Source organism: Bos mutus, chromosome 13, assembly GCF_027580195.1.
Source record: "Bos mutus isolate GX-2022 chromosome 13, NWIPB_WYAK_1.1, whole genome shotgun sequence".
NCBI lineage: Eukaryota > Metazoa > Chordata > Mammalia > Artiodactyla > Bovidae > Bos > Bos mutus.
Genome location: NC_091629.1, coordinates 11,226,754 through 11,472,056, shown reverse-complemented (window position 1 = coordinate 11,472,056; position 245,303 = coordinate 11,226,754). Strand labels below are relative to the sequence as shown.

Here is a 245,303-nt window from a genome sequence, read left to right as displayed (position 1 = left end):
GTGTAGAACAGAAAAAGGGAAACCACTTTAGCAATCAGTTCCCCAGGGGGAAGCTACCAGTGTTTCAAAGAGCCGTGTCCAAAGAGCACCGCGGCCCGGTCCCCCGCCGGAAGTGGGGTGAGCAGGCAGCTCCTCCCCCTCACTGGGTGCCCCGCCACTCTGACACCCCGGCCCCAGCCTCGGCAGGGACCCTCGAGCCCCGCTCCCTTCCTCATGTTTCCCATGTCCTCCCACTCCAGAAAGGAAAAGACACCAAATTCTTCTGCAGGGAAAGTTGACTGCTCATCTCTTGCCTGCTCATCTCTTGCCGTCACCACCTGTCAGAAGCCAGAAGCTCACTGTCCCCTGGATTACTTCAGGAGTTTAACTCGATTAAGCCCATCTTTGATTAGTACAGTTTAAAAAGAAATCCTGCTTTTACAGATGAAATGGACAAAGATATGAGAGGGTTATCTTTTTAAATGAAGTATAGCGAATTTACAATGTTGTGTTACTTTCTGGTGGCACAGCAAACTGATTCAGTTATATATATATATATATATAAACCTTTTCATATTCTTTTCCATTATGGTTTATTGCAGGATAGTGAACATAGTTCTCTGCACTACACAGTAGGATCTTGTTTATTTTATATATAGTCATTTGAATCTCAAACTCCTAATTGATCCCTCCCCATGCCCTTCCCTTTTGGTAACCAGAAGCTTATTTTCCATGTCTGAGGGAGTCATCTTTTTATTTTGTCTGTCCTAAGTTACAAAGGAAAACGAACAATCATGTTTTCTGTTACTCAAAAAGAAATGTTTTGTAGAATTTAAGATAAAATATCAAATTATTTATCCCAAATTATCTTGGTTCCAATCTGTCTTACAAAGGAGGATGTTCCTGCAGTGACAGATAGATGCCTCCAGACTACCTGACCCCAGCTGGTCTCCTGTTTTAAAAGGCTTGGCATAGGAAACCCCGATGGAATTCTCCTCTTTGGCTGCACTGAGATCTATCCGATTATGTTAACACTGGAGTAGAAGCACTGGAAGTGGACTCTTGCCTGAGGCTGTCTTTCCGTACAGGAGAGAGGAGGGTTCTGGCCTGGGGTGGGACAGGATCTCTGTGCCAATGAACCCAAACATGCTTTAATCCTGGGACCAGTCAGCTCCAAACCACCACCCCACCTCCCCGCTCAGCACCAGTGCCTGGAGCAGAGAAATCCGCTGTCTGCAGTGGGCTGAGCAGCACGGGTTGGGGAGAGAGGACTGACAGGGCCGCTTCCTCCAGGAGCAGAGCCTGGGGCGAGGAGGGGCCGCCCAACACCTCCTTCCTGGTCTCAGCTTGGACACTGACAACAAACCAGAACCAGAGGTGCAGAGATGGAGGACCGTTCTGAGGGAGGAGTTAAACACGGGTCATAGATCAGAAGAAAGAACTTCCAAGAACTCGAGAAGCACAAAGCTGAGAGTGCTGCAGGCGGGAGGGCCAGTGTTTATGAGGTCACGGACCTGGCCGTGGAGCTGCTCTCAGTCCCCAATAAAACCCAAGACCGAGTACCGAGGCCTGCAATCAAAGTGTCAAAGGTTCACACTGCGGTGAACAAGGCCACCTGATCTGCAGCTCGGAGGCCAGTTCTTGGAACAGCAGCAAGGCCCATGGCGGGGACCAGGTCTTCGCCAGTCTGGGCAGCTGCACGGCTTTCCCCAGAGCCAGTAAAGGAGGAGAACTCGGCGGGGCGGGGTGGGGGGAGGGGTGCGGGTGGTGGCGGCAGAGGGCCCAGAGAGGGCGGGAGGGGAAGCGGCCGGAGGGCGCATCAGGTTGTTCCTGGGGCTCCTGGAGCACCCAGGGCCAAGCCCCACTCCACCTTCACGGGCGGCCACACCCCACCAAAAGTTTGCAAAGACACTGTGCACCTTAGTTTTTCACAGACCAACACACACACGTGTATACACACACACACGTTCAGCTGCGGAAACACCTGTCCGTACTTGCTTCGGGAGAACTAGCAAGATCACTGCGGCAGAGCAGTGGTGGTGCCAAAAATGTAAAATCTCCTAATTAATCCGTCTGCTTGTTCAGTGAGCCAAGTGAGAAACAGCAGATGCATCAATCACAATTTGAGGAAAACCAAATTAACTCCATCAGCAAAAAAGTGAATGTCTTGCTGTAAACTTCAGAAGGACTGGCACAGCCGGAACGCGTTCACAGCCGCCAACCGCAAGGTGCCTTCTTGCGTCTCGGGCCTCTGCTGCCTGGCCGCATGACCCATCCTGTCAGCTGCCCCTCACGCCACCCAAACTTCTTCCAGTCACGTCACCACACACCTTTGGTAACTACTGGATCCAGGAGGCGTTTTCACCAAGAGCTGATTTCAAGTTGGATCTTCAGTCCTGATGACCAGCAGTGTCACCTTTCAATTTTCTGCAGCTTCAAGTTTTTACAGAATGAAATGGGTGTAAATTCAAGAAAACAGGGAGCCTTCCAGGCTCCTCCTCAGATCCTGTGCAGGGGCTTCATCTCCCACCTGCCTTATTGAATCTCGCGGACCCCAAAGGCCTGCCTCCAGCGCTCCCTCCTCGCAGCTGTCACCCACACCGTCTGCATTGGCCCGATGGGGACAGCCTTCCTGTGCCCCGAGTCCCGGAGCACCGTCCTCTCCGCCCCTCTGGGTTCCCTCCCTGGAAACCAGAGGTTATAAGACCTCCAACAGAACTGAGACAGGCATCTTCAGTCCGGAACCGGGATGGAGTCTGTTCATTCCTTGCCCCTAAAAGCCTCTGCTTGGTGGAAACACCCTGCTCTTTCTTGCCCATTCTATTCAGGGGGTCACCCCCCAAGGGACCCAAACATGCCTTTCTTCCCCACCCTCCACATGATTTCAAAGGAACCTTCAAAACAGTTTCCAGTCCCAGGGAGACAGGCCTGGGACCCTTTGCTGCAATGTTTCCACCTGGACACACCTCTCCTCCAGCAACAAAATATAAAGAAAGTGTATGGGACTAAAAATGAGTGTGTGCATGAGCAGTTAGGACAAATTCTGGACCCCAAAGATACAAAGAGACCAAAAAACCCAACTGCCACTTTTGAAGAACCAGGAACAAAAACAGGGTGCCTGAAGCAAAAGAAGAGTATTATGCATGTCCCCTGCACACACCACCATTTAAGGGGTTGGCAAACCATGTAAATCACCCCTCTAGCCTGACCCCTGGACATACCCCTAGTCTCACCCCATGTGAGAAACAAGCTCACGCCACCTCAGTGAGGGAGCAAGGGAACCTGTTGTTTGTCCCTCCCCCACCCTCCTACAGAGGGGCCCCAGTAAAGCCTCACCTGTATTTCCTGTCTGGCCTCTGATCAATTTCTAATGATTAAGGAAGCCAAGAACTCTGGTCCGTAACATCAGGACAGTTTTTTGGTGCCGTCGGGCTGCTAAGGAGAGAGTGACAAATTCCAAGGCCCTGCGCTCAGAGGTCTCGGGGTGGGGGGGGGGGGGCGTCCTCGCCGGCGCCCACTGGGGAAGGGCGAGTGGGAGATGTCCCAGCTGCTGCCTGGGAATTAATGCAAAGCCAAGTCTTGCAATTGTTTGAAAAGCGGTCATGATAACTTGTCACTTAAAAAATGTATTAACCCTAACACCTAACAGTGTTACTTACCAGCACCTGGAGGTGGATGTACACGCTAGGGAACACTGGCAGTTTGTCTCTTCCCCAGTTCTGCGTCCTTGCGGGGCGCCAGGCCCAGAGCAGCCAGGGGTCTGGGGTCAGAGAGGGGCCACAGCCTCAAGGCTGTCCTGGCACCAGAGGCTCTGCCTCCAAGCACAAACTTGCCAAGCCTGAACTGTAACCAAAGACAGCTCACAAATCACAGAAGTCCTTATTGAACTTACAGGATTGTCAACATTCACTTATCAGTAAGAAGGAGACATTTCCTTTGATGCCAATAATAAGGTGAGGGATGGGACTGTAAGTGGAGTACAGTTGGCATGAATTCCTAACAAGGTAAAATTACTTGAAAAATCTAATGGCTTCCCAATGTTTGCTAAAGTTCACAACTATTTCATTTGGAAAAGCCTACTTTAATGTATAGCAAAACTTGGCATCATCAATGTATATTTCATTTTCACTGAGTAAATTTATGGTTAATGGTATTTGTCTCATTGAAGAGTTTTCACATTCGAAACACAAGTCCATCCCCTACTTTTAAAAGCAGAGTTCCATTTAGTTGTAAGGCACTTCTGCCTACAATGCCAAGGGCTCTGCACTGCCTTGGGGAGCATCCTGAGTCAGTGGTTATCTCGTCTTCTGACTGGCTGACAGAGAGCTTAAGAAAACAGCATGGAGACTTGTTTTCTGGGCACTCATGCCCAATGCCTGCTCTTGACCCCATGAGCGAGCACACCTGCACAGAAGTCTCGATGGGAACCAGCCCACAGAACCCCGTGTCCAAGCAGAGCACCCTTTCCCAAGGGTCTGTGATGGGCAATAAGCAGCAGGTGCTCAGAAACTTCCCAGAATGAAACTCAACAACAGGGAAGCAGGGAGCAGCAGCCAGGTGCATGCCATTGGCGGGGGTGGAATTAGGCTCCCAGAACCTCAGGTAAGTTAGAAAAGTGACTAAAGCAAGGAGAATCACACCAAGACAAAAAACTACACGTATATATAAGTATATAAATGAAAGTGTAAGTATATAAATGAAGTATATATTTCATTTCTTATACAAAAAAAAAAAAAGGTGCGTGGCCAGTGATGTTTCGTTTAGAGTCAATGACTCAGAGTGAAAACCAAGGAGGTTGCCAATGAGCTCCTGTCTTCAGTCTTGGGAGAGACAAGACTTTCCAGAATCTGATAATTATTTTCCAATTGTGTACCAGAAACCTAAAATGTGCTCCTTAATAAAGTGAAAAGTCTAACCGGTTTTCCTTGGTCATTCAACACTTAACAACCAGGACCCAATTACACAGACCAGCATACTCTACACAGATCAGTATACTGTGGTTCTGTAAGTCTGGGATAAAGGCTGACCATCCGCAAGGACCACAGGTGATTCTGATGCTCACTGAGAGCTCGCAACCATGACTTTCTCTTTAACTTAAATGCCTCTGGTTAAAGCTAACTGTGTTTAAAAAAAAAAAAACTCACTTTTTACCAAGTACGAATACAGCTTTACTGATGTGCCTTCCTGTCTTCTCCACTGTGGTCATTGCCTCCTCTCTGCACCGGTGGTTTGAGGGGCGCTCTGTCTCACCTAACAGCAGGCTGCAGGCTGGTTTGCTCTCCACGCTGCATGGAGTCTACTCCTGAGTTTCAACAACCCCAAGATGCAACCGCACCGACAACAGAGCACGAAGCACCCAGAGGCTCCTGGAACCAACCGACACCAAGGGCACCAGGGCGTCAGGAGCTCTATCTTCTCCAAAGAAGACGGACGTCAACAAGCAGGTGACACAAGGCCTTCTGACCTCACTGGCCTCACAAAAGGACGCCCCTAAAAAACCCTAGACCTGGCGGGAAGGGGTTGAGGCTGAAGCTCCGTCCACACTACTGGCCTTAATTAGTAAATTGAGTAACAAAGTGCAGCCCCTGCCTCAGGGCCAGCACAGCGCCACCCAGAGGCACCCTGAGCCTCCGAGGGTCCCTAGGTGGATATCCAGCACCATGGGATGCTTCACAGGAACGCCTACTCCAGCTCCACCTCCTCAGCAGCAGGGGAATCTGAGGGCCTCAATGCCTCGTCCGCTGTGGCGGAGACGGCACCGGGGCTAACAGCCTCGGCAAAACTGAAGTCCTACCTGCAGACTCCAGGGAGCAGTCGCTCTCGGCGGCGAATCTCACCAGTGATGAAGGGCAGGGAGCCTGACGCCGGCACTGGAGTGAGTTTCCCGCCGCTCAGGCCGGAGCTCACTCAGAGCCCGCCCACCAGAGAGGATGCCGGGAAGCCAGCAGACCTTCATTCACGCCCCGCCCACTGCTGAGAGAGGCTCCCCGGCCCACCTGCCCAAAGAGCGTGAAAAGAACGCAGGGAAGCTGGCACAGCCCAGCAACCCTGGAACCTAGTTGGGCAAGCCGAGCTCTGCTGAACACATCCAGTGACCCTGTTCAGCCAGGGAACTTGAGACACGGGTGGGCTTAAGTCAAGAACACAAGAGCCCTACCGTCTTGGAGCTAGTTCTCCCACTCTGCCTGGGCAGGGAACCAATTTGTACCCCCACCCACTGCTAAATGCAAGCGCTCACCCAGGGAGCCTAACAGGAGCACATCGGGCAGCCCATCCCAGAGCCATGCTTACAGTGGCATTTAGTGCACGGCCCGTGCTTCTCTGTCTTACCAGCGAGTTCAGTGCCGTCTGGCTTAATTAGGAGGCCTAAACAACGGTGCCCGCCAGGGAGGGAAGCAAACTCGGAGTTCTGCTTACTACTGTGTATAGTACCCAGTCTCAAAAGCCGGATAAGCCTGACCAGAGGCCCTAGGCAACAGCAAAGCCCATCCTACAGCCTTACTAGGGCAGGGAAACAAGCCAGAATTCCTATCCAAGACCTCTCAGCAGCAACACCACTCCTGCCCTCCCACCTTTCAGGGCTCTGGGCAGGGGCCTTGCCCCAAAACAGACCCTAATATAGCAGACCCCACCTGCCCACAAGCATTACCAGTAGACACATCCAGAAACCTCAACAGAGCTGACTGGTGAAAAGCTGTCTCTCCCAAGACAAACCTGTAAAACCTGGAAGAGAAGCCCATTTACTCACAAAAATACACATAAACATGACATCACCAAAGTAAACTAATAACTGACACTAAAGTAATGGAGATCTATGAACTGTCAAAGAATTCAGAATAATCCTCTTAAGGGAACTACAAGAACACAAAACTATAAACAAAATTAGGAAAATAATTCGTGAACAAAATGAGAAGTTCAACAAATAGAAACCATTAAAAACAAAAATCCTAGAGCTGAAAAATACGATCGAAGGATTCAACAGCTTTAAAAAGATGAAGATGCAGGAGAAAGAATCATCCCGACCTAGAAGACAGGACATTTGAAATTACCTAGAGGAACACAAGGGAAAAAGTGAAAAACCGAAGAAAGCCTTATGGGACACAATCAAAGAACCCACATCTGCATTATGGAAATTTCAGGAGAAAGTGAAAGGGACAGGAAGCATATTCAAAGCAATAATGCTAAAAACTCCCAAACCTGGGGAGAGGTATGAACAGATCCATGAGGTCCAAAAGACCCCAAATAGGTTGAACCTAAATAGGGCTACACCGAGACACATTATAAATATCAAAAGTCAAAGACAAATAATTTTTGTCAAAGAGAGAAGTTACATACAAGGGAAACCTCATTTTTAATACTATCAGCAGATTTCCCAAAAGAAACTTCAGGCCAGGAAAGATGGGAGATACATTCCAAATACTGAAAGTAAAAAACCGTCAACCAAGAAGTCTGTATGGGGCCAAAGTGTCCTTTAGAAATGAAGGAAGGATAAAGATTTTCCTGAACAAGCAGAAGCTGAGGGAGCCCATCACCAGGAGACATGCTTTACAAGAAAAGCTAAAGGGAGTTGAGTGGAAGTAAAAGGATGCTAACTAACATCATAAAAACAAAGGAAGGTAGCATGAAATTCACTGGTAATTATAAACACACATTCAAAAGTAGATTTTGTAATACAGTATGGTGGCACATAATTCTCTTACAACTCAAAGTTAAAAAACAAACAGTAAAAAGAACCATAACTATAAAAATCTGTTACTGGGTACACAATATGAAAACTACGTAAACTGTAACATCAGTAAAATGTGAAGGGAGAAGTAAAAGTGTGACGCTCAGGACTTAAGCTGTGTAAGTTTAGTTATTAGCTTAAAATAGGGTGTGTTATAATTTTCACGTAACCACATGAGAAAAATCTGTAGTAATTACACCAAAAAGAAAATGATGGAGAAGTCAAAGCATACTGATCCCCAAAAACCTCAAAACACAGAATAAGACAGCAGGAAAAAGAAAAAGGAACAAAGGGTCTACAAAACAGCCAGAAAACAGTCAACAAAGTGGCCATAGTCTAAGCCCGTATCTACCAATAACGACTGTAAACAAAAATAGATTAAATTCCCCAATAAAAATAAAAGAATGGCTGAATGGATTTTTTAAAAAATGATACAACAATATGCTGCTGCCTACAAGAGACCTGCTTTAGTCTTTGAGACAATTAACTGAGAGTGAAGGGATGGAAAAAGACATTTCAAGCAGAAGTAACCAAAAAGCAGGAAGAGGTTGCTATTCTTATATATCAGAACAGATTTTAAACTAAAGAGAGACAAAGAAGGTCATTATATAATGAAAAAGGGGTCAATCCATCAAGAAGCTATAACAACAAACTGAAAAGACAACCTACAGAATGGGGAAAAGTATCTGTAAATCATGTATCTGATAAGGGATTAATGTAGCCAAAATATACAAAGAACTCATACAACTCCATAGGGAAAAAAAAAATCCAATTTTAAAATGGGCAAAGAACAGACATTTTTCCAAAGAAGACCTACAAATGGCCAACAGATATATAGAAGTCATTTGAAAAGTTCTTCAACATCACTAAATCATTAGGAATATGCAAATCAAAACCACAATGAGTTATCACCTCATGCCTGTTAGATGGCTATTATCAAGCTACCATCTGATCCAGCAATCTCACTTCTGGGAACACATCCAAGGGAAACAAAAACACTTATGTTGAAGAGATATCTATACCCTTATATGTTCATAGCAGCATTATTCATATTAGCCAAGACATGGAAATAATCTAAATGCCCATTAATGGATGAAGTTGCTGTGTTATGTACATGTGCGTGTGCATGTGTGATGGAGTATTATTCAGCCATAAAAAGGAAGTAAACCCTGCTATCGTGACAACATGGATGGACCTTGAAGACATTTTGCTAAGTGAATTTAGTCAAACAAAGACAAAATACTGTACAATCTCATATGTGGAATCTTATTTAAAGAACAAAATCTAACTCACAGAAAAGAGGTGGGGTGAGGGAGAGGGAATTGGACAAAAGTGGTCAAAAAGTTCAAATTTCCAGTTACAAGATAAATAAATATTAGGGCTGTAATGTACAACATGATGACTATAGTTAACATGATATATAGAGAAGTAGTTAAAGAGAGTGAATTCTAAGAGTTTTCATCACAAGGAAAAAAACTTTTTGCTGTTCTCTTTTTTTGGTATCTGTATGAGATGGATGTTTAACTACACTTACCATGGTAATTATTTCACAATATATGTAAGTCAAATTTTTATGCTGTAAACTTGTACCATGCTGATGTCAATTATATCTTAATAAAACTGGGGAAAATGGCAGTTATAAACATTAAATTTTATTAACAAAAACTTTGTACATTTTCTTTAATACATGTGGAATTTTACATCTAAGTAAAATAACAACACATTCAAAATTTACCATTTATACAAATTGTTACAGAATAACAACCAGTGGGTTAAATAAGTAAAATAAACCACACCGATTTTTTTTTAATTATCTACAAAAGATTTGACTTTCTTTAAAATTCCCCTGAACATATAAAAATAAATTAATTTTACTTTTCAATTAAATCTACCAATTAGAAATATTACAAATCAAAATATCAATGTTATCTTATGAATTTTTCACAATACAAAACAGATTCACAAAACCTTATTTACAGAAATGAGGTAAGAACTGTGCAATGTTTAACCAAGAGACATATTGCAGAATTAACATGTTCTTCCAGCTAAGTACACAGTGGAGGTCTAATTATATCTGGGTCTTTTTTCCACTAATAATTCACACATTCAAGAACAGTTCAGTGATTACATCCCCAATTGTTTAATTTATATACTCTGCTACACTGTTACCCCAGGAATGGGGCTACCCAACGTGGAAGGGGTGTAACATAGATTTCACTTGTTTCAGGAACTGCTGTGGTGGTGTTTGTTTGTTTTTTTTTTTTTTTTTGGTCTTGTTTTGTCTGTTTGAAATCATTGTTAACAACGAGAAGTTGTCTAAAGAAAAAAAGAAAATTCTTACCAAATCCACACATTTTTCTTGTGACTCATTAGTGGATAAATACCCAGGTAATAGCTTCGCCTGAGCTATCTACAGTGGCATAGAAAGTTCTCAATAAAGGCAGAACCATGGGGAAGGCTGCTGTTGCTACTCAGCTGACCAGAGCCACTTCAGCACAAGGCAGGTACTAACAGGCACTTGATTCAGGCCAAACCCTACCAGCAGTTTCCAGAGTGGCCCCTCTTTCATTTTGAATTGAGCTGGTTTCCCCAGCAGCCTTAGAGCTCACTTAACTCGAGGTTTCTTCAAAATATGAGTAGGTCTTAACACTAAAGAAAAAGCATTTAGCAAAAGAAAATTACCTTTAGCAGAAGCAGACATTTACCATCCTAACTTGATTACCAAAATTGGCCAAATCCCATTAGAAAGGAAATTTTTATAACAAAGATTGCCAAGTCCCAGTGGATGACCTATTTATTTGTAATATTTAACCAATAAAACTCTAGAAGAAGAAATTAAACAGTTCCTTGAAATTTGTTCTAAGGTTTGACTCACAGAGCAAATGTACTGTAACCCAAACAAAAGATCATATTTCATGTTCCAACTGGTACAATAAAATCAAATGGTTTATAAATGGAACAAGTCTTTAGTTTTCCTAGTCATCTCTGCAATTTATAATCAAAATTAGTTGTGTACCAACTATATTAAATTTCTCTTAGGTTGATAAACTCATTGCCATGTAAATTATTTCACTGACCAAAGTTAGCCATTAAATTTTCTTTCAAAGTTCAAAAAAATCTGGGAGAGGGGTAGGGGATATGGGAATTTCATTTCAGTGCAACAAAGCAACATCAACCAAAGCCTTACAAGAATGCTCTTGTGGCAATTAATCCTTTGTCGTGCAGCTGGTTTCTTGTTGCATTTCTTCATAGGTGTAGTAAAAGGACTGCAACAGCAGCCAGATGAAGTGCCAGGACAGCAGGATAGGCCATTTCTAGATGTTTTTTTCTCAAGTGTCAACTTTTCTCTTGAGCAACAGGCCCACTTTTATCACTAAGTCTCTGAGGTTAAAACAAACAAAATCAAGTGTATTAGCTAAAGAAATTTTTGGCCCACACTTGAAACAATCTCCTCTTAACTGAAATTGTAACTGAGATAAAAGGTAGTATATATGGTTATTCCTTTTTTCTACAAGTCAGCATGGCTACTTTTCAGCATAATGTAAGGACATGAAAATACTGGTAAACATTTAGTTGCTTTATATTAAATTCAGCAGTACACAAAGACAGAAGTACTCCTCTGAGGCAGGACTAATAAGGAATGAAAAGTAGAAATCATCCCTCCAAAACGGACTTTTCCACGGTAGTAGTAACACAGTCGTGTGGAAAATGAACAAATAAGGAAGTCATGGGTTCTGATCCCACATACATGCTATCTGTCCTTTGAACTTTAACCTCTTTGAATCTCCCTATTTTAAAAAACAGGTTTTTTAATAGTTTAAAGACTGGAACCATATATACTACTGTCTCTAATAAAGACACCTGTCACACAGCAGGATACTCATATTACTTCCCAGCCTTGTAAAATACATTTCATATTGTATAACCTTTTTGATTTTAACACAAGAAAAAACTTTAGAGCAAAAAATGGTTAAAAAAAAAAATCTAAATCAGTACAGAATCAATGAAATTTCCATGTCTGCAAAACTAGGTTTGTGATAATGATAATGACAGTATTCACAATCAAGAAGTCAGAGGAACAGTAGGGTAAACAAAAAGCATTGAAGAGGTAATGAAAACCAGTATACTTTATTTTGAACTAATTCTTGTTACTGAATACAAACTAAAGCTTCTGAAAACTAAAAGCACAGTAAAGAGCAAGGTTTCAAAGTAATGGGAAAGAGCAAACATTGTGACTTTGAACACCGTTTTTGCCAAGTCTCCCACCTCATTCTTTCCCTTCTTCCTTTTCCTGGTGTCCAGTCTCCATTCTATATCCCAATATCCTTCCTCTAACAGGGTTCTGCCCTCAACTGGAATTTAGGGGAAACATTTATACTCCAGTAAAGTAGACCTGATTGAAGGGGAGAATTAATAGAAAGAAACAGCCTTAAAATGTGTGCACTGTACACATAAGGATACTGTTCCTGCACCCATTGTTCTGCTATCATTTACATAAGATTAAAAATTTAAATTTCATTACAATTGTGATTATGATTTACTTTCTATTCAGTAGAATAACTAGATTGCCCTAAAGTTTATATATTAATTTTACTGTAAGTATAATTCAGTTTTAGCACATCTGAGCAAAACAATAAAAATAATCCTAAATTATCTAGAGTATTTCTATAGTTAAACAAATCACTTAAACAAAGATTCTCAAAATACCAACTACTTATCTTTTGATTGGACTGTCCCATATCACTTACTATACCAAAACATTTTCATTTTGAAAAACTGCTGAATTACAAAACAGCCTTCCAACCTTATGTGCAAATTCAAACTGATATACTTAGGGGATATATAAATTGGCTTAGGTCCTTTGTGTTTACAATATCCAGCTGCTGAAACAACTGGTTTTAAGAAGAAATTATCTGGGGGATAATATATTTTAAAAGAGAGAGAAGGAAAGAGGGAGGAAGGGAAGAAGGGGAGGGCCGGACAGTCATCTCTAATCACTAAAATTGGCTCTGTGATTTCACTAGCTGTAACAAAACACAGATACTTACTGTTACCTTCTGACTTGCATTATCACCATGGATGGTGAGGAACGGGTTGGTGGTGGCTGGGTGAAGTGGAGGCGCCTGCGTGCCTGCAAGCAGGTTGTTGATGGGTATCTGCGTGGGTCCCGGGATCTGCAGCTGCTGGAGATCAGGCTGGTGGTGCTGCTGCTGCTGCTGGTGGTGCTGTTGCACCAGCTGGTATAGAAGTGCCTGGTGCTGCTCCTTAAGCAAGAACACGTGGGAGGGGTGAGTTCCCAGCCCAGACAAGCCAGCAGGACAGCCTGCCTTGTCTCTTTTCTTCTTTACTCTGATACTAGGTACTGAAGTGATGTCAAAGTCATACTACTAAGAAACACAACAAGAGTCTCATCTGGAAAAACACACTGCACTAGAAAATAACCATCTACTGTAAATGTCAGTATCAGCGAATGGTTTTATTTTCAAAGTGGAACAAGCAAAAGAACCCCTATTCAAATGAGGTTGTACATGAGAATCAAGGAAAATGGCAACTTAGAGAAGCCACGGTGATCTGTGTTTGGTTTTAGAAATCCCTCCTGTAATTCTGGGAACTTAAAGAGTTATTATGCTCTTATTCTGAGAACTTTAAAAGTTATTTTAAAAGGTGGGTGCAAACGTAATTGCAGTTTCAGATCACGTATTTTAAATAATTATAACTAGGCTCAAATACATCTTTATTAATCAAAATAGGAACCATTACAATTAACACGTTTTTGTCAACGAGAAATAAACGTGCTTATTCCTGTAGCATAAAAATCCACGCTTTGGGATTCGATGAACTCTTGGAAAGCATTCTCTGCCTCCTGCTGGTCGTGGAAGCATTTTCCTTGCAAGAAGTCGTCAAGATGCTTAAAGAAGGTCAGGTGAATACAGTGGATGAGGCAAAACTTCGTAGCCCAATTTGTTCAACTTCTGAAGCACTGGTTGTGTGAATGTGCAGTCGGGCGTTGTTGTGAAGAACTGGGCCCCTTCTGTTGACCACTGCCGGCTGCAGGTGTTACAGTTTTCGGTGCATCTCATCGATTTGCTGAGCATACTTCTCAGATGTAATGATTTCACTGGGATTCAGAAAGCTGTAATGGATCAGACCAGCAGCAGACCACCAAACAGTGACCATGACCTTTTTTTGGTGCAAGTTTGGCTTTGGGAAGTGCTTTGGAGCTTCTTCTTTGTCTAACCTCTGAGCTGGTCATTGCTGATTGTCGTATACAATCCACTTTTCATTGCACATCAAAATCAGATCAAGAAATGGTTTGTTGTTGCTGCGTAGAATAAGAGAAGATGACACTTCAAAACGACGATTTTTTAGATTTTCAGTCAGCTCATGAGGCACCCACTTATGGAGTTTTTTCACCTTTCCAATTTGCTTCAAATGCTGAACAACCATAGAATGGTTGACACCGAGTTCTTCGGCAAATTCTCGTTTAGTTTTAAGAGGATCAGCCTCGATGTTGGCTCTCAATTGGTTGTTGTCAACTTCTGATGGCTGACTGCTATGTTCCTCATCTTCAAGGCTCTCATCTCCTTTGAAAAACTTTTTGAACCACCACTGCACTGTACATTTGTTAGCAGTTCCTGGGCCAAATGTGTTGTTGACATTGCGAGTTGTTTCCACTGCTTTACGACCCATTCTGAACTCGAATAAGAAAACTGCTTGAATTTGCTTTTTGTCTAACATCATTTCCATAGTCTAAAATAAATATAAAATAAATAGCAAGTAATAAGTCATTAGCAAAAAAAAAAAACCATAAAGCGAGAAATACTCATTAAAATGATGTATATATAACATAACCACACTTAAGAATGTATTCCAATATCAAACAGTAAAGTTCAACAAAACCGCAATTACTGTTGCACCAACTTCTTAACTTTTAAAGTTCTCATTCATGCTGACAGAAAGAGTGCTCTCCTGATGTGGTTATCATACCATGCCTTCCAGCATTCCTGAATGCTTACTGTGATTTGTCAGGCACTGTTCTGGGGAGAAGTGTTAGGATGTGATTCCTGCCAAGGGTCAAGCTAAACAGTAGTGTGAGAGAGACTATTGGGGGGGGGGCGGTTTCAGGGGGCCCTCACTTGGTAACAGATGCAAGGAGATGAGGGAATTCTCTATGTGGACTGCGTAGGGTGAGGAGGAGGGCAAATGGTTCTAGGCACAGAGAATGCTAGCCAGTGCTGAGGGGCCCTGTGGGTGTAGCCAGCATGACCCAGGACAAGTGAGGAGACTGGAGTTGGGAGTGGAGTGAGCAAGACAGAGGCTGGAGAAGGAGGAGGGCAAATGTTTCTAGGCACAGAGAATGCTAGCCAGTGCTGAGGGGCCCTGTGGGTGTAGCCAGCATGACCCAGGACAAGTGAGGAGACTGGAGCTGGGAGTGGAGTGAGCAAGACAGAGGCTGGAGAAGGACGAGGGCCTGCAGTGTGGCCGAGAACACTGGCTCTTCTCAGAGTACTGTCGGAAGGCAGAAGAAGCAGAGGAGTGTCACAACCTGACCGGGCATTTCTTGATGGATTCAACGTGAGGTGTCAAAAGAGAGGGGTGAAGTAAAAACGGCAGGGATTTTTGGCTGAAGCAGCTGGAAGGACGGAGGTGCATCAGCTGCGGTGGGGGCACCGTGTGGCAGGCCAGCAGTTCAGTGTGGCCACGGTATGCCTGCACCATCTGTTAAGAGAGCCAAGAGGCAGCACCAAGGAAGCAGTGGATATGAGAGCTTCCAATTCCAAAGAGAGGCCTGGTCTGGAGAAGTTGGTGTTGGCACAGACAGTCTTTAGAGCCACTTGGCTGGAGGAGATCCCGAATTCTAGGACCCTCTGAAGTGAGAGGGACTAAGAGAAAGAGGAGCACCCAGGAAAGGAAGGTAAAAAGGAAGAACCAATTAGGTAGGAAGAAAACCAAGATCCTGGAAGCAAGGGGAAGAGAGAGTTTTCGGGGACAGACGCCATTACCAGGGGAGATGCCAGGTGGGAATGGACCGGGCTGAGCGTGGGCAGTACATGGAGGAGGGTCCAGCAAGAGTTTGTTCTTAAAGTGGGAGAAGGGAGGTGCCACAGAGGACCACTTCTGCCTACAAGAAGTTCAATGCTTATCAATGAACAAACCTCATCCCACAGCCTTGGCTGGCAAAAGAAAATATCAAGTCTAATCCACTCAGTCTTCATGGACTCTGGGCAACGATTTGTGCTAAAAATTTCTTAATCAACCACATTCCAGAAACAAGACACTTACATGTGACTATTAGAGTAAAATCTTAATTAACAGGAAGAACCCCAAATAAATTGAAATTTCAGTACTTCATAATAAGATGTGGCAAGAGATAAGGAAACAAGACCACATTTTAGTGTAAGCATTTAAGAATTTATATGTAATCTATCCTCATACCACTTTAAGAACAGTGACAATGATCCAGAATTGTAAAATAGACATTTTCAATATATTTTTGACTAACGGAAGAAAGTTGGTGGGTGTATTTTAGAAAGAAATTACAAAGGCTGAAATCTTGAGTTAATTAAAGGAGTGTGCTCCTAGTCTAGCTCAGTGAGGTGTGCAAGACACAGCCAGTACATAAGGCACCTTAGTTCTCTCACCCCTCCTCCAAGATATCTGCTCCACACCTTTTCTCTCCTCTGACCACAATTTCCCTATCTCCATCAGCTGATGACTTTACTTATAATCCCCATTTGAAAACTAAAAACATCAGAAGTGGGCTTCATCAACTTCCTATCATAAAACCCACTTACAGCTTCTGCACCTCCCTCTTACCAGGTGAAGCTGCTCCCTCCTGAAGTGCTCTGCTGCCCTGGCCTTACCCCTCCTCTCTCTGCACCAGAATATTACCCATCAACATACATAGAGGGCTTCACTGGCCGTCCAGTGATAAGAATTGGCCTGCCAGCGTAGGAGACATGAGTTCCAGCTCTGGTCCAGGAAGATATCACATGCCACGGGGCAACTAAGCCCATGCACCACAAGTACTGAAGCCTCTGCACCTAGAGCCTGTGCTCTACAACAAGAGAGGCCACCGCACTGAGAAGCTTCCATACCACAACTAGAGGATCCCTTGTTCGAGGCAACTAGAGTCCACACAGGCCAACGAAGACCCAGTGCTGCCAAAGATTAATTAATTAAAAAAAACATACACATGTTGTCATTTTCAAAATGAATAGAAAGATGCCCTTAGACGTCTTCCTAATGCTAACTACTCTTTCACTTCTCTGCTCTTCACAGTAAAATATCTCAAGTGGCCTGTACCCCATTTGTGTTTCCTGTTTTCTTTTGAATCACTCAATGAAGCTTTTCACTTCTCACCAAAATCACATTCTCAAAGAGTTCTAGACACCTAGTTTCAACGGGCAGTTCTTACTTGTCTCACCAGAGTATTTTACTCAGCTGAGTCCTCCCTATCTTGAAAAGTTTCTTTGCATGGACTCTAGGCCATCACTCTGTTCTAACTCTCCCCTCATTCTCTCCTCAAGACCCTTGACTGGATTACTCTCCTCTTTCAGGATGCCCAGAGCCCAGTCCTCAGACATCAGTCTTCCTTCCCTACTGCCCTCAGCAAGTCATGTGAATCTCAACATCACATATGCAGCAATGACTCCAAGCTCCTATTTCCAACCTCATACTTTCCTTGGACTCCAGACTCATCTAACTGCTTAATCTGTGTCACCTGAACATCTAAACAGACATCTCACATCAGCAGGTCCATAACAGAACTCCTGTTCTCTTGCCAAAACATGGTGTTCCTCCTAATCTTCCAAATCTCAGTAAGAGTCACCATCCAAGTTAATGTCCAACAAACCAGTCTTATTGACTCTATCTTCAAAATACACAATTCTAGACAGTTTCACCATGTTTATCTTGCTCTCATAAATCAGCAGCACCTGGACCACCCCCAGAGCCCTGCTCCCCCCAACACACACACACTATTCTCCATTCAGCAGCTAAACTAATGTTTTAAAATGTAAATTATTGTCATGTCACTATTGTGTTCAAAACCCTACACTTAATTCTTTAAAATCCTGAAAGGAAAAATGAGGATATATGAAAAAAGACTTTTAAATGGGGATAATTATAAAAGCTAGGCAATTGGTATACCATACTTTCTACCACTGGTACACCTGAATGTTTATTTCCACAAAAAAAAGGTTTTTTGTTTTTTTAAATCACCAATGGCTTTCCATCACACTTAGGATAAATCTAAACCCCATACCATGGACAGCCAAACAAAGCAGCCCATGACCTTGCAGCCCACACCTGCCTGCTCTCCTCCACGCTAGCCCAGTCATGCAGCACAGGTGCCCTAGTCCCTCGACCCTGAATGCACATTCTCTTCTACCTCTGTGTCAGAAAGTCATGCTCCTTCACCTTTTATTCAGATCTTTGCTCAAAAGTCATCTGCTCAGTGGCTGGACCATCCTATCTACCATGGCTCTCCCCCGACTGTCCTCTATTCCCTTATCCTGCTTCATTTTTCTTTCCAGTACTCATCACTACCAAAAAATATGTATCTAATGTCCATCTCCCCTATCAGAATAAAGCTACATGAAAAGACAAGTCTTGTTCACCAGAGTCTACCAGAGCAGCGCAATAATGTTCTAATACCTGTCGATGAATCCATACAATTAACATCACTGCAGGTATCATAGACTAGACCATGTCACTTCACAAAGTGGGTAATCTATACCTACACACTGAATACTTATTATAACTTTGATCACTTGCTCCTAATAAAGATCAAATATTATCAAAAGGAAGAACTTACTGGTGTGAGCTGTTGCGAATTTAACAACTGCTGGAATTGCTGTTGATGAAGAAATATTTGTCTTTGCTGGTCAGAAAGTAATCCTAGTCCTGAGGCACTGAAAAATGATGAAAATTCTTACTTTCTACTGTAAACCTCTTTTTTTTAAATGTAAAATGAAAGAACTTCTCAATTTGATGTTTAATAAGTTAACAAGTCAAGTTTTTAACCATAACACTTTTTGAAAAACAACGATGTAAAAATTTCTTCTCTCTCTCTGCACATATACAGGTAACCAAGAATTCACATTGTCAATAAATGTTTTGGTTCCCTTTTTATTGTAAACCAAGCAGGTACTAAATTGTTCAATGGAATAAAAATTTATATGCACATGTAATACTTTATTTTCAATCATTCAGGGATAATTTAACCCACATAGTAAAACAAAGAAAGAATCCAAACATACTACTAACTGATTTTACTTAAACTTTTTTTATGGTCCCAACTGTCAGTAAAATTAAGCACCAACGAAAAGACAGCCAGAAGAAACAGTTTACTACTATCCACTACAAATCCATTTAAAATGATTTATTCCTCAAAAGTATGTGCAATAACAACATGGCTTTGCCATTCAAATGAAATTCCAGCACAATGAAACAGCAAGTCTCACTCCCTGGAAATTCAAGATAAATATTTGACCTTCATCTTATATCAAAATCTTTGATTACAAAGCTAACAAAATTACATAGCTGAATTTTAAGAAACCAACATTCATATGTGATCTTCATTACAATATTACTTTGCTCCAGAATTTTTGATACATGAGGTTAAGAAAAATAGCATTTAAAACAGACATTACAGATCAAGACTGAAATTTTCAGTACAGAATATATTTAATGCTTATGCTTTGCTTCTCAAAGTGATTTAACTTTGTATTTAATCTGAATTACTAAAGTGTCAAAAATAAATGGCTCCTGGTATAATATATTTAGCTTGTGGATTTTACTTTCTTAGAGCACATCTACAAGGGACACATCAAAACATCCCTAACTAAAGCATGGATAGCTTGGTACCATGTTGCTCTAAAAACTGCCAAAGATACTTAAGTAAGTTTCTTACCTGTTAGTCAGTGTAGCTGGCATTGGATGTGTTGCATTAGGTGGTACAGTTGTGTGGGTGAGGGGGGTAGGGTTCTGGGATATTGTGACAGGGGTCTGAATAACCCCATTTAAAGCTCCTACAATGCCATTAATTGCCAGTTGGTTACCTGGCAAAGCTCCAATTATTCCACCCACTCCAGGCACGGCAGGAATGGTGGATGTTACAGTCGGCATTCCACTAGCCAGTGCCCCCACTGTCACACCATTGACCTGCTGAACTCCGCTAACGCCTGAGCCCTGCTGAGCTGGACTCTGCCCGGCAGGAGGTGGAGTAGAAAGAGCCGATGAGCTGCTGGTGCTTTGTCCGCTGGAGGTTAAGTCCTAACATAAGAAAGAATAGGAACCAAGTTGTAAACAACACAGCAAAAAAACAGTTTAAAATTATTTTAAACCATTTAACGTAATATACTGTTGTTTGTAAGTAAAACACACAAATGAAATTAACCATACCGAAATTACCTGATTTAATACAGGAAGAGAATTATCAGGTAAAAAGCTGTTTCCTAGATGAGGGCTCTTACTGCTGTTCAAGGAATCAGTAGTAGGAGCTAGAAAAGAAAAAAGACAAAAAGAAGCTTATTTACCTGTTGAATTACATTACATGTAAGATTAAAGGTTTGTCTAAAAGCTTAGTCTGAAGCCCACATTAGAAACACTTAAATTTTAAGCCTTGCTATTCTTAAGACCAATCTGAATGAAAAAAATCTGTATCTCTATTGAATACCATGGCTTTAAATCAATAGATATCATCATATACTTAAATTTTATCATTAAATTCTGTACTAAAGATGTTAGAGCAAATTCAAGTTGAACATTGAACAGGATTCTTTATGCTCCTCTAAAATAACCTGTTATTCCTTTTCTACATCTTCATATAACTGGTGACCACTTATTATTCACTTATTATGAAAAAGGTAATGAAAAGTTCATCCTACTTTCCTTAGATCCACAATAAATTTACACTTACCATTCTGTGCTGGAAATGCATGCATTTGATGAGATGGGCTGGGGTTTGCTGTTATTGTTGGAAAAGGCACTGAGAGCTGTGCATTCAATAATTGAAGGCGTTCCTTTTTGGCAGTCAAGTTTTTAATCTGTTCCTCTAATCTTCGATTTTCTACTTGAAGTTGATGTAATGACTTCAGCATCCCTAAAACTAGCAGAGATTTGAATAAAGACAATTTCACACACAGGACCAGGTACTTTATGGACTTGTGTCAGTAACTTTAGAAATAAAACAGAAAAGTAGAAATTCTGTAAAGCATTTCTAAGTGACTAGGTTCTATTTCTAAATTTATGCAGATACAAATATATAATAATATATTTCTACCTATATAAGCATAAAGGGATATTGTTCCAAGATGTACTGTGTAGAAACTTTGTTGCCACTAACAAAAAACCCAAACCTAGTTCAGGTAACTTCCATTCTCAAATAAAAATCACAGGAACATTTGATTTTCATCAAAATAAAAGCCTAATTAAAAATTCAAAGTGCCCGCCATGATTTTTCATTAAAATCATTTTTTAAAGGTCAAAGAATCACACACAACAATGTCCTTCGACACAAATAAAGAGCACAAGCATTTTTTGTTGTTTGGTTAAACTAAGCAAGTCACCGGAGGACACTGGATGAGGAAGCCCAGCGGCTCAGCCTGCGGATCCACACACGCCCAGCAGGGAGCAGTGTACGCGCACCAAAGCCCTACTCCTGGCTCCCAGGAAAGGCATGTCCTCTGCACACAGGCTGTCCTGTTTCACCATCTCAAATACTTTTTCCATCCCTGCCACAGCTCGGACCTCTCAACGGACAGCAGAGATGCCATGATGATGGACACTTTAAAGTTCTATGTATTAAAAAGTTGTATTTGTTTAACATGCCCTCAGGGCCTTCAAAAGACACAATTCTACTGGTACAGACACATACGGTCATTTCCCAAGGATTTAACTTTTATCCCTCCTCTTCAAGATCCCACACAGATCCCTTAGTGTACCCAAATGAGATGCAATAAGACTAAGCTAAACCTGTCCTCCAGCTATCATGTTTAAAGGATTATCCTGGCATGAATTTCCTCACAATTAGCATTTCTTGTCAAGAGCGCCATTCATAAAAATACCACATTTACAGCACCTGTCTAATGATAAGCAAAATATTTTGTTTTGTTTTAAAAAATAAAGAAGTAAAAGCTTATACCCCCTCAAATTATTAGAAAAAAAAAATAAAACACTATATTTAAGATAGACACTTAAAATTGTAAAGATACTAAATACGTATATATAATAGACACTACATAATTTAGCAAGTAAATAATATAATATATAGTATATGTATAATGTATATGTAACTTAGTACTTATTCTTTCTCATCCAAATTATAAAATCAAGAGAGTTGGCCTTGACTATACACATTTAAAAAAAATAAATTCTGCAGTGGTGAGCAAGTTTTATTCAAACAATTCAGCTAAAAGAAGCTACAGCTCATATTTTTAGTGAAATTTAACTGATTAGAACAAAGTAGAATGTAGAAACAAAGTACTAATATTTTCATATTAATAATTATAAAAAGTAATAAGAACCAGTGAATTCTACAAGCCAGCAATGTTCATTTTATCTTTTAAGTCATCTAACCCTCAAAACAATACTGTGATATAGGTACATTATGATTCTCATCCTATAAATGGAAAACTACAGCATATTGACATTAACACACTTGCCCAAGATCACACTGTTTTAATAACAGGTAAAAACAGAATTCGAGTCCAAGGGGTAAACTGTAGCCTCTGTTCTATTAAGCCACTACATTACACTTTCTCACCATATTATACATCATAATTTCAATGCTATTCTTGACAAAGTGTGACTTCTACATCTGTCCACCTGAATGTTCATCTATCCATCCATCCATCTACTGCTCTTCCTTTAAGGACAAGAAGAGAATACTTACTGTCACTAGGAGTGCCCTGTTCTAATAAAAACTGCTGTCCTTCACTCCACTGCCTCTCCAGAAGCTGCTCTATGCTGGCTGCTACTGGGGGCAGGTTTTCCAAACTGCTGTTGCCTGGTTGGTCATAGCGGATCTGTAAGTTGCTTACAGGGGACCTGTTGGAAACATTAATCCTCAGGTTAAACAGGAGGAGGACCCTCTAAGGGAAGTATATTCACATTTCTCACCTTATGCTGACTCTTCTCCTGTAAAAGTTTTCTAACACCAGGTTATCTAGGCTAAAATGATAAAACCATAATCTACCCTAAAATTAGTAATTACCATCCTTCCTCCCCAAATGGTAAAAACCAAGGGGGAATAGCTGGCATACAGGATAAGTAAAAAACACTAGAAAATATAAATACACTACTAATAATTTCTGAAATTGGCAATAAAAGAACTTGATGCAACTTTATAAAACAAAAGGGAGAAAGACAGGATTAGAAAGATTCACACTGTACAGTTAAAATGAATTTTTGCTAATATCTCTCAGATCTATACTTCAAATGATAAGAACTTAAATATTCCAAAACAAAAGTCACTTATATTAACATGAACATGTAATGTTCTCTCATTCAGTTTTTGTTTTAAATACGTAAATGTGCCCATTTCTGGTCTCCGGCCTATTCTATAATTAGATAATGAATTAGGGCTATAGAGTTTCCAAAGTATTTCCATATAATTATCTTCACACCAACCTAGTGAGAAGTCAAAACCTGCCTTACTGGCTCTATTTCTATTTGAGGAAACAAGATGGGGCTTTAGTGACTTGTCCAAAGACACACTGCTAGTGAGTGACAGAACTGGGCAACAGCTCAGGGCCTCTCACAGCCTGCTAGTATTCTGCTGCAGCCCTAACACGCGTCTCCACAAAAATCCCTTCAAATAAGAAGTTAAACAAATGAGTCCTTTTATTCCTTCCACATGTAACCATTGAGTGCTATACATACAGCTGCCTGTCCCTTCCCAAATAGTACATTATTGCCAGGATACTTTAGGCTATTTTATTCCAGGCTGATTTTTAAAGAATAATATACACTCAGAAATATGTGCTAAAAGTAATATAGTGCCCTTTTTTGGTGTTAAATCCTATTTAGCTAACGAAACACAAAATACTATACACAATGCAAGATAGCACTAAGGAATCTTAACTAATTTCTAGGGTTGCCTGTATGATATTTTAAATTTAAAAGGAGAACACAGACATGCTTCTTCCACTAAACATACAAGCAAAAAAATCCATTAACTTTCTCCTTTGGGGAAAAAAAGAATAAAACACAGTACAGAAGTAGCACAGCATAAATTACAGATTGGTCTGATGATGTTTTAACTGTGTACTTCAGATTCCTAGTTTCAAAAGAATAATATTTAATTTCTGAAGAGTTCAACTGGGAAAAACAATACAACCTTTATTTCAACCAAGGATCATACAGGAAAAAAGGAACTACTGATGCACCTCTAGAAAATAGCTACATTAGAGGTTATTGGATGAATCTCTCTAAGATTAAAAATGCTCCTTAGCAGACATTCCCCCAAATAATATAAGCAACACTGCTTATATATATTCATGGTAGTCACTACATAAAATTTTTAAATAGAATTTGTAAACTTCCACAGTTGAAAAGATATTCTTTAAGTGGGTTTCTTCTTCCACCTGCTCCATTTTCACCCAATCTAATACCACACTTCAGGTGGAGTTTACAAAATTAGAGAACAGAGAGAACACAACTAGAAAACAGTATAGAAGCTGAGAGTGGAATAAAATTAATAAAAATACAGCCTATTAAATAATAAAAACATGTCCTGTTAGCAAGAATAATCTAACATATATATTAATATTATAAATGATATCTGAACTCTCATATAATATCCAAGGTAATTTCACAGAATAAGTATAATATATTTGCTGTACTTTGTTTCAAACAATTTTGAACAATTTTAGAGGGATTTTAGAGACAAGTCATAAGAACTTCATTTACTGAATTAGGAACTGGAGACTAAAGGGTTAAGTACATAGCCCACAACAGCGCTAAAACTGGAGCCAAAGTTGAAAGCCTGGAGTCTGCAGCTTTAAGACATCTTAAGACTATTTTATAACCCAAAAAGAATTATCCAAGTTAAACACATTAATAGTACCTGCAGCTAAATATACAAGAGAGCTCAAACTGATTAGAGATCCAAGAAAAGCGTATGTCTTTTATAAAGCTTAGAAATCTAACCACATGTTTAATATTCAAATTAATTTAGAATCACTCTTCTTAACTGTCCAGACATGCCTCTTATCTACAGAATGATTTTATAGCCTCACAAATGTAAGCTCTGCTGATATGAGATAAAGAAGTTTCCAAATCTCAAAATGTTTCCTTTGCTGATACTTTGCAGTGCAAATAATGCTTACCTTGGTGAGAGACTTCCTCTGGGTGAGCTTCCTCTGCCAGCAAGGCTACGGCTATTGTCTCCAAGATCTTGATCTGCAGTGTAAATATTTCACAGCTGATAAAGTGACTCTCACTAGATGAGAGGTTTTAAGCCCTGGCCCTGATTTTTCCTAAAACATACATAAAACCTTTACCACTATCTTTGCAGTTACTACAAAAGTAGAAGATCTAGTATGTTGCTAGTTTAGAATTGCTGAACTGTGGCATGTAAGGCGTTGTCCCTACACGTTTTTTTTTGTGGGTGGAGAAGGCCATGGATTATGTTCATTCTTTCATTCCTTTCAATTTTACAGCACAGAAGCGTGGTTTCCATTTGCAGTACCCTCCCCTCAGCCACTTTTAATTTCTACGGTTAAAGTAATGAATCACAGCTGTGGACAGCTAATCTGTATGCTTATCACAGCAAATCCTTATGCTTTGTATATTTTAACACTTCACATTCCAAGACAAGTCATAAAAAACGTATGTATTACATAGAGCCATGCACCAAAACTAAAGTTATATATATATGTTAGTTACATGGATCATTACACATAACACTAAATAACCAAATGGACAAAGACAAGTAGGAATACAGAATTCTGTATGCAAAAAGAAATTAATTTTTAAAGATATTCCTGAGGTGACATCCAATATCTCGGCTTGAAAAATAATTTGTATTTCCCCTACAGTGAGTTCCTTATAAAATCACCCTATCTGGCCTCTTCCAAGGTCATCCTCCCCTTATTCTGAGTCAGGTAACCTTTGACCCTTGAAGGGTAAAGACATGACTGATCCATTCTTGGTGAACTGCTAAACCCATTCCCTTCCCCCAAACAGGCATGACTACTTGGACATGTCAACAAATCCTTAAGGGTGGAAAGAAACAAAACAAATCCAGTGGCTCATTAAAACAGTACAAGAGGCAAATGCTACAAAATGTCAACTGGTAAAAATTCACAGGATTACTAAACACTGTAGAGATTCTCTAACAGGATTTTTTTTAACCAAGTTTGTGTAATGCAATTTCATGAATTATGCAAATAAAGATTGAGGCTATTCACAGAAAGCCCAGTGTTATACTACTTTCATTGCACAGAACTGAGCACTGAACACATCAATCACAAAAGTCACAGGAGACACTAGCATTCCTGCCTGCTGATGGCTCTGCTTAAACATTTACATTTCAGACAGTTAAAAAAAAAAAAAAAAGGCACAGATTTTGCAGCACAGCATACTATTTACTTCCAAATGTAATTCTTTTCATTTAAAAGGGGAAGGGTACACACACACACAATCCTCCCCTTTAGATTTTATTTATTAACCACATCTTTAGATTTTTCAAATGAAATTAGCCTGATGGGGGATGAAAATCAGTTTGGTGGAGGGGAACAGAATTTTAGAGATTAAAAATTCTTGAGACCTTACCTGTTTGATTGTTTTCAGACTGAGCTATAAGAGCTGCCATTGATGAAGTTGAATTTAATCTATTGCCATACATATGAGATGATGCCTGATTAAGAGACGATCCAGATAGGGTATTTGCCTAAATGAAAAGAATTACAAAGACAAATTAATTACTGTATAAAATATCTGAATACTTTTCTTCCTAATAGACCTAGCAACAACTATTTTCTCCAACGTAAGAATGTAAGTAGAACTTCCTGACTTTCTAAAGTGCAAATTTCATTCTTGTTTTACCATTTCAACATTCCAGTTTCTGAAAAGTTACATTAACTCAAAAGAGAGAGGGAGCACTGAGACTGGCACAAAGTTAACTATTTATGATTTAATTTCAAAGTATCTATTTGATACCAAAACCAGTGGCCTGGTAACCATGTGAACATATGACAAGTTATTTAATCTTATTAAAGCGTTTAGAAAATAAGGGCAGGGAGACAACAGATGTCTAACAAATGCTTCAGTCTCTTACCTCACAGGCTGCCTAAGGAGGTCAAAAGGTTCAGCTTCTACCTTTAGTATTTTAACTACACAGAGCCATATCTCCATTGCTTAACTCTGTCATTAGTAAAACCCGCACACTATTTTGTTACTTCCTATTTTGATAGACTTGGAAGCCTGCTGCTTTTTCTGTTTTGTTTTGTTTTTATTTTAAAAGAAAGCAAACAGGCATCACAAGTATGTTTTCTATACAATGCAGGGCTCAACGAATCACAGCTTTGCCCTGACCCCATATAAGGCACTGTCTTTTTGGCAGTAAGCCAGCTCTGCGAACTGAAGAGCTGGTCCACAGTTTGTAATTCATTCATGTTGCTAACCACAATTCTGAAGGCCTCTACTGGGACTTGTGCCAAACAAGCGAAAATGAACCCTTAAACAGATGAAGCTAAGGAGGCTGGCCAAAGTCTTGCGTAATCCAATGTAATAAAAATGCCTTCTTTGATGTGAATACTTTCTCCCACTTTCCAAGAATATTATAACCTCAAAAATGTGGCATTTTGGAAGCAAATCTCTTGTACACAAAACATTGCTAACTCACAGAAGGCTATCACTAGTCTGAAATACTTTTCAGATTTAACAGAACCACACATTTCAAAGTAGATTTTTCTTTTTTCATGAAGTGAAATCAAAACTTTTGTAAAATGAAATAATTGTGTAGTTATTGCAGAACAAAATTCTGGAAAATAATTTCAAAGAATTGAGGTGTTTTTAATATAAATAAGCTGAATAACAGTAGAACAAAAGATGTAGAACATTTTGACATGTTTAACTGCACAAAAAGAGACCAAAACGACAAAGCAATGACAACAAGCAAAATATTACAGAGAATAAACCATGCTTCTGGAAAGACTCAGACCCTGACATTAATATTTGGCCTCTAGCCAACTTCCTAAACATAAAAACTGGACTTTACAAGTCACAGGAATAGTCCCCGTGACATAGAATCCTGTCCTTGCTTTCCATTGTCTCAAAGGGTACATTTCATATAATGTCTAAGTTCAATTGGTCAATTTCTGGGTTTCATTTTTCTTCTCATTAAAGCTATGTATACAAAGTCAGTAGTTTGGATTATACAGTCCTGTTTCACAATCAATCACCCCTCAGCAAAAGCTGCTGCTGCTGCTAAGTCGCTTCAGTCGTGTCTGACTCTATGCGACCCCATAGATGGCAGTCCACCAGGCTCCCCCATCCCTGGGATTCTCAAGGCAAGAACACTGGAGTGGGTTGCCATTTCCCTCTCCAATGCATGAAAGTGAAAAGTGAAAGTGAAGTTGCTTAGTCGTGTCTGACTCATAGCGACCCCGTGGACTGCAGCCCACCAGGCTCCTCCATCCATGGGATTTTTCCAGGCAAGAGTACTAGTGGGGTGCCATTGCCTTCTCCGCAGCAAAAGCTAAGTCATCACTTTAATCTGAAGATCACACTAGACACTTACCATGCATAGAATATATAAAATGTGTCAGAAACGGAAAGATAGGAAAACTTTTTTTTTTAAACCTCTTCAGAAGTTAATAAGCTTGGGAATCAGCTACTCATAAAGTAACTTAGAACGAGAAAAATCCAGAGACAAACAGAAAGACCAGATGTTACTAGAAACCCAGTTTAAAATCTTGGGCACCTCACACTTAAAAATGCCCTTTGCAGAGCCAATTTACTCTTACTCTAGACATAATTCTAAAAAGATCAACTAAGCATATAACAGATTAGAAGTGGAAAATTAATTAGAAAGAGGAAGAAAAAGTAATATCTTGAGACATTTTGTTGGCAGCAAGAAGTAACAGCTGACAGCAAGAGGAGAGAAAAATACGAGCAAGAAAGAGCACACTCCCGAGTGCTGGCCGGGCCTGGCTCTGAGAGCATGGGCAGGAAGGGTCGCCACACCTGCACCCCAGCCTTTTGACTCTCGTGCTAGTGCACTCATCCACTGGCTGAATCACAACTATTACACCAGTTGAACTGCTTTTCTAGTTCCAATTATCAGTTTTATAAGCTTCCTTAGTCTCTTGATAAGAATCAAAGATGCTATTCTCTTTCAGGAAGGGTTCCTTCTGTCAAGGGCTTTATATTTATCCCTGTTAGCTTCAAATTTCTTGATGTAGTCTCCAAATCATCATACTTTTTCAATCACACACTCCACCCACTACACTAAAGGCTCAAAATGCAAAGCAACACAGCATAACTCATTTCCGTAATGACTACCATCAGGAAGAGGATAAATCATCGTTAGCACAATTTCAAAGCAAGAAAGTATGGATTTTATAAAGATGGTAGGCAAAGGTAAAATTAATAATAAAAACAATTAGAAATACATTCATTATCCTGAATGACAAATTTCCCTCAATTTTCTGATTGTTTAAAAATTACCAGGTAGTTTTTAAAATTATTGTATTTATCTAAATAAGGAATTTCCAAGAGAGATTGAAAATTACCAATTTTTACCATCTAGGGTTTTGTGGTATATGAGAGCACCTAAACCACTCTACATTAAATTCAAGTCATTACCGTCATTTTTGCAGGTAGCATGAGCTAGCAAAGACTCTACAAATCTCTGACATTGGCCAACATTTCTGAAATGATATTTACAAAGGTTACTGCTGGAAACTGTTGATAACTCTGCAGGAAACTTGGAGCAAAGAAACTCCCAACATTTTAGCCAAAAGATTCTACAACTTTTAGTAGCAATAAAGAAGGAAAAGCGAAAGAGACAACCTACACTGATGGGGGAATATAAATTGGTACAGCCACGTGGAAGAAAGTACAGATCTTTAAAAACCAAAAACAGAGCTGTCATATGATTCAGCAATACCACTCCTGGGCATACATCTGGAGAAAACCATAATCTGAAAAGATACATGCACCCCAATGTTCATAGTGGCCCTATTTACAACAGCCAGGAAATGGAAGCAATGTAAATGTCTGTCAACAGATGAATGGACTACTACTTAGTCATAAAAAAGAATTAAATAACGCCATTTGCAGAAACATGGATGCATCTGGAGATTACCATACTAGGTGAAATAAAGCTAGATAGAGAAAGACAAATATTCTATGATATTGCTTATGTGTTAGTCTGCTCAATCATGTTCAACTTTATGGGATCCCATGGACTATAGCCCACCAGGTTCATATGTCCATGGAATTCTCCAGGCAAGTATACTGGAGTGGATACCACTGCCTTCTCCAGGGGATCTTTCGGACCCAGGGATCAAACCTGGGTCCCCTGTATTATAGACAGATTCTTTACTGTCTGAGCCACAAGGGAACTGGATATCACTTATATGTGGAATCAAAAAAAAAAAGATACAAATGAATTTACATATAAAACAGAGATATACCCATATAGAAATAAATTTATGGTTACCAGAGGAGAAAGGGGGAGGGGAGAGGGATAAACTAGAGTTAACATATACTAGATATAAAATAGATTACCAACAAGGACATACTGCGTGGCACAGGGGGCTTCACTCAGTATTTTGAAATAACCTGTAAGAGGAAAGAATCTGAAAAAGTTTATATACACACACACCACAACTGAATCATTCTGCTGTATACCTGAAATTAACTCAACACTGTAAATCAACTATACTTCAATTACCCAAAAAAAAGAAAGTGCTATTTGTTTTTGGAAGTAAGTACACACCTTATGGTATTTCAATTCTATCTTGGCCTGGAAAGCAGAATGTCTACTGTGGGCAAGTATGTTCTTGAGCCTGTTGGCACTATAAAGAATATAAGCTGTTAAAACACTGGGGAGGCTGAGTGAAAGTATCCATAATACACATGAACTCTGCACTGTTCCTGCAACTTTTCCATACACCTAAAATTATTTCAAAATAAAAAGCTAAAACAAAAAAGAATATGATTGCAAAAAACCTGTTACTTGGCTTTATAGTATTTTGATGAAATGAAGTAATCTACTCAAAATGTAAAAAGAGGTGTTAGTCCAGATTCACTTCCAAATATATGATCTTGGGTTTTTTCCCTCCCCAAGATTAATAACTGAAGGAACCACTTACACACAAGATGTTATACTATACCTATTCCAAGATCCTAGTAACAATCTTAGTAAGTGTAATAATTATTTTACAAAATGGACCCAAAGCAAAGTAAAGTAAATCTAATAATTACTGAGCTAAATCTAAGTCACACTAAAGCAAAATATGCTTAGGTATCCAAGGAGACCTGGGTTCAACCCTTAAGTCGTGAAGATTCCCTGGAGAAGGGAATGGTTGCAAAAGGGCAGACACGACTAAGTGACTTTCACTTTTTCACCTGAGAAAGAGAAAAACCTTACCAAATTTAGACTACTATGATAAGCATCTAGAAAGATATGCAAGCCACTATCCAAGGTAGTATTTAAACTCAAAATCAAAGAAATTTAGTGTTTCCTAAGTAGACTGACATACCCTATTAAAATATTAACAAGATTAAAATTACATTTCAGCTTGAAATTTCCTATTAATAGTTCACCTCTTATATTCCAAATGTCTGCTTATGACCACAGAGAAGTTTTTAAAAGGGTTGTAGTTTTAGAGTGAAGTGAATCTATCAAATTCCTAGGCACCTGGCTCATTCTAAAGGAGTTAGTTGTGGAGGGGGAAAAAAAATCAGGCTAAATCTATTCAATTAACTGAATATCAGACTTAAAAGTGGGTATTGATAGTTTTTCCCCCCTCCCCACTGTTGGTAAAGGCAGAATGATAAAGTATAAAGAAGTAAAATTAGGTTTGAAAGAGTAGTACCTATCAAAATTTCACCTTTGAAAAGTATAGCAATACATCATCTAGGGGTGAATATGAAACTTCATGCTTCAATCATATAGGAAGAGGTCACAGCAAGCATATTTTAAAAATGCACAATTAACCTGTCAATAAACATTAAAGTCAAATGATGCAAACAAGCTCTAAAACACAGTAGCTTCCTCCTCAAACTTTCCAACTCTGATTCCTGATTTAAAATTGCATTCTTTCAAAATATCATCAGCTCACTAAGCAGTATTATTTTAAAATCTCCTACTTCATGTACACTCTTACAGGGAAAAACTTTTCATTATCACTGTATCTGCCATAAGCCAACCTATGGCACCTTGCTTGGGTGGGGCACTAAAGCTCTGTCTTTAAGCTCCATCTGTAAAAATGGAGATATGAAATAGTAACTACCTTCTAAGAATATTATGAGAAATTAAGTTGATGTATAGAAGGGCTGAGAAGAATGCACGACACACAGCAAGCACTCAAATTTTACTGTGCTTTTTTAAAATTATTTTCCTAAGCTATTATGGCTTCCATCTTTTCCATTAACTTCATTAGAGAATATAAATTGCCAATTATATTCTGATATGAACATGGTTATATTTCAAAGAACAAAACATTTCCCTGAGAAAAATTAAATAGTATTAATATCTCATTATGCAATGACATTTTAATCTATATATTTTATAATAACATAGCAATAACACAGCAATACTGCAAATATACTGTAAGAATTCAAATATTTTAATGAAAATTTACACACAATTTGACTACAAAGGTTTCTATGAAAAATTAGAGAACAATGGAAAGTTTCGTATGTTCTCTAACTTAATTCTAACTTTGTACTATAAAATGTACCCTGATAACAGACCCAATTCTGTGTCAGCTACCACCAACCATTGGGCTTTAATGCTCTGCGTGTGATGAGAGAAGAAACCAAGTGTGAACAACTTTCAGGTCCCATGAGTAGGCTGACTGTTAAAGCTGTCAGGTTCAATTGCATCATTCCACTTTATTCAATGCCCCAAACTGCTCCCTAATTGTTAGGAGCTTAACGTATTCAAAACCATTGTTTAGGCTAATGCTGAAATGCCCCACAATTGAGTTTCTACAAAGTCGTGGGAGGATTAAATTGTAGTTAAACCATCAATGAACACTTATGATTGGACAACAGGACTGTACAGAATAACCACCAACTATAAGCAGGTTTCTAATTGGTTAATATGTAATCAACATATCACTTATCTTTTGGAGGGAAAATTATTAAGTCCCTAAATAGGCTGTTGAAATAATTTAAGAAAGGAAAAGATCTCATTCAACAGCTGTATGTAAAATGACTAAAATTCATCTATCTGTAGTAATATGAAATTGTAAGTTTTAACAGAAAAGTTTAACACCATTTTTAGTAAAGGAAGTGCTTCTGTACAATTTTCTCACTGGCAATCAGGCTGTTTCTATAAGAGCTGAAATTCAAATGTCCTATAACAACTGTAACATCACTGTAGTGACTATGAATTCCAAAGTACTTATGGTCTGCAAAGTACTTTTCTCATTTGAACTTCAAAATACACCTGTATTGCAGGTAGAGTAGGTATTTAAAATATTCCATTTCATATATAAAAAAATTAAAACCCACAAATGTAAAAGATCTACCCACCACCACACTAGTAGTAGTAATGTCCCAGGAACCTAGGATTTCTGACCCAATTTCTGCTATTTTGCATTGTGTCACACAAACAGACACAGTAAAATTCCAGACATCTTTTTTCGACAGAGACTCATCATCTATGTCCCTTAACCTCTTTATCATCCAATAGTAAGAAATGTTAGAAAGCACTTTTAAAACCTTTTCTGCTCAGAAAGATAACTCCTGTAAAATTTTAAGTCATGTTGCAATTGTTTAAGACAGATGAAACTTTAATCTGACCAATCAAGTCAGAGCTCCTTCAAAGACAGGTGAATCTGCCTGGGAAACTGAAGCATTTTCCAAACAAAATCAAAGTGTCCTACCAAACATATCCGAAAGGAAACCAGAATTAGATCTACAGTAACTCCCCAACACACACAACCACACCACACATACACACCAAACTTACAGTCCTTGAAGCAAAAGTCTAAAAGAAATCTGCAAAACAGTATTTGCTAAGTTATACCTTTAAAATACTTCAATTTATCTGCATTTACTAAATATCACATAAATAAACCTTAAAAGTTGCTTCATTTAAATTACTTTTAAACTGTATCATTTGTATAATAGCAACATAGAGGAAACAAGAAACCGTAATTATCTACCCAAAGACTGTATCCAAAAGCAAAACTCAGAATGCAAGATGTTAGAATACAATTATTTTCATTACATTCTGCCTTTAATTCTACTAAAGTAATCCTTCAAACCAAAGCACCTGCATTCCTCCCAAAGACAAAACAGAATGAACGTAGAACTGGGAAATAGTGGAATTTGAAAGGCAAAATGAAAAATTAATGGCACACCTACAGAAACTAATTTATATCTCCACCGATGATACAACAAGAGCAGAGCACCCACCATTAAAAACATCACAGACAGCAGTTCTATCTTCCAACAATGTTAAGAAACTATAAAATAGTAACTATAATGTAATACACTGCTGATATCTGTGAAGGAATAATCACCCTAAAAACAAGTTTATCAAATAAAAGGATTTAACATCAAACAATATGAAAACAAGGTTATCAAACATTTTTAAAAGTTTTTTTTTTTCCCTTCAAATTAGGGTTGCTAAGCATTAGACTTTTTCTTCCAAAATTTTAACAAGTGTCTCCTTTTTGCCCCATTAAAGGCACAAATCTAGTCTCAGTTTTTAATTTCTATTAGTTCTTTCTGATTATATATCCCCGACCACTTGCTTGGGAACAATCCTTAAGACATCAAACAAACCAAATAAGAGGCCTGCTTGTCTTAAAACCAAGGCCAGAAAGATCAAGAATGATCTCCTTATTTTTATCCTGCTGGCACCAAGACCATCACTAAAAATGACTACTTTCATAAAGTTTTTGGGAGGGAAAGGAAGAGAGTCAAAACACTGTTCAAATTTAACACCTCTATTCTCTGATTTTTATTTCTTTAAAATATTTGCTGGCTGCTGTGATGGTTTTCTCAGTAACTGTGTAACAAGTCTTCTACAATTATATTTTACATATTAATAGTTTTAATTTACACACTTTAAGTGTGTAAGCACTACTCTTCACTTTTCAATAAACTACCTATAAAGAAACTCTAAATAAAAGGCTAAAATGGGGTTAAACACACTGAATTTTATGATTTAAAAACATGCAAGGCCTATACATAAACAGATATAAACGTATTGTTTTGAAAATAAGATTAAATTACCAAGTGCATCACAATTTTAGGAGTTCTATCTAAATATTCAATTTATTCTAAATATTTCTGAATCCTTTCCTTTGCACACTGTCTAGAAAATTCACACTTTGTACATTCAAAACCAATACTATTGTCTCAGGCAGCTAAACTGAAGTAGTTTTGCACTCAATTCAACTCAGAGGTCAACCTGCCTCAGTTGCCTGGAGACTGATGGTTGCCAGAGCAGCACTAGCTAAGCCAGGCTAAATACACTCCGGCGTGAAGGCGGAAAGCGTTTACTGCTGGAGAGAAACATAGATGCAGCTGTCTCAGCATGTAGCATGTGAGTCTCACTGGATGATCATATTTATAAGCTACCCATCTTACTGCAACAGGGAAAGAGGATAAACAGTGAAGATTTTAATTGGACTGAATCCTGGATTACTTGCAACTATGATTTCTTTGTTCTTCAGTTGAGTCATATGTGAAGTGGAATTTTTCCTCTAGCTATAAATTTCTCTTCACTACCACTTCCCCCACCCATCTCCCTAATGCCAACCCTCAAAACCACAAACATAATGAATGGGAAGAAATGAGATTTTTGCTTAATTCAGCCTGGAATTAACCAGAGAGTAATTAAAACAGACTTTTATAAAGAAAGGAAAGAAAAACGCACATTGAAAATGTTCATGTGAGACTCTTTCCAAGGATATAAAGCTATCAACAGCATATGGTTACACTTAATTAAAAGAGATAAAGCTATTTATAAGGGCCATTCTCTCATTTACCCTTTCACCCTCTCTAACCCCAAATCCCTGTGATTATGTCTACCTCACCAAGGCTAGTGACAGCAGCTAGAGAAAAACTCTCCTAAACTAGTCAAACTCCCCTTGCTCAGGTTAAGTTCACCAAATTGTCAAAGACAATACCACTAATCGTGCCATTGTTTTTCTATGCTGAACTACTGTTTATTCCAATTCTTGACCTAATTAAAAGGTGACTGTTTGCACTTCACGGTTACATACTTTAAAGATAACAATGCTATGCTTTGATGTACAGATTACAGGATATGCTGGAAAAGCCTAGGTATACTCTAAAGGCCCACACAATGTAAATTACGCACACGCACATAAAGCATGAGTTTACAGCAACTTACAAACAACTACTTAACTAGTTGCTTATAATTAGACATTTGTCTTTGTTAGAATTTTCTCAAAACATTGAGACTTTTAGAGGCTTTGGGTAAAGTGAAAATAAAAATAAAATTATAAGAGAATGTCAATAAATAAAACAAATAGGAAGTTTAAATTATCACCTTTGAAGAAATCTGAGGGTTGAGGATGGGGAATGAGGGGTGGACTCTGTGTGTGTGTGCACGTGTGCAAGCATATACCCATGAGAAACTTTGCCCATTTACTGTCCTATATATGTAATTCAAGACTATGATTTCTCTGCTTTGACTCTAGGTCTTAGAGCATTCCTGTAGACTAGGGCACCTATCAAGTTCTAGATAGAAAATGAAGAAAAAGGTTAAACAGATGCAAAATCACCAACATAGTCACCACTGCTTATAATTTTATAAATATTCTTTCTTATCCACTAGGAAGAAATCATGTAAGTATATAAGGACTTAAAGGAATCATTCATTCTCAATCCTATATTCTTCTGCACTGTTTTTTTAAAAAAATTAGACTGTAGATATTCATATATTACTTCTGTGATTTTAAAATTATAAAAGAAATTTTTTAAACCACCTAAGTCCAAAATTGGTTCATACTTTGTAAGTCCTTAACCCTCTTATCCTTTCTTATCCTTATCCATCAGAGGGCACACAAAACAAAACCACAATCACAGAAAACTAACCAAACTGATCACATGGACCACACAGCCTTGTCTAACTCAATGAAACTATGAGCCATGCCATGTAGGGCCACCCAAAACAGACGGGTCATAGTGGAGACTTCTGACAAAACGTGGTCCACTGGAGAAGGGAATGGCAAAGCACTTCAGCATTCTTGCCTTAGGAACCCCATGAACAGTATGAGAAGGCAAAAATAGGACACTGAAAGAAGAATCCCCAGGTTGGTAGGTGACCAATGTGCTACTACTGGAGAAGAGTGGAGAAATAACTCCAGAAAGAATGAAGAGATGGAGCCAAAGCAAAAACAACGCCCAGTTGTGGATGTGACTGGTGATGGACGTCAAGTCCAATGCCATAAAGAACAATATTGGATAGGAACCTGGGATGTTAGGTCCATGAATCAAGGCAAATTGGAAGCAGTCAAGCAGGAGATGGCAAGAGTCAACATTGACATTTTAGAAATCAGTGAACTAAAATGGACTGGAATGGGCAAATTTAACTCAGATGATCATTATATCTACTACTGTGGGCAAAAATCCCTTACAAGAAATGGAATAGCCCTCATAATCAACAAAAAAGTCCAAAATACAGTACTTGTGTGCCGTCTCAAATATGACAGAATGATCTGTTTCATTCCAAGGCAAACCATTCAGTATCACAGTAATCCAAGTCTATGCCCCAACCATTAATGCTGAAGAAGCTGAAGTTGAACGCTTCAATGAAGACCTCAAGACCTTCTAGAACTAACACCCAAAAAACATGTCCTTTTCATCACAGGGGACTGGAATGCAAAACTAGGAAGTTGAGAGATACCTGCAGTAACAGGCAGTTGGGAGTACAAAGTGAAGCAGGGCAGAGGCTAACACAATTTTGCCAAGAGAACGCACTAGTCATAGCAAACACCCTCTTTCAACAACACAAAAGACAACTCTACACATGGATATCACCAGATGGTCAATACCGAAATCATACTGATTATGTTCTTTGCAGCCAAAGATGGAGAAGCTCTATACAGTCAGCAAAAACAAGGCCAGGAGCTGACTGTGGCTCAGATCATGAACTCCTTATTGCCAAATTCAGACTTAAATTGAAGAGAGTAGGGAAAACCACTAGACCATTTAGCTATAACCTAAACCAAATCCTTTATGATTACACAGTGGAAGTGACAAATAGATTCAAGGGATTAGATCTGTTAAGAGTGCCTGAAGAACTATGGATGGACATTCGTAACACTGTATGGGAAGCAGTGATCAAGACTCATCCCCAAGAAGAAGAAATGCAAAAAGGCAAAATTTTGTCTGAGGAGGCCTTACAAATAGCTGAGAAAAGAAGAAAAGCTAAAGGCAAAGGAGAAAAGGAAAGATCTACACATCTGAATACAGAGTTCCAAAGAATAGCCAAGAGAGATAAGAAAGCCTTCCTCAGTGATCAATGCAAAGAAATAGAGGAAAACAATAAAATGAGAAAGACTAGAGATTTCTTCAGGAAAATTAGAGACACCAAGGGAACATTTCATGCAACGACAGGCACAATAAAGGACAGAAACAATATGGACCTAACAGAAGCAGAAGATATTAAGAAGAGGTGGTAAGAAAAAACAGAAGAAACCTACGCAAAAAAGATCTTTATGACCCAGACAACCATGATAGTGTGATCACTCACCTAGAGTCAGACATCCTGGAATGTGAAGTCAAGTGGGCCTTAGGAAGGACCACTATGAACAAAGCTAGTGGAGGTGATTGAATTTCAGTTGAGCTATTTCAAATCCTAAATGATGATGTTGTCAAAGTGCTACACTCAATATGCCAGCAAATCTGGAAAATGCAGCAGGGGCCACAGGACTGGAAAAGGTCAGTTTTCATTCCAATCCCAAAGAAAGGCAATGCCAAAGAGTGCTTAAACTACCGCACAACTGTACTCATCTCACACGCTAGCAAAATAATGCTAGCATTACTTTCAAAATTCTCCAAGCCAGGCTTCAACAGTACATGAACAGTGAACTTCCAGATGTTCAAGCTGGATTTAGAAAAGGGAGAGGAACCAGAGATAAAATTGCCAACATCCATTGGATCATCAAAAAAGCGAGAGTTCCAGAAAAACATCTACTTCTGCTTTACTGAGTACACCAAAGCCTTTGACTGTGTGCATCATAACAAACTGTGGAAAATTCTTAAAGAGATGGGAATACCAGACCACTTGTCTCCTGAGAAATCTGTATGCAGGTCAAGAACCAACAGTTAGAGCCAGACATGGAACAATGGACTGGTTTGAAATTGGGAAAGAAGTATGTCAAGGCTGTATACTGTCACCCTGCTTATTTAATATATATTCAGAGTACATCATGTGAAATGCTGGGCTGGATGAAGCACAGCTGGAATCAAGATGGCAGGGAAAAATATCAATAACCTCACATATGCAGATGACACCACCCTTATGGCAGAAAGCGAAGAACTAAAGAGCCTCTTGATGAAAGTGAAAGAGGAGAGTGAAAAAGCTTGCTTGAAACTCAACATTAAAAAAGGAAGAACATGGCATCTGGGCCCATCCCTTCATGGTAAATACATGGGCAAACAATGGAAACAGTGACAGACTTATTTTCTCAGCTCCAATATCACTGCAGATGGTGACTGAAGCCATGAAATTAAAAGATGCTTGCTCCTTGGAAGAAAACCTATGACCAACCTAGAGAGCATGTTAAAAAAAAGAGACAATTACTTTGTAGACAAAGGTCCATCTAGTCAAGGGTATGGTTTTTCCAGTAGTCATGTACGGATGTGAGAGTTGGACTATAAAGAAAGCTGAGTGCCGAAAAACTGATGCTTTTGAACTGTGGTGTTGGAGAAGACTCTTGAAAGTCTCTTGGACTGCAAGGAGATCCAACCAGTCCATCCTAAAGGAAATCAGTCCTGAATATTCACTGCAAGGACTGATGCTGAAGCTGAAACTCCAATACTTTGGCAACCTGATGGGAAGAACTGATTCACTGGAAAAGACCCTAATACTGGGAAAGACTGAAGGTAGGAGGAGAAGGAGCGACAGAGGAGGAGATGGCTGGATAATACCACTTGATGGGCACAAGTTTGAGCAAGCCCTGGGAGTTGGTGATGGACAGGAAAGCCTGGTGTGCTGAAGTCCACTGGGTGGCAAAGAGTCAAACATGACTGAGCAACTGAACTGTACTTGTAAGTCCTAGTTTTAAAATAAAGAATAAAAGCTGCCCCCAAATTACTATTTCACATTATTAGGACAAAATCAGAAATGCAGAAATCTAAAAGAATTAGTTGGTGCCAACATCAGTTTGTGCTCTCAGGAATATCAAGTAAAAATGAGTATTATTTCCACTCATGTCAATACAGGTTGAGACATTTTATAACTTCCTACAGGAAGTCCTATTCATTTCTCTCTTAAAATAAAACAGTTTAAAAATGACAAAACGATCCACATTACTTTGTAACATTGTAATAATTTACCTGAGTTGCAGCAACAGCAGAGGGTGCAGATGACCCAGCTGACGGGGAGAGAGCGCCCACTTGCTGTAAATGCCCAGAAGGTTGCTGAGGTAAATGAGAACTGGAGACAGGAGTACTCGATCCTGAGCCAGATACTACATTTGGAAATGATACTGCTACATCATTGCTGTTATAAATACCTATAAGGGAAAAAAAGGTCTTATTAAAATATTTTATAACTTAGCAGTCAAATCTGTCACAGACACGCAATATTAATCAATACGTTAGAGTACCCATCTTTGCTCCTGATCCTTCCCACAATGATAATTTTATTGGTTTAAAAAAAAAAGAATAAAAACTGACTTTTCATAAAGCAGGTGTTTTAAAGAACCTAAGTCATTTTTTACACATCAATGATGGTTTGTTAAGAGACAGAAATCACCTCAGGAGGTGCTTTGTAAGAATAATAATAAGGATTTTAGGAATTCCTAAAAGAAATGACATGTTTGTTAAACCGCAAAATGAAGACATTAGAAACTGTATAAAAATCACTTGGTAAACCTTTCAAAAATGCAGAGAGTTAGGAGCCAGAGGTCATGAACTGAGAAGGTCTGAAATGGTAGGAGACTCTGTCTTCGGAAGAACATCCAGATTACAATGCAGAAAATAAAGGGAACAAGACTAGACATGCCAAGAACAACAAAAAGCTTGATGCCACTGGTGGACACCCCCTCCGTGAGAATAAAGAGTACCGGTGGGTTCTGTAGACATTCGAGAGGTAAAATAAACAGGACTTTATGACTGACTGGATGGGATATCTAAGTACGAGTCAGGGTGGCCAGGGACATGGAATATGAGGTGTTGGATGCATTCACTTCAGAGAACACAGAAAAGGACTATAAAGACTTGAAAGCATTTTCAGTGGCACCACAGGGGTAAAAGCCAGAAAGAAAGAACAGAAGCAATCCTGTCTAGAAAAGTGGATGGGAAGAGAACAGAGAGAGAACATGAACAAAAGTTAAGAGGAAACAAAGAGTTACTTAAAAAGTGCTCTGTGGGTTTCTTTTAAAAAGACTGGAGCTCGTGTTCTTATACTGATGCCTAGGAGTCCAAGGAGAGGCTCTTTAAGGATAAAGGTTAAGAGACAGGAATCCCTATAAACCACTGGGCTCTCAATCAGGGGTGATTTTGCTCCACAAGAGACTTGACAGTGTCTGGAGACATTTTTGGTTGTCAAAACTAGGAGGGGCTACTGGCATCTGGTAGGTCAATGGTGTGTGCAGGCTCAGTCATTCAGTCCTGTCACGACTCTTTGTGACTACATGGACTGTAGCACACCAGGCTCCTCTGTCCATGGAGTTTTCTAGACAAGTGTACTGGAGAAGGTAGGCATTTCCTCCTCTAGGGGTAATTGCCAGGGGATGTTGCTAAACATCTCACAATGAACTGGACAGCTCCTCAGAACTAAGAATTATCTGGCCCTTGGAGTCAACAGCAAAAGAAACTGAGAAATCTTGTAATAAACCAGGGCTCCTGGGAGGCTGGGAGGTAATAAGATCCTAACACAGAGGAGAAAGCAGGGGAAAAAAGAATCTAAGAGGGCTGTATTAAAAACAAAAAACAAAAACAGTGAGAAAATACAGCCCTCGAAGGCAATAACTAGTTATCTATAATGATAGTACAATTTACTTTGTGTCTAAAAAATACAAATACTATTAATTCATAATATATATATAAAAGTACCTATAATCTTCAAACAAGGGGAATTAAAAAAAAATTGGGACATTTTTAAAGGTCTTACAGCTATAACTAAGGCTCCTAAGACCCTTTTTATATCTACCATTTCTCCAGGAAAAAAAAAAAAGATAACTACTTATTCACTCAACAAATGCATTCATTTCCACAAACATCTGAGAGCTCACTGTTTACCAGACATTATTCTAAGCTCTAGAAATACAAAGCCATTCAAGACATGTGGTCTCTGCCTTCAAGAAGCTTAGCGGAAAAAAGAGACAATTACAAAAGACTGTGAAGAGCACTGTGACAGAGACATCCTCGGGAGGCTGGGAGTGCATAAAGAGGGGCATCTGACCCAGACCTGGAGGGAGAGACTGTGGGTGAGAAGCGTACCTTTAGAGCCCATTCCTAAAGAAGCTGCAGGACAGAGGAGAAGGGCATTCTGAGGAAGAAACATGCCACAAAGAGCCAAGTAGATTCCAAGAGCTTATATGTACCACCCATGCAGCCTAAGCAGAAATGAGGCTAAAAAATAAGCAGGAATCAAGAATAGTAAAAATTAATGTGTTAGAAATTTAGAGACAATAGGAAACCACTAAAGGACTGTAAGCAGAAGTTTGGTGTGACCAGATTTTGTGTTTCAGCAAACATAAACCGCGGGCACAATGCTGAGAACAGCCTGGGAAAGAGGTTTAAAAAGAGATTGAGAAAGCTGTTAAGGGCTGCTACAGTAATATTGATGAGCAAAAATATTATTTTTTAAAAACTTAAAGCAACAGCAATAAAGAGACATTACAAAAATTACATTCACAGGACTGGAAACTAATTATATTTGAAGAATAAAAGAAAACGGTCAAGAATGACTCTTAAGCACCAGTAAGTGGATCACAATAAACTGGAAAATTCTGAAAGAGATGGGCATACCTGACCTGCCTCTTAAGAAACCTGTATGCAGGTCAGGAAGCAACAGTTAGAACTGGACATGGAACAACAGATTGGTTCCAAATAGGAAAAGGAGTACGTCAAGGCTGTATATTGTCACCCTGCTTATTTAACATATGCAGAGTACATCATGAGAAACGCTGGGCTGGAGGAAGCACAAGCTGGAATCAAGATTGCTGGGAGAAATATCAATAACCTCAGATATGGAGATGATACCACCCTATGGCAGAAAGTGAAGAACTAAAGAGCCTCTTGATGAAAGTGAAAGAGGAGAGTGAAAAAGTTGGCTTAAAGCTCAACATTCAGAAAACTAAGATCACAGCACCCAGTCCCATCATGGGAAATAGATGGGGAAACAGTGTAAACAGTGGTTGACTTTATTTTTCTGGGCTCCAAAATTACTGCAGATGATGATTGCAGCCATGAAATTAAAAGACGCTTACTCCTTAGGAGGAAAGTTATGACCAACCTACACAGCATATTCAAAAGCAGAGACACTACTTTGCCAACAAAGGTCCATCTAGTCAAGGTTATGGTTTTTCCAGAGGTCATGTATAGATGTGAGAGTTGGACTACGAAGAAAGCTGAGCGCTGAAGAATTGATGCTTTTGAACTGTGGTGTTGGAGAAGACAGTCCCATGGACTGCAAGGAGATACAACCAGTCCATCTCCAGTCACCCAAGAGATCAGTCCTGGGTGTTCATTGGAAGGACTGATGTTGAAGCTGAAAGTCCAATACTTTGGCCACCTGTTGCGGAGAGCTGACTTACTGGAAAAGACCCTGATGCTGGAAAAGACCCTGACGCTGGGAAAGACTGAGGGCAGGAGGAGAAGGGGATGACAGAGGATGAGAGATGGTTGGATGGCATCACCGACTCAATGGACATGGGTTTGGGTGGACTCCGGGAGTTGGTGATGGACAGGGAGGCTTGGCGTGCTGCGGTTCACGGTGTCGCAAAGAGTCGGACATGACTGAGTGACTGAACTGAACTCAAGTGGGTGTGAGAGTGGTAAACAGCATTCACTGAAGCAGGAACAGCAACTGAGAGCGCCCAGCACTTGTTACTACGTGTAGGTCACTGTGCTAGCACAACAGACCAATGAAGTACTATTACTCCCATTTTACATATGAGCAAACAAGTTTAAGGAACTGAACTAACCTGTTTAGTGACCTAGTAGATGGTGGAACCAAGAGTCAAATTCATACAGCCATTGGACTTTACAACTGAAACCACTTCCTAAATACATGTTTGAGGTTCAGGTTGAACATCACAGTCTTTGAGATGCCTACGGGACACAGAAGGCCTAGATGGTCTAGAAGAGAATGTAGGGAGTCTGAAGCTTAGCAGAAAAATCAGGTCTAGAGATACAAGGATGTCAGAAGATGTCAGGTCTAGAGATACAGGAGTCAGAAGGATGACAAAGATAGAATAAACATGAAAACTCAAAAAGGCTTTCTGCTGGCCTGCTAACTATAGTTCATATTAAGACACACAGAAACTTCACATTAAAAAGCCTAGATTTCTATTTTCTTCTAAAAAACCTGAAGTTCTGTTCACACTGATAATGTATCCTCATTCATTTATGTCACCTACTTGGCTTCGTTAAGTAACTGATTATAACAACTGTGATATGGACACTGGTCAAAGGCAAGGAATGGAAAAATGAGATCACCCAAAGAAGTTCTCAGTGTGATCAAGAGAAGAAGATTAAAGACAGGACCTAGGGAACATTACCATTTAAAGGGTAGTTTTAACATTCAACAAATATTGAGGTACTAATTATTTGAAAAGGCATTGAAGACAGCAAAGAGCACAAAGGAATTCTTCCTTGCAAGAACCCAGTCTCACAGCAGAGCTAGTAAGTACTCATAAGCCACTAGATACAGGAGGGAAACACTAAGTACCAGAAGGTCATAGGAGATGAAAAAGTACAGAGGAACAGAGTGGGGTAGAAGAGTTCCAGAGAGAAGTACTTGAACTCAAAATTTAAGTTTTAGGGTAAAAATACCTTAAAAGGTAGAGTGCTTTTTTAAATTATCATAAAGCATAATATACATGGAATCTCCAGTTACCAAATCTAAAAGACAAAAGTGAGCTGGAGGCAGAAGGCTGAAATCACAAGAGCACAAGTTTTCACCTGAGACAAAAGTACAGGCTCTCCCAAGCATGTGATCTCAACTTTCTGAGCCTCTATAATGTTCTTTGCTATAAAACCAAGATAATAGCTACCTTAAAGGTTTTTATTTTAGAATATCCATGTAAAGTCTCTAACAATGCCTAAAGCACAGTTAAGTCAGGAAAGTACTGTATTTTAATTGTCAGGTCCTCTAAAGTCCCTGTTGTTGTTGCTTAGTTGCTAAATTGTATCTGACTCTTAGAACTCCTTGGATTGTAGCCCACCAAGCTCCTCCATGGGCTTTCCCAAGCAAGAATCCTGGAGTGGGTTGCCATTTCCTTCTCCAGGGGATCTTCCTATCCCAGGGATTAAAACCATGCCTCTTGCATTGGCAGGCAGATTCTTTACCACTGAGCCACCATGGAAGCCCCAAATGTCCCCACTACACTTTGAAAACTACAAATACCATTATCACTGCAATGGTATATCATGAAAGTATAATACCAAAAAGCAAAACTGTGGTGTTTGAGGATCTTCAATCTCTAAACTTAAGTCTATTTTCATACTGCATTAGCATGTACTTAAATGGGAAACTGCACAGCTAAATAGGCAGCAATCACACTTTGAAACTAGTGTTCAGGTTATTGCAATAAAATGGAACAAATCAAAATTTTCCTTTCTTATCAAATCAGGAAAGCATGGAATTCTGAGTGTTTTTTGAAAATGAAGCTCACTTGCTTACCTCAACTCTCTCATACATCAGGTATTATGGTTCAGCATTATCACTAAGACCTCTAAATCTTTTTTTCCGAAAGCAAATGATCCTCTTTAGATTGTTCTGTACTTGTTTTCTGTTTAACTTCACTCTATTTCCATCTTTTACAAGCTATATGCTATTTTAATCCAAATCAAGGTGACATTCATCAAACTAAATAGACCTGAATCCTGCAATGCACAAACTCTAGGAAAATACCCTGAAATTCACCTGTTCAAGACAGAATAAGAAACAAAGATGCAGAATGACAAAGAGAGTGGCAGTAACATACTGATTCGTTTATCCATCCAAGAAATATTTATTTCATATGTGCTAAAATATAGCCACTATGCTAGGAGCAGGGAATAAAGTAGGGAACACGACAGAAAAGATCTCTGCTCTCCAGGAATATACAAACTAACCAGGGAGGCAGACATTAAAACAAACACATGACTATAAGCTGTGCCAAGTGCTCTGATGGAAGAGAAAAGGGTGCCATCAAAGTGAAAAATTAAGAAGCAGAAAAAATGATACACCAAGACCTAAAGGTTAGGTACATAGTTAACTGAACAAAGAGTGAAGGAGAAAAGCTTGTTCAAAAGACAACACATACTTATTGTTAATAATTTTAAATAAATGTGAAAGCAGGAAAAGAAACTTTTAAATATATTTTTAAAAAACATTAATTTATATATTTAATATAATTATATATAATTAATGCATATAATACAATACACTATAATATATAACATATTATAATGAAATATAAACAATCTCCTCCTCCTCCTCCTCCTAAGTTGCTTCAGTCATGTCCAACTCTGTGCGACCCCATAGATGGCAGCCCACCAGGCTCCCCTGTCCCTGGGATTCTCCAGGCAAGAACACTGGAGTGGGTTCCATTTCCTTCTCCAATGCATGAAAGTGGAAAGTGAAAGTGAAGTCACTCAGTAGTGTCCGACTCTTAGCGACCCCATGGACTGCAGCCTACCAGGCTCCTCCATCCATGGGATTTTCCAGGCAAGAGTACTGGAGTGGGGTGCCATTGCCTTCTCCGATAAACAATATATTTAACATTAAAATATTAATTTATATATTTAATATAATTATGTACTTTCTATATTTAATATAATATTAATTTATATATTTAAATATTATTATATATTTTCAAACTTTTCAGTACATAGCTTACAGTTGTGCTGTATACAGCTGCCTATATACTGGATAGAGAATTTTAATCCTTTTATTAACTTACCATACACATTTTTGGGTTTCATTATATTTCAAAATGTTTTATATCATTTTGATATCAATTGAATATTGCAGAATTGACCTGATTTTACAATATTCCACAAATATTTATGTGCCTTATATGATCAGATGCAATATGTGCTGCTAAACACACTACAAAAAAAGAAAACAGATACTATCCTTGCACTCATGGAGCTTACAGTGACAGATCCACACATTAAATAATCACACAACTATTAGTGCTATGATGAAAAAGTAGAATGTGCTACGACAGAATATGAAGGGTAACTTAATTAAGATTCACAGTACAAAAAAAAAAAAAAAAAAGGATCAGCAGTAAAGAGCAGAAATCCTTAGGGGTGGTCTCTATTTTTACTTGCCAAGAATTCATTCCCATTTCTTTTTCAAACAGCACCCTATTTTCCATTAGGGATATACTCCTGGCCAGGGATGAATATGTGATCTAACCTGATGTGGAGCGTTTCTGCGGGGAACTTACACCTTTAACACATGCCCACCACGGCAGAGAATGGTCAGACCTAAGTTAGTCTAATACTACTAGTAGTCTATTAGGTTCTTGTTCACCTGGCCCTGGAAACTACTGTTTCTCTCCTCCCAAAGGTTTTGGATGAGGTTTTTCTACTAATTCTCTGTGCGGTATAATAAGCAAAGAAACAAGATACTCAAAAATGAAGCTAGAATCCAGCCCAAGAACAAGTTCAGGTAGAACTCTGCAGGCAATAAACGACTTGCCAAAATCACAGTAATGGAAAACTATTAAAGCATTTTAACCTAGAGAGTAACAAGATCAGAATAGTATTTTTTAAAGATCACTTTGAATATAATGCGAATGCCTTAAAAGACAATAGAAGGGGACTTGCCCAGTGGCACAGTGGATAAAAATCCACTTGCCAATGCAGGGCACATCGGTTCAAAGCCTGGTCCAAGAATTCCAAGTGCTGTGGACAAACTAAGTCCGTGTACACAATCACTGAGCCCACATGCTGCAACCACGGAAGCCTGTGTGCCTAGAGCTCGGGCTCCGAAGCAAGAAAGGCACTGCAATGAACAGCCTGCACACCACAACAAATAGCAGCCCCCATTCACTGCAACGAGAGAAAGCCCACACAAAGCAACAAAGACTCGACAGAGTCAAAAATGATTTTTTTTAAAACAGACAACAGAAGAGTGGAATCAGGGAGCTAACTTTAATCACTGCAATACTTGAGGCCAAAGATTTTATTTATCTTAAATCTGGTGAGAATTATGCAATGAGCGAACCAGAGGCTCAGGACTGAGTCTCAAGGAATTTCAACACCAAATCAGGATGAAAGGGAAGCCACAAGAAAACTAAAAACAAATGGTCAAAACAGTAGGACAACCAAGCTAAGGCAAGAAGAGAAGGGGAAGTGATGTAAGATGATCATGAAAAAAGAAAAGTGAAAATACCCATCTGAACTTGGCAATGTGAAAGCTATTTCCGACCTAAGTGTAGTAGTAGTTGCAGAAAGAAGCCAGTATGAAGTGGGTTAAAAAAACAAAAATCAATCAATCAATGGGGGAATTTGTTTCTGTCAATGAGGGAGATCAGGCAATGTAAAAATCTTTCTGATTAAAATTACCTAAAAATGAATAGTTGAGCCTAAAGAAAGAAAAAAACCTTAGGGGCCAAAATGAAGAGGAAAAGCTTTAATAGCTGCCCTAGAGCAGCCTCTGTCCGAAACCTAGGAGCTTGGCTTTAATGCTCACAAGGAAAGAGATAAACCTTGAGTCTCCAATGGAGGAAAAGCTGAAATTGATAAGACCTTGTTTATATAGTTTAGACTTTACAACGGCTAGACTTTGAGGGGAAAGTTAAGCTATTCTTTCCCAACTCCACCCCCAAAAGACTCTCACAAAACACAAAACCCCAAAATCACAGCATACACAGGGAGAAAAAAGTTTATCCAATTTGATCTCAGCTTTGAATAAAGGATGGAAAATCAGCCTTGAGATTCAAATAGGTTGACAGCCTTGTCTTCAAATAGGTTTGGGGGTTTGAATTCACACCATGTTCCTGGTCTGGTAAATCCCAAACATTAAATTAACATAAGAAGGGGTTAGGCAGTCTTGTCACTCTCTGAAGGGATACATCCTCAACTCAGAATAGAAAATGAGCTTGCAAAACAAAATTAGAAAACAAGGGAAGAACAATCCTCTTTCTCACAAGTTAGCATATATAAACATTAAAATTTGACTGTCTTCTAAGAACCTTAGAAAATAGAACCAGCAAATAAGGATTAGGACACAAAGATTCCAAATGATTAAAAACCTAAGAAAAGGAATAAAAAATGAGAGAAAGAACAACATTCTATAAGAACCTGGGATTATCCTGCTGTGATAAGCAGAATTTGAAAGATGTTTCCCAAGTTCCCCCTCTCCTGGTTATTCAACCAAACACTAATCTAGCAACTGTTCTGAAGACACCTGGCAGATTGAATTAAGGTACTGATCAGCTGAACTTAAAATAGGTACATTATCTGGATATGAGGATGAGCCCAGTGTAATCAAATGAGCCCTTAAAAACCAAGGAAGGGCAGGATAGCCAGTGGGAGATGTAGAAGAGAAAGCAAGAGAAATGCAGCAGAAGGGAAAGTCAAAAGAGATTCTAAGTATGAAAAGGACTCAAACCATCACCTAGGGGCACATATGCAAGGATGAGCAAGAAGCCTCTAGGAGCTAAGGGAGGCCCTCAACTGACCAGTATCAGGTAGTGAGGAAGTATTAAAAGAACAGTGGAGACCTATAAGAAGGACATGGAGCCATCTTAAAGGGCTCCCAATGGCTAACTGTGAACAATTTGAGCACCACAACAAAGGGATTATAATCCATACAAATCTGTAAGTCCACAGTGAAATAGACTGAAATGATGAAATTCCTCAACATTCTGATGAGGAATGACTTTAATTTACAGTCTTTCATTTCAAACTCATGCCCATCGAGTTGGTGAAGCCATCGAACCATATCATCCTTTGTTGTCCCGTTCTCTTCCCGCCTTCAATCATTCCCAGCATCAGGGTCTTTTCCAAGGAGTCAGTTCTTCACATCAGGTGGCCAAAGTATTGGAGTTTCAGCCTCAGCATCAGTCCTTCCAAAGAACACCCAGGGCTGATCTCCTTTAGGATGGACTGGTTGGATCTCCTTGCAGTCCAAGGGACTCTCAAGAGTCTTCTCCAACACCACAGTTCAAAAGCATCAATTCTTTGGCACTCAGCTTTCTTCACAGTCCAACTCTCACATCCATACATGACCACTGGAAAAACCATAGCCTTGACTAGACGGACCTTTGTTGGCAAGGTAATCTCTCTGCTTTTCAATATACTATCTAGGTTGGTCATAACTTTCCTTCCAAGGAGTAAGCGTCTTTTAATTTCAAAATCACTACAGATGGCAATCACCATCTGTAGTGATTTTGGAGCTCAAAAAAATAAAGTCTGACACTGTTTCCAACGTTTCCCCATCTATTTCCTATGAAGTAATGGGACCAGATGCCATGATCTTCGTTTTCTGAATGCTGAGCTTTAAGCCAACTTTTTCACTCTCCTCTTTCACTTTCATCAAGAGGCTTTTTAGTTCCTCTTCATTTTCTGCCATAAGGGTGGTGTCATCTGCATATTTGAGGTTATTGATATTTCTCCCAGCAATCTTGATTCCAGCTTGTGCTTCTTCCAGCCCAGCTTTTCTCATGAGGTACTCTGCATATAAGTTAAATAAGCAGGGTGACAATATACAGCCTTGATGTACTCCTTTTCCTATTTGGAACCAGTCTGTTGTTCCATGTACAGGTCCAACTGTTGCTTCCTTACCTACATATAGGTTTTTCAAGAGGCAGGTCAGGCGGTCTGGTATGCCCATCTCTTTCAGAATTTTCCACAGTTTATTGTGATCCACACAGTCAATGGCTTTGGCATAGTCAATAAAGCAGAAATAGATGTTTTTCTGGAATTCTCTTGCTTTTTCGATGATCCAGCGATGTTGGCAATTCTCTGGTTCCTCTGCCTTTTCTAAAACCAACCTGAACACCTGGAAGTTCATGGTTCGCGTATTGCTGAAGCCTGGCTTGGAGAATTTTGAGCATTACTTTACTAGTGTGTGAGATGAGTGCAACTGTGCAGTAGTTTGAGCATTCTTTGGCTTTGCCTTTCTTTGGGATGGGAATGAAAACTGACCTTTTCCAGAGCTAAATTCTTAAAAACAAGAAAGAAAAAACCAGACCAGGTCCATTAAAAAAGAAAAACCCACAAAGAATTCCTAAAATTTAAAAACACATTCACTAAACAGAAACAATAATAGAGTAAAGAAATTATGAGTGAACAAAAAGTGCTAAAGAAATTAAATAGATATAGCACACAGAGATTAACAAGTGGAGATTATAAAAGAGAGGGTAAGGAATATGAAAGGTGAAAATCTTAAAAAAGTCCTCAAGAACAGAAAGAATAGGAAGAGTAATAATTTGAGATATAATGGTTACAACTGGGTCCAGAACTGACAATAGACACGAATTCTCTCAATGAAGAAGCACAGAAGATCTTAAACAGGGGTATGCATGGAAAACGGTCTGAAGCTTAGGCACACAAATAGGAAAGGGATTAAAAGAGAGTCTGGGTGTTTTTTCAAGAGGAAAGACTAGAGCATGTTTAGATGTAGATGGTCAAAGATAAGTGATAGTGAAAGAGAGGGTAAAGAAACTAAAATGATAAGGTCTCACTGTCATAAAATGACGGCATAAAAAGGATAGATGAGATCCAGATCACAAGTAAGGATTAGCCTTTGACTGCAAGAAGGACTGGAGAGAAAGAAAAGAAGATGGATACAAATCAAGCACAGTTGCAGAACTGGGTGTTGAGAGATCAAGGTTTTCCTGGGAATAAAAGACAAAGACATCTACTACAGTGGGGACAGGGAAAGGGGAGGAAGAACTAAAATACCATGGCAAAAATTGAGAGGTTCCCAGTGATGTGTACTAGTGTTGCCAAGTAATGTAAATGTTACTCAAGGCTAATATCAGGAACCTAAACACTTAGCTCAGATGAAGTATAAAAATACAGGTAGTCAGGTTAATGAAGGAAAGTACTAAACTAAGAAGAGATAAGACACACCGAAACTGGTATCAATCATAAGCCTAGATGAGAAACATCATGAAGTTCATCACACAGTGATTTATTTTTTAATTTCTTTACCTTAATAAAAAAGAAGGTATAGTAGGAAACAAAAATTGTCCAGTAAAATGAAGATCATAATCTTATTAGATGTGGCAGCTGTTAAAACAATTATTCATTCTTCATGAAAGATTTTTTGTTATTTAAATAAAAACATAAAAATAACAACATTCAATTTTAGAAAGTGAAGACAAGGAAAAAACTACTCTCAAATCTTTAACATAGTTACTATAATTATGTCTAATATTTTATTCTCTATATTTCTGACTCTTCCAACTAGAATCTGAGCACCAAGAAAACAAGAATCATAAGAAATTGACAGTCTTTTACCATAGAGTCATTATTTATGCGTAATAATACACAACTTGTTGTTCTGGGTTTGATGTCTGGGAAAATATATCCTGGATATATCCAGAAAATATATCCAGGATATATTTTCAAGTTATTAGATAAACTTCCTAAATAAAACTCAATGATCAAATCTAGGTGATACTGTAAGAAATAAGGTATAATTTTCACATTCCCAATACTTTCACTTTTCCTCTATGATAAATATCCCTGTAACTCTAGTCTTTTCATATGTTGTACCATTTCCTTAGAAAAGTAATCACTTCTATTTAGTCCTTTGCGATGTCCTTAAGAAGCACTTCATAGTTAAGAGTCCATGTTTTAGAATTCTTTCCTTTCTTGATATTTCTACATTTTCCCTATAATGTGTCCAGATGAGAATTTTTTCTTCACTCTTTTTTCTTTGGCACTCCAAGGGCTGTTTCAATCTAAGACCTCATTTTTTTTTTTTTTTTTAAGAAAGTTTATCTCCATTATTTCTTCACATTATTTCCTCTTCTACATTCTTTCTCTGCCTTTCTGGGGCTCCTGTTATCTAGATTCTACTTCTATCCTCCTTGTTGTTCAGTCACTCAGTCGAGTTCGAATCTTTGTGACCCCATGGGCTGTGTGTAGCACGCCAGGCTTCCCTGTTCTTTTTTAATTTTTTTATACAGATCCTTTCCATCTTTCTACAGATTTCCTTAATCTGACCTACCTATTAATTATTCTCTTCCTTGGCTTTATGCGTTGCTATTTATTCCATATATGGTGTTCTTTATTTTAACCATTATAATCTTCCATACCTAAAATTTCTATCTCTTTTTATAATGTTTTCTTAGTTTAAAATTATTTCCTCTCACATGTTTTATATGTTTATTACACTGCTTTGGTCTCTCTCCATAGTTCCGTTAAGGACTGATCTGGGGAAGGTCAGATTCTTAGGTCTCCTAAATCTTCACACACCTAGAAACAACTTTCAATATGAGCTTTCTAATTTGGAATAAAAATATTAGTTGCTTCTAATACTTTTGGAGCATGATGCATGCTCCACAAGCATCATGAAGAAAAATCTGAGAAGCATAATTCCAAATATTTAGCTGTTATTACATGAATATACTATTCTATCAGGAACAGGTATATACATCAATCCACTCCAAGTAGCTACACTTTAAGCATCAGGTAAAATGTTCCATTCTCTGGATATCTCGTTCCCTCAGATGAAAGTAATTTCCTCTGACCTTGAACTCTTATTATACTATAGATCATTTAAGAAGTTATAACTATTATCTGGAAATTATTTATATACACAGTTCTTTTCCTTAGATTTTATGTTCCCAAAACAAAGGTCCATATAGTCAAATTTTCCAGTATTCACGTATGGATATGAGTTGGACCATAAAGAAAGCAGAGCACCAAAGAACTGATGCCTTCAAATCGTGGTGCTGGAGAAGAGAGTCCCCCGGACTGTGAGGAGATCAAATCAGTCAATTCTAAAGGAAATTATGAATATGCACTGGAAGGACTGATGCTGAAGTTTCAATACTTTGACACCTCATGTGAAGAGTCAACTCACTGGAAATGACCCTGATGATGGGAAAGATTGAAGGCAAAAGCAGAAGGGGGAGGCAGAGCATGGAATAGTTAGATAGCATCATCGACTCAATGGATATGAATGTGAGCAAACTCTGGGAGACAGTGAAAGACAGGGAAGCCTGGCACGCTGCAGTTCATGGGGTCACAAACAGTAGGACACAACTTAGCGACTGACAACAATAACAAAGGCAGGACCCACTTGCAGTATATACTTATTTCCCCAAAGCAACTAACCAGGATCTTAGATATAGAAACAATATATACCTGCCAAATGAAAAACAACCAAGACACTCCTGAGAAGGAATGTTTAATACTGCAGATACTCACAGCCTGCAAGATTTGTTTTATTAATATGTACAACTGATGTTTTCAGGAGAGAGAAAAGGATAGAGTAGATGCATACGTTAATTGGTTTAGAGTAGTAGATTCAGAATATACATGCTTATTCTCAACCATTCCAGAAGTAACACATAGATACATTATAGAATCAGAGAATTGTTACAAATCAGAGAATATGGTCTCAGATTCTTCTTTCTCTCAGTGAGAGAGAAGTGTCACAGATGTAGAAAATAGCCTTTAAAAAAATCAAAGACTTAGGTAGGCTTCTAAATCTTGACAGGTAAATAGTTTAAGGGATCTTAGAACCCAACATACCATGTCTTAACAAATTCAAACAAATACAATAAGAACACGATCAGTTCTTCATCCCATCAACCATCCACATTTATGGAGAATTCCTTTCAGTTATCATTTCTGTGACTACAGGTCTCTAATGCTGCTTTATATGGGAAGGCTCCCAAGCTACATTAGGATTATTAATTTAACACTATTATCTATTTTAGAACCATGCTTGAGTTTGGTACATACCTATGAATTTAAGTTCCTGCTCTGTTAGTATAAAACTGTCAACATTGTCTAAAGAAAGGACACACTTTAATTTTGAATTTTTAATAAACCAATTCCTAAAAACTACCATGACAGACAAGTTGAAAAACTTAAGACTTATGAGAAGGAAAAATCAGTACAGTTAAAGTCAAAACAGGAAGAGGTTAGTAATTATATATTTATTTTTCACTAAAATAAAAAGGTAGCACTCTAAATAAAGGTATTATCAAATAGCAGCATCATTTAAAATAAATTCTTATAAATTCATGTCCATTTATACTAATTCCTTCAATGAGAACTTTTCAGATTCTTTTTCTCTTGTAGTTTCAATGAAATGCTTATACATTTCACTTTGTAAATAAGATGCATACTGCAAATGACTTTTAGCCCCAGTGGCTGATTCACCACTCATATATTAATATCCTTATGTGTTTATCACTTAAAAGTCTTGAACAGCCATCTTTCAGGTACTTACAGAGATCCGCAAAGTAGCCTGGATGGCTACTTTGAGTAGCCTAGCTTTGAGATGGAAAAAGTCTTACTGTTTTATCTGTAATATATATCTTATATTACTTAGCAAGGCTATATAGTAATTAGTTAAATTCCCTCCTCCTTAGGAACAAATACCGAAATCAACAGCAGTATTTGTTGTATCTTGGGGTGTAACAATTTACTGTATAAAAATAACATACCAACTAATTCGGTAAGAAGGAAAAACAAGTCTATTGTGATGAAAAAGAAATTAGATCTAGAATGATCTAGATCCACTATTCTCAGTCTCCACACTATTCACACCAACAGCTTCTCCCATCAGCGATGCCTCATTACACATAGTTAATCTCAGATGATTCACAGAGGGACTGGGGAACGGTTCTGTCTGGGAACTACTCATCCCTGTTCTCAGATCTCTACCTCAATCCTGCCTTGAAAGAAGAAGGGGACATTTATGAAGAGAAAAAAAATCTAGTTTCCTACAAATCATTCTGAATAAACCTGAGAAGGCAATGGCACCCCACTCCAGTACTCTTCCCTGGAAAATCCTATGGACGGAGGAGCCTGGTAGGCTGCAGTCCATGGGGTTGCTACAAGTAGGACACGACTGAGCGACTTCCCTTTCACCTTTCACTTTCATGCACTGGAGAAGGAAATGGCAACCCACTCCAGTGTTCTTGCCTGGAGAATCCCAGGGACGGGGGAGCCTGGTGGGCTGCCATCTATGGGGTCACACAGAGTCGGACACAACTGAAGTGACTTAGCAGCAGCAGGATCCTGTTCTTGAGAGAGAATATTCCCCCCAAATCAATTAGCATTCATATTATTCTCAATCCTATAGCAGATATCTATGAATAACTGGTTGACGTTACTTTGTCTCCTCCATCAAATGAGATTTGTTTAATAAGCATGGTTGTGACAAACTATAAGCACCATAATTAAGGGAATTTAAAACCTTAGTAAATGGGGCACTGAAATCAATTACCAATATTACTGTGGTGAAAACAGATCTAAGCTCTTTAGCTACTTTAATCTACTATTTCAAAATTATATTAAAAGTGAGATTTGAAGCTAAACAAATGAAGCAACTCTACTTTTGCAGCAAAGAACCAAGTTACTACCCTGACAGAAACAAGATGGCCTAATGCAAAAGCTTAATTTCTCAAGAAAATAAACACATTACAGAAATATATAAAACCTATTCAAGGACTATGTAGCAACTGACAATAATTTATTCATTCAACATTCATGGAGAGTCTACTAGATGATAAGTTAAATACCAGTGAAATAAAGAGTAAAATCCACTGCCTATGCTACATGGCTTTACAGTCTAGTAAGGCAGAAAAACTATAAACAAACAAATAATTAAACCACCTAGAAAGCACTAGAGCAAAATCACGCTTTAAATAGGATGATGAAAATCAGGCTGATGATGTGCTAGGTTTTAACTGGACTATGAAACTAAACTGCAATCCTGTATACACAGTACTTGTTTCATCATTATTTTAAGTATACTTGCCAGATGAAATCTAGAGGTTAAACTTAGACTTCAGTAATATCATAAAATCTAAATTCTATCACTCAAGCTAGCTAGTTCCAAGGTACCACCATGAAACAAAATGTTATGAAATACAAGGCACTTAACTTCACAGACACCTATTTAAAATTTACCCCCCACCTAGCCCCATTGTTTTTTGAGCAAACTCCAGGAGATAGTGAAGGCCAGGGAAGCCTGGCGTGCTACGGTCCATGTGTTGCAGAGTCAGATATGACTTACTGACTGAACAACAATACTGTTGCTCAAAGCCGTCAAATGACTATTTTTTTTGCCTTTCCAAACTGCCTTAAAAGTTTCCAAAATTTACTAAAAGGCTTTTACATTCTGTCTTTCTCCTATCTATTCAATTCTCTTTTTCTGTTAGGACAATAATTTTAATATTATTTCAACTCAACTTTCCTAAATTTCTCTCATCAAACAGAATTCATCCTACTTGAGGCTATTTTTAAAATATATATTTTGGCAAAGTGCTTTCCTAAAAGTAATTTTCTTTGTATTGATGATATTCTTACTTCCTTATCGAAAAACACCAATTTCAAAAGTTTATGGAATATTTTACACATTTTCAAAAACTCACCATGATTATTAAGTCCTAAGATCTTCTATGAGAAACAGCAAATCAAGAAATACGCTTAAAATTCAAAATGACTATTCAACATACAATATGTCCTTGGTGCTTATACTTTCATTAGTTTTTCAAAGCAAGTCTTACAGAAATAGCAAATTTTAATTTTATAAAGTTCTGTATAACAAGACATTTTGAGATGTATCAATGCTAGAGGGTGAATAAAGTAATCCAGTTTAATGCTTCAGAATCTCAGCATTCTAACAGAAGAGTTTATGGGTTTTTTTTTATCCCCCTCCACAAATGTGAGACAAGTATGACTAAGATACAGATTACAGAAACAAAAACAATTGTCTGGAACAGCAGTAGAAACAGAATGAAGAAAGCATTAGACCACCAGGTACACCAGAAGTGCAAGGTGTTTTGGTTTTAGTTAATGTCAACAGACGGGGAAAAAAATTTCAGGAGATAAATCTACGCTGAGTTTTAAATTCTACTTTCTTTAGATAAAAATAGATGGAAGGTCATACCAGCAGATACAACCAAAGTTTAAATCACTGATTTTGCAGAGAGCAGTCTATCAGGAAACTGACTAGGATATACTCATGCCACAAGAAGTAGGAGAGAAAGGTGAGCCTGGAGAGGCAGGTGAGTCCAGGAAAAACTTCTTATGCCTTGTTAAGGACTATGAATTTATCCCATCAACACCAGGATTTAAGTAACACAGTGACATGGTCAAATCTGCATCTTTAAAAAAAGATCTGAGATCAATAATCTAACTTTCTATCTTAAGAAATTAGAAAAAGAGCAAATGAAATTCAAAGTAAGCAGAAGGGGAAAAAAAAGCAGAAATATAATAAAGAACAGGAAAACTATAAAGGAAATTAATGAAACCACAAGTTGGTTTAAAAATACACAAAACTGCTAAATCTCCGGCTAGACTGACAAAGGAAAAGACTCATATTACTATAATTAGGAATAAAAGGGACTTTACTACACATCTTATGAAAAAAATTTTTTAAAGGATTATAAAGATAATATTATGAATAACTATATGCCAACAAATTTAAAAATCCAGATGAAATGGGCAAATTCTTAGAAACATCCAAAATACAAAAACTGACCCAAGAAGATATAATTTTTCTAAAAAAAAAAAAAAACAAACACACACACACACAAAACAAATGCCCAATAAAAACATAAAAAGATGCTAATTCATGCGTCGTAAGGGAAATGTAAATCAAAACCAAAATAAGGTACCATTTTACATCTACTTGGATGGCTATGGAAAAAAAAAAAAAAGGAAGAAGTAGTCTTGGTGAGGAGGTGGTAAAATTGGAACCCTCGTGTACTGCTAATGGAAATGTAAAATGGTACAGCTGCTGTGGGAAAGAGTTTGGTAGTTCCTCAAAAAGTCACCATAATGAACCAGCAATTCTACCCTACAAACACACACAAGACAAATAAAATTAAACCAATATGTTCACACAAATACTTGTGTGAAAGTTGAGAGCAGTATCAGTCATACTATTCAAGAAGTGGAAACAACCAAATGTCCATCAACTGATGACTGGATAAACCAAATATGGTATATATCCATATAATGTGTATCATCCAACCATTAGAAAACAAACAAAAAAGAATGAAGTGTTGATATGTGCTATAATGTAGATAAACCTTTTGTTTAAACATAAAAAACATTAAATCAAGTAAAAGGAACCAAACACAAATTCCCTCTATGTGTAATGCCAAAAATAGGCAAATCTATAGAGACAGAACCCAAACTGAGGGACAGATTTCTCTGGTGGCTCAGTGGTGAAGAATCCGCCTGCCAAGGGGGCTTGATCCCTGGGTTGGGAAGATACCCTGGAGAAGGCAATGGCAATCCATGCCAGTATTCTTGCCTGGAGAATCCCATAGACAGAGGAGTGAGCAGGCTACAGTCCATGGGGTTGCAAAGAGTCGGAGACATTTACAGAGACAGAAAATAGATTATTGATTGCCAGGATACAGAGGGGGAAGACAATATACTGGGATTAAGAGATTTATTCTGGTACTGATCACATTGTGAATATGGTTGACCCTCAAACAATATGAATTTGAACTGCATGGGTCCACCTACATGTGAATTTTTTTCAGTAGCAAATACTGCAGTACTACACGATCCTTGGCTGAATTCATGGATGTGAAAATAACTATAGGAAAGAAATCTGTATATGCAGGGCCAACTATAAATTATATGCAAAAATTTTACATGTGAGGAGTGTTAGGGCCCCTAACTCTTGAGATATTCAAGGGCCAACTGTATACCAAAAACATATACTATATACTATAAATGGTTAAAATTGTAACTTTCATATTAAATAAATTTTATCTCACTAAAGATGCTGGGGGAAAAAATAAGATACTGAAGAAGTAGACCAAAAGTCATTTACTCCAAAAAAGGATCAAAGTAGGAAAAAGAAATAAGGGAGTATAATTTTACACATACATGCAAAACAACTAAGCAAAGGAATTATAAACAAAATGCAACGTAGTTGTTAACCATGGGGAATGCAATGGTGAAGAGTATTCAACCGTGCTGGTAACATGCTATCTCTTAAATTGGCAGTAAACTCCTGAGTGCTCAAGTTGAAAAAGGATCTATGAAAATAAGGCAAAATATTAACAGGTGTTGTATCTGTAATAAATTCATAATGTCTGTACTTTTCTATAAATGTGAAATATTTTATAAATTTATTAAAAAGATAAAGGAGAATGATATAATGGAATACAAACAGCTTCAAAACAGAGTGACCAACAATATCTCTGCAATGAAATCAAGTAAGATAAAAACCCGACTCTCTCATGGAATTGGCAATCAGAACAGGTTACCAGTAATTTGAGAGAGAAAAGTTAACAAAAAAGGTACAAAGCCAAAATTATTCAACAAATACATGTACTAGCAAAGTCTAACCTCGGAAATGACTTAAGCAACACCTTCTTAAAGTACACTAGAATAATTGTAAGCAAATATGGTATGCAGAATACTACCCTCCCCCCACAAAAGTACCCATGCCTTAATGTCCACAACCTATGAATGTGTTACCTTAAATGGCACGAGACTACACAAATGTATGTAACTTAAGGACCCAGAGAAGCAGAACTGTCTGGGTCGACCCCACATAACCAGAGTCCTCACAAAGTGTATCTGAGAACCAGACAGACTGAAACATGAGAGACTCCCCCCAAAATTGATGGCTCTGAAGACAGAGATCTCAGGGTAAGGCGAGCAGGCACTCCTCCAAAGCTGGAAAACATAAGGAAACAGATCTTCCTATACAGATTTGAAAAAGGAACAAAGCCTGCCCACACCTTAACAGACCCAGTAAGGTTCATGTCAGACTTCTACAGAACTATAATAAATGTGCATTTTTTTCAGTTTCTGACAATTTTTTAGAACAACCACAGAAAACAAATATAAGAAGAATAAAATGGAATGTAAATTCTTTTTCTTTCCTCCTCTGGTGACAAGTCTCAAGCTTTTTATTGCTTGATGTTCAATATAATGAAGAAGAAAAAATTTTAAAGCTAACATTTGACACCTCATATCCATTAGGAGGGTTACTATTTAAAAAAAGCAAGAAAACAAGTGTTGGCAAGGATATTAAGAAATTGGAACCCTGAACGCTTTTGGTGGGAATGTAAAGTGTGCAGCAACTATGGAAAACGGTATAATAGCTTCTCAAAAATTAAAAATATAACTATGTAAAAAATAAATAAGCCACAAAGATCTATTATACAGCACAGGAAGTATAGCCAATAATGTATTAATAACTTTAATGGGGTGTAACCTATAAACATTCTGAATCACTGTTGTATACCTAAAACTAACAAAATGTTGTAAATTTAAACAAGTATTGCAAATACTTAAATTTTTTAAAATTAAAAACATATAACTATCATAAGCTCCAGCAAGTGCACTTCTGGGTAAAATGAGATACCAAGACTTTTGAACAGCCACATTCAAAGCAGCTTATTCACAATAGCCAAAAGGTGGATGCAACCCAAATATACCTTAACAGATAAATGGATAAGAAGTGGTATGTTCATATGATGCAGTATTAATATTATTCAGCCTCAAAAAGGAAGGAAATTCCAATACATGCTATAACATGGATAAATCTTGAGGATATGAGCCTGAGTGAAATAAGTCAGTCACAAAAAAGATAAATATTATATGATTCTATTCACATAAGGTATCTAGAGTAGTCAAATTCATACACAGTAAAATGGTGGTTGTCAGGGTCTGAGGAGGCAGGGAATGGGGAGCTACGGTTTTATCACTATAGTTTCAGTTTTTGTAACACTGAAAAATTCTGGAGATTGCTTGTACAATACTGTGAATGTATTTAACACTAACTGTACAATTGAAAAAGGTTAAAATGGAAAATTTTGTATTATGTGTATTTTACTACACTTTAAAAAAAGAGACTTGAAAAAAAAACACAAACATATGGATATTTCCAACTAAATCCAAACAACTCTCCTTCAATCCTCCATAGGCTAAATATCAATTCACTAGGTGCCAATTCTACACTTATCTTTACAACTGAAAATATAAGTCCAGAGTGATTCCATAAGGAAAAAAACGACATCAATTTGGAAGGGAAAAAATAAAACTATCGCTATTTGCAGATGGTATGCTGCTATACACTACATTAAGTCCCCTACTATGAACTTTCAAGTTGCAAACTTTGAAAAATGCAAATATGCATTCATATTTGCATGCATGTAAGTTAGTTCACATGTCTGGCATGAACTACTGTACTTTCCAAGGTAAAGTACTCTAAGATTAAAAATTTTTTATTTTTGTGTTTGCTTGTTATTTGTGTGAATTATAAACCTATTACAGCACAGTACTATGTAGCAGACTGTGGTAGTTGGGTACCTAGGCTCACTTTCTTGGGACTTATAAACACACTTAAACTTATAAATGTACTCAGAGAATGGAACTTGTTTAGATGTAGGGGACTTACTGTATAGAAAGCTCTAGATACTTCACCACAAAAATGTTAAAATGAATAAACAAGTTCAATAATGCTGCAGGATATAAAATTAACATACAAAATCAGTCACATTTCTATACACTGATAACAAACTAAACAATAAAACAACCCCACTAACAACTGCATCATAAAGAATAAAATACCCAGGAACAAATTAAATCAAGGAGGTGAAAGATCTCTACACTGAAAAATAAAAGGCATTAATGAAAGAAATCGAAGGCACAAATAATGGAAAGATATTCCATATTTATGAACTGGAAGAATTAATGTTAAAATGTCCATACTACCCAAAGCAAGCTACAGACTCCATGTAATCCATATCAAGATTCCAATGGTATTTTTCACAGAAATAGAAGAAAAAAAAAAATTAAATTTGTGTGGAACCACAAAAGGCCCCAAACAGCAAAAGCAATGAGAAAGAACAAACCTGGAAGCATCATGTACCCTGATTTCAACTATATTACAAAACTATAGTAATCAAAGCAGTACGGTATTGGCATAAAAACAGATATACAGATCAGTGCAACAGAACAGGGAGCCCAGAAATAAACCCAAGCATATATGGTCAAGCTGTGACAAAAGAACCAAGAACATAAAATGGGGAAAGACAGTCTTTGCAATGAATGGCGCTGGGACAACTGGACATACATATGCAAAAAGATGAACCTGGATTTTATAGTCTACACAAAACCCAACTAAAAATGGATTAAAGACTTGAATGTAAGACTTGAAACCATAAAAGTCCTAGAAGAAAACACAGGTGATAAGCTCCTTGATACTGGTCTTGACTATGATTTTTGGATTTGATAACCAGGATCAGCACTCCTAACCCCAGTTGTTTCAGTTGTTCGAGGGTCACCTATATCTGATAAAGGGATAATATCCAAAATACGTAAACAACTCCTACCACTCAAAAGACAAAAAATATCCGACTAAAAAATGGGCAGAGGATCTGAAAACATGTTTTTTCAAGGACAAACAGATGGCCAAGAGACACATGAAAAGATGCTCAACACTGCTAATCAACAGGGAAATGCAAATCAAAACCACAATGAGATATCACATCACATCTGTTAGAATGGCCATTATCAAAAATATAAGAATTAAGTATTAGTGAAAATGTGGAGAAATGGGAACCTGTGTTGTAAGAATATAAACTGGTGAAGCTACTATGGAAAACTGTTTGGAGGTTCTTTTTAAAAAAACAAAACAAAGGCCTAACATGGATCCATTTCTGGGCATTTATTCAAAGAAGACAAAAACACTTAATCCAGAAAAGTATGTGTACCCCCCCATGTCCACTGCAGCATTACTTACAAAACCCAAGACATGGAAACAACCTAAATGTGCATCAGTAGATGGGGTGGAATGGGTAATGGGGGTCAAAAGGTACAAACTTCCAGTTATAAAATAACCCAAGATTTTAAAGAAAATCTGTGTTTACTGTATTACTCCATGACATTAACTTCATGCACCATGCAGAGAAACATGACAATTGCCCCATTAAATTAATATAACCAGTATTTTGTCAGTTACTAATGGCAAAGGATTTCTGTGGCACCTGACACTATTTACTTTTTTAAACCCCGTGTAGTCAAAGCTATGGTTTTTCCAGTAGTCATGTATGAACGTGAGAGTTGCACTATAAAGAAAGCTGAGCACCAAAGAATTGATGCTTTTGAACTGTGGTGTTGGAGAAGACTCTTGAAAGTCCCTTGGACCGCAAGGAGTGAGTGAGTGAGTGAGTGAGTGAAGTCGCTCAGTCGTGTCCGACTCTTTGCAACCCCATGGACTGTAGCCTACCAGGCTCCTCTGTCCATGGGATTCTCCAGGCAAGAATACTGGAGTGGGTTGCCATTTCCTTCTCCAGGGGATCTTCCAGACCCAGGGATCGAACCCAGGTTTCCCGCATTGCAGGCAGACACTTTAACCTCTGAGCCACCAGGGAAGCCCCTGGACTGCAAGGGAGATTCAACCAGTTCATCCTAAAGGAAATCAGTCCTGAATATTCATTGCAAGGACTGATGCTAAAGCTGAAACTCCAATACTATGGCCACCTGACGTGAAGAACTGACTCATTAGAAAAGACCCTGATACTGGGAAAGATTGAAGGCAGGAGGAGAAGGTGACGACAGAGGATGAGATGGTTGGGTGGCATCACTGGCTTGATGGACATGAGTTTGAGTAAACTCCGGGAGTTGGTATGGACAGGAACTCTGGCGTGCTGCAGTCCATGGGGTTGCAAAGAGTCAGACACGACTGAGCGAGTGAACTGAACTGATACTCTTCAAATTTTCACAATACTTCTAGAATAAATTAATAATATTAATTATTAATTATATTAATTACTAATATTCCAGAATTTAAAAAACAAGTCTAAATTTATGTATGCAAACTGAAAATGATGTTTTTATACTTTCCTATCAAAGAACGTTAACGTATTTACTTTACTCTAAAGAATGCTGCTAATCCCCTTTCCTCTGGATACAAATGTTCAAGAGTTCCTTTTTATCTGGAGTATTTATTCTAAGAGCTCACAATTCCAAGTTACACAAGAAAGCAGGAGTTATCTTTTAAATGCACCCATCAATATAATGCTCATTATGGGTTCCCCATCCCAACCACTTCCACCCTCAAATCAACAGTGTCTTTCTTTATTCACCATGTAAGTCTCTTGCTGGCTATACATTTGTAAACATCTTACAATTTAATCCAAATACAATGCAAATCAATGGCAAATTCAACTACATTAGCAAAACTTTATCTTCATGAAGTTAATGAAAATGTGCTGGGAAAACTGCCTGGAATCATACAAACAGTACTGAACAAATAAGTTTGTCAGTTAATGACTAAAAATGAAAATCAACAAAAGGTGACAGTAGATTCAAGAGGTTTATTTTTTTGAACATCAAAAAATTAAGGTTCTTGGAACTGAAGAAACTCAACCATTTTTGCAAAATTTTATCTTAAAAGTAAAAAAAACCTAATGATAGCATTTGCCTTAATATTCTGATTTCAGAATCTAATCCTATAAAAGATTCAAGTCTCCTATAAAAATACTGGTCCCAAATTGGGTATAATCTAAAAGACTTTTTTTTTTTAAGTTGCTTAGTTGTGTCCGACTCTTTGTGACCCCATGGACTATACAGTCCATGGAATTCTCCAGGCCAGGATACTGGAGTGGGTTGTTCCCTCTCCAGGGTATCTTCCCAACCCAGGTCTCCAGGGGATCGGCAGCGGATCATTCGCAATCCAGGTCTCCCATATTGCAGGCAGATTCTTTACCAGTTGAGCCATGAGGGAAGCCCAAGAATAGTGGACAGGGTAGCTTATCCCTTTTCCAGGGATAGTCCCAACCCAGGAATTGAACCGGGGTCTCCTGTACTGCAGGTGGATTCTTTACCAGCTGAGGTACCAGGGAAGCCCACTTATCCTTTGTTTAATCACTCAATGAAACAAGAGAAGTATAATAACAAAAGTATTACGTTTTTAACCCTAAAATAAAATTCACATTCACAGTTGCAAAACAGCAGTTAATTCCTAAAGAAGAAACCAATAATCAACTGCACTGGTAAGAGTTCAAAAGAACCGGGGGCGGGGGTGGGGGGAGTGGGAGAAACATTTGCAAAACTAGAAAAAAGACTTTAATAAAGGAAGAACAACACTATCACCATTTTGCCTTACAAAGAGACAGTAAAAGCCAAACTGATGAACGAAGCTGACCTATTATCTTCCTATAGGCAATCTACAAAAAGTTTCACTATGGTGCTGAACAATTGATTCAGAGCTAGGTTTCATTTCATCAATAGAACATGCAAGCTTTCAATTGGGATTCTCGACAAAAGGCAACCTTTGTAATAAATGAACCACCAGAGAAGATTCTAATAAAACTTACCATTGTGTATTGCATTCAGCAACTCTGAGAAAGCTTTTAAGTAAGGAAAAAAGGACTTCAGGTTAAGATCATTCTCAAACACACAAAAGAAATACACAGGTATAGACTGAATCAGTATAATAAAATCTCAATAAGTCTATCATGTATCATTACTTAAATCATTACAAGTTTGGCTCAGTTTTCACACAGCATGAATTTCTAGATATTGCATTTCATTTGCCAATATATTATCTACTAATTTGTATGCCAGATATAGTCATAATGATGATAAATTTCCTTAGTAATAAATATATGTAAAGCTACTTTTAAAAAGACATTTAGTAGTCTAATGTCTTTCTTGCTGAATGTCAGTTAACAATAAGATACAATTCTATATAGGTAAATCCACCTTTGGTCACACTGAACAATATTTATCATTAAAAAAAAAAACAACCTCATTTTAACATCTAACCTAATCAAACATTCTCATTTCCTAGACTTTAGAACAACAGTCTCAACATATGAAGTGGTCTAAGCAAAAAACGCTATCTAATGCCAATATACATATATGAACATTAAGATTAGTGAAAACCAAAATATTGAAAATATTACTTCACTGGGGAACAAAAGTCACAATTTCGCAACAGAAGCACCATATTAAAAGGCCAGTAATCAACAAAATTTGGTCTCAGTTTCACTGTAATATGGATTCTGAACACAGGACAGACAAAACAGCAAGTTAATCTATCACTGTAGGAGAAACCTACATAATTAAGAACCAACTGCATTTTAGAAAATTAAAACTTAAGGGTTCAGAGGTGGTGTAATATACTAGAAAAAGCACTAGAGTAGAAGTCAAAAAGCCTGGGTTACCAACCCAGTTCGACAACTTACTAGTTGTTGGACAAGCTCCATCATGCCGATACTGCATGGAAATTTCTGTTGGGAGGGAGGAGAAAGGAAATCAGCAAAGAAGTTGCCAGTGACTTAAGGGTAGAAAAGAAAGGGGCCAGAAAAACAGGAAAACATTCATCCCAAGTCTAACTGAGAAAGGCAAATAGAACTGTGTGAACAGAAATTATAAGCCAGTAATTGGGATGTCAGGGGTACAAGGACCAAACAGAATGTAATTCTCACAATCTTAACAAGACAGTGTAGAAATATGTGTGCATGTGTATGTGGGCAAAGAATGAGGAAAAGACATAAGGGCTTACAAATGAATCTGTATAACAAATGTTTTAAGAATAAACAGATACACTACTATGAGGAAGTATAGTTAGGCAATGTGATGAATTTTGTATAATTAGATAATTTTATATAATTAGATGAGAACAATGTATCAAAAATATCTGAATGCTGTATTCAATTAGAAACTGTAATTTAAGTATGAAAATTTAGTTTATATCTGAGCAGAAATCCATTATGACTGTTATGTAAGTTTTATATAACTTACAGTTACGTAAAACTCATTAAACCACACTCAGCTTATTCTCTTGTACCTTTCATTTTTGATGATTATAATGAACAAGCAATTACTTTTATTCCTTTACTCCTCCCTTATGAAGAGAACTAGCAGAGGGTGACATGAGGCAATAAAGCACTGCTAAAAGGAAAATCTGCTCAGAAATCAGGAGTAAATTTCCGTATGATATTCCACATGAAAAAATAATTGATAAAGCCAGGACTAAGGGAAAGCTGTGACTCAAAAGACCTGGTCTACTAATCTGGAAACAACTGTTATTCACATGTGGCCACCACCTCTGGCCAGTTATTTTTAAAGAAGGGATATCTGGGAATTCTCTGGATATTATGTTAACCAAAAACATGACCTGTAGGAACCATGTGTACCAGAGAGCCTTCCAGGCAACCATCATTCACGCATCTACCTCAAAAGTCAAGTCTAATCATGAGCCCACTCTGAATAATTTGAAATTAAAAAGTAAGACAAAGCAATCACTGTAATGTTAAAGAAACTGATATGAGATACAGTTTAAAGATTAATCACTTAGGCCAGTTTAGTTTAAGTCCTTTCCAAATAACCCAAAAAGATGAGCCATTGTGGGAGAATTTGCCGCCTTAATGCTTCATTAACAAATGCAATACAAGTGAGATTTTAAAAGGCAACTGAAGAGATAGACATGCTATGTTCTAGAGAAATGGTATTTGCTTGGAATGGTGCTAAAAATAATCAAAGGACCTTGTGCAGAAAGATTTTGTCAATGGGAAATAAACTGGAATATGGCTACTCTGGCTTTTGATCTAATATTTTTATAGAAAGATAGCCGTAACATAGGGCCAGAAATTTTCATGTCATCAAAGACCCAAAAATATCAGGATTTTCTAAGAAAACAGATTCCAAGGTATTCACTAGTCTTAGCCGTATCCAATATCTTCTTCATTTATAATCCAATATAATCAATGTATACAAAATCATTAACCTAAGTCATTAAGATAGATGTGAATTATGTTCACTAACTGTATCTACTCCTTGGTTTACAGTACTGCATTACTAACTCTACTCTTATGAGTCTATTATAATAATACTTTATATCTTTATGATTCCCTTATTTGCTTACAGAACCAGTCTATTTTTTAATTAAAATATTTTATCAGAAAAAGACTTCTAAGTTTTACTTTACCAATATAAGTAGGTATGACATAAATAGGATCCCTTTCAAAGTTACATGGGCTCAAGTCAAACTTTCATAAACTTCATATTTCAGTAGAAACCAGAAGAAACTTCTAGAGGTGATCTATTCATATTAATAACTTATCTTTGTGATATCTTTTAAGAGCTTAAGAATAAGTATATAGCATCACAACAAAATGACTGCCTTTCCAGAATCTCTTTTTACAGCATTTATTACCACTAAAGAATTACATCACTGAAAGATTTCAGGTATCTTAACTAAAAAAGGTATGACAGCACTCTATTAAAGAACGAGCGACTAAGATTGAAACAAACAAACAAATAGGGAAGAATATACTCTGAAAGGGCAGAGAATGCGCAAAGAAATTAATGCTAACCTATTGACTCTTTATCAGTTAAAGAATACCAACTTTTTCTCAGAAAAAATAACATGTTGATTTCTGTGAAGAAAAAAATGCTAACTTTCATTTTAGTAAATCCTAAATTCTCCTACTGTGATTGAGACAAACAGGAAAAGAGTAAAGGACAAATATAGCATGTCAATTCATCCAAAACTTTCAATGTTTTCAACATCCTAACTTTCAACATTTCAAAAGACCAGGTGCCTGTTAATACCTCAAAAGAATATATGTAGGAAAGAATTCAATCAAAAGTTTCATATATTCTATAAGCCAAAACTTACAACCTTGAGTAAATTTTGTGCAAGTCATTATAAAACAGTATGCTCTATTGTAATTTGAACATGTCATGAGAGAACTTTGACTACTCTTAAAATGCTATTTCTAACTAACAATTTTAAGAGAATCACATCATAAGGACTTGATTGTACATCTGCTTTATATCCTAGTGGTGGTAAACGAGGAAAAACCACCACCACAACAAAGGCAGCTGTCCTGTCTATTTCACAAGGTTGTTCTAAGGATCAAATGAGATGGTCATTAAAGAGTTCTTTAGAAACTCTTAGGTGCTCCAAGATATATACGATATCATTACTAGAAGTTCGGACTTACTCTCCATAAACCCATCCTGCCCTGTTGAATCAACATTACTTCTATCCCACAAACACAAGCTTCTTGTTTTTATAAAGTTTACCCTTCAAATATACCTGAGCTTTCTTTTCTGATAATAATGCTGGTCTTCTTTATCTGCCTACTCCAAAGTACAATACAAATTTCATCTTGTCCATTGTCTTTTCCAGCTAATTATATATCCTAAAACTAGCCTGTAATACTACATGAAAAGCTTTTAAAAAAATAATTTCACTTGCAACCTGGTAAAAATTCTTGAAAGACAAGTACAAAACTACACAGGATACTACTAAACACATGGTACATTCTCAGAGATCACTAATTACTAACAGTGTTCACTCGTTTTCCTTTTTAATGTTTACCACTTAATATGTTCAAAGCACTATGCTAGCAGTGGAGACAGTAGTAAACATGGCAAACACAGGCCCTAGCCTGCTGGAGCTAGGGTTCCAGTGCGTGGTACAGCTCACCTTATAGCTAACAGGTGTACACAAGGTTGCCTGCATTGTTACTTGCACATGAATCTTTTAAAGAGAGCATCATGAAAAACTCTTGGTAACACACTACACAGTACATATTCCTCCTATGACTTATTTTATACAGGAGAAAGTTTTCTGCTTGTACAATTACTAAGTGACTTCTCAATCTAAAATTAGTGCAAAAGTAAAATTAACACTTTCATACTAGTAGGAGGTAGTACTACTACAAGTTAAAATTATTGGCTCAAATTTTCTTGTTGATCCCATTGCTTAAAGTATGACCAACAGTGTACTACCATGGTTTTGGACCCTCATCAACACCCCTTAAATTTTATAACCGTTACTGGAGTCAAGGAAAATGCACAGTCCCACCACTGACAGATCTGAGAATTGTTTATTTCTTCTTCTATATAATGGGTAATAATACTCTATGCAAGCCAGTGTGCAGCACAAGCTAAGTTTAAACAGCAGTTAGCAATCTTAACTTATGGTAAGAAGACTTAATTCCTAAATATTCATGGCATTCAGCTAGCTTTTCGTAGGTAAGAATAGACTTTTTAGAACTAAGCTTATCAATGAGAGAAAGCTCTGATCTAATCATAAAACTTTTATTAAAATCTGTAAGATTAAATAATATATTACCTCAAATAGTTTTAAACAATCTTACTCCACAATAATAGCTTTAACAAGATCTATACAATCTTCAAAGTGATTTTAAAATACAGATTTAAGGGGGAAAAAAATCCTGACAAGTCTAAACTTCGTGAAATAATATTTATAGGAGTTTCTCCCTGAATTTCTGTTTTACCTACTGGTGAGGTAAAAGGGATACAAATTCATATTTTTCTGCCACAAACACTGCTCTCTCAACGTAATCACTATGTAAAGAATATGACTTCCACACCTAAAATCTCCCTAAATCAGTAACAGATACCAAAATCTTTTCAAGAGTGTAAACTGGTATTTTAAGTCCATTAATTTGAGGATGTGTATTTCAACTGGCATCCAAATACAATTTCTGAGATTCAGTTAACTCTCAGACTGTGCCCCTATGGCTAGGACACTGGTGAGGATCTCTTCCTAAGAGCAAATTTACACCTAATTTTCTCAGTATGTTACTCACCTGATTCCTGTGGCTCTTTGCTAAAGATAAACATGAACTAAAAAATTTTTTTCCAAGGAAATCTGTGTAAATTTCTTTTTTGTGACCAGGGGCTATGGCTATCTGCTAAGCTCTTCTGGTCTCAAAGCAAATATACTATATAAATAAAACATATATTGAAGGGTGCAAAATATTAAAATCTTTTCAATGAACTTATTTCTTGATGCAATTTATTATTTTCCTCCTCTAAAACAGTGGTTCTCGACCAAGGGCAATTTTGCCCCTTTCAGAACCCAAATGTTTTTTGATTGTCACTATGGGTAGTGGTAGGGTTTGGGAATCCTGATAAACATCCTTCAAGGCACAGGACAGTGATGCACAGCAGAGAATTAGCCCAACCAGAATCTCAATAGTGCCAAGACTAAGGAATCTTGCTCTAAACTATCTTTAACGGTACTTAATCCTTCCATAGTTTCCACTCATTTCTCAAAAAAACCTGTCTAACAGGTCCACCACAGGCAAAGAAGCTAGCTATCAGAAATAAAAAGAGAAAGAAATCCCTGACCGTGTCATCTTGGACAATTTATTTTACCTAAGTCTCAGTTTTATCAGCTGTAAAATAGAGGCATTCATAGCCCCTATGTCATAAAACTGTTCTAAAGATTAAACAAGATAAAAAAGAATATAACAGATGGCAGTTAATAAGTTGCTACTTTTCATATCTGACCTTCACACATGCTCTTTTCTCCCTTATAATGGTCTTTCTTACATTTACTTACTGAATTGTCTGTAAAACTATAGAAACTCCACAAAATTCTATATTTGTAAAATAAACATGAATACTCGTCACTTAAATTCTATTTATTATTTTTCCATATCATTTTCCACCTATCTTCTCCATCTAACAGAACAGGCAAAATCCACAGTTTATCTTAGCCAAAATTTCATTATTTCTACAATCAGAAATCTAAAAGTGAAACATGGGTAAAATTTACAATCAACACATCTAAAGTCATTTATCTCATATTGAAGATGTAATATAAAAGATAAATGCCGACATTTAGCTAAGTTTCTGTCTTAAAAACACACATCTTGAAATTTTTAAAAACTGAAAATAACATTTACATTACAAAGTATAAGTTAAAGGAGCATGCCAATGTGGTAAATAACAGCATTTATAAATCCATTCATACCATGGTAAAAATGATGGTAAAAACTGGTAAACACAACTGAAAACAAAAATGATACATAACATTTAAGATATCTCCTGAAATGGGATTTTTAAAGTCCATAAATTTAAATCACCTATCACTAACTGAAAAATATTCCAGATGGTGTTAATTCAACTAGAATTTGTGTCAGGAATTACTGAGAAAATAAAGACTAACTGAGGTTTAGGGAAAGGAAGCCCCAAAACAAATACCAATCAAAAACAGTGCAAACTCTCACACCGTAAATGTGAATTCTGAGTTGATTTCTAAAATTCTATGCAAGTGAAGCAAAAATAAAAATTGGGAAATCAATTCTAGGTGTTTCATAAGAAATGAATGACCAATGAACTGAACTATTTAGTCTATATTTAGTTAAGAAAAATTGGATTAGTGCCAAATGTCTTTTCCAAAGACTGAACTGTCCTACTAAGATAACATTTTTCATTAAGATAATTAAATGTCACTTAGCAACTCACAGTATTTTCATAATGATAGTTTAAAACGATTTGCTTGTGAAGGTGAAAGGAGGATGGTGGTGGTGGGAGGGAGGGGTGGAGGGTGAAACAAAGGGCTAGGCCTACCTGAACCAAGTGGAGAGGAGCCCACACTGAGGCTCTGCACACTCCCATTCCTGAGTGGCGTGGGGGATTTCTGAAGACTAGAGCTGGTTACACTTCCTGCAGCTGATGCTACAGACGACGTTGGTGAAGCAGAAGAAACTGAGAGATGAGAAACATTCTCTTGATTTTTGTTTCCTTTGGGTCTACCAGGCCCATGCTTACTTTGCTTATTTCCTTTTCTTTTCTTTTCCTTTACAGTTTCTTCTTCTATGCCAGAAGTTTGAGCCCGCTTATATCCTGCTGTAGGGAGGCTGGAATTACCCAAATCTCCAGGTGAATTTTCAAAGCTTTTAGGCTGTGAAATAACAGCTGAGGCTGAAGGGAGACCAATTATGGAACTAAAACTATTTACCCCCCCTTCCTGGCTTCCAGACTCTCCTTTATGTACATCTTTGGTTGATGATGACTGCTGGGAGTGAGTATAACTGTCATTACGCAGATCTGAGTCTGTAAAGCTCAAGAAATCCTGGGGAGACTGTACTGAACTTCCCGAAGATGATTTTACACTGCCTGGAGTTCCTGAAAAACTGCCTGTAGTGGGGGAAAAAAAAAAATGGGGTAGGAAAAGAAAAAGTTGGATGCAAAAGTTCCCATGAGCAGTAGAAATGACACAATCAGCAAAAAGAGAGGACGAAAAAAACTATAAAACCAAGGACATCAGTATATAACTCAGCTAGATTTTTTTTTAAAGATTACTAAAATCAAGTTTATCTATAAAATTATACTTGTCATTTTGTACAATTACCAAGATATGAGATGTGGTTTTGAACCTACCTTCCACTTTTACATGGCGGCATTCCTCAGCTCTCCCCACATGCCTTACATATGCTGAGGAAGGACTGAAGAACAGCTAAGTCTCAAGAAGACTTTCAAAAGACTGTGATCAAACTCTGAATGGCATGGGGAATTTCCTCTTTTGCAATTATGAAGATACCAGGATAAATGTTCCCAACATATAGTAAGAACCAAAAGATGTTGCTTAAGTAGTTAAGTTCTGAGTTTTAACTTCAAGATAATATTGGTGAATTTTATTACTCAGTTACATCTACCCCACCAAAACATGAATTTGATAAAATAACAATGATCACATGGAATAATCCACGTAACTCACATTTCTCCCAGTCTACCTCTCATGAAGCTGCATAAAGAAAAGACACCAGCCACTTACATTTTGCTACTGCTTTTATGAAAGTAAAATCATAGGAGAGGCACCTCTCATAAAACTTCCAAAACTGCTTATTTCCCCCACTCTTTAGTTAAAGAATACTAGTAGCCCATCATGTCATTATGAGATATAAGAACCTCAAGGTTCTTATTTACCAGGTGAAAACTAATGGCTCTGATGAATAAGTTCAGTCCACCATTTCACTTTATCAAACCCTCTCGTCACACTTACCAAATGAAGTAACACACGTTTAGACTCAGTTTCGACCACATAACTATTGTTTCATAAAACTAAACTATATCAGGTTTTAACTATTATACTTAGAAACAAAAGCTCAAAATGAAGTGTTCTATTGGCAGTGGAAATTCCAAGCTAAATACAAATTTTATTGCAGAGCACATTCATAGGTAATCACACATAAATTGACTTAAATATTCAGAAAGATATTTTTCCTTACACAAAGAAATAATTTATTTTTAACTAAAGTCTCATGGTTTTGGTTTTTAAATTTTAAGTTCTGCTGAAATGGCTCATTTAGAAAACAATAATAGTTCTAAAATTTAACTTTTTCAAGAGAATATCTGCCTTATTCATTTATGAAATTACGTGTACGTCTGTGACCATTTTCCGGCCGTTTCTGTATAGAAAAATATACATATTAAGAAGCCATTTACATTACATCAATCATTTAAGTACAACTGCAATTTGCCACTTAATTAGCAGCTATAAAGAAGTTCTTTATTATCCATTCTGATCTGTCACCATCTGTCTTTTTCCTTCACGTTTTTGTTTTTACAGCTGGTAGTAAAAGCTCACAACAACAAGGTAAATACTTTAAAACATTTAGTATATGCAATACTTTAAATGTATATTTTCTAAAATTCACATACAATCCTGAAATTAAAAAAGAAAAAATACAATTACTTTCAATGCTCTACTATAAATTTCAACTTTTAAAACTTTTAAGAATGTTACCTCAGATATGAAAACATAACACATCTCTATCATATCTTAACAGAAGCAGGGAAAGACTCCAATGTTATTAAGTTTAAGAAAATGAGAGATTTCTTTTCTAAATGGATTAGTACTTCAAAGATACGATTAAAAGCTCAAAAATGCAATTTTAGCAGTACAAAATAAGGTCTTCGTTACAAAGAAGAAATAACTGAATTCTGCCAATCACATTCAAAATGTGAATGAAGTTACATTAAAAATTACAATTTTATGAGAATTCCTTGGCAGTTCAGTGGTTAGCACTCAGCAGTTTCACTGCCACGGCTTGGGTTCAACCCTTGATTGGGAAACTAAGATCCTGCAATTCGTGCGGCATGGCCAAAAAAAAAAAACTTACAGTTTTACTATTTATTTTCCAAAGTATCATAAAAATAATATACAGTAAATTTATTACACACAAAATAGCAAATTTAGCATTTTCTTTTCTATCTAACTTTGTTACATGAGGAAAAAGAAAAAAAAATTTAGGACCTGAAAATCTTGAAATCCAAAAATAACTTAAAATACATGAATATACTTTTTAATGAAGAGTTCAGTGACTAAGCAATCTTTCTACATATTCAAATTATGTCCTGGCAGATTATGGGTATAATTTTTATCATCATTAAAAGTTTGAATAGGGTAAAGGAAAGGACAGCTTTTCCCCCTTGTTTACTCCTAGAAATATAAGGGCAGGATGGGAAGTGGGGGAGAGAAGGAGGCCTTTATTTTATACTTTATTAAATATATTTGTTTGGAACAGTTTTGAACATTTATATTTCTCAAAATATTTACATCCATGATAAAAATTATACAAAGTAAAAACCTAGAATATATGGCTAACTGATTATAAAGTTTAGGTGAGTTATTTTGTTCTCCAGAAAACAGTATTGCCATATATTAAAAAAAACACACCATGCCTTGTTAATTCTGAGTATCAGTTAAATAGCTAATTATTTTTTCAGTATAAGTATGTCCCAAAAGTGGAGAAGGCAATGGCACCCCACTCCAGTACTCTTGCTTGGAAAATCCCATGGACGGAGGAGCCTGTTAGGCTGCAATCCATGGGGTCGCTAAGAGTCAGACACGGCTGAAGGACTTCACTTTCACTTTTCACTTTCATGCATTGGAGAAGGAAATGGCAGCCCACTCCAGTGTTCTTGCCTGGAGAATCCCAGGGACGGGGGAGCCTGGTGGGCTGCCGTCTATGGAGTCGCACAGAGTCGGACACGACTGAAGTGACTTAGCATAGCATAGCATGTCCCAAAAGAATGCATAAAACATATTTACACTGAAAAAAAAAAAAGTTGTTTAACTAAAACTCAAAATTGGGTATTCATAATTACCAAAAGATATGGGGCTTCCCTTGTAGCTCAGTCAGTAAATAACCTGCCTGCAGTGCAGGAAACCCAGGTTTGATCCCTGGGTTGGGAAAATCCCTTGGAGAAGGAAATGGCAACCCACTCCAGTATCCTTGTCTGGAAAATCTCATGGACAGAGGAGCATGGTGGGCTGCAGTCCATGGGATCGCAGAGAGTCGGGCGTGACTGAGCGACTAACACTTAACTTATGTAAGCTGAGTAATCGTCTACTTTAAATGTCAAGCTTCATAATAAATGCATTAAAATCAGTAATTATTATTTACTGAAAACTATTGAGCTCCCCCCAAAATTACTCAGTACTTGTTAACTTACTAAAAATGTGTATTTTAACAGTTCTAGTGTTCAACTGGGAAAGATAAATAAAAGCAATTTATAAAACAGAATGACTTTTCTATTGAGCATAAAGGAAAGGAAAACTCCGGCTTTTATTGTTTTTCTCCCCAAACTTTTAACTTTATTCCACAACTATTTTAACATTTAAAAAAATTACAGTTCAACTTTAGAAGCACAGGTCATAACACAAAAGGAAAGTGAAGGTCCCAGAAACATTTTAAGAAAGAATATTAGTCTTTGAAGTAATCTTAGTTTAACAACTAATCATAAAATAACCTCTAATTATCCAACAGTTATAAGCAAAAAGTAAATTCTTTTATAAAACTACTACTGATCATCAAAAGAACAAGTATTTCAACTAAAACATCATAAGTAATACCTTGCTGGAAAGGACTAGCAGCTGATACAGTCGTTCCTGGATTTCTTCCACCAGGCTTTCTTCCCCTTTGACCTGAGCTGTGAGCTGAAGATTTCTTCCCTTTGCCCTCTGACCCTCTAGCCTCTGAAACATCTTTTGCACTAGTAGTGTGCGCAGAGACTTCCTGGAAATTTGCATTTGTAAATCGAGCTGCAGTATCTTCCAAGCGCTTCAAGGATCCAGATATAGAGTTGCTACTAGTGCTTGTATAAGTCTAACATTTTGATTGAGAAAGGAAGTAAAAGGAAAAAGAATTTATTACAATTTGTCTACAAGCGGAAGAAAGATGGTACATTAACAATAAATAATTATTGGACTTGTAAAATAAAAATACTAAAAACTTCAGCTATAAAAATAAGTCAGTCTGCCTAAGAAAATCAAGCAAAAGTTTAGTCTGGTATAAATATTTCTTTTAAAAATATAGATAATTTATAACATGGCTGTTGGAGCATCAAACTGCAGCAATTAGTAAAAGTACCTATTACTTGTTTTATTTAGTGACTCAGAGTAAGCAACAGAAGATATTTGTTTCTCAAGAAGCATCATTTTCTACAAGAACATTCCACTTCTAGACATGAAATTTAAACCAGTTTTAGTGCTCAGCATAGGAAGGCAACACCTAGAAAGAAGCAAAGTACTACAATTTCATTAGTGGGCCACATCCATGAGATTATAAGGATCTAGCACAGGTCAGAGCCAAGAACTTTTAAAATTGAGCTGAAGGCTGCTTTTCAAAAGGGAAAGCTTAAAACCCCTGAAACAGAAACCATTTTTTCCAAATATTAAGTAGAGGAGAAACAGTTACATTTTGCACTTAAGATTTCTAAAAATTAAAAGTACAATTATACCATATAACTGATTCTCAATCAGTTGGGGATGGGGGCGGGGAAGGCAAGATAAAGACTGAGTAAATGGTTTTCAGTTTTTAATAACCATTTTAATATAAGGTATATGCAAATAATGACCAATTAAATAACTATGAAAGTATGATGCCAGATGTAAATTAATCAACATGCTTTGAAATGAAAGATTTGTTTGATCCGAAGAGTGTTGTCATTGTTAAACTGGTGCTTGGACTATAACTAGACCTAAATTTCTGTTGAATAAAGAAATACTTTTCTAATCCATCTGCCTGAAATCTCTGATGGAACACAAGTCAAAAATCTAAAAATATGCAAAACTGAAATTTCCCAAACATAACAACTACTCAATACAAAACATTGGATAAATTCAAAACATGAGAAAATGACAATGATAAAATCAGGTTTGTTACCAAATCATTTTTAGCAAATCAATGTTCAAAGAAAGTAATAAGAGAAAACTTCAGATGTTCTGAAAACCAAATATTCTTTACTATTACTTTTCTGCTACGTGCCTCTCCCTGGCGCTACAACCCATTCCATATCATCACATCCAAGAACAGATTTTCATCAACCAATACAAAAGACATAATATTATCTCATAAAAATTAATCACTGTTGTAATAAACTATAATCCACAAATAAAAACAAAGTTTTCAAAGTATGTTTCAAGAGAAAACAAACTCCCATTTAACAAACCAATCATATTTAAGCTGATTAAACTTCATGGATGACCTCAGAAATGTGAACCTTTCCCATCCAGATAACTCACTTTGGAAATCGCCTGAAATTTCCTTTTCAAATATTTTTTTCCCCAATTAATTCAAGTTGATTCTGAGGTTTCCATACCACTCATCTGACCCTAATGAAGTTTAAAAGTCATCTAAAGAAGACTTTAAATATGCTCAAACTACAGCACAATTGCACTCATCTCACATGCTAGTAAAGTAATGCTCAAAATTCTCCAAGCCAGGCTTCAGCAATACGCGAACAGTGAACTTCCAGATGTTCAAGCTGGTTTTAGAAAAGGCAGAGGAACCAGAGATCAAATTGCCAGCATCTGCTCGATCATCCAAAAAGCAAGAGAGTTCCAGAAAAACATCTATTTCTGCTTTATTGACTATGCCAAAGCCTTTGACTGTGTGGATCACAATTAACTGTGGAAAATTCTTCAAGAGATGGGCATATGAGACCACCTGACCTGCCTCTTGAGAAACCTATATGCAGGTCAGGAAGCAACAGTTAGAACTGGACATGGAACAACAGACTGGTTCCAAATACGAAAAGGAGTACGTCAAGGCTGTATATTGTCACCCTGCTTATTTAACTTATATGCAGAGTACCTCATGAGAAAAGCTGGGCTGGAAGAAGCACAAGCTGGAATCAAGACTGCCGGGAGAAATATCAATAACCTCAGATACGCAGATGACACCACCCTTATGGCAGAAAGTGAAGAGGAACTAAAAAGCCTCTTGATGAAAGTGAAAGAGGAGAGTGAAAAAGTTGGCTTAAAGCTCAACATTCAGAAAACAACGATCATGGCATCTGGTCCCATTACTTCATAGGAAATAGATGGGGAAACAGTGCAAACAGTGTCAGACTTTATATTTTGGGGTTCCAAAATCACTGCAGATGGTGATTGCAGCCATGAAATTAAAAGACGCTTACTTCTTGGAAGCAAAGTTATGACCAACCTAGACAGCATATTCAAAAGCAGAGACATTACGTTGCCAACAAAGGTCCATATAGTCAAGGCTATGGTTTTTCCAGTAGTCATGTATGGATGTGAGAATTGGACTGTGAAGAAAGCTGAGTGCCGAAGAATTGATGGTTTTGAACTGTGGTGTTGGAGAAGACTCTTCAGAGTCCCCTGGACTCCAACCAGTCCATTCTAAAGGAGATCAGTCCTGGGTGTTCATTGGAAGGACTGATGCTAAAGCTGAAACTCCAATACTTTGGCCACCTCATGCGAACAGTTGACTCATCGGAAAAGACCCTGATGCTGGGAGGGATTAGGGGCAAGAGGAGAAGAGGACGATAGAGGATGAGATGGCTGGATGGCATCACCGACTCGATGCACATGAGTTTGTGTGAACTCCGGGAGTTGGTGATGGACAGGGAGGCCTGGCATGCTGCAATTCATGGGGTCACAAAGAGTCGGACATAACCGAGCGACTGAACTGAAAGAAGACTTTTGAAGGTGTTCTTCATTCAAATATTCTATGTGTCAAATAAGGAAAAGGAGAGAAAACTGGGTAGAATACCAACAACAAAAATAGACTAGCTTTCCTGGTGGCTAAGGGGTAAAGAATCAGCCTGCCAATGCAGGAGACACAGGTTCAATCCATGGGTCAGAAGGATTCCACATCCACAGAGCAACTACTTATGCACCACATCTACCTGAGCCTCTGCTCTAGAGGCCAGGAGCAGCAATACTGAGTCCATGTGTCACACAACTGAAGTGCAAATGCTCCAGAGCCTTTGCTCTGCAAAAAGAGAAGCCTGCACACCAACACTGAAGAGTAGTCCCCGCTTGCCATAACTAGAGAAAATCCATGCAGCAACAAAGACACAGCACATCCAAGAATTAGTAATTAAAACTATAAAAAAAAAAAAAAAAAAAAGGCTATCTGTCTCCACATATCCATCTAAATTAAGGCTAGTCAATCACCTTCAAGTTAGGCTTCAGCAGTATGTGAATATAGAGATGTACAAGCTGGATCTAAAAAAGACAGAAGAACCAGAGATAAAACTGCCAACATTCAAAGGATCATGGAGAAGGCATGGGCATTGCAGAAAAATACCTACTTCTGTTTCAATGATTACACTAAACTCTCTCACAACAAACAGTGGAAAATTCTTAAAAGAGATGGGAGCAACAGACCACCTTAACTGCCTCCTCAAAAACCTGTGTGCAGGTCAAGAACCAACAGAACTAGACATGTAACAATGGACTGGTTCAAAATTGGCAAAGGAGTATATCAAGGCTGCACACTGGCACCCTGCTTGCTTAACTACATGCAGAGTACATCATGTGCAACACTGAGCTGGATGAATCAAACGCTGGAATCAAGACTGTCCGGAAAAATATCAACAATCACAGATATGCAGATGACATCACCCTAATTGCAGAACGCAAAAAGGAACTAAAGAGCCTCTTGATGAAAGTGAAAGAGGAGAGTGAGAAAGCTTACTTAAAATTCAACATTCAAAAAACTAAGATCATGGCAACCAGTCCCATAACTTCATGGCAAACAGAAGGGGAAAAAGTGGCAACAGTGACAGATTTTACTTTCTTGGGCTCCAAAATTACTGGAGATGGCTACTGCAGCCACAGAATTAAAAGATGCTTGCTCACTGGATGAAAAGCTATGACAAACCTAGTCAGCATATTCAAAGCAGAGAAATCACTTTGCCAACAAAGATCCTTCTAATCAAAGCTATGGTTTTTTCCAGTAGTCATGTACAGATGCGAGACTTGTACCATAAAGAAGACTGAGAGCCAAAGAATTGATGCTTTCAAATTGTGATGCTGGAAAAGACTCTTGAGAGTCCCTTGGACTGCAAGAAGATCAACCAGTCAATTCTAAAGAAATCAACCCTGAATACTCATTGGAAGGACTGATACCGAAACTGAATCTCCAATACTTTGGCCACCTGATGCTAAGAGTCAATGCACTGGAGAAGACCCTGATGCTGGGAAAGATCAAGGGCAGGAGAAGAAGGTGGGTAGAAGGGATGAAATGATTGGATGGCATCACCGACTCGATGGCCATGAATGTGCACAAACTCATAGTGCAAAAACTCATAGTGCAAAGGAGATAGTGAAGGACAGGGAAGCCTAGCATGCTGCAGTCTATGGGGTCACAAAGCATCAGACACAACCTAGCAACTAAACAATAAGAAATCTTCCCAAGTCGCTTAATACTATATCCTTGCTTACCCCAGAACTATAAATATGTTCATAAATCCAACGAAAACATGATATTTGGAAGAAAAGGTATTACAAAGAAAGCAATTAATGAAAATTACACAAATTTTAGTGACCAAAGTAGTAATAAATTAATCGTAACATTGTATTTTTTATAAACCTCAACACCTTAAGTTTCAAAAGACATCACAGGTTTCTTAATCAGAAAGAAAAAACTTTCAGCAAAAGATTCTACCACTTAAAAAAATTATACATAATGAAAAGGAAAAAAAAGGCTCTACAGGTTTTACTCAAACAGTCCTCTACCTTAATGCCAAGTTTGTAACTTAAAAGAGTATTTGTTTCACAACATGCTGTTTAAATAATATGGCACTGTGGAGTTCCAATACAACATACAATCAATCAAAACCAAGAAGGTGGAAAAAAAAAAGTGTAGGCAGGAGGACAGCTAAGGGAAACACAATGAGTAGGCTCCCAACATCACAAACCTCTGTTTTCTCAGTCAGTTTCACAACCTACATAACTCTTACATATAAGCATCTCACTGCTCTGAGAGCCATGATAGTGCTTAAAAATATATATTTTTCAAATAATTGGCCATAAAATGCAAATTAACTAATTCAAATGGTACTCAACTAAGTAAATATAGCCTTGCTTCTTTTCATTTCTACTAGAGATAAAATTGGGTATCTGGCTATAGTGACAGTCTTTAGAGAACTGCATTAACATTTTGTGATTTATAGGTAACTTAATGAATCTTTCAGGATAGACATTTAAAATGTTTGATTTCTGTTTCATAGCTAACTATAATTATCAGTCCTCAGATTAAACCAACATACCTACTAAATAGCATTAATTAGGAACAAAAAAGGAGAAGGCAATGGCGCCCCACTCCAGTACTCTTGCCTGGAGAATCCCAGGGATGGGGGAGCTTGGTGGGCTGCCGTCTATGGGGTCGCACAGACTCAGACACGACTGAAGTGACTTAGCAGGAACAAAAAATATTTCTAACTTCAAACCAAAATTTTTATATTCATAATTAGTCAAAGACTATCAGAGGTAACCAAAGAAATGGCAGTTACTTTTATAAAGGTATAGTTAGTTGTCTTATGTTTTATTCTACAAAGCTCTGTAATCCATGTTTGGGAGAGGAGGCACAGAAGGAATGAAAACGACTATAGCAATGCCTTCCACCAACATGATGAAACAGAATAATGTTGGTTAAATTTTTTTTTAATTATGTACTATTCAAGCCTCTCATAAAATTCACAAGTTTTTCAATAGCCCAATTCTTAAAATACAACACAGACACTACCAAACATGAAGCACAGAAACTGTAAACAAAACAAAAATATCCACAGAATGGGAAAAAATACTTGCAAATGAAGCAACAAAGTATTAATCTCCAAAATATACAAAGAGCTCATGCAGATCAATATAAAAAAACAACCAACCAACCCAATCAAAAAATGGGCAGAAGGTCTAAATAGACATTTCTGTATGTCTTTCAATGAAGACAGATTCCCTGGTAGCTCAGCTGCTAAAGAATCCACCTGCAACACAGGAGACCCTGGTTCGATTCCTGGAGAAGATTCCCTGGAGAAGGGATAGGCTACCCACTCCAGTATTCTTGGGCTACCCTGGTGGTTCAGTTGGGAAAGAATCCGCCTGCAATGTGGGAGTCCTGGGTTCGATCCCTGGATTGGGAAAATCCCCTGGAGAAGGGAACAGCTACCTACTCCAGTAATCTGGTCTGGAGAATTCTGTGGACTGTATAGTCCATGGGGTTGCAAAGAGTCAGACACCACTGAGTGACTTTCATTTTTCAAAGAAGACATACAGATGGCCAAAAGGCACATGAAAAGATGTTCAGTATCATTAATTATTAAGAGAAATGCAAAAAAAAAAGAGAGAGAGAAATGCAAATCACAACTACAATGAAGTATCACTTGAAACCAGTCAGAATGGCCATCATCAAAAAATCTATAAACAGTAAGTGCTAGAGAGGGTCTGGAGAAAAGGGAACCCTCCTACACTGTTGGTGGGAATGTAAACTGACACAGCCATTATGGAGGTTCTTTAAAAAACTAAAAACAGAACTATCATATGACCCTACAATTCCACTCCTAGGCAAATACCTGGAGAAAACTGTAATTTGAAAATTTACATGCACCCCAATGTTCACTGTAGCACTATTTACAATAGCCAGGACAGAGAAATAATCTACGTGTCCAACAACAGAGGAATGGATAAAGAAAATGTGGTACATAGAGACAATGGTATATTACTCAGCCTCAAAAAAGAACAATATAGGGACTTCCCAGAGAAGGCAATGGCACCCCACTCCAGTACTCTTGCCTGGAAAATCCCACAAATAGAGAAGCCTGGTAGGCTGCAGTCCATGGGGTGGCTAAGAGTCGGACACGACTGAGCAACTTCACTTTCACTTTCCTGCATTGGAGAAGGAAATGGCAACCCACTCCAGTCTTCTTGCCTGGAGAATCCCAGGGACGGGGGAGCCTGGTGGGCTGCCGTTTATGGGGTCGCACAGAGTCGGACACGACTGAAGCGACTTAGCAGCAGCAGCAGCAGCACAGGGACTTCCCTGGTGATCCAGTGGCTAAGACTCTGCATTCCCAATACAGGGAGCCTGGGTTCAATCCCTGGCTAGGGAACTAGATTCCACACGCTGCAACTAAGATCTGGTGCAGCCAAATAAATAAAATGAATATTTCTTTAAAAACAACAACAACAACACAACAACAACAACATAATGCCATTTGTAGCAACATGGACGGAACCAGAGATTGTCATACCAAGTGAAGTAAGTCAGACACAGAAAGCAAATATCACGTGATATCACTAATCCGTGGAATCTATAAAAAGGGTACAAATGAACTTATTCACAAAACAGAAGTAGAGTCACAGATGTAGAAAACAAACATATAACTTACCAGGAGATAAGGAAAAGGGGTAAATTGGGAGACTGGGACTGATATATATGCACTGCTGCTGCTGCTGCTGCTAAGTCGCTTCAGTCGTGTCCGACTCTGTGCGACCCCACAGACGGCAGCCCACCAGGCTCCCCCATCCCTGGGATTCTCCAGGCAAGAACACTGGAGTGGGTTGCCATTTCCTTCTCCAATGCATGAAAGGGAAAAGGGAAAGTGGACTGCAGCCTACTAGACTCCTCCGTCCATGGGATTTTCCAGGCAAGAGTACTGGAGTGGGGTGCCGGTGCCTTCTCCTATATATGCACTACTATATATAAAATAGATACCTAATAAGGACCTACTGTCTAGCACAGGGAACTCTACTCAATACTCTGTAATGGTCTATATAGGAAAAGAAATTTAAAAAGACTGTATATATGTATATGTATAACCGATTAACTTTGCTATACACCTGAAACTAACAAAACATTGTTAGTCAACTATATTCCAATAAAAATTTTTAATTAAAATAAAAACATGAAACACACAAAGAAGAAAGACTTTTTTAACGTGTCAGTGACCTATGGGACAACATTAAGAAGCCTAATTTACATGCTACTACAGTACCCCAAAAAGGTGGGGGGAGGTTTCAGGGACCAAAGGAAGGAGGAAAGGACTTAAAAATAATTATAGCAGAGGGGAAAAAAAGAAAAAGTACTTTGAATAAATCTATAAAATTTAATGAAAACTATAAAACCTACAGATCAACTAACTCCAAGTACAAGAAATATGAAGAAAACTCCATGAATGCACATCATAATTATAGTTATCACTAAAAACCAAAAAGAAAAAGAAAACTATAAAAGCAGCTGGTGGTGAGGGGTTGTTGAGGGAAAATGTCTAAGTTCTAAGAAACAAGGATAAGGATGAAAACAGATTTCTCCTGAAAAAGATGCAAGGTAAAAAAAGAAGAGCAAAATCTTCAATGTATTAAAAGAAACAATCATTAACCTAAAATTCTAAAGTGAGCTAAAATATCTTGCAAAAACACAGGCAAAATAATTGTTTTACAGATTTTTTTAAAAAGCTGACAAAACTAATCACCAGCAGTTAATCACCAGTGTTTACCATAGTAAACACTGCAGGTGGTCTTTTAGGAAGGAGGACAACAACAATGCAAATGTGAATGTACACAAATTAAGAGCACTAGAAACAATAACTACATGGATAAATATAGGTTTTTTAATTACTTAAGTCTCTTTTTAAAGTAACCGATGATTTAGAGCAAAAATAATAACAACTGTGAGGTTCATAAAATACGTAACAATTTTAAAACATCACAGAAACAGGTCCAAACAAAACAGGGTAGGAATGGAAGTATACAGTTGCAAGGTTCTTATGTGGTATGTGAAATAGTGTAATATCTCTTGAAAGCAGACTCTGACAAGCTAAAGATGTATAAACCCTAAAGCAACCAATAAAAATAACACAATGAAGAATTATTACTAATCAGCCACAATGGAATCACCAAAAATGGTCAATGAGGAAAAAGAAAGAAAATGAAAAATGATGGGCAAATTAAAAAGGATTAACAAAGGATAGATTTAAATACAACCATATCAATAATCACATTACATGCAAATTACCTGAACACTCCCATTAAAAGGCAGAGATTATAACAGTGAAAAAAGAAATTCAAGACTTCATGTTGCCTACAAAAAAAACCCATTTAAACAATAAATACAGAAAGATATTAAAAGCATGGGAAAGACATAGCAATCTGACACTAATACAAAGAAATCTGAATTCATAACATTAATATCAAAGTACATTTCAAACAAGGAATATTACCAGGATAAAGACGTTTATTCATCAAGAGGATATAAGATTCCTAAATGTTCTGTAACTAATAAGAGACCTGCAAAATAAATGAAGCAAAAACTGAAGAGAAAAAAACAAAGAAATAACAAAATGTACAGTTATAGTAAGAGAGGTTCATTTCCTTTTCTCAATAATTGAACAAGTAGAAGAAAAATATAAAAATATAAAGGACATAAAGAACTAGCAATGTAAGTCAACTTGACCTAACTCATAATTCACATTTATAGAAAATCTTCATAAGAGCAGAACAAATAAATATTCTTTTGAAAAAGCACACATAAAAACCGATAATCCATGTTCTGTGTCATTTAAAAAAAAAATTGAAAATGAATTATAACACAAAAATATTGAATGAGAAATCAACAAGATGTGAAAAATTTCTAAAACATTTCAACAGTAAATGAAATGCTTCTAAGTAACCTACAGTCAAACAAGAAATCAAAAGGAAGCCATAAGATATCTGTTCAACTAAGTAAAATGAAAATACAAAATGCCAATATCATAATTTTTAAGTGGTGCTTAGAACAAAGCTTTTAGCCTTAAATGTCCATACTAGCACTTCTAGATTCTACTCAGCATTTAATAAGAAACTTTGAAGCCTTCATCCCATCCTAACAAGTAAAAAGCATAAGAAACTGAAAAGTTAGTAACTCTTTTTTGATGCATCAGAGAAGTCAGGCCACAGGGAAAACCCCCAAATTGTGACAGACAGATATAGAGGATCACAGCATAGCCAAACAGAAATCTCCATGGCAACCAATATCAGAGTAGGAAAACCTCAAGTGTGACTAACAAATTGCGGAAGGTTCAGTGTGTTCAAGTCTGAGAGAGAAAAACACTCAGGCCTCAATCATAGGGAAGCCCTCAAAGTTTTCAAGTTTCACCTCCAGGATACCTACCCAAGTCTTGATAGTGAATACCAGAAGAAAAGATACATGCATGCTTCCATTAGAGAAGGGGGGAAGGAAAGATTCTGAAAAATGCTAAGGTATTCTATTCTTCTTAGTAAGACCTGTTCTCAGGAATCTACCTTACCAGAGCATCATCTGCTGGAGTTGTATCAGAGCTTCAAGTAGGTGGAGGAAGGGAAATATCGAACTACAACCCCCACCTGATCCTGTCCCACCAAAGCAGGGTAGGGGGTGAGAATCACTCGTGGTTCACAGTCCAGGAGTGCAGGCTCACCAAAAGACTGAGAACTAACCACAGGAATATAGAATGCTTTCTGCCTCTCTTAACATCACATTATTTTAAAAGGCCTACTTTTCATACTTGCTTTTATCCATTATATCATACACATTTTTTCACAAAAAACTATAAGGCACACTAAAAGACACATATACAGCATGAAAAGAATAAACAAACATCAGAACCAGAGACAGATATGGCAGGATTGTGGCAATTACCAGCCCAGGAATTTTAAAATTATGATTAGTATGTTAAAGGTTTTAATGTAAAAAAACAGCATGCAACAACAGATGGATACTGTAAGCAAAAAATGAAAAAGAAACTCTAAGAAAAAATTAAAGAATCTTTGAGATCAAAAACTCTATAACAAAAATGAAGACTTTGATGTACTCATTAGCACACTGGGCAAGGCTAAGAAAAGCATCTCAGAGCTTGAGGACATGAAACTAGAAACTTCGAAAAACGAAGTCAAGAGAAAAAACAACTAAGAAACACAGAACAATATCCAAAAATCACAAGACAACTATAAAAGGTGTAAACACAGTTGTAGTGGGAGTAACAGAAGGAAAAGAAAGGAACAGAAGTAATTTTGAAGGAATAATGACTAGGAATTTAACCAAAGTAAAGTCAGAAACCCAATGACAGATCCAAGAAGCTCTGAGAATACCAAGAAAGATAAAGGCCAAAAAGCAAGCAAACAAACAAAAGAACATAGGGACATCATACTGACAATGCAGAAAATCAAAGACAACAGAAAACACTCTCAAAGAACCCACAAGGTGGACAGCTTTACCTACAAACGAGCAAAGAAAAGAATTACAACTGACTTCTCTTCAGGAACAATGCAAACAACAGAGTGATGTAAAATATTCAGTGTTGAGGAAAAAAAGAAAACTAAAATTCTGCACACTGCAAAATTATACTAAAAGTGAAAGACAAAGACAAAAACTGAGGTAATTTGTTCCTGGTAGCCCTGCCTTGCAATAAATGTGAAAAATTCTTCAGAGAAGGAAAATGAAACAGGTCAGAAACATGGATTTATAGGAAGAAGCACATCAGAGAATGAATCAATGAAGGTAAAGTAATTGATTTTTCTTATTCTTTTTTTTTTTGATTTTTCTTATTCTTAATTGATTTTAATAGTTTGCTCAATGATATATTTGATATATAGTTATATATTCATATGCTATGTACACCATGTGTAAGTGAAATGAATAACAGTATTGACAGAAAAGACAGGAGGTAGAAATTAGGAATACTTTGTTATTATAAGATACTTGTACTACCATGAAATAGTACAGTGTTATTGAATGTAGCCTTAGATACACTGTAAAGACATACTACAAACATGAGGACAACCAGGAAAGAGGGAAAAAAACAACTGATATGTTAAGAATTGAGAGAAAAAGAAATCATATAAAACATCCAAAAAATACCACACAAGGGAGATAACATGTTGAAGACAAAAAACAGGAACAAAGACCAAGAACAAGAGCAACAAAAAAGTAATCTGCTTTTGTAGATACCAACCTAAACTGTATCAACAAATCACTCTAAACATAAATGGTCTAAATATACCAATTAAAAGATAGAAATAGTCAGAGTGAATCAAAAAACAAGACTCAAGTGTAGTAAATATAGACACATGTGATTAAAAATCACTGGATGTAAATTAAAAAAATCAATAAATGGAAGAAGATATGCCACACAATCACTAATCTGAACAATCCAAGAACAGCTGTATTTCAGACAGAACAGACTTCAGAGCAAGGACAGTTAACAGGAATAAAAACTGACATTATATACCAATAAAGTTATCAAGACTACAAGATAACACAGAAGTCTTTCATGTGTTTCTGCCTGACATCAAAATACATGAGGCAAAAACTGACAGAACTACAAGAGATGAAACCACTCCTGTAAGTAGAGATTTTAACATCTCTCTATCAGAACTGGACAAATCCAGTAGGCAAAAAATCAGTAAGGACATACTTGAACTGACCAACATCATTAATCAGGTGGATATAATTGACATCTACAGACTATTGTATCCAATAATAGCAAAACATACATTCTTCTCAGACTCACATGGCACATTCATTCACCAAAACAGATCACATTGTGCACCATAAAACACACTTCAACAAATCCTAAATAGAAATCTTATAATGTCCTAAACAACATCATCTTTTAGGACTTTTTTTAGTCTTTACTAAATTTTTTACAAATACTGTTTTTCTTTTATGTTTTTGATTTTTTGGCCACGAAGCATGTGGGATCTTAGCACCCCAAGCAGGGACTGAAATTGCACCCCCTGAATTGGAAGGTGAAGTCTTAACCACTGGACTGCCAGAAAATCCCCAGCGTTGAATGCTGTATTAGAAAAAAAAGATCTTAAGTGAATAACCTTACCCTGTTCTTTAGGAAAAGAGAAACAAAAAGCAAATTAAATCAAATATAAGCAGAAGGAAAGATAAAATGAAAAAGCACACATCAATGAAATGAAAACAGAAAATCAACAGAGAAAAACCAATGGAACCAAAACCTGGTATTTGCAAAGATATATAAAATTGATAAATTTCTAGCCAGGACAACTAAGAAAAAAAGGGAGGACACAAACTGCTAATATCAGAAATGAAAGAGAGAACAATGAACTACACACCTCTTGGCCATTAAAGGATAATCAAAGAAAATTATGAACAACTCTATGTTCACAAATTCGATAACCTACTGAAAACTGATCAATTTCTTGAAAGACACAACTGTTAAAAGTCATACAACAAAAGAGACAATCTGAACAGGCCTATGGCTATTAAAGAAACTGAATCAATAATGAACCACACCCAACAAAATACAGAAAGCACCAGGTCCAGATGGGTTCACTGGTAAATTCTACAAAACACTTAAGGAAGAAATTGTACCAATTATCTACAACCTCTTTATTCCTGTGATCCACACAAAGGCTTTGGCATAGTCAAAGCAAAAGTAGAGATTTTTCGGGAACTCTCTCACATTCTGCTGAAGACTCACTTGGAGAATGTTGAGCGTTACTTTGCTAGCATGTGAGATGAGTGCAACTGGGTGGTAGTCTGAGCATTCTTTGGCATTGCCTTTCTTTGGGATTGGAATGAAACCTTTTCCAGTCCTGTAGCCACTGCTGAGTCTTCCAAATTTACTGGTATATTGAGTGTAGTACGTTAACAGCATCATCTTCTAAGACTTGAAATAGCTCAACAGGAATTCCATCACCTCCACTAGCTTAGTTCATAGCGATGGGCCACTTGACTTCAGACTCCAGGATGTCTGGCTCTAGGTGAGTGATCACACCACCGTGTTATCTGAGTCATTAAGATATTTTTTGTATAGTTCTTCTGTGAATTCTTGCCACATTTTCTTGATATATCTTCTGCTTCTATTAGGTCCATACCATTTCGATCCTCTATTGTGCCCATCTTTGCATGAAATGTTCCCTTCAGTTCAGTTGCTCAGTTGTGTCCAACTCTCTGTGATCCCATGGACTGCAGCAGGTCAAGCTTCCCTGTCCATCACCAACTCCCAGAGCTTTCACAAACTCAAGTCCATTGAGTCAGTGATGCCATCCAACCATCTCATTCTCTGTCTTCCCCTTTCCTCCCACCTTCAATCTTTCCCAGGATCAGGGTCCTTTCCAATGAGTCAGTTCTTCACATCAGGTGGCCAAAGTATTGGAGTTCCCCTTCAGCATCAGTCCTTCCAATGAATATTCAGGACTGATTTGCTTTAGGATGGACTGGTTGCATCTCCTTGCAGTCCAAGGGACTCTCAAGAGTCTTCTCCAGCACCACAGTTCAAAAGCATCAATTCTTCAGCGCTCAGCTTTCTTCATATTTATAGCCCAACTCTCACATCCATACATGACTACTAGAAAAACCATAGCTTTGAGTAGACGGACCTTTGTTGGCAAAGTAATGTCTCTGATTTTTAATATGCTGTCTAGGGTGGTATTAGCCTTTCTTCCAAGGAATGAAATGTTCCCCTGGTTTGAAGAGATCTGTAGTCTTCCTCATTCTATTCTTTTCCTCTATTTCTTTGCATGGATCACTGAGAAAGGCTTTCTTATCTCTCCTTGCTATTCTTTGGAACTCTGCATTCAAACGGTATATCTTTCCTTTACTCTTTTGCCTTTAGCTTCTCTTCTTTTCTCTTCTCTTCTCAGCAATTTGTAAGGCCTCCTCAGACAATCATTTTGCCTTTTCGCATTTCTTTTTCTTGGGGATGGTGTTGATCATTGCCTCCTGTACAATGTCACAAACCTCCATCCATAGTTCTTTAGGAACTCTATCAAATCTAATCCCTTGAATCTATTTGTCACTTCCACTGTATAACCGTAAGGGGTTTGATTTAGATCGTATCTGAATGGTCTAGTGGTTTTCCCTACTTTCTTCAATTTAAGTCTGAATTTGGCAATAAGGAGTTCATGATCTGAGCCACAGTCAGCTCCTAGTCTTGTGTTTGCTGACCGTACACAGCTTCTCCATCTTTGGCTGCTAAAAATATAATCAATCTGATTTCAGTGTTGACCATCTGGTGATGTCCATGTGTAGAGTCATCTCTTGTATTGATGGAAGAGGGTTTTTGCTTTGACCAGTGCATTCTCTTGGCAGAACTCTGTTAGCCTTTGCCCTACTTCATTTTGTACTCCAAGTCCAAACTTTCCTGTTACTCCCGGTATCTCTCAACTTCATAGTTTTGGATTCAAGTCCCCTATAATGAAAAGGACCTCGTTCTTTGGTGTTAGTTCTAAAAGGTCTTTCAATGGACAATGGAGTACATGTATACTTTCAAACAAAGTTTTTCTCCAGATACATGCCCAGAAGTAGGATTACTGGGTCATATGGTAACTCTAGTCTTCGTTTTCTAAGGAACCTCCAAACTGTTCCAGAAGCCTATATTCTTGCCTATTTCCATAAACCAGTCTCATTCTTCTAACTCCTTTTATCACAGAGATGCATTTTAAGATACGGCATCCAATGAGATCCTTTCATCTGCCAGCAGTTCCCAATAAAGAACAATTAACTATACGGGAGTCTGGGATTGACACAGACAACATTGTTATAGCTAAAATAAATCACCAACTAGAACCTACTATATAGCACACAGAACTCTGCTCAACATTTTGTAATAAATAGGAAAACAATTTAAAAAACAATGAGGGAAAAAGAAAACATTGTATTTAGTCAAGTCTAAAACATGTTAATTACATATGTACGATTACGTTATGTGACATTGAGAGAGGAAAAATGCTACCTATTCAACCATCACCCGATTTTTTTCCTTTGATATACAAATTTACTTCACACTAAAATGAAAGCAACAAGCCTTAAAAAAAAAAAAAGTGATTATAGCAAGGTTTCAGAATAAGGTTAATGTAAAAAAGGAAACTGGTTTCCTATATACCAGGAAGAAACAAGTTGAATTTCAAATTATAAATCCTTAGGTTAAATCTAACTAAATATGTAGAAGGTCTGTATGAGGAAGAAACAAAACTTTGATGAACAAAATTAAAGAACTAAGTAAATGGAGAATTTTTCCAACTTCATAGATAGATAAATTGCCAATATCATCAAAATGTCCCAACTTCATCTACAGATTCTAAACATTCTGAATCAAAATTCCAGCATTTGTGTGTGTGTGTGTGTGTGTGTGTGTGTGTGACTATTGAGAAATTGATTCTACACAAGAAGAAATAAAAGACCCGAAATAGCCAACGTAATATTGAAAGGCAAGTTGGAGCACTGATATTAACTCAATTTCAGACTCACTATAAAGTTACAGTAATTAGGACATCATAGTATTGATGAAAGAACAGACAAATAGATGAATGGAACAGAGAGCCCAGAAATAGATCCACACAAATACTGTCAACTGATCACAAAAGTAATACAATGAAATACAGATAAGCTTTTCAACAAATGGTGCTAGAATATTAAATATGCACATAAAACTAAAAAAAGGAATCTAGACACAGAACACATATCCCTTATAAAAATGAACTCAAAATGGACTACAAACTTAAATGTATAATAAAAAACTATAAAACTCTTTATAAAGAGTTTATAAAACTCCTTGTCTAACTGAATGAACATATGAGTCATGCAGTGTAGGGCCACCCAAGACACAAGGGTCATGGTGGAGAGTTCTGCCAAATGTGGTACACTAGAGAAGGGAATGGCAAACCACTGCATTATTCTTGCATTGAGAAGCCCATGAACAGTATGAAAAGGCAAAAAGATGAGAGTCAATTCTTAGGCAGGTTCATAAGAAGTCCAGGGTCACCGAGGAGGATAAGGGGGTCTGGGGTTCTCAAGGAGGAGGAAAGGACAAACTTTTTTTTTTTCCTCTACATTCTTAGTCACATAAAATTAAGTTGTTTTTTTTTTTTTTCTTTAAGCCTGGAACTGATGATTACACAATTCAGTTTAAACTCTGTACTAGGGATTATGTAACAACAATGTACCCTGCTTGAGGACAGTTTCTCCTTCCTGAAAACCTTGTGATTAATCCCAATATATCAGAATGTATTTATGAGGATGGGTCTGGTAGGATCTATCTACTGTTAAATTGTAATCCTATTATCCTAAAATGTAAATTGTGGGACAGGGTTTGGTAAAATTTTCACAAACTTGAGACATTCTTTGATTTATTATAATAACCAATTAAAAAAGTATATAACTCCCTTGCTAACACTAGCGAGGGGTGCACTCTCCATCCCCTTTCTGATGTCTATGTCAGAAGCTTTCTCTGTCCCTTTTTATACTCAAATAAAACTCTGCAATACAAAAGCTCTTGAGTGATCAAGCCTGGTTCCTGGTCCTGAAGTTTAATCTTCTGAGATAACGAATCCGATACCATTCACTGTAAGCTGTCAAAGATATGACACTAAAACATGAACACCTCAGTAGGTGCCCAATATGCTACTGGAGAAGACTGGAAAATAATTCCAGAAACAATGAAGGGATGGAGCCAAAGCGAAAACAAAGCCCAGTTGTGGACATGACTGCTAATGGAAGTAAACTCCAATACTGTAAAGAACAAATATTGCATAGGAACCTGTTACGTTAGGTCCATGAATCAAGGTAAATTGGAAGTGGTCAAACAGGAGATGGCAAGAGTAAACATTGACATTTTAAGAATCAGTGAACTAAAATGGACTGGAATGGGCAAATTTAACTCAGATGATCATTATATCTACGACTGTGGGCAAAGTATCCCTTAGAAGAAATGGAGTACCCCTTATAGTCAGTAAAAGAGGCCTAAATGCAGTTCTTGGGTATAATCTCAAAAACAACAGAATGATCTCTGTTCGTTTCCAAGGCAAATCATTCAATATCACAGTAATCCAAGTCTATACGGCAACCTGTAATGCTGAAGAAGCTGAAGTTGAATGGTTCTATGAAGAACTACAAGACCTTCTAGAACAAAGACCAAAAAAAGACGTCCTTTTCTTTATAGGGGACTGAAATGCAAAAGTACGAAGTCAAGAAACACCTGGAGTAACAGGCAACTTTGGACTTGGAGTACAAAATGAAGCAGGGCAAAGGCTAACATAGTTCTGCCAAGAGAATGCACTGCTCAAAGCAAAAATCCTCTTCCATCAACAGAAGAGACGACTCTACACATGGACATCACCAGATGGTCAATACTGAAATCAGACTGATTATATACTTAGCAGCCAAAGATGGAGAAGCTGTGTACAGTAAGCAAAAACACAACTCACACAACTCAATACCTGAAAAACAATACAATTAAAAAATGGGCAGAAGACCTAAGTAGACATCTCGAAAGAAGACATACAAATGGCCAAAAGGCACATGAAAAGATGTTCAATATTGCCAATAATTAGAGAAATGCAAATCAAAATCACGATAAATTATCACTTCACACTGATCAGAATGGCTATCAAAAAGTCAACAAATAATAAATGCTGGAGAAGGTACTGAAAAAAGGAAACCCTCCCCTACACTGTCAGTGGAATGTAAACTGGTACAGCCACTATGGGAAATACTATAGAGGTTCCTTAAAAAACTACAAGTAGAACTACCATATGGATCCAGCAATCCCACTTCTGGGCAAATATCCAGAACAGACAGTAAGAACTAATTCAAAAACATACATGCACCCCAAAAGTTTACAGCAGCACTATTTTCAACTGGTAAATCATGGAAGCAATCTAAATGTCCACTGACACAAACACACACAATGTTCACAGATCAGAAAACTCAGTATTATTAAGGTATTAATACTCCCCCTCAAATGATCTGTAGATTCACTGCTGTTTGATTCAAAATACCAGCAGTTTTATTTCTAAAAGCTGACAATCTAATTCTGAAATCCATATACAAATGCACAGAACCTAGAATAGCCCAAACAACTCTGAAAGAGTACAATCTTGGAAGGTGGACCCTATCTGACCTCAAGCATCATTATAAATCTATAGTAATCAAGATTGTGTGGTATGGAACAGAATTAGAGTCTAGAAATAGGCCCATATACAGATGGTCAACTGACTCTCAACAAATGGAGGTAAAGGTAATTTAATAAAGAAAGGACAATCTGTTCTAAAAATGGCTCAGGAAAAACTGAATTATCAATATTCAAATCAGTGGACTTTGATGTATAACTCACGTCATACACAAAAATTAACCCAAAATGGATCACAGACCTAAATGTAAAAGATAAAAATATAAAACTTTTAAAAGAAAATATATGTATCTGATAAATGACTTGCAACACATAATGCTTCACAAAACTCGGTAATAAATCAATAAAAAGGGAGAGGTGGTGGATAGATGTGGACCCTTCACCAAAATAAATAAATAAATAGCTAATATTCACATGAAAATATGTTTAACGTATGTATAGGTCACTGAAGAAATACAAATCAAAATCCTCTAGTGTCACCACCATCCCTTTCTGGATTACTGCAATAACCTCCTAATGGCCTCCTTCCTTTCACTCTTCACTCTCCACAGTCCATAGAGAGTCTTCCTTTCATTCTTGACTCTCTATAGTCCAGTAGCTGCAGGTTCTTATAAAACCTAAGTTAAGACCATGTTACATCTCAGCTTAAAACTCTAATGGCTCATTTTTCACTCAAATTAAAAACCTTCCACTGGCTTATATAGTCTTAGAAGATTGGCCTCTCACACTGGCCTCTGCTCCTACTGCAACCCCCTCACCCTCCTTTCACAGTAATCCCAGCTGCCTGTCCCTGTCTCCACTTGCTTTCATGTTAACTACATGATAATAATCTTAGTAATATTTAACATTTACTAAGTAATACTTACTATGAACCAGATATTGTTCTAACTGCTTTAAATGCATTATCTCATTCAATTCCAACAATTATCTCCCCCCACTTTACGAACAATAAAACTGAGTTACAAAGAGGTTAATTAACCTAAAGAGTTCAGTCTGTAAGTGTTGAAGCCAGAATTCAAAATCACAGATGGAAGAAGTCAACTGCACAGCCCAAAATATACATGTCAATGATGTCACCTACTTCTTAACATTCTTAAGAAATAAGCACAGAATAAAGAGAAGATAGGATAAAGGACTACGAGAGGGAAAATCAACGTGCTTGATGTAGTCTCAGAGATGTAAAATTGGTTAGGAGGAACCAGGACAATTCAAGTATTTTCAAAATGCAGCACATAACTAGTTAAAAGGTAAAAGTCAGCACAAAACTAGTTATTACGTAAATCAAAATATGGCATTTAAAACTTACTTTTTCTGTAGTAACAGTCAAGGAAGGAACCAATGCAGGTGATGGTTCTGGTTGCTTCTTATGTTTTTGTTTGTGTTTGTCCTTTTCTTTATATTTCTAAAAATGCACAGAAGTAAAATACAATTTAAATTTAAACTGATATATACATAATAAAGATGGTATTTCTTTATAATTACATTCAAGTAATTTAAAATATTAATAAATGCTTGTCAAAAAAAAACCAAACTCACTTCTAATCAGATATCATTTTATATATAAACAATACTAGTAATATATGATGGTATTACTACATCTATTACTATATATTACAATATATAGTACTACTACTGTAAGTAATATTAAGGTGATTTGTTTTCTTATCCTTGACCAACCTAAAAGATGAACTGAAGTCTACATTTGTATCTGACAAACTATTTTTGTCCTATTAAAAATACCAAATGCTGTTGTATAGATTTCATAAATAGTACTTTAAAATTTCTATACACTTTGACATGCACTATCACCTCATAATAGTATCAGATTCTCCAACACCATGCATTAAATTCTATGGCCCATAAACTACAAACCAGTGCACAGAAACTCAGACAAGAAATTCTTTTTGATGTTTACTCAAAACATAGACAAATCAGTTATCTCTGTTAAAACTGATGAATTGAAATACAAAAAGAATTAATAAGAAATTAACTACATATTAGGAACCCAACTTTATTTAACATCAAAATACTTTAACCAAATTGTTCTCAATTGTTTGAATCAGTAGGTAAGCGTATTGTAAGGGAAGTTATGACCAACTTAGACAGCATATTGAAAAGCAGAGACCTTACTTTGCCAACAAAGGTCCATCTAGTCAAGGATATGGTTTTCCCAGTGGTCATGTATGGATGTGAGAGTTGGACTGTGAAGAAAGCTGAGCGCCAAAGAATTGATGCTTTTGAACTGTGGTGTTGGAGAAGACTCTTGAGAGTCCTTTGGACTGCAAGGAGATCCAATCAGTCCATTCTGAAGGAGATGAGCCTGGGATCTCTTTGGAAGGAATGATGCTAAAGCTGAAACTCCAGTACTTTGGCCACCTCATGCGAAGAGTTGACTCATTGGAAAAGACTCTGATGCTGGGAGGGATTGGGGGCAAGACGAGAAGGGGACGGCAGAGGATGAGATGGCTGGATGGCATCACTGACTCGATGGACATGAGTCTGAGTGAACTCCGGGAGTTGGTGACGAACAGGGAGGCCTGGCGTGCTGTGATTCATGGGGTCTCAAAGAGTCGGACACGACTGAGCGACTGAACTGAACTGAACTGAACTGAAAGAGTTAATTCAACTTATTTCTCATAGTACTTAAGTTTAACCATTCAGAGCACTTAATCTATTCAAAGCATGAAAGAATACTACCACTGGCCCTGCCCTAGAAGAGAGAGCATATCAGCAAAACAAAATGTGTACAAATAAAGGATAGATGTTTTACTATAATACCTAAGACTACTGTCCCTTTTTGTTTTTAATTACTGATTTAAGTACATAAGATACCTCTCTATAGCAAGGTTAATACTTTAGAAAATGTAAAATAAAAGTAACAGTTTTTATTCAGAGTTTTTAGGAAACTTTGTTACTATGAAGTTGTTTTAACTGTGACAGATCATAAGGAACCATGCCTCTAATTCTTTGTATGAGGATGTCATATAGAAGTTGAGGAGCCAAGAGCTTTGAGAAGCCCTCTATGGCTTTCACCTTTGCCGCCTTAGTTTCTAGTCATCATGTAGAGAGTCAGTTCACACTTTTCTGATAGAGAGGCTAGGTAGAAAAAGAGGTCCCATGGAGAAGAACTGGGGTTAATCCCAGCCTAGAGTCAGCAGCATGTCAATTGAGACACGTAAATAAGACTACCTTACATCACCCAGCCAGCCACCAGCTGAGAGTAGACTCATGATTAAGCCCAGCTGATACCATGTGAAGGCAAGACAAATTGTGCTGAGCCCTAACCACTAAAAAATGTATACCACTAAAAGTCGTCAAGTGGTTTACCAAGGAATAGTAGATAATTCAAACAAAACCAGAATTCACAACTAGGTAATGGGAGTTAATGAAAGTAGAAATTAAAAGTAACTCATATTGGAATTTTTATATTCACCAAAATAACAAATATAACTATACAATCTAGTTTATAAATATGATCCTTGACTGCAGTAAGTTCTGTATCAATACTCTTCTCCCATAAAGGTAATAGAGGAGCCTCTCCATCCTTCTTCATGTTCTACTTCCCATACTGGGCTTTATTCATCAAGGGTACAAGAGCTGGGATAATTTTATATATATTTTACAGAGAACGACACTGAAAAACAAGATGAACAATCTCCACGAGGCTTCCCTGGTGGCTCAGTCAAGAATCTGCCTACAATGCAGGAGACTCGGTTCAATCCCTGGATCGGAAAGACCCCTGGAGAAGGGAATGGCAATCCATTCCAGTATTCTTGCCTGGAGAGTCTCATGGACAGAGGAGCCTGGTCGGCTACAGTTCATGGGGTCGCAAAGAGCTGGACACAACTGAGAGAATAACACACTCACAAACAACAGCTACAATCGTGGAGAGAACAGAAGAGTAAAAACTAAAGTATACATGTATAGGTATAAAAACATGAATGTATGTAAGACAAAACAGAATAATACACCACTTTGGTCCTATGTAATACACCAAGAAATATATGCTGAGATTGTAAATGTTCACTGGGAGAGATTGTGAGTAGATTACATCTACAACATAGGCCTGTGAAATATGAATCAATGCAGTGTAATGACTTTCACACTAAAGAGATAGGCTGGTTTTAACAGAACAGGAAAAAAAATTCAGGAAAATATTCAGTTACATCTAAATACTTAGCATATGAAAAAGATGGGATTCCAAATCAGCAGGAAAGACTGAAATTATTTAATAATACTAGAAAAAGTGGTTAATAATGTAGTAAAAATGTCTTATACAAAAAAAAGATAAAATCTAAACAGATTATTTTATAGTTAAAAATTAAAATAATCTAAGAGGCTGAAGAAAATGTTTTTTAAAATTTGAAATTTAAAGGAGGAAAGACTTAAGCATAAAACAAAGTAAAAATCAGAAACAGAAAAGGTAGTTTTAGCTATTCAAATTCAAATACTTGTGCATCAATTTAAAAATCATTAAAAAGCTAAAAACAAACTGAGAAATAAGTTAACATGTTCTGTATTTTAGTGTTTAAAATGTTGATAAATCAGTAAGAAAAAATAAACATGCTATGAAACAACACAAAGGACAATTCACAAAAGAAACAATGAGCCACAAAACAAAAAATGTGCAACCAAGGACTGAAGAACTAATGGCAATACTATTCTATTACCTAAATTTTTTTAACACCAAAACTGTTGGATTTTTATTTTTAATTTTAAGACCCAATGTTGCCCAAGTTACAGTGAAATGAGCACTAGCATACAATGCTAAAGAGAATGTAAACATGCAATGGACCATTTTAAACATAAGAGTTAGAAACTGTAGATATAGTATCTGACTAGTAATTTCATCTCTAACAAGTGAAGGTTCAAATATAGTTTATTATGCTACTATTTGCAATGAGAAAAAAAACTGTAGATAATCTAAATGTTCAACAACACAGGTGTGGTTGAAAAAATTATTATACAACCATGTAATGGTCATTTTAAAAGTATGTTCTAAAGGAATAAAGATCTGGTAAAATGGTTAATATGAGTTTCACTCTAAAATTTTATGCAAAGAGTCAAGCTTCAGAAAGAAAAACAAAGCTGAAGATGTCACAGTTTCTGATTTCAAACTATACTACAAACTGTTGGTAATCAAAACAGTACGGTACTAGCACAGAAACAGACACTGAGATCAGCAGAATGGAACAGAATCCAGAAATAAACCCATATTTATAGGGTCAATTGGGCTTCCCTGGTGGCTCAGACAGTAAAGAAACTGCCTACAATGCAGGAGACCTGGGTTCAATCTCTGGCTCAGGAAGATCTCCTGGAGGAGGAAATGGCAACCAACTCCAGTATTTGTGCCTGGAAAACTCCATGGACAGACTAGCCTGGTGGGATCCCATGGAATCCATGGGATTGCAAAGAGTCAGAACACGACTGAGCAACTAATACTATAAGGTCAATTAATCTACAACAAAGGAGGCAAGAAGAATCAAAAGGGAAAAGATATTCTCTACAATCAATAATGTTGTGAAAACCGGACAGCCACATGCAAAAGAATCAGACTACTTTCTCACACTGTATACAAAAATAAACTCAAAGTGACTTAAATAGAAGACCCGAAACCATACAACTAAAAGAAAACATGGACAGTATGCCTTTTGACATTGATTTTAACAGACTCTTTCTAGATATGTCTTCTCAGGTAAGAGAAACAAAGGCAAATATAAATAAATGTGCCTACATCAAACTGAAAATGAAAAGCTTTTGCACAGTGAAGGAAATGAAACAGCCATATTTGGAAACAATACATCTGATAAGGAGTTAATATCCAAAATATGCAAAGAACTCATACAACTCAATATGCAAAAAAACAAATTAAAAAATGAGCAGAGTACATGAATAGACATTTTTCCAAAGAAGACATTCAGATGGCCAATAGACATATGAAAAGAGTCTCAACATTATTAATAATCAGGGAAATGCAAATCAAAACCACAATGATATACTACCTCACACCTGTCAGAATGGCTATCATCAAAAAGACAACAAATAACAAGTACTGGAAAGGATGCAGAAAAAAGAACATTTGTGAACTGTTGGTGGGATTGCAAATTAGCTCAGCCACTATGGAAAACAATATGAAGATTCCTCAAAAAATTAAAAATAGAACTGCCTTATTATCCAGCAGTTTCACTTCTGGGTATTCACCCAAAGAAAACAAAAACACTAATTTGAAACAACATACACACAACGTTCACTGAAGCATTATTTGCAATAGCCAAGATATAGAAGTAACCCAATTGGCCATCAATAGATTAAGTGCATAAAGATGCTGTGTGTGCCTGTGTAACATTACTCAACAATTAAAAAAAAAAAAAAAACTTTCTATTTTACATGAATGGACTTAGATGGTATTATGTTAAGTTGAATGGACTTAGATGGTATTATGTTAAGTTAAATAAGTCAGAGAGAGAAAGACAAACACCACCATATGACCTTACTCTTATGTGGAATCTAAAAAACAGAACAAACCAAAATGGAAACAGATTCAGATGCAGAGTAGGGTGGGAGTGAAAACTTTCAGTTATAAAATAAGTAAACAAAGGGAGGTAGGTATAAGATACACCATAAGGAACATGGTCAATAATATTGTCAAGAACACTGGACAGATGGCTACTGGACTTATGGTGATCATTTCATAATATATGTAAGTATCAAATCACTACATAGTACACCCAAAACTAATATAATACTGCATATCAACTATATTACTTCCATAAAAAATAAGTTTAATAAGTGAATAAAAATTTTATGCAAAGAGAGAACAACAACCAGAAGGGAATAAACACTATTTTTATGTAAAACTATAGGTCAGGACAACTGGTGTCACTCCCAAATACATCAGTGTGTATAATTAACAATAAAAATAATCAGAATTGTAGCAACTTATAATATACATATGTATATAAAATCTCATTTCATCCTTAAAGCAGCCCTGTGATGATCTACTTTTATAGATCAGAAAGGAATGGCTTAAACAAGTACAAAATAGATTCTTATCTATACCTCCCAAGAAACTTAGCTGAAACAAAAACTCTTTTTAATTTAAAGAAAAAAATAAATAAGGTACCCATGACAAACTATAAAAAGAAAATTTGAAAGAGTAGGGGAAAGAAGAAAGATTTAAAGGAAAGGAGAGAAAATGATTCCATCTTAAAAGTATCTTTAGCTGCAGAATGAACTACTTTCCCTGTAGAAGGTAGGGACAATACAGGAGTTTTTAACCTAAATTTAGAGCATGATGAACAACTAAGAGACATTTCCAGTATTCAAACCGGAATGGTTAAAGAAATCATTAAAGCAAAAGTAAAGTACAAGACAGTAGAGGTAATACTTGAAATAAGCTCCTGTCTTCCAACACAGAGGAATTAGATATCTCAGAGTCTGAGGAATACATATGTTATCACAGAAACACTGGTAGAAAGAAATGTTTGGGGTTAGTCAGAAAGTGAATTCTAAAAGGAATGCAACATGGTGCTTGAGGTTATTTCCCCAGAAAAGTTCTAAATTAACAAAGATGTGCTCATATGTGGGAAAGATTTCATTATCACTAAGTGTGAAGAAGAGTTCATCAGGAAGCCTAATATTAGAAATTAAATTTCTACTACGGAAAAGAGGATCTATGTTCAGTAACTCCCAAGGCTTTAAATGGTGATTTAAAATCACATCAATTTTTTCCAATGTTAACAATTAAAAATCAATCAAAAACCAGTGAAAACAACAAACCAAACAGCAACCCAAACTGGGGGAATGATGAGTGAGTGAGTGAGTGAAGTCGCTCAGTAGTGTCCGACTCTTTGCGACCCCATAGACTATAGCCTACCAGGCTCCTCCATCCATGGGATTTTCCAGGCAAGAGTACTGGAGTGGGTTGCCATTTCCTTCTCCAGGGGGAATGGCAGAAGCAGATAATACATTAAACAAAAACTAGCAAGCAAGCAGTGAAATAGAAGACTCTAGAAATAGAGCAGAAGTTGCCCTGAACTGAACTATAGAATTCAGCTATTAATAATCCTACTTCCAATTAGCTAAAATTCTGAAAAATATCACAAAAACTCCCAAATCTGCAGAGAAACAACCTTTTCTTTTGCTTTTCCTGACTATTTAATTTGTTCTTTCTTTACCTGAAGAGTAGTGCAGGCTTTAGAGCAGAAACAGGAAACGCTAGGGGAAGGGAGAGTACTGACTGTTTGGAAGTAGACAATCTAGGCTAGGAATGAATTATATAAAATCAGAGGGTATTCTTAAGTCTGTGAACTATCCCCACACAGTTAAGAGATTAAAATCTAGCACAAGATATTTAATCAAGAATTAGAAGAGAGCTGAGCCTGGGTTCTACCAAAAACTGCATACTGTCCCAGTTGAGTTTGTACACTGCACCCTTGACAGTTCCTCTGGAATCAGAAAGAGACACTTAGTCCTCAAACCCTAGTCTCAAAAATGTTGAGAAGAGATTCACGAAATGGTCTTAACTAAAGAGGAGCAAATACCCAGAAAGAGCCTCAAAAACATGAGCAAGAAAGGAAAAAGTTGCAAGGCAAAGAAACTATAGCCGAAAAGGAAACAACATAAAGAGCATAACATGCAAAAGAGAACCAGAACTCTCAACCTACAAATAAATATAACTCAGCATAGAGGTGTTTCTCAAATTGTTCCATGCTAAGTAAAACTTCATTCTAATGTATGTTCAAACAAAGCACAAAATGAGATGATAAAACAAAATGGTTAAAAAAACTAAGGGATTGTAGGACCAAAGTAATTTTAAAACTAAAACAGAATTAGCAACTAAAATAGAATCAACAAGGGGAAAAGCATACATTATTGAGAATAAAAATATTGCTCTAAAAAGGGCATGAAAAAAATCATAGTAATGCAAATGAAAAATCAGCAGATATTAAAGTGTTCAGAGGGAATTCTCTGGCGGTCCAATGGTTAGGACCGGGTGATTTCACTGCTGTGGCTTCAATCTCTGGTCAGGGAACTAAGATCACACAAGCCACGCAGCAAAGTCAAAAAAAAAAAACAAGGGGGGTGGGGGTGGGGGGGCGGTTCAGAGAGGAACATTTAACAGTTACATACAACAATAATCAAACGTTAAGTATAACTTGTGTCCCTACAGTAGAGAATCCAATGAATGGAGAACAGAAAATGTATTCAAACATAAGAGCCTACAAAATAAAAGGGGGGAGGGGGGTGCGTTCTGAAAAATTCAGTTATAGAATGTTCAACAGCAAGACTTACTGTAGTTAAACTTAGCAGACTGCACGGGTGTCAGTGGGGTAGGACTGTCCCTGGTCCTCCCCACAGCAATAGTCTAGGTCCACTGCCTGAATTCTTAAAGGAAAGAAAGTGTCACCCAATATATATACAGCCAAGATTCGATTCAAAAATTAGGACAAGAAGAAAACACTTTCCATTATGAACAAAGTCAGAGAATACAGGTCTGAAGAACGTATTCTTGAAAAAAAGTTACTGAATACTAAAGCTCTGCCAATTTGAGATGATATAAAGAACTCAATGGAGAAGCTGTGGTGAAAGGTAGTGACCATCTAACAAATTTAAATTGAACACAGAACAAATCCCTAAAACAACTGTGAGGATTGTTTATAGAAGAGAATGTCTCAGACATGAAAAACACAACATAAATATCTTTAAAAACAAACTGGATGGAAGGAAATGAGAAGAGCACAGGGATACTGTTCGCCTTTCATAGCAGGAGCTCAATATAGACTGTGAAGCACATAGTTAAAATAATTTGCCACCAAATAGTAATTGCACATAAAATCCTTCCTTGTAGACAAAGCCTGGTTTTCTTTGGCTAATCACTCTCTCACATCCTCATATTTTCAAGCCCAGAGGTGAACATGGAATATCTAAGTCAATTTAGATAAATCTACCTCCTGAGCCACAGACCGCTTTAGGTCTGGGATAGATTTAGGTCAGGATAATAAAACAGAAGAGGAAATTTTCTGTGAGATGGCTGGGAATGTTCTATTTGAAAGGTACTCCCTTGCTGTCTTCAGATACTCAAGTGGTAGGACATGACCCCTGGAACAGCTGCAGTGACCTGCCAACCATGCCTAGAGAAACCAAGAGAACCACAAGAAAGACAATAATGCTCTACCGCCATTGAATTGACCATTGCTAAGTTAACCAATCTCAGAATAGCCTCTGAGCATCTTATGCAAAACAATAATTCTCCATTGCTTCAGCAATATTCTGTTATAGTTAAAAGCATCTGAACTAGAAGGATGATCTTACTTTTCAGTGATTTTTTGTGTGCTTTATCTCCACAATTAAAGGTAGAAGTTTAAGGAAATAATATCTGTTGGGATAAGGAAATTTTATATGAAGTTCAATTTATCTATTTGCTTCACTTTCTTTTATAGAGCCAAGTAAATCTAAGTTTAACATTTGTTAAAAAACCAACAGTATTGCACCATTTTAGTATTTTTGATTGTTCTAACCATCCTTTCAAAATCTATTATCTACCTATTTATAAAAATCTGGAATGCTTACTTAGTAGTAATGATAGCTATTTCTGGATGGTGAATTCTGGAGTATTTTTTTTTTAATTAATTTGCATTTTTAAAAATGCTTTCCCTTGTTTTATTTTTTTTTAAATAATTACATATCCCTGGTGGCTCAGGTGGTAAAATCGTCTGCTTGCAGTGCTGGAGACCCGGGTTCAATCCCTGGGTCAAGAAGATCCCCCTGGAGAAGGAAATGGCAACCCACTCCAGTACTCTTGCATGGAAAATTCCATGGGTCAAAGAACCTCATAGGCTACGTCCATGGGGTCGCAGAGTCGGACACGACTGAGCGACTTTGCTAACAAAAAGAATGGGCTAAAATGAAGTAGAGACAGCTAGCTATTCACCAAGCCCGTTTCTTTCCCTTATTCAGAGTATAACTAGACATTTCCCAGTTTCCTCTGCAGTCCGATGTGGCATTTAACTGGGTTCAGGTCAATTATAATCTGAATGAAAAATGACGTGTGCTGCCTCTGGGCCTGCTCTTTAATAGCCTTGAGTATTGAGTGTCCATGCCCCTTCCTCTTCCAGGGATTAATACAAGGGAACACAGCAGACACAGAACCAACACTGAAAAGAAGGCCGAGAAGCAAAAATGGAAGGAACCAAAAGTCCTAACTCATGGCTTGTAAGAAAGCTGTTAATTAAGAACATCTGTTTTGGATGTCCTTGTGAATGAAAAATTAACAATGTATTAATTCTCATAATCTGAGGAGTGTCTTATGTTAGAAGACAATTCTTACATAAGTCTCTGCTCTTTCTTTATGTCTTGCAAATAAATAAGGCAATGACTTGCCCATCATCTAAACTATCTTTTCAAGGTTGTTTGTATAATGAGCAGACTTAAAAGACAGAATGTATACCTTAGGAACAAAGGGCAGCCACATTTACTATTACAAAATATTCAGGGGCCCAAAGCTTAGGGTTCTACTGCAACAGAATGCATGAGCAGCTGTCATCTGGCCCTCTGTGCTCTGCCCTATGGAAACTGGGTCTTGGGGGAATTGTGCAAAAATACGGATACTCTGGTTACTTCTACTGCTTTAAGTAGTAAACTATACTTTATCTCTAATCCAAAATTCTCTTGTCTTCTAACTGGTTACCTTATAAGTAGGGTATACCTTATAAGACCCCTTTTACAGTTCTTGACCGTCTGGTGATAGGAATATAATGCTGTTAAGAGACATGGCTTTCTGGAAAAGGAAGGATAAGGGCTTCAAGGGCCAACTAATGGGATATGAGGGAAGCCTGTGGGAATGACTAACAAACACACTGAGCAAACTGTATGGTCAATAAAGCAGTACACGGTTCTTCATTTTATTGTCTGATAATGAGGAAGAACTTAGGAGGTGGCTGCTAAAACCTCCTCCAGGCTAAAGGAGATTATTATATAGCATAGGGAATACAGCCAATATTTTATAATAGCTATATAGACTTTAAAAACTATAAACCACTACATTGTACACCTGCAACATATGTAAGACTGTACATCAACTATACTTCAATTTTAAAACAAACAAACAAAAACCCTGCAGGTAGGAGATTTTCTCGCCAATCTGGCGGTTGGCTTCAGTTTCACCCTACCATAATAATAACTAATTTCAATTCTGAGTCACCCTCAGTGGACAGAAGGTTCCAACCCTTTCAGATAACAGTTACAGAACTACTTATCTACACTGAGCATGAAAGGAAGGAAACTGGCAAACAATCACTATGGGCAGAAACAAGGTGAATCACAGGAATCCTGGTTCCCTCAGAAAATGCAGGTGGAGGGGTCTGTATGTTAAGGAACAATGGACAGTTGGACTGTCTCACAGCTCAATACCTCCTGCAATCTATACTGCCAACTTTGAATTTATTTAGATGAGAACAAAAGACTTCAGTGCTGTTTTTTTTTTTTTTTTTGCAATGGATCCTGGTTGCTATAAGGCATCTTTGGTCCTTCCTCTCACTGAAATTTCCCAGAGACAGACCAACACTTTGTGTGAAATAAGGAAGCTAACACTGTCTCTCTTTAGTGCCCCACAATCCCAAGGGTAGTGCCCCACCCCTTTTTGAAAAGCAGCTATGAGCCTGCCCATGGACTCTTTTCAAAAGGAAACCCATAGAACAACGTAGCTCTTGAGCCTATGATGTCTATTAGTAAGTCAGACTAAACCATGTGGCAAGGGCCCAGAAATTCCTCACTTGTCAAATGGAAATGGTATATTCAAGAACACAACTGGCCTGGCCCCAAGCAGCATCTCAGCTTCATATTAAAAAGTGGCAGCTACCTTCGTTCTTGTTACCTGATGCAAAACTACTTGTTTAATGGGGATCTCAATACTTTACGGCCACCTGAAGCGAAGAGCTAACTCACTGGAAAAGACCCTGATGCCGGGAAAGATTGAGGGCAGGAGGAGAAGGCGGTGATAGAGAGTGAGATGGTTGGATGGCGTCACCGACTCAATGGACACAAATTTGAGCAAACTCTGCAAGACACTGAACGACAGAGAAGCCTGGAGTGCTGCAGTTCATGGGGCTTAGTTCACTGACTGGTTGAAATAAACTAAAACCAAATGATGTGCAATGGGTTGCAGCAGCTATTCAATCTCAGTACCTGCTAAACTGATCCAAAACTATATGTCATCACTGCACTAGGAGGCAGAATTCAGACATTCTCACAGCACCAGACAATATTTCTGTGGAAGGTGAAATAATGGTGTCAAAACATGTTTAAACCCTAATCTTCAGATTCTGTTAAGTATGTTACCTTAAAAGACAAAAGGCACTTCACAAATACAAGTATTTTTACTTATTCTGGATTATCCCGTAGGCCAACTGTAATCACAGGAATCCTTAAAAGTGAAAGGAGTCAGAGGAAGAGAATCAATGGAAGATTTGACTATGGCAGACTGATCCGAGTTGCAACATTGCTGGCTTTCAAGAGAAGTGGATCATGAGGCAAGGAAACTGCGCATACTCTGGAGACTAAAAAAGTTAAGGAAACAAACTATGTAAACACATGAAGGAACTGAATAAGAACTGATTTAATGCTCACTTTAACTTCTTTCTGCCTGATTATCAAGTATATCCATTTTCAACATTTATTACTAATCCTTTTCTTCTTCCAGGGATAAAAGTCCTTACCATCTCTTCTCAATGCCTCATCAGAGATTATCCCTTCTCATGACCTCAGCAAAGCCCTCTTACTTCATTAACATCCTGTGCTCCAGTTTCATTTTCCTCTTTGCCTATAAACGTACGTGTGCCTACTATATTATAGTCAATGCAACTAAAACTATAATTCCTCCCAGATCAGTTCTTAATTATTCAAAAGTTGTCAATAATACTACCTTTATTTCACTACCCTCATACTTAAACCTGTGGGTTTGTTTAAAAAGCATTTCACATGGTTTCACTGTGTTCAAGAAACCATAGTAGGTCGTGTTGGAAAATACTAAAGTACAAAACATAAGGATCAGTTCTGAAACACAACATAGAGAATTCTCTGGCAGTACAGTGGTTAGGACTCCACGCTTCCACTGATAGGGGTACAAGTTCCATTCTTGGTACGGAAATTAGATCCCAAATGCCATGCAGCATGGCCAAAACACACACGCACACACACCCAAAAAAACACAAAAATCCAACAAAAACCAAAACACAATTTGGCCTGTAAGTGAGACATATACTAATGACAACCAGCAGTTAAAAAAAAAAATGAAATGAAAAAAGTAAGAAAATCACATAAAAAATATCCACAGCAAGAGATACAGTGTGAGTCACACAAGACAAAGTCCAGCTTCACTAGAAAGCCAGAACTGAGTGTTGGATCTGAATTAAGATGAAGTAAGAAAAGAGGAAACTGAAGATCATTTGAAAAAAGAACAATTGACAAAAGAACACATTAAAATGTTTTAAAAAAGAAAAAACAAAGTTTATTTGGAGGGAATGGGTAAAATATGACTCAAACAATTTTTCCCTTTTGTCACATCTAATGTGTTACTATCTCAGTCCAGTCCAAGCAAAGCCTCATCACCTAACTCTTTCTGGTGACTCTTTTCTACTATCAAATCAATCTTCTCATTTTAAAATATTAATTATAATGTACAATTAAAATATTAATAATTTCACTTATTTGACTCAAATAGCCTAACCCATCTTAAAACTCCAAATTCATATTTCTGCCTTTAAAATGTTTATCATTCCACCATACCCAAAGCGACTAAAATCAGTATTATCAGTTTCTCCTTTTTATAATGTTTACTTATTATAATTAATAATTACAATGCTTGCTCTTCCCTCAAGACCCTACCTGTACTTATGGTAGCACGCCCCTAATCAAGACTGCCTATAACCATCCATCACCTCCAATAGACCTTTCCCCTTGCCCTATTACTACCAATCAGATCCCAGGCCTTATAGATCTTATTGCTTCAATACCTTGACTATCATTTCCCATATCCTTCCATTCATACAGCTATTAAATTCAGTTTAGACTTCATTACTAAACATGAACAACAAGGCTCTCTTTATTTTCTAGAGCCATGTTGCCCAATATGGTACCTACTTGCCACATGTGGCTATTTCACTTAATTAACAGTGGTCTAGTCTAGAACTTCATACTAAATCAAAAAAATGTATATTTTAATATATTCTTCTCAGTTTTCCTCTAATGTAACTATGAGACAATAATTGGTACACAGTTTACTTAACAATAATTAGCCCCAAGAAGATAATCAAAAGAGGAAAACACCAAATAACTTATTACAATGAAGGAATAAAACTACTACTGAGAAAAGCAAAAAAAAAAAAAAGGGTTGTTAAGGATGTGGAGAAACTGGAACTCTGGTTGGTAGAAATGTGAAATGTGAGCTGCTGTGGTAGTATTGTAGTTCCTCAAAAAGTTAAACTCATTAAAAAATAAAATTTTAAAAAGTAATTAGAAAAAAAAATCAAACTCAGAATCAAGATGTGATCCAGCAAATCCACTTCTGGGTATATACTCAAAAGAACTGAAAGCAGGGTCTTGAAGAGATATTGTATACCCACCCATGTTCACAGCAGCATTATTCATTCACAACAGCTAGAACGTGGAAGCAAACAAGACTCTATCAACAGATAAACGAATAAGCAGAATGTGGCATATACATACAACTGAATATTCCACTTATTCGAGGAATCAAGAGTAGTCAAATTCCTAAAAACACACAGCAGAACAGAGGCTGCCAGGGGCTTGGAGGGGACTGGGGACAGGGGGAGTACTGCTTACTGGTTACATATTTTCAGTTATACAAGGTGAAAAGAGTTCCACAGATGTATATGGTGGTGATGGTCTCCAACAATATAAATGTATTTAATGACACTGAACTGCACATTTAAAAATGGTTAAGATAGTAAGTTTCATGTTATGTATATTGTACCATTTAAAAACTTAGGGGTGATAACTGGTACAGAGAGAGAACTCTAGGGCCCCGTCACTACACTATCATAGATCATAGCATATCCCAAGAATTCAAACAAGCTCACATAGAGAAGTATATTAGCTGGAGAGCAGCCCCAAATTGTTTATATTAATTCATTCTGTAGATACACCACTTACTTTTTCTTTATCCATTCCCCTACTTAATTGAAATGCTACAACTAAGACTGAGATTGTCTTCTCAGCTTAAAAATAGGCTACAGCAGAAACTAAACAGAATCACTTGCTTTTAAAAGACAATTATTATGATTACTATGTCACAAAGGATTCAGTAAAACAGTAAAGTATTGTAAAAGTACTTTGTACTACTTCTGTACTATTTCAGGTTAAACTAACATTAATCAGTGATGAAACTACCTCAAACAATTAGGTAGTTGATACAAGATTAACATATAAAAGTCAACAGTCTTGGTACTTCACTGGTGGTCCAGTGGTTAAGAATCCGATTTATAATGCAAAGTACATGGATTCAGGGAACTAAGATCCCACCTGCTCCAGTGTGTCCCATTTACTGAAGCCTGCAGTTTCTGGAGCCTATGCACTGAGTCTGAAGGCCACAATCAAAGATCCCACATAACTTTGCTAAGATCTGAAGAAGCCAAATACATAGATAAATATTTTTTTAAGTCAATAGAATTTATAAATAGACAATAAAAGAAGATATAATAAATATAGAAAACCCCTTTTAAAACAACAAGAAAGAAATTAGCATAGTGAGAAAAAGAAGATAGTGGCCAACAGACTAGTTGTTCTGAAACTCCATACAAAAAGACTGTTTAGAAAAACTAAAAATCAAAAAACCAATGGAATACCATTTTACAATAAAATCAAATGCCAAAGTACTTCCATGAACCCCAAAATACAAACAGGGTGGAACAAAAAACTACAACATCTGCACAGTAACAGCATTTGTGAGGGGAGAAGGAAGCCACAAGACAACTGCAAAATCATCAATGGTACTCACTGCAAAGCATCAAGGGCTGATTTGAGGATGGCAGCTGAAACAAGAAAGGGTTTTGTAATGGACAAATAATAGATAAATGCAAGCAGCTCCCTCTAGGAAAGACTGAAGTGATGTCTCAAGTTAACCTTTCAGGCAGGGGTGCATTCTCAGGCAGAGACTTACTCCAGAGAGACATGGTTTCTAAACACCATCCCCACTGAAAGAATATGATAGAATGACGGCAAAAAAAAAAAAAAAGAAGTTATGATGCACTGTGAGTACACCATTTAGGTGGTATTTCCCACAAAAGAGCTGGACACGACTTAGCGACTAAACAACATAAATTTAATCAAAGGGAAATTAAAAAGACAAATCCCAGTTGAGGAACATGCTGAAAAAGAACTAGTAAGGAATCTTCAAAAATATGAATGCTGTGAAAGGTAGAAAAGCCTGAAGGTTATGTTAAAGAAAACTAAAGAGACATTTAATACTTGATTGAACCTTGGATTAATTTCTTCTAAATCAGCTATAAAGAACATTACTGGGACAACAGTATATTGGATATAAATAATATAAAGTAGATGCTTCATGAACATTTACTAATTTAAACACTAATGTCCCTTTTCTTCTTCTACAGAAAAGGAAATTAAACTACATAGTGTAACATAGGAAATAAATATATTAACAAATAGATTTACTATTAAGGGGAAAAACTTGTTATAATCATCGTAATACTATGATTTTAGAGAGTTGGAATATAACTCTAAACACCTAAACGAATTTAAGTCTTTACATGTAATCTCAGCCTTACAAAAATTGTAACTCTATTTCATATAAAGAAATCAACCTTCAGCCAATTTAATTAGACATAAAATTCCATTCTGTGGGCCTGGCATTTAGTTGATACAAGCAAGATAATGTTTACACTGAATAGCTGAATTCAAGCAAAATTTCAAAAGGACTATTTACATCTACTTATAACTTTGTTTATCTATCCACTTTTAACAAATAATCTTTCCCTTCTAAGTTACAAGCTCTTTATAAATCTCTTTCCCCCTCCCGCCAAAACACTAATCTAAGAAAGAACCTCCTGGAACAAGGTAAAGGTCTCATGAGAGATTCTTTGTATTAGGATTCTATTAAGAACACGTGAGAACTTCACCATTTGTACTAAGATCAAAAATAAATTCAATTTGTAATACACCTGATTTATCTTTTAAAGAAATCTGATTATTAAACCTCCAAGTAAAAGGCAGAAAGACCTAGGTGGGGAAAAAAAAAAAGATTCCATAGGCTGTGGAATCAGGCATGCCTGGTCTTAAATGCTGGCTCCATCATTTATTAATCGGTATCTTGTTTTCTTCAATTTAAGTCTGAATTGGGCAATAAGGAGCTCATATGATCTGAGCCACAGTCAGCTCCTGGTCTTGTTTTTGCTGACTGCATAGAGCTTCTCCATCTTTGGCTGCAAAGAATATAATCAATCGGATTTCCGCACTGACTTTCTGGTGATGCCCACGTGCAGAGTCTTTTCTGTTGTTGGAGGAGGGTGTTTGCTATGACCAGTGTGTTCTCTTGGCAAAACTCTGCTAGCCTTTGCCCTGCTTCATTCTGTACTCCAAGGCCAAATTTGCCTGTTACTCCAGGTAACTCTCTTGCCTTCCTACTTTTGCATTCCAGTCCCCTATAAAGAAAAGGACATCTTTTTTGGGTGTTAGTTCTAGAAGGTCTTGTAGGTCTTCACAGAACCGTCCAACTTCAGTTTCTTCAGCATTACTGGTCGTGGTATAGACTTGGATTACTGTGATATCAAATGGTTTGCCTTGGAAACAAACAGATATAATTCTGTCGTTTTTGAGATTGTACCCAAGAACTGCATTTAGGACTCTTATTGACTATGAGGGGTACTCCATTTGTTCTTAGGGATTCTTGCCCACAGTAGTAGATATAATGGTCATCTGAGTTAAATTTGCCCATTCCAGTCCACTTTAGTTCACTGATTCCTAAAATGTCAATGTTCACTCTTACTATCTCCTATTTGACCACTTCCAATTTGCCTTGATTCACAGACCTAACATTCCAGGCTTATGCAATATTGCTCTTTACAGCATTAGACTTTACTTCCATCACCAGTCACATCCACAACTGGGTGTTGTTTCTGCTTTGGCTCCATCTCTTCATTCTTTCTGGAGTTATTTCTCCACTGATCTCCAGTAGCATATTGGGCACCTACCAACCTGGGGAGTTCCTCTTTCAGTGTCCTCTATCTTTTCGCCTTTTCATACTTTCACAGGGTTCTCAAGGCAAGAATACTGACATGGTTTGCCATTCCCTTCTTCAGTGGACCACATTTTCTCAGAACTCTCCACCAGGAACATTTCATTTCATGCAAAGATTGGAACATTTCATGCAAAGATGGGCACAACAAAGGACACAAATGGTATGGACCTAACAGAAGATATTAAAAAGAGGTGGCAAGAATACACAGAAGAACTACGCAAAAAAGATCTTCATGACTCAGATAACCGTGATGGTATGATCACTCACCTAGAGCCAGACATCCTGGAATGTCAAGTCAAGTGGGCCTTAGGGAAGTATCACTACAAAAAAAGTTAGCAGAGGTGATGGAATTCCAGTTGAGCTATTTCAAATCCTAAAAGATGATACTGTGAAAGTGCTGCACTCAATATACCAGCAAATTTGGAAAACTCAGCAGTGGCCACAGGACTGGAAAAGGTCAGTTTTCATTCCTATCCCAAAGAAAGGCAACACCAAAAAATATTCAAACTACTGTACAATTACACTCATCTCACATGCTAGCAAAGTATGCTCAAAATTCTCCAAGCCAGGCTTCAACAGAACGTGAACCGTGAACTTCCAGGTGTTCAAGTTGGATTTAGAAAAGGCAGAGGAACCAGAGATCAAATTGCCAACATCTGCTGGATCTTCAAAAAAGCAAGAGACTTCCAGAAAAACATCTACTTCTGCTTTATTGACTATGTCAAAGCCACTGACTGTGAATCACAACAAACTGTGGAAAATTCTTCAAGAGATGGGAATACCAGACCACCTGACCTGCCTCCTGAGAAATCTGTATGCAGGTCAAGAAGCAACAGTTAGAACTGGACATGGAACAACAGACTGGTTCCAAATTGGAAGAGGAGTACATCAAGGCTATATATTTTCACCCTGCTTATTTAACTTACATGCAGAGTACATCATGAGAAATGCCAGGTTGGATGGAGCACAAGCTGGAATCAAGACTGCCGGGAGAAAATATCAATAACCTCAGACACACAAATGACATCACCCTTATGGCAGAAAGCGAAGAACTAAGAAGTTCTTGAAAGTTCGTGAAAGTGAAAGAAGAGAGTGAAAAAGTTGACTTAAAGCTTAATATTCAGAAAACTAAGTTCATGACATCTGGTCCCATCACTTCATGGCAAATAGATGGGAAACAATGGAAAGAGTGACAGACTTTATTTTCTTGGGCTTCAAAAGCACTATAGATGGTGACTGTAGCCATGAAATTAAAAGACGGTTGGTCCTTGGAAGAAAAGTTATGACCAACCTAAATAGCATATTAAAAAGCAGAAATATTACTTTGCCAACAAAGGTTCATATAGTCAAAGCTATGATTTTTCCAGTAGTCATGTATGGATGTTTAAGAGTTGGACCATAAAGAAGGTTTGCCTGGAAGAATTGATGCTTTTGAACTGTGGTGTTGGAGAAGACTCTTGAGAGTCCCATGAACTGCAAGGAGATCCAGCCAGTCTATCCTAAAGGAAAACAGTCTTGAATATTCATTGGAAGGACTGATCCTGAAGCTGAAACTCCAATACTTTGGCCACCTGATGCAAAGAACTGACTCACTGGAAAAGACCTTGATGCTGGGAAAGATTAAAAGCGGGAGAAGGGGACAACAGAGGATGGGATGGTTGGATGGCATCACCAACTCAATGGACATGAGTTTCAGTAAGCTCCAGAAGTTGGTGTGGACAGGGAAGCCTGGCATGCTGCAGTCCATGGAGTCGGAAAGAGTCAGACATGACTGAGTGACTGAAGTGACTGATCTCTTGTTTTTGTCTGCCCATTATTTTGTTCCTTAGGTAACTCTTGCCACCTCCTTGTAACTTTGTGAAGACTTTCAGCCACAGTATTGCATCACCCCTGACTAAAACACTGGGCATGTTAAACGGTAAGGCCAGTCCTAAGTAGACAAGCCTCGGGGTCTCTAAACATTCTCAGTTCCAATGGCTTTCACTTAGATTCTCCTTTAGTATGCTATAATCATATTTTGTACCTAAAAAATTGAAGAGTCTCAATGTACTTACAAGCTAACAGTGAGCCCACCAGTTTCATGGGTGCTAGAAGAAAACGTAAAGACTTGTGGGCTGGACACAAGGAGCTTTATTACTCATAGCAACAGCAGTAGCCATAGTGTCAGCATTTGCACTGTTCCTGCCCAATTCTGACAGGATGATCTGAAGGGGGGCCAGGTGACACTTGTACACACAATGGTTTACATTTCAGGAGAGGAACTTTGGGTTTAGGGAACCCAATGCCTGCCAAATACCCCAGAAAGAGATATATCTCTGTTATCTCTCAAGAAGACACACAAATCTGCCTTGCTCTGGATGGTGCTGCCATTTTCCTAGACTATTTATTATATAAAAATTCTGAAAAGATCTGTACAAATGTCAGAGACCCGTAGAGAGCTGTCTCCCAACAACTGATGTCGTAAAAGACCAACAAAATATTAACCATTATGCTCTACTCTAATTCACTATGCTCTGGTCACAATCATGCAGTTGACTCACTCTCTCACTTGGTCTTGGGACCTCATTGAGTTCTTTCAGACTCTTGCTCCTACAAAACTCTTCCTACACTTCCTTCCTACAAAACTCTATGCCTTAATCCCCTAGTTTTGCTTTAAACATTTTTGAAAACAACTTGTTTCCTTATCCCAATACCCAATCCGCCTAGCCATATCTGCCCTAGGATTCTAACCCCAACTACCTTCTCTGCTCCATTATCCAGGTGACCAAGTTGTAAGCAGACAGGGTAGAGCATCCCAGAGAAAGAACCAGGAATGGCTTTGTTGACATAAGAGATGCCATTTCTGGCCCAAGCCATTTAATGATGGCTGCAATGCTTGCCCTTAAACAGGTCTCCATAATTAATGATCTTAAGGGAAGTGAGGGAACAAAGGAAATGCAGTCAAGAAACTGAGTAGTTCAGTGATAAAACAGTCCTAGTTCCTCCTAAAGAGGTTACATAACAATCTGATACCTGTCTTCAAAAGAGTCCTGCAGGAACAAAGGACCCCTCCCGCGATAGAGCACAGAATAATGACATGGACCCTCCTGAGTTCAATCAACTGAAACTTGAAGTCTTGACAACCTTTGCCCCAAATCTATGTTGAATTCTCCTCTGCTCAAGCTCCTTCATGAATATGCACGTACCCTTGGCTTAAAACTTACCAAATTTTGCTATTTGAAGAGATAACACTTTAGGAGAGATCACCAGTGTTCTTCTTACTTGCTGGAAATAATAAATAATTCCTTGCCCAATGGCTGGCTTGATTGTGTCTTTTGGCTCAACACCCACCAAAAGACTAACGCTATTTTTGGGTAACAACGTTACTCACAGTACACGCCACCACTTCTTTTGTTCCACGCCTCCCACCTCCCATCAGTACTCTTCTTTTTGCATTACCATGTCTTAATCTTATGTATTCCTACAGTTATTACCCTGCTTCTCTCCTCCTCTTAAACTCCTTAAAAAGAGCTGTATCTATACTTCTTCATAACTACTTTATTCATCTACCAAATTCACTTAGCTTCACCTCTCCATCATTACATGAAACTCCTTCTCCTCAACAACTTCTTTAGCATTAATCCAAAGTACATACAGTCATCCCTCAACATCCACAAGGGGTTGGTTCGAGAACTCCCTGACAATACTAAGGTTCATGGATGCTCTGCTGCTGCTGCTAAGTTGCTTCAATCATGTCCGACTCTGTGCAACCCCATAGACGGCAGCCCACCAGGCTCCCCTGTCCCTAGGATTCTCCAGGCAAGAACACTAGAGTGCGTTGCCATTTCCTTCTCCAATGCATGAAAGTGAAAAGTGAAAGTGAAGTCGCTCAATCATGTCCGACTCTTAGCGACCCCATGGACTACAGCCTACCAGGCTCCTTAGTCCATGGGATTCTCCAGGCAAGAGTACTGGAGTGGGGTGCCACTGCCTTCTCCAATGGATGCTCTCAGTTCAGTTCAGTTTAGTCGTTCAGTCGTGTCCGACTCCTTGCAACCCCATGAATCACAGCACGCCAGGCCTCCCTGTCCATCACCAACGATTTCACCCAGACTCACGTCCATCGAGTCAGTGATGCCATCCAGCCATCTCATCCTCTGTCGTCCCCTTCTCCTCCTGCCCCCAATCCCTCCCAGCATCAGAGTCTTTTCCAATGAGTCAACTCTTCGCATGAGGTGGCCAAAGTACTGGAGTTTCAGCTTTAGCATCAGTCCTTCCAAAGAAATCCCAGGGCTGATCTCCTTCAGAATGGACTGGTTGGATCTCCTTGCAGTCCAGGGGACTCTCAAGAGTCTTCTCCAACACCACAGTTCAAAAGCATCAATTCTTCGGCACTCAGCCTTCTTCACAGTCCAACTCTCACATCCATACATGACCACTGGAAAAACCATAGCCTTGACTAGACGGACCTTTATTGGCAAAGTAATGTCTCTGCTTTTGAATATGCTATCTAGGTTGGTCATAACTCTCCTTCCAAGGAGGAAGCATCTTTTAATTTCATGGCTGCAGTCACCATCTGCAGTGATTTTGGAGCCCAAAAAAATAAAGTCTGACACTGTTTCCCCATCTATTTCCCATGAAGTGATGGGGCCTTATGCCACGATCTTCGTTTTCTGAATGTTGAGTCCTTCATAAAAAATGGCATAGTATCCACATTTAACCTACACATCCTCCGGTGTATTTTAAACCATCTCCTGTTTATTTATAAAACCTATTAAAATGTAAATGCTATATAAATAGTTGCCTGAGCCCAGCAAATTCAAGTTTTTCCTCTTGGAACTTTCTGCAATTTTTTCCACAGTTGGTTGCATCCACAGATATATATAACCCAATGGGTAAAAAACAGGCATTCAACTAGGGGGATGGAAAGCTATGCACGCCCACACCATGTGACATCTGAGGCCAGGTCACAAAAAATACTGTAGTTTCCATCATGCTCTCCCTTATTCTGGGAAAAGTTAGCTCATCTGATGAAAAGCTAGGTGCCATATTATCAGCACACTCAAACAGTCCTACAGAGAGGTTCATGCAGCAAGAAACTGGGATTCTTGCTCAGCCAGCATCAACTTACTGGCCATGTTAATAAGCCCTCTTGGAAGCATATCTATCAGCCTTAGTCAAGCCTTCAAATGACCGTATTCCTGCCAACATCTTGACTACAATCTGATGAAACCCTGAGCAAGGAATATCTATCAAACTCATTTCTAACTCAAAGAAAACTACAAGATAATAAATATTATAATTTTAAGTCACTAAATTTTGGGGTAATTTGTTATGCTGCAACTGGTAACTGATACACATTTTTGTTACATGCACAGGATGCTACCATAACAACAACAACAACAAAACTAAAAATGTAGGAGTTTCGAGGAATCGGTGGGCAAGAACTGGAAAGACTTAGGAAATGATGAGTGAAAGCCTAATGAGCATGGAAGAGACTATTCTGTCTTTCAGGGGGCTGCTGCTGCTGCTAAGTCGCTTCAGTCGTGTCCAACTCTGTGCGACCCCATAGACGGCAGCCCACCAGGCTCCCCTGTCCCTGGGATTCTCCAGGCAAGAACACTGGAGTGGGTTGCCATTTCCTTCTCCAATGCATGAAGGTGAAAAGAGAAAGTGAAGTCGCTCAGTTGTGTCCGACTCTTAGCGATCCCATGGACTGCAGCCTACCAGGCTCCTCAGCCCATGGGATTTTCCAGGCAAGAGTACTGGAGTGGGGTGCCATTGCTGCTAAGGAGAGATAAAGGAGAAAAAACATTAATATAACTGAAAAGTAGAGGAAAGGGGGTTCTAGTTATATAGTAACAAAGTTTAGCAACATTGGTGCCCTTGGTAACATAAAAAAGAGAAAATGTACTTAATGTATGATTTATGTAAGGAGATTTTTCTAGGTAATATGTTAAAAGTGTAGTCTTTTTACTACTTATAGTAAAAAGCAGTATAGAGAAAAACTAAATTGCGAAGACCACTGACGAAAAGGAATCAATACTTTCTGGTTTTAAAAATGTCAGTCTTTCCAAATAGCAATCAATACTTAAGTAAGGACTAGCTCCCAAACAAACATAAAATCTAGGCTACTTCAGAAAATACCTGTATGAGAGCAAAGCCAACGGTGTGGCTGTAAAATCCATTGTCGAGATATGGGTGAACCTGAAACGTCAGGTGTTAGGATCATAAAAGACAAAAAAAGAATGAGGAAATACTAGAACAACTGAATGCAATGTGTGATCCAATCCTGGACTGGATTCTGAACCTGAAAACAAACTTCCCTCCTTTAGCATGGAGGACATCCAACCAGGATCTGAAGATCCAATAGTTCTGCGATAATGTTAATTTCCTGACTTTGTACTGCAATCATGTAGGAAATTTCTCTTTTTATTAAAACTATACACTAAAGTACTTGGGCTAACAGCATTATATTCATAATTTACTGTCTATTAAGTTCAGGGGAAAAAAGACTACACACACAAAGTGAGAGAGAAAGAAAAGGCAGGGGAAGAGAAGGGAGGACGAGAAAAGGCTAACGGGATGAAACGTTAACATCTTGAGAGTCTGAGCGAATGGCATAGAGAACTAATGTGTAGTATTTTTGCAACTCTTCTCAAAATTCTTAAGCTACTATAAAATTAAACATTTTGGGGGAAAAATATGTTAATCCTTCTGACTGGCTGCCCAATACAGCAAGATAAAACTAGAGTTACTTATAAAACTCCTCATTGAATGACCCCTTCTTAAATTAGTCACATCTCCTGTCACTCTTCAGCTCCACCACACACACTCCAAATATTCCAAATTACTGTTCCTGAAAAGCCCTGGCCTCTTTTAACTCTCTGTACATGTAGAAGCTTAAAGCTTTAATGTAAGTGGGACACAGAAGTAACCCAGTACTCTTCAAAGAGACGAAAAATCCTAAACAAACGGGAAGTCCAATCAGTTCCCTGAGGCTCACAAAACGCCGACCAAAAAGCCCATCTCCCCCAACCTCCCATGACACCCTAACAGTACTTATTCTAAGAGTAACTCGTTTATTTGTTGCCAGTTATTAATAACAGAATGGAACCAAGGGCAAGTAAGAGGGTGGAATACAGGGCAGGAGATAAATCCCTCTGAGTAAGGGACAGTTGGATTTCTGTCATACCTAGTTGGAACTGAGTATATTTCCGTAAGATACACTACCACGAATGGTAATATGGATGTAAAGTATACCGTAAGCCTAGTTCTATACTAGGAGAAGGCAATGGCAACCCACTCCAGTACTCTTGCCTGGAAAATCCCATGGACAGAGGAGCCTGGTAGGCTTCAGTCCATGGGGTCGCGAAGAGTCAGACATGACTGAGAGACTTCACTTTTACTTTTCACTTGAAAGTGAAGGAGAAGTGCACTGGAGAAGGAAATGGTAACCCACTTCAGTGTTCTTGCCTGGAGAATCCCAGGGATGGCAAAGTCTGATGGGCTGCCATCTATGGGGTCACAAAGAGTCGGACATGACTTAAGTGACTTAGCAGTAACAGTTCTATACTACTAATACATTATAAAATTAGCATTAATGAGTGGGAGGAGGATAAAGTAAGGATCAAATGAACTGGTACAGATTATCTCAATGCAATAAATAACCACTGATTTCAAATGGATGACCTCCAACTTAGTCTTCAGAAAAAAAAAAAAAAATCCTTTCTGAAGCTGGGAGCCTCACAATACAACCACGTGTCTCCAAATCTGATACATCTTTTCATTTCCTAACTCTCATCCACACCTGACTCTTCAGCAGTGCTTCTATAAACACAAAAATGCTAGGAGTAAAAAAAATTCTACTTTATAGTGAACAATAACTAATATTAATGGAAAGATAGTCTTCATAAACAATAATTCATTATCCAAATTGTTTTATGATTGAATTAAGCCTCTTCTATACTAAACATAGCTTTTAATTCATTTCAAACACCTATTTTCAAACTATATATGCTGATTTTTAAATTTTTATAGAAACTGTTCCTTATTCAAAGTTGAATTTCACCAGTAACTTCTCCTTTTTCCTTGCTGGCATTTCACAGTTAATAACCAGTAGTAATACACCTTGGTCCACACAGAAATTCTCTGAAAAGCAAAGGCTTAAGTATTTTTTGAATTTTCTTACAATTATATATAAAAAGTTAGCATACATTGATTTCATTTTAAAATAAGTGAGTTGGATAACACAATATTTAGTATTACTCTATCAACACAAATATAACAATAAATATGTGCAAGAATGAACGCTGATAAAAGAATTCACAGGGAATATGATTCTAACATATCATATGAACAAGATCACCAAAATTCTGTTCATAACATACCATATTTTTTGGTATTAAAATCTAAATAGATGATAAGTCCTATCTGTGAAAACATTTTATAACATGATATGTATATTTCCAAGACAACTCTACTAGATGTTAAAATCTTAAAAGAGGTAAGGAGGGATAAAGAGAAAGATAGCCTATAACATCTGATTTCTACAGCTATTAATATATTATCACTTAACATCAAGATACAATAATAAAAAAGTTGCTTCTCAAATATTCCCAAGGCAAGAAAACAAGTTTAACAATAATATTCTCAGTCTTTACAGATTATCAGGAAATCTCAAATTATTAGAAAATAAAAAGTACAAGTCAATTTTAAGTCTGACAACAAAATCAAATTGTACTAAATTCATATGTCCTAAAAGTAAACTTCAAATAGTATTTACATACTAATGAAAATAACAACTGCTAGAATGCTAAACAAGTTTGATTAAATGTTGTTTTTTAATCTACTATCCAACAATTGCAAAAACTCTTAACATGAAAAGTTTAATTCATTCCTACAGACAAGATTAATAAATGTAGTCATCCATACTATATTGATGAAACACTGTAGTATATTTAATAACTATGCTCCATGAATAACATGACAGGGCATATATCAAGATAAATGTGGTCATACAGCAAATACTTCTTTAAAGAAGGTAATGCTCATGAAATGGCAGACCATAAGACCATCATTAGTATGACCTCCCTCTTCACAATTTATAAAACCCCTATCTAAGACTTCCTCATTCATGATTTAAAAGCTTAAAATTTCATGATGCTTGTGACAAAACCTGCTAATTAAACTAAATCTGCCATTCTTCCATCAGCAATGCAGATAATAATAGACAATAAAATCAAACCCTACTGTCACTATCACAAAACTACCTCGTTAAAAAACTCAAAATGAATGTGTACTTGCTACCTGAGATCTACCAAAAATATATAAACCTAACAAATGTTCTGAAGGAGAATATGAGGTTATAATTATTATTCACTAATAACTGGAAAATTAAATTCAAAACAAAAAGAAATTAAGCTTTCAAAATATTTACCTTCAAAAAAGAAACAAATTCTAACCAAATTCAGATTTGTTTTTAATAACATTAGCATTTTAATTGCACTCCCAATCCTAAGTATTTACAAACATAAGATTGTTAAGTGATTTAGTTTTTAGCACAATCTGCAGAAATACGTTCCCAACTAGTTTACATCAACTGTTTAAGAGTAATACTCTTTTCTAGTTGAAGAATTTCTTCACTTCGTTGAAAACGATTCACAGTTGTATCCTTTTCCTATGTGGGCAATATGTCCTAAGAATGATTCTCTAGTACTTATCATTAGTTTATTAAAAAATTACTCATATCCTTTACAGTAAATAAAAATGTAAGCAGAAAACAGGTAAGTCAGAAGACGACTGATTAGTATTAGGCAAGCTTTTAGTCTTTTAAATAAATGACAAAATATTACCAAATAAATGGTATGATATTTGATGATTAAAAAAATAATAAACCATTAGCACCACAGGGCAGTGGGGTGGGGGGGAGGACAGTTAAGAATATATAGAACTTCAAAACCTTTCTATATTACAAGGGAAAAGGCTGATGAGATTCTTTCTCACATGTGAAATGAGTTAATAATATCTAGCAATAAACCATTATTGCTAAAGTTAATCAAAGATTTCAATAGATAACCAGAGTAACACATGCAAGAAATTACTCTTATGCCTTCAATCAAGTTTTTAATATTTCAAATTTTCAGTTGAAATGGGCATGACCATATTCACAAGTATGGCATACTATTCTAAATCTACTTTTTGACTTAATATACAGTCAAAAATTTTCAGTACTTCAATGTTTTCATTCAGCTACCAAGAACTTAATTTTATCTAAAAAAGAAAAAAAATCTATTAAGTAGATGTGCTACATATTTAGCAACAACAAATCCACTTACTTTTTTCTCTTTCTCATGATGTTTATCCTGAGAGTGAGAGGAAGAATCACTTAAACTTTGATCATATGACCTATTAGATCCCCGTTTGCTCTTTTTCTAAAGAGAAAATATATATACATATAAGTATATGTATATAAAGTTTTAAATCTTTTTTGTTAGGTTAAAACCAATTCAAGTGTGAAATATTTTAAAATGTCTACCGAAAGAAAAAAAAAGGCTATTTCAAACTACATAATCCAATTCAACACAATCCATATATTATCTATTTCATTATAAAGGAAAATATAACCCTTAACCTAACATTAATGCCATATTTTTGTACATTTATTAAAATGTGTGAAAACAGACAATATTTTCAAATAAGCAGTGGTTATTTGTCATTTTATTACAAAACCACCTCATTACAGAGATCAACTATAGTTTTCAATGTCTGCTTTAAAATATAAAAGATATTTCAACAAAAAATAGAAAATATCATACTGAAGAAGGATGCCAAAACCAGAAGAAAAGAAAAATTTTTAAGAGTTACTTTATGCCAGTAGGAAAAGTAAGAAGCTTTTTAATCTCACACTTTCAGTATTAAGGCATACTATTTTCTAAAAATTTGTCTCTGTAGTTCATATAGAGAAAAAAAGGAAATGTCAGCATTAGACTCATGTATTTTTCAAAGCAATACTAAAAGTAACACACATTTCTGTTTAAAAGACTTACACAGATTCATAATAAAGTATGACAGTGAGAGTTATTTCAGGTGTTAAAACTTGGTGGTACCGTAACTAATTAAGCTAGATAAAAACGACTATAAAAGACGATCAAATTCCTTGCAAACATAGAGCTCATACAATCTTATTAAATTATTAAACAGACTTTTCCCCAGTCACCAAATAGGATAACATTACATTAATAACAATGAAAAAATTCTATTTGCACAAATTCCAAAACCCATTCTCCTTATTTCTATATTTTATCTATATTATCTCTGATTTAGAAAATGAAGATTCCAATATGCTTTTAATATCCTAAGTGAATTTTCAATTTTACTATCTCAAAATTTCTCCTAGAAGACTTTGATGTTCTTCGACAGTCATTAAAAAAATAAATCAGTAAGTATATGTTATTTGGTATCTTCAATATCAAATAATACATATATACTCTCAATATTTTATATGCAAGGGCCAAAATACTGGAGTCATAAGCTGCTCATTTCATAAAAAAGAGTTCCTTTTCTAAAAAGAAACAGCCCTATTCACAGAAGAAAAGGAACAATAAAAAACAACAAGAAGACACTAAAGAAAAACAAAGAAGCCTTTAATTTTCAGTATACAAACCTGGTATCAACTAAAGACTGAGAAACAGACAATGGGGAATTAAAGAAATATTGATCCTTCAAAGGAACACAGACACAGAATATACAATGATTAATCAAATAGTACTAACTTATCCATGCTATGTGACAGTAAAGACTAATCAAATCTAAAATATTCCCAAAGTTGTATTTAAATATTTCTTTCTGAAGACCTTTAATGAAGAAGCTACAAAAGAGCCTTGTTTCAGTGTTACTATCCTCCAAGCAAATAAAAATGAAACAAGTAATAAAACTAGTAACAGTAATAAAGCAAAAAGATATGAAACAAAGTGACAGGGAATCACAAATTACGTAATCAAATGTCCACATTTTTATTTTCTACTAAATGTATACCAACATTTACTATTAACTATTAATATATATTCTAAAGTAGTATATTTTAGAACAGTCACCTTTGTAAATGAACTCAAGCAAAGCAAAATCTTCTAAAACTACTACAGCTTGATGGTGATGTACGGCAAAACCAATACTGTAAAGTAATTAACCTCCAATTTAAAAAAAAAAAAAAAAACTACTACAGCTTTTAATTCCCAACAAACAACACACTAAGAAACTCAATCTGGAGCAAAAGCAACCCCCAAAAAATGGATGCCTTATAAAGACTCAATTCAAACCTAATTATTATAATCGTAAATTAAATTCAAGACAGATTCTTACCAGCTTACTAAAATGGTATTTACAGTAGCCACAATATTGGACGTTATCTGCACCATTACCTTCTTCTTCACAAAGCAGTCCGGCAAACTGAGCACTGAAAATAAAAGCCAAGTACATCAACAAAATTTAAACCACAGTATATACATGTGTGTGTGTACAAAACACTTTATGTGTATGTATTTATGTATGTGTATATATATACATAAAATTCAATTCCAACCACGTAGGTATCTCATAAGAGAAAAGGGGAAAATAAAAGGCTTTATTCTAGCTGAGACTAAGAACATTCCACCCCATCTTTTGATTGCTATATTTTTAAAGCTATATACATGGTTTAAAATAAACTTTTTATCCATCTCTAATAAGGACAGAGATTCTTGCATGCTTTAAGTCACCAAATAGACATTAAATTTCTTGAAAGATATCCTCACCACCCCAAACTTAACACTTCATTTGACTTTCCAATCTGTATCACAGGTACAATTAGAAAAGGCCAGGTATCTAAAGGGCTGACATGACACGTGACAGTATTCACCTTGAACACAGATCATATCGTTAGAAGTTAAATGCTTCAAGTTATAACATAGTAGAGTAGGTAAGAAAAACAGAAGCTGTGTTTTTCTAGTCAAAAACAAGGGAAGAAATGAAATTAAAACCTAAAGCTATGGTAATTTTTAATGAAGTGTTAATGTTTATAACCATCATATTGTCAATTTGACCTTCCACTTTCAACATTCCAAAATAATAGTACTAGTATGTATCTCACAGCCAAAAAAGGTCTTTCATCTTTGGAAAATTAACTACAATATTAAGGAAATTTTTAATATTTATTTTTTACTGAGGTATAGTTGAATTACAACGTTGTGTTAATTACTGCTGTACAGCAAAGTGACTAAGTCATACATACATATACACACACACACTCTTTTTCATATTCTTCTCCACTATAGTTTATCACAGGATACTGAATGCAGTTCCCTGTGCTCTAACAGTAGGACCTTGTTGTTTATCCATCCTGTACTTAATAGTCTGCATCTACAACTACTAGTCCCAAACTCTCAATCCTGCCCTCGCCCATCCCACTCCCCCTTAGCAACCACCAGTCTATTTTCTATGTCCCTGATTAGGGAACTAGATCTAGAACCCACATGCCACAGCTAAGTGTTTCCATGTCACAACTAAAGATTCTGTATGTTGCAACTAACACCAGCCGCAATCAAGTAAATAAATATTTTTATTAAAAAAAAAAAACAACCTGCCCATTTCATAGTAAATACTCAATGTGTATTAGTCACTCAGTCACGCCCAACTCTTTGTGACCCCATGAACTGTACCTTCAAGGCTCCACTGTCCATGGAATTCTCCAGGCAGAATACTGGAGTGGGTTGCCATTTCCTTCTCCAGAGTATCTTCCCAACCCAGGGATCAAACCAGGGTCTCCTGCACTGCAGGCAGAATTCTTTGCCACCTGAGCCACCAGGGAAACCCAAATACTCAATACATGACAGTTATTATCATTAATTAGTATTCTAAGGAAGTTAAATTTACATTTGTTAAATGCACAAAATGTTCCTTACAGTAGCACACATTACGAACCAATTTGGAAACAAAGTGTCTGTAAATCTCTGAAATGTTAATAAATACCAATATCTGATAGGATATAATGTAGTCATTCCCATGCTGCTATGGACTGTATTTCTATCATCTCATCAAAATTTTTTTGTGAAAAAAATTATCAGAAAACAATGTTTCATTTAAACTGCTATTAAAATTATGCAACAAATATGTACATGAAAAAAAATAAAAGGAAGCATGAACAAAATAAAAATAGAAGGTCATTTAAAAATTTAAGAAACTTTCTAAGGAACAGCCACTATAATACAGAGAATGATGGTGATTGCTTTTTCTCCCCTCTTGAAATTCAGGCAGTGAAAAAAAACACAATCATTCACTAAATTCTTACTAGTATTTCAGGCACTGCACTAAGTTTATCTACATCAGTTCTTATAATCCTAATAACAAATCAAAGGGTAGGTAAACAAAAGAAATATCTTAGGCAAAATAAAACAGAATAAGACACTAGAACCAGGGTTACCTACTGGAAATTCACTCTGGTAAATACACTCAATTACTAGAATTATTTTTATTACAGTAAGTAAATATAAACATAGAAATTATACCAACAAAATTTAGTTTAATATTTGGGTACCTAAGTATTTAACTTACAAGGTATTCCCAATTTCAGTTCTGTAAAATGACAAAATCATATTTACCATGTCACGTGGAAAGCTTGTCGACATCCATGTTTATTACATGTCATGCAAGCACCAGTGGCTGCTTTGCTTTCTCTTCCTTGTTCATCACAAATATAGCAAGTCTTAGGGTAAAGAAAAAAAAAAATGAAATAAAAACCTTACAAGTGCTTTATACAGATATGGATTTTATAGTTATCTTCACAGCTCAAAATCAGGTTTACTAACTAATCTAATCCAAAATATAAATCTATTTTTTTCTATTTATATCTATTTTACAAGCAATACAAACATGAAAACATCAATACAGACATAAATAGTCCTCGTAGGATTTCACAAGGCACAGTTCCCTAGACTCAAAAATCCCACAAGATAGGAGGAATGCTTATAGGCACTGAGGCCAGGTTGAAGAACTTGGCTTACGCCACCTCAGTATTAAAATCTCCTCTCCACTATTTAACTGATTCCTGTAACAAAAATGTAAAATGAGGTTTGTCTTTCTTTTCTGCTGGAAGTGACCATACAGAAAGGAGTTGGATATAAGGAGCTGGGACTCAGTAGGTGAAGGACAAATTTGCTTAATGAATGAGCAAAGTTTAGGTCATTCCTTCACAAGAATCCCTTCCACATGAGCTATCAATCAGCCCTGCCAACCTGACCTACTAGGTCTGGGAGGAAACGCTTTTAGGAGATCAGAGGTGCCCCCCAAGAGCTACTGGCCAATGAACACTCCCAGCAACTTTGACATCTACCTGGTCCTTTTTCTCAGGTGAAAATAGCTGATAATGAAAGGCTAAATTATAAAAATGGCAATCTACAAGTATATAATAAATAAAATTATCAACTGACTCTAAGTATACAAAAAATTAATGCCTAACTACATATAATCAGATGATATAATTCTAAAAATAAATCAATCTGAATAAGGTATAACCTGCTGCTGCTGCTGCTAAGTCGCTTCAGTCGTGTTCAACTCCGTGAGACCCCATTAGACGGCAGCCCACCAGGCTCCCCCATCCCTGGGATTCTCCAGGCAAGAATACTGGAGTGGGTTGCCATTTCCTTTTCCAATGCATGAAAGTGAAAAGTCAAAGTGAAGTCGCTCAGTCATGTCCGACTCTCAGCGACCCCATGGACTGCAGCCCACCAGGCTCCTCCATCCATGGGACTCTCCAGGCATGGAGTGGGGTGCCACTTCAATAGGACCACATCTATTTTTTAACTTGGAAAAGTTTCTCCCACAATGCACTGTGGTGCCAAATTACACCATTCAATAATATTTACAAGAACACAGTTTCCAAAAGCCTAATATTTAGACAAGTAGGTAAATGAATTTCAACTCTGCTGAAAGACAGAGACTGAACTGAATTACAAAAATTACTTTGTATGTCTAAAAAAGAAAAACCCAAATTACAACAAAACTAACCTAGACACACTAACAATCATAAGAGCATCTCTAACTGTTCATACTACCAGAAGGCAATATCAAACAATTATAATGGAATAATTTAACATACATATTAAAAAGCCTATAAATGATCAATTAAATTTTTAAAAGAAAAGTACAAAGTAGGTTGAAATTCAGGGGCAATATGCAAACAGACCTCAAAGAATATCTCAGTAACTTCCAAAACAGTTGACAGTGAAAAGACACCATCATTTGACCATTCAATAAAACTAAAAATTATGACGGATTTTACTTTTAAGGAGTTAGGCCTTCCAGACATATGGAACAGCAGAGTGAAGAAGTCCAGGGATCCCCTCCTCAGTGAATTAAATACTTCATAGGTGAAAAAGAACCACTTATAAAGTCTCTGTATAGAATAAGCTGCACCTGAGTGTGTGTGTGCTCAGTCATGTCCGACTCTTTACAACCACATGGATTGTAGCCCACCAGGCTCCTCTATCCATGGAATTTTCCAGGCAAGAATAGTAGAGTGGGTTGCCATTTCCTATTCCAAGGGATCTTCCCAACCCAGGTATTGAATCTACATCACTCACGTCTCCTGCACTGACAGGCAGATGCTTTACCATTGTGCCATCTAGAATCAGCTACAAGGATATACAGTACAACACAGGGATGATAACTAATATTTTATAATAACTATAATGGAATATAACCTCTAAAAATTATGCCACTATAGTGTATATCTGTACCTGTACAATACTGTACGTCAACTTAAAGTCTCTGAAAACTGTCTAAATGGCATGCGGCAGGATATTTTATCAAAGACAATCTACTAAATCTCATTAAGAACAGTGAGCATCCTGTGGCACTTGAGCCATGATCTGTCCCCATTACCACCCTCACCCCCATGGCTCCCTGTGATGGTAGTTCCTTTCTGGGTAGTGCTGTCAAGAAGGTGAGGGCTCCCCTTCTCCCCTATCCAAGACTAGAGTTTTCTCCAAGGAGGGTCAGGTCTCCAGTGACTCTCATACCACTATTCATCCTGATAGGTCCTACTCATAGGCTCCCAACCCTAACAACAGGCCAAGATTTCCAGTGTTCTATCAGCTTGCTTGCTGAATGGAAGCTACATGCCAGGAGGGACGAGCTGGGCTACTTATACCCTTCCCTCCTGCCAGGACCTTTCAGAGTACAGGTGTCTGTCCAGCAGAAGCAGGGTGCTGTCTCCACCCCCAGCTTCAGAGAAAGCACTAGTGCAGAGGTTCTGTCCCCACAGGGAGAAGGAAGAATCATTTTCTAGAGTGGCTACATTACCTAACATGCTTAATTTAAAAAAAAAAAATTATAAGACATGAAAAGAAAAAGTATGACTCAGTCACAGGAAAAAAAAAAGTAGGCAATGGTAACTGCCTTTAAGGGGAGTCAAGATGTTGGACCTAGGCGACAAAGACCAATAATCAATAGAATTCTTGAGTTTAAAACTCACTAAAAGCAGTAGATTTTTATTGGCAGTAGGGAAAGAATCAATAACTTTAAAAACAGATCAACAGAGATTATACAATCTAAAAAAACAGATGTTTTCGATAATACCACCTAAAGAACAGTTTCAGAGAAATATGCTACACCATTAACTGCATTAACAAATGGTTAAGGAGAAAATTATGAGGGAAAAGAAAGAGACATAAACTGTATCTGAAGAAATAATAGCTGAAAACTTTCCAAATTTGATGAAAAACAATAACCAACACATCCAAAAAGCTCTGCAAACTCCATATAGGATAAACACAAACAGATCCATATTCAAATTAATGAAAGGCAAAAATAATAAACTCCTGAAAGCAAAATGGGGGAAATGGCTCATCACATACAAGGAAACCTGAGGTCTTATTAGAAATAAAATGGGAGACAGAAAGCAGTGGAATAACATTTAAAACGCTCAAAGAACAAGAATCCCATATCCAGAAAAAGCTACATTGCAGAAATAAAGATAAAATAACAACAATATTCTCAGACCCCAAAAAACTGAGATACTTTGTTTCCCCAAATCTGAGTAACAAGAATTACAAAAAGAAAAACCTTAAGCTAAAATCAAGTGACACTAGACAACCACTGCAATGTACATATAAAAACAAAGAACTCCAATCACTTACACCTCAATAAAGCTGAGATTTTTAAAACACACATATAGACCAATTTAAAAACACACAGAAAGAGTTCTGTAGGAGATGATAAAGACAGTACTTTTTTTTAACCAATAAAATCCACTGTTTGTGGATAATGAACATATTCAGAATTTTCCACTGGGTCAAAATCTCCTTTTCTCAGTGGACTTTCTCTGTTCCAGGGCACAGTTTATCACTCTATACATAGGAACTTAACTAAAAACAGCAAAAGAAAACTCTGGGGACTGAAGCTCAATAAGGACTCAATACATTTTTACATTACTGATGTTTCAAAACGGCACAAGGTCATTCACACAGGCAGCTGTGGACCATTACACCCTGGAAGGCAGCACTGGCAGGAATGAATATGGACTGTGAAGGAATGGAGACTGCAGTGACACTGCAGAGCTTTCAGAGCCATCCATAGAGTGAGCCTTACCTTTTAAGAAAAACACAGATATTTCTTTCTCACTTTGTTAACTTAAAAAGCAATTACCTAGAATAATGTCCATAAATTATACTGTTGGCACTCTAACATATAGAAATGTAATATATGTGACAAAGACAACACAATGAAAGAGAATGGGAATACAGCTATTCTAGAGTAAGGAAATAACATCAGATGGTAACTAGAACCCATAAGAAGAAATTAAGAGAAACAAAAATGGTAAACAAAAAAACAAACACTCTATAAATGTATTTGTGGGCGTCTTCTCTTAGTTTCTTTAAAACGTGTAAGATTATATAGAGCAATAATTTTAACTATTTTGGGGTGTGTACTATTATATAGAGACAAAATATCTATAATAGTAATAACACAAAAGTGGGGAGGAAAGAAACAAAATAAATGCCATGAATCTTTTATATCTTACTGAAGGTTAAGCAGATTCTATAAATTAAGATGAATACTATAAACCCAAGAGCAACCACTAAGAAAATAATCCAAGAAAATATAATTTAAAAGTACAATGGAAGATGGAAACCCAACCATATTAACAGCACTGAATATGAAGAGACTGATAAAGGCAGAGACTGATAAACTGGATTAAAAAAAAAGTTCCATATGCTGCCTACAGGATACATACTTTAGGTTTGAAGACACAAGAAAGTTACAAGTAAAAGGATGTAAAAAAGATATACCATGCAAAAGGCAACCAAACACACAGCTGAAGAGGTTCATTATATGAGATAAAAAATGGTCTTTGAGAGATTCTATAATAATAAAAAGGATGTAACAATTATAAGCATATGTATATGCAACAAACAAGAGCTTCCAAAACACATAAAGTAGGAAAAAAGTGACTTGAAAGTTTTTATTTTCTCATTAAATAGCTGTTGGATTGAGAAGAGAAATTATGAAGAATTATTGAGAAAATAATCCCAAAAAACAAAAATACACCTAAATATCAAGTATGTGAACAAAGTTATAATCAGAGGCAAATTCATAGCCTAAAAGTTTTCATTTTAAGTAAGGAAAAAAGTCATAGTTTGACCTAACATTTTTAATAAGAGAACCAATGTTCATATATCAAAAGGATTTAAGGCCAGATTCCAAGTCTACCTAAAAACTAGAGAGCTGAGAGAGAACATCACTCCAAATCTATTAAGAAAAAGCCATTTTAAATTATTTAAAAATCACAACTTTTCTTGAAACTATGAAAGATTTGCAGTTGCAAAGGCAACCAATTAGCCTAAAAGGGGATGCCTTCTCTTCAGCCACCTGAAAACCACAAGACATTCGGAGACTATCCAATAATAATATGGCAATGAAAGAAGATGTGGAGGAAGAGGTGCAGCTAATAAATCAGCTAAAATTTTAACAAACTGCTAAAGGCTGATTATGGGTTACTGCAATAATCAGTGGAGCCACAGACAGGAGTTAACACCCACTCACAGGCTCTATTCCAGGAAGACTCACAAGAAGCTCTTAGGGAAAACTGGAAGCAAGGAGGCAAAACAATCAGAAAGAATCTCTCTTGGTTGTGCAGGCATAAAGGACAAGATTAGGTGCCACTGAGGGAAAGACATGAAATCCCACCTCTTGACCAGACACTCCTTTCAAAAGCCCTGAGCATCTGGGGGATTGGCAGCAAACCCTGTCACACCCAGGGCATGAGTAGACTCATGATGGTTAGGAAGACAGAGAAGAAAAATTACCCCTGAACAAGGCACAAGAAAAATTCCTGACCCCAGGCTCTGTTAACGACATCATCAGAGATCTTCTTGCATTTAGGAGAGGCAGGAAGCATGTCCCTCACAAGTCCTTCTAGAGATGTAAAACAAAGTCAGCCAAAGGGAAGAGGCAATAAAATGGTAAAACCCTGAGGTCCAGGTATACAGAAGCACCCCCCCCCCAGCCAAGAGTCTGGACCAAAACAACAAAGAAATCAAAAGCCCAGAACATCAAATCATAAACCACAGCAATCTAGCACTAACGGGGTGGGGGCAGTGGGGGGGACTAAAGTGTGGCAAAAAGAAGAACACATAAAGAAACCAACCTCTGTGGCACACAATCACCCAATACTCCAGCTCTCAACCTAAAGGTATCATTAGAGGAATACAAACGGGCAGGGATACCCCAATGGGTTCAGGAAACAGATCATCAAGCCAGAAAGAGAGGTCACACAATGTCACTGTCACTGCATTTTATTAGCCAAAGCAAGTCACAAAGCAGCCTGGATACGAGAGATAGGGTACTTAATGTTGGTGCAAATGTAAACTGATGTAGCCACTATGGAAAACATTATGGAGGTTTAAAACAAAAAACAAAAAAAACAGAGCTATCATATGAAAAGATATATGATCGCCTATGTTCTAAGCAGCACTATTTACAATAGCCAGGACATGGAAGAAACCTAAATGTCCATCAACAGATAAACAGATTAAAAAACACATGGTGTATGGGTGTGTTTGTGTGCACGACGGAATATCAGTCATTAAAAAGAAGGAAATAACACCGTGTGTGTGTGTGTGTGTGTGTGTGTGTGTGTGTGTACACAACAGAATATCAGTCATTAAAAAGAATGAAATAACACCATCTAGAGCAACATGGATGGACCTAGATATTATCATGCTAAGTGGAATAAGTCATTAAAAAAAAAGAAATATATCACTTACATGTGGAATCTAAAAAAAAAATGATACAAATGAACTTACTTAAAAAGAGAAACAGATTCACAGACATAGAAAACAAATCAATGGTTACCAAAGGGGAATGGTGGGATAAATTTGGAATCTGAGAGTAATATATACATACTACTATATATAAAATAGGTAAACAACAAGGCCTATTATATAGCACAGGGAACTATATTCATATCTTTAATAACCTACAATATAAAGGAATCTGAAAAAGTATATATATATTTATGTGTTATAAATAACTGAATCACTGAATCATTATAAACTGAATCACTGAATTATAAACTGAATCACTTTTCTGAACACCTGAAACTAACACAACTTTGTAGATCAACTATACTTCAAGAAAAACAAAACAAACACTTCTCTTAACAGCTATCCACATATGTATGGCTGAGTCCCTTCATTTGTTCATCTGAAAATATCACAACACTGTTAACTGGTTATACCCCAATACAAAATAAAAAACAGCTATCTACCACTAATCCTTTGGAAAAAAGATAAATGGAAGCAGAGTCAGCAATTTCTAAGTTTTCCTCTACTGTTATCTTCTTATAATTCAATGACACTGCTTTTTATGGTGGTTTTGGTTTGTTTGGTTGGTCTGTTATGATCCTTCCTAAACTTATAAACCCTCAATCCTTCATGGCCATTCAATAAATAAAAACTATTCAAGAGAATAAATTCAGGATACACATATCATGTGCCAACTACTCTCTATGGAAATTGCAGCTTTCTAAACTAAAAGCTTTCTGACTCTAAAGAACACAAGTCTCACCCAAAAAACGTCCCAAATCCCTATGTTGTCCCAATCTTCTCATTTCTTAAAAATTAGTGAAAGGTAATTAAAGGTAACATGCCATTTATGTTTTTTAACAAAATGTGTCAGTGAAATGAGGAACTGATACAAGAAAATATGAGAGGTCAAAAAATAACAAGAATCTGATGACAAATGGTTCAGAAGAAACTGGCCACTCTGTTTTATTGACATGTGGTAAAATTTAGCAACATAAATTGACACGGTGAATCATCTGCAAGTGGATATACTACACAGGTAAGTCTAGAAATCTTTTTATTTCCCTTCTAAATCTCACAATGTTCCAGGATTATTTATTATTCTTTGCACTGATTATGATAAATTCTCTGAACTATTAATTAGCATCATCTCTTTGCACCTATTACTCTAGTTTATGTTACTTTCTCTAAAATTATTATTTGATTCTTTCTTCCAAGGTCAAATGCCCTATTATTATGCATAGACCTTATAATATCTTTGTGTGCCTTACTCAATTCCTTAGACAAAAATAATACCTCCTTTCATTATGTTCTATAATACTTCACTCAGCTGTTCCATTATTTGTAAACTATCATTATTATTTTCGTACACTGTAGTTATATATTTAATTGACTGTCTGAGTGTCACATGTAGATAAACTATTTGTCTTACACAACTCTTAGGATCTAGTACATGCAAAGCAGGTCCATTTTAAGTGGCCAATACATTTAAAAATAATCTCTACATTATCCTTTACCACTACACATTAAGGACTGGTAACTTCCAAGGGAGTGCCAGGCAGTCCGGAGGTTAGGATTTGGCACTTTCACTGCTACAGCACGAGTTCAGTCCCTGGTTGGGGAACTAAGATTCCACGGGCCATGTGGCATGGCCAAAAAAATAAGGCTGATGTCTTCCAAACTCAACAAACCATTTTCCAATTGTTTCTATCATTTCAGAATTACATGGCCCCATTAACCATACTAAATATTCATGAACTGGATATTATTGTTTTTAAGGTTTACTATACTACAGATCATGCAGTCGCAGAGTCAATCATGACTTGGCAACTAAACCACCACCATACAGACCAACAACCATAAAAATCCAAGAAACGTATGTAGCAACTACCTTTAAGGAAAACTACAAAAAGGAAAAATATTTGACAGGGAGAGATGCTGTACTTCTGGAAGGGGAGATTCAACATTGCAAAAAGATCAATTCTCCCCTAAAATGTTTCACTGTAACACAAATAAAATCAAAATTGTATTATTAGTCCTAATGTTCATCTAAAAAAATATATCCATGGTAATATTTGTTCTACTGTGTACCAACATGTATTTAAAGCCATAGTAAATTAAAATAGTGTGCTACTAGAATAAGACGACAAAGATAGATCAGGGGTACAAAAGAAGTCAGGAAAAGCCAAGAATTGAATAATCATTCAAACAGTATTCCAAATCACTGTGCAAAATGTAGTGCTGAAAAAGCTGACTAAACCATGCGGGAGGGGGAAAAGTTAGCCATATATCTCAGCATATTCTAAAATTAACCTAACTGGATAGAAGATTTGTATCTAAATAATTCATTCTTCTTTCTATACTCCCTTGAATACTTTCTATGCTCCTTGAATACTTACGTCTTAAAGCCATGAGGTGGGGTGAAGCATGGCAGCATCTACCCTGCAAAGGAAGGGACAGCCCAACTCTAGTATCAGAGCCCCAGTAGGAGTGGTTCTCATGAAAGTGTTGGGGATAGGGGTGGAAATAGTGTCAGAATGAGTTGTCGGAACCTGTGCAAAGTGAGGAAACCAACCATGGAAGGGAAAGAGGGGAGTTGTGGACTGAAGCTGAGCATTAAACCCTCAAATTGGTTTAAAAAGAAAAAAGGCAGCCATGCAGGGAATCAGCAGCAACCCAGAGTGAGGTTTGAGCCTAAACAAAGTTAGGATGGCCTCTGTATTATGGGATGGCTTGTTAATAAAAGAGAATAATCAAATAAATATATTGAGGATAAAAGGAGTCAGGTTTCTCACTGTCTCACATGAGAGTCATAAAAACAAAACGAAAATTAAAATGAACTCTGTGTTGTTGGATCAGGTTTAGGGAAATTACTTAGAAATTCTTAGGAGTTGATGGTTGGATACATAAATAGACAGACACAGAAATACATTTAGATATGTGTGTATGTACATATATCCACATACTAATCAAAACTATCTATGGGACCTCATCTACTTCAAACCATAAAGAAGATATAGATGTGAATGTGTGTGTATCTCTGCATCTATACCCACTGAGAGGGCCTGAAAACAGCAACACCCTAGTAACAGTGAGCACATCTAATGTCCTCTTCCATTTCTAAATACAACTCTTACCTAAAAGGATTCAAAACTTCTCTGAGAAACAGTTATTTGAGGACTAAGAAAGCAATGGTACAAGATGAGCCTAGAATATACCGTCACATCAGAAGTAAAGAAGTCCTCAGAGAATGACAGAAAGAAGTCAAAAGACACAGGAGAGCCTGAAGGGATGCCACTGACCAAACCTGAGACAACATAAGCATCACAATAAATGACAGTGATGGGGAATGACCCATTAAAACAAAACAGTAACACGTAAGTCGTTACTAGTCCATACTGATATAAATAATTGGGAAGTGATGAAAGCGTCTCCTTAAAATGGAATGCCAACTGATGAATGTAAACGATGGAATTAGAATACCACCACTTGCCATCAATCATGGTAAAAGATTCATTAATCAAAGAAATAACAGTGGATGCTAAAATTAGTGAATAAAAGGCAAAAGAAACAAGGTATTTACACACAAAGTACTTCACTATAAAATGCTTACTAATTATCATGGAAATAAACATTAACCTCCCAGTGGACAAATCTTGCAGGCACCACCTCAACCAAGTGACCAAGGTAACATCACCAGTATTGGGAAAAACTGAAATCATGTACCACCTGACAGGATGCAATGAGAAGAACACAGCATCAACTCTGTGACATTCCTGCCAAAAACACATAATCTTAATTTAACAATGAGGAAACATTATTAAAAACTACTCTACAAATAATCTTCAGAAGTACCAAAGTTAATGTAAGTCAGGAGACTTAAGGGACAAAAAGCAAACTGTGATCTTTTTGCTAGGAAAAGACTCTACTGGGAAAACAAAAAATATGAATGAAAATTAGACAAATAATGATGACATTTCTGGATTAGACAAATAACACATAAATGTTAATTTCCTGATTCTGATGGGTGTATTCTGGTCATGCAGAAGAAAGTCCTTCTTTATAGGAAATATATAGTATAAAATAGTTATACTTTAGAGAAAGATTCTGTGTAGCAACAAAGGCAGAAACAATAAACAGTAGTTGTGTAAATTATAAAAAAAATTTTAAACTTAAAACTAGAAAAAATTAACATTCTAGAATACCAAAAATAATGACAATCATAAATACAAAATAAAACTTAAAAGCAAATATTATATTCTGGGCAAAAGCACAGACAGCAAGTATGTAAGAAAAAAGAATAATTATCTTCAGTATAAAAAACATTTTGTAAGAAAAAATTAAAACATTACAATATTAAAATGAACAAAGAGCTATTCAAGGTCAATTAACAAATATGAATAACGTTTTCTAAAAAAACTTCAAAATATTTAATGTTATCAAGATGGAAAGAAAATCATTCAAAAACTGCAATACTTTTCACTAAAAAGAATAGCAAAGATTGTCCTACTGGTAATACACAGTGCATTCAACAGGACACAAGATTATGTACAATCTCACGTACCACTAACGTGATTAGTCAACTAGAAGTATTTAGTATTTGTAAAATGCAAACAAAAATAAATCTAGGAGGATCTTAATAGAAAGATTTTACATGAGTTTTGTCCTACATTTTTCTATTTCTCTGCATTTTCCAAATAAATATTAATAACCTACATTACAAAATGTTTAATATTTTGAAATCTTGGCATTGGCTGCCATGACCCTTTCTCCACAGATGAAATAAATCAACAAGTACCTTCAGTTAACAATTATAATGGTATGTATAAAGGCACAGGTGGTAATTAAAAAAATAATCCAATATGTAAGAGAATGAAACAATAATATAAATGTACTAAATTAAGAAAAAGATATAAGAGAAAAAGCCAACATTAAGATTATTTTTAAGGGCAGGAAAAAAAAGAATACTGTCTTGAGAGCAAAAAAAGCATTTGGAGAGATGAATAAATAATATTCTGTGATAGGATTATTTTTAAAAACAGGATGTGTATCACCATAATGAAATTATGTCAAATAATGATTAATTAAAATTTAATACAGCCTTAATGTCTGAAAAAACACAAAAGTCAATAATTATTTTTTTGTTTTTCTTTAAGTCAGTAATTCTTAAAGAACAATCTGTAAGGATTAAAATGTTAGGACCTTAAATACCTAGGTTAATATAAAAGGTAATATAGCTTTGCTTGTATGCATTTGTTTTATACTCCTGTGACTTTAGTAACATATTTTAATAACTGTACTTTACCACAGTAATTATATTTTTTCCAAATCAATGGAGGCATTTAAATTTTTTAATGAAGGGCTATAATAAGACAAAATTTAATAATTCCTTTACATTTACCAGTATTAAAACAAAGAGTTATATTCAAACATCAATAAAATAATATATACTGTACCTTATTATAACGATCATGTGGAACAGACTGTAAAACAATTGGTTCCATTGTAGAAACATTGGCAAACTGTACCTCTGGTATATACAGGGCACAAACCACATGAGCCCAACCTAAAAATAAGTAAGTAAAAATAATGTCATTCTCCAGTTGCAACAAAGGTTTTTAAAACATAAATTATTAACTTTCTGAACAGATCCCTTAAATGCCCATTTAAGCAAACACAACAAAAAACATTAAAAATTGGCGCTGCTGCTGCTGCTGCTGCTAAGTCGCTTCAGTCATGTCCGACTCCGTGCGATCCCATAGATAGCAGCCCACCAGGCTCCCCCATCCCTAGGATTCTCCAGGCAAGAACACTGGAGTGGGTTGCCATTTCCTTCTCCAATGCGTGAAAGTGAAGTTGCTCAGTCGTGTCCAACTCTTAGCGACCCCATAGACTGCAGCCCACCAGGCTCCTCTGTTCATGGGATTTTCCAGGCAAGAGTGCTGGAGTGGGGTGCCATTGCCTTCTCCGAAAATTCGCACTACTAATACTTAACACCAATACTGATAAAAGACTCTTAGTCATTTCCGCAGTTACTGTGTGCAGTAACACAAATGAAGGGAAACTTTTTTTTTTTTTGGCTGCTGCACCCATCTATCTGGGATCTCAGTTCCCGGACCAGGGACTGACTCAACCCGAGCCATGGCAGTGAAAGCCCAGAATCCTAACCACGGGGCCACCAGGGAACTCCCCAAGGGAAACACTTTAAAATTCAGATGCTGGCACTGACAGATTTTATAAGAGTAAACTAAATAATTCAGATCAATACTCTCTCTGAGAACCACAAAAAGTATGCAGTTTTACAGCTGAAAACCTAAAATAAAAACTTAAATACTTTAAATGTTAAATGTCAATATTAAATTTGTAACTGCCATACTAACGTTAATATTTTAAATACTAACATTCATTGTTTTACTATTTTAATATTTCACTTCAAATAATTGATCTTAAATGTTGCTTCTCTCAAGTTTTCAAAATGTGACTCAGTCAGTTCAGTTCAGTCACTCAGTCGTGTTCGATTCTTTGCGACCCCATGAATTGCAGCACGCCAGGCCTCCCTGTCCATCACCAACTCCCGGAGTTCACCCAAACTCAAGTGCATCGAGTCGGTGATGCCATCCAGATATCTTATCCACTGTCGTCCCCTTGTCCTCCTGCTCCCAATCCCTCCCAGCATCAGGGTCTTTGCCAATGAGTCAACTCTTCGCGTGAGGTGGCCAAGTATTGTAGTTTCAAGCCTCAGCATCAGTCCTTCCAATGAGCACCCAGTACTGGTCTCATTTAGGATGGACTCGTCGGATCTCCTAGCATTCCAAGGGACTCTCAAGAGTCTTCTCCAACACCACAGTTCAAAAGCATCAGTTCTTCGGCACTCAACTTTCTTCACAGTCCAACTCTCACATTCATACATGACCACTGGAAAAACCATAGCCTTGACTAGACGGACCTTTGTCAGTAAAGTAATATCTCTGCTTTTTAATATGCTATCTAGGTTGGTCATAGCTTTCCTTCTAAGCAGTAAGCGTCTTTTAATTTCATGGCTGCAATCACCATCTGCAGTGATTTTGGAGCCCACAAAAATAAAGTCTGACACTGTTTCCACTGTTTCCCCATCTATTTCCCATGAAGTAATGGGACCAGATGCCATGATCTTAGTTTTCTGAATGTTGAGCTTTAAGCCAACTTTTTCACTCTCCACTTTCACTTTCATCAAGAGGCTCTTTAGTTCCTCTTCACTTTCTGCCATAAGGGTGGTGTCATCTGCATATCTGAGGTTATTGATATTTCTCCCGGCAATCTTGATTCTAGCTTGTGCTTCTTCCAGCCCAGCATTTCTCAAGATGTAATCTGCATATAAGTTAATTAAGCAGGGTGACAATATACAGCTTTGACGAACTCATTTTCCTATTTGGAACCAGTCTGTTGTTCCATGTCCAGTTCTAACTGTTGCTTCCTGACCTGCATACAGATTTCTCAAGAGGCAGGTCAGGTGGTCTGGTATTCCCATCTCTTTCAGAATTTTCCACAGTTGATTGTCATCCACACAGTCAAAGACTTTGGCACAGTCAATAAAGCAGAAATAGATGTTTTTCTGGAACTCTCTTGCTTTTTCTATGATCCAGCAGATGTTGGCAATTTGATCTCTGGTTCCTCTGCCTTTTCTAAAACCAACCTGAACATCTGGAAGTTCAAAGTTCATGGATTGCCGAAGCCTGGCTTGGAGAATTTTGAGCGTTACTTTACTAGCGTGTGAAATGAGTGCAATTGTGCAGTAGTTTGAGCATTCTTTGGCATTGCCTTTCTTTGGGATTGGAATGAAAACTGACCTTTTCCAGTCCTGTGGCCACTGCTGAGTTTTCCAAATTTGCTGGCATATTGAGTGCAGCACTTTCCACAATATCGTCTTTCAGGATTTGAAATAGCTCAACTGGAATTCCATTACCTCCACTAGCTTTGTTCATAGTGATGCTTTCTAAGGCCCACTTGACTTCACATTCCAGGATGTCTGGCTCTAGGTCAGTGATCACATCATCATGATTATCTTGGTCGTGAAGATCTTTCTTGTACAGTTCTTCTGTGTATTCTTACCACCTCTTAATATCTTCTGCTTCTGTTAGGTCCATACCATTTCTGTCCTTTATCAAGCCCATCTTTGCATGAAATGTTCCCTTGCTATCTCTAATTTTCTTGACGAGATCTCTGGTCTTTCCCTTTCTGTTTGTTTTCCTTTATTTCTTTGCATTGATCGCAGAGGAAGGCTTTCTTATCTCTCCTTGCTATTCTTTGGAACTCTGCATTCAGATGCTTGTATCTTTCATTTTCTCCTTTGCTTTTTGCTTGTCTTTTCACAGCTATTTGTAAGGCCTCCTCAGACAGCCATTTTGCTTTTTTGCATTTCTCTTCCACAGGGATGGGCTCGATACCTGTCTCCTGTACAATGTCACGAACCTCCATCCATAGTTCATCAGGCTCTCTGTCTATCAGATCTAGTCCCTTAAATCTATTTCTCACTTCCACTGTATAATCATAAGGGATTTGATTTAGGTCATACCTGAATGGTCTAGTAGTTTTCCAAACTTTCTTCAATTTAAGTCTGAATTTGGCAATAAGGAGTTCATGATCTGAGCCACAGTGAACTAGCCAATCTGATCAAAAGGACCACAGCCTTGCCTAACTCAATCAAACTAAGCCATGCCATGTGGGGCCACCCAAGACAGATGGGTCATGGTGGAGAGGTCTGACAGAATGTGGTCCACTGGAGAAGGGAATGGCAAACCACTTCAGAGAACCACCTTGAGAACCCCATGAACAGTATGAAAAGGCAAAATGACAGGATACTGAAAGAGGAACTCCCCAGGTTGGTAGGTGCCCAATATGCTACAGGAGATCAGTGGAGAAATAACTCCAGAAAGAATGAAGGGATGGAGCCAAAGCAAAATCAATACTCAGTTGTGGATGTGACTGGTGATAGAAGCAAGGTCCGATGCTGTAAAGAGCAGTATTGCATAGGAACCTGGAACGTTAGGTCCATGAATCAAGGCAAACTGGAAGTGGTCAAACAGGAGATGGCAAGAGTAAACGTCGACATTTCTGGTATCAGCGAACTAAAGTGGACTGCAGTGGGTGAAATTTAACTCAGATGACCATTATATCTACTACTGTGGGCAGGAATCCCTTAGAAGAAATGGAGTAGCCATCATGGTCAACAAAAGAGTCCGAAATGCAGTACCTGGATGCAATCAAAAACGACAGAATGATCTCTGTCTGTTTCCAAGGCAAACCATTCATAATCACAGTGATTTCAAGCCTATGCGCCAACCAGTAACGCTGAAGAAGCGGAAGTCGAATGGTTCTATGAAGACCTACAAGACCTTTTAGAACTAACACCCAAAAAAGATGTCCTTTTCATTATAGGGGACTGGAATGCAAAAGTAGGAAGTCAAGAAACACCTGGAGTAACAGGCAAATTTGGCCTTGGAATACGGAATGAAGCAGGGCAAAGGCTAACAGAGTTTTGCCAAGAGGACACACTGGTCATAACAAACACCCTCTTCCAACAACACAATAAAAGACTCTACCCATGGACATCACCAGACGGTCAACACCAAAATCAGACTGATTATATTCTTAGCAGCCAAAGATGGAGAAGCTCTATACAGTCAGCAAAAATGTGACTAAAGAAGGTATAATGTGACTAAAGAACTGATGTGATAGTAAGGAATTATCAGAGCTAAATTGCAAAAGGATGGAAGTCCAGGTCCTTAAGTACAACTCTGACCACTTTGCCACCTGGGGGACATTTGCTTATTTCAAAGAAAACAGCTGAGAGTGGAAGGTACTTTTGACAAATTCAGAAGGCTCAAAGTATAGGGATCTTATGTCCCTGGACAACTAAGGGAAAAGAGGAATACTAGTTACTCCCTCACCCTCTTTCAGTGGCAAAACTGAGGGGCTGCATTGCAAGTCAGAAATGCCAATAAACTAAAAGTACAGAGGCCCTCCAAGAGCCTGCAGCTGAGCTTTGATCATCTCAAGCTCAGAAATTCAACTCATGTAATCCTAAATTATCAAGTGCCTCAGACACCAGACAGAAGTTAATATAAACCCTCTCTCCAGGAAAATAATGTCATTCATTCGGCTACAAATAATTTCTAATACGGCAAGGAGATCAAACCAGTCAATCCTAAAGGAAATCAATGCTGAATATTCATTGGAAGGATTGATTCTGAAGCTGAAGCTCCAATACTTTGGCAACCTGATGCGAAGAGCTGACTCACTGGAAAAGACCCTGATGCTGGGAAAGACTGAAGGCAGGAAGATAAGGAGAGGACAGAGGATGAGATGGTCAGATGGCATCACTGACTCAGTGGACATGAGTTTGAGCAACCTCCGCAAGATGGTGAAGGACAGGGAAGCCTGGCGTGCTTCAGTCCATGGGGCTGCAAAGAGTTCGACACGACTGAGCAACTGAACAACAACAAGTTTTAATAGTAGCTCATTTTCATTTTCAGCACATTGAAAAATATGAAACACAAGAGAGACAACATGAATGAAAAGCGGCAAAAACATGAAAATCAAAACAGATTCGTATGTTGGGGTTTCAGACACAGAGGTTTTTAAAAGTATGGTTATTATATTTAAATACACACAAAATATTAAAAATTCCATCAAAGAACTGAAAACTCTCAATCAAAAATTAAAGAAGTAAAAACAAAAATTTAAAACTAGTAAATGGGATTAACAATGGCCTAGACATATCAATTGGAGAAGGCAATGGCACCCCACTCCAGTACTCTTGCCTGGAAAATCCCATGGACGGAGGAACCTGGTAGGCTGCAGTCCATGGGGTCGCCAGGAGTCAGACACGACTGAGCGACTTCTACTTTCACTTTTCACTTTCATGCATTAGAGAAGGGAATGGCAACCCACTCCAGTGTTCTTGCCTGGAGAATCCCAGGGACGGGGGAGCCTGATGGACTGCCGTCTATGGGATCGCACAGAGTCAGACACGACTGAAGCGACTTAGCAGCAGCAGCAGATATATCAATAGTCAAAAAGAAAATTAGAACAAAATAGGTCAGAAGAAAATACTCAGAACATTAGCACAAAAGTATGAAAAAGACAAAAAGAGGACAAGAAACAAAAAGAACATAATAACAAGTTACCTAACAAGTAATTAGAGTCTCAAGAGAAATATAAAAGAAATAAGTGGTATGGAAGCAATATTTAAAATGATAATAACTAAAATCTTTCTAAAATAAAAAGATAACAAGTCACAGGTTGAATAATCACAATAAATCCCAAGGTAAATTAATATTAATATAAATCCATACACAGGCACATAATCTGTAGAACTACAGAAAACCAAAAAGAAAAATACCTGAAAATAACCAAAGGCAAGTTATCACCAAAAGAAAGGGATAAATAACAAAAAAAAGCCAAAAATATCTTTAAACAAATTCAAGCCAAAAAATATCTTTAAACAAATTCCCTCTAAAAGCAACACCAGACAATTTTCCTTGGGCAACAGAAAAGAGAGAAAACAAAAATGACCAAAGAAGGAAGGTCCAAGATGCATAGAAAAATGAAGCATGATAAACACACAGGTACTTCTGACAGAGTATTGGCTGATGAAACAATAATAACACCTTCTTTCACTTAAAATACAAATGACTGCTTACATCAAAAGTCTTGTAAAGTTTTCAATGTGTATAAAACATTTTACTACTAAAGACTGGGGAAGAAGCAGGTAAAAGAGATCTATACAGTTCTGAGGTTTTCTACATTTTATGTAAAGTGGTATACACAGTAGATTGAACTATTTGTATGAAACTTGTAATCCCTAGAACAACTGCTACAGCTACATACATAAATATTAATACCTGTATATACAGAAAAGATATGGCCCAAATGGTAATCTAATAACATTAAATTTAAATGGAATTAACTGTATTATTAAATGGATTAAAATACAATGCTAAAAACATTCATAAAATCACAAATAAAGAAGAAAAGAGGGAACAGAGAATAATAAAATAAGAAAAAAATCAAGGTTAAGAAGAAATAACAGGAGACTAGTCAAGATGGAATAATAAGGACCACATTTATGCTCCTGCATGTAACAGTGCATATCCCCCCAACTCAAAAATTTTAAAAAGGGACAAAATAATTCAGACAATGTTTCTCAAGACACTTGAGTTTCCCCTGTGGCTCAGCTGGTAAAGAACCCGCCTGCAATGTGGGAGACCTGGGTTCAATCCCTGAGTTGGGAAGATCCCCTGGAGAAGGTAAAGGCTCCCCACTCCAGTATTCTGGCCTGGAGAATTCCATGGACTCTATAGTCAATGGGGGCGCAAAGAGTCGGACACAACTGAAGCAAATGAGCACACGTCAGCAAAAATGGGGGAGCAGGCAGCTCCAAAGGCACTTTCCACCACAGAAACATCCCAAAGTCAAGCAAAAACTGTAAGAACCAATTTCAAAGATTCTGGAAAAAAGAATGAAAGGCTTGCAGCAACCAAATGAATTCTAGGTCAGAAAAAAAAAAAAACTTAAAAACTGTGGGAAAGTGGAGAGTTCCCTCGCCGTCCAGTGGTTACAAGTAGGTGCTCCGACTGCCGGAGGTCTGGGTTCAATCCTTGGTCAGGGAACTAAGATCCTGCAAGGGGCAAAAAAGCCAGCAAAAAGAAAAGTAAGAAAGCTTTGGGAATTCTTACTTTCCCTTGACCCCTGCCATCCTGGATTCAGCAGAAGTCTTCAAGAGAACACCTTGAAGACCCAGTAACCAACCCCAGCTCCAGTTTCTGAAGGAACAGAGGAGACTTTATTTGCAAATAATTGTGCTTCCCTATTTTAAAATGCCTGTGGGCTACTGAAGAACTAACACATCTTATTCTTTTGACAAGCTCAGAACTCACACAGGGCAGAAAAGTGGAGGGTATTTCTCAAATCACTGTATGGCAGACAAACCAAAAAAAAAAAAGGCACAGATGCCTGGGGCAAAAAATTATGGTTCACAAACATGCCAAGAGCCCAAGAGGAAAACCTGGGACAGATTTTCTCTTGGAAACTGGGAGCGCTGAAAAGTATCTGTGCATTCCAGGTAATTTAGACAGCACCACATGCCCAGGGCAGGATGCATCTTCGTAAAAGACCTGATGAGATGCTAAACTTTCATCACTGATATATCTCCTGGTACAGGGCAAGCAGGAAGCAGAACTCTAAGCAGACTGGCTGGCCACTGAAGGAAAGATCCCAGCACAGAGTCAATCCACAAACACTGGAGAGTAGTTTCTTCTCTTTTTTTTTTTGAACCCCTCTCCCTTCTCACTTCTACTGCACATTATCTTAGCACCTAGTATTCAAGCAAATCTTTGCCAAAACACTAGTTGAACACAAGCTACAAAAACAGACTTTAGAGATCAAAGTGACAAAGAAAGCACACTTAAAAAAAAAAAAAAAAACTATATAGAAAACCACTTAAAAGGCAAGTAACACCAAGCAACAAAATTAAACCATGAGTAAAGACCCTACTTTCCAGAGTGGACATAGTCAGTATGTCCAGTTTTCAAGAAAAAGTTACAGAGGATATAAAGAAAAAGAGCATATAGCCCATTCATGGGAGAATTTAACAGAATTTGTCTCTGCAGAAGCACAGACATTAAATGCAGACTTTAAATCACTGTCTTGCTGCTGCTGCTAGAGAATCTGATCCAGCAGGTGTTGGGATGGACCCAGGGACCTAGATTTGATCAACCTCACTGCTGCTGCTAAGTCGCTTCAATTGTGTCCGACTCTGTGCGACCCCATAGACAGCAGTCCACCAGGCTCTCCCGTCCCTGGGATTCTCCAGGCAAGAACACTGGAGTGGGTTGCCATTCCCTTCTCCAATGCATGAAAGTGAAAAGTGAAAGTGAAGCCGCGCAGTCGTGTCCGACTCTTTGCAACCCCATGGACTACAGCCTACCAGGCTCCTCCACCCATGGGATTTTCCAGGCAAGAGTACTGGAGTGGGGTGCCATTGCCTTCTAAAGGAAAGCAAGGACAAGAAACCTAAGGAAACCAGGACAATGAAGTCTCAACAAAGAGAGAATCAATACCATTTTAAAAAGGAACCAAACACAAACACTGATGCTTAAAATTATAATAACCAGAATGAAAAATACACTAGAGGGTCTCAACAATAGATCTGAGTACAGAAGAAAAAAACTCAGTCACCTTAAAGGTAGACCAACTGAAACATTAGATAAAGACATGAATCTACACATTCAAGAGGTTCAAGGAACCACCAGAATAAACACAACGAGATCTGCATTGAGATAAAATAATAAATCACTGCTAAAGCCAAGGAAAAAGAGAATCTTTGAGAAGAAACTTGTTACATACAAGGAATCCTCAGTAAGATTAAACAATAAATTTCTCATCAAATTCAACAGGGGCCATTAGTGTGTGTACAATGACATTTTTAAATTTCTGGAAGAAAAAACTTGTCACTTAAGAATTCCAAATCGAGCAAAATTATCCTTCAAATATGGAAAAAGACACACATCCCAATGAAACACAAGGTGAGGGAATCTGTTGCTAAGAGACTTGCCCCACATGAATCTGGAGAAGGGTTTCTTCTGGCTAACCAAAAAAATACTGTTATTTAATCATTATGTCCGACTGTGACACCATGGACTGCAGCCCACCAGGCTCCTCTGTCCACGGGATTTCCCAGGAAACAATACTATAGTGGGTTGCCATTTCCTTCTCCCAGGAATCTTCCCGACCAAGAGATCAAACCCATGTTCCCTGCATTGGCAGGCAGATTTTTTACCACTGAACCACCAGGGACACCCCCGGTAAAGTTTAAACATAGGTAAAAATTAAAGGCAACATTATAATAGATTTGAATTGTAACTCGTTATCTTTCCTACATGGTTTAACATCTACTTCTGCATCACTGATTACACTAAAGCCTTTGACTGTGTGTGGATCACAACAAACTGTGCCCAATTCTTAAAGAGACGGGAATACCAGACCACCTGACCTGCCTCCTGATAAATCTGTATAGAGGTCAAGAAGCAACAGTTAGAACCAGACACGTAACAACAGACTGATTCCAATTTGGGGAAGAGGCACGTCAAGGCTATGTATTGCCACCCTGCTTATTTAACTTATATGCAGAGTACATCATGCGAAATGCTGGGCTGCATGAAGCAAAGCTGAAATTAAGACTGCACGGAGAAATATCAATAACCTAAGATATGCAGATGACACCACCCTTATGGCAGAAAGCAAAGAGGAACTAAAGAGCCTCTTGATGAAGATGAAAGAGGAGAGTGAAAAACCTGGCTTAAGACTCAACATTCAAAAAACTAAGGGCTTCCCTTGTGACTCAGATGGTAAAGAATCTTCATGCAATGTGAGAGACCTAGGTTCGATTCCTGGGTTGGGAAGATCTCTGGAGAAGGGAAAGGCTACCCACTCTAGTATTCTGGCCTGTAGAATTCCGTGGACTGTACAGTCCATGCGGTCGCAAAGAGTCAGACATGACTGAGTGACTTTCACTAAAACGAAAAAAAAAAAAAAACTAAGATCATGGCATCTGATCCCATCACTTCATGGCAAATAGATAGGGAAACAATGGAAACATTGAGAGACTTTATTTTCTTGGGCTCCAAAATCACTGCAGATGGTGACTGCAGCCATGAAATTAAAAGATGCTTGCTCCTTGGAAGGAAAGCTATGACAAACCTAGACAGCACATTAAAAAGCAGACACGTTACTTTACCGACAAAGGTCCATATAGTCAAAGCTATGGTTTTTCCAGTAGTCATGTATGGATGTGAGAGCTGGACTATAAACAAAGCTGAGCACTGAAGAAGTGATGCTTTTGAACTGTGGTGTTGGAGAAGACTCTTGAGAGCCCCTGGGACTGCAAGGAGATCAAACTAGTCAATCCTAAAGGAAATCAACCCTGAATATCCATTGGAAGGACTGATACTGAAGCTGAAGCTCCAACACTTTGGCGCCATGTGAAGAGCCGACTCACTGAAAAAGACTGATGCTGGGAAAGACTGAAGGCAGGAGGAGAAGGGAAAGACAGAGGACGAGATGGTTGGATGGCATCACCAACTCAATGGACTTGAGTCTGAGCAGGCTCCAAGAGTTGGTGAAAGACAGGAAAGCCTGGCGTGCTGCAGTCCATAGAGGTCAGAAAGAGTCGGACACAACTGAGCAACTGAATAACAAAATACTTTAAAAGATAAATGCATGATACAAATTTTGAAAAAACAACAGAAAGGTTGTGGGGTGTAGATGTATAGGAGCAGAATCTTTGCATGCTATTGAAGCTAAGTTGGTATCAGTTCAAACAAAGGAATTATAATAAATCTAGGATAACTGTAATCTTCATGGAAAGCAGCAAGGACATACAGCTGGCCCTTGAAAAACACAAGTTTAAACACTGCAGGTCCACTTATATGTAAGTTTTCCATAGTAAATAATACTACAGCTCTACATCATCCAGAGTTGTTTGAATCCGTGGATGTAGAACCTTGGATATAGAGGAGTCACGTATATATTTGGAGGACCAACTATACATTATATTTGGACAAACAGTAGGCTAATAGCTGCCCAGGTTGAAGGTACTGAGGGCAAATGAGACGTGAATGCTAAAGATTACAGTGTATATTTCTGGCCTGATAAAAATTCTAATTGTGATAATGGTGGCACAAGTCTTTGAATACTGTAAAAGCCATTGAATTACATGCTTTAAATGGTTCAATTGTATACTATGTGAATAAAGTTGTTGTATTTTAAAAATCAACAATAGAAAACAACTGAATTTTTTAAAAAGGCAAAAATACATACATACATCACCAAAGATGCAAGAATGGCAAATAAGTACATGAAAAGGGGATCAAAAGTATTATTCATTAAGGAAATGGGAATTAAAACTACAAGGATATCGCAGACATAGAAAACAAACTTATGATTACCACAGGGCTCGAAGAGGAGAGAGATAAATTAGAAGTATGGGATTAATAGATACTCATTACTACATAAAATAGATAAGAAGCAAAGATTTACTGTTTAACACTATATCCAATATCTTACAATAACCAATGAGACAAAAATCATCTCAAACAAACTCCCATAAAGCTATTCTTCTTTAATGGCAACTTGAAAAGAAACAAAAACAAACCCTGACTATACCAAGTGTTGAAGAGGATACAAAGCAACTGGAAGTCTCAACTGCTCCTGATGGGAATGTAAAATGTTACAACCACTTTAGAAAACAGTTTGTCAGTTCCTTAAACAATTAAGCATGCACTTACTATAAACTAGCCATTTCATTCTTATTTACCCAAGGTAAATGAAGGCCTATGGTCATACATGTGCTCAAATGTTAAAAACTTCATTTTTAATAGCTGAAAACTAAAAACAATCTGTCAACAGGTTAATAAACTGCTATAACCATACAAAGGAATAATAGTGAACAACAAAAAGAAATGAAATAAATATTGATACACGTAACAAGAAGAATTACCTCAAAATACTTATAATGATGGAAATAAACCAGACAAAAAATTTGCATGTATATTATATACATATTCGTATGTCTAGACACACATATAGACTCCAATTGTAGAAAACTCTAGAAAACATAAATTAATCTACAGTAATAGAAAGCAGACCACTGGTGACCTGGGAGAGGCTGCAAAGAGGAACAGGTACCTCAGATATACTAATGTATGCCTGAGTCCCTCTGCTGATCACCTGAAAGTATCACAACTTGTTAATTGGCTATACTCCAATATAAAATAAAAAGTTCAAAAGTAAAAAAAAATAGACCTCAATTCAAATTTTAATCTGTATTAAATGTTAAATCATTTATATACAATAGTTAGTGAGACAAGATTAAAGATTGAGAGGGACAGCTGCTGCTGCTGCGTCACTTCAGTCCTGTCCAACTCTGTGTGACCCCAGAGACGGCAGCCCACCAGACTCCCCCATCCCTGGGATTCTCCAGGCAAGAACACTGGAGTGGGTTGCCATTTCCTTCTCCAGGGAGGGACAGAGTAGACTTAAAAAAAAATGACCAAACTACATGCTGCCTGTAAGAGAAACATTATGCGGCTTCCTAGGTAGCCCAGTGGTAGGTAGCCCAGTGGTAAAGAATTCTCCTGCCAATGCAGGAGATGCCAGGAGACATGGGTTCAATTCTTGGGTCAGGAAGATTCCCTGCAGCAAGAAATGGCAAACCACTCCGGTATTCTTGCCAGGGAAATATCATGGCCAGAGGACTATAGTCCATGGGTTGCAAAGAGTTGGACACAACTTTGCAACTAAACAACAACAAACCAAAAACAAAAAGAGAAACACTTAATAAAACACTCTGTTAAGTTTAAAGGAAATAAAAGCAAATCAATGGGCAATGATATATCCTGCTAATAGTAAGAATATAAAGGCAGGAGTGACTCTTCTGATATCAGATATGTACTACAAAACAAACACTCCATAGATAGAAAGGAATATTTTGTAACAATAAAGGGGTATCAATAAAAAGACATAATAACAATTAGGAAAGTATATGTACCTAGCCTTAAAATATATGAAGCACCACTTGACAGGATTGGAACACTTGACAATGTTCCAACTTTAACAGATTTTTAACATATGATTTTCAGCAATTAATAGATGAACTAGATTCACCCCCCTCCAAAATCAATGCAGACATAAAAGAGCTTAACAATAAAAACTGTCTTGATCTAACTGACCACAACACTATATTCATTCAACAGTAGAATACATAAGACACGTTCACCAACACAGATAATAAATATGCTGGGCCTTGAGATAAGTCTTAGTGGACTTTAAAGGACAAAAATCATCCAGAGTGGAATCGCTAACAATAAAGAAATTAAATAAGCAACCAACAATTACCTATCTAGCAATGTAACTGGCAAATAAATGAGACTTCTAAATTTGGGGGTAAAAGAGAAAAGCAGGAGAAATTTGGACAACATTTTGACCTAACAACAAATAAACAACATATCAAATTCTGTGGAATGCAGTAAAAATGTTCGGAGGGAAACTTGAATCTTTAAATATTTTTACTAGAAAAGATATACTTTTTACTAAAACTTCATGGCAAATAGATGGGTAAACAATGGAAACAGTGAGAGACTTTATTTTGGGGGCTCTAAAATCACTGCAGATGGTGACTGCAGCCATGAAATTAAAAAATGCTTGCTCCTTGGAAGAAAAGCTATGACAAACCTAGACAGCACATTAAAAAACAGAGACATTACTTTGCTGACAAAGGTCCATATAGTCAAAGCTATCACTTTTCCAGTAGTCATGCATGGGTGTGAGAGTTGGACCATAAAGAAAGCTGAACACTGAAGACTGATGCTTTGAACTGTGGTGTTGAAGAAGACTCTTGAGAGCCCCTGGGACTGCAAGGAGATCCAACCAGTCCATCCTAAAGCAAATCAGTCCTGAATATTCATTGGAAGGACTGGTGCTAAAGCTGAAACTACAATACTTTGGCCACCTGATGTGAAGAACTGACTCAATGGAAAATACCCTGATGCTAGGAAAGACTGAAGGAGGGAGGAGAAGGGGACAACAGAGGATGAGATGGTTGGATGGCATCACTGACTCGATGGACATGAGCTTGAGCAAGCTCCGGGAGTTGGTGATGGACAGGGAAACCTGGTGTGCTGCAGTCCATAGAGCTGCGAAGAGTCGGACACAACTGAGGGACTGGACCGAACTGAACTGAACTAGAAAAGAAGATCTAAATTCAAAGATCTAAGGTGCCGCCATGAAGAAGTTAAAACATTAGAGCTAAATACATACAAGGTATGTAGAAAGAAGGAAATCATAAAGATTAAAGGAGAAATCAGTAAAATACAGAAAACGGGGAGATAACTTTAAAAATTAAAGTCAGTTTATTTCTTTAAAAAGGTGAACAAAACTGACAAATTCCAGGTACACTTGTTAAAGAAAAATGAAACCAAACATCAAACTCCAAAAACCAAAACAACAAAGTAAAACAAAAGAAGCAGAGACCACAAATCACCAGTATTAAGAATAAAAATAGGGCTTATCACTACTGACACACTACTGATCCAACAAATAATAACAGGCTAATAAAAAATACTATACATATTTACTCTCCAAAAATAAAATTTTGGGCCTCCCTAGTGGCTCAGTGGTAAAGAATCCGCCCACCAATCCAGGAGACACAGGCCTGATCTGGGAAGATCCCACATGCCTCGGAGCAACTGAGCCAGTGAGCCACAACTCATTCAGGGGCTCACAGCCCGTGCTCTTGAGCCCAGGAGTTCCAACTACTGACGTTCTCTTACCCTAGAGCTGGTGTTCCACAACAAGACAAGCCACCACAATGAGAAGCCCACACCCCACAACAAGAGTAGCCCCGCTCGTCACAACTAGCGAAAAGCTCTTGCATCAACAAAGACTCAGCACAGCCAAAAATAATAAATAAATGAAATTGTTTTTTAAAAATAAAATTTTCAGGGCTTCCCTGGTGGCTCAGTGGTAAAGAATCCATTTGCCTGCCAATGCAGAGGATGTGGGTTTGATCCCTAGTCCAGGAAGACTGCACATCGTTGAGCAACTAAGCCTGTGGGCCACAACTGCTGAGCCCACACACTGCAACTACTGAAGCCTGTGCTCCCCTAGAGCCCATGGAGCCCAACAAGAGCAGCCTCCACAACAGGAAGCCCACATACCCGCAACGAAGAGTAGCCCCTGCTCACTGCAACTAGAGAAAGCCCACATGCAGCAACAAAGACCCAGTGCAGCCAAAAATACATAAATAAATCTTTATAAAAAATAAGAGCATACAGATTTTAATATTTTAAAAGCACATTAACAAACTTCAGTACACTGACAATGTTTTCAAGTGTACAGTTCAGTAGTAGTACAGTTCTTAAAAAGAAGGGAGATTAATATCCCATTTTATGTATATAACACATCTTGTTTATCCATTCAGCCTCTGATAGACATTTGAGTCATTATACTTCTTGACTATTATGAATAGTTCTTCTGTGACCATGAGTGTACAAATATCTCTCAGAGACTCTGCTTCTAGATATATCCACTGGAAGTGGAACTGCTGGATCATTCTTTTTTATAGTAATCTTTTTAAATTTTTTGAAGGGCCTCCGTACTGTTTTCCATAGCAGCTATGACACTTTATAATCCCACTAACAGTGCACAAGGGTTCCAATTTCGCCACAGCCTCACTAACACTTGTAATTTTTTTTTAAAATATAGTAGCCATTCCAAAGGTGTGCTGTGACTTCATTGTGATTTTTCATCTACATTTCTACAGTGATTAGTAATGTTGAACACTTTTGTATCAGTAATGTCACGTGGATATTTGTACCCCCTGAAATGATGAGAAGAGGACTTAACTTTTGTGGTACTCTTTCCCCAAACCCATACCAGGAGAAAAACATCAGAGGAACCCAGAAGGGGACATTCATCAGGTACCTGGCCAGTATTCAAGACTGTCAAGGTCATGCAAAACCAAAAAGACTGACAAACTGTTACAGACCACAGGAGACCAAGAGACATGGAAGCTAAATGCAAAAGAACATTAACAAAAAAGAAAAGATGAAAAAAATTTAAAGTATAGCATTCAGTTAATAGTAACATACAACTGTCTCTTAGTTTTCACAGATATACCATGTTACTGTACAAAGTTAATAATGAAGAAACTGGACAAAGGGTATACAGGAACTCTCTGTACTATCTTTGCAACTTTTCAGTAAATCTATAAGTATTCCAAAACATTAAATTAATTAAAACAAATTTAAAAAGCTGACTTAAAAAATGCTTAGAGAAAAACAAGTAGAGCCAAAAACACCATTGACACTCTTTAAACACCAAAAACACTCTTAAAAAATTAAAAACAATTTTTTTTTAAAGACAAGAAAATGTGGGAGAGCAGAAGAAAAAATGGAAGAGAGGAAGATAATAATGAGAAAGGGCTATCTCTGCAAGATATGAAATTGGAACAATTAAAACAGTGTAGTACCGGCCACAAAAAGACACATCACTAAACAAAATGAAAGTCCAGAAACGAAGCCAAATCACATGTGAACTTTGTATTTTTAAAAAGTGTCATTTGAATTCAACAGGGGAAATAAGATTATTCAAAACATGTATTTGGAACAAATGGATAGTCACCTAGGTGAAAAATAGGTCCATACCTCATAACTCACATTACAATAAATTCTAGATGGATCATTAATCTAAAAAATTTATAAGCCACATACTAGAAAAAGCCTACCCCAAAGTGTGAAATAATCTTGGTATAGAAAATAGCCCTTTCAGTATGCTACCAAACCAGGACAATTCTTTTGAATGATGATAACATAATCACTTATTTCTGTATGGCCAAAGGCAAAATCAAAACACAAACCAATATTTAGGAGGAAAAAACCCTGTAATATTCCAAAGGGCTAATTTCCCTAAAACATTAAGAGCTCTTACATAACTATCAACAAATGTTCCATGAGGAATGTACCAAAAGGAAAATGAGTTAAAAATATGCATGAAAACTTCATATAAAGAAAATAAAAATAGTTTTTAAGCATATGAAGAGGTGTTCAACTTCTCTCATAATAACAGAAATGCAGATTAAGGTTATGTTTATTTTTACCCACCAGAGAGAAAAATATTAAAATATTCTTAATACTGATAGATGGAAAGGGTTAAAAGCTATATTCTGAATCCCTCTTTTAGACTCCTGAGGAAAATATCTTGATTGTTGATGTTGATTGCAACATCAACCCTGAAGATAGATGACGGTCCTATAGGGTCTGCCATGTACTAATAACTAACCTCAGAATAACTAGCCTGCTATACTTGGCTGTCAGGAATATATATTGTATGACTTATAATTTATGGTCTACAGCTATGTTAAAATAAAAGAGCTAACCACTTACAAATATAAAGGTTAAATGTGTGCTAATGTTACTTGTACTTGCATGTCAACCTTACAATCAAAATGCTGGCAACATCAAAACCTGCATCAGAGTTTGGAGGCCTCTGTATTGTAACTGTATATGCTTTTCCTTTATAGGTGTATTTGGTGCTGGGTAAGTCAATTGTGACTTGTGAATCTGATCAATGATCCCAAACTGAAACTGACTCAGGTAATCATGCAACTGTGCTGAGGAAACCATGTTGAAAACAGTCTCTTCTCATGTAATGTGAATTAGTACATCTCAATACAGGGGATACGGCAAAATCCAGTAAAATTTCAGATGCACATACCCTCTGACCCAGCAATTCCACTTCCACGAATTTTTGCCTACAGCAAATCACCCACATATCTATGACTACATTGTATATGGTTATTCACTGCAGTATTGTTTTTTAAAAAAGACTAATAATAACTGTTATTATGGTTAAATGGTTAAATAAATTATAGTTCATTTTTAGAATTAAATAACATACAGATGTATATGACAGAGAGTTTTTTTTACTACTTATATGCAGTGATCTCCAAGGTACACTAATGAAGAAGCAATTCATAAAACACTATATTCTACATTTGTGTAAAAAGTGTTTATGTATGCAGAAAATGGCTCCAGATAGATATCAAGAATATGGTAACCTCCCCAGGAAGGAAACTACATGGTAAAGAAGCAGGAATGGTAAGAGCTAAAAGCTAATAATTATATTCAATTTCCTACTGACGTATATATTATTTAGCAATCTCACCATCATCTTAAATTCAACACATAAAGAGTATCTCAGCATTGATCTCTACTTTCAAAACAACTCTCTATCCAACACTCTCTAACTCAGTAAAAGACCATCGATATTCAGCTGTCCACAAAGAAATCTGAGCAACTCCCTTCCCTCATTTCAACCATATCCATTAAGTCATACAGTAGTACTACTGTTAGACAGCCATGATTTAAGCTTGTTCAGTATCCATTCCCTCTTCTCACTAGAATACCATGCTTGAGGAAATTCTACTTGTTTCTGGTTCTAATAACTCCAAAATGCAAGCACTCAAGCACTCATTTTTTCTTCCAACTCTTGTGAGTTATATCTTTTCATTTATTCTTTTTGCTTCAGATATCCAGATCTATTTCTGTTACTGACAACTAAATAATATACATGTCTCTTGAAAACTGGTAAATAAAGGTCAAAAATGAAGCATCTGGACTGATGACATCTCCAAGAGCCTGTGATCTTACAGAAACACCAGAAAATGGAGCATAAAATGTCAAAACCAATTTGGTCAGAACTCTACTCTGGAAGATAGTCAAAAGTTTACAGTACCAAGTAAACAACACAAAGGCAACTTAAAAACTGTAACAGTTCTGTGTCATTTTCAGTTGCCTAGGCTCTACCACTTACTAGTGTGACAATGGTCTTGAAGACAGCATCCCATGTTCCTAGTGCCAAACTCTGGCCCCTGGTTCCTGAAGGGGCGAAGCAGAGCTTGCCCTCAAAGAACTATGATTTTAAGTTTTAACAGAACTAAGGAAGGAGGACTGACTTTGGCATTTGCTCTTGTATCCTTTAACCTGGATGAAGTGTGTTTTAAGAGGTTACCTGTAATCCCCAGGATAACCATTTAAAAATATATACATGGGAAACGAAGTAAGAATCAAAATCTGATACAAGAAACAAAGAAGAGCATTATATACTGAAAAGCAGGTCAAAACACCAAGAACATAAAAAACAATTATAAACATACATGCACCAAACATCGGATTTTCAAAATACATGGGGAGGGGCGGGACAGGGGAGGGGGGAACTGAAGGGAGAAACAGGCTGTTCTTTACTCAAGTTTCAGTAATGGGTAGAACTTAGAAAACCACTAAAGAAATAGAAGAGCTACTACAACCTATCTAGGCTCAATATACGTATACAGAAAACTGCACTAAAATCAGCAAAATACACATTCTTCTCAAACATCCACAAATGGTCTCCAAGACTGGTAACAGTGCCAGTCACAATACAAGTGTCAATAAATTTTAAAAGATCTGAAATCAGATCTTACCAATCCACAGTAGAATGAAAATAAAATTCAATAAAAGAAGGAAAACCGGAAAATCCACAAATACATGGAAATTACACAATATTCTCTTAAATAACCAACGAGTCAAAGAAGAAATCATGATGGAAACTGGGAAATAAGACAAATGGAAAACATATATAAATGACATACGAAATTTCATGTGATACATAGAAAGCAACACTCCAGTTAAATTCATACCTGATAATACCTATGTTGCAAGGAAGATGCTTGAGTGGGGTGAAATGCACTGAAGGGAGTGACAGTTTAAATATATACAGGATCTCTTTTTTTTAATTGATGTATAGTTGATTTACAATGTTGTCTTAGTTTCTGGTGTACAGCAAAGTGATTCAGACATATATATGTTTATATATATATATACACACACACACACAGATATGTATATGTATATATTGTTTTTCAGTTTCTTTTCTTAGTTTATTACAAGATAATATAGTTGTGCTATACATAAAATAAAAATAGTAATAATACAGGGTTTCTAATTATATACCTACCTTAAGGAGCTAGAAAAAGAGCAAACTAAGCCCCAAACCAGCAGGAAAAAGAGAGGTGTAAAGATTAGAGATAAAATAGAAAACAGAAAAATAACAGGAACAATCAACAAAACCAAAGTTCTTTGAAAGATCAACAAATCTGACAAACTTTTAGGCTGACTAGGAAAACAAAGACAAATGACTAAATTCAGAAATGAGTGGGAATATTACTGCTGACCTTAACAAAAATAAGAATTAAAAGAGAATACCATCAACAAATGTACACCAACAAATTAGTTAACCTACAGGAAACAGACAAATTCCTAGGAAAATGCAAACTAACAAAAATGACTCAAGAAAGAAAATCTGAATAGATCTAGAACAAGAGATTGACTCAATCAACAACGAAAAACCTCCCAACAAGGAAAAGCCCTGTACCAGATGCCTTCACAATTGAATACCACCAAAATTTAAAGAAATATAAACACAAATCCTTCTCAAACTTCTGAAAAACTTGAAGAGGCAACACTTCCTAGCTCATTCTATGAGGCCAGTATGGTATCAAATGCCCCATGGTCAGACAAAAAAGCATAAGAAAATAAAGTAACAGCCCAATACACTTTATGAATATAAATGCAAATATTCTCAACACAAGTGTACCAGTGTCCTAGGGCAGTAATAAAAATTTCAACAAATTAGGTAGCTAAAGAAAAAAGAAATATATTCTCTCACACTCTCAGTTCTAGAGGCTAGAATCAACATGCTTCTCTCTCTTACCTGATGGCTCAGGCAATCCTTGACACTACTTGGTTTATGACTACATAAGTCCAATGTCCACTTTAGTCTACTAATGCACAGAAAATACATGGAACAAAGTGACATGTTAAAACACACACACACACAACACACACTCATCTAAGATTAATCAACAAAGTGTGCTGTGGACAAACAATACAGGGCAAATTGATTCAGGTATTTTTTCCCATACGCAAACTGACAACGAGGGGAAAAGGAGACCACAGAAAGACCTAAGAGAAATAGCAGATACTGCAATGTATGTACCTTATTTGAATCTAGCTTATGGACCTTTGTGAGATCCTGATTCAACAAGTATAAAAGAAAACAGGAGACAATCAATAAATTTTGAACAATGCATATGTCATGGATTAAAGAAGTCCTTGTTAATTCTTTTTAGGTGTGATGATATATTGCGCATTTTTAAAATATCCAACTAAGTTAAGAATGCTCACAAAATTTAAACTCATCAGAAGACAGATAGGGGAGGGTAGAAAGAAGTAGCTGGCTATGACTTGGTCATTGTTAAAGCTAGACACCAAGGTCTCTCTACTTGTATGTAGGCTTAAAAATTTTCCACAGTAAAACTATTTTTAATATATCTGTAAAAATTAATCACTTTAGTATCTTTCATGTCCATTCCCTCATTTTTAACCCTCCCACTACTTCTATCTCAAACAGTTTCTCAGTATCTCTCCCTTGGATTCACTGCAATAAAGCAAAGTCCTATCTTTGTAGAATGTAGATTCCAACATCAGAGTATAAATTATAGCCCCTCAAAATAGGAACTCAGATGGTAAAGAATCTGCCTGCAATGCAGAAGACTCAGGTTCGATCCCTAGGTTGGGAAGATCCCCTGGAGAAGGAAACAGCAACGTACTTCAGTATTCTTGCCCAGAAAATCCCATGAACAAAGGAGCCTGGTAGGCTACAATCCATGGGGCAGCCAAGAGTCAGACATGACTGAGTAACTCACACAAAATAGGAATAATCAAAACTATCCTTGAAAAGCAGCTTTTAACTCCAATAGAGAAAGTGCATGATATTGTACATTGTTATGAATATACAACCCTGCTGTATTCCAATTCTTCTCATTGTTCTGTCAGATAGTGTCTATCAATGGCCCTCAACTCATTTTAAAAATTCCTCTTCAAGAATATAGATAAGCTGACACTGCCTCTTGCCTGGCCCCCCTCAATTGTACACTTCCTGTCTTTGACAAATATGGTTGGGAAAGCCTTAACTTAAAATCATTCACAAGAGATTTCCATATAGTTTTGGCTAGACCTCAGTCAATAAAATGGCAGACTGAATTACCTCTACAATTTTTTTTTCTATCTCTTCCTATGTAACTGATTTTAAGTATGTTAAAAGCGCACAGGACCCAGCTACACCTTTCTTTTTATAGTTGGTCTTGTCTCATAGCCTTCTAACCCATTCACAAGGCTGTCCGAGTGATCTTTCTAAAACAGAAAACTCATGTTATCCCTCAGCTTCAATGGCTCCTGATAATCATCAGGACCAAGTCTTGAACTAAAAAGGGGGAGGGGGAGAAGAAAAGCAAAGGGAGAAGGTGGGGAAGGAAGGCATGTCAAGACTGGGGGAGGGGGCACGAGGGGAGGGAGGGAGGGAAAAGACAAGCAGGGGAAAGGGAAAAGAAGCTCCACCTCTCAGAAGGCCTACCATTCAAACTTTACAATGCCAACCCCTGATACACCTGGGTCTTTATCATTTGCTTCTCCCTTTGCCTATAACTCACTTTCCACACACCAATCTATGTTAAAACACTTACCTTCAACAAAGATCTATGGAGTAGGTGACATGAAGAAAATCAAAAGTAAAACTGAGAAATTCCTGATCATGATCACTAGAGAAAGAAAACTAAAACTTGGAACATAATTTTCCAGCATGAAAAATAGCTGTTAGTTGCTAGGTTGTGTCTGACCCCTTGGACTGTAGCTCACCAGGCTCCTGGAAAAATGGGTAGTAGATCTTAAAGAACAGTATCATTAATACTATGTATCAGGCACACTGTGGGATTTTGCTAACCACGCTGCAAATACAATTAGCATTTCTACAGGAAAATGTATTTCATGCTCCAAAATAATTTTGGAACAGAATTTAGAATCTTTTAAATACACACCAAATTTAGACTATAACACAGATGGCACTGCAAATCAGTAAGGAAAAATGAACTGAAAGAAAGAAGGAAAGAAAGGAAAAAGAAGTCATAAAAATACTAAAGAAGGTACTCCCCTGGTGGTCCAGTGGTTAGAACTCCCACATTTCCACTACAAGAGGCACAGATTCAGTCCTTGGTCAGACTACACCACATGCTGTGCATTGCAGCCAAAAACAAACGAAAAACAAAGAGGAAAATGTGAAAGCATTCCCTATATAACTTTGGAGTAGGGAAAGCCTGTTTAACTAATGGTTCAAAATATCAGAAGCCATGACACATAAGATTAATAAATTCAACTAAATAAAAATCAAAACCTTCTGTACAGATAAAAACCCCAAGAGCAAAGATTAACAGCAAGAATGAATCATCAAAAAAGCCTAATATATTAAGTGCTTCTACGAAAGCTCCAACAAATCAAAAAGAGAAAGATAACGACTAAATAGAAAAAGCATATGAAGAGATCACAGAAGGGACAACATGAATTGCTCTTAAAAACATGAAAAGATGCTCAGATTCAGTCATAATAAGAGAAATGCAAAATACAAGCTCTGAGATACTTTCACCTACCGGATTACCAAAGACATAAAGAATAGGTTTTCATTCATTACTGCTGGGAACACAAACTGGTACAACCACTAAACAGAATAATTTGGGAATATCTACCAAAATTAACTGTAAAATGTTTGATCCAACAGTTCTACATCTGAGAATTAATAAAATCCTACAGATTTCACTGCATACAAGCAAAATGACATATATACTACAAGCAGCAGTCAAAAACACAAAAGATTAGAAAGTCCATCAACAGGTGACTAATTCCATAACATGCAGTAATAAATAAAGCTCTATATTGATAGTAGATAAATTGTTCAGGGAAAAAAACTTAAGATGCAAGAGAGTATGCTACTATTAATCCATTTGTATTAAAGTTACAAAAATATGTCTCCTCATATTTACTGGTATATGCAAAAAAGTAATAGAAACTGTGTAGATGGTGAACAGCAGTAGGAGGGAGGGTTTTTAATATTTAAAATTTTGGATAATGTGACTTACGGTCTAAACATTAAATTTAAACAGATATATTGCTATCCAAAAACACTATTTTTTCCTTTTATTTACTCATGTCATGACACTATTCTATGCCAAAACACTTCATAGAGTTGGCTGCCCAAAACGGAAGTACATACGAACAGTGGCTTAATCTCCACTTTTTGAGATTCATCAGTTACTTTTCATAGTATGCCACAGATGAATAAATTGATGCCTACACATTTAATAAGAATGGTACTGAGCTATAAAGAAACATGGGATTTCTTTGAGAAAGGTAACTAAAAATGGAAATGAAAACTAGAAATATAAAAGGGCCTTAGGAAAGCACACCAAAATTTAAGAGAAATCAAATTTCTTTATATTCAAACAACAAAGATCCACAGGGTGTCAAAATTAACATTCACTGGAAACATCATTTGTCTAGCAATACACAAAAGAGGGAAAAAGGAATTTAAAACAATAGATTTTTATCCCTAACCAAGAAAAAAAAAGTGGCTTATTTTCCCAACTGATATAAGAAATTGTATTCATTTAAAAAAAAAAACTCAAAATTTTAATTAGAAGTATGTGGATCATTCTGCACTAAAAACACAAAACAAAATATACCAAGTTTGTTCAAAAAGTAGAAAATTTGTGTTTCAATAAAAAGACAATTCATGAAAACATTATATCCAGTACTGTTAAAAAAATATTTGAGTGGCCATCACTTTTGATATAAATGAATTACCAGATATTTTAAAATACATCTGCACTCCAGTTCTCAAGAAAAATTTCTTCAAAATTTTCTGCACTTACCGCCATTATCTGTTCTTTTTAAAGCTCCATCCTTATGAGGACACAGTTCACATCTCTATTAAAAGGGGAGGAAACAAAGAGATTTTTCAGATTACCAAAGTATAACATCTTCCCTGTAACTTCAAAACTATTCAAAATGTGGTAGTGGCATTTTCTCTTAGTTGCCACCAAGAATATTTCAGAAAGATCCTGATCAAGTAATTCTCTATGATAAGTGATCATCCTCAGAGTACCAGACAAGAACTTTTAAAAAGTAAAATTTAGTGAACAGTAAAATGTTAAGACTTTTTTCCTTTTTGTTGTATTAATAAAAATAAAAAGATCCTCTGAACACAGTATTTGGGCACGGTTTTTAATATTTGCCTCTATCCCTTTACTGTCTGAGTAGAATCAACCAGGATTATTACACAGTCAGTTGGATCTGGTTTCTCCTGAAATAAAGAGGCAAATTCAAATTCAGAATTTTGATTTAAGCAGATTATGATCTCATATGTGCTGACCTGCCTATGGAAGGCCAAGAACTGCTCTAGTTATTCCCATTATTCTTTTCATTCACAGCACAATGATACTCAGTAATATATTATGGATCCCTCTCTCTACCACTCCCACAATTTAAAACCAGAAATAAACACCAAGCCAGTATTACCATTTCTTTTCCCTACTGACAAGAGGACTGAAATGATTATAAAAATAATTACCGAGTTTTCTGTGGCACTGTCTTACTATAAAGACTATATTCCTAGAAGTCATAAAGTCATATATAACTACTTATTATCTGTACCCTTCCTTACTCTCCAAAGAGGTTTTGAGAGTCAATTCTTAGGTAGGTTGATGAGACGTCCAGGGTACCCAAGGAGGAGAAAGGGCTCTGGCTCAAAAGGAGGAGAAAAGGACAAAGGTTTTATTCCCTACATTCCTCAGTCTTAGTCACATAAAACCTTTTTTGTTGTTGTTGTTGTTGTTGTTTTTCCTTTAAGCCCAGAGCTGATGACTACACAACAAAACAACTCATCTTAAACTCTGTACTAAGTATTATATAACAACAAAGTATCCTGCTTGAGGACATGTTTCTCCTTCTTAAGAACCTTCTGACTAATCCTGTTATCTTAAAATGTAAATTGTGGGAGTGGGTCTGGTAAGACCTTTACAACCTTGAGACATTCTTTGATTTACTGTAATAACCAACTGAAAAAGTATCTAGGTCCCTTGCTAAAACTAGAGACGAGGGCACTCTCCATTCTCTTCTAATGTCTATGTTAGTAGCCTTCTCTGTCCTTTTACACTGTAATGAAACTTCTGCCACACAAGAGCCCTGAGTGGTCAAGCCTGGTACCTGATCCTGAAGCTAAATTTTCTTCTAAATTTTTCTTCTAAATTAAAGCTAAATTTTCAGAGATGACGAATCCAACACCGTTCACCATAAGCTATCAGTTTGAAGCATGTAATACCCTAAGATAAATGAGCTACAAAGTAAAATAAAGAGCAGGAAGTTAAGATAAACAGTATATAAGTACACAGCTTCCCTGGTGGCTCAGAGGTTAAAGCATTTGCCTGGAATGCGGGAGACCTCTCTGTTCCATCCCTGGGTTGGGAAGATCCCCTGGAGAAGGAAATGGCACCCCACTCCAGTACTCTTGCCTGGAGAATCCCATGGAGGGAGGAGCCTGGTAGACTACAGTCTATGGAGTCACAAAGAGTCGGACACAACTGAGCAACTTCACTCACTCAAGCTGATTAGGGAGGATAAAGACCAAAGAAGTAAAATCATCTACATCCACCAGAAGCAGTTAAGGCATATACAAAACAATTAGATGTAAAATATTATATCAGAAACAGTCAGCATGATGGGAAGAGAATACAAAATCAGGTTTTTTAAAATGCACTTGAAATTTAAAGGCCAGCAACTTAAAACAATCCTATATATATACAGAGCACTATACCAAAATCTCAAGGTAACTGCAAACCAAAAATCTGTAATAGATAACACACATAAAAAAGAAAAGGGAATCCAAACATAACCCAAAGTATGGAAGTATGGAAGTATTAGTCACTCAGTCGTGTCCAACTCTGCGACCCCATTGACTGTAGCCTGCCAGGTTCCTCTGTCCATGGGATTTCCCAGGCAAGAATACTGGAGAGGGTTGCCATTTCCTTCTCCAGGGGATCTTCCCAACCTAGGGATCTAACCCAGGTCTCCCATATTGCAGGCAGACTCTTCAACGTCTGAGACACCAGGGAAGTCCAGAAACACAACCCAAAAAGGCCATCAAATCACAAGAAAACAAAGGAAGAAGAATGGGGGGAAAAGACCGACAAAACAAATCCAAAACAATTAACAAAATGGCAATAAGAACACATATATCAATAATTACCTTAAATGTAAACAGACTAAATGCTCCAACCAAAAGGCTGCCTGAATAGATATGGAAACAAGACCCACATACATGCTGCCTACAAGAGACTCACTTCAGATATAGAGACACACACAAAGTGAGAGGGTGGAAAAAGGTATTTTAAGCAAATGGAAAAATCAAAAGTCAGAGTAGCAATGCTTGTATTACACACAGAAAAAATGAGAGGGTGGAAAAAAGTGCAAATGAAAAAATAAAAATTAAGTCAGAGTAGTTATGCTTGTATCACACAGACAAAATAAGAGGGTGGAAAAAAGTATTCCACGCAAACAGAAAAATCAAAAGTAACTCAGCTATGCTTGTACCAGACAAAACAGACTATAAAGACTGTTATAAGAGACAAAGATCATTACATAAAGGTCATAGAGTCAATCAAACAAGATGAAACAACTTTAATGTATATGCAACCAACACCAGAACATATGAATACATAAGGTAAATATTAATGGACAAAGAGAAACGGACAGTAATACAATAATGGTAGGGATATCAAGTCCTCACTTCATCAATGGACAGATACCTAGACAGAAAAACAATAAGGCAACACTGATGAGCCAGTGATTAGGACTCCACACTTTCAGTGCCGAGGCTCCCAGTTCAATCACTGGCAACGTGGCACAGGAAAGGGTGGTCAATACTGCTAATTATCAGAGAAATACAAATAAAAATTACAGTGAGGTATTGCTTCACAATACTCAGAATGACCATCATTAAAAAGTCTACAGGACTTCCCTGATGGTCCAGTGATTGAGAATCTGCCAGCCAATGCTGGGGACACAGGTTCAATCCCTCGTCCGGCAAGATTCTACTGCCATGTGGCAACCAGGCCCAGGTGCCGCAACTGCAGAAGCCCAGGCACCCACACGCTCTGCACGTGCTCTGTGACGAGAGAAGCCTCCGCAATGAGAAGCCAGCACACCACAACAAGAAAGCAGCCCTCTAATAAGGTTTGTTGGTTTTTTTAAGCCTACAAATAATACAAGCTGCCTGGAGAGGGTATGGAGAAAAAGGAACCCTCCTACACTACTTGTATGAATGTAAACTGGTGTAGCCATTATGGAAAACAGAACAGAGGTTCCCAAAAAAACTAAAAATAGAGCCACTAAATGACCCAGCAATCCCACTACTGACTATACATATCCAGAGAAAAAACTCAAAAACATACATGCACCCCAATGCAATATAAATAGCAGTACTATTTACAACAGCCAAGGTATCAGATCAGTTTAGTTCAATTCAGTCGTTCAGTCGTGTCTGACTCTTTGCGACCCCACGAACCACAGCACGCCAGGCCTCACTGTCCATCACCAACTCCCGGAGTGGACCCAATCCCATGTCCATTGAGTCGGTGATGCCATCCAACCATCTCATCCTCTGTCGATCCCTTCTCCTCCTGCCCTCAATCTTTCCCAGCATCAAGGTCTTTTCAAATGAGTCGGCTCTTCACATCCGGTGGCCAAAGTATTGGCGTTTCACCTTCAGCATCAGTCATTCCAATGAACACCCAGGACTGATCTCCTTCAGGATGGACTGGTTGGATCTCCTTGCAGTCCAAGGGACTCTCAAGAGTCTTCTCCAACACCACAGTTCAAAAGCATCAATTCTTGGGCGCTCAGCTTTCTCTATAGTTCAACTCTCACATCCATACATGACCACTGGAAAAACCACAGCCTTGACTAGATGGACCTTTGTTGGCAAAGTAATGTCTCTGCTTCTGAATAATTTGCTATCTAGGTTGGTTATAACTTTCCTTCCAAGGAGTAAGTGTCTTTTAATTTCATGGCTGCAGGCACCATCTGCAGTGATTTTGGAGCCCACAAAAATAAAGTCTGACACTGTTTCCACTGTTTCCCCATCTATTTCCCATGAAGTAATGGGACCAGATGCCATGATCTTAGTTTTCTGAATGTTGAGCCTTAAGCCAACTTTTTCACTCTCCTCTTTCACTTTCATCAAGAGGCTTTTTAGTTCTTCTTCACTTTCTGCCATAAGGGTGTGTCATCTGCATACATGAGGTTACTGATATTTCTCCCAGCAATCTTGATTCTAGCTTGTGCTTCTTCCAGCCCAGCGTTTCTCATGATGTACTCTGCATAGAAGTTAATTAAGCAGGGTGACAATATACAGCCTTGACGTACTCCTTTTCCTATTTGGAACCAGTCTGTTGTTCCATGTCCAGTTCTAACTGTTGCTTCCTGACCTGCATACAGATTTCTCAAGAGGCAGGTCAGGTGGTCTGGTATTCCCATCTCTTTCAGAATTTTCCACAGTTGATTGTCATCCACACAGTCAAAGACTTTGGCACAGTCAATAAAGCAGAAATAGATGTTTTTCTGGAACTCTCTTGCTTTTTCTATGATCCAGTGGATGTTGGCAATTTGATCTCTGGTTCCTCTGCCTCTTCGAAAACCAGCTTGAACATCTGCAAGTTCACAGTTCACATATTGCTGAAGCCTGGCTTGGAGAATTTTAAGCATTACTTTACTAGCGTGTGAGATGAGTGCAATTGTGCGGTAGTTTGAGCATTCTTTGGCATTGCCTTTCTTTGGGATTGGAATGAAAACTGACCTTTTCCAGTCCTGTGGCCACTGCTGAGTTTTCCAAATTTGCTGGCATATTGAGTGCAGCACTTTCACAGCATTATCTTTCGGGATTTGAAATAGTTCAACTGGAATTCCATCACCTCCAATAAGCAACCTAAATGCCCATCAATAGAGAAATGGATATAAAAGATGTGGTGTGTGTGTATGTAGGGGTGTGTGCGTGCGTGTGTGCACATATATATACATGAAATATTAGCCATTAAAAAGCATGAAATAATGCCATCTGCAGCAACATGGATGGTTGTCCTAGAGATGATCATACTAAATGAAAAAAGTCAGAAATCAATTATCATATGGTATCACTTATATGTACAATCTTAAAAAAATGATACAATTGAACTTATTTACAAAACAGAAATAGACTCTCAAACATTTAGGAGAAAAACTTAAGTTACCAAAGGGGATGTGAGGAGGATAAATTAGGACTTTGGGATTAACATATACATACCACTATATATAAAACAGGTAAACAAAAAGGACCTACTGTATAGCACAGGGATCTATTACTCAATACCCTGCAGTAATCTATAATGGAAAAGAATCTGAAACAGACCACACACATATGCAAATGTGTGTGAGTGTAACTTAATCATCTTTCTATATACACTTGAAACTAACACATTGTAAATTGACTGTACTTCAATCTAATAAAAAGTAGATGTAGCTAATTTATGAAAAACCATTTAACCTTACTTATATCCAAATAAATATGAATATAAAAGTCACACAGAATAGGCGTTTTTGCCCACTTAAGTTAGTAAATCTTTTCTTAAAAAATAATCCGTAATGTTCAAAGTGCAGTGAACATTTATTTTTATATACTGTTGATGGCACTATAATCTAATTCTTTTGGAGAACAATTTAGCGATATGCTTCAAGAAAAATACTGATTCAATTAATTCACTTCCAGAGTCAAAGGAAATATAATAAAAATACCCATTATTAAGTACCATATCTTAATGATCTTTATATTATTTATATGCTTTAATCTCAAGACATGAAAAGATATATGCACAAAAATACTTTATATGGCTGTTTATAACTATAAAATTTTTATTTAAACTGTGTAACAGTGAGGAAGCTAATGTTATATTCACAAAGATTTTAAGTCAGTTTAAAAATGCAGAGAAAAGGACCTCCCTGGCAGTCCGGTGGTTAAGATTCTACCTACCATTCAGGGGGCACAGTTCAATCCTTGGCTGGGAAACTAAGGTCCCACATGCCCCACAGAGTGACCAAAAAAAAAACAAAATGCAGAGAAGAAAACTCTAAGAGAAAACTACATGCTAATAAATAAAATACTATTATATCTTCCCAAAAAAGGTAAAAACAGATATATATGAGACTTGAGAGAAAAAATGATAGTGAGAAAAAAAAAGGTTAAGTTATAGTTAGAGACTTCACCCTACGTTCAAGAAAAAAGGATCAGATTCAGGAAAACAGAAATTCTAGATCTTACAGTAAACCCATCCAACCTCAAAGTTTCACACAGTAGGCTACAGCTATACATGTTACTACTAGAATTCCACAGACGTATTCTTATTTAGTGAGAGGTGTTAAAACGCTGGGCTGGAAGAAGCACAAGCTAGAATCAAGATTGCCAGGAGAAATATCAATAACCTCAGATATGCAGATGACACCACCCTTATGGCAGAAAGTGAAGAACTAAAGAGCCTCTTGATGAAAGTGAAAGAGGAGAGTGAAAAAGTTGGCTTAAAGCTCAACAGTCAGAAAACGAAGATCATGGCATCCGGTCCCATCACTTCATGGGAAATAGACGGGGAAACAGTGGAAAGTGTCAGACTTTATTTTTGGGGCTCCAAAATCACTGCAGATGGTGACTGCAGCCATGAAATTAAAAGACACTTACTCCTTGGAAGGAAAGTTATAACCAACCTAGATAGCATATTCAAAAGCAGAGACACTACTTTGCCAACAAAGGTCCGTCTAGTCAAGGCTATGGTTTTTCCAGTGGTCATGTACAGATGTGAGAGTTGGACTATAAAGAAAGCTGAGCACCCAAGAATTGATGCTTTTGAACTGTGGTGTTGGAGAAGACTCTTGAGAGTTCCTTGGACTGCAAGGAGATCCAACCAGTCCATCCTGAAGGAGATCAGTCCTGGGTGTTCACTGGAAGGACTGATGCTAAAGCTGGAACTCCAATACTTTGGCCACCTCATGCGAAGAGCTGACTCATTGGAAAAGACTCTGATGCTGGGAGGGATTGGGGGCAGGAGGAGAAGGGGACAGCAGAGGATGAGATGGCTGGATGGCATCACCGACTCGATGGACATGAGTCTGAGTGAACTCCAGGTGCTGGTGATGGACAGGGAGGCCTGGCGTGCTGCGGTTCATGGGGTCACAGAGAGTCGGACATGACTGAGCGACTGAACTGAACTGTTAAAATACACAAGTAAATCTTGGTACACAGATGATTTTAGTTTTAGTTTTATTTTTTGGTTTCTACAATCTCACATTTTACCAAGGGGGATGAGGGAGAAGAACGTTTTAATTGAAATGGTCCAAACACACAGAAATTATATAAGATGGTTGTTTCTATTTTACTTAATGTAGTGTAGTAAGAAAGCATACAGCTACTTTGCATCTTTATAATGTAGGCATCAATTTCCAAATACTTTTTCTACTTTAAATTAGCTTTTTTCCCAAAGTATAAAACTCACTATACTTCACTAAATCAAGTTCACCCAAAATACTGACCTTTAGGAAGCTGTAACTATATAACAATCCATTCAGCTGGATTACTCAGATTGTGAACACCATTCATTATATCTACAAAAAGCAGTAAGACTATAATTGCAACCAAAAAAAAAACCACGGGCTACATAAGAAGGATAAATTCAAGTTTTAAGTTTGATCTTTCTCGTATTATATGAAAGATGTAATTATGGCATGAAACATTTTTTGTTGGATAAAACATTTACCATCATTATTTCTTCATTTAAGCAAAAGATAAAAAATAAATACAAATTAACCTATTTTCTTGTGTTTTAGAAAGATTCATTACTACCATAGTAGAAATAAACACGCCTATCTCCCAGGCTGGGGTCTCCAAATAGCATTTCCTGAAGCAACCAGGACTCCTGAGAGAAGTGGATGGTTCCAGGTCTAGGTCAAGTATGCCCTAAATACAATGTTCTATTAAATAGCAAGGAAGTTGTAAAAGATTGCTTTAGTCCTGTCAAAAGGACCTATCTGAAGCAACCTAAAGAGGATCCTGCTGTCCAAAGATGAAATCACTTAATGCTATAAGAGATAAAAACTGCAATAAATTCAAAGATACCAAATGTTTTTAAATCCATGATAAAATAAATTTCTACTTCTAAAATGCCTAAGTAAGTTTATAAGAAAAAAAAAAAAAGTTTATAAGAGACAAACCCTTACACAGGATAAGCAGCCAGATAGATGCTGGTTTCCCACCAGAGGTCAAAATTGGGAAGGGACCAGCAAAAGAAGAGTTCCCCCTTTTCTGGGACTTTTAATCTGAAGACAAGCCACAGTCAGCCTGTAGTGGCTCCTGCAGTCTTAATATGTGAAGAACCAGAAGTTCAGGAAAGTGACATCTGAATCCAGAAGAGGAGAGAACCAGGAGCAGAGTCCCTGAATTTTTATGTATAGAATCTGCCCAAATCTCCCAGTGACCTTGGGCCAACCACTCCATGTAAGGGGCAGGCTAGAATCCAGTTAAGGAAAAAAAGAAATGAAACGAAATTCAAGCAATTGCTCAAAATATTTAGTAGGCAGCTTAAGTCCAACCAACTCAAGTGCCTGATAAAAACAGTATCAATTTCTTCAAAATGATTTTTAATAGAATCAGACTTCCCACAAATAACAAGGTCTAGCAAACAATTCAAATTATCTAATCTATGAAGAATCAGAAAACTGGTTGATCATACCCAAGATAAAAGGCAATCAATGAAAGTCAATCCTAAAATGACCTAGCCATTGGAATCAGGCTTTACAGTAATAGCTAGTATAACTAAGTTCTATGAGATAAGTGAAAATATACCTAGAGTAAAAGAAACATAAGATCTCAACAGAAGAAAAACAACTACTGAACTAAATAAAAATTCTGAAACTTAAAAATATAAAACATGAAGTGAAAAATTCATTGGATGGGCTTAACAGCAGAATCAAGATGACAAAGGCAAGAATCAAAGAACCTGAAGTTACTTTATCAATAGATAGAATCTATCTGAAAAAGAGAAAACAGTGAAAATATGAAGAGCCTCAGAGATCTAATGAACAGTAACAAGAAGCCTAACATGTATAATACCAAGGGAATATTTCATGCAAAGATGGGCACAATAAAGGATAAAAATGGTACAGACGTAACAGAAGCAGTAGATATTAAGAAGAGGTGGCAAGAATCCACAGAAGAAGTATGCAAAAAAGACTTCATGACCCAGATAACCACCATGGTGTGATCACTGACCTAGAGCCAGACATCCTGGAATGTGAAATCAAGTGGGCCTTAGGAAGCATCACTGTGAACAAAGCTAGTGGAGGTGATGGAATTCCAGTTGAGCTACTTCAAATCCTAAAGATGAATCTGTGAAAGTGCTGCACTCAATATGCCAGCAAATTTGGAAAATTCAGAAGTGGCCACAGGACTGGGATAAGTCAGTTTTCATTCCCAACCCAAAGAAAGGCAATGCCAAAGATGTTCAAACGACCACACAATTTCACTCATCTCACACGCTAGTCAAGCAATGCTCAAAATTCTCCAAGCCGGGCTTCAACAGTACATGAACCGAGAACTTCCAGATGTTCAAGCTGGATTTAGAAAAGGCAGAGGAACCAGAGATCAAACTGTCAACATCCGATGGATCATAGAAAAAGCAAGAGAGTTCCAGAAAAACATATACTTCTGCTTTATTGACTATGCCAAAGCCAATGACTGTGTGGATCACAACAAACTGGAAAATTCTTCAAGAGATGGGATTCCAGACCACCTGACCTGCCTCCTGAGAAATCTATATGCAGGTCAAGAAACAACAGTTAGAACTGAATACAGAACAACAGACTGGTTCCAAATAGGAAAAGGAGTACGTCAAGAAGTGTATATTGTCACCCTGCTTATTTAACTTACATGCAGAGTACATCATGCAAAATGCCGGGCTGGATGAAGCAAAAGCTGGAATCAAGATTGCCAGGAGAAATATCAATAACCTCAGATACACTTATGGCAGAAAGCGAAGAACAAGTAAAGAGCCTCTTGGTAAAAGTGAAAGAGGAGCGTGAAAAAGTTGGCTCAAAACTCTACATTCAGAAAACTAAGATCGTGGCATCTGGTCCCATCACTTCATGACAAATAAATGGGGAAACAATGGAAACAGTGACAGACTTTATTTTGGGAGGCTCCAAAATCACTGCAGATGGTGACTGCAGCCATGAAATTTAAAAAGACGCTTGCTCCTTGGAAGAAAAGCTATGACCAACCTAGAGAGCACATTAAAAAGCAGACACATTACTTTGCCGACAAAGGTCCATATAGTCAAAGCTATGGTTTTTCCAGTAGTCGTGTATGAATGTGAGAGTTGGACTATAAAGAAAGCTGAGCACCAAAGAATTGATGCTTTTGAACTGTGGTGTTGGAGAAGACTCCTGAGAGTCACTGGGACTGCAAAGAAATCAAACCAGTCAATCCTAAAGGAAATCAGTCCTGAATATTCACTGGAAGGACTGATGCTGAAGCTCCAATACTTTGGCTACCTGATGTGAAGAACGGACTCGTTGGAAAAGACCCTGATGCTGGGAAAGATTGAAGGAGGAAGGAGAAGGGGACGACAGAGGATGAGACGGTTGGATGGCATCACCGACTCAATGGACATGAGTTTGAGCAAGCTCCGGAAGTTGGTGATGGACAGGGAAGCCTAGCATGCTGCAGTCCATGGGGCTGCAAAGAGTTGGACATGACTGAGCATCTGAACTGAATTGAACATGTATAATTGAAGGCCTGGAACCGGGAGGTGGCAGGATGTGGGGGTGTACAAATACGAGAATATGGCAGCAAAGAAAAGTTTGAAAAATAATGGATGAAAATTTCCACTATTAGAAAACAAATTTATGGATTCAAGAAGCACAGTGAACCCCAAACAAGCAAAATGGCTTGCTAAAAAGCAAGCATAAGTCTTAAAGAAGCAGCCAAGAGAAAATGACACATCAAACACAGGGAAACCATAACTGAAGTAATACCTGATCTCTCATTTCCAATGAGAAGCCAAAGTAGTAAGACAGAATGGAAGCCAAAATAGTAAGACAGACATCATCAAAATGCTTGAAGAAAAAGAACTGTTAATCCAGAATTCTAACTAAGATGTCCTCCAAAATGAAGGTGAAATAGATATTTTTAGGTAAGAAAGAGCAAACAGAATTCACCATGAGAATACAGACTACAATAAAGGCTAAAAGAAATTCTTCAGAATGAAGGGAAATGGTACTAGATGAAAAACATACATCTTCAGGAGGCAAAGAAGAGCACCATAAATGATAAACATTTGGGTAAATAAAACAGACTTTTAGATCTTAAATTCTTAAAAGTACATATGATTATTGAAAGCAAAAACTGTAATACTGTCTTCTGCGGTTCATAACAAGCAGATCTAATACATAAGACAACAGTGTAAGTGATAATGGACAGAGGTGATGTGATGTGAAAGAATCTCTAGTTATATAAGATTTCTATGCTTTACAAAAAGTGATACAATACTAAATGTACATACACTAAGTAGACTGGGGATTTCCCTGGTGGGTCCAGTGGTTAAGAATCTACCTTCTACATACAGAATGAAGTAAGTCAGAAAGATATTAACACATATATATGGAATCTAGAAACATGATACTGATGAGCCTTTCTACAGTGCAGCAATGGAGATGCAGACATAGAGAACAGACGTGTGGCCATGGGGCAGGTTCAGGGGTAGGAGAGGGTGGAACGAATGGAGAGGGTAGCATGAAACTATATACACTAACATATGTAAAACAGATAGCCAGTGGGAATTTGCTGTATGACTCAGGGAACTCAAACCAGGGCTCTGTGACAACCTAGAGGGGTGGGATGGGGTGGGAAGGAGGTTCAAGAGGGAGGGAACATATGTATACCTATGGCTGATTCATGCTGATGTACCTCAAAAACCAACACAATTCTGTAACACAATTATCCTTCAATTAAAAAAAAAAAAAAAAGAATCCTCCATGCAATGCACGGGACATGGGTTCCACCCCTGATGGGGGAAGTAAGATCGCAAATGCCATGGAGCAACTAAACCCAAGCACTGCAACTACTGAGCCCACACTCTAGCACCTGCGTGCCACAATGAAAGATTCCAAATAATGCAACTGAGATCTGACAGGGCCAAATAAATATTTTTAAAATAAAGACTATTAAAAGGTAAGGAAATATATTGAAATTGCCAGAGGAACACTAAAAAACTGACATAAACAGAAACAGCTCTACAAAACTGATACCTTAAAAATTCTTCTCTACACGCAAAAAATTAAGCTGGACACATTACTCATATGACATATAAAAGTAACCCAAACAGATTCTTCATGACTTAGTGTTGAATAATGTTTTCTTAGATACAACACCAAAAGAAGAGGCAACCAAAGAAATAATAAACTGGTATTTTCCAAATCTAAAAAATTTCATCCTGCAAATGATACCATCAAGTAAAAAATGCCACAGAAAAGAATACTGACAAGTTACATATCTCATAGGGACTTATACCCAGAATACATAAAGGGCTCAAAGTGGTGGGCTCTGGTGGTCCAGTGGTTAAGACCCCATGCTTCCACTGCGGAGGCCACAGGTTTGATTTCTGGTCAGGGAACTAAGATCCTGCGCATGCCACATGGCATGGCCAAAACAAATAAATACTTTAAAAAAAAAGACGCATATCCCAATTAAACATTGTGTCAACAATCTGAATAGACATTTCTCCAAAGAAAACATGTAAATAACCAGAAAGGCCCATGGAAACATGTCTAACAAACACTTAAGAAATACAAATCATATAGATCAATGGAACAAAACAGAAAGCCCAGTGATAAATCCACGCACATACGGACACCTTATCTTTGACAAAGGAGGCAAGAATATACAATTAAAGACAATCTCTTTAACAAGTGGTGCTGGGAAAATTGGTCAACCACTTGTAAAAGAATGAAACTAGAGCACTTTCTAACACCATACACAAAAATAAAGTCAAAATGGATCAAAGATCTAAACGTAAAACCAGAACCTATAAAACTCCTAGAGGAGAACATAGGCAAAACACTCTCCAACATACATCACAGCAGGATCCTCTATGACCCATCTCCCAGAATATTGGAAATAAAAGCAAAAATAAACAAATGGGACCTAATTAAACTTAAAAGCTTCTGCACAACAAAGGAAACTATAAGCAAGGTGAAAAGACAGCTTTCAGAATGGGAGAAAATAATAGCAAATGAAGCAACTGACAAACAACTAATCTCAAAAATATACAAGCAACTCCTACAGCTCAATTCCAGAAAAATAAATGACCCAATCAAAAAATGGGCCAAAGAACTAGACATTTCTCCAAAGAAGACATACAGATGGCTAACAAACACATGAAAAGATGCTCTACATCACTCATTATCAGAGAAATGCAAAGCAAAACCACTATGAGGTACCATTTCACGCCAGTCAGAATGGCTGCGATCCAAAAGTCTACAAGCAATAAATGCTGGAGAGGGTGTGGAGAAAAGGGAACCCTCTTACACTGTTGGTGGGAATGCAAACTAGTACAGCCACTATGGAGAACAGTGTGGAGATTCCTTAAAAAACTGGAAATAGAACTGCCTTATGATCCATTAATCCCACTGCTGGGCATACACACTGAAGAAACCAGAATTGAAAGAGACACGTGTACCCCAATGTTCATCGCAGCACTGTTTATAATAGCCAGGACATGGAAGCAACCTAGATGTCCATCAGCAGACGAATGGATAAGAAAGCTGTGGTACATATACACAATGGAGTATTACTCAGCCATCACAAAGTATACATTTGAATCAGTTCTAATGAGGTGGATGAAACTGGAGCCTATTATACAGAGTGAAGTAAGCCAGAAAGAAAAACACCAATACAGTATTCTAATGCATATATACGGAATTTAGAAAGATGGTAACAATAACCCTGTATACAAGACAGGAAAAGAGACACTGATGTATAGAACAGTCTTTTGGACTCTGTGAGAGAGGGAGAGGGTGGGATGATTTGGGAGAATGGCATTGAAACATGTATAATATCATATATGAAACAAGTCGCCAGTCCAGGTTCGATGCACGATACTGGATGCTTGGGGCTGGTGCACTGGGACAACCCAGAGGGATGGTATGGGGAGGGAGGAGGGAGGAGGGTTTAGGATGGGGAACACATGTATACCTGTGGCAGATTCATTTTGATATATGGCAAAACCAATACAATATTGTAAAGTTAAATAAAATAAAATTTTTTAAAAAATAATAAAATAAATAAATAAATAAATTTTCATTTCTTATCTCAAAAAATAAAAGAAATACAAATCAACACCACAATGAGATACCACTAGGATGGCTAAAATCAAAGGCTAAAAGCAAAAAATAAACAATAACAGATAAATCCTGTTGGCAAGAAAGCAGAGAAATTAGAACCCTCATATATCACTGATCAGAGTTTAAAATGGTACAGCTGTTTTGGCAGTTTCTCAAAAAGTTAAACTAGTTACCACATGGCTCAAAAATTCCACACCCAAAAGAAATGAAACCATCTATCTATGCAAAAACATGTATGCAAATGCTCAAAACAACATTATTCAGAATGGTCAAACTACAGATAAATCATAAATGCCCGTTAACTAATGAGTGAACAAATGAGATGGGGTATTATCCATACAATGGAATTTTACTCAACAATAAAAAGGAATAATGTTCTGATACATGCTAAAACACGAGTGAACCTTAAAAACATTTCGCTAAAAGAAAAAAAGCCACTCACAAAATATCTCAAATTGTATGATTCCATCTATATGAAATATCCATAACAGAGACATAGAGTAGATTAGTGGTTGCTGGAATTTAAGAGAATGGAAAATGGGGAGTTGGCTGCTAATGGACAAAGCAGCTTCTTTTTGAAATGATGAAAATGTTCCAAAATTGATGATGTTGAAGGCTTCACGATCCTGTGAATATACTGAAAACTACTGAGCTGTACACTTTAAATGGCTGAACTTTATGATATGTAGATTACATATCATTAAAGGTATTTTTAAGTAATATTCAAAAAGATGAAACAAAATAACTTCATAAAATGATAAATGTAAACCCAATCATATAACTACATTAAATGTGAAGAGACTAACCTGAAGAGACTAGTTAAAAGACACAGTGTACTGGCACATATATAAAAGTAAAACCCAACTGTATATCATCTATTAGCAACATGCTCTAAATGGAGACACAAACAGGTTGAAAATAAATGAATTAAAAAAAAGATATGCCACACAAATCAAAAGTATAAAATAGTGAGTAGTTATGCTTAACATTACAGACAAAAGAAATTCCAAGACCAAGAAAAATAGTGACAATAATGGGAGACATTTCATAATAAGTGTCAAAATAATGAAGACATAATAATCATAAGTGTATACTTAACAACAATCCTTCAAAATACATAAAGCAAAACCCATCACATGTAAAGGATTAAAGTACACAATTCCACAAATGAAGTAAGATATTTTAACATCTGTCTCAGTAATTGACAAAATTAGGATCCTCCTCCCCCAAAAATCATATTCTGAGCAATTCTAAAACCACAACAAAACACATTCCTTTCAGGTGACCTTGGCACCTTCACCATGAAACACCATGTACTGGGTCACAAATGAAATGAATAAAGACAAAATGATTTAAAAAGAATTAAATCATACAAAGTATATTCCCTTACTACATTATGGGGGAAAAGCTATAAAATTAACCTAAGATTCTACCTAAAGAACCTATAAAAAAGAAATGCAAATTAAACCCAAAGTGAGAAGAAGAAAGGAAATAGTAAAGAGCAGAAAAAAATGAAATAGAAACACTAAAGAAAATTCAACATTAAAGACAGTCCTTTGGAAATAGTAATAAAGTTGATAAAACTTCTAGCTAAACTAATTTAACAGACACAAAATTACCAATATCTGAAAAGAAGGAATTATCATTATAAAATCTATAGATACTAAAAGATAAACGATTATTAACTTTACACTAACCAAGTCAACAACTTAGATGAAATGAAAAAATGCCATGAAAAATAACAAAATTTACAAGATGAAAGAAAATCTGAAGAGCCCTTTAAGATGAATCCATTATCAAAATTTTTCCTCAAAATAAAATCCAGGCTCAGATTTTTTCACTGGTAAATTCCATCAAACACCAAGGAACAAATATTAATTGTATCAATCTCACACAAACACTTTCAGAAAATAGACTACTTCTGAAATCATATTTCAGCATGAAAATATCAATGAATATACCAATACCATCAAAAAAAAAAAAAAAAAAATTACAGGCTAACATCTGTCAACTACACAGATTCCAAAAATTTAATAAAGTATTAACAATTTAAACCCAGAAAAAAAAAATACATATATATATATATGGATAATATACTATGACCAAGTGCCATTTATCCCAGGAATACAAGGTTGATATAACAAATGAAAATAAAACAATGAGACTCACCATATTAGTTTTGTAAAAAACATATAATCATCTCAACAGGTGCATAAATTTCATTTAATAAAACAACATCCATTCACGTCATAAGTTGTCAGAAAACAAGGAACAGACACGATCTTAATCTGTTAATCATACCTTTCGTTCAGTATTTTTCCTACTTTGGGGCCTTGCTGATCCTGGGGCGCTGCCCCTCCCAAGGCTAGCAAACTCCTGGAGACAGCAAACAACTCTCCAGCTTGCTTTCATATGCAAACCAACCAGTTCAGAGCTCATACCCCCAGTCATTTCTATTTTACACTGGCTATCTATTTCTCCTGCCCTAATCACCCCAGGGCCAGGTATCAAACAGCAAGCCCCCTGCCCCAAAGCCCTAGATATTATTCAAAGTAGACAATCCTAAACCTGATTACCAAACTCCCTGACTATTCCTTCCCACAGAAACCAGCAAAAAGCTCTGCATCCTAACTAAGGTGTTTTCGCCATGTGTCTTTTTAGGTCACGGTATACCCAGTCTCCTCTGGGGAATTCTGTTGAGTGCAACAAATTACCTTTTCAATGGCAGTCATCTCCAGATCTGTTAGCCTTCCCTGCCATCTTAAGCAATAATAAAACCTGTATTTTAAAACAACCTGATAATGATAATCAATAAAAAGTCTACAGCTAACATAATTAATGGTGTAAAACTGAATGCTTTCCCCAAAGAATGGGACCAAGATTCAAGTGCATGCATCAAGTGAAGAAAAGAAAAAGAATCCAAATTGGAAAGAGGTAAAGTTTTATGGCATGTTCACTATTAGAAAATAGAATTACGTTATCTACAAAAAACTCGCAGAACCAACGTGACTTAAGCAAAGTTTTATGACACTAATAAATGTAAGTCAATTCTATTTCCATATATTAAGAATAATTAGAAACTGAATTCTTTAAAATATCCCCTACATTACCATCAAGTGACATGAAATATTTAAAAATTAAGATAACTTTAAAAACCAAAGACGTGCAAATCCAAAGGCTGAAAACTACAAAATACTGCTCATAAAAACACAAACATGACCTAAATAAATGGAGAGATATGCCATGCTAATGAATAGGAATATCTAACATTGTCAATATGTCAGTTCCCCTCAAACTGATTTATAGATCAAAGCAACTGCAGTCACAATCCCATCAGCCTTTTTAAGAAATTCAAAAGCAAATACTAAAACTGTATATGGAAGTCCTAAGGACTTGCTGCTGCTGCTGCTAAGTCGCTTCAGTCGTGTCCAACTCTGTGCGACCCCATAGACGGTAGCCCACCAGGCTCCCCCATCCCTGGGATTCTCCAGGCAAGAACACTGGAGTGGGTTGCCATTTCCTTCTCCAATGCATGAAAGTGAAAGAAAGTGAAGTCGCTCAGTCATGTCCGACTCTTAGTGACCCCATGGACTGTGGCCCACCAGGGTCCTCCATCCATGGGATTTTCCAGGCAAGAGTACTGGAGTGGGGTGCCATTGCCTTAGTAAAGCAATCCAGAGAAAGACTAAAGATTGAAGGGCTTAAAAATCTGATTTTCAAGACTTTCTATAAAGTTACAAATAATTGAAACAGTGTGGCAATGATACAAGGACAAACAGATCAATGTAACAGAATAAAGATTTCTGAAATAGAGCCCACTTCTGCAGCCATGTGATGTTTCACCAAAGCAATCCAGTGAGGAAAGGAGACTCATCTCAATAGAATGGAGAAACAATCATATAAAAAAACAAAACCTATAAAACTTTTTTTGAGATGTATCACAGACCTAAATATAAATTAGCAAAAAACAAAAGGTTTTAGAGGAAACAAAGGAAATTACCTTCATGACTTCAGGGTTAGGCAAAACTGTCTTAGCTCACAGTAAGCAATAACTATAAAAGAAAAAACTGATAAATTAGACTTCATCAGACTTAGACATTTCTGCTCATCCAAAGGCACAGTTAAGAAAATAAACAGAAAACAACAGACCTGGAGAAAGTACTTACAAAACACTCACCTAACAAAGGACTGGTATCCAAGACATATAAGGACCTTCTGCAATGCAAACAAGAAAAAAAAAAAAACACACATACACACAACAACAAAAGTAGACAGAGGAGAGAAAGGAAAACGGCTAAAGCTCTGAACAAATTCTTCACAAGAGAAACACATGAATGGTCAATAAACAAAACGTACTAAGTATCACTGGTCAATATGAATATGCAAAATAAAACCACACTATCATCACTTCCAGTCAAGATGGAATGAAAGAGACCAGATTCAGCCTTCTGCATGAAATAATAAAAATCTAACAAAATGTACGAAACAACAGTACTGAAGATTTTAGACAAGCAATGAAAGACAGTGATCCCTGAGACAAGAAACAAACAACACAAGCCACACATGTGCCCAGCTTACTGCCTTGAGAAGTCTCCAGGCCGTGGACCAGGGAGAAGGAACCCAGGCAGAACCTGTGGGCTCCCCAAGTAGAGGAAATGGAGCTGGGAGTCCAAGGAAGTCAAGGTGGCTAGAGCTCACAAGGGAGACCAGCACTGAGTAGAAAGCTGGAGAGAGAGAAAAATGAAGAGATCTACAGAGGCTCACCCTAGAGTATGCTGAGTAACTAATCAGCACTTCATGTGAGAGAACCATCCAAGGCCAGGGAAAGAAACACCAAAACATTTTCAAGTGACAGCACCCAGAACTCACACAAGGATACAAATAATGGCTGTTCTCAAAAGCCAGAATAGAAAACCTACTAACTCACATTGCGTCATGAGTACTGAGAAGGGTAATGCCTCAGAAAGTGGCTGAACGTAGCTCTTGTCCATTCAAACAAAACACAAAAACAAGACCCAGAAGCAACAAATTGTTTTCCAATAGTCTAACCATGTCATAGAACAAAGTTCAAAAATATTTTTAAGCATAATCTATAAAAACAGAGAATCTAGAAAGATAAAATTCACAATGACTGAAAGGTAAAAAAAAAAAAAAAAAAAACTTACAAGACATATACAGAAGCAGGAAATTATACCCCATAATAAAACAAAAACCAGTCAAACCATGAAGTGTCAATTTTGAAACAACACAGAATTAGTAACAAGCTTTTCAAACAATTATTATCAATACAATCCCTATGTTCAAGGCGCTAGAAGAAACAAATATGTTAAGTAGTAACATCAAAGAATTCTTAAAAAGTGGACTTCTAGAGATGAAAATTACAAGGTCTAAAATGAAAACCATACAGTATGAGATTTACAGTGAAACCAAGTAATAGTTACTAACCAAAATGAAACACAGGAAAAAATACTTTTAATAAATTAATACAGTATAAATTAGCTTTGAGTAACTTCAAGAAGCCAAATACACTCATAACTGGAGCCACAAAGGAGAAAATACAGAAAAATATACTTGAAGAAATGTCAACCATTTTCCGTATTTGCTGAACACTATAAACAGCGAGACCAAAGTATTGCATTAACACCAAACAATATGAAGAATGCAAACCAAAATTTATTAAGATCTAATTCCCTATAATATCTTTAAAGCAGCTAGAAAAAAAGGACAGATTACATACTGCAGAAGCAAACAAAGCTGAAATGGTTATATTAATTTCATATAAAGAATTAAAATTAACAATATTATCAGAAAAAAAGATGATCATTTCTCAAAAATAAAGCTTTATTAACTCATTAAGATATGAAAAATCCAAAACATTTACCTAAAAACAGCTTCAAAATACACAAAGTAAAATTAACAGAATACAAGAAGAAAAGTTTCACAATTATACTTGGAGATTTCCACAAACCTCTCTCAATAATTGACAGAACCAATGAACAGAAAATCAGTAAGGATACAGAAATTTTGAACACTATCATTAACCAGAATAATCCCATCAACCAAACTGATATTAAGACATTTATAGAGCACTAATACAAATTAGCAGAATATTCTGTGCAAGGACATAGGGAACATTTACCAAGACCAATCATATTCAGAGAAGGAAACATCTCTTAAATTTAAATGATTTTAAGTCATAAATAGAATTTTCTCTGACCATAATCAATGATGGAAAAATCTCAATATTTGGAATGCAAATATATTTCTAAATAACCAATAGGTCAAAGAAGAAATTAAAAAAGAAAATATACACTATTTTTTTGGCCACAACACTTAGTATGCAGGATCTTAGTTCCCCAACCAGGGATCAAAACTGTGTACCCTGCAGTAGGAGCACAGATTCTTAACCACTGGACAGTCAGGGAAGTCCCTGCAATATTTTAAAGTAAATGACACACACACACACAAAAAAAAAAATTACCAAAACTTATGGAAGGTAATTTAAAGCAATAAATGAGGGGGAAATTTACAGCACTAAGTGCTTGTTTACTACAAAAGAAATAAATCAATGACTTCAAGATCTCATACCTTATGAATACAGAAGAACAAAGAATAAAGATAAGAGCAGAAACAAATGTAATGTAAAACAGGAAAACCAATACAGTCAACAATGAAATCAAAGGCTACGCTTCCTCCATTTCTGAAAGGATGGAACAGAAAGAAACACTTTTTCCATCGCTCCTACTAAAAGTACAAGCAAAAACTGGACATTAAAAATAAAATAAATACATTCTGAAAGGTAGTAAGAAGATAAATTAAGTAGGAACCACAGGACCCAAGGAACAACATGGCAGTGACCTCCCTGGACTTTCTTTTTGCCTAATATGTCCCATTCTCAGGACGGAATAAGTCAGCAACCCAAAAGCACCACTAGTTTAGTTCAGTTGCTCAGTCATGTCTGACTCTCTGCAACCCCATGGACTGCAGCACGCCAGGCTTTCCTGTCCATCACCAAACGGAGCTTGCTCAAACATGTCCATTGAGTCAGTGATGCCCTCCAACCATCTCATCCTCTGTGGTGCTCTTCTCCTCCTGCCTTCAATCTTTCCCAGAACCAGAGTCTTTTCCAATGAGTCCGTTCTTCACATTAGGTGGCCAAAGTACTGGAGCTTCAGCATCAGTCCTCCCAATGAATATTCGGGACTGATTTCCTTTAGGTTTGACTGGTTTCATCTCTTTGGAGGGACTCTGAAGAGTCTTCTCCAACAAAAGTATCAATTCTTCGGCACTCGGCTTTCTTTACAGTCCATTTCTCACATCCGTACATGACCACTGGAAAAACCATAGCTTTGACTAGACAGACCTTTGTTAGCAAAGTAATGTCTCTGCTTTTTAATATGCTGTCTAGGTTGGAAATAGCTTTTCTTCCAAGGAGCAAGCATCTGTTATTTCATGGCTGCAGTCACCATCTGCAGTGATTTTGGAGCCCCAAAAAATATAGTCTCTCACTGTTTCCCCACCTATTTGCCATAAAGGGATGGAATCGGATGCCATGATCTTCATTTTTTGAATGCTGAGTTTTAAGCAAGCTTTTTCACTCTCTGGTTCCTCTGCCTTTTCTAAATCCAGCTTGAACATCTGGAAGTTCTCAGTTCATGTACTATTGAAGCCTCGCTTGGAGAATTTTGAGCATTACTTTGCTAGAGTGTGATATGAATGCAACTGTGTGGTAGTCTGAACATTCTTTGGCATTGCCCTTCTTTGGGACTGGGATGAAAACTGACCTTTTTCAGTTCTGTGGCCACTACTGAGTTTTCCAAATTTGCTGGCATATTGACTGCAGCACTTTCACAGATTCATCTTTTAGGATTTGAAATAGCTCAGCTGGAATTCCATCACCTCCACTAGCTTTGTTCGTAGTGATGCTTCCTAAGGCCCAATTGACTTCACATTCCAGGATGTCTGGCTCTAGGTGAATAATCACACCATCATGTTATCTGAGTCATTAAGATTTTCTTTGTATAGTTCTTCTGTGTATTCTTGCCACCTTTTCTTAATACCTTCTGCTTCTGTTAGGTACATATGGCTTCTCCCCTTTATTATGCCCATCTTTGCATGAAATGTTCCCTTGCTACCTCTAGACTTGGTTATCTCTTTTCTTAAGAGATGTCTAGACTTTTCCATTCTACTGTTTTCCTCTATTTCTTTGCATTGTTTATTGAGGAAGGCTTTCTTATCTCTCCTTGTTTTTCACTGGAACTCTGCATTCAGATGGGTAACATCTTTCCTTTTCTCCTTTGCCTTTTGCTTCTCTTCTTTTCTCAGCTATTTGTAAGACCTCCTCAGATAACCATTTTGCCTTTTTGCATTTCTTTTTTCTTGGGGATGGTCTTGATCCATGCTCCCTCTACAATGTCTCGAACCTCTGTCCATAGTTCTTAAGGCACTCTGTCTGTCAAGATTTGATCCCTTGAATCTACTTGTCACTTCCACTGTATAACTGTAAGGGATCTGATTTAAGTCATACCTGAATGGTCTAGTGGTTTTCCCTACTTTCTCAATTCAAGTCTGAATTTGGCAATAAGGAGTTCATGATCTGAGCCACAGTCAGCTTCCAGTCTTGTTTTTGCTGACTGTATAGAGCGTCTCCATCTTTGGCTGCAAAGAATATAAGCAATCTGATTTTGGTATCGACCACCTGGTAATACTCATGTTTAGAGTCGTCTCTTGTGTTGTTGGAAGAGGGTGTTTGCTAGGACCAGTGCATTCTCTTGGCAAAATTCTGTTAGCCTTTGCCCTGCTTCATTTTGTACTCCAAGGCCAAACTTTGCCTGTTACTCTAGGTATCTCTTGATTTCTTACTTTTGCATTCCAGTCACCTATGATGAAAAGGACGTCTTTTTTTGGTGTTAGTTCTAGAAGGTCTTTGTAGGTCATTATCTGAAATGCAGTACTTGGGTGCAATCTCAAAAATGACAGAATGATCTCTGTTCGTTTTCAAGGCAAATCATTCAATATCTCAGTAATAGAAGTCTATGCCCCAACCACTAATGCTGAAGAAGCTGAAGTTGAATGGTTCTATGATGACCTACAAGCACCTCTAAGTAGAGGCCAAAAAAAGATCCTGACAAAAAGCTTGGTCCAGACAAAGGACCAAGAAGAGGACACAAAAGGTAGAAAGAAAACTTTTAGACAGTAGCTGCTCTACTCCAGCACACCACCAGAGAAAAAAACTGACCCTACCCATTTCTGCAATGATCAACTGGGGAATGAACCTAGACATACACCTCTGTGAGACTAAATCATCTCCAGATTCCCAATAGGGTAGTGAAAGAGCAGAGCAAGTAGGAATCAGGACTTTCATCCTTGCTGGCAGGTAATGAGCACCTTCCCCCATGCTACCAATGCAGACAACATGGGAAGCCTGGACTTCAACCTCCATCTATTAATAACAAGCGAATCCACTGTCATCACTTGTATGAATTCAAAGTGAAAGTCACTCAGTCCTGTCCGAACCTTTGTAACCGCATGGACTATACAATCCATGGAATTCTCCAGGCCAGAATATTGGAGTGGGTAGCCATTCCCTTCTCCAGGGGATCTTCCCAACCCAGGGATCAAACCCAGGTCTCCCATGTTGTAGGCATATTCTCACCAGCTGAGCCACCAGGGAAGCCCAAGAATACTAGAGTGGGTGGCCTATCCCTTCTCCAGGGGATCTTCCCGACCCAGGAATTGAACCAGGGTCTCCTGCATTGCAGACGGATTCTTTATCAGCTGAGCTACCAGGGAAGCTCCCTGGTATGGCATCAGTGAAAGTCTAGGGTTGAGTCAAGACTCCCACCAACACAAAGTGTCAAATGAGGCCACATGCACTGTGGACATCAAATATAGATCTGTAACTACCAACTTTGACATTAATAGGCAGTTTCCCTCAAATGTCAACAGGGGCCAAGTAGGAAACTTGAACTTTACCCCTACCTGGTATAAGGATATGGTGTCCACACTCCTCCCCTGTCAGACAAGTGTCACAGAAAGCCAGTTAAAACAGATTTATAATAGATGCAAAGCCCCCTAATATAATATAAAACTGATCAAGTTTCAATCAAAAGTCAACACTGAGATGTTTTAAATTTGCTTGCTTGTTTTGTTTTTCGGCCACACCATGGGGCTTCTGGGATCTTAGTTCCCCAACTAAGTACTGAACCTATACCCTTGACAGTGGGAGTGCAGAGTCCTAACCACTGGACCACCAGGGAATTCCAAGATGTTTGTAATTTTAACATATGATAGAGATGTTATTATTGTCTAACAATTATAGACAACTGCAGATATTGTCTAGAAATTATCTGATGAAGATTTTAAAGCAGCCCTGATAAATATTATTCAACACACAATTATGAACACAGAAATGAAAACTTAAGCAAAAAATCAAAGATATAAGGAAGAACCAAACGCAAATTTCAGAACTATTAAGTATAAGAAGAAAAACAAAGAGCTCACTGGATGACTTTAAGAATGAAAAAAAAAGAGAAAAGACTCAGTGAACTAGGAAATACTACAAACAAGTTACTCAATGTAAACAAGAGAGAGAAAACAGACTGAAAAAAAAAATGAAAAGAGCCTCACGCATCCTTGGGACTACAAGAAAAAAAACCTGACATTCACGTCGTCAATGTCTCAGGAAGGACAGGAGAAATAAGGTGGGACTAAAAAAATCCTCAAATAAATAATAACTGAAAAATTCCCAAATCTGGCAGGTTTAAGAAACTGACCAAACCTCAAACAGGATATTCCCAAAGATATCCTCAACTAAACAAAAATTTATGAAATCTAAAGATAAGGAAAATATCCAGAAAGCACCAAGAGAAAAACCACCATACTTACAGGCATACCTCAGAGATACTTTGACTCTAGTTCCAGAGTACTGCAATACAAGGATAACATGATTTTTCTGGTTTCCAAGTACATATAAAACTTATGTTTACACTATCCTGGAGTCTATTAAGTATTCAACAGCATTATCTCTTAAAAAAAGAAAAAAGGCAATGTATATGACTGAATAAAAAATGCTTTATTGCTGGCACTTCCCCAGCCATCCAGTGATTAAGACTCCGCACTCCCAATGGAGGGACTGCACGTTCAACCAGTTCCCTGGTTGGGGAACTAAGATTCTGCATATCACAGCAAGACCAAAATTTTATGTGTGTGTGTGTCTATATATATACACATAGATGCTTTACTGCTAAAAGAATGTTAATCACCTGAGTCTTCAGCAAGTCATAACAGTAACATCAAAGATCACTGATTACAAATCACCATGACAAATATGATAAAGTTTGAAATACTGCATTTACCCAACTGTGACACAGAGACATGAAGTTATTAGAGCAAATGTTATTAGAAAAATGGCAAAAAGAGGGCTTTCTTGGTGGCTCAGTGGTAAAGAATCCTCCTGCCAATGCAGGAGACATGAGCTTGATCCATATTCCAAGAAGATCCCACATGCCACAGAGCAACTAAGCCCATGCTCCACTAGTATTCAGCCCGTGCTCTGCAACAAAAAAAGCCACCACAATGAGAAACCTGCACTCCACAACTCAAGAGTAGCCCCTGCTCGCCTCAACTGGAGAAAAGCTCGTGCAGCAATGAAGACCAACACAGCCATAAATATTTTTTTTTTTAAAAAGCACAGATGAGCTTGTCTGCTAGGAGAAGAATTGCCACAAAACTTCAATTTGTAAAATACAAAAACAAAAAACATGTATCTACAAGGCTTCCCTGATAGCTCAGTGGTAAAGATCTGCCTGACAATGCAGGAAACATGAGTTTGATCCCTAATCTGAGAAAATCACACATGCCACAGAGCAACTAAGCTCCCGTGCCACAACTACTGAGCCTGTGCTCCAGGAGCCAAAAATTCTGAGGCCACAAGCCATAACTACTAAATCCCGTGCACCCTTAGAGCCTATGCTCCACAGAGAAGCCACTGCAATGAGAAGCTTCGCCGTAACTAGATAAAAGTCTGCAAAGCAACAAAGGCAGCACAGCCAAAAATAAATAAATAATCTTTTGAAATATATGTAACACAATGAAGCACAATACAAAATGTCTATGTAGGGAAAACCTAATTTGAATGAGAACCGATTTCTCATCAGAAAAAGGCCAGAAAGACAGAGGCCGGAAAGACATGCCACAGTAATAAAAGAAAGAGCCTCCAAAAAAAAAAAGAAAGAAAGAAAGAAAGAAAGGAAAGAAAACAGTAAAAGCCTCAAGGAAAATTTTTAAAAAGTAGTCAACTGAATGAAAATTGTAACATTTCAAAACTTCAGGAACATAGCTAACCCAGCACTAAGAGGAAATTTTGCAACAATACATAGGAAGGTAGAAAAGTCTCAAAACAATAGAGTAATCTAAAATTCTACCTCAGGAAACAAAAAATAAACCCAAAGCAAGAAAAAAGAAGCAAAAAATAAATACAGAGCAGAAATCAGTGACGTTTAAAATAGAAAATAAAAAATCAAAAAAATTAGATGGTCTGAAAAGATCAAAAAATTGATAAATCTATCAACACTTGAAAACTATGAGGAATGAGACAGGGGCTATCAGTACAAATCCTGCACATGTCAAAAGGATAAGGGAATGCTACCAATAACATCACACACTAAGTATCACAGCTCAGACAAAATGGATTCCCTTATTGGAAAAACACAAACTACTCCATCTCACCAATCACAAAACTGGCAATTTGAATAGTCTTATATTTTAACTTCAAAAAACTATCCAAAAAAGAAAAAGAAGACAGTCCAGATAGTTTCAAAGGAGAACTGTCTAAAATATTTAAAGAACAATTAACATCAATTTTATGCAACCTCTTTCAGAAAATAGAAAATGAGGGAGCATTTCCCAACTCACTTTATAAAGGTCCTTTTATTCCAATACCCAAACTAGACAAAGAGTAAAACTACAGATAATAAAGCTCATGAATAGACACAAAAATCCTTAACAAAATACAATGCCTCTGAGGTCAGGAAAAAAGTACTTCCAGTCTCATCAATCTTAATCAACATGGCACTGAAACAATTATGCAAGCATAAGAGGCACATAAATTAAGGAAGAAATAAAAATAATCTATTTACAGATGACACAATTATCACTGTAACAAAACTCCCAAAGTAAGTGAAGGCAACAAGATTGTAGGACACAAGATGAATATAAAAATCAACTGTATTTCCATATACTACCAATAAATGGGCTTCCCAAGTGGTAGAGGGATTAAGAATCTGCCTGCCAATGCAGGAGATGCAGGAGACGAGGGTTTGATCCCTGGGTTGGGAAGATCCCCTGGTGAGGAAATAGCAACCCACTCCAGTATTCTTGCCTGGAAAATTCCATGGATAGAGGAGCCTGGCAGGCTACAGTCCATGGGGTCTCAAAGAGTCGGACATGACTGAGCATGCACAATACACCAATAAATACATGGACATGAAAATTAAACATACAACACTATATAAATTGCTTCCCTCAAAATTAAATACTTAGGGTATAAGTCCACAGAATGTGCACAGGACTTAGGCTGAAAATTATACAAAACTGAACAGAATAAACAAGAAGACATAAATAAATGGAAAGACACAGAATATTCACGGATTATAAAATTCAACATAGTAAAGATGCCAGTTCTCCACAAACCGATATTCAGTTTAACAGGATCCTATCAAAATTCTAGCAAGATTTTCGGACAAAGACAGGTTACTGAATTTGGCAATAAGGAGTTCATGGTCTGAGCCACAGTCAGCTCCTGGTCTTGTTTTTGCTGACTGTATAGAGCTTCTCTATCTTTGGCTGCAAAGAATATAATCAATCTGATTTCGGTGTTGACCATCTGGTGATGTCCATGTGTAGAGTCTTCTCTTGTGTTGTTGGAAGAGGGTGTTTGCTATGACCAGTGCATTTTCTTGGCAAAACTCTATTAGTCTTTGCCCTGCTTCATTCCGTATTCCAAGGCCAAATTTGCCTGTCACTCCAGGTGTTTCTTGACTTCCTACTTTTGCATTCCAGTCCCCTATAATGAAAAGGACATCTTTTTTGGGTGTTAGTTCTAAAAGGTCTTGTAGGTCTTCATAGAACCGTTCAACTTCTGCTTCTTCAGCGTTACTGGTTGGGGCATAGACTTGGATTACTGTGATATTGAATGGTTTGCCTTGGAAACAAACAGAGATCATTCTGTCGTTTTTGAGATTGCATCCAAGTACTGCATTTCAGACTCTTTTGTTGACCATGATGGCTACTCCATTTCTTCTGAGGGATTCCTGCCCGCAGTAGTAGATATAATGGTCATCTGAGTTAAATTCACCCATTCCAGTCCATTCCAGTTTGCTGATTCCTAGAATGTCAACATTCATTCTTGCCATCTCGTTTGACCACTTCCAATTTGCCTTGATTCATGGACCTGACATTCCAGGTTCCTATGCAATATTGCTCTTTACAGCATTGGACCTTGCTTCTATCACCAGTCACATCCACAGCTGGGTATTCTTTTCGCTTTGGCTCCATCCCTTCATTCTTTCTGGAGTTATTTCTCCACTGATCTCTAGTAGCATATTGGGCACCTACTGACCTGGGGAGCTTCTCTTTCAGTATCCTATCATTTTGCCTTTTCATACTGTTCATGGGGTTCTCAAGGCAAGAATACTGAAGTGGTTTGCCATTCCCTTCTATGAAATCAAATCTAGATGGGTTGGTTACAGACCAAAATGTAAAAAGCAGTAAAAAAAAAAAAAAAAAATTTCCTTTATAGGAAAATCATTTCATGACCTCAAGTTAGGACAAGATTTAACAAGTTGCAAAAAAACATTAACCACACACACAAAAAAAAGAACAAAAACACAACCGAAAAAACCCACCTGAAAATTCTGACTACAGTGAAATTAAAAACTTTTTACTAAAAGAATAAAAAAAACAAACAAACCACTAACCCAGAGAAGCCATCTCCAAGTCACAAGTGAGAAAATCTACATGGCCTATAAATATACAAAAAGGGGTTTTACCATCATTATTATCAGAGAATTAAAGAAAAAAATCACAATGGGACTAACAAAATGACTAAATTTAAGAAGACTAACATACTAAGCACTGCACTAAGGATGTTGAGCGAAGAAGCCATGCACTGATGGGAAAGTAAAGTGAAATAACCACTTCTGGAAAAGGAGTGGCCTTCTTGGCAACCTACCAACTCCACCTCTAGGACATATCCTAGAGTAACTATTTCTCAAGCTTTCTTGATCATGAACCACTCTAAGAAATACACTTTTCATTGCAATTCCGTACACACACACACACATAAGACACTAAATAGGCACTGTCAATTTTTTTTCTGTTCTAATTTTTTAATGCTGGTTGCTCCCTGCTAAATTGATTTTATGACCCTTTTTGGAGCAATCCCAGCAGTCTGATCAGTTGTGAGCTAAATTTCTACAGGTATACAAGTACATTCACAGAAGTGTTCATAAACTACACAACACTGACAGTAACCTGTGTGTATTACAGTATGTGTAATTCACATACTAAAATATTATAGAACAAAGGAAATGAATAAACTATAGATATATTTATCAAACTGATGAATATCAGAGAAGTACTGTGAATCAAAAATATCAATACAGCGTTACTCCATTTACAGGAAGTTCAAAACAGCCACAACTAAACAAAATACTGTTTAGAAATAAAACTGAAAAGAACAATACAAAATTCAGTCAAGTGTTTCCTTCTGATGAAGAGAGGAATGCACTGAGAGTCACACAGGAGTCAAAGGTATGGGCAATGTCCTACTTATTAAAGCTTGGTCACTAAATACATAGATACTCACTTGATTATTTTAAGTGGGTTTTTCACCCTCTTACTCTGCAACAAAGATCTTACAATAAAAAGGAAGTTAAAGTAACAGGACTTCCATTGTGGTTCAGTGGTTAAGAATCTGCCTGCCAAATGCAGGGGAGATCCTGCATCTCCCCAGGAATCACAGGTTTGATCCCTGAACCAGGAAGATTCCACATGCCTCAGGGCAACTAAGCCCAAGTATCACAACTACTTAACTCCATGCACCTAGAGCCTGTGCTCCACAACAGGAGAAATCACAGCAACTGCAACTAGAGAAAGCCAATGGGCAGCAATGAAGACCCAGCACAGCCAAATAAATAAATTTTTTTAACACAATAAAAATAAGTTATGATAATCCTACACACACACACGTGAGAAAAGTAAATTAAAATGCATAGTGTTGGTCCAAAGAAATTAGGAATCTCTGTTTGAATATGAATAAAATATCAATCCTTTTATGGCTTATAATGCATAACTATTTGTACAAATGACAAAAGAAATATGTTTTGACATACATATCCATATATCAAAGAAATGGAGTGTGTTTGGGGAAAAATAAAACTAGCACTTTCCCCAAAAGTCAGTTGCCAAAAGCAGTCATCTATCCATAAACATTCAATTGTATGTTGTCAAAGAAGTGAAGATTAAAAAAAAAAAAACTTCTGAAAAGTCTAAAGTAAAAAATGAAACTATAATTTTAAAGACAAAAGGAATAAGATAGGAACTCAGGGGGTTAAAACATACATATACAATAGCAGAAAGTAATGAAATCACACAAAAGATCCAAACATGAGGGAATAGTGTACTGATAGCTGATAATATACATCCTAATCCCATCACGTTGATGCTATTTCATTTTCTCCTACTCTAAAATAACATCAAGATGAAGATATCCACATATACTTATGTATTAACACCCGCAGCTACTTGCTTGAACTATAATCTGAGATACAGTGCTTAACAACATCATCTCTAGAGTGTCCAGGGTTCAAAACTTGGCTTGCCCACTTTTACGTGACCCTGAACAAATCATTAAACCTTTCTGTGCCTTAAGTTGCCTCATCATTAAAAAAAAAACAACTCATTAAAATAGTGCCTATATTGTGTCCTCTCGAGAGGGTGAAAATATTCCTCTACACAAGCACCTGACAGTACCTGACACTATTATTAGAGCTTCACAGTATTTCACACATTAGCAAACTGAAGCTCAGAAGATAAACTTGCCCAGTCATAAATCTAGTCCACTTGACTCCAAAGCCCATGATCTTAACACTACTACTATACCACCTTGATATCTCAGCATCAGATTATGGATTTTTTTCTACTTATCTTTCTTTCCCCAATTATCAAAAATGAGCACATCTGCACTACACTAAAATCAGAGCAAAATTTTTAAAGTTAGAAGACAACAAATACTCTGGGCTTTGGGACTTAAGAGAACAGAAAAGCACTGGCAGCATCTGAGAACAGCATATAGAAAGTAATCATTTGGAGTTATCTATCTATTCACGGCTATGGGAAGATACAGTGCAGAAAGTAAAAAGAGGAGGGGTAGGGACAATACAGATGGGAAAAGAAAATTTTATACCATGTTAGGGCAGCTGTAATTTCTACTTGTCTCTAGAGCTATATATCACCATAAATATCTGAGCCTACTATATACACACACACATACACAGAACCGAATTTTTATTGTTGGGGTCGGGGGAGGGGTGTTTACTCAGCTATATCCTGTGCAGAAATTACATATGTGACAGTGAAAATACTGTGAACCTGAAAAGAAATCTTTGTTGCACCAACAGTTAAGTAACACTATAGGAAGATGGGAAATAACAATCATATTTGCTTTAGAGGCAATAATCTTGAGATATGGGTTGGGGGGAGAGGAAACTGAACTGAAAGGAGGGAGGTAAAAAGAAGAGAAAAAAGGAGTTCACTCTAACAATGTGTAATATGCTACCTTTTTGTAGAAAACAAAAGAGTCTATATATGTATAAATACGTACATACATAAAGAAACTAAGAAATGAACTTAAAGTCAGTTAACAATAGAGAAAGATAGAAAGCAAAACGGGACAAATAATAGGTTTAGGGGAAAGAATTTTTACTGAATATCTTTTACATATTTCAAGTCATGTCAAATATATCATCTAGACAAAAAATCAGGGCTTAGGTTATGTCAGTGACTAAAAAAGTAGAGAAATTAAATTTAAGATGCCTAGGATACAGTGGCACCCCACTCCAGTACTCTTGCCTGGAAAATCCCATGGACGGAGAAGCCTGGTTGGCTGCAGTCCATGGGGTCGCTAAGAGTCGGACACGACTGAGCGACTTCACTTTCACGCGTTGGAGAAGGCAATGGCAACCCACTCCAGTGTTCTTGCCTGGAGAATCCCAGGGATGGGGGAGCCTGGTGGGCTGCCGTCTATGGGGTCGCACAGAGTTGGCCACGATTGAAGCGACTTAGCAGGAGCAGCAGCAGCAGGAGGATATCTAAACACAGATATCCAGAAGGCAACTCCAAATACGGATCTGAAGGCTAGAACTGTCAGGTGCTAAGTGATGCCTAGAGGCATCCGTAGCCATGCATAAATTTACACAGGGTGAGGTAATCAAACAGGCCAGAAAAGTAACCATGTAAACTTAAAATTTTCTTCAAGGAGTAAACAAATAATGCTAAATAGGAATCCAAAAGGTCATGTTTAAAGAGGTAAAAGAAGAAAACAGTTTCTCAGAAGTCATGAATAAAAAAAGTTGCAAAAAAGAGAGACTGGTCAGTTTTAAATGCTGAAGGTAGATTAAGTTTAATGGAAACAAAAAAGAAAGTTTTGGATTTGGCCATGTGAAGCTAAAAGCAAAAAAATCAATAGAGTGACAGACATTTTAGCAGTCAAATGTAATGATCTGAAGAATGACTGGATAGGAGTTTGTGATATTTTACTTATTTATACCTAAAATCTTTTCAGAAAAGGATTTGAGGCAGACTACAAATAAAGTACCTACATTATAACAATAAGAAAGCAGAAAAATGAACATTGAAAGCCAGTATGAGGGACATCCCCCTGATTCAGGGAAACTGCTCTTACCCCTGACTCCAACTCCAACTATGTAGTTCTAGTGAGGGTTGTCATTCTTAGTACCCTCCCCACTCCAGCCACAGGGATGGTGGTACATGATCCAAGACAGGCCAATCAGAGTCCTTCCCAGGATTCTTCAAGACAGCCCCTTCTTCTGGTAGAAGGGGCTAGAAGATGAGAGCCAAGAGCTGCCAGCAGTCATGGTTCCAGCCTCATGAAGTAGAGAGTCTGTAGTATGAGAGAATGAAATCAACACGCAGAGAAACAGAGATAAGAGGTGAAGTCCTAAATCCCACAGGACGAGGAGAAGAGAACAAATATACTAATAATCAGATTAACACAACTGATGTAACTAAAGACCAGATTTGGTTCTGGACTTCATAACAGCCAGAACAAAAAGAAAAACAGAATACGTATCATAGAGCTATCAAAAAGGAGGAAATATACCAGATCCTAAAGGTAGACAATTTTTCCTATGCTGTATTATATTTGTTGAACATTGATTTTTAAATAAATAAAGGTCATTGAAAAACAAAACAGACAATGTCCATGATGAGAGTCTTACAGCAAATGCAGATTACATATGCTACTGCTCAAATCAACTTCCCTGGCAGGCCAGTAGTTAAGACTCCCAGCTTCTACTGCAGGGCACCCGGGTTGGATCCCTGGTAGGGAAACTTAAGATTCCCCCATGCCACTCAGTGCAGCCAAAAAAAAGAGAATTAAGTTATATGTTAATCATTAAGTACAACTAACAGGCTATAGTAGGCAGCTGAAACAGAGGTATCAACTAATGGCTTTATTTTTCCAGAAGGCTTACTAGTGCAAGAGAAAAGACAAAAAGGTGGAAAACATTTAAAGGAAAACTAAAATCCCATGGGAAGATTCAAAAACAATTGTGAGCTCAGTGGAGGAGGGGGGGGGGCAGTAAAAAGGACAGAAAAAAGATAAAACAAGACCTTGGAAGAAATGGCAAAATACATCATGAGCACAGGCAGTTAATTCCACTCAAAATTTAAAAATACCTCCTCTGCTTCTGAAAACTCAACTGAATGACATAAAAGGGCACAAATCACAAAGAGAAAACAAACATAAAGGGAGACAACAGTTACAAAATCTTGGGAGCTGGAAAGGAGACAAGCAGCAACTGACTTAACAGATCAGAAAAGGATGCTGCTGCTGCTGCTAAGTCACTTCAGTTGTGTCCAACTCTGTGCGACCCCACAGACGGCAGCCCACCAGGCTCCCCCATCCCTGGGATTCTCCAGGCAAGAACACTGGAGTGGGTTGCCATTTCCTTCTCCAGTGCATGAAAGTGAAAAGTGAAAGCGAAATCGCTCAGTTGTGTCCGACGCTTAACGACCCCCATACACCGCAGCCTACCAGGCTCCTCTGTCCATGGGATTTTCCAGGCAAGAGTGCTGGAGTGGGGTGCCATCGCCTTCTCTGGAAAAGGATGCTGTAGTATGACAACTCCAAAAGCAATGTATCTTAGACCACACAGCAGCAAAAACTAGAGAAACTTGAGGTACCACACATCAGGGGGTAGGAGTTGCCATGCACAGTGGTGGTGTATGTATCCAAGAGGGATGGGGTCAAGTAAAGCTAAAACTGGGGGGGATGAGATAAAATCTGAGAAAACAATCAACAACACCCCCCCTTTCACCCCTTCTACCTCCCCCCACCTACAAGCACGTGCACACACACACATACAAATGCGCACGCGTGCCAATTCCTTCACTATACAGTACGAGGTAACTCGCTCTCCCTCAGCGTAGAAAACTGCAGAAAGGGTAAACAAGACGAGATCTGGACTTAGAGACATCACGCACATCTGAGCAAAGGGGTGTTGAAAATCTAGTTCTAAACTGTGAAATTTCAGCAACCACTGGCTCAGAATTGTAACCAGGTCTGTGAATCCTGAACAGATGACTGGAGGATTTTCCTCTGAATAAACTAACCAGATGGTGGCATCCCAATAAAAGAACCCAGCCAGATTACCTATAATGAAGCCAAGCAGCCACCAATTTCTGCCACACATACAGAGCTTCCAGTCACCTCAACAGAACTTGTCTTAAATTCAGATGGATGGCTACAAGTCACTAAATTTGTAAGCGAGGTCCCTAACAAGACAGGCCAAAACAAATGGTACAAAGGAACTCTGAGTATAAGTCCTAACAGCAGAAGAAAACTTCAGAAAACTAAAACAAAACAACCGCCTGATTAACATCCTCATGAAGTTAAGAGGAAATATGTACCCAAGAAACAAAAGCAGATGATAAAAAATAAATATTCAAAAAGCATAAAAGAGCCTTTGGAAATTAAAAGTATAATAAAATTTAGAAACTTAAGTGAAGGGATCCAAGATAAAATAGAAACTGCCTCAGAGAGTAAAACAGAAATAGATAACTTAAACAGCAAGATCAGTTCAAAGGTCCAACATCCAAATAAAGAACAATACAGAAAAAGCAAACAATAACAACAAAACTGAGAACCTATCAGAAATAATTTCAGGGACGTCGCTGGTGGTCCCGTGGTTGAGAATCCACCTTCCAAGGCAGGGGATGCAGATTCGATCCCTGGTCAGAGAACTAGGATTCCATATGCTGTAGGGCAACTAAGCCCAAGCACTGCTAGTAGGAAGCCTGCATGCCACAACAGACTCAGTGCAATCAAAATGTTTTAAAAAGATTTTAAGCAAAAAAAAAAAAATTCTCCCTTAACTAAACTCATGATTCCTAACATGATTTACTAGATTGAAAGGGACACTATGTACCCAGTACAATGAGTGAGGAGCAGCACACTACCGTGAGAAATAGCAGAGATAAACTGGATACAGAAAACTAAATCCAGAGAGAACAATCCTATACAAAGGATTAGAATCAGAACTTCATTGGTCTTCTTAATAGAAACACTGACATTGCTAAAAAGCAATGGAGAAGTAGCTTCAAAATATTTAAGGGTAGTTATTTCCAACCAAGAATTCCATACTCAGGCAAACCATCAATCAAGATGGTAAAACTTTTTTCCTTTTTTAGAATTTTAGAATTTATGAAGAATCGAAATGATAGACTACCTGATTCATTAAATAAGTGGAAAATTATATAAGTGCCAACAAAGTATACAAAGATTTAGGAAAATGAAAATACAAGACAATTATTAATCCCAGGAAAAAAGAAAAACTTTAAGATAAGAAAGCAATCATAGTATGCTTTTGACTCAGAAATGAACAAAAAATACTTAGTCATTAAAAACACAAAACTTTGTTTAATACTACTGGGCTAACCAAAATTTGTGATATATTGAAAGACAATATCTAAAACTGATGTCAAGAATAGCTGCTTCTGGACTTCCCTGGTGGGTCAGTGGTTAAGAATCTGTCTTCCAATGCAAGGATACAGGTTCAGTTCCTGCTCCAGGAAGATCCCACACACCCCAGAGCAACTAAGCCTTGTACCACAACTACCGAAGCCTGAGCACCCTAGAGCTTACTTCACAACAAGAGAGGCACTGCAAGGAGAAGCCCAAGCAAGGCAACTAGAGAAAGCCTGTGCTCGGCCATGAAGACACAGTACAGCCAAAATAAAAAATAAAAATTTTTAAGGAACAGCTGCTTCTACATTCCTTGCCAAGAGTCAAGAAGCAAGGTACTGTTTTGATGTGTGTGAAAAAGAATCTTTTAGTACTACTAACAGTGCATTTATCACTTGGATAAACATAAAAATTAAAATCTAAACAAAAAATGGAATAGACACAAAGGGCCCAATGTATCAATGTGCCCCTATGTTTTTTATTTCTCTTACTAGTTATGTTGTTATATTGTTGTCATTATTTAGTCTCATGTCTGACTCTTTTGTGACTCCATGGACTGTAGCCAGCCGGATTCCCCTGTCCATGAGATTTCCCAGGCAAGAATACTGAAGTGGGTTGCCATCTCCTCCAGGGAATCCTCCTTACCACGGGACTGAACTCAATCCCCTGCGTAGCAGACAGATTCTTTACCACTGATCCACACTAGCTTTGTAGGCAGGTTAGAAAATGATACAAACAAATGTTAAGCACTTACTTCCTGAGAGCTAGTATGCTAAATCTTTTCTCACAGTTTAAAAAAAAAAAAAGGAATTCAAGAAGAAAGACAGTGGAAATTGGTTATTTGCTATTCTATGTATGGTGGTAAGAACTAAATCTGTTAATTTTTTTAAATCACCTCTTTCAAAGTTACAGGAACTTAAAATGCTATGCTGAATTCAAAAACAAACAGAACAGGGAATTCTCTGGCAATCCAGTGGTTAGGGCTCCACACTTCCACTGCAGGAGGCACAAGTTCCATCTCTGATGGGGAAACCAAGATTTCACAAGCTGAGCAGCACAGCATGGCCAAAAAAAGGGCAAATATGAATCATCAGAAAGAGAAAAAAAATGTTAACAAATATTTAACTTTGAAGGCATTCTATTTAGAGTATATAGGCTAAAAAACTTGAACAAAATAAGAAAAAAGTAAGTGCCATTGAAGATACTCCATCCTGGCTTCCTGCACTCATAAGTCAGAGTAAAGAAGATAAATCTGAAAACAAATTTTTAATTATTTAAGTAAATCTAGAGATACAAATAAAAAATAACTTAAAAGCTTTAAAAAAAAGTCAAAATTAATTGAAGCTGAGGCAGGCAATGAAAATAATCAATTTATTATGTACCTTAGCGGGTTGAGTATGACACCAGCATAGACCCTAGATGTGCTGAACAGTTCTAACCAAGTTTGCTGTATAAGGACAGGAGCTGGTAAGGGCTGATTCTACCAAAGGGGAATCTATGCCAAAAAAAAGATGTACTAGACCACTAAGACCAGAGAAAGCTAATTTAAGAGGATAACTCAGGTGAGAGGAAAACCACTCTCAACCCTTCCTGTCCTTGTTTCTGCCTGGAACATCTCTTACAGTCATAGTGAATGCCATGCTGTGACTGTGGAACGATCCTAAAAATGAAAACCACATGTTAAGGTTGAGATAACAGGAAGATAGAAAAAGTCTGATTCCTAAAGATTTCACAGAACGATTTCCCTGCAGTCCAGTGGCTAACACTCTGCGCTTCCACTGCAGGGGAGCATGGGTTCCATCCATGGTCAGGGAACAAAGATCCCTCATGATGCAGCCAAAATTAAGTAATTAATTAATTAAAGATTTTAGAGAGCTGTCACAAAGCTTTAAAATGCCTTTCTGAATACTTTTAAATAGGAAATTTGAAAATTGCTAATTTGCAGACCACTGTAATCTGGTAAGCACCAAAAACAATTCTTAACAAAGCAAATGCAAAAACTCCCCTCAGGGACACCTTCATAAACCCAGGTTATTAGCAGAAGAGGGATCACAAGGAAGACAACTCTTAAAGATTAGCTCACCGTCAAAAATTACAAAGTTTATGAGGACATCTACCACCACAGTTAAAAAACAAAACAAATGAAAGAATTCCAGAATCTGTGAGTTTTAAAATAAGTATGCTTTAAATGTTCAAACAAGTAAAATAAATATAAATGTTAAGACAATAATAGCGAGATATTATGAAAAAAAGGCTAATTAAAAATATAAAACAAATAAGAAATTCTAGTTATGATTTACTCAGAAAAGAAATTCATTGACTGGATTAACAGTAAGTTTGAACACAGAGCTAAAAAGATTATCTATAACAAAGAGGTAATAGAGAAATTGTAAAAGAGAAATTAAAAGACCTGAAGAAAAGGGTGAGAATGCCAATTAAACACCTAAGTAACAGTTTCTGGAGAACAAAATATAATGAGAAGATGATATATTTGAAAAGATAAGAACAGAGTATTTTCCAAAATGGATGAGAGCAAATCAAGTCTCAAGCAGGATAAACAGTCAACAGATTCCTTATTAGCACAAATAGGTATCAGAAGACAAACTAAAGTCTTTAGTTATAGGAAAACAACTATCATCCCAGATTTCAAACTAGCATACAAGAGAGCAAAATAATGGCACTCTTAGACATAAAAAGACTAATGGATCTTACTCCTTACTAGCCACCAACCATGAAAATACCACCGAAAACTTTCAAAAAGAAAATGACACAAAGGGCAGCAATAGGAATAAAAAACAGAATGGGGCAAAAACATCAGTAATGTTAAGTCCAAATTACAAATGATTATTCAAAAAAAAAAAAAAGAAAAACTACCACTGGAAGATTAAAAATAAGATGGAATTAAAATGTAAACAACAATAAAATAAGATTTTTGCCAGCAAGAAAGAGGAATACAAGGTGTCCTAAGGTCCCTTGCTTTGTTCAAAAGGAGTACAAAGATAAAATCTTGGACTCAGAGAAAAAATAGAAAGTAGGCACATTAAAATTTTAAAAGCAATTATTAAAAAAAAAAAAAAAAAGGACTGGAATATAAAACCTCCAAATCCGTCCAGATTTTTTTTTAAAAAAAGGAATAAAGAACACTCAATCACTCCATATGAAGGGGAAAAGAGGGGAAAAAAAGCAGAGTAAATAGGTAACACAAAATGAAAACTTAAGAAATAAGTCCAAATATATCAGAGATTATTATAAATGTAAACAAACAAACAACCACTTGCATACTGGACTTCCCCTGTGGCCCAGGGGCTAAGAGTCCCACTCACAAGGCAGTGGACTCAGGTTCGATCTCTGGTCTGGGAAGATTCCAGATGCCTCAAGCCAACTAAACCCGTAAGCCACAACAGTGCTCTAGTGCCTGCCAGCCACAACTACCGAGCCCACACCCTGAAGGGCAAGCACCCCAGAGCCCATGCTGTGCAACAAGAGAAGCCACCACAATGAGAAGCCTGCGCCCTGTAGCTCATAGCAGCCCCCATCACCGCTGGAGAAAGCCCGAGGAGCAGCAACAAAGACACAATGCAGCCAAAAATAAATGAATTTTAACAACTTTCATGATAATATTCTTAGATAATATTAAAAAAAAAAAAACAAGCTTCACTATATTCACAAGGATGTTCACTGAAACACTGTTTGTGGTTGTGAAAAATTGGAAAAATTACGACAATCGATAAAGGAATTAAATTACAGTACATTCTATGACAGAATACTAAACAGCAGATAAAAAGAATGAACTAGATGAGTTTCTATGGTGCAGCAATCTCACAAGTAGCTGTATCACAGAACACATATATAACGTGATAACATTCCTGTACAATATACTACTAGGTGGTGTTTATGGATATATACACGTAGTAACAAGGATTAAAACATATATGATGGCTCTACATATATAATGAAATATTACTCAGTCTTAAAAATAAGAAGGAGACCTTGCCATCTGCGACAACAACAGATGAACCTTGAAGGCATTATGCTAAATGAACCAAGTCAGACAGAGAAAAACAAACACTATATGGTTGGACTTAAATATGGAATCCAAAAAAACAAACTCAGAACAGACTGGTAGCTGCCGGAGGCAGTGAGTGGTGGTTGGGGGAAACGGGTGAAGGTGGTCAAAAGGCACAGACTTCCAGTTATAAATAAGTCCTGGGGATGTAGTGTACAGCATGGTGCCTGTAGTTAATAATTCTGTATTGTGTATTTGAAAGCTAAGAGTATATATTAAAAGTTCTCAAAGAAAAAAATTACAACTATGTGAGAGGATGGATGTTTACTGTAGTAATCATTTTGCAACATATATCAAATCATTATGTTGTATACCGTTAACATTCCAATGTTACATATAAGTATAGCTCAATAAAACTGGCAAGAAAAATAGAGACTGACCCCACAGACACTAAAAGGGTAATGGCTGACTCAGACTGGAGAAAATACAAAAAGTATTTCAACTCAATTTTTTAATTTATTGTTCTTTTTAAGCAGAAGGGAAGATCTGAAGCAAATATGAAGAATGGACATTTGTTCATTCTGGGTAGCGAACACACAGATATGCATTTTATGTTATACTTTGCTCAGAACTATTTATGACAATCAAATGTATATTAACAATTTGTAGAACTCAACATAAATATATAATTAGTGTGGTTAAGTATGTTTCACATGCTTTTACAGATTTATAGTGATTTATGTGCATTACATATATTCAGTAAGAAAAAAACTTAAAAGTCAAAGTATAATCCTAGCTCAATCCCTAAAACCCTATTCATATCCCATCCACCAGTTCTCCCTAACAATGTAAAAAAGCTAGGAGGAACTGCAATAGAGAGAGAGCAAAAAGAGAAAGTTACAGCTCAGTTCCTGGAGAAAAGGAATCATCTTTCATTTACAGCCAGAAGAGCAAGACCTAAATAATGCAAATCCTTAATGGGCTTTTGGCCATTTTATTTTTCTGTACAATCCACTTTCAATGTGTCTTCCAAGTAATATTTAAAAATCTAAAATATCCTCTCTCTGTATCTTATTAACACTGTACAAGTAGGTAAAATTTCTAATAAATGTCTTCAGCCAATCTCTTCAGTGATACATAAGAACACCTAACACATTAAATATAAAAACAGTCATCAATGAATGTTTTAACCTCTAAGCACTACAATCGCAGTTAATAAACAAGGAAATCCAATCAAAGTATTTATTCACTTGAGGTGAAATAAGCAATTCAAGTGTTTTTTTCAGAACAATAAATGCCTATCTAACAAAGAGCTTCCCTTAAAAACCAACCAAACTTTTCCTCAGTCACCATCTATTTTTATTTTCCTCTTTACTTTTTCAACATTTATTCTAACCCTGCAATCCCTACTATTTTCGACATCCTGTAACAAGGGTTCTGTCCAAAGCAGGGAACTACAATTGCTGTCTCAAGAACTTTTTGGACTTCAGCATCCCCGGCACCAATGTACACTATCAACTACTCTAAAAAACAACTGCTCGTGTTGCTACTGGAACCTACAGTTTCTCCTTTCCTGACAGTTCATTAGTCATCCTTAGTAACTTGTTCTTACTCTCCCAAATGTGAACATTCACCATAGTTCTGCCTTCACTCTTCTTTACCAGAGTAAACGTTGTCACTTGGTTCCCAATCTTCCTGCTATGCAGCTCCAACCCTAACTTGTCTTCATTACCTAAATTTCCTAATGTTGTTTCTAGGGTTAGGGTTGTCTTCATAACCCTAAATTTCCAATGAAACATCCTAGCAGCATCAATACCAACATGCCCCAAACAGAACTTTCTTTAGTCTTCAAACTTCCTCTCCATCCTCTATTACTAACAGTATCACTACCCCAGAGTGCTCAACCATGACATCTCAGAATCATCTCTGATTATTCCCTTTCCTTCACCCCACTTCCATTTCTGTCATTTCCTCCTCCAAAATGCTCCCTCCCTTCCTTTCTACTCTCAAATTTTTATATAACAGCAACCTAAGTCTTTCAGTTTCTAACCTCCTCTTTCAAAACCATTCTATATACAACTAAGCTATTTGAGTAAAAATACTGTTTTACGGTTCTGGCTTTTCACTCCTCAGTGTCTATGACCTTGTAATTCCCCCTTCTCTGAAAAGCAAGCTATCCCAAATCCACAGAGATTTCCCTGTGTCTGACCAACTCACCTCTACTCTCTGCTGCTAAGTCGCTTCAGTCGTGTCCAACTCTGTCCGACCCCATAGATGGCAGCCCACCAGGCTCCCCCGTCCCTGGGATTCTCCAGGCAAGAACACTAGAGTGGGTTGCCTTTTCCTTCTCCAGTGCATGAAAGTGAAAAGTGAAAGTGAAGTCGCGCAGTCGTGTCTGTCTCCTAGCAACCTCATGGACTGTAGCCTACCAGGCTCCTCCGTCCATGGGATTTTCCAGGCAAGAGTACTGGAGTGGGGCGCCATTGCCTTCTCTGCCTCTACTCTCTAGCTATGGCTAACTAACTCATCCAGAACTAGAAAAGCCAAAACAGAGTTTTTCCCCATCAAAGGAACATGAGATTCGGACTGAAATTCAGTCTCTTGAGACAGGACTGAAGTATGGCCATCATTCACCACTGGAGGCAACAATACAACATACTATGGTTGAGAGTTTGATCACAGCCCAGACTCCAAGTAGGTATGTATTTCTCTCAAAACTACTAGGTCTTTATCTGTGAAATGAGAAAAACAAACGGTATCTACCTCATATATTTGACAGGATAATTAAAGAAGATAATTGATATAGAACATTCAGCACAGTATCTGACAGTAAACAATAAAAAAAGTTAGTTACTGACAGTAACTAGCAGAGAAAATCTGTAGAAAGGAAAAGAATTAAGCAGATACACAGAGAAAACCAGAAATAACATTAAGACTAATTCAATTCCCATTCTAACTCATGGATTTATTTTCAGGCTAGGTTTCTTGCCTACTATATCCTTTTAACAAGAGGATGCATATAAGTATATATATTAATACATATTTAACTATATACATATATAAAACTATGACCTTATAACCCTACCTTTTATAACTGTACACTACAGGAAATCAGAAAAGACTGAGCCTGTTCTTTAATTAATGACCCCACATCCTGCCAAATAAAGCTTAAACAATACAAGTCTTTCAATGTACCTTTTAAGATATACCTTATTCACCTGGATATCCTGACCATGACCTCAGAGAGGAAAAAGGCATAGAAACAGGCAAGAAGTGGTATTTGAGGCAAATAATCCTGCCATTTCACCACTCCCATTCACCTCTTTATCCTCCCTCTCTTGATACCCACTTTCCTATTTTCTCATCTTTCTCTGGCCATGAAACTACTGTCATGCCATGGAAGAGCCTTACCTTACTGTCATGTTTACTAACAAAGTAAAGCATAGCTTCCTTTGCGTGGTGATCCATCAACCCCAAACCATAAAATGTTACACAGGGTCGGGGGGGGGAGGGTAAATCTACACATAAATTAAGTCCAGAAATTTTTACAATTAATTTCTTCCTCCACTTGCTAATTTCCATTTCTGTAATGTTAGAATGACTATAACTCTGCTACCGTGCATTCTCACACACAAACACAACATATCAACAGACCAGTGCTCTGATTTCACAATCCTATATAGGCTACTCAGCCATTATTTCTGCTGATCGAAAACTGCCCAGGCAAAACTAAAAACCTCCATTCTTGCTCTCCATGTAGGTAGAGAGGTTGAAATATTTGTTTTCTAACTTCTGTCAAATTCTCTAGTCAACACCAAGAGGAAGAAACTACCACACTGCAAATGGGAATACTTTCATATGATTAATGAAGATAAAATTTATTCTTCCCTCATGTTTCTAGAAGTTCAACTGGAAAAATGCTTTTGGCCACAAAGAATAAACATTTCTCTCTCATTCTTACAGAAGGTTTACAGAAGTGTTCAGAAAGAAGGTTAGCCAGCCAAGTTAAAAAAAAGGAAGATTTTTATGCTGCTTTGCCAAAGGGCCTGAATATCTGAAAATACTGAAAATACATCTTTTATTACAGATGTAATAAAAAGAAATATGAACCACTAAATACTAATGGTTTTTTTTTTACTCCTTAAACAGAACCTAGCAGAATTATCTCAGTATAACTTACGTATGTCCTATTGCCATTATGTTCCAACCATGATTAGCCAATTTAACCAGTAGGCAGGGCCAATAAAGCCAAAATACAACTTTCTTTTTTATCCTTTCTAAGTATCCATCAATATGCAGTTCAATTTGTTTTTCAGATCTTATAAAACCAGTTTAAAAGTGCAAGTCAATATTTGGTCCAAATTCAATATTTGAACAAGACTGAAAACCCTTCAAACTGAAACCTGAGTATGTAGCATCCTAAGCTACTCACTGAAGTATTTTAAAGTTTTTGATAAACAGTCCTTACCACTCTGGCTGCTCTCTCCTGAGATTCACATTTCCTGCAAAACCATGGTCCTGTGGGTACTTGAACAATGCCATAGCAAGCTGTTGGAAAACAGAATGTTTGAAAATAAGTTAAAGGTTGAATAACTATGGAAAATCAAATACTGTATCAAAGCCCTATTAAATACCTCTAAAACTATTTACGTAAACTGCTTTGTAAAAAACTAAAACATGTTATACTTATGTTTATCATTTATCACCAAGTTACAAGTATGACATTTTAAATATTAGAAAGGTAATCTTTGGCTATTTCATTTCAAAAGAATAAACATCACAAATCTTAATTATTCTTTTACAATAAAAATATTAGATAAAATTTAACACGTTTTTACATAAACTTATTATTCATTCCTATAATGATATATGAATATTCACTAATTCAAATTCATTAATTCATTCCTATATCCTAAAGTTTAAATATTAAGCATTTTGAATACATGAAAATAAAAATTATTTTCAAATCACCGTTCAAAATAAACAAGCTATGGCAGGAAATGAAATGAAATGTAATGTTAAAAGTGAAATGCTTCTATTTAAATAAAATGTCCAGAATAGACATTTGCCTGTCTATACAGAAGGTAGATTAGTGGTTGTCTACAACTGGGGGAGCTGGGGAGAAATGAGTAACTGTTAATGGCTCCAACGTTTCTTATTAGGGTGATGAAAACTTTCTATAAAACTGCAGTAACAAATCCAAAACTGTGACTATACTGAACACCATTGAATTGTGCATTCTAAGTGGGTTAACTCCATGGTATGTGAATTATATCTCAATAAAGTCATAAAAAAACAAACTCCAGGTTTATTTCTAATGTATAATCTTAATTTTTCAACAAGTGATATGAATACATATCACATATCTAAATCACAGTCTAGTTACTTTTAAAATTGTTTCCATATTAACATTTACTTAACTCAAAGTTTAAAACTTGCCAAAAACCTAAAGACATTAACAATCCAATTGACATTTTCTCAAATGAACTTGGTCACAGGAAACATGGAAATACATCAAATATTGGAAAGCATTTAAAGAATATAAAATCAACACAGATTTCTAAAACTCCAAAAGCTAAACTTTGAACCCCTATTAAAAGTGGTAGTTATTCATTTGTGTCCAACTCTTTGTGACCACATGGAATTGTAGCCAGCCATGCTCCTCTGTCCACAGAATTCTCCAGGCAAGAATACTGGAGTGGGTTGCCTTTCCCTTCTCCAAGGGATCTTCCCCACTCAAGGATCAAACCCGGGTTATTCTGCATTGCAGGCAGATTCTTTACCGTGAGAGTACCAGGGAAGTCCCAACCCCTTTTAAAAGGTATGAGTAAAAATATTCTATCAACCAAGTAACTGGCGGTCCAGTAGTTAAGACTATGCCTTTTAATGCAGAGGATGGGAGTTCGATCCCTGATCAGGCAGCTAAGATCCTACGTGTCTCCTAGCCAAAAAATCAAATCATAAAATAGAAGCAGTATTATAACAAATCCAGTAAAGACTTTAAAAATGGTCCACATCAAAAAAATCTTACTAAAAAAAATAATACAGCGTTAGTGCCCAAAAAACTTGTATTTTAATTCAGAAACAGAGAAAGTTAGTTTTCAGTCGTAAATGAACATTTTCTAAATTGGGAGATGAGACTACTTAGCATCATTTATCACCCAAATTCATAAGAAACACCTTCACAAGTACCAATGAACACTACAATAGAATATACCAGGTTCTCAGACCTTCAAATCAGTAGTTTCAATTCACATTGTTTTCACTCCTTAGAAAAGTGAGGTGTGCAACTGGGCTTCCTTGAAAGAACTGGGAATAAGTGCATCCTCAGGCTAGGTTGTTTACTACCTCCTAAATCTCCTTTCCAGTTCTGAGATCCCATTCTATGAAGACTGCAGTTTAGTCCGTCAGGCTCAGTCAGGCTCAGGCTTTCTCTCGTTGACTAGCGTCCAATACACTACTAAACAACATCTGCATCACTCAATGCAATATTCAAAAACGGGAAGGGGCGCAGGATGGTGCCTAACAAGAGGAGGACAAGAACCACCAAAAAATTACCTAGGTTTTTTCCAACCTCAATTCCTTACCACCTGAAATGGAAAAAACCAGAAACTTCCATGGCCAGAAAGCTACCTTGACCTTTTTCTACATTCCGAAACTCACCGAAGGGTAACACCCCCAAATAATACTAAGATGCTCCCCAAGTTCCTGGCGGCACCGCCACCTCCTCTTCTCTCCGGTCACTTAAGCTGCGGAAGCGGCCCGAGGCAGCCATTCCGACAAGCCTCAGCCTCCACCCCGGGCAGCTCAGCGCAGCTCGGCTCAGCCGCTCCCGGGGGCCGCACGACTGCGGCGGCCGCCGCCTTCCGCCTCTTCTCTGCGGGAAGCGCCAGTCCGCAGCGGCGGCGGCAGGGTCTGGGCCAGAAACCCTCGGGTGCGCAGCAGCCGGCGTCCTCCCCCCACGCCTCGCCCCAAATCTAGGGCCGCCGGGCAGCCCCCGACCCGCCCCAGCGCCGCGCGCCCGAGCCAGACTCCATGGCACAGGAAGTCTCCAGACACTGCGGCAGACTGAGCGGCGGGAGGGGGCGGGGGCTCCACGCTTCCCAACCCGCACCCACGGCAGCGGGGCGCGCGCCCGGCCCCCCGCACCCCTTCGCCGCCGACCCCCGCCTCCCGGAGTCCGCAGAACCGCGGCTCCGGGCGCAGGCGGCGGCAGAGTGACACTTGAGAGAATGAGCGCAGGATCACATGACAGTACAGGCCACACGCACTTTCTCCCACATGCACAGCCCACACCCCCTCCGCCCGGCCGCGGACCCTTAGAGTCAACCCTCGGCCGCGGAACGGGGCGGGGCGGGGCGGGGGGAGGGGCGGGAGGGGAACTGGCAGTTGCTGCCAAGGTGGGGGAAGCGGTGACGGTTGGGAGAGGCCGGGTTCGGCCCGGAGGGCGGTTGGGTGTTTACCTTGATGCACCGCGACGCTGCAGCCGTGCCCGTCGCAATAAACCAGCGGGTTCTCGGCCCAGCCTCTCTCGTCTGAGCAAACGCAACAGCCTCCAATCATCTCCTTCATACTATGGGAGACCTCGTCCTCCAGTGACACGGGCCGGTCGCTAGAGACCATCTAAGAGGGAGTTGGGGCGGACCATTAAAAAACACATGCAAGCCAATGAGTGCTTCCCCCCCTGTACAGCCCACCGCGCCCCCGCTTCCTTCCCCGCGCCCCGGCCCCCCGCCCGCCGCTCGGCCGCTCGCTCACTCGGGCTTTGCCGCTCAGTCACTCACGTTCCGCACAGGAGTCAGGAGCCATGTCCTTGCTGACTCCCCCCACCTCCCCTCCACCGCCTCCTCCGCCTCCTCCTCCTCGTCGTCTTCCCTCCCCACCTCCACCCGGCCGCTAACGCTGGAGCCCGGAGAGGGCACACATAATCAAGCAGGCCTCCGCACAGGCGCACTGGGGGGGGCTCCCGCTGGGCCAAGGGCAGCGAGGGAGGGGAAGGGGGTTGCGCTTCCTCCTCCGAGCGTCACTCAGCGTGCGCGCCCGCCCGGCGGCCGGCGTGAGAGAGCAGGCCCGGGAGAGGCGAGGCCTGCGTGCGCGCCGCCGCGCCCGACCGGCAGCCCAGGCCGCCCTCCCGGCCCTTCCCCTCTCCCGCGCCTGCCTCATCCGCCGAGGTGTGCTGCGCGGGGGCGGGGTCGAGCGGAGCCGGCGGCGCGCCGAGGCCGGAACACGCCAACTGGAGGGCGCGGGGGCGCGCACGCGGGGGCGGGGACGTTAGGGGCGTTCTTCTGCAGCGCCGGCCGCGCGGGTTGCGTGTGCACGTCGCGAAGAGGCCTCTTTGGGAGGGAGGGTAAAAAGGGAAGATGCAGAGAGACGAGAGGGAGGGCGGGTTTTGTTAGAGTAGCTGGAAGGGACTCCCTGGAGGTATCTGAGGACCAACATACCAGCCTTTGCCTCAAAAACTGGCCCGAGGGTAACAAGGGTTGGGCAAGTCAGTCGCCTTTCCAGAAGGGTGCAGTGAAGCATGGCTTCCTGCAGTTGGCCGCACGAACTTCACTGTATTGCCGCAGCCTTTCCACCCATTAAATTCACATCCTGGGCTCTACCCAAAGTTCACGCAGTGAAAGTGCCACCAAGTCTGCCGCCCATTTACACACCACATTGGCCCCAGTGACAACTGAAAATGCATCGCAGACAAGATCAAAAGCCTAAGTTAGGGTTGTACCTGATGAGGAAACAACACCTGTAGTACCTATCCTCAGCTTGCAGTGTAGGAGTACAAATGGTTGTTAATCAAACAGTAACAATATAATGTGAGGATATGGAAAATGCAGTTTGAAGGAACCCAAGTTCTAGTCAGTCACCAAATGATGGCTAACACCACAGGACAGTGGAGTTCTTTCGATTGAGAATTTCTCTGATCTGGCTCTGTACTTCAAATTTACTCTTGCAAATTTGTCACTTTTATTAAGGTCACTTAAGTGGCAGAAAGATGGGGGCTTACTGCTCACAAACAAATAGAAAATGGATCAGGCCTATCTGAATAGATTAATTAGCTGGATATTGCGCAGTTTTGGGCTGTGAGATCTCCCAACTGTTGCCCTACCCTCTTATGTATCCTGTTAGCCCAATATTGATTTTAGGCAACAACAAAAAAGTGTCTAATTATAAGTTTAGCACGAAATAGGAATATAGATTGTTTAAATGACAACCATAGTTAGAAGGCAAATTCATGACTTTGATGAATACCTTCGAGGTAACAAAATAACTGTTTATCAAGTGTTGGCAGTATCATGTGAGGACCTAGAAATGCAGTTTCATAAATGCTAAAAAATGAAGGAACCCAAGTTCTCCTAGTCAGCAAAAGATAATGGTTTAAGCTCTAAAAGCATTCCAAGTGTTCTCATGGAGAAAAGAAAAATGGTGGCATGGCTGCTATTTCCATTTGAAATTAATTGCTAGCAATCTGTTTAAGAATTATAATAGCTGTAATACAGTGCAAGCATATGTTAGCAAATATATTCAAACACCCTCAAAGCTAAGTGAGATAGCTACAGTAATGCAAAACTTTAAAAATATACACTGAAAAGACAAAAAATGAGAATTCAGTTAGTTATATTAGTGCATTTTTAAAAGGTGATTACAAGATTATATAATAAGATACATCTTTTGGAGCTTATGGTAATAATAGATTTCTGACCATATAAGAATGATGTTCTTAAAATGCCATTGATATTTTTAAAACTAAAATCACTTTCAAACCAATCTATACTGTTTCGTGTATCTCTATCATATATCTTATTTTTACCCCTTTTTAAAGGAAACCAGTCCAACATCCAATTCCTGCTCAGATTCAGACTCCTAATGAAGAGTAATTTTTAGTTAAAATCAATTTGAAACTTCCCTTTCTGAAGACTGCAGTCAAACCTTAATGCAATAAATTATTTAAAAATACATTCATTTTATTTTGAATGCATTGGAGCTCAGTTCTTGTGATGGGATTAATGTATATATAAAGAATGATAGGTATTTTACTCTATTCTATAACACTTAATCAAAGATATGCAGGTAAACACTTGCCATTTTCAAAACAAAATTTAAAAAAAATCATTTGTAACATTTTTGAAATTTAGACAAATAGAGAAAATACACTATTTCTTAAGAACAGGCCTTTATATAAATAGTAGCATCTAAAGCAGAAATTTTACTAAAGATGTACATATAAATGTTCACAAAATGTAAATCAAATTATTTAAAACCAATATTTAACATTAAATGTTGGGTTATGGAAATTGTAAGAAAAAACAGAGTATAAATAGTTTATTCTAATTTTAACTCATGTACCAGATATAGAACTTTTTATGTTATACATCAGAAGTATAATATTTAATATACTTCTATAAAATATTAGGTGACAAGGAAGAATAACAGACATTACAAAGTAGTTCAGAGATACAGTTAATTATTAATTCAGCAAGTATTTATTGAACATTTACTGTGAGCCAGGGAACATTTACTAGATACAGGAAATACAGCAGTGAGCAAGTTATATTTGTCCTTTGTGTGAGATACATATGCATGTGTTTGGTTGAATATGCTAGTTCTCATACCTCAGAATGGATAAAACTTATAGTTAAATTGCCAGAATTGCTAAAATTCAAGCAAGTTTCTAGAAAAACATGGTAATTGTAAAAATATAAAAAGTTCCCAAGATTTATAAAATAACTTCACAGAAAACTACAATTTCAATCTTAAAATAGTTATCTTTTAAATCTGATTTCATGTTCTCAAAATATCCTTTGAAAACATATATCCAGTACCTGTAGAATAAAACAAAAGCCTGTGGTCCCAGTACACTTCTTCACATAACAGCAACAAACTCAGTATTGGCTAATCTATTTCTCTGAACTAATCATCTGAGGCAAACCACAAAAAACTCAAGTAAAGTATTTTATGATGTAACCTCTAACCCTACTATAATGGGAAACTACATTTTCTTCCCATATGGGTAATATATCTTCTTATAATTTTCTTTATTCCTCAACCTAGTCACCAAATTTTTGGATTTGCTTTTCCATAATCATTTACATTAGTAGATACTTATGAACGAAATATTTAAAACCAAATTTGGTTCCTGGATTAGCACTGCTTATATGTATCTCCTTTTTAAAGTTTTATTTGCCTTGTTATTTTCCTCATGTTTAGTCTATTATATCTATTGTTGAAGCATATTTCTTTAATGAGATATAGAAATTGAAGTATATTTCTATAATGTTAAGACTAAATGCACTTCTCTTAACTTGGATTTTTAACTTCCATAAAGTGTTTAAAATTCAGTATTGACTTTGATACTAAGGTTTTTAAACAAAAAGCAATTATAAGAACTCATTCATCTACTAAACCTCACCAGAAACTGTAATTTTCTTTCTAAATAAACTAGTTGGAAAAAGCAATAAGGCAATTTCTTATGATTTACACAAATTTTAAAATATACCCTCTTTTAAAAGAATCAATGAATAAAATTTTGTTTTGCTCACTGGTACCCAAAATTTAATACTTTACATAAAAAGTTTATGAATCAAATATTTATGTAAGTATGATTAAAATGTTGAGGTATTTCTGATACTAGTTTTGTTATTTATCTCACAATAAGTGAGCATTGTATCTTAATAGGTACAAACCCACACATGGCACCTGTATCATGGACTACTATCAGAAATTTCATTAAAAGATATTCATTCCAATTATGTTTTAAATTGATAGTCCATTAATGGCTTTTGAAAAATTTCACTTAATGAAGCATATTAATTAATCTTACTAGGTGATTTTTTTAAATTCAGCATACCACCCTAGCGAGGAGTGTCTTGTACGCACATAGTAGGCCTACAATAAGTATTTATTTAATGCACAGTATTGGTGTTTATAAGCCAATTGTAGTCTGAGCTTTATTCTTCAGAGCAAAACAAGGCTTTGTTTTCTATATGCAACTGAACTAAAATTTCTAAGTAATGAGAAATGATTAAGAAATTTTCAGATAAGTTGGTTTATTTAAAGGTTTTCAATAGTTGAAATTCATACAGGTGAAGAGTTTTTATTTACCCGGTAACTTAGAATTGTCTGTATTTAAACAGTCCTCAAATGTTAGCCACCTCTCCATGTAAAAGTCATCATTTTCTTACAAAACAGACCCTAACTTAGAATCAGTCATAATTAATATTACTGTTAGATACACTTAATTATTTAAAAATTTAGTTAGGTAATTCTGAAATTTAAATTGCATGTAATCTAAATTTTAAAATCTTTCTAAGAATCAAGGCCTAATATTTACTTTAAAGGGTTTAGTGTGATTAATCTTGTGTTTGGCCTCAGAGCTACTCCTTTGCTGTAAAACTGATATGCATTGGCTGTATTTACATTTTTGGGTAAAACACCGTGTAATTACCAACAGAAAAATATATCTAAAGGATGCCTTTAGATCTGCTAGGCATTACATAAACCTCAATAACATTTTTAGAATTGCGCTATTTTTTTCCATGATGCAATAATACTTAAAGGTGTTACACTTTTGACTTTTCAGAGTATCATCAATATAACCTAAGGGCAGGAGTGTGAGGTCCATGTTCCCATTTTTTAACTGACACTGAAGATTTGCATTTCTGTTATAATTAAAGTGTGATTAAAGTGACATATTTAAGTGTCTGTTTATAGGATACAATAAGGTTATCTGAGTGAAAAGATTCTGGACATAGAAAAGAGGAAAATCAGTTTCTGAAGTGGAATAGAACCTTGCAAGAAATGAAACATATCTGGGACTTAAAGAAAAAGGAGAATCAGAAATTAAACTGAATTTCTAAATACTCTTTGGACCAAAGATTACTTTTTAAGATTTAAATGTTTTCCTCTCTGAAAGGGGCCACTGCTTACCAAATCCAGAAACAAGCCCAAGAATATGTTAATTAACTGCATTGTGTCCCAGAAAGAAAGAGGTTGACAAATTCATTTTTTTATTCCTTCAATCAAGAAAATGTTTGCCTAGTACATCTTAGATTTTTTTAATCTATAATGTGTATATTTACCTCTTGAAATTGTACAGTAACAGTGCCAAAGACCACCATGGCCCCATAGGGTGAATCTTATGAAGCTTAACATTCCTGGCGAATTAAACACAAGCCTCCGATCACTTTTTGTCAGTCTTTACTGTGACACGTAAGAGCCAAACTGTAGGTAATTTTTATATGGTGGCAATTTATCCTAATTAAAAAAGCAATGATCTTGGATGCAAGCACAAGTGAAAAATATAATGACAGAAAACTAAAGAAAGGTATTACAAAGACTAATCTGGAAAGCTACTTGTCCCTCTCCATCCCCACCCCCATTCATGCCCCTTTTTCCACCCATTTGTTGTTTTTCTCACAAGTGTATCATGACTTGTAACATTTTTTTAATTTAAATAACCCCCCCAAATGCCTGAAACACTAAAAGATGTAAAAAGATTCACCATCTACAATCAACTATGTAGCAGATAAACTTATAAAGCTATTCTAAATATTCAGACTTATAAATAAAAAATGTAAATTGAATCCAAGTAGTTGGGGAGGGGGACCATGGGAGGATGAGTGTGGAAGGAATGAACAGATTGAGGATATCTAATTTCAACACCAATTTTTTTTTCTGTTCAAATCTTTCCGTAGTTACACTTCCAATGATTTCTTATATAAGAATTTCTCCCTATATTTCGAAAGAATTGAATGATTTCCTTGAGGAAATGCAAGTTTAGGAAGAAGAGTCGCATAATGAAAGTGTTAAAATGCAAACCACTTCTATAGCATTTCAAATGCAAAATCACAACCACTACTACCTTTTCAAACATCTTTTCAAACAGATGCTATTTATGAACATTATCTGTTAACTTCTTTCTTGTAATTCAAAACTCTTATCAAATGATGTTTTCATGATGACATGTAAATATAATATTCCATTAGAGATCAATTCTAATTGGTTTTTAAAAATCCACCTTGGGAAACCAGTGCTGTATAATACAGAGACTAGTAATGGGCATTTTACAAGGAATTTCCGCAAAGTCTATTATAAATCTAAGTCGAAATTACTCTCTGGCCCTAGTAAGGTTTGAGCAAAAGAATTGAAATTATTTCTTCATGAGTTTTCAAGCACGATGACTTTACTCTTGTCTTCAAGACTTGCGATCACTTGTTGGAAATCTTCATTTTTTAAAACTGTGACGCTTGCCAGAAATATTTTTTCCACATGCCTCACAAAGGAAAACAGGCAGAGTTTCGTAGGTGTCTTTCAGTTCTTTCTTTCTAAAACGTGTTATAAAAGCAAATGACACGTTTTTCCCTTATGAATTTCAGTGTTATTTTGAAAATGCACTTCACGTTAAGAATCCAAGCCTGTTTTTGTTAGGGGTAGCTCAACCCAGCCTTTTAAAACTAAACTCTTTATATACAACAAAGAACTGAATAGTAACAGACAGTGAAACGTGCTTTTCCGAACTCTTTTGAACCCCGACATTCATTTTCGAATCCATACATTTAGAGATTCAAAATAGGATATGATGGGCTCTAACTCTCTGGATCCAGAAAGAAAAAAAATTTTTTGCCCACATTTGTCTCTATCTAGCCATCACTTTACAAACATATCTATGCTGCTTTCCCTCTTTTCGTGTGGAGTCTCAGGCTTGCCCAGCTTCCTCCAATTTAGCGGCACGTTGTAAAGCCTCCTTCCTACGCGGTCTGGAGTTGGGAACCCATCGCCCGCCGACACTGATCATAAAACTTGCCGACCCGACCCGGCCCGAGCCTTTTGCAGTTCGGGGAGCTGGGGGTGGGGGCAGAGTTCGATCTCGGGACCCCTCCCCCGGGAAGGACGCGCTCGGCGAACTGCTGCGCGGCGGCCGAACAATGGGGGCGGCCGGGCGACCGGAGCCCGACTCCAGCTTCATCGGCGGCGCCGGTCGCGCGCCCGGCCCCCGCCCACCTCGGCCCTCCCCGCCCGCGGTTTCGCGCTCGCACCGCCGGCGCAGCCTTCCTCCCAAGAGCCGCGGCCCGGCCCGGCTCGCCGCTCTCCCCGCTCTTGCCGCCGCGCGCCTGCTTCCCGGCCGTGGGTTGGCCCTCCTTCCTCCAACTGCGACACCGAGGCGCTGCCTTCGGCGATTCCAGTTTTCGCTGTGGGTGCCTTCCCGCTATTTCCTGAATATATTTTCTCAATTTCTCCTTTATTTTCAGAAGTGGTTGAGATGTCTCACTTCCACCTTAATTTTAATTTGCTGTTTCCCTCTGGAAAAGATCCCCCCAGGAAATCCAAAAATTTAGAAGGAACTACAGCAAATCTCATAAAACCTTTAACTCTAAATACATTTCTCTTTAAAAAATTTTTTAATGCATTTATGTCGCAAAGAATTCGCCCCTTTTTATTTCCTCCTTTAAATATTGTTATTTTAAACTCTCCATCAAGTACATTTTGACGAAAGGGCAGAGAATGTGTCCGGCGGCATGCAGCAAACCAGAGGTTTTATCTTACGCCTCCCGGGACGGTAAAAAAGTGGAACGTGGACGAGGGAGCTTCTTGGGAAGAAGCAACACAATTCGCTGGAGAAGAAGCCAGGCCGGGCGGGGGGGAGCGCAGCGGGGGCGTCGAGGGCCCTCGGGCTCCGGGCAGGGGAGCTGGTCTGAGGAAGAGAGAAGGTTTTAAATAGCTGGGGCCGGGAGGGCGGCGGGCCCGCGCATGACAGGACTTTATGAGACAGGATGGAGCAGCGGATGAGATTACTTTGCTTTCTCATCCCCTAAGAAAAAAACTAAAGTTGGAGGGAGGCGGAGAGAACAGCCATCCTTATTTCCTCCCCACATTTCCGCGGAAGGACCGGGGCTGCGGCGGGCTGGGAGAGGGCGCAGGACGAGGCGGACCAATAGCAGTCAACAGGTCCAGGCCGCGGCAGGGCAGTGGGGCCGGGCCGCCGCGCCCCCTCCTTTCGGGTCCCCTCCCCCGCCTTCTTCTTCCCTCCCCTCCCCTCCCCCGCAGGCCCGGCACAGCAGGGGAGGCGGGTTCTGCACTCCCCGCCCCACCCGGCCCGACTGCGGTCGCCTCGGCCCGGGCTCTCGGGGTGGGGGTGGGGGTGGGGCGGGGGTTCCCTGCCGGAGAATCCTCCCCCGGGGCTGGCGGCGGCGGGGTGTGGGGTAGCGGCGGGGGGGAGTAGGGAGAGGGGAGGGGACTGAATCGGGGAATGGAGGATTAAGAAGGACTCGAGCTCGGCACGAGCGCGACCGGCGCGAGGGATCCTGGGTAAAAAGTGGCCGCGCGGCACCGGGAGAGCGCGGAGAGGAGCCAGGGTCAGAGGTCAGGGCCCTGGAGCCCCGCTTGCAGAGCCCCCCACGTGAACGCAGCGAGCAGGAGGAACCTTTTTGTTTTCGACCGCGCCAGCATGCTCCCCTGTTGACCGAGCTGCTTTTCCCGGGCCGCTGGAGAGAGGAGCTCCATCCCGGATCTCCTAACCCCACCCCACCCCCGCCTTCCACCACCAACACACTACCCAACTCTACCCTTCCTCTCAACTCACTTCCCAGCCCCCCGTACCGGCCTTGCAATAACGCAGTAAATTTGCTTTAACAACAAGTGGGGGTGGTTGCATTTACTCCTCCCTCTCCTCTCTCCTCCCCCTCCCCTTGCTGCGGCTCTTGACACTACTACAAACCAGGACTATAAACATAAACATGTGTCACTGTAACTGGGCAGGTAATATACGGATTTGGGGGTGGCGTGGAGGGGGCTTGGTCGCCGCTGGGGGGGCAGTAAAAAAATGTGTTTCACGTGCTCGCCGGCTTTGGGGGGCTCCCCACACACACCGATCCATTTATATAATGCCGATGGCACTCGGTCACTTATTCAGCCACACAGACCCACAAAGGCCGACTTGCCGATAACCATTGTACCCCAAAGCAAATACATTTATATACGACTCTCCTTTCCCAACCACTGCTGCCATTTCTTCTATCAACAAACAGTAGCGTCAATACTTGAATCCCCTTTGCTTTGAACAAAATTATTTTCCACATAGAAATAGAGAACATTTCTCGACCTGAACAGTACGCCGCTCTTTCCCCATAGACAGTAACCTTCACATTTTGTGCGCAGAAATCCTTCCAAAAAGCAAGTAAAGCTATTTAAATGACTTTACAGTTTGAAATCTGTAATGTAAAGGTTCTTTCTTGGGCTTTCCCTTCTTGCATTTAGCAACTTCTAAAGTTGCTGGGGCTGGAGCTCTGGCGATACCTACAGCAAGTCTTTATTATTATTATTTAGTCTATATTTACACTTCTGCTCAACTTTTCTCTCTTTCTTAGCTCAGCAAGCCTGGCAAGAACTGCTTACGGTAGAGTAAAGCGAATCCCCTCGCAGGCTTTTTGGCTTGAAACAGGGAGATTCAGAAAATGTTCAGATGGAGAAGTGGTTCCCTTTGTTCTTTCATTGTTTCTCTAGGAACTGGTTGATACAAGGACAAACACTTACCTTCTCTTCTTTTTGCTCCCCAAACCAGACGTTCCCATCAGCCTTAAAATACACAATCCACCTTGAAAGTAACTACGAATGTCGGGAGAGTTTGTATTCCATTCTTTTTCTCTCTCTGCCCTCTTTTAGCGTAGGATTAAGTTGCCGAGCACGTTGCTGCAAGCTGTAGCCCCCCGCCTTAGTGAATCGGTCACGTTTAGGACCCTCTAAGTCCATCCTAATTCTGCCAGTAGAATTGAGGGTATTGGAAGCTCTAAACTTTCAAAAGGAAAGGGGTCCGCAAGCATCCAGGGAATTTAGGTATCCTCTGAAAATTTTTACCACTGTATTTTTGTACCACATCACCAAAAGAATATGCCAAGAAATACTAGATATTTCTTTGAGGAAAGTGTGTGTGTGTGTGTGTGTGTGTGTGTATGTTGTTTAAGTTTCTGCTTAGCAATGCGCTGCTTAGACAGATGGAGTAAAAAGGCAGGTTTGTAAGGACATTTAACGGAAGGAGTGGGTTTTCCATAATGTTTGTTATGCCATGTGTTTTTTTCAAAACACTACTGGAACTGAGAAAGGAAGCAAACAGAGATTTGAATTATAGCGTTTTGGAATGACTTAAAGAGAAGCACTTGCTTGAAATGAATTTGTGTAAAAACTGGCCTTTAAAGCAAAAAGTGAGCTTTTCAAAGTTGAAAGACAATTTTCACCCTGTGATTCCAAAATTTAACAAGTGGCTTTCCTGGCTAGCATGTGATATGTGTTAGTGTTTAGGGTCCAGCCTGGTGGGCATTACTCCCCAAACCTTGTTTAAAATCTGATTATAATGTGATTTGTTGAAGTCATGAATACGAAATGATCCTTGTGTATCCATAAATGCGAACTTGGAGTTTTTTGATCTCCCGCTTTTTTGTGTGCACCCAGTAGCTGTAGCAGTGGAAGACAGTGATTGGCTCCAGTGCTCCTAGAAGAATTTGGGCTGAAGCCAGGGGAACAGAACCAGAGGATTCCCTTTCCAGAGATCATCAGGCTTCACATGCGTATCTTTCCCTTCTCCCCTCTAGGGTGCTCAGAATTTCAGTGTGGCTTAAGCAGCCCATAGGTAGGCCTCAACACTGAATGTCATCACTTCAGTTCCTACATATTTGGCTCTCCCTGATGGGAAATAGGAAATAAACAAAAATCAGGGTATCCCAAATAAACTGTGGATCTTGAGGTTTGTGGGTTATTGAATACACCAACACAGAACTCTATACTTTCTCAGATTTTTTTCCTACATTCACGATCAATTGTAAGAGGCCCTGGTGTCTCATAGGAAAATATTGCAACAAAACAAGATAATTGGGGGAAAGGCAGTTGCAGTAGGAAAAGTGGTTTTTCTTTGATAGCATTTAATTGGAATTAAAAGATTCTTGAGCTGTAAACATTCTTTATTTATTCAGCACACATAAGCAAGCATTGTTTTATCACTATCATAATTATGGTGTCCTTTAAACTGGCTGATAGCAGAAAAGATAAGGGAATGTGCCTGTACATTCAGATCAGGTCTTGCTCCTTTCTTTTTTTCCCTCCCAGCCTTCCTCCCCTCTCTCTTTACTCCTCTCCCACCCCATTCCTTCCATGATCACTAGGGTCCCCCACAGCCCTTGAGATGAGGAGAGCAGGAAGATTGTGGCCTAACCATTTCTTACATCATGAAAGTGATTTGTACCATACTCTAATTTGACGTAATCTGTAACCTTCTTGTCTCCCACATTTATAACTGCTTTTTGGCTTGCAATATGTGTTATCTGAAGAGTCGCCTATGGCTCACCTGTATAAAATCTTGTCCCCCCAGAGTTTGTTGCTCTACCTTTGTCTAATTTAGAAAGCACACTCTTAGGGCTTTTTCAGAACAAAGCCTCACAAAACCCCCTCTACCTCCAAGGATTTGCAAATTTATAAAGGCTGCATTGAATTCAAGATGGGTCAGGGGGCAAAAAAAGGGTAGAAGGTCACCGCATTTTGATTATGGGTCAGTAGACAACATGGCATATACTCTGTGTCCCAAACTTCTGTTAAAAACAGGATTTTCAGATGCCTAAGAACAGAAGGATGGGCCCTTTTGGAGACCTGCCCTGATTTGTTTGAATGAGACAAAAAAGAAAAAAATTAAAGAAAATGTACTAAGTTATAATTTAAGTTGATCCTCAAGTTAGCCATTTCCTCCTCCTGCATTCTCATTTTCCCCTCCCCAAAAGTAGAGAACATGTAAAAGACATAAATTTAGGTAAGGAACTGTTGACTCTCACACAGGATTTCATTGTCCTATATCCTCAATTAATTCAGCCATATGAGTCGTTATTATTATTTTAGACTTTGTTATGTTTTATTATAGTTACTTTTGGCTAACAGTACAAGGGAATTCTTTTATTCTTCTAACCAGTGTACTTACATTGTGGAGGCCTTTGTGATGTTCCCTAGTCTTTTCTGTCTGAGTTCACTTTGAACAAAATGTGCCAGCAATCACTAAAACAAATGTATATGGTGAAGAGTTAGGTGATGGTGGTGGGGTGGGGGGGGGGTGTTGTTCCTCATTTAAATTATGTATGTATGAGTGAAGGCTGGGAAGGGAAAGGATTATTTTAATGCTCTTCAATACTTTAATTATATGACATTGTAGTGTAGAAATGCAAAAGTACTCTTAGATTTTCCTTCAGGTTTTCAAAAGAACTTTCCCCATTAGTAAACTACATCTGCAAATTGCTATTGCATTTCCCAGCTAACCATTTAAAAGACTGTAAATGCCGTGTGCATTACTTCGATGCATAGGAAAGAGGTCAGACTGAATTGCAATGGTATTTAAACATAAAATACAGTGAAAATAAATCAAAATAGAACCTTTGAAGATAAATTTAGCACATTCACACAGGATAAGTAAAGACAAATATGTTCATATCTTCATAGCCCATCACTTTAAAAACTGAAAGTGCTGATTTTTTACAACAAATGCAGAAGTAAGTGGACATTAATATATTTCTATCTGTATTTGCCACAGAGGATTTTCCTCTAGCAAATAGCTTTGTTTTCAAAGCTAAAATACTTTTTTATGATAGTGTGTAGATTATGCATTCCTCCCTGAGTAAATAATTGCATTTAATTAACAAACTCAGTGCATATCATATATATGCCTAAATTCTCAGTTAAGTAATTCCCTGGACCCTTGGAAATGAATATCCACATAAATGTTAATTTGGGCATATCCACCCCACATATGTATATGTGCTTCAGAAACATAGAAGTTGATATATCTTTTTTAAAAAAAAATAATTTGAATACAGGCCATCATCTGAATAGGGTTCATCTTTGATTGTAGAGGCGGCTGACATGGTCAACATATTTATCAAAGGAACCCCCTGGCTTTTGAAGAACAGTACTTTATACATCTGGATCTGCACATCCAGGCAAAGTAAGTAAATTATTGCATAACTTTAAGCATAATTGATAACAGACACCTTTAATTTTTCATCCCCATTCTTTTGGCCAGCTTTCACATTAATAATCTAAGCCATAAATGTTGGTAGCTATTGATCGAAATCCCCTGTGTGCATGCAAATCCATCTTAAAGTCCCCTGCCTTTCATGTGTGAGCGCTCAGGGGCCTCAGCTAGATCTTTTTATCGGGATCGACCCCCAATGTGCCTGGAGAAGACCCCGGATATGCAACGTGTGCTGATGGCCACAAGAAAGCTGTCTGTCACATTCTGTGTGTGTGTGCATGTGCATGCGAGAATGTGCACGCTCACGCCTTAACACACACACACACACACACACACACACACACACTGATGGGGAAGTTAAAGGAACAAAAGAATGTATTAGACAAGAAGAAAGGTGTGTAATAGGAGTATTAAAAATGTATAAATGTGAAGGTATCTGAGTGCACATACAAACATACTCACATAAATTGTATATATAGATCCAGTTCCCAAATCCCTTGGCCTTTATTTTTCTTCATTTGACCCAACAGATTGTAACTTTAGTTTAAAACATACTATTCTGCTAGTTTTAAAAACCACCCATATTGCCAGTATTTCAAAGGTGAAAGAGGAGGAAGGAGAGGAAAAGGTGATTTTGAAATGGTTACTAAATCACATAGCCTTGTGCAGGAGGAATAGGACTGTGAGTGTGTGTGTGTGTGTGTGTGTGTGTGTGTGTGTGTGTGAAAATCTCAATAGGAATCGAGAACAACTAGTACTACCTGGCCAAATTAAAAAAAAAAAGACGCTCTAGCCAACCTTTTGTAATGTGTTCTCAAAGGCTTTTTCTGAGTTTACTATTTCTTGGCTGTTTGACTCTTTGGTGGAAATCTTAAAGCTGGGGGAGGGGAATTGAACGGGGTGGGGTGAGAGGAAGAGGGCTGGCAGTATATAAGTGCATCAGGAGAAATTTTAAAACGACATTATTGTCACTGGCAATAGAAAGACTCTGCTCATTCTACTTTCAAAAACAAACACCAGCATCTGCTTTTCCTGGAAACTTTGCTTTCTGTTTAAACCTCTTGCATTTTGCCTCCTGCGAAAGTGAAAGAAATACGCGGTGTGATACATCCAGATGCAAAAGAAAGCCAACTCGGTGGATGGTATTAGCTGTGACGAGGCATTGTTCATTGCTGCCTCTCGGTTACGTTTAAAGCCTGAAATATCACGAGATCCATTCAATGATCCTTCTCTCATTCAAGGGACAAAAATGTAATTTGCTGTAGCTCTGATTTCTTGGTTGGAAATGCTAGCCTTAGATTTCAAAGGCAAGAACTAGACATCGCGGTTTGTACACACATTGATTAAGTTGAAGAGCGGCGATTACATCTGTGCTGAGTGCAACAGTAGTCCAGGGCTGACTTTTCAAATCCCAACCTCTGAGTTACAGACTCTCTTAAATAGACTTCCTTAATTTCCGGATGCACTTCTTGAAATTCCCAATTCTCTTCAAAATTCCTGGGAAATTACAAGAAAGATGAGGGTGGGGGTGGGGAACCATGGCCGAGATTTCATGCAAACTACCTTTTGTGTGTCTGACTCTTCGGTTTTTAATCTCTCTCCCTCTCTCTCTCCCTCTCTCTTTGAGCCATACCTGCTTGTGCTAGTCAGACCAGAGCAGGGGAAGCTGGAACTTTTGAATGTGAAGGAAGAAATTACTGTACAATTTTTTTCTTGCAGGCTTAGAAATATCCGTTTATTCTTTTAACCACACGGATGTGTCTATTTTTGGAAGAACAAGGAAACATATAAATGCCTGGGCTGCATTCATGCTGTAGTTCCAAACACCGAACAGTTAAGAAGATTTTGCCGAATTTTGCAAAGCAGCCAACAAACTGCCTTGGAATCGTGGTGATGCGACTGGGAAGACCTTTGCTCTCATTTGGCAATATTTTGGATATCCTTGAAAATGACACCAAAATATGCTTTAATTTGACTATGAAGAGGTTAAACAATATTGATATTCATCCAAAGTGATTTAAAAAAAAAAAAAGCAGATGCTTGGCTTTCATGGAAAAAATGGGAGTTGTGGAAGATTCATTTAAACTACCAACCAAAAGCATCACAGACCACTGAAATAGTCTGCATCATACATCAGCACTTTCTTTTCATCGTTATTACGTAAAACCTCTGGAAGCACCTTGGGCGGTTTACCTTTTCTTTTCTTTGCTACAGAAGCAATCTGCTCCATGGAATTCTGACCTGTTGTGAACAGGACCCCGGCTAAGGCTGTGCTGGGGACTCTAGGACCATCCTGCCTCCAATCCAGCCTGCTTAATTGTGAAAAGTGTACACATTTCTGGCTTATCTATGCTTTGTTATGGGTCTGACGTGAAACTACCTCCTCCCCACTCCACCCCCCAGCAGAGAACCAAAATTCAGTTGAATTGTTACAGTGTTTCGGAGCTGGAGCCTTGAACTGCTTCATTGGTCAAATAACTTTGTTTCTGGTTGTAAAAAGGCATTTTGGGGGGTGGGGGAAACAAGGAAAATCGAGAGAAATTCAAAACGTAAGTCTGTACTGGGATGGTTCACCGCGCGGATTTAACTTTGGAGCTCCCAGCCGGGCTCCCCCACTCCCATAAGGGAAATACCAGGCTGTTCTGCACGTTTCGCTTAAGCTCCATTTTCCAAAGGAAAAGGGGGGTGGGATATATCTATTTAGGCTTGATAATGTTTTAAAAATGCTTTTCTTTGAAATGATAATAGCTATAGCGGTAAAATTCAAATAAAGCAAAAAATAGGCAATATTCCTTTAAAGGCGAATATACAAGGCTTTTTTTTTTTTTTTAAGCGTACACACACTGCTTCTGATGAAGTCTGTGAGTCAGGCTGTTTCTGAGCTCCGATAGTTTAATGGAAAGATTTATATACCGACTGTATTATTTACTTTGGGAGGGGAGGTGGCAGTATAAGGGTATGCTAATTAGTGGGAGATTTTGGGGGGAAGGGGTGGAATATCAATTTTTATTGCATCACCTGTCAGGAGTGTCCAATCAGCGCTGGCTTTAGGGGAATTAATTGATGAAGGTGTCTCCGGACGAGCTCACTTCACTCTGTCATTTTATTTGTAGCTAAAGCAGCGGCGGGAATAGCAGCTGCATGTCTTTTCTCTTTCTCCTTCACATTCCATTATCATAGTGCTCCAATGGAGAAGGAAGGAATAGAGGGGCCCAGGTACTGATCTGCAGCGAGGACTTAGACCAACACACTGGCAAAGCAGAAACCGGATGGTTTTTCCCCTCTTTTTTAAAAAAACGAAAACCAAAAAAAAAGCAAGAATCAAGTCAGTGTAATTTCATAGTTTTTTTTTTTTTTCTTTTCCCCAATAATTTCGCCTAGAGTTTGGCACTCCCTTCGCCGGGAATAACAGTCTTTGTTATTTTATTAGCAGGATGCCTTGAGACACACGCAGCATCTGGTGGAGGATTAACATACATACATGTGTATGTATGCGTCACGTATATATTTACTGCAAATGGTGGGGATCGTTTAGTGCCCGACATGGGAGACCTGAAGTCAGGTTTTGAAGAGGTGGATGGCGTGAGGCTCGGCTACCTCATCATTAAAGGAAAGCAAATGTTTGCCCTCTCCCAAGTCTTCACGGATCTGCTGAAAAACATCCCGAGGACGACCGTGCACAAGCGCATGGATCATCTGAAAGTGAAAAAGCACCACTGCGATCTGGAGGAGTTGCGAAAACTCAAGGCAATCAACAGCATCGCCTTCCACGCCGCCAAATGCACGCTCATCTCCCGGGAAGACGTGGAAGCGCTCTACACCTCCTGCAAAACTGAGCGCGTCCTCAAGACCAAGCGCAGGAGGGTCGGCCGGGCCCTGGCCACAAAGGCGCCGCCGCCAGGGCGCGCCGCCGCCGCCGCCGCCGGCCCCCGCCCGGCTTTCTGGAAGGACAAGCACCAACTTTGGCGGGGCCTGAGCGGAGCCGCGCGGCCCCTGCCAATCAGCGCGCAGTCCCCGCGCCCGGGCGCCGCCGCCGCCGCCGCCGCGCGCCCAGCCGCCCATCTACCTCAGATTTTTAGCAAATACCCGGGCTCGCACTACCCGGAATTCGTGCGCTCGCCTTGCAAACCCCCTCTAAACTATGAAACTGCCCCGCTCCAGGGAAATTACGTCGCTTTCCACTCGGACCCTGCTTATTTTCGGAGCCTGCTGTGCAGCAAGCACCCGGCCGCCGCCGCCGCCGCCGCCGCCGCCGCCGCCGCCGCTGCCGCCGCCGCCGCCGCCTACTACCAGGCGTCGGCGGCCGGGCCCCAGCCCAAGGCTGCAGCGGCGACGGCGGGCGCCGGAGGCCCGGTGAGCCTGACCTACCGGTGCAAGCGCAAGCGCGGGGCGCCAAGGACTGCCTGCTCGCGCCGCACGCCGGCGCCCGCCGTCTGCTGCTGTTGCCCAGGTCCTACAAAGCCAAGGCGGCGGCGGCGGCGGCGGCGGCAGCGGCGGCGGCGGCGGCGGCGGCCGCCGGGGCCACTTGCCTGGAAAGGTTTCATCTGGTGAACGGCTTCTGCCCGCCTCCCCACCACCACCACCACCACCACCACCACCACCACCACCATCACCACCACCACCGGGCCCAGCTGCCGCAGCCGAATCACCATCCCCCTCATCACCACCGGCCGCAGCCCCATCTGGGCAGCTTTCCCGAGAGTTGCAGCAGCGACTCCGAGTCCAGCTCCTACTCGGACCATGCCGCCAACGACTCGGATTTTGGCTCCAGTGTGTCCAGCTCCAGCAACTCTGTGTCCTCGGAGGAAGAGGAGGAGGAGGGAGAGGAGGAGGAAGAGGAGGAGGAAGAGGAGGAGGGGGGCAGTGGGGCCTCGGATTCCAGTGAAGTCAGCTCGGAGGAGGAGGAGGAGGAGGACTCGTCCACGGAGTCGGACTCTAGCTCCGGCTCCAGCCAAGTGTCAGTGCAGAGCATCCGTTTCAGGCGCACCAGCTTCTGCAAGCCTCCCAGCGTGCAGGCGCAGGCCAACTTCTTGTACCATCTGGCCTCCGCCGCCGCTGCAACCAAACCCGCTGCTTTCGAGGATGCCGGCAGACTTCCCGATCTCAAGAGTAGTGTCAAAGCGGAGTCGCCCGAGGAGTGGAATCTGCAGAGCTGGGCCCCCAAAGCGTCTCCGGTGTACTGCCCGGCCAGCCTGGGGAGTTGTTTCACAGAGATAAGAAACGATAGGGTATCTGAGATTACATTCCCACAATCTGAAATTTCCAGTATTGTAAAGAGAACTGACCTGACAATTAACTGCCTGGCAGAGGGGGCCTCTTCACCTAGCCCAAAGACAAACAATGCATTTCCACAACAAAGAATACTCCGAGAGGCTAGGAAATGCCTACAAGCAACTCCTACTACACACTGTGCAGATAACAACACAATAGCTGCTAGGTTCTTAAATAATGATTCTTCGGGAGCAGCAACAAATTCAGAAAAAGATTCCAAAATCCCTCATTGTACTGAATTTGCTACGGATTTGCCCTCTTCTTCACCAACTTATCCCGAGGTGGATACAGCCGCAGCAACAACTAAAGCCGAGAATGCCTGTACTGATACCGGCGACAGGACATTGCCGTTTCTGCACAATATTAAAATCAAAGTAGAAGACAGTAGTGCTAATGAAGAATATGAACCTGACCTTATTACAAATAAGCTAAAGTGCGAGTGCAATGATACAAAGGGTGAGTTTTACAGTGTGACTGAAAGTAAAGAGGAGGACGCCTTGTTAACTACAGCCAAGGAAGGTTTTGCATGCCCTGAAAAAGAAACTCCTTCCTTAAATCCACTGGCTCAGAGTCAGGGCCTTTCATGCACTTTAGGTTCTCCAAAACCTGAGGATGGGGAATATAAATTTGGTGCCAGGGTGAGGAAAAATTACCGGACACTAGTACTGGGAAAGCGACCTGTACTTCAGACACCTCCAGTCAAACCAAATCTGAAATCAGCTAGAAGTCCTCGTCCTACAGGTAAAACTGAGACACATGAAGGAACACTGGATGATTTTACAGTTATAAACAGACGCAAAAAGGTAGCCAGCAATGTAGCATCAGCAGTGAAAAGGCCATTTAATTTCATGGCAAATTTTCCTTGTCCACCATCACTCATTATTGGGAAGGATGGGGATTTGTGGCCGGCGTATTCCTTAAACACCACTAAGGATTCCCAACCTCCTCACAAGGCCCATCCTATATGGAAATGGCAGCTGGGCGGTTCTGCAATACCTCTTCCACCTAGTCACAAATTCAGGAAATTTAATTCATAAAAGCGTTTTTGGAAGATATTTTCTTGAACCATACCTTCCTTTTGTTGTAAACTGCACAGGATGGTTTGTACAAGTCCATTAATGTGTTACACCTCTTTTGGAGTCCTGGTTTATCGCATTTTGAAGACAGAAATCGGATTACTTTTTTTTTTTCCATTGCGGGGGTTTTTTTTTTTTTTTGGAGTAGGGTGGGGAGGGGTGGGAGAAGGGTTGGTTTACATTCCACAGACTATACTTCAGGCTAAAGACTCAAGTAAACTCAGTTATTACGGTAGAGCTGGAACACTTTACTGTTTCAATGCTAATAATGCACCCGGTACCTCAATTCAACTGCTACAAATAAATGTCAAAAGGTTGAATAATAAATATTACAATGAGCCATTAAGTTTATGCACTAGATTTCAGACCTAAAAGTGTAACTGTTAATTCAGTGAAAGTTTGTTAGGTTGGTTACATGGTTACACAGTGAAGTAGCAAGAAGTTTCTTGTGGGGTATCTTTTTCTTTTTCTCCCCTCATTTCCTCTCCAAGAGTAGTTGCACTTATTTTATTTTTTTTTTTGATTGGAAATATTGGGGAGTCCTGAATGAATGCTGGTAACAGCTACTTCACATATATCGAGTAAAGTAAATATAATATTGTCTTTTTTCTTTTTCTTTTTTTTGTAAAGGGTGTAATTTTACTTCTATGCCACTCCTTGCAATTGCAAAAGTCCTTTTTTCGTCCTCACCCAGAATTTTAAATTAGGTGACTCTTACTATTGTCCTGCTTACCTTGTGGTCTGAACATGACTCCTCAAAGTTGCAAAACAATTAAAATATTTCTCATAATAGCAGGATATTTTATGGTCTGACTCTTTATAGTGACAGAGCAGTAAAAAAGCAACCAAGAAAAGGAAAATGGATCAGAATTGTTCGAATACCCCAAATAAAAAATAACAGTTATTTCAGGGCTTTTTGGTACCAGAACTCAGGCACTTGGATTTTATTACCTTTTACTTTCTCTGCATCTCTCTAAACTTCTGTTTTCAGACCATCCTGTGTATAGAGCAGGAGAGTTTCTACTGCAAGTGACAATCAGAGGTGACTATCTATATTTGCACTTAAAATCAAAGTAGTTCAACATGCAAATGGTTAGGGTCTAGCCCTTGGTAAGGGCCATGCTGGTGTACTATGTTGTGATGATGGAAGCAGTAAATCAAAATTATGGAAATTTGCACTGTTGAAAAGCATGCTTTAGCTTTATTTTCAATTAAAAACACTGTTTAAAATTCCTGGTTCCATACATTTCTACTTATTCCAGATTGAAGAACAGTTAACAGGAATGAATGGTTTTGTTGACATTTTCACTTGTAATGTTTTTGCCTGAAAGAAATGCATTTATTGGGTGTAGTGTTTTGTTGTAATACCATGTGACGAGGCCAGTCAGGTTCTGTGCAGACCACTGGTGGGTTTCTTCCTAAATAACAACAAAACTTCACAAACTTATTACAAATCAAGTGCAAAAAGTTTCAGGTTGAAGAAAGTGAAGCAGAGATCACTTGCTATTTTGATGAAAGTTAAATTTAATAATTTTGGGTCCACCTCCCCTAGTCTGACAAATTATAGATCTCAGATCTTTGCCATCTTAAACCTAAGAAGTTGCATCTATAGATCATATATCACAGAATGAAACAAAACATCAATGAAATGTTTACTGTGTGAATTGAAGTCACTATTTCTCATGGAAATTCAGTCTTTTTCCACACCCCCCCCCTTAACCTTTTAATTCCTACTCCCTTTGAAATTTTCCTTTTGTCTATAAATGTTTCAGATAGATCTGGATGGTCTCAGCCCTAATTGCTGTATATGCTCTGTGGTTTTACTCTTTATTGTAAAGGACAGAGGCTGAGAGTACCTGCATCCAAATACATTTGGATGGAGTAAACAGATGCTTTGAACTGCCTCCCTTCCTTTCCTTCTTGAATGTTGCCAGATGTAGGTTCACTGGATCTTTTTTTTATTGGGATGATAGATATGGTCAAAGTAAAAATTGGGGGATGTTATCCTTGAAATCATATTTGTGTGTAATTTCAAAGACCAGTACAAGTTACAGCTAAAGCCCCAGAAAGCTGAGCCATTGGCTTCTCAGTCAGTTCTTGCCTCTTTGGAAGGCAGCAGAATTTGGGTGCAGTCAGTTGTCCTGCAAAATCAATCTGTAAAAAGTGTGACACACACACACTGGAAGTCTGTAATTTCTACTCTTTAATTACTGCTAAGTCAAGAAAGTTTCAAGTATGACTACATTTAGACTAGTACTTTTCTTATTGGCTGTGGAATCATTGTGCCTAAATTATAAATTGAAAGTATATTTGAAGCCTATAGATCTTGGGTGTGGGAGGACTGCGAGCTGGAATAAGCACAATAAGCACAATTTAAAACAAATATACCCTATGGAATCTCTGACATAAAATATCGGCCTCCAGCTTTGACACTTGGTCTCCAACCCTCAGAGAATCAATAGTTTCAGTTTATAGGAACTGGAGAATGAGCAGCAGGGAGGCCGAGGCATTCCAGAGTGATACCATCAAAAAGGAAGAAATGAAATAGTCCACACAAATTTCTCCCCACAGTACCACCACAAGCCAGCCAATCACAGCAAAACCTCAGCTGGGGCTTCTGTTAGGAGAGTGTACCAAATAGTATTCAGTAACTTGTAAATGCAAATTCTTCCATTTTGAGGAGCCTCTTAGCTGTTTTCCTATTCTGCTGTATTCCTAGTACAGTTTATTTCATTTTGGTTGGTTTATGATTGATGACAAGATCTAGATTTTCTAAGATGCTATAAATGTCCTATTTGTTCAAAAACGTAAGACTTATAGAGAGAAAAACAAAAGTTATCTCCATTGATAGACTGCATTTTTTACATTTAAATGTTTTCAGGTGAGAGGGTTTTTTTTGCTTGTTTGTTTAAAACACTATATGGTTCCAGGGTCACTGATTCCTGTGTCTAAGACTCAACACTTACAGGCATAAGAAAAAAAAAATGAAGGAAAGGGCTCTTTTTCTGACTTTTTTGTGGAAACAAGTTATTTTTGTTCTCCTGTAAAAGTAGTTTCCTGATAAGACTGTGAAATGAAGATTTAATTATTTTTTTAAGAGATGTGTGTACTCTTGTCTTCCACAGTCAGGTTATCTGCCTTTTTAGCAAATGCAGTTTGCTCTTTCTCAACTATTTACTTTTTAAAGTGAGTATTCTTTTGTACTGGCTTACTTGATTACAGTGAAGTAATCTCAATAATGGTTGTTTATTTTAAAATCAACAACAAGGAGCCACCACTAAACAGCAATAACATAAACTAGATGGGCTGGTGTGTGGATTTTTATCTTATCCATGTCTGGGTGACTTTCAATGGTCTAGAAACTCCTCAAAGTTTCAGGCACAAGAATTGGAAGTTTCTGCTGATATGTGAATGCTAGTTTTGTGTGCATGCAGGAAGAGATGTAGACTAATTCCTCAAAAGCATTTTTTGTTTCTTTCAAAGAAAACAAAAATCCTCTATGGTAAAACAAAAACAAAACACAACTATTAAAAAAAATAATAAAGCATTAGCATCTACAAAAGACAGAAAACGTGGTGAGTTTTGCTTCACCTTGAAAATACTTCCTGCTGGAAAAAAAGAAAAAGAAATGTGAAAAAGGGAGCTCCTAGAGCCACACTGGCCTGGGGGGCGGGGGATATAAAGGCTCCCCCATCAACTAAACTCAGGAAACCTCAGGAAAACGGAAAGGAGGAACAGGGCGTCCACCTTAGGGAGTCCTCCGGTTCACCCTGGCCTTCCACACGATTTTCCCCTTCCCTGGAAGGAAGCGCTATTTTTAATGCTAGCTTTGGTTTTGGTTTGCTCCCTAGGCCAGAGGGCATTTTGCAAACTAGCCTGGGGGGTGGGGACGTAGGGCAGATCTAGGAGGTGGAGGGGGGAGGGCTGCATTTTACCTGTTTGGCAGGCCCTCTTTTGCTGGGGGGGTGGGGCCCAGCTATCATTCTTTGCCCATGCCCTAGGCCCCGCTCCTCTCTCGCTCCTTTTCAAACTGTGGCGGCCTCACAAGCTCCTACTTTAAAAGGCCTGAGATGTTTTGCATGAAGCCCTCACAATAGGGGTTGAGGGAATTGACAGTTTCAAAAACAAGGCGTTCAGTCCTTTCCAGCTGCCGGGCCCGCTCTCTCGCACCAACTCCTCGTCCCTCTCTGCTGGTGGCGTCCTCGGGAGCGGGCCGCCTCCCCCACACCGCCAGCCCGCGTTCCGGCCGCCCCACCCCGCCCCCAGGCTGTGTTTGTAAACAGGGGTCAGTGTCTAGGGGCTGCTGGCTCTGGGTTGGGGACTGGCGGGCTGGGGGGTAGGGGGGAAGGCCGGGGACAACCGAGCGGGCCAAGGGCCGGCCCGGGGGCGAGAGGTCCCTTTCTCCCCCGCCTGCTGCAGCCACCGCGCTGACCCAGGGTAGCTCCCGGTTCTCTGGCCTGGGCCACCGCCGCCACCAGAAAGATGTGCAAATGCCGCCATTTTGCACGGTGGCAAACAAATTTCTTTGTGACTTTCTCTTCCCGCCCAGATCTTGCTCTCCTCCGAATGAACCAACCGGCTCCCCGGGCGAAAGGGCCCGCACCCCTCTGCGCGCGACCCCCAGCGCGTTTCTTGCGGCCTCGCGGCCAGGCGACGTCGTGGCCGGGCCCACCCGGGGCAGGGCAGGGAAGCCGGGGCGCGCAGCCGGCCTGGCCCCCTCCCCGGGGTCGGCTCTCGGGGACTGAACCGCCTCTGGGCGCTCCTTTTGTGTGGCCTGGAGTTATCTGCCACCCCCGCGCACGCACACGCCGCCTGCCTATTTCTCACCTCCTTGCCCAGGCCTCAGCTCTTCCCCAAGCAAATGGGGCCCAGCTTGTCGCCTTTGGCGGAAGGCTGGCCAAGGCCTTCCAAATGCGTGTGCGGAACTCAAGTGGCGAAGAGTTGGGGCTTCACACTGGGCCGGCCGGCGGGGCTGCGAACGCCCCCTAGGAAGTGGCCCTAGAGCCCAGGCCCGGAGTCGGGAAGGGCGCGGGCCAGGCCCGGCAGCACCCCCTAAGTCGGGGAAACGCGCCGGGCCGGGCCTGCTTCCTTTGGCGCCGTGGTTCCCGTCCCTTGGAACCGCTCAGTGCGTCTGAAAGTGGAATGATGACCGGGAAACGTGAGACAGTGACCTGGAAAACCACGAGTGCAGCAATGCAAACAAAGCTGCTTGGAGAGGAAGAGGGGAAGCAGAGGTGCACCACAGACAGGTCACAGGAAAGTGCAACAAGCTTGTTTTCTCGGGTGTTTAAAATGCAGCCCCAGTTGTAAAGTGTGTGAAATTACGCACTGGTCTCTTAAAGAGTGCCTAATTTATAGTAAATAGCAAGGTCTTTGTAAATGGCTTTATTATGTTGTTTCTTGTTAATTGTTGAGAAAATCCCCATTGTTGAGTGTGAAAGGCTTTATGAGCTAACCTGGTCCTGGCGCAATCAGAGGGCAGTAAATGGCCGCTCGGCCTCCGAGGCCCAGCGCGGAAGCGGACGCCAGCCAGGAGCGCCGCGGCGACCCTTGGAGATGCCGCCAGCCCGGGAAGACCGTGGCAAGGGGCTCCGGGCTTTCGGGAATGAGAAGGCGTGTTTTGAACTCGCAGGCCCGCCGAGAGCAGCTTGCTGGGTGCTGCGAGGAGAACCGGGCAGGCCAGGCGGCGAGGCCGCGGGCGGGCGCAGGGGACTCGGCGCCCCTCTCCGGTCACAGCCTGGACCGCAGGCCGCCGGCCCCGGGCGCGGGCTCGAGCCGCCCTGTCTGGGGCGGGGGGCGGGTCGTGGTGGATTGGATCTTGGGCTTTGTCTCAGTTCTCCGGTCGCGTGGAGCGCGGGCTCCGGCCGGTTCGGCCACGCCTGCCGAACGCCCAGAAATGCAGGGCCGGGGGACTGGACAGGCTACAGACCGAGCGGTCCCCGAAGGAGGGCTCCAGACCCCTGCCTGCGCCTCGTCGTCTTTTGTTTAAAGCCTTCTTTCTCCCTTTCTCTCTCCCTCTTTCTCCCTTTTTTTCTCACGCGCGGTTTCTCTCCTCCCCCCACCCCCTCCACTAGGAACCTGAAATGGACCCAGAAAACAGGAGAAATAAGAGGAACCGTTTTGGGGTGTGCGTGTGTGTTTAAACAAGGGAAAGAAAGGATTTCTTCTTTAATCTAAAATATTTCTATCTCCTTTTCCCATCTCCAGCCATTTGGGACCCCGGAAGGCTATGGGCCAAACCAGGAGGGCGCTGGGTTCATCTGATTCGCTTGGAGACCGGGACCCCGCCGGACCCTGCGGGCCTGTAGAGCGCCTCCCTGGGCTCGGCCCCGCCGCCCTTCCAGGACTTAAGACCCAGTGGGTCGGAGGGAAAAGCAGCCTCAGGCTCCCCCGCAGCCTCTGAGCTCTGACAGTGTGGCCAGAGGGAAGGGAAATTCTTCGGGAGCCTGCACTGGGGGGTGGAAAACCCTGGGTTAGGTGGACTCTACGTTAGGGCTTGGACATTAACAAATGCAAATCACAAGGAAATGTTAATTCCAGTCAGAAAAACCTATATTCAGCTATCTTGCTTCCCTTCTAAGATGGCCCTCTGCGCACTCTCGCTCTCTCACCAAATTAGCTATTACGTGAAATCCCCCTGGGTTTAAAGCACTTGTTTCGCGGATTCGCGTACAACCCATATTAACTATGCACTTTCTGCTATTCCTCTTGTGACTGTCCCTGCCTCTTCCTCCTTTGCGGAGAGTACGATGCATTTTATTTTAGTCCAATCGATGCGTGCAAATACTGGGATAACGCAACCCACACTTCTTCGAGGGAGGCTGTTTTCAAAATTGAGTTTAGGGATCAATACTAAGTCGGAATACTCCAAATTGTACGAATTCACCAAATTCAAGCCTTGGACTCCCAAGCCCCTTTCCTGATGAACGCACTCGGGAGCAGTTAACTGCGATTCCACCGTTCCTGCTTCTCAGAACAGGATGTTTTCCTCATGTGTCTTGGCTTTCCCTAAAGATCAAACCAGTTTGTTTAGAAAAACACAGTCCCAAAATGTATGGAGTTAAACCCCTGTCAGTGGCTTCCATGGGGGAATTGCTGACTGCCATTCCTTTTCTTTCTTTACCTAGGACCTAACAGCAGCACTTAAGATCACCAGAGTGGGTGCTCACTTTGCCCAGCTGAATAAATGTTTCCTGGTCAGGAGCAGCCCTGTCCTAGGCCACTACTTGACTCCCACGACTTCTTCCCGGAGCTGCAGCACAGTGAACGAGCTCTCTATTCTTCTGCGGCTGCATCCAAGGCTTCAGGGCAGATTGGTGCCTAACTGGGGGAAGGGCACTGGTTGTGCCCTTACAGGGGACAGTAAGGCCAGAGGGGTGGAGGAAAAGAGGTTTCAAAATGGAATAAGGAGAGCCTGCTGCCTGCAGATGTGTGTGTGTTTATCCACAGAGTCTAAAAAAGAAAGAAAGAAAGAAAAACATCTTTAGGGGAAGCAGGCCAAGTACCTGAGATGCTCAGGTATTGCGGATTCCTTAGCTCCTGCTGCCCGGATCTTTCCCCAGTTGAGAGGACTGGAGTAAGACAGGAAGAGGTGGAGAGAGAATCACAGGCAACCTTGAGGCCCTCCAGTAAGATCCAGTTATTCATCTAATCAGTGCCATCAATATGTTTGTGTTTGACCCTTTTGGATGGAAGAGGCTTAGCAGTCAATACACTTAGACCCTAAAATATCGCCAGCCTCACAGAGAACAACTGTTCATGGGTCTGCAAGGCCCTCCCCAACCAGGGTGCTCAGAAGGATGGGAGGGAAACAGAGAGGAAACCCTCTAAGTGGCTGCCTGCCCTCTTCCCCAAGCCATCAAAACAAACAAACAAACAAACAAACTCAATTTTCCTGGAGTCTGGACTGTTGGACAAGCACATGTGGGGCATGGAAGGGTTGGGATATAATGTCCATTGTGAGTGCTTGCCCTCTTTAAGATCAGTTTAAGTTACCTTTGGGAACAACACAATAATTGTGATAAGTGATGAGCAGTGGCAAGGAAAAACAGTAGGGAAGAGAGACTGCACCAAGCTTAGGAAGAAGCCCCCCTCCTTCCATAGAAGTTAGACATGATGCAAATATGTAAGAGATCTTGAAGCTTGTCAGCAGGCAAGGGTTTCAGTCTGAAATGACTGGAAAGGACCTAAATTCTTGGATCTCCCAGGAATAAAGGCGCATTTGAGATTCATTCTTCCCTGCCTCTCTCTAGATTTCCTTTTCCTTCCTTTTCAAATGAATACCTTGATTGTCAGTGGTGCAAATGTGCAAGATTAGTTTTCTTCCTCTACATTGAATCTAAATGTGCAAACTAGGGGATGGTTAAGCTTTCAAACACCTAGCTATTAGGTCCACTCAACGTAAAAACCTGCATGCTATGGTAGAAATTGCCATAACAAGTTTTTTCATTTTTTCATTATCATCTATTTTTTATCTTCTCCCACCTTCTCAGCTTGTCCTCTTCTTCCCCTCTCTGTGCCTAATCCTTGCACCCAGGAGAAGGCTTCATGGGGGAATACCAACAGTTAGCAACACTTTCTCCAGAGGCGGAAAGAGAGGAAGATCTGGACTTAAAGCAATGCTGATAGAGGCAGCCTGGGAGCCTGCAGTGACCCTGAGCTTTCTTGCTGGGGTGAGGGGCCAGAAATTCCCAGCCTCTTGTCCTGCATGTGTTGAGC

General features: G+C 38.2%; 2 protein-coding genes and 1 long non-coding RNA gene across 7 annotated transcripts; 2 read left to right on the top strand and 1 right to left on the bottom strand.

Annotated features, from left to right (window-relative positions):
• Positions 1-9,949: 9,949 nt before the first annotated feature.
• MLLT10 (MLLT10 histone lysine methyltransferase DOT1L cofactor) lies at positions 9,950-217,125 on the bottom strand. Of its 5 annotated transcripts, none has more exons than XR_011466442.1 (24): positions 217,008-217,125; positions 216,713-216,872; positions 213,718-213,797; positions 168,381-168,435; positions 143,446-143,555; positions 131,285-131,388; positions 129,012-129,105; positions 126,989-127,084; positions 98,706-98,801; positions 78,108-78,360; positions 73,817-74,386; positions 67,660-67,704; positions 66,787-66,819; positions 40,445-40,623; positions 26,489-26,606; positions 25,042-25,114; positions 22,605-22,759; positions 20,631-20,819; positions 20,123-20,211; positions 19,623-19,984; positions 18,525-18,621; positions 12,754-12,969; positions 11,972-12,098; positions 9,950-11,086 (listed from the first exon to the last, which is right to left on the bottom strand). XR_011466442.1 is itself a non-coding variant. In XM_070380988.1 (23 exons), the coding sequence occupies exons 2-23, from the start codon at positions 216,870-216,872 to the stop codon at positions 11,042-11,044; spliced, it is 3,219 nt and encodes a 1,072-aa protein (XP_070237089.1). In that variant the 5' UTR covers positions 217,008-217,125; the 3' UTR covers positions 9,950-11,041. The 5 variants fall into 5 exon arrangements, 3 of the variants coding, with proteins under 3 accessions (XP_070237089.1, XP_070237090.1, XP_070237088.1); XR_011466443.1 differs by having other exon boundaries at positions 12,760-12,969; XM_070380988.1 differs by lacking the exon at positions 11,972-12,098.
• Positions 217,126-227,416: 10,291 nt separating this feature from the next.
• On the top strand, positions 227,417-233,546 carry LOC138990503 (uncharacterized). The gene is made up of 3 exons (XR_011466644.1): positions 227,417-227,862; positions 230,116-230,208; positions 231,958-233,546. It is a non-coding gene; the product is annotated as an uncharacterized lncRNA (long non-coding RNA).
• Positions 233,547-233,549: 3 nt separating this feature from the next.
• Positions 233,550-236,703, top strand: SKIDA1 (SKI/DACH domain containing 1). The gene is given in 2 exon segments (XM_070382054.1): positions 233,550-234,622; positions 234,625-236,703. Coding segments are annotated over 2 exon segments (2,763 nt in total). The 5' UTR covers positions 233,550-233,781; the 3' UTR covers positions 236,547-236,703.
• The last annotated feature ends 8,600 nt before the right edge of the window (positions 236,704-245,303 follow it).

Coding starts and splice junctions, on each gene's coding strand:
- MLLT10 (XM_070380987.1), bottom strand. CDS start 216,872: ATGGTCTCTAGCGACCGGCCCGTGTCACTGGAGGACGAGGTCTCCCAT. Junction 131,389..143,445: donor CACATGATCGTTATAATAAG/GTACAGTATATA, acceptor CTTTACCCTAAG/ACTTGCTATATTTGTGATGA. Junction 67,705..73,816: donor CTCCTCTCCACTTGGTTCAG/GTAGGCCTAGCC, acceptor CCCTCCCAACAG/AAATTTCCATGCAGTATCGG.